Source organism: Tripterygium wilfordii, chromosome 5 (assembly GCF_013401445.1).
Source record: "Tripterygium wilfordii isolate XIE 37 chromosome 5, ASM1340144v1, whole genome shotgun sequence".
In the NCBI taxonomy this organism is placed as follows: domain Eukaryota; kingdom Viridiplantae; phylum Streptophyta; class Magnoliopsida; order Celastrales; family Celastraceae; genus Tripterygium; species Tripterygium wilfordii.
The window spans coordinates 11,702,477-11,975,568 of record NC_052236.1 but is presented as its reverse complement, the minus strand read 5'-3'; the positions used below and the strand labels follow the sequence as shown (position 1 = coordinate 11,975,568).

Genomic DNA, 273,092 nt, shown 5'->3' with positions numbered 1-273,092 from the left:
TTGGCCCGAGTTGGACCCGACTTGGTAATTTTTAAGAGGTCCATGGCCCGCCGATAATCTTACTACAAATATTTTGAGTTATCGGGCTACTAGGGTCAGATCGGGTTACACCTGGTGGCCCGAATTATATAACACATTAAAATTATGATGATATGATAAGTTGGGTCAAAATCAAGCGTATGACTACAATTATATTGCTTAAGTGAGAATTGAATTCAAAATTTTTCGAGTTCATGCGGTTTGGCCCTAGAGAGATCCATTAGGTTATCACGCAAGTAATTTTCCTTTCTTATCTCCCTTATTTAGCTCTCTCTAATCTAAAGTGCAGTCAATCCCCCCTCTTGTTCTCCTTTGTGTTGTCTTTTTCTTGCAATATATTATCTTGATTTAAAAAAAAACACACAAACGGTAACTTTTTTTCTTTTTGTACAAACTGCACTCCCCAACGGCTATAAATCTCAAAATCGCTGCGTCGCCGTTGGATCAGAATTAGATCGTACCGTTATGAATTGAAAACCGTTGTGAGTGAATCGTCGGCTCCTCAGCTTCATAAGGAGAGCTCTATATCTCGCGTTCCCTTTCCCATTCAATTTCTCTGAAACCAAAGCCAGAGAAAGTTTCAGAATTCAGAGAGAAATAGAGAGAGATTGATTTCTTGTTCGATATCGGTTTTGAAGATATTTTATTCTAGCGATTCGAGATGGCTACGAGACCGGTTGTTCCACAACAAGCGAGAGGTATATTGAGATTTTGTTTTTTTGCTTTCTTTGGTGTTCGAGGAATGATGGGTTTTCTCTTGCAATCTGGATCTGTAGTTCGTATGATGTGATTGTTGATGTTTTCTTTCATATGGGTTTAATCTAATGTGATTCTCTATTTATTTGCCATAGGTCTTATCGAGATTTTACCGGCTCCCTTTTCCCTTCGATTAATCTATTTTTAGGGTTTTCTCGTGCAAAACCCTTGTTGTTAAACGTGTAACTAAAATATCAAATCTTGGAAATCTTGTTGTGTTTTCTCTTTTGCCATCTGTTTGGCTTCCCAGAAAGTAAAGTTATCCGTTTTTCTCTGGATTTAGTCAGTATTATTTTACCTTTCGATGCCTTTGTATTCTCTTCCTTGATTTTTTTTGTCATGGATGTGTGCCATAGGTGAGGGAGTAGTAGGGGCCGGTAGACAGAAGAAGAATGCAGCGGTTGGTGATGGAAGAAACCGGCGTGCACTTGGTGATATCGGTAATCTTGTAACTGTTCGAGGAAATGACATCAAGCCTCAAGGCCAGATTACTCGTCCCATAACAAGGTTTCCAATCCCTCCTTCCCTCTTTCACTGTATCTACACATTATACATAGTTACATACATGTATATATAATAATATATCACCATTTCTTGGTTCTTTTTGGCTGATCTTTCTGTATCCTACAGGAGTTTCTGTGCACAACTACTAGCAAATGCTCAAGCCGCAGCAGATGCGGAAAACAACAAAGTTGGTATTGTTTTAGACCACGTCTTTGTTCCAACATATGTTTACTGTCTAGAATCTCTTTCAATTATGTTTGGGATTTCTTTGAATTGCAGAAACTAGTTTGCGTGAATATCGATCAAGCACCTGCTGCTATTGTTGATGGAGCTGCTGCAGGGAAAAGGGCTGCTGCAGGAAAACCAGTGCCAAAGAAAGTAGCAGTGAAGACGAAACCAAAAGAAGTCATTGAGATAAGCCCTGACACAGAAGAAGCTAAGGCAAAGGATAAGCACGAGAAGCAATTGCAGAAGAAGAAAGAGGGAGGAGAAGAAGACAAGCCCAAGAAGAAAGCACCCACTCTTTCTTCAGTCCTTACCGCTCGGAGCAAGGTAACTTTTGGATTTTATGCTTTTGATTATTTGATGTATGTCTTGCAACTTCAGAGGCAATTGTTTTTGGTGATTTTTGTTTTAATTTGGATCAAACCTTTCTTTAGGCTGCTTGTGGTCTGGCTAACAAACCAAAGGAGCAGATTGTTGATATTGATGCGAAAGATGCCGATAATCACTTGGCTGCCGTTGAGTATGTTGAGGACATTTACAAGTTCTATAAACTAGCTGAGGTACATTAATTTCAATTTCAATTTTCCGGGGTATCCTTTCTGCAACAATATCTGATATGTTATGGACATCTTTCGATTTTGTGATGTAGAATGAAAGCAGGCCTCACAACTATATGCACTCACAGCCTGACGTCAATGAGAAGATGAGGTCAATTCTGGTGGATTGGTTAATGGATGTCCATCACAAGTTTGAACTTCAACCCGAAACTCTTTATCTTGCCATCAACATAATCGACCGGTTCCTTTCAGTAAAGATTGTGCCAAGAAGGGAACTGCAGTTGGTTGGCATCAGTGCCATGCTTATTGCCTCCAAATATGAAGAAATCTGGGCCCCTGAGGTATGCATTCAATGCATTCAGTTATCTTAATTTCAAACCACTTTCTTGGTTCTGATTCCATTATCAAATAATATATTTCATAAACTAACTAATTGGAAGATGAACTCTTACAGGTCAATGACTTGGTGTGTATTGCAGACAGAGCTTACGACCATCAACAGATATTGGTAATGGAGAAAACTATATTAGGCAAGCTTGAATGGAACCTGACAGTGCCAACGCATTATGTATTCCTTGCTCGTTTCATCAAAGCGGCTATCCCTGATGAGGAAGTTAGTAATTCTATTCCTTCTCCCTCTGATTGTGAATTTGAAAAAGGGTTTCATGCAGTAGACTTATATTTTGCTTAATTTTGTGAAGCTGGAGAACATGGTGTATTTTCTTGCTGAGTTGGGTATGATGCATTATGACACTATAATGTTCTGCCCATCAATGGTTGCTGCATCTGCAGTTTACGCAGCTCGCTGCGCTCTGAATAAGACCCCATCTTGGACTGAGACTCTGAAGCTTCATACAGGATTCTCAGAACCACAGCTTGTGGGTTGTGCGAAACTGCTGGCATTCTTCCACTCAAAGGCTGCTGAAAGTAAGCTTGAAGTTGTTTATAGGAAGTACTCAAACCCTGAGCGAGGAGCCGTTGCGATACTCCAACCAGCCAAATCTCTACTAATGCTGAGTTCTGGCAATCAACTATAGTGTGGTTTTTAGGAGATTGTGATTTTTTTTAGATTTGATGTTGTGGGTGTGAACAGTCACTATTCTTTGTGATTTTCAATTGAGAAGATAATAGATAACAGATTTATATGATTATATAGTTCCTATTTGAAATTGACAAACACATTAGTGAGAGTCATCTGAACTGGATATAGGCTTCTAATATGCCTTTGTTTCAAGATTTGGTTGAGGAAAAATAGTTTGTATGATCTGCAGTAGAGTTGGATTGTCTCCTAGTAGTGTGGCGGTACATTTTATATGGCTGAGATTCCGTCTGATACCACAGTGGTGCGTCACAAACACGCGCACTGAAAAGGCGTGGACAGCATGTTGTCGGAATCTTGAAAAACTCCTGCTCCGGGTATAAAATGCTGAAAACAAGATCCCCCACGAACCCTCTCTCCCCCCACCCATCAATCACCAACGTCAATGGCTTCATCGCCGGTTCGATTATCTCTTCCCCTCTGTCTTTCTCTGTCTTAGCAAACCAAGTTTCAGAGGGAAAGAAAGATGCCCATCTCGAAATTTTTGTTCTTTGGTTTTGATTAGGACAATATATAAACTCATCTTTATCTGGTATTTTGTTGGTAGGTTTTGGATTTGGGCTGAATTGGGTTTTTGAGAGAAGATTGAGAGGAGAAGAAAGATGAGGGAAGATGATTCCAATTGGTTCTCAAGATGGGAAGAGGAGCTTCCATCGCCAGAAGAGCTTACGCCCCTCTCACAAACCCTAATTACTCCTGATCTCGCTCTTGCTTTTGATATCCGAAACTCACACCACCAACAGCAATCGCAGCCTCCTCCGCAGTCGGGAGGGCTGCAATCAACTCCTTCGCAGCCCAACTCCGGTGAATTCGCTGCCGATTCTGCTGAGTTGGAGTCAGGGTCTGGCGCCGGGGATGAGCCCGCCCGTACCCTTAAGAGGCCACGGCTTGTGTGGACTCCACAGCTCCATAAGCGCTTTGTGGATGCTGTGGCCCATTTGGGGATCAAGAATGCTGTCCCTAAAACAATAATGCAGCTTATGAGTGTAGATGGGCTTACTAGAGAGAATGTGGCGAGCCACTTGCAGAAATACCGTCTGTATTTGAAGCGGATGCAGGGATTATCTGCAAGTGGTGGCAATAATGGAGGTGGAGGAGGCGGTGCTGCTGGTTTGGCCTCGGGCGATCCTGCTACTGACCGTTTGTTTGCAAGTTCTCCGGTGCCAGCTCACTTTTTGCACCCTGGCCGGCCCAATTCGGACCATTTCTTGCCGTTTGTTCCCGTGGCAGCAGTGCAGCACCATCACCATCAGCAACATATGGCAGCTGCGGTGGCACATCCACAGTTGCCGGCTCAGTACCATAGGCCGATGGGACATTTTGGGTCTCCGCCCAATGGACAATTTGAGCATCCGTTTTTGGCCAGGCAGACGCAGTCTGTGCATAGGATGGGGGCACCAGTGCACAGTCAGGTTCCAGGATATATGGAGGATTTGGAGTTAGACAATGCAAATGGAGGGAGGAAGGTTCTGACTTTGTTTCCAACTGGGGCAGACTGAGTTTGGGTAATCTGTTGGCTACTCCTACTTTGAACTACTCTTTGATTTTTCTTTTAGTTTCAGCTTCTGGGTTTTCTTGGAATTGATATTTGGTGGTGTTGCGTAAATTTAGAGTCTTTTGATGCTTGTTAGTCACCTTGGTGGATGCTTACTTGGTAGGCATCCATTAAATTCTGAATTTCCATTCCAGATCAAAAGTTTGCCATTTTGGTTCAGTTACCAGTAGGATTGGTCATTACCCCTCGGAGAGTGCTTTGTCGTGCTAGGTCACTGACATATGCTTTGTCTTTATTTGACCCCAATAATGGATTGAATCAAAACGCATCGTCCATTGTTGTGTCTTCCAATTCTGTGGAAATTTACCCCTGTAATTAGATTGTCTATAGCCGTTGTTATGTTTCTGAATTCTGACAAGCTTCTAGTGATGAATATATCAGGCATGATGTCACTCTGAGGCAAGAATGTTCCCAACTGTCTATGATATATAGTGCTACGATATTGTAATATTTGGTCAATCTGGATTCATTGGAGGCTATGCTTTATCCCACAACAGTGTGGGAATCGGCTTGTGTCTCTTACACATCTTAAAGTCTTCTTGCGAGGAGGTTTTTGTTGTTGGCGTTACTGGTGGAGTTGCTAGATTAACAAACTCTGACAACTTTGAGCTCTCAGGTGAGGATAATAACATGCTGGCAAAGGGAATTGGTGTCCTGTAGCTATCGAATAAAGAGTTGATTATCTTTTGTTGGCAGATTCAGATCCGAGTTTAATCTAATGTCATTGGAGATCTATTCTCTTATGTTTCTTAGTCTAGTGTTATATAGAGGTGAGTTGTACCTGTTGTACATTGTGTGACTCCATAGAAGACTTTAAGAACCCAATGCCAAAGGGATTCACTGAAAATCCTGATGTTGTTAGAATGTAATGCACTTTGAACCTTGAAGTAGCTTTACCCTTAATAATTTTATATGTTGCCTTTTTTTTCCTTTAATAGACTGTATGGTTATGTTATTAAATTTTCAAGAGAGGGGAATCGTACCTTGCACCTTTGTTGCTTTTGTTGAATGAAACATCATGTTGCATTTTTGAACCGCTCGACATTTCCTTTTCATTTAAGAATGCATTTGCATGTGACCCATCATCATATCATTGTTTCTCTATGTTTTGGGTTTTGTCATTTGCTTTCAAATTAATGAGACATTCATACATAAGAGGAAGATTTAATGGACTTCAATTAAGTTTCTTTTCCGGAATAAAACTTCAATTAAAATTATCGTATGCTAGTTTTATAGAAAAAGGTAATGTGAATGTATTCTTGGAGAGATGAGTTAGGAGTGTATGGCATTCTTATGATTTGAGACATGCCTAAGTCATCCCGCAAGGGTATTTTGTGCCTTTGCGCTATGCTTAACGTTTTAAATTGTTTGTATAGATTGAAAACCTTTCTATAGATACTATGAATGGATCAATGGAGTTTTTTTTTTAAATCTTGAAACCTTATATTTGTTTGCTGACTGGACTAAGACTCCAAGTTTGCTGCATCTAAATTCTGATCCATTTTCTTGTTACTGGAATGTGAAATCTTGAAATTTGGAGCTTGGTTCGTGATTCTCAAAGTTCTGAAAAAAAAACATCCAATACGTATCAGGAGTCAGGATCACCTGTTATGCTTATCTTATAATGTTTGCGTTTCTAATTTTTGCACATCTTAGGTGGATACAGGAGGCTTCTGCTTCTGTGGTGAAGTTTGGTGTAGCTGAAACGTGCACTGCCACAGCCTTCTTTTTTTTTCCTGCTGATAATTTGCTTTGATTTTTCCAGTTTTCCTGACAATGTGAGCTTTGTCGTCGCGGTAGCTGATCCTTGACACTTTGTTTTCATAAAAATATACATGGCATTTATGATTCTACTTCTTTTTAATGGATTTGTTATTCTACTTGTATGGATTGGTACTTCAGTTGTGATACCAGTGTTGGTTTTCAAAGTCGAACGTGAGTTTTTAGTTGTTTTTACCTTTGGCTGAGAAAGTGACGACTGTTTCTGGAATAGAGCTTGTTGTTTAAGAAATTTAGTCTCATTACGCTGCAGCTAAGCTGGATGTCAAGAGCAGAATATGAACAAGTTTTGCTTCTGCAGTGTTTCATGCTTCTGCAGTTTTTCAGCCGCTGAGGATTTAATTCTCAAGAACTTTGTGAGTTGAGAATAGTGCTTAATTCAAAAATCCAAGCTGTCTAGCGAGGCCGTTAGATAACGATAAAAAGATTCTGACGAACTTTTGCCCATAATTGGTCTTTCATATCTGGTTCTTTGTAGGGTAAATGAGGATCTCCTGTGAGATGTTTTAGTTGCAAGTTCAAATCTTTTTCATCATGCTAGTAAATCAAATCAATGAGGAAGTGTAAAAAAAAGTACCGAGTTCCAAACAAAAACTACTGTACATGGAAGGGATTAGTGAGAGAGCTTTAAACAAGAATTTTTGCTTTGCTAGCAGGAACTTGTACAGTGCCAGTTCAATATATAAACAAAATGATCCAAACAACTGGAAAGCTGCAAGAGATAAAAGTAATATAACAGTTTCACCCGCGCTTGTTGAGGCGGTGAAAGAAACGGTGCTTTCTCCTCCTCTTAGAATGCCTTCGAGATTCCTTTGTCGCAACATAGGGAAGGAATTGCACCTGCATACAAAGCAAAATATCTCTTCATAACTAGACAATAAAAAAGCATATGAGCTCAGCCAAGAATGTTTCATGAACTCTTTCCACTTTAAGTTTTTATTATGGCATAGGATCCCACACAGCAAAGTATCAGAGAAGCACTTCCCAGATTCTGTAAGCAAACTATACCAATAGATTTTAGCAAAACATAACCTTTGAACCTAAAGCCAATCATAGCATAAGATGATACCATATTTCCTATGGCGACCGCAAATAATGAAGTCACAGAGAGAAATAATTGGATACAATCTCACAAACCCACCTGAGAATGGTTGCGGATGCCCAAATCCTGAAGTGCAGAGTTGTCATCAATCAGCTTTTGATTATGGTATGATAGACAATAATTTGCCCACACATGTTTCCTGAAAACCCAGAAACTTGTATCAGTCTAAGAATTAGTTTATGCAGTCCTTGAAGTGTGAGGTTCAATAAAGCCTGAAGAACTGAAAAATAAAGTTATTGAATCAACCAAGAGCTAATTATTGAGCTCATAAACATACCATGAAATTTGACAATCACTCTTCTTAGATAATTCCATTTCGTTGACTTTCTTCTCGACGGCAACGTTCAAATCGTTGATGTTAGCCAAATTTATCATCTCCACCGAGCCAATGAAAGGATAATTTCAATTCAAATAAAGTGTTCGAAAAAAATGTCAAATAGAACGCAAGAGTGACAGCTTGGTTTGCCATACTAAAGGAGATGCGCATCGCGCTACCTAATTCGAGGCTGATGAGGGTCTCAACATTTGATAAGGTGGGCTTCTTCGGAACGTCAGTAAGTATATGACCGTCAAGTAGAGAGGCCAGTGTTGCCTGTAACTTGGCTCTCTTTACGTCGTTGCTGTTGTACCCATTCGCCTCTTCCACGACATTCACACTCTATTCCGTCGATCGTGAGCCCTATGTTTAACAAAGTCAAAGAGTTGCAGTTTCTTCCATATGAGGCGTAAAAGAGGGGGCATAACTCGAAAGCCCATAAGCAGGCCCAAATATTACTCTAATCGATGGGGACTGTCAGGCATCACAGTCTTCTCTTTTACGCCTCTGATGGAAGGAACTACAGCACTGTGAGTCTGTTAAATACGGGACTCGTTAACCATGGAACAAAGCGTGAATGTCGTGGAAGAGGCGAGTGGGTACAACAACAATGACGTAAAGAGGGCTAAGTTGCAAGCAACATTGGTCTCTCTCCTTGACGATCCTGTACTTGCTGATATTCCAAAGAAGCCCACCTTATCAAATGTTGAGACCCTCATCAGCCTCGAATTAGGTAGCGCGATGCGCATCTCTGTCCTCAAGTTAGATAGAACCTCCTTCGGTAATAAATGGCAAACCAAACTGTCACTTTTACGTTCTATTTGACATTTTTTTCAAACTGTTTTATTTGAATTTAAATTCTCCTTTCATTGACTCGGTGGAGATGTGGCGATGATGAATTCAACTAACGTCAAGGATTTAAAGCTTTCTATCAGGAAGAAAGTCAATGAAATGGAACAATCTAAGATGGGACATCACCAAATTTCATGGTATGTTTATGAGCTCAATAATTAGCTCATTAGCTCTTGGTTGATTCAATAGCTTTATTTTTCAGTTCTTCAGGCTTTATTGAACCTCACACCACAAAGACTACATAAACTAATTTTTATACTAATACGAGTTCTTGGGTTTCAGGAAACATGCTCAGTATTGAAACCGACCAACCGATTATGCTCAATATTGAAAACCATTATCAGCTAATAGTTGGGCCGATTTTGTTATCAACCGACCTAACCCATGCCTAGTCATAAAGAGAACCAAAAATGCAGAGCAGAAAAGAAAGAAAAAAAAATACTCCTTCTAGGCTCATTGAGATTGGGCTATTTAGACCTCTTATTGGGATACGTTCATTATTCAACCAAAGAAATGCACATAGTCGAAAGCTCGTAAGCATACCCCAATCTTACTCTAATCGACGGGGACTATCAGGCATCGATCCTCTCCTTTATGCCTCAAATCAAAGAAACTGCAACACTGTAAGTCTATTAAACATGGGGCTCGCGATCAATGGAACAGATCGTGAATGTTGTGGAAGAGGTGAGGGGTGCACAGCAACAATGTAAAAAGGGCCAAGTTGCAGGCAACAATGGCCTGGCCTCTCTCTTTGATGATCTTGTACTTGCTGACGTTTCGAAGAAGCTCACCTTATCAGATGTTGAGACCCTCATCAGCCTCGAATTAGGTAATATGATGCGCATCTCTGTCCTCAAATTGGACAAAACCTCATTAAGTAATAAATGGCAAACCAAGTTGTCACTCTTATGTTCTATTTGGCATTTTTTGAATTCGGCTAAGGTCAAGAATTTGAACATGGATTTCCAACAGAGCAGTGAGTCCATGAGCATGATCCATAACACGAATCAAATAGATATGGCAGTTCATTAGCGCATAGAAAGGATATTCAATACTCCTTACCGTGAGATTTGAGTACAAAACTTAAATTCCAACAGATGAAAGAACTGCTTACCTGGAATACTTTTCCTGGTAATTTTGCAAGTATCCACATGATTGAAAACCAGGTGACATGCATTATTACTAGATTCAGGCAAAGCTTTGAATATTGAAGAGACACCTTTACCATCTTTACTCAAAAGCTGGTTGATCTTACCTGCAGTTTCATGTCGCTAGCGAGAAAAGCTCAATTTTTACAACCAAAATAATCTTTGAAAATAGTGTGAAAATAGAATCAAAGACTTCTACCAGTGTAATTGGACTATATCATCCATACCGAAAATGAGATGACAACACAGGAGCATAACAAATCAGTTATTGCATCTACTAAATCAAACCAATGAGGAAGTGTAAAAAAAGTACTGAGTTCCATACAAAAACTACTGCACATAGAAGGGATTAGTGAGAGAGCTTAAACAAGATTTTAGCTTTGCTAACAGGAAGCAGGAACTTCGACAGTGCTAGTTCAATATATAAACAAAATGATCCAAACAACTGGAAAACTGCAAGAGATAAAAGTAATATAACAGTCTTCACCCACGCTTGTTAAGGCCGTGAAAGAAACGGTGCTTTCTCCTCCTCTTAGAATGCCTTCGAGATTCCTTCGTCACAACATAGGGGAGGAATTGCACCTGCACAAAAATGCAAAGTATCTCTTTATAACTAGACAATCAAAAGGCATATGAGCTCAGCCAAGAATGTTTTCTTATTAAAAAAAAAGAACATAAAAGCAATTTCATGAACTCTTTCCTCTTGAAGTTTTTATTATGGCATAGGATCCCACACAGCAAAGTATCAGAGAAGCAGTTCCCAGATACTGTAAGCAAACTATACCAATAGATTTTAGCAAAACATAACCCTTTATCCTAAAGCTAATCATAGCATAAGTTGATACCATATTTCCTTTAGCAACCGCAAATAATGAAGTCACAAAGAGAAATAACTGGGAACAATCCATATGTATAGATGGTTAGAAGGCACAAACCCACCTGAGAATGGTTGCGGATGCCCAAATCCTGAAGTGCCGAGTAGTCATCAATCAGTTTTTGATTAAGGTATGATAGACAATAATTTGCCCACACATGTTTCCTGAAAACCCAAAAACTCGTATTAGTCTAAAAATTAGTATATGTAGTCCTTGTGTGAGGTTCAATAAAGCCTGAAGAACTGAAAAATAAAGCTATTGAATCAACCAAGAGCTAATGAGCTAATTATTGAGCTCATAAACATACCATGAAATTTGGCGATGACCCATCTTAGATTGTTCCATTTCATTGACTTTCTTCTTGACAGCAAGCTTCAAATCCTTGACGTTAGCAGAATTCATCACCGCCACATCTCCACCGAGTCAATGAAAGGAGAATTTCAATTCAAATAAAACAGTTTGAAAAAAATGTCTAATAGAACGTAAAAGTGACTGCTTGGTCTGCCAATTATTACCAAAGGAGGTTCCGTCTAACTTGAGAACAGAGATGCGCATTGCGCTACCTAATTCGAGGTTAATGAGGGTCTCAACATCTGATAAGGTGGGCTTCTTTGGAACATCAACAAGTACAGGATCGTCAAGGAGAAAGACCAATGTTGCTTGCAACTTAGCCCTCTTTATGTCATTGCCGTTGTACCCACTCGTCTCTTCCATGACATTCACGCTTTGTTCCATCGTTAACGAGTCCCGTATTTAACAGACTCACAGTGCTGTAGTTCCTTCCACCTGAGGTAAAGGAGGGGAATGATGCCTGACAGTCCCCGTCGTTCGACTATATGCATTTCTTTAGTCAAAAATGAGTGATCAAAAATGTAAAAACTATAAAAGATCAACAAAAATTCAGATGCAGTGACCATTGCCAATTTCCAGTTTTCCACAGGATTATGCAAGCAGCCAAGCAGGAACTAAAATCTAAAATTAACATAATACCAAAAACGAATCAAATGGAAATCCCTAAGTCAAATGGCAAAGAAAACAAGAAAAGACCGCGGCACAAATTCTGAAATTCATTGTGGTTAGTGGTTACCCATACCAAGCAAAGACGAAATCACAAATCCCATCCCAAATCAAATACGAAATTCCATCCCAAAGCAAAGACGGCAGTGGCACCACCTAATTTGAGAGCAAATAGAAATTACCTGATGGTTCTTTCCCAAAACGAAGATAGCGAAGCAATACTGCAATACAGCCGTCGGGTTTGTGTTGTCGTAGTCGTACTCGTAGCGAGTCTGGAGAGTAGAGCTTTGCGAGAGTGTGTGAGGTGAGAGCAGCGACTGAGATTGACCGAGTTGAGAATGTGAGATAGACTGAGTCTCCCGTACTCGTACAGTCGTAACTCTTTTAGTCAGGTTCTCCTCTATCTTATAGGGTTTTGCGACCGTGTGATTGCGACTGAAAATATAAAACCTTAACTAAAAATAAATATTTTTTACTCCGATCTTTCTATTTATCCATTTTTCTATTTTAGACTATCCCAAAACTAGTATTACTTTTATTCATTAATTATTATTTTTTTAAATGTATTCTAAAATTAATCTTATTACTTTAACACCGAACTTCTAAGGGAAAAAAAGAGAGTTATTTTAAGGTCAAATTTAGAATATCGGAGTTATTTTGTATACTTTAATTGTATTAAATCACGTCTCTTTAAAAAAATTGTATTTTCAAATGATAACAAATAAATTGAGACGAATGGAGTATATATATTTACATATTGAATTAAAAATTATTAAGTCCGCACATCAATTCTCAAAAAAAAAAAAAACATGCCAAGTTACTTTGTAAATCAATATTGATTTTATTGAAAAAATGTTGAAAATGGAAGATGATGATTGACAACAGCATTATACGAATAACTACAGCTTCAACATCTTAAAAACAACATTATTGACACTTGAAAGAATGGTTATGACGTAAAGATAAGTTTTTTAAAGTTTACTTCAATTTTTGTCCGATCCACAAAGTTCCACCGATTTTATGTCTAAAAAAGGGCATGCAATTGTTGTTTTATTGAACCAAAAACGACATGCAAGATCGGTCTAAGTAGATCGACACAACATACCATTTCTTGTGTAACAAAACGGCATGTTCCGTTGTTTTTGGCAGAGGAAACGGCACAGTATTATCATTTTCCTACATCAAACATGAACTTGGTTCGTTGATTCTTACTTCACCAGATTTAGCAAAAATCAAACACATCTGGAGCAATTATGGACAACCACATAATGCTATGTAACAAATAACACCATTTATTTTACCAAAAACATGAAAATCGCTCAGTCATTTTTCATGATGTTCGAGACAAATTTAAAGGAATTGAGAACAAATATTGTACATGTTTTCACGCTAGATGAGTTGCTACGCCGAATTCTCCTTGGTGTAGAATTCGGTGGTATAGTGTATGTAAACTTAACAAATATGTATTTCATATATTTACAAGTAAATTGTAGTTTGAGCTATTCATTATTAAAATGTTAGCATAAACTTAGTAGTTTTTGAGCGTTCAAATAAAATTTATTTTAGTTATATAGTCTACTAATGTTACTAATTAGTCTATAGATTTATAGGCCCCATTTGGATAAGCATTTTTAGTAGCATTTATACTACTTGTTAGTATAAATTCTACTTTCTATCCAAACGGGTTTTTTTGACACGTAATCCGAGACATTTTTACTCAGTATTTTATGCTATTTTTGACATGCTACTTGTATGAAGCATTTTAGTAACATTTCACTATCAAAAGTCAATATTGTCCCCATTAATTTTTTTATTCCATTTATAGCCTCACTTCATGTGTTATTATAAATTAATTAATAAATACATAAATTTATTGATATTATAAAATATTTATCATTTAATATATGCTATTCAGTAAAAATGTTATCAACAAAAGTTCAACCAAACACCACACAACATACTAGTAGTATTTTTGCTATTAAAATTCTCCAATATTTCTGTCATCATCATTTCTGTTAGCATATCTGCTATTTTCAACATGCCTTACCAAACTAGGCTAAAGTACTAGTACAAAGGGGCTTTTGGTCCAATTTCTTTTACATGTCGATTACGTTTGAGTATTTTAACAATCATCAACTATCCCACCTATGGCGTCATTGATGGTTGATTATCAATTGATCGGTAATGGATCCGTTGACATATAATAATTGATAATGTGAACGGACATCTAGGTGGGTGATACTTTCTTCCATGAAACTGTTATTAATTATCTTTGTGGATATATTTATATATGATTTTCTGTCAAAAAACATTATCCATAAATGAAATAACGACAAAAAAATAAAGATACAGTGAAAAACGGCCCACACACAAACGGGCCCAAAGTCTTCATCGTCGTCTCCTCATCGATTCCTCCGGAGCCTCACAACTTAAAAACCCTTGATTTAACGGGAAAGGAAAAACCTCTGAAGTGGCGGCCATGGAAGATTCTTTCGTCGCAGAGCCACCACTGGAGCCGAATTCGGACGCGAATGTCACGTTTGACTCGGATTGTCTTCAGGTTCCGCCTCTTGATCCTTTTTTGGGTGATCAAGACTTTGACCTAGCCGAAAATTTCGATATCGAGTTATGCTTCGACGATTTCTTCCCCTCCGAGAACGAGCCATTCCTCATCCCTAACCACTCCGACTCCACTGTTGCTCCTCTCCAGTGCGTTGATACGAACGCCGTTCAACCGGAATACCAGGGTTTATCTCCGATTTCGATTGATCAATCACTCTCTTCAGATCCTAACGAGTGTTTCAGTAACGGCAGCCGTGACATCCCCATTTCTGTGTCGTTTGAGTCAAGGAACTTGGCAGTTCCGGGTAAAATTCCCGGCGATCTGACTGCCTCTGACGTTAGTCAATACCTGAATTGTTCTTCGGAGGAATCGGGGAATTGTGGTCTTGCTGATGGTGGTCCAGCTAGGGGTCCTAATGTTGCTTCTCCAGTGTCATCTCAGGATTCCAGGAATAGCGGCTCTGGTGTGTCGGAAGCCACGAATTCCCCGTTATCTCCTGATTCTGGAAATTTTGTGGTTGATCAGAGGGTAAAGGAAGAAGGTTTGGGCAACAATGGTAGCATTACAAAGAGGAAGAAAGAGACTAGCGATGACACAAATGGGGACGCAAGAACTAGTAAGTATCAAAGATCAGAAACTGGTAATAATACGAGTTCACGGCAACAGTTGAGTGAAGAAGATGAGAAGCGGAGGGCAAGGCTGATGAGGAATCGTGAGAGTGCGCAATTATCAAGGCAGAGGAAGAAGCACTACGTGGAGGAGTTAGAGGACAAGGTGAGATCTATGCATTCTGCTATTGCTGAATTAAACGGCAAGCTTTCCTATTTTATGGCTGAGAACACAAGTTTGAGGCAGCAGTTGAGCGCCAGTGGCATGTGCCCGCCACCTCCAGGAGTATATCCTCCAATGGGGGGGCCCATGGCCTATCCCTGGGTTCCTTGTTCGCCATATATGGTGAAGCCACAAGGCTCTCAGGTGCCCTTGGTCCCAATTCCTAGGTTGAAACCACAACAGCCTGTTTCGGCAGCAAAGGTGAAAAAGACTGAGAGTAAGAAGAGTGAAGGTAAAACTAAGAAGGTTGCTAGTGTTAGTTTTCTGGGTCTGTTATTTTTTATCTTTCTATTTGGTGGATTAGTGCCTGTTGTGAATGTAAGATTTGGAGGAATCAGGGACAATGGTCCTGGTGGGTCTGGTGTTGCAAGTCATAGTTTCTATGATCAGCACAGTGGAAGGGTCTTGGAAGTCAATGGTCATTTAAATAGTTCCCATGAAAATTTTGGCATGGGATATATTAATGGAAAACTCCATGTAGGTAAAGCACACTGTGAAAAAGGTCATACACGAGGATCAGAGAAGGAGAGAGGATCACAGCCTCTCTCCAGTTCAGAAGAGTTTGCCCATTTGGGCAATTCTAGCGAGCCACTTGTTGCATCCCTGTATGTCCCGAGAAATGATAAACTTGTGAAGATTGATGGAAACTTGATAATTCATTCTGTTCTGGCCAGTGAGAGGGCTATGGCCTCTAGAAAGGCTCCTGAAAAGAAGAATAACGAGGAGACTGGTTTGGCCATTCCTAGAGATTTGGCCCCAGCTTTTGCTATTCCTGATGTTGGAAGCAGCAAGGGCAGGCATTCTCGAGCATACAGCAATCGAATTGAAGGGCAGAGAGCTCTTACGTCTGGGTCTGCTGATGCTTTGAAGGATCATTTGAAGTCATCTGCAGCTGATGGCAAAATGCAACAGTGGTTCCGTGAAGGCCTTGCAGGTAAATTTGTACTCTTTTTGTCATTGGATTCTTTATATAGGTATTACAGGATGCTGTATGTTATACAATACAAGTATTTGAGTGAACAAGTTATTGTTTTAGTATATTAACTATTGAAGGAGAAATGGAGAATCATATCTTTTTAAAATATAAGACGTGCATAAAGTTTCTACAGCATCCTTTGATGACATATGGTAACGAAGGTTTAGTTTTTTATACAGTTAGTTTGAATGATGGCATTGATAGGTGGTGGTGAGATTGTTTCCATTACATGGGCGCACCTAAAGAAGAGACCCTCTGCAGTGATTATATTAGTTTGGAGTCATGAGGAGACCTTTTACATTAGTTTGTACTACACTTTTGAGTTATTCTTGTCTCTCTAAATGTTTTTATGTATTGATACTTGCTCACGTCCTTGTTGTTTTCCAGTTGCAGTTAAGCTTTACATATATTCTTTCTTGATTTTCCATATTTTAGACAGCACAAGTTTAAAATTATTTAGCTTATGTTCAGATGACAAAGTTTTTTTTCTTCTAAAATCCTTGTTTATATAATGAATTCCCCATATAATGGCTTTCACTTCATGCTTTAATATACTAGATATATATGTTTTTTTTTCATTTCCTTGTTCCGTGTAATGTTAAAAGATACCAAAAAAGTAGAAATAAATTGACTTTTTGATTGCCATAACTTTATTTTCATGAGAGGCTCTTTGTTGGGTTTTGATCACACTTAATATGATTGTTTGTTTTTTAGTGCACTTTGCTGCTTCATTTGAATAAGTGGCAGGTTTGTCATCTGTGGCCTTCTCCTCTTTCAATAAATTTGCTTCACTTATCAACCAAAAAGAAAGAAGACAAATCTATAGTACATATATAGCTGACATTGTGATGTAGAAGCTTGTGCCTCTTTTTGTAATTTAACTGGTTACCTGTAGGACTATCTCTATCTGGCACCTTGCCACTCTTTTTTTTTCTCTTGCCAAGAGCAAATTGACTACTTGCTTGTTCTCTATTTTGTGTCCAAATGACGAGTTTATTAGCTCCAAATTCAGAATAGCTACTTCAAGTCATGTTGCTCTATGAAATCCGTGGGTAATGTCCATGTGGGAGTGAGGTTGTGTGGTGGAAGTTTCTTATCTGATAGTAGCAGCAATATTTCAAATCATTTCAGATGCCTTCTGTTGTCTTTTCAGTTACCTTACGATTTTCTGACACCCCTGGTTAAATCTCTTTAGAATTTTCTGGAAATAATGACATGCTATTTACTAACCTTCAATTCTGTGGATCAATCCTTGCAATAGTTTACCAAGTACAAAATGTAACTTTGGACAGAAACCACGTTATAGTTAAATTCTTATCTCCTCAATTTCAGTATGCCTATTGATGATAGTTTCTTTCACTTTCTCCTTGGCATTCTAAAACTTACATGTGCTTGTGGTTTCTTTTCCCTGTAAGTTCAATACCTGGAGTTCGAGTTGGAATTGGCCATCAAATGACTTTTATTTTTGATGTTTGTGTCCTAACTACTTATTGCCCCTGGTTGTTTCCTTCCCAATGTGCAGGACCAATGTTGAGTTCTGGAATGTGCACTGAAGTGTTCCAGTTTGATGTCTCTTCCGCGTCTGCTGGAGCTATTATTCCAGCTTCTTCAGTTGCCAATATCTCTGCTGAACACAATCAGAATGCAACTCGTCACAAGACTCTCAACAAGAGAAAGACTAGAAGGATTCTTCATGGTCTTCCTGTTCGTTTTACTGGACGAAATCATAATATTACTAGAGAGCATGTTAGAAGGAATGCTGCTCAGGAAGGCAATTTTCAGCATAACAAATCCGTTTCTTCTATGGTTGTCTCTATCCTCGCTGATCCCAGGGAAGTTGGCGACGTCGATGTGGATGGTATGATTGCTCCAAAATCGCTTTCTCGGATTTTTGTTGTTGTGCTTTTAGACAGTGTTAAATATGTTACCTATTCCTGCGTGCTTCCCCGAGCTGGTCCTCATCTAGTTACGGCTTGAGGGATGGAAAGCAGTTGGGAGTTCTTGAATGACAACTAGGTGCAATTGTTGACACCATTTTTGTAAATGATGGAATAATCGGGTACTTAGGTAGAACTCCTAACTTCATTATACACCGTAGTTGCTCTCAACTATGAGTACTATGTACTCTTTTATAGTTTATACTGATAGAACTATAATCATATGTCCCTGCTGAATGATGTGTGGTGGACGTTGGATGTTCAATAATCTCATGTCATCTGATTGAGCCAGAGAGCTGGTAACAAGACATTTTGTGTATGATGATTTTTTCAGCATATGTTTTTTTGTTTAGAAGTTAAACTAGGAGAAGGCCGGTGTGTTGCGGCTGGTACATAAGCATTGTTGCTGGGGGTGTAAATGATTGGTTTCATTTGGTTTTTTTTTCCCGGTTTTTTGACAAGAATTTGACCGATCGGTTATTTTTTTTTAAAATAACCGATTGGTAAACCCTTCGGTCGGTTTGTTTGGGGTAATTCCTTAGGCACTAATTGTTTTAGTGAGAGTAAACATAAACTGTTGAGCACATTGCAGTTGTTTGATATGGTTTTTGAACATGTGGAAACTTGCCACTTGAAAAGCATAGTCTATGACAACTATATTTGGAAAGATCCTCAATAAGCCCTAATCCACACATAACACAAGCTCACAGATAGTAGAAGCCCGACAGTCCCACAGCCTGGGCATAAATTTATATGAGCCCGTCGCCCAGAAGATGCCTAACAGGCCCATAGCCTGAGTAGAACATTATACATGCCCACGACCTAGGCAGAAAATTATACATGCCTACAATAACGACTTAGGGAATAGACTATGCAAGCACACGAATTGGAAAAGCAAGGACACGATAGGCTCATAGCCCATTCTGACTCAACTAGGACGCCACATGAAGATCACGAGTGTTAGACGCCTATAAATACTGAGGTCTCGCCACTTTGAAAGAATATCGTTTTCGGGGATATTAATTGTGCTCCCTCTTTTATCTAGAGTTCTATTTCCTCCCTCTAAAAGCTTTCAGCCACTTCATTGCCTTGATCATCAGAACTTTCTTAGAGTGCTTTTCGTTCGACGGTCTACCTGACGACATGATTGTGATTTAGAATCTCGTATCTACAATGGGATAATTTTTATGCACAAGTGCCATGAAATCTTTGGATGCATTTAAATATGGTAATATGCTAAATAGGATCCTTATATTCTTTATATTCATTTTTTTTACCGTAGTGCTAGGTAACCCATGGGAGTCCAAATCTCTTAAAAGAAATTTGAAAACATTTTAAGTCTCAAAATACATATTAAATTTTTAAAAAAGATTACATATTCAGAATCAGTGCATAAAACTCTTTCTAACAAGATCCATTGTCGATGAGTTTTATCGGGTAAATCTTAATTCCATTGTTTTTTTCAATGAAATTTAAAAAACAAATGAATTCACAATTAAAACAATGAATTCTAGTCCGTGCTTTAAAAAATAATAGAATTTATATCAAAACAATAAATTTTGGACATTGAATTCTGACATAAAAGAGTGAAAATAAAACTATTTCATTAATTAAATCAATGGAATAAATTTGTTGAACTCACATAACTACCAAACTGATGGGCTATATGTCATTTTCGTATTTTTTAATATTGTCGAATATGAGAATATTAGATTTACTATTTTTAACAATTCCCTCCCAAAATAAGAAAATTGTCTCGTTCTTATCAAAATTAGCGACATTTAAATATTTAATTTTTCTTAATAAATATTTATTAATAATCTAATCACTTAATTGCCCTTGGTTTCTGTATCTGTTTCTCCCACCCAAACAGTCCTTTTATACCGTTTTTTCTCTTTTTTCCAGGGCAATTCTCTGTTTGTCTGCCGAGAAAACGCAGAAGAAAACCAGAGAACGGCGAAGAGAAAGTAGATTCCGGATCGGAGGGTTTGCCGGGATGGCGGAGGTTTCAATGTGTAGTAGCAGCGAGAGGGCTGAGCTGTCGCCGGAGGAGGAGAGGGTTTTGGTCAGAGACATTGCAATTGCCGCTGAAGCAAATAGCAAAGAAGGCGATACCTTCTACCTTATCACTCAAAGGTTTCTCTCTTCTCATTTCTCTCTCCTTTTGTTTTCCAATTTTTATCGTCCTTCTCGAATAGATGATATTGGTACCGTGAGGATTTTTATTTGCCTCTTTTCGTATGTACTGATATTTAGGTATATGAACTCCTTTTGAGTTGTTTTGATATTATCTCTTGGGAATTAGGTTTTGGAATATTGGCTGCCCAAGTGCATTTATGGTAATTTTTGTTGATGCTGTTTATGAAACATTGAAACTTATTTTTCCGTTTCTATTTGCATTTAGGATTGGGTTGCTCTTGATAGTTTATGAACTAATGGATGAAGATGTGTTCTCAGTAATATAACTATGCGAATAGTTTGCAGTGCTACTGATCTGTGAATTTGGGTTTGATGTTCATTTAGTGTGAGGTTGATGTTATGATGTGAGTACTTTCCCTACAGCTGTATGGTTTCGTTCTTGTTGCATAGGATTTTGTGGTTTTGTTGTGTTTGTAGTTATGGAGGATGTTTATATTTCAAAGTACTTTTAAGATGCATTGATACTTTTTTCTTGAACTGCTTGAGCTCTGCCATATTGATCTCTGTTTGCACTCAATCTAATCTAATTATCTAAGTTTATCACATTATTTTAGGAATAGAGATACTTTTTTTCTAAAACTGCTTGATGTTTTTGTTAAGAACCAGGTCAGGTGCACGTCCATACACACACTCAACAGGCCCATACCTTCCTCCACCGTCCACACATGGGTTGATTGTAACCAACAGGCCAATGGGCTATTACCTAGAAAACTTGTTGGCTGATTATGGAAGACATTTGCCCTTCTTATCAATAGATCACAACTCCCACATCTAATCGACGTGGGATGTTAGTATCAATACCCCTGCTTTACTGGGCGTCGGCTGCACTCAGTGGGGGTCTTTCACTGGACTGGGGTTCTTACTTGTACCACCAGATCCATTGGTAGCCCTTTTCGTGGCGGCCCATCCAGTCTCATACCTGGACGAAGGGAGATCCAAACACCCACATGCGTAGAGACTGAACAACTCCGATATCATTGTTAAGAACCAGGCTAGGCGCACGCCCATACACACACCCATCTGGCCCATACCAACCACTACCCGCACATGGGCGGGTTGTAACCAACATGCCCAATGAGTTACTACCTAGAAAACTTGTTGACTGATTAAGGAAGGCATTTTACTTCCTTATCAATAGATCACAACTCCCACATCTAAGCGATGTGGGATGTTCGTAACTTTGTATAAGTTTTCCTTGTTGATTCTCTCTTTCTACTCAATCTTATTTAACACTACAAGCCGTAAATCCTTTCGAATTTATATTACTATTGATTATTTCCATTAATTTCCTCTTTTTTTTTGGCAGCCGTTGTCCTTTCCATAATTATCCTACTTGATAGTTATCCTATCCAGCAGTGGCATTTGCTACTTTAAATTGTAAATGTTCAAATCCTCTTATTGTGTGTTCTAGCACTCTTATATCTGTTTCCTTTATCTCTTTTTTTCCTGAGTTGTCACATTATGCTTCCAATAGGTTATTTCAAAATTCAAATCCTCTTTCCATATTAATTATTGTTACAAGCCCAGCCTATGTTTGATTTGATGTATATTTCTTCTTTGCTGTTCTTTCTTCTGTTTTGTTTTCATGGGCTCGTCGCATGTTTCGTTTACTTATATCTCCTTGGATGTGAAAATTAGAACATCTTCGGGATTTTTGTTAGGCACATACTACGGTAGGACCATAGGACATAATAATTTAGCAGGGTATTTTCAGACTGAATTCATACTGAATCTACAACTGGTTTTTTTTATGCAATAACTACTATACAATAACTTCTATCTGGTCATACGGATTGTAGATTGTTGATAGATAAAATCCATTGCCTTGGGTTCCAGTGTGGTGATTTTGGATTCCATTTTGAAGCATACATGGATTACGGTTTTGAAGTTTGAAAGACTAATGCTTCCCTTTATCTTTGATTTGAAATGTGCCTTTTGATGGTTTTTAATTGCTTGTTACAGATGGTGGCAATACTGGATTGATTATGTTAACCAAGATCAGTCAACCAACATAAATGATGGGTCCTCTTTGTCAGACCATTGTGATTCGGGTGGTTCAAGCGGTTTATATAGGCCAGCCAGTATTGATAACTCTGATTTGATAGATGATGCAAAATCAGAGGACCCTAACATGGGAATTGAGATTCATGATACTCTGTTAGAAGGTCGTGATTTTGTCTTGCTTCCACAAGAAGTTTGGAATCAATTGTATTCATGGTAAGTTTTTCACATGGGATTCTGAATTTCAAATTGTCTTTTCAAATTTCCTAGTTTTGTACTTTATTTCAGATAGTTAATTTTTGGGTCCTTAACAACAACCACTAGACTATATGGTTAATGATCATTATGATAGCTATTTCAGAAGAAGTACAGAAAGTTGATTGTGTGTAATCTTTTATTACCTTATGAGTGAAATTCCTGTATATATCTTCCATGCATGCCATTTTTAGTTCAAAAGAAAATTATTAATAAGGCAACTATAAGATAATTGGTTGGGTCATGGATAGTATTTTTATCATCTAATGAAGTCTAAGGATATTAATGGTATTGTTTTCTGGGTTTAGGTATGGAGGCGGTCCAACATTACCTCGGAAAGTAATCAGTTCAGGTCTTTCTCAGACAGAGTTGGCTGTGGAGGTGTACCCTCTTCGCCTTCAACTACTGGTAATGCCTAAAGGAGACAATGCAACTATACGAATAAGCAAGAAGGTATTATTTGAGAGATGACATGATTTATTACTTTCTTCTGTGTCTGTATTTACTTGTTTTTTGGTATACTAAGTAAATTCTGAATTTGCTTCCATTAAGGATTGAACATTTTATGCAGGAAACCGTAGGGGAGCTCCACCAGCGAGCTTGTGAGATTTTTGATCTTAACTTGGAACAAGTATGTGGTGGAGATGGACTTTTCTTTCTTTGACTTCAGAAATTTTTGGTTCATTTCTGATTGTCATTTTCAGTTTTACTCTTATATATTAATGATGAAAATAAGAGTGCGGAGACTTATAAAGAGGGAAATGATCTTAGGTGGAAGAAAAGGTGTTTGTGTGTGTGGGAAAGACAGTTTTCTCTTTAATATCCCTTTCTCTCTCATGCACATGCTAAACATTAAAAATATTTGCACAACAAGCTTGCAAATCCCAACAATCTACAAGGATAATATTAGATGCTATCCTTTCTTGATGTTAGTTGTCTTACCTTCATCTAGCCTCCTACCTTTACTACAGTGTATTTTGATGAACTGTGTGAAAGATCATTAAGTTTCCGTACTAAGGCTCAATCCAATTAAGTCCGTAGCGTTTACCAATACCGCCATATCCTTTTTTTTTGGTCTCATTATTATGCCATTCTCTTTTTTTCTTCTTCTTGCATTTTGATAACAGATATGAAATTGTGTCACAAATGAGTAATACATGAGTATATAGACAAGAGAATGAAGAGAAGACCATACTACCCTTCTATACTAAAAATATACAAAATACACATCTCTAACACCCCCCCTCAAACTCAAGGTGGGTCAAACACCGAGAGTTTGCCAATAAGAAGCTGATGACGAGAAACAGTGTGAGACTTCGTGAAGAAATCCGCCAACTGTGCAACAGAATAAGTGAAAGGCAAGGAGAGAACATCCGATAGAAACTGCTCACGAACAAAGTGACAATCAATCTCAATGTGTTTCGTCCTCTCGTGAAAAACAGGGTTGCTGGCAATATGGATAGCACTCCTGTTGTCACAATGCATCGGTGTGGGTCCAGAAATATGGACACCCAAGTGACTAAGGAGACGACGTAGATGAACAATCTCCTTAGCCGTAGTGGCCATGGCACGATATTCCGCCTCCGTGCTAGAAAGAGAGACTACATTCTGTTTCTTGCTGCGCCAAGAGATGAGAGAGTCACCAAGAAACACACAGTAGCCTGTAATAGAGCGACGAGAAGTAGGATCACCTGCCCAATCAGCATCTGAGTATGCCTGAAGAGTGAGAGGCGAGGATGATGATAAGTACAAGGACCTAGTCATAGTCCCACTGAGATACCTAAGAATCCGAAGGAGAGCACCATAGTGAACTGAGCTGGGAGCAGACATAAACTGACTCACAATACTCACAGCATGAGCAATATCCGGACGAGTGATGCATAGGTACACAAGCTGACCAACAATCTGCCTGTAGCGAGTCGGATCAGGAAGAGGCTGACCATCAGTCGGACGGAGCTTCACATTAAGCTCAAGAGGAGTGTCAACACTGCGAGTATTTGAGAGAGCAGCCCGACTGAGGATGTCAGAGAGATACTTCTGTTGGGACAGCAGAATGCCATGATCAGAACGAGTAATCTCAATACCAAGAAAATACCTGAGAGAACCAAGATCTTTCATCCGAAACTGAGACTGAAGGTGTCGCTGAAGATACTGTATGGCAGCGGTATCATCACCTGTAATGATCATATCATCCACATACAACAGCAGAATCGCCCGCCCCTGAGGGGATGACCGAACAAATAGAGAGTGATCCTGAGAACTCTCAGTAAATCCAGCCTGAGTCACCACCTGACGAAAACGCTCAAACCAAGCCCGAGGGGCTTGTTTGAGACCATAGATAGCCCGACGAAGGCGACAAACATGCTGAGGAGGAGTCCGAAGTCCAGGAGGGGGTTGCATGTAAACAATTTCTGAGAGATCACCATTGAGAAAGGCATTCTTCACATCCATCTGAAGAAGAGGCCATTTACTAACTGCCGCAACTGCCAATAAAGTGCGAACTGTAGTCATCTGAGCAACTGGAGCAAAGGTCTCATCATAATCAATACCATGCACCTGAGAAAAACCTCTAGCTACAAGACGCGCCTTATAGCGCTCAATGGACCCATCAGGTCGACGCTTGACCCGGTAAATCCATTTGCAGCCAATAGGCCTAACACCAACAGGAAGAGGAACCACATCCCAAGTCCGAGTCTCCCTAAAAGCTTCAAACTCCTCAGCCATAGCCTGCTGCCACTGAACGGACTGAGATGCCTCACTGTATGTACTAGGCTCAGACTCCGAATGAAGAGCAGTAAGAAAAGCAGTAAACTGTGGAGCATAAGTGGAAACAGAACTATAACCATACCTCTCCACAGGACGTCGCTCGCGCTGAGGATAGCGAGGTGCAGGAGGATCCGTACTAGCAGATGATGGACAAGTGATCGAGGAGGATGAGGTAGTATCAAAACTAGAAGATGGGACATAGTCAAGATCACGGGTGTAGTGAAGAGGATAAGGAGTAATACCAGATGAAGGAGGAGGAGGAACAATATCAGTCGAGGACGATGATGAAGATGGAGATGGAGGATCAGGTACAGGGGGAACGTGATCAGGGCCAACAGAGGACGAGGAAGATGGAGGATTAGGCTCAGTAGGAGTAGAATCCGAGGGAGTGGAAGAGATTGAAATATCTAGAATGGAGGTAGAAGAAATAGGAGGAGAGAGAGTAGAAATTTCAGGAGTGGGTAAAGGCGGAAGCGTAAGAAAGGTAAGATCCTGAGATGTCGAGAAGAAATAAGGAACATCCTCAAGAAAGGAGACATGACGAGAGATACGGACGCGCCGAGTCAAGGGATCGTAGCAACGATAACCCTTGTGTTCAGCACTGATACCGAGGAGAACACATTTGACAGAAACAGGAGATAATTTGGAACGCTCAGGAGGAGGTAATAGGACAAAACAAGTGCAACCAAATGTGCGAAGACGAGAGTAGTCAGGTGGGGAGCGGAAGAGCCGCTCATGAGGAGAGATACGACCAGGGAGAACTGAAGAGGGAGTAATGTTGATAAGATTGACTGAAGTGAGAACAGCCTCAGCCCAGTAAGAACGAGGCACAGAAGCCGAAAGTAGAAGTGCCCGAGTAGTCTCTAGAATGTGTCGATGCTTCCTTTCAGCAACACCATTCTGCTCATGTGTGTGAGGACATGAGTGTTGAAAAATGGTACCGTGAGAGGAGAGCAATGAGCGCATACTAGAAGACAAGTACTCAAGAGCACAATCAGAGCGAAGCGTCTTGATGCGACGACCGAACTGGGTGAAAATCATAGTGGTAAAGTGCTCATACACAGAGAGAATCTCAGAGCGATGTTGTAAGAGATAGACCCAAGTATAGCGAGTAAAGTCATCAATAAAGGAAACATAATAACGATAACCACAAATAGAAGGGAGAGGTGCAGGGCCCCAAATATCTGAATGTAATAGATCAAAAACACTAGAAGTTTGGGATACACTGGGGGAAAAGGGGAGTGCTGTAGCTTTAGCAAGCTTACAACCAAGACAAGGACTCAAAGCAGAAAAAGGACCACGACCGAGAGCTCCAGACAGGGAGAGACTCTTCAGTCGCGATTCAGAAATATGACCTAATCGTCTATGCCAGATATCAGGAGTAGGAGAGGCAAGACCACAAAAACTGGGACGCGAGGAGGGAATGTGGAGGGACTGGAGATGATAGAGGCCACCCACTCTACGACCACTGCCAATCACCTGGCTGGTAGACGGATCCTGCACACGACAAGAAGAGGGTGTGAATAAAACATCATAGCCAAAATCACATATACCACCAACAGAAATAAGGTTCATGCTCAATTGAGGAGCATGAAGAACAGAGGGTAGAGAGAGATGGCCTGAGGGCTCTGAGGTAGTAGTAATAGAGCCAGCCTGAGAAACTCTCAATGGAGAACCATCAGCAGTGTAAATAGAGGGAATAGGAGGTGAGGGACTACAATCAGTCAACAGTGAGGCATCAGAGGTCATATGATGAGAGGCCCCAGAGTAAAAAATCCAAGTACTAGACATACCAGTGGCTGAGAAAGCAGAGGGTGCAGGAGTGCTACCAGTGCTAGAAGAAGTAGTCATCTGCTCAAGACGCTGTTGATACTGCTGGAACTGCTGAAATTGCTGAATATCAATCTGAGGCAAAGCAAGAGCAGGAGCAGGAGCAGGAGAAGGAAGTGCATGAGTAACAGCCGCAACAGTGGAAGTGGAGGCACGACGGCCGCGGCCACGAGGTCCAACACGACGCTCGGGGTGGAGCTTCCAACAGTCATCTATAGTATGACCTGGCCGCATGCAATGAGGGCAAGTAGGACGACCAGAGGGAGCTACAGCAAGAACACCGGAGAAACTAGAGGGTGCAGGAGTAGACTTGACCCCACCTAGTAGGTGAAGACGAGTCTCCTCGGCGACTAACTCAGCAACTGCAGTCTCGAGGCTGGGAGGGGGGTCACGATGTATAAGCTGACCAACCAGAGGACCAAACTCGGGGCGGAGAGCCATCAGAAACTCGTACATGTGACGCATATCCCAAAAAATCACATCAGCAGCAATATGACTGCCAGCAGGGAGAAAAACCTCCAACTCACGCCAAAAACCACGCATGTGGTGATAGAACTGCTGAATAGACCGATCATCCTGACGAGCAGTAGCAGCCTGAGTGAGAAGTGAATACTGACGAGCCCCACTGCGTTCAACAAAACGAGAGGTAAGAGATCTCCAAACAACATGGGCAGCTTGAGTAACTAGATCAGGACGGAGAGCCGGGTCGAGAGACTCAATCAGATAACTGGAGACTCGGTTAGTTCGAAGAGTCCAAGCAGTTAAAACATCATCAGAACCATCAGCAGGTGGACCATCTGTGAGATAAGATAAGAGCCCTCGGCCAAACAAGGCATTACGAACCGTGGCACTCCAAGTAGGCCAGTCACCGACTGAAGTGAGCCGAAAATCAGTCGAAGTGGGAAGAAAATCCCGAGGAAGGTCAAGGGTGGTCAAACCAACGGTCGTCGATGATGCAGCCGAGGTCGACAAAGACCGAGTGGCAGAGGAACCAGTCCCCGTCAAAGGTGGAAAATCAGCACCAAGAGTTGCCATCAATACAAACTACAATTTAAAAAAAAATCTGTAGGGACTAAACTGTAAGTTCAGAAAGCTGGAGGGACCAAACTGCAATGTCAGAAAGCTGGAGGGACCAAACTGCAATTTCAGAAATATGGAGGGCCAAACTGAAATGTCAGAAAGCTGGAGGGATCAAACTGCAATGTCAGAAAGATGGAGGGACCAAATTGCAATTTCAGAAATATGGAGGGCCAAACTGCGATGTCAGAAGATATAAAAAAAAAAAAAAAAAAAAAAAAAAAAAAAACAGATCTGGCTGGGTTGGCAGAGTGGACCAAACAAGGCAGAGAGCACCGATCTGGACAGTGCTGGTCGGCAGAGAACTGGGCCGAGAGAGATGAGAGTAGAGGCGCACTAGAAGAAGCTCGCCGGCAGCTGAGAGATCGGAGCTGGGAGCTGGCAGCTGGGTTGGCAGAGTGAACCAAAGCTGGTCGGTAGAGAACTGGGCAGTGCTGGTCGGCAGCAGAGATCTCGCCGGAGCTGGACTGAGAGAGCTGAGAACAGTGGCGCACTGGGAGGAGCTCGTCGGAGAAGAGTGCCGCACGAAAAAAAAATTGTAGAGAAAAAAAAACTTAGCTCGATACCATGATAACAGATATGAAATTGTGTCACAAATGAGTAATACATGAGTATATAGACAAGAGAATGAAGAGAAGACCATACTACCCTTCTATACTAAAAATATACAAAATACACATCTCTAACACATTTCAATTAAATTGGACCCACTTAATTCATATTCATTAAATACCGATTTCTATATTGAATATCTAAAAGTTTTTCCTCGTTTTTGCTTATCTTCTATCTTCTTTTCTCTTTCTCGACGACCCATATTTGGTACAATCAGAAATCATTCTATTATTTAGATATCCGCAATTCAATATATATGTATATACACCACATACATATTATATATGCCTTTCTTTCTCTCATTTTTTCGTGAAATTTCGAATACTCGAAGGATCACTTCTTTTTTTCGTCTTAGCTTCCACCTTTCCGAATGAAACGAAACGTAATGTTTCATCATGATCTAAATTTAATTTATCTGTATTGCATCTTTCTATTTCATTTTTTCTTTCCCTAGAGCAACCCTTCCATAATTCTAGATAATTCTAATCTAATTAAAAATAACGAAAAGAATAGCGAAAACGAAAATTTATTACATCTATTTATTACATTCGAAATTGAATTTCTACAATGTAATAAATTCGATTTCGATAAATCTAAACTCACTTTTCTCACCTCCAAATTGCATTCCAAGTTTCCAACCAATCAAGGAATTGAGCCTTTTTTTGCTATTGCTTTTCCTCTCTTTCCATCCATTTTACTTCTCACCACTGCTGCCACTATTACTATCATCATAAAGGCCTTACTCCCAAACCATTTGGGTTCAGATTATGATAAACTAATGGACATTCCTCCTTAGGTTGCATGAATATCTAATGTTTCCTTACGTGTACAGGTGCGCGTATGGGATTATTATGGCCATCAGAAACATGCTTTGATGAGCGACATGGATAAAACACTTGATGATGCCAATATACAAATGGATCAAGATGTGAGTCATTTTGAGTTACCTGTTTTTATTTCTATTTTTACAAGTACTATATATGCCATATGAAGAATTTCTTGCCTACTGTGAGAGCCTTGTACACAAGAGTTGTTTACCTTTTTTCTGTATTGATGTACATTTGTTGTTGAGTGAACTCTCTATGTGCTAATAAAGTGTAAGTTTAAACCCTCCTTTGTTAAATAGTGGTTCAAAACTTCAAATTCAATGACTGAAATAAAAGTCTCGTCGTTAGTAGTATAATATGCACACACTAATCGGGGGTCGGTGTTCATCCCTTTCTCGTTCGTTATAATGATGAATGAGCTTACAAGATGTATCCAATATGAGGTTATTTGGTGTATGTTGTTTGTAGATGATATGGTTTTAATATGGGACCATATTAGGACTTGGGAGTTAGTTTGATGTTGGAAATGTGGAGACAAGTCTTAGAACCTTAAGGGAGCTAAGTAATTAGGATTAAGAGAGAATAATGAAGTGTAAGTTCAGTAGAAAAGGGGAGGAAATGAGGAATCAATTAAAATAAATTGGAAAGAAAGAATAAAAAGTGAGATTTTTTTGTGTCTTGGTTTTATAGAACAAAAAAAAGATTGACAAGGATGTATCCAATTTGAAAAAATTCACCCATTTTAGGTTGAATGCCTCTAGTACATTCTAATTTTATCTTCCAATCTCATTGACACCTTATATTTTTATTCTTGCTTTTTAGTTGTGTGCCATGTACCTGTAATATATTTTTCTCGATAAGTCATGTTTTCATTTAAAATTATTCGAACCAGGTCCTGAGGAATAGGTTACCATTAGGCCAAGAGCTCCTTTTTAATTGCGCTTATAGTACATGGAACTCCTTTTGATCATGTAAGATACAGCGTCAAAGTCCAATAATTTATAGCATCCCCTATTTATCTGTCTACTAATTTTCTCTGTTAGGCATGCCATTCAAAAGTTATTCGAGAAATCTAAGATTCTCTTAGCCTCCTACCGAACTTCATTAGGCCTCTGTACTCAGACATTTTATTTATAGAAACCATTGTCTGCCATTCCATGTAACTGTTAGAGTGGAGTTTTCTTACGTATACAAACATAGATGATGTGAAGTCTAAGCTTATTAATTTTTGTCAGTGCTGCACTTTGACATGTTGGACTGCTTTTTATGTCCATGGTTTGCTTTTTATGCTGCTGATTCAGATTGTTCAAACAGTTACTATGGTGTCTGTCAAGCTATTGTTCCTTGGAGATGGCATATATATCAGGCATTTATGATGTTTCACTATGTATTTAGGTTTTAACTTTTTTCAGGTTGCATTTATTGCTTCAGCTTCACTGATGGTGGTTCTTACCGTGGCTGGTAGATGTAACTTGATTAATGCCTCTGTAGTTCATGAATGAATAATTAAAGACACATCCACTGCTATGCATTCAAAAACTTAAAGACAATCATGTGACACTAGCACATGCCAATGCATATATGACGATGTTAAAGAAAGTAGCCTTGTCCCTTGCTTGGATATTGGCTTGATTTTTCTATATTCTGTTCCTTTTCTTTCTCGAGTATGAATTTATTCTAATGTACCATTCATGCTTCCTTTTTCACCATATAACTTCTTCTTTTTTTGTCTCTTAATGGATTATAACAGATTCTTGTGGAGGTCCTTAACGATGTCAATGGTACTGCATCTATTCGTTTTATGATTTCTGTAGATAATGGATTTTCAACGAAGGAAGCTACTTCTATTCTTATGGAGCCTTCTAAGTCAAGCTTATCAATTGCAGGATGTTTTTCTGCAAGCAAGGGTGCTTCTAGAAACTGCGGCTCAGAGCTGTCTCAAAATCATAACCTAGCAACAACTGGCCGAGAGTTGGATAACACATATGTGAGCGTTGGTGTTACTACGAGGGGGGCTTCTTGTGGTCTTACTGGTTTGCTAAACCTAGGGAATACTTGTTTCATGAACAGTGCAATACAATGTCTTGTTCACACCCCAGAGTTTGCTAGATACTTCCGCGGAGATTACCATCGAGAGATAAACTGGCATAACCCATTGGGCATGGCTGTAAGTGTCTGATCCAAAGATTAATATTGAGCATTGAAACTCTTTTTCTTTAAGCCCTTAATATCTTTCTGGAAATACAAGACATGAGGTAGAGCACAGATGAGAACCAACACCAAGGATTTTTTCACACATTAGCAACAACATTTAGCATAAACAAGCCTTTTGTTTTCTACTTTCTCTTCTGTAGTAGCACTTAAGTTTCTATCCACATTATTGTTTCCTTGTAAGACATAAATTAAGCATGATGTGTTGATGGCTATTCTTTACCTGGAGGCTTAAAATGTTTCTTTGGGACTGGCTGAGTTGGTTTTTGGTTGCACATATACCATTCTTGGGTAGTTATTGTGATATTGGAATATGGATTTTCTGTACAAAACTCTCAAGTACGAATTCTGCAAGAGTTCCCAAGAAAGACTACTTAGTGTAGAGAAATTTCTCCAAACTGGGTGGCACACTTATGTTCTTGGCCCTTCTCTGGTGCTAAATTCTTGTCTTAACAACCCTATAAAATCTTAACAATGTTATCTGTTATCTAAGCCTAGTGCATTATTCAGCAGCTACAGCTATTCAATTTTAATCTAACTTTTTGCAGGTTACCATCCTTGACCATGGAATGTTTTCAGCTAACTGTAGGACCTTCTTGAAATATCTTTATACTTAAAATATATCTGCCTTTGATGCTTTTGTTTTTGCTATTCTGGATGGTTGAACATCCTAACTAATTGCTACTGGAAATATATGCAACCACTCGTCAACAGAATGAATTGACTGTGTTGCTACTTTAGATCCATTGAATAGAAGTGGTCCTTTTGTAGGGTGACCTAGCACTAGCATTTGGTGAATTACTTCGAAAGCTGTGGGCACCTGGACGAACACCAGTTGCTCCTCGACCATTTAAAGCAAAGCTTGCTCGCTTTGCAGCTCAGTTTAGTGGATACAATCAGCATGATTCTCAGGTTTTTCCTCAATATTAAACACTAGTTTTGTATGAATTGCTTTGGTTTGGTTTATTCAATTCAAATGGCTTATGTTACAGGAGCTTTTGGCATTTCTTCTTGATGGTCTCCATGAAGATTTGAATCGTGTCAAACACAAACCTTATCTAAAGTCTAGGGATGCAGATGGCCGTCCAGATGAAGAAGTTGCAGATGAATATTGGGCAAATCACACTGCCCGTAATGATTCTATTATCGTTGATGTGTGCCAAGTGAGTGGTGGTAAATAAAAATTTTATGATTAAGAATATCATTATTGTTGATGTGTGCAAAATAAGTGTCATTAAATGAAAATCTTAAGATAAAGATTTCAAATTGTTAATGGTAAATGCACCATTTTTTTGCCATAGAAATGAAGTGTCCATTGTCTATTGGATAGGACAGTGTTCACATCCACAGGAAGGTTTGGCATCTCGATTGGCATTTGTCAAAATTATCTTGCATGCATCACGAGTTTTTTTTTTTAAAAAGCATTCTCATTGATATATTGAGGATGATCAAATATGCTATTAATGTATCATGATTTGCATAAACAACAATGATTGGCTTGCCTGCCATTGATACTAAAACATATGGACTTATGTGTAAGTTTCATAGCTGCTTGTCTGCTGTTTGACAGGGCCAATACAAGTCAACTTTGGTTTGTCCAGTGTGTCATAAAGTCTCTGTTACTTTTGACCCTTTCATGTACCTCTCCTTGCCACTTCAGTCCACTACCATGCGGTCTATGACAGTCACAGTCTTTACTTGTGATGGAACTGCATTGCCCACTGTTACTACTGTGACTGTTCCGAAGCAGGGGCGTTTCAGGGATTTGATCCAAGCGGTTAGCAGTTCTTGTTCGTTGAAGCAAAATGAGGAGCTTAAAATTGCTGAGGTTCATATTCTTGAACAAGATGAAACATATGTTCATGAGATTTCTCAGATGTTTTTTAGTTACCCAGATTTGTTGTTTGCAGATAAGAAACCATTTGCTTCAAAGGCTAATAGAGGACCCATTGACATCATTGTCCTCAATCAAAGATGATGACCGTCTTGCTGCCTACAAGATTCCAAAGTCAGTGAAGAGCTCAAAATTACTTCAGTTGATACATCGCTGCCAAGAAAAGTAAGTACAGTTCTATGTAGGAAGTAAACAATGCACTGCTCCTAATTTGGCTTGCAATTTTCTGAGCTCAAGCTTTGTGCTTCCATGTCAGTGTGTCATGGTTATAAGACAATCTTTTAGAAACGTTAATACGTTATAGTTATATAAGACCACTAAGTTTTGGTTTGTTTTCAATTATGCACTTGTAGTTGGTTCAAATCTTCAACTGATGTGAATGTACAGATATCAAATAGATTTGACCAACTCCTAATAAGACATTTAACAAAATTGTCTCTTGTTAGTTGGAATTGTTTTGTGGTGTGTGGGGCTTTCTGATTTTTTATTTAACTATTTTTGCTCCTATGCATCTTAGGGAGACCAGCAATACCCAAGCTGCATCACACTGGAAACCTTATGGAACGCCTCTTCTTTCATCAATTCCACTTGATGGTGAAACTACAAGGTCTGAAGTTCAGAAAATAGTCCAGAAAATGCTTTCTCCTTTGCTTAAAGTTGAGTGTCTTGGAGATACTGATTTTTCTCAGCCTAGCAACTCGGACGAAGCCTCAGATCAATCTCATGATATTAGCCCTGATGAAGCATCGACCAAATTCAAATCTGATTCAATAAGGGACATTAGTGGCTCTAAAATGGAGACATGTTCAGGATTGCCTCTTCAGATGGTCGATGAAAATAATGCCTGCATTGATCTCTCTGTGGAGGAAGAGAAGGCCATCACGCTGTCCAAGTCATCGAAATTTATAGTTGTATATTTTGATTGGTCAGAAAAACTTTTGGGGATGTTTGATATGAATTACCTAGAGAACTTGCCAGAAGTCTTTAGATATGGCCCTGTCATGAAGAAAGCTCGCAATGAACCTCTATCCTTGTACACATGCCTAGAGTCTTTTCTCCGTGAAGAGCCACTGGTACCTGACGATATGTGGTTAGTCAATTTTTTCCTTCTTCTCTTGTCCTCCCAACTATGCATGCACTTGGTAACAGCAAAACAACGTAGAATTATATCGCATAGAGATTAACAACTTCATTCTTTTGCATGTCATATAGAGCCCCCACTGCACTGTCTTTTAAAAGGTGTTGCTGTTGAGAAAAATCACCATTCATCATTTGAATTCTGAAGGAATTTTACCCTCAGCTAATATTTCAGCTCAGGCATCTTTCCTCAATAAGTTGTTATCTTTACATTGTGCATTTTGTGAGATTATCGCTTTGCTTAGCTTAGTTGACTATTATTACACTTGTTTTATTCTTTTTTTTGGTCTATGCTGCTTGATTTTAGGTATTACATATGTAAAATATGCGTTTCAATTTGTCGACTTCTTGAAAATTTAAACACCGTGTTGAAGTATTAATCTATATCTGTTGAAGGAACTGTCCACAATGCAAAGAGCAGAGGCAAGCAAGTAAAAAACTTGACTTGTGGAGGCTTCCCAATGTGTTAGTCATCCATTTGAAGAGATTCTCATACAGCAGGTCAATGAAGCATAAAATAGAAACTTTTGTGAACTTCCCAGTTCATGACTTTGACTTGACAAATTATGTAGCCAGCAAAAACAACTCCCAACGACAACTGTATGAACTGTATGCCTTGACCAATCATTATGGTAGCATGGGAAGTGGCCACTATACGGCGCATATTAAGGTGAGTAGCAAACATTTGTACCCTTTCTTAATATTGTTGCTTTTCTTTCTTCTTTTTTATTGAGGCTTAGGAGCTCTCTTAATAAGTGCATGATTACAAGTTTGGATTATTATAAAACGTCTTCTATATTGTTAGTGAATATATGCTGTTATTGAGCACTCAACACTTCCTCTGATACTAGTGTTCTGGTTTATTTGGGGTCCGTTTATAGGACGGACCGTCCCGTGGATATCTTTGCTTTGGAACAAAACAATTAGAATTAGGCTTGTTCAACTGGAATGTGTATTATTCTGTTGCAGTAAGTATATTTGGAGGCATACAGAAGATAAACTATTCCTTATCTAACGACTTGTTTCTTCTTAATTGATTGTGGTACAGTAGTCACCCGCCCAGTTGCCTGGCATTCATTTGTACCTCACTTTACTTTTTTAAATGTATACCATTTGTGCAGCTTTTGGATGAGAACAGGTGGTACAATTTTGATGACAGCCACATATCACCCATAAATGAAGAAGAAGTGAAGTCAGCTGCAGCCTACGTTCTTTTCTATCGCAGGGTAAAGACCAATGATGCGAATGGTAATGGAGCAGTCCGGGGCAGATCATACCAATAGCTGCTCCCAAAAGTGCTCTTCCGAGCTGTATGTGTATTGTCAAGGAGCGTATGGAATCATCGTGAGTTTGAAATGCAACTTCAAAGAAATAAATATTTGTTTAATTCTCTCTACATTAGTGTGCACTCATGCAATATTTTTCTTCTTCTTTTTTTTTCCCATTATTTGTTCTCTGAGCACGAAGTACTCTGATGCTTAGAAGATTCTTTGTATTTAAAGATTCATTAGCCTGTAGCCATTTCTGATAATTGTTAACACAGTAACTGAAATTGGTAAATAAAACTTCATTCCTTTGAAATCGAGTTTTATTCTAGGTGGTGTTGGGTGAGAGAGAGGGAGGTGGGAGGGAGAGGGGTTGATTTTTTCGATCTTTCGAATATTTTTAAATGATTCTATTCATGCCCCATGTCCAAGCTTGTGCTGTGTAGTTTTTCTCATCTACTGAAATGATTGATGGCTACTTTCATTCTTTCCCGTACACAATTAGCATCTGATCATGTTGGCTGTTTTGGCAGATCCCTTGGCTTTGCGCTCTGTGGTGCAATAGGAGTAAGATCGATCATGCGGCAAGTGGCATCATGGCAAACTCTGTTAAATGTGATGCATTTATACTTGTTGGTTCTAAAAGGTTGATGTGGGGGTTCCATTGAAGCCCAGGAAATTAGAATGATATAAAAGGTGGAAGGGAAGACCTAGGGTTCTTGAAGTTCTGCACAGATAAATTTAAATTAGCTTAGACTGTAAGCTTTTGCAGCCTGCCGCCCTTTATCTGCTGAACTCTCAATTATGAATTATTTATACTCCAAATTCTGAAACTCTGTATAATTGTGTTAAAGAGGCCATTTGTGAACCTATTTGAGCCGTTCTACAAATTTGTATGTTCTGACATTAGCTATATGTATTTTCTAATAAATATCTCAGTTTAGTTCGAGCCTATTTTTGGCCTATATACATCCCATGGGCCTAGTATATATAATAGGGGTGGCAAAAAAAATCAGTTCTAGGTCAGACAACATTATGTGTTTAAGAAATATTTACATGTCTAGATCTAAACCCGGATTGGATTTCGGACGTACTTAATTGATCAAACCCGGATTGGTTAAGTTCGACAAATAAATTGGACAATAACCTAATGTGGTTAGAGTTCGGACAAGTAAATCAAACAAAATTTATATGTTTGAACACCGACTTGATTTTAAATCGGATCAAAATTTTTTGTTTGCACATGGATTTCAAACATATATCTTTTGTCACCCTTAAGTAACCTAGTCAGTCTAAACTGCAAGCTTAGGTCGGTTGCACTGACCCATCGAAAGCTGAGCAGGAGTGGAATGCTATACACCAAATCTAGCCTGAAACATATATTAAGAGAGAGGAATGAGGTGGCAGGAGCTAGAAGACCATCTTATTATGTGATATCAAGGCCCATATGGGAGATGGGAGATGGGAGGTGGAGGTGGAGGTGGTAGTTCTCTCATTAAGGTCCATATGGAAGGGATGGGGGAGTCTTGTGTGTATGGGATGTGGGAAGCTTTCGATATTAGGAATGGGTGAATGCAAAGGTATGGTATGGGTGAATGAATGATATCAAGTCTAGGCAAGGTAGGTTTTCTTTCAGACCATTCTTCCCAATTTATGATCCTCATTTTATCCCCGATTCATGTGAAGCGTTAGATGTTAAGGATGTCGTATATGTGAGTATATAAGCAATGATTATTCCACGTGTTACATAAGATTGGTGGTAAAATGGGAATCATAAATTCGAGGTATATAACATTGCTCTATTGATGCCCTCTTGCATCTTGTATTCTTTTAGCTTAAAATATCATGTTGTCATCATCAAAACCTTTATCCCGAAAGTTTGGGGTTAACTACGTGTGTTTACGAGAACACCAACGAGAATCCACCACATGTATTCGTTTTCTCTATTCATTTCTATCATGGATCATACACTCATCCACTTCTTTTAAGTTAGTATAATTTCTTATTACTTCAAGTCATGTCTTTTTAGTTCTTTGTCACCTTCTACTCTCTCCAATAAAAATTCTCTTGTTTTTCTTTACTGCCGCATTGCTATCTCTACGTTAAACATGTCCATACCATCTTAAACGATTTTTATGTAACTTATGTTCAATAGGTGCTACTCCTACCTTAAATCTAATAATTTTATTTTTTATCCTATCTTTCTTAGTGTGATCACACATCCAACGAAACATTTGCATTTCTGCTATGTGTATTTTAAAAAATATATATATAATGTGCATATAAAAAAAGTTAGTAATAATTTTATTTGAGATAAGATACAATCAAGGGGCTTATAGTAGGAAGTAGAACCCACAAAAATACCACATAATCATACTAAGAATGCATTCGGCCCATTGGGCCAAAACAAAAACAACAGTTAGGCCTAGCCCACAAATCTTTCTTTGGCATTGAACAGCAATCCACCCTGCATCCTGAGAGTCAATGATAGCAAGGACTCGCGACACTTTTCCTTATCTCGAACGTCCACTTCAAACCTCCCAATGATCGAAGACGCAATCGCCTTCATCTGAACATAAGCCAAATCTTTCCCCAAACATATTCTCGGACCGGCATGAAATATCGGATACCGAAACGAACTCTCCTGCCGATACATCCCGTTCTCCAACCACCTGTCCGGACGGTACTCCAGACAATCCTTGCCCCAAATACTCTCCATCCTCCCCACCGCGTACGTGTTATAAGTGTACACACCAAATTCCTCAGTGTAAATTAAAATACACTTAAAATTTGATACAAATTACAAATATTTAAATCAAAGTGGACTTGATCTCTTCTTTTGACGTATTCCACACGAATACAAAATCCTCTGATTTTTAGTTGAGTGCTTCAAACAAATTCTACGAATTTGTAATAAAATCCAGTTGGATTTGAGTGTTGGACTTGAATTTGGGATTTGATTATCGGACTTGAGACTTGATGAAATTCTAAGAATTCTGGATTTAGAGAACTTGAACTTCACTTCCGGGACTTGACTTAGACTTGAGACTTGAAGGAATTCTAAGAATTCCGGATTTAAAGAACTTGGACTTTTCACTTCCGGGACTTGACTTGGATTTGAGACTTGAAGGAATTCTAAGAATTCCGGATTTAGAGAAGAAATTTGAGAGAGTCTTTAGATAGTTTCTCTCTACTCCTCCTCTTCTTCTTCTTTTTTTTTTTCCAAATGAGCTTGGTATTTATAGGCAAAGGGAGAAGTGGAATTTACTTATGTACCCTCGGCCTTAACCCTTGACATTAAGGGTATTGTAGAGAAATCACTTAATCAATGATTATCCCTTTAATTTTATTTTATTTGAATTTGATTTGATTTGTATTTATCTTAGATTTTATCCATTTAACAATATTTTGGGCTTCATAAATTATTTTAATTTAGAGCCCACTATTTTATTTAATTGGGCTGCAAATTTTTTTGTGTCTACAAATGCCCCCTCAAGACTTAAGTTATCAAAGACTAGATAATTTAAGTCTTGAATTATCTAATAAAATTTGCTTTATATAATCACAATTTGATTTGTATTTGATAACTTATAACTAATCTCACTTGATATAGGAGAGTTAGACTTATATAAAGCCAACATGTGCTATAGAGTTTGTATACTCACTCTTTCAACATCACGCATAAAAGGTGAGACAACTTTAGTTTTTTTTTTTTCACCACCCAGCCGTGATTATTTTTAGAAATTTTCATCTCATACATATATATATGATATATATATATGTTTTGTTTTTAAAGCAACCAACCTTGACTTTCATGGCTGTGATGTTGCATGGCGCCTACGCCATAACTATACATATACATATACACACATGTGCATATGTATTCTTTCTTCGGCAGCTGAAATTTATTTATTTTTTCCTTCTTTCGGAAGCTGATTTTTTATTTTTTTATTTTTTTAATTTAGATATGGCCTCCCGCAAACCGTGTTCAGCCCCGAAGACGGATTCTGAGAGTAGCTCAAACTCGAATCCACAATGGATTACAGAATCTAGTAATCCCAAATTTAAAGGGAAAACAATTCGTTTTCCGATGGCTTTTGTTGGACTTCACTCTTCTACAGGCATGCAGGGTCATCTTAAATTTCACGTCAATAGTGCAATGACTGGCCGTTTTGCTATCCCCGGTGTCAATCGATTTCAAGGTTTGGATATGTCTTTAATTAGCAGATCCAAGGAATTGGCATCCACGGATGCCCGTCGTCTTGGCCTACCTTACTTGTGTATTGCACCACATCATAATGAGGATGACTTCATCCCACGACCTTTGATTGCCGAGAATATTGGGAACAAATTTATTAGATGGGGGACATCTTTGAATCCCAGAGGAGAGATTTCATATCTAAATGGCTTTTGGGAGTGGTCCAGACGGGTTGCTAGACTCCTTAAGGATAGAGGCTTGGAAGATTTATCATTAGCAGTCCAAGCAGCAACGATGGAATATCATCGTCCCCCTTCAGCATATCGGGCTTTATGTGAGGTATGGTGTCCTGAAACCAGTACCTTTGTGACGAGGCATGGAGAAATTGGCATTTCTCTTTGGGAAATGCGAGATATTTCCGGATTGTCTATACTTGGTGATTATTATGAAGAGGTTATTCCGAGTTTTAGGGAACTCACTGATGGAAAATCTCTTCCAGATTCTTGTCTTCATCTCTTTAAGGCTTTTCAACATATAGCCGGAGAAAAGGTTATTGATCGAATCAAGCATGCAGATTGGCTCAATTTTTGGCTTAATGGGGTTTCTCGGAAACCCAATCCTCGAGGAGACTCGAAATATAAGAAATTATCAAACTTGGGAAAGTATGAATTTCTAAAAAGTGGAACAACAACAAAAGTGTGGAGACCCATAGTCATTCCCAACCAAAGTGTGTCTTCTGAAGACATCAGAGATCTAAAATGTTTACAGGCGTTAGATCTTGAATTATCTACCACCAAGATTGATGAGTTGGAGATAGCTGCATATCTCTCTATTTGGCTTTGTAGATTTGTCCTTCCATCAGGCGATGACCACTTAAGACCCGCAACTTTTAAAGTTGCTTCCCGGATGGCTGCAGGTGTAAGATATAGTCTGGTTCCACCTATTTTAGCAAGTATTTATAAAGGTCTTACACAGACCTTTTCTTCTGAAAGAAAGGATCTTGGAAGAATTACTCAATCATTTCCAGGGCACTTTCTTTATGGCTGGGTAGCATTGCATTTCCCTCGTGGTATATTTGATATCATTGACACATCTTTTGGGCGTCCTACACTTAGGAGATATTCTGGAATTTTAAATGTCTATCAATTTTGGGAGCCTAACATGATAGACTGTCGGAAACTTCTTCGTGGAAACATGGACTCAAAAAACTTTAAGTGGGTCGTGAGTCATCCTCCGAAACAAGTTGGTGACCAAACAGATGTTGGAGACTTGTCCGAAGAGATTCAAGAATTTATGATGAGTATTCGACCTGGCTATTTACCATGTCGTCGGGGGTCGTCATACACTTTGGAAGCGTATAGTCCACACCGGTTTTCAAGACAGCATGGATTCAAACAAATCAATCCTGGGTCTCCGAATATACATTCTTTTGAATTGAATCCAAGTACTCTTTACAGTTGTTGGTTATCTCTAACAAGAGTAGGGAGTAAGGCAAAATTTCATATTCCGGGGCCTTGTACTAATATGTGCGATCAAATTGATCGAAAGTATGAGAATTGGTGGGACACCACGGTGGCTCCCATATTGCTTAACGTTTCTACTACTGTTTTGGAGAGTAGTGAACGTGCTGATTTTAAACTTGTTGAGAATATTGCATCTACACTTTCTCGGAGGAAAAGAAAAGCTGGAGAAGATGACTCCATCCCATTGCCACCGAAAGAGAAACCTCTCATTGTGGATTTAGACGTTCCAGAGGAACGTGCTTTAAAGAAATCTAAAGCTGGACCTTCAAAGGCCAAGACAAAGAAAACTTCAGTTGATGAAATAGTGCCAAAGGTAAAGTCTGCAATTGTTGCAGTTGCACCTGAAGGAGCACATACTGATTTTGAATCTAACTTTGATTCTGACGATATACCACTGGTTAGGAGATCTACTCGTTTACGTTCCGGAAAACAAATTGATCTCAAAACTAATACCAAGGACATTCCTGCGGAAGCAAAGAGTGATATGAATCTCTCTCCATGTTCTTGGAATAAAGGTATTCCTTTATTTTTCTCTGTCTTGTTATCTATTATTTGCCCATTTATTGATAATAAACTTTTTTTTTTTTTTTTTTTTTTTTTGGGTAGCTTTCGATAAAATTCCTATGAGTGAGATGATTGGTGCCCTTGAGGGCTTTGCTGATGAAGGTAGCCCAAATGATTGTCTATTAGGTGAACTTCCCGATAGTGTTGGAGAAGGTATTATTCCATCCACACATTCTTTAGAGAATAGAAGCCTAAACTTGACAGATGATGGGGCTACTTCAGGGACATTGGGTCAGAAAGTTTCCAGCACCAAATCCCAACAATTGACTGTTGTTTTATCCGCATCAACGAATCCTGAAGATAAGTCACCAAATCTTTTAAATGAGCATGAAGAGATGCTCCGTGAAGCAATGACGGCATATCTTGAGAAGGAATTTACCAAGGCATTGCATGGAGGCCTATCCGACTTGAGAGGATGGTGGACTCGGAAGTCATCTTGTTATAAAGACTTCTGTAGTCAATTTTTTCACATTGATATTTCTCCTTTAATGGCAAAGGTGGTTGAATACTTGAATGACATTGATGACTTCCTTCACGAGGAGAATGACACCATGCGTTTTCCATCTTTAGAAGAAAAGCAAAAGCAGTTGGCTTCTTTGGAAGATCTTATTTCTGCTCGTATGCTTATTGTTCCAGACTTGACCAAGGAACGTTGCAAGATAGAAGCAGAACAAAAGGAAGTTAGACTTGAAATTTCTCGTCTAGAGAAGCGAGATAATGTTTTGTCATCCCAACTTGACTCCTTTGATGAGAAAATGAAGAAAGAAAGTGATGACCTTAATCAATTGAAGGAATCACATTCAAAGCTAGAGAAGCTCCAAGTTAAGGATGCCACTACAACTAAGTCGATTGCTAAACGGAAGGCAACTTTGGAAGATGGATTCCGTGGGCTAGCGAATTGGATCAAGAAGAATTAGACTTCTCTATTTATTTATTCTTTGTCATTTCGATTAGTTTTTTTTTATTTTTTATTTTTTATGTAATGAACATTCATATCAATGAATTCATTTGCTCCTTTTTTAATGCTATAACTTGGCGCACCATCAAGTATGCACATATAAGCATCAAAGGTATTCTCATTAAAGAAAGGAACCTTAAATCATAACATGAATGTACATCTTACATGCTTTGATTTTGTCTTTTCGAAATGACAATACAAAGAAATTTTTTTCTTTGAATTTGACTGAACTTGAAAATAAAAGACAAAGTCTTCTATTTTTATTTGGATTTGAACTAAAAGACAAAGTCTTTTTTTTTTTTATTTGATTTGACTGAACTTGGAATTTCCCAAGCTGCCTACGTACTCCTTTTGAGGAGATCAAGTCAAACGTAGTTCCAAGGAAATTTTTTTTTTTTTTAACTCTTATTTTTGCCTAGACCGCCCTTTCGGGTTTTCAATCTAGCGAGTTTTTTTTTTTTTTTTTTTTTTTTTTTTTTGATGCCATTCATAGTTTATACTCATATGGGCAAGGAGTATTACAATTTAATTCTAAGCGTAAAAACGCTTCAAGAATTTTCCATTGATAGGTCCGATCCGTAGACCGTCCTTGTCGATAATTTTATAAGCACCATTTGTGTAGACTTCTGTGACTACATATGGTCCATCCCATTTGGGTAGGAACTTGCCCCCAGTCCGTCGAGTGATCACAATCGGCCTCCTTATAGCTAAGACCAAGTCTCCTATTTGAAATGATCGAGGATGTACTTTTTTATTGAAAGCTCTGGACATACGAGCTTGATAGCATTCCAGTCGCTTTTGAGCTTCCAATCTTCTTTCGTCTAAGGACTCAAGTTCTTCCAACCTTAATTGAGCATTTTGCTCTGTAGTAAGGCCTTCTTGAATAGCAATCCTGAGAGACGGAATTTGACATTCCAGTGGTATTACTGCTTCAACGCCATAAACCAAAGAATATGGTGTGGCTTGTGTTGGTGTTCGATAAGTTATTCGGTAGGCCCACAAAGATTCTCCTACCCTTTCATGCCAATCCCTCTTTGACTTGGAGACCACTTTCTTTAGCAAAGTGCAGAGAGTTTTGTTAAAGGCTTCTGCAAGTCCATTTGCTGCTGCGTTATACATGGAGGAATTGTGTTGGACAAAATGAAACTTTTGACAAAGTTTGTCCATTAGATTGTTATAGAATGGTTTCCCATTATCAGTAATGATATATCGGGGAACTCCATATCTATAAATGATTTGACCTTGGATGAAATTGACAACGGTCTCTTTTTTAACTTCTTTTAATGGAAGTGCTTCCGCCCATCTTGAGAAATAATCTGTAGCTGCCAAGATATACAAATGGCCAGCAGACGATTTTGGAGTTATGGGTCCTACAACATCCAAACCCCAGGCATCAAAAGGCCATGAAGCAACAGTCGGATGTAAGGGTTCCGGTGGTTGGTGTATAAAGTTCGCATGAACTTGACAAGCTTCACATCTTTTAGCATATTCCATGGAATCTTTCACCATGGTTGACCAATAATATCCCATCCTTTTTATCCGAAAGTGAAGTTTTGGTCCGGACTGATGAGCACCACATATCCCGGAATGAGCTTCTTCCAATACTTGATTCGCTTCTTCTTTGCTTAGGCATCGAAGAAATACACCATCAAAAGAACGCCGATAAAGCGTATCTTTGTAGTATATGAATCTAGAGGCACGTCGCCGAATTTCCGTTTTATGGCGATGATCACTTGGTAACTTTCCATATTTAAGAAAGTCAATGATTGGTTGCCTCCAATCCTCATTTTCAGTTGTATCAACTGAGATATTATGAACTTCTGTTTCATCTTCAGGTGTCCATGATGGAATTACCCATTTTTGAGAAATGGACATAATCGCGATATCTTTATCGGAGTTAGCCAATACAATAGCTAAGTTAGCCAATGCATCTGCTTGTCGATTTTCATTCCTTGGGACATGAATAATATTAACCATGTCAAATTTTTCCAAGAGCTTTGCCGCATGCTTCTGGTAAGGAATTAAATTGATCTTCCGGACTTCATATTTTGATAAAAGTTGATTAATAACCAACTTAGAATCTCCGAAAATTTCGAGTTGTCCGAGCTGCATCTCTAAAGCCATTTCCAAGCCAATTATCAAGGCTTGGTATTCCGCCACATTGTTGGAACACATCTCCATCAATGTGAAGGAGAAAGGCATGACTTCATTTTGAGGGGTAACAAAAACTACCCCAGCTCCTGCACCATATTTTCGTGCAGCACCATCAAAGAATAATTTCCATGATGGTATTACATCAGTGAAAAAGACTTCTTCATCCGGGAATTCTTCTGGAAGCTCCCACTCTGCTGGAATCGGATGGTCCGCTAGGAAATCCGCTAAAGCTTGTCCTTTTATAGCCTTTTGAGGTACAAAAGTAATATCAAACTCTGATAGAAGAAGTGCCCACTTTGCTAATCTTCCAGATAAGACTGGTCTTGACATGATGAATTTAAGTGGATCCGCCTTTGAGATCAAATGAATAACATGTGCAAGCATATAATGTCTTAGCTTTTTTGTTGCAAAGACTAATGCTAGGCACACTTTTTCAATTGGTGAATAATTTAGCTCCGCGCCTACCAACGTACGACTCACGTAGTATGATGCGCTTTCCTTCCCCTCGTCATCCACTTGTCCAAGCAGTGCTCCTAATGATCGCTCTTGGGCAGCAATGTATAGGATTAATGGTCTACCTGGAATTGGTGCCTTTAATACAGGCGGATGTAGGAGGTACTCTTTGATATTATTAAAGGCATTCCGACAAGTATCATCCCATTTAAAAGAAGTGTCTTTTTTCATCAACTTATTGAATGGGTGGCATCGTCCAGCAAGGTTTGAAATAAACCTTCTAATATACGCGAGCTTCCCTTGCAAGCTTTTTAGCTCGTGTAAGTTAGTCGGTTCTGGCATTTTTAAAATGGCATCGATTTTTGTTCGATCAATTTCAATACCTCGATGCCTTACGATGAAGCCAAGAAATTTTCCAGAAGTGACACCAAAGGCGCACTTGAGAGGATTCATCTTTAATTGAAATCGACGAAGTCTTTCAAAGATAACCCGTAAATCATCTAAATGATTTTTTCGGTTTTTGGTCTTTACGACTAAGTCGTCCACATAACATTCCACCTTTTTATGCAATATATCATCAAAGATCTTCTGCATGGCACGTTGATATGTGGCTCCGGCATTCTTCAATCCAAAAGGCATAACTTTGTAACAATATATTCCTTTTGGAGTACGGAATGCAGTGAATTCCTCATCCTTTGGGTTCATCCGAATTTGATTGTATCCAGACGAACCATCCATGAAGGATAACACTTCGTGTCCGGTAGTTGCATCAACCATTAGCTCCGTGATGGGCAATGGAAAATCATCCTTTGGACATGCTTTATTTAAATCTCGGAAGTCAACACAGACCCGTAATTGCCCATTTTTCTTCATCACTGGGACAATATTGGCAATCCATGTCGGGTATTTAACTTCTCGAATGAATCCAGCTTCAATAAGTTTATTGACTTCATTTTCAATTTTCGGGACTAATTCCGGTCGGAATCGTCTTTGAGCTTGTTTTATGGGACGTACTCCATGTTTGATAGACAAGTGATGGACAACAATCTTTGGATCTAGTCCTGGCATTTCTTTGTAAGTCCATGCAAAGACATCCATATATTCTTGCAAAAGCTGGATGTATTTTGTTTCTTCTTCTGGACTTAGAAGTGCGCTTACAAATGTTGGCCTTGGATCAGCTTCAGTTCCTAGATTGATCTCCTTGAGTTCATCAACCGTAGCTTGCCCCCCATCTTCTAAGGTAGATGGTGCCGATATGGGTTCTTCATCAGAAGATGAGTCGGAACTGAATTCTTTTTCAGTCACTTCCTCAATTGTGATGTGATTGACAGAAACAATCACCTTGTTTTTACCTTTATCTTTAGCTAGAGCATTACGTCTACGACGTCTTTGTCTCCTTCGTTTCTTCGGATCCTCTTTCTGGACTTTTGGCCCAAGCCTAGAAAATACAGAGACTTTTTGTACAGACTCCATTTGGTTTGATGTTGACGGATTATCACCAATCCGTTCAAATACTGAAATTCGAGTATTTTGCTTTTGTATTTGGCTTTGAGCAAGAGGCTCTACGGGCTTGTCATCATTATACTCAAAAATCTGTATCATGATTGGATTGGCCGATGCTTTCTTTGCTCTAATTCGGATAGGGTGTGAGTCACGAGATTCATGTCCCAATCCGTGTTTTGGTTGTGGAATAGATATTCCTTGTTTATTTATCACCGGAGCTTTTCCACTAGACAGAACGGAATCAAGGTCGCCAAGTTTGCATGGCTTCCCTTTTCCGTATCCAGCGTTCTCCATGAGCTTCTTTACACGTGGATCAAACCACCCATTTGAGTGGTTTCCCAAAGTTTTAGGAAGCTCAGCTTCCTCGGCATTTTCTTGTATAGAATTTAAGTCCACAATTTTCCCAATAGAAGGAATCGGAAGGATTAGGTCTTCCTTGAGAATGTCAACATCTCTCTTTGACAACTCAATTTTTGATGATTCCTTTACAAAGGTTCTTGATAAGATGTCCTCAATTGAGTCATCTTTTACGTCATTTTTTGATTCCGGAATCAACACTGGAAGGGCTTCTTGGGGCATATCTTCCTTTTGGTAAAATTTTGCATCCGCAAAATGAGATTCTTCACTTGCGAATGGCTTTGATTCGGCTACAATGCATTTTTCCTTGCCATTTCGACTGTACTTGAAGCATTGGTGCCATGTTGAAGGAATTACTCCATTTTCATGTAACCAAACACGTCCCAAAAGTAATTCATAGGATGTTTTGGAGTCGATTACATGAAATAAAGCTGATGATATCAAATCATCCATCTCAATCTTTAACCGGACTGTGCCAATGGCACGTTGTCCTTTTTGATTGAAACCTTGGATTGTGAGTTTGCTTTTAGAAAGCTCATTCACTGAGATTCCAATCTTTCTCATTGTATGAATCGGCATAATATTTACAGCAGATCCACAGTCAATGAGGATTCGAGATATTTTGTGTTCTCGAATAATTCCACTAACATAAAGTGGCCTGTTGTGAAGTCTCGTCCCAAGCTGTAAGTCATCGTCCGTAAAGGTAATTGTTGCCATACAATCACCGGGACTAACTTTTCTTATTTGGGAAAATATTTTCCCTTTGTATTCTTCCGGATTGAGCAGTGTTTGAACTAGCGCCAAACGAGTATCTATTGGGAGTTCAAGGACTTCCGAGATGTTCATGTCAGAGGGAATTTCTTAGAGTGAAATAACAACTCCTTTCTTCTCAATGCTTGAGGCTTCCATCTTAGAACCATCTCTTTCTTCATGTGACTCTTTAGAGTCTATTGCACTGATCACATATGATGTCATATGTTCATCTAGAAAGTAATCTTTCGGAAAGTACTCCTTAAGAGTTACTTTCTTTCGGGGAGTTGAATGAGTGCTTTCATTCTCAACCTCAACATGTGTCTTTCTTCGATTTCTTCTTAATCGATTCTTAGACCGAGATTTTTTATTTTCTCTCCTTCCGAGAATAGGTATTGGACTTGGAAGAGACCGGATTGGTGAAGAGTATTGTCTTTTACTTTTCACCTCTATCCAACCTTCATCTTCACTTTCAGAAGATGAATCATACATTTCTGGTGGTGAATCCCACACATCCAGATCATCCGTCATGATTTCATATAACGTTGGCCTATTTGGAGCTTGTGGCCTCGGCATTCCGGGATATGCATAGACAGTGGTGGCTTCTCCATCTACAATGAACTGGACTCTTACAGCTCCTTCAGGAAGCTCAGCAGTCAGTTCTATATTTGATGATTCCTCGTTAGTTATGGACGAGGGCATCGTTTGAGCTTCCATTGATATTGGAATGGGGTCAAATGACCCAAAAGCCACCATTCCGCAATTGACCTCAACATTGTCAGTAAGATCGAGATCGATCTTGTTTTCCCTATTCAACCGCATGATTATGTCTTTGAAGACAAAACATTTCTCAATCGGATGACCAATGATCCGATGATACTTGCAGTACTTAGGATTATCAGTTTGGCCAATTTCTTCCGGCCGCTTTGAAGTAGGAAGCTCTATGAGCTTCTGTTCAAGTAATTGGTCTAGAATCCCAGACACTTCGGAATCCGCAAATGGGTATTCCTTCTCTTGCATTTGTTTCAAGGTTGGTCGCTCCTTGACTTGAGTTTGATCTTTACGAGTCTTGGACTCGAATTTAGATTTAGATTTCTGTGTAGAAATCTTAACTGGGTCAGTAGTAACAGCCATGGATTCTTTAGTCCGTGAAGGCTTTGAATCCTTTTTCACTTCTTTCTTTAATTCTCGAGGGTCACTTGGCAAATGGCTTCCATGCCTTGCTATTTGGATTTCCAAGTCATGAGCTCGGGTTGCAAGTTCCTCGAAGGAATGTGGCATATTAGCTTGAAGATTGTAAAGTAACCCCCAATGCATTCCTTGAACACACATATCGATGGAGGAACTTTCGCTTATACGTTCCTTGCAATTTAGGACAAGGTTCCTCCAACGTTCAATATACTCGACCACAGCTTCTTCTTTATTCTGCCTCATTCTTACGAGTTCCGGGAGGCTAACTGTCCGTCGGGTGCTATAAAAGCGAGTTAGAAACTCACGCTCAAGTTGATCCCAACCTTCAATAAAACCAGCTGGAAGGTCAGTATACCATTCAAATGCAGCTCCTTTTAGGGAACGCACGAATTGTTTCACCATGGAATCACCAAATGTACCCGCATTATTGCAAGTTTCGATGAAATGAGCAACATGTTGCTTTGGGTTGCCCTTCCCATCAAATTGTTGGAACTTAGGGGGTTGATAACCCCATGGCATGCGGATTTCATCAATCCGGCGACTATATGGCTTTGCATACACTAGAGATGATTGTGGGGCTCCACCATACTGAGCTCGGATGGTGTCTACGATCATGTTTTGGAGTTGATTCACAGAGAGTGAAGCAACAGATAAGTTGGTCGAATCGCGGAGAGCATTTTGTGCTGTCAAGCGATCTTGCTCTTCTTGCTTTTGTTGAGCTTTAAGAGAATTTGAACTTTCTGGAGCTTTACCTTCTCGTGAAACAAAGGTTTCACGGCTCGGTTCCGTGATTGGTCCTAAGGAATCCAATCGGTTTATGAGTGCAGCAATTTGTTTGTCCTTCTCTTCTAAGGACTTTGTCAATTGATCAATGGTGACATTCATTTGTTTCACCTGATCTTCGGAACTTGTTGCCTCGGTCATCATAACCGGCACAGGAATATCTGATTCCGACGTTGGGATGTAATTATCCCACTTCCGTGATGTGGATTCCTCATATGAGGGGTTGGAATATACATATTCCATTCCTTTTGACTTGAGAGATTTGGATTCGGATTCAGACTCCGAATACGAGGTGTAATCAGCCCACTTCCGTGATGCCAACTTCACGGAATGAGGTTTGGACTCGGATTCATCACCCGAGGAGCTAGAATATACATATTCCGCCTCTTTTGTTTCATCTTTGATTTGAAGGGATTTGGATCTAGATTTACTCACATGAGACTTCTTTTGACCCTTTTTTGAGAATTTCTTAAGAGGAGAAAACAATTGTGATTCTCCGGCTTTAACTCGCGTACGAGTTGCGTGAGAGACGTCATCAGTGACATCAATCTCCTTTGAAGGAATCGTGGATTCCATAGTTTTGACTTAGACTGAATTTAATAAATTCAACTAAAAGATGAGAGGAGAAGAGTGTCCCACCGAGCGTGCCAGAAATTTGTACACACCAAATTCCTCAGTGTAAATTAAAATACACTTAAAATTTGATACAAATTACAAATATTTAAATCAAAGTGGACTTGATCTCTTCTTTTGACGTATTCCACACGAATACAAAATCCTCTGATTTTTAGTTGAGCGCTTCAAACAAATTCTACGAATTTGTAATAAAATCCAGTTGGATTTGAGTGTTGGACTTGAATTTGGGATTTGATTATCGGACTTGAGACTTGATGGAATTCTAAGAATTCTGGATTTAGAGAACTTGAACTTCACTTCCGGGACTTGACTTAGACTTGAGACTTGAAGGAATTCTAAGAATTCCGGATTTAAAGAACTTGGACTTTTCACTTCCGGGACTTGACTTGGATTTGAGACTTGAAGGAATTCTAAGAATTCCGGATTTAGAGAAGAAATTTGAGAGAGTCTTTAGATAGTTTCTCTCTACTCCTCCTCTTCTTCTTCTTTTTTTTTTTCCAAATGAGCTTGGTATTTATAGGCAAAGGGAGAAGTGGAATTTACTTATGTACCCTTGGCCTTAACCCTTGACATTAAGGGTATTGTAGAGAAATCACTTAATCAATGATTATCCCTTTAATTTTATTTTATTTGAATTTGATTTGATTTGTATTTATCTTAGATTTTATCCATTTAACAATATTTTGGGCTTCATAAATTATTTTAATTTAGAGCCCACTATTTTATTTAATTGGGCTGCAAATTTTTTTGTGTCTACAATAAGTAATAAACCAGTCCTTCCCTATAAACGTACCGCCGGGCTGTATATCGGCGTTTAGGCAAGCTTTTGTATTGACGGCGACCGGTGGGTATAATCTCATTGACTCCGATATTGCAGCATGTAAATAGTGCATATCTCGGATTGCATCGAAACTATAAGTATAAGTATCGCCGACATTCTTCCGGTATTTCTTCCGAATCATTTCAAGCTCGTTCAATATCTTTTCTTCCGCTTCCTTGTTAGATGCCAGAAGCCAAAAGAACCATGTTAGTACAGAAGAGATCGTGTCTCGGCCAGCTAGAATGAAACTTATAACGACATATCGGAGAAACTCGGGCGAGTTCTCGGTATCCACAATGAACCGGGAAAGCAAGTCTTCATCTTTTTTCTTCTCATTTTGTTTCTCCAACCTGGAACGAATGATCTTATCGGCAAAATCATAGACGATCTTTATTGAATTCCTCAGCGATTTCTCTGAACCCAAATTGAAAAACTTCTTGAGCGTCCATAAAATCGGTAATGGATACAAGAACCTCCCTGAACTAAGCCGTGAAGCTTTTTCAAAAGCTCGCATGAAGTCACTACCGGCATTTCCATCTCCTCCGAGACAACATGGATCGACATTGAATGCAAGTTTGCAGATACTGTCAAACGCAAACCTTTCCAACATGTCCTGTAAATCCAAAACTTGTCCCGTCTCCCCTGCTTTTGCAATCATTGGAATCAATCTCGTCGAAATCTCAATACCAGCATTCTCCACGCAGAACTTCCGAAGTGACTTGGTATTGAATTCATGGAGAGAAGTTTTTCTCTGAAATTTCCACAGATCCCCATTGGAGTTGAAGATTCCTCGACCCAGAAAATCCTTCAAGAATATGATAAACTGGTTCTCCCCTTTAGGGTAGTTTTCGAAATTGGTCTTCAGAATGTATTCGACAACATCCGGATTCGCCGTAATGATGCTGTGAATTCTTGACGGACGGTATAATACGGCGGTGTTGTTGGGGGCGTTGATTAGTATTTCGGTTGTCCAGTCGAGGAACCGGAACTTGTTTTTCAAGAAATCAGGGAGGACTCCGAGAATTGGGTATGTTTTGAAGCCTGTTTTGGTTTTGGTTTTGGGTTTGTGTTTTGAAGTGTTGATCAGGTAGAGTGAAAGCAGAAACAAGAAGGGGAGAGCGAGGAAGTAGAAGAGAACTTCCATGGCTGGAGCTTAATTTGATTCTGAGGGGGGACTCTGTTCAAAGAGAAGAAAACAGAGTCGGAAGGATAAATTTGTGTAACATGGGCATTTCTGCTGACGTGGAAGGTGACGTTTCTGCTGACGTGACATATGATGTGGGCCCACTTAGCCTTTGATTCTGGTGTGCTTATGATTTAGGATTAAGACCCAATGTATAGGCCCAAGACCAGTTAGGCGACAGCATGGCATCATAGCAGGGTGAAAGTGCTGGCCCATGGGAATTATTTATCTGTCCAAAATGCCTCCTATTTTTGGGCGTAGTGGGCTGGGGTTTTTGGGCCAGGGTTCTGTATTTTCTTTAAAGAACGATTGGATTGGGCCACTTTTTGCTAACTCATGCACTATAAAATCATGATGTAACACGGTTTTGAGAGAGAATTGGAGCCCCTCGTAGCTTCAATTTTAGGCCCAGTAATAATGGCTCCACAAAAATTCATAATTATGTGAGGTGTTCGGACAGAAAAAGAGGGCCCATATTTATGCCCAAAGTGGCTATGATAGGCCAAAGAGGCTACATGTGTTTGGTGTATGTCCAAAAAGACCATACAAATTTGAGGCCCAATATGATCCATAATTAGAGAGTCTTGTGCGAGGGGAGTGTTGGAGGCTCACATTGAAAAAATACAAAAAATTGAGTGGTTTACAAAACAAGTGTATGGACCGAATTCACAAGTTATGTTTTTATGAGAAATAATCGGTCACCCATCTACATTAGTTGTAAGCTTGATTTTAGGCAGAGTAACATGGGCTCCCCGAATATTCATATCACTAGGCCAAAAATATTTTCTTTAAAAAAAATGGATTGGGCTAAAGCTTTACTGGGCCAAAGCCCATTTTAGAAGATGTCAAGTTTTTACAAAGAAAATTGGGAAAATCATGGGCCGGTACCAGTTTAGAAACTTATGGACAAATAAGTCCAGCCCAAAACAGCTTATCCCTCTAAGGTCCACTTCTTGCTTAAGTACAATTTTACCCTTGATTTTACTCCAAAACCACGAAAGGGCAAGTTTTCAGCCCAAACTCATTTTAATGCCAGGCTTCAGTTGGTTCCCCTCCAAACTCTGCAATACTTATGCTCGACCCCAACAATAACGCACAGAGCAGGTGCCTTGCAACAAGAGCAAATATGTCCAAACAATAAACTCAAAAACAAAAACGTCTGTGTTCCCCTTTCGCATTCCCCATTACTTGCCTATAAAAAGAAAACTCAGCTCCAATGAACTAGTCATACTTTCTGTCCTTGAGAACCAATCATTTTCTACCTATCCACCAATGACTTTGAAAGGGTCGTGTGGGTACTGATCATTGACAAAAGGCCCATCTCAAGTTCTCAACTACTGGACAACAATAATGACCTCAATAAGAAATCAGGCACAAAATTATAGTAGTATATAAAGCAGCAACAGTATCAGAAGTGCCATCTATCTTGAGTCAATCTGGCTTAGAAAAAGAACTTACATGGCACAAGAATTGTACTTCACGTCCACTGGAACCTCGGCAGCAAAGACATGCACCATCCTTCAATTGGTCGGTCAATTTTACTGTTTCAAAACAGTAACATTGGTCAGTCAGTATTATTATTTGGAAAAAATTTCAGATCCGACCAATTTTGGTGGTTGTTCGTCATACCACCATCACAGTTGGACTCCCCTTACTGATACACACAATGCCCAACCAGGTACGGCCTAAAACGGCCACCGGATATGGCCGTTTTAAAACAGTAACATTGGTTAATGTTACTATTTCAAAACAGTAATATTGGTCAGCCAGTGTCATTATTTGGAAAAAACTTCAGATTCGGTAGATTTCGGTGGCGGTTTGTCATACCACCACTACCGTTGGACTCCCCTCACTGAGACCCACAATACCCAGCCAGTTGCCGCCCAAAAATGGCCACCGGATATGACCGTTTTAAAACAGTAACATTGGTCAATGTTACTATTTCAAAACAGTAACATTGGTCAATGTTACTATTTCAAAACAGTAACATTGGTCGCCCAGTGTTACAAATGTTACTGTTTCAAAACAGTAACATTGGTCGGCCAGTGTTATAATTTGAAAAAAAAACTTCAAATCCGATCGATTTAGACGACAATTTGCAATACCATCATCACCATTAGACTCCCCTCATAGAGACGCATAATGCCCAGTCATATTTGGACCAAAACGACAGCCATAAAAATATATGAGAGAGAGAGAAAGACGTAGTAAAGAGAGATGTAGTAGAGAGATAGAGAGAGATTCAACAAGAGAGAGAACGTTTTTGTGATGAGAGAGATGTAATAGGAGAGATAAAATTATTGTGATAAGAGAGAGATGTAGTAGAGAGAGAAGATATAGTGAGATAAGAGAGATATAACATATAACAAGAGAAAAAATCATATTAGATCTAATCCTCTTTGAAAAAGAGCAAAAAAGGAATAAGATAAAATTTAAATGATTTAAATATTATTAAAAATAAAAATGGACTTATGAGGGATAAAGTTTTTTAGAGTGGACCTAGATGTCCAACAGTTTTGAAAGTGTATTAATATGTCATTTTCCAAAGAAAATAAGGGCAAATGGAAATTTCTAAATATGGAAGATAATCTTGAATTAATGGAAAATTATCAGACTTATATGATCATATATATCCTGGTTTGACCTAAGATAAGAATAGTTGGGAAAGTCAACATTCTACTTTCTATATTATATTAATTATTTACCACAAATTTCATGGATTATTTTCTATGCAAGATACATATATCAGATATGACATATGCCTTTGTAAGTATATATATATCTATTAATATGTATATACATGAATTACCTTATAAATATAACCATTTATAAATTAATTTATTGCATAAAAATAAAATATATATTTACCCAATAAATAAATTTCCTTATAAGTATATATGCATGTATATCTTAATATTTTTAAGCCTCAAAAACAGCTTATTGGTGCATTAATTAGCATCATTTTAGTCAAAATCTGACTTTCTAGGAACCTTTTGTGGCATGAGGAGGATGGGCGCAAACCCTAATTAAACTAGCTAATATTATATACATTTAATAATAAGTAACTTAAATTTTTTGGCTTCTAATTATTATTGATTAATTTCCATTGTATGGACTATATGATTGAATTTCTTTGAAAGGCCGTCAATTAAGCTAAATCTATATGCTCTTTTTTTTTTGTAACTGAGAACGATGTCATACAATAAGTTTGCCCTTTGAACAATTGACTTAGATCTAAACTTGTGTCGTTAGGTCCGCGTGTACAAAGTTTCCCACTTGATGACAGGATAAGTTGGGTCAAGGCTTTGCTTGTGGCCAAAAAGGGTATTACTCTCAGCGGGAATTGAACTCATAACCTCCAAAGTCCATACGATTTGGATCTAAAGAAATTCACCAATTAGAGTATCACCCAAGTGGTTCTACATGCTCTTGTTTTCTAAGATAGATGAAGTACTATTTGATAAAATTAGAAGAAAATTAGGCACATATATCCCTATATAGAAACCCATTCATACATATATATCAAGATATGGAGTCGATACGTTGGTTTCACTTGATTATCTTCATATTTCAAGCCAATAAAATTAAATCTTGACTATATTACTTACCATATATAGTGGATTTAGAATTAAATATTGCTCATACTATAAATACCTGCCTTCACTTGCTCTTATTCCACACACAAAACAAGATTTTAGTCCAAAAATGTCTGACCAACTCCCAAGCAAGGGTGTCCAAGCTGAAATCATGAAGAGAAATGCTGCTGCTGAAGAAGAAGAAAAACAGCCAATTCCTTGTCTCAGTCTCAATCTCAATCTCTTCAATGACCGCAACAGCAATGGCGCTGCGCCTAGGAGAGAACTCAATCTATTGGGTCATCCTCCTCCTCCTGCTCCTGCTTCTACTTCTATAGTCATCAATGAACCCGGAAATGAAGTTCCGGGTAATTTGAGGGCTTCTGGTGGTCAGGATGGGAGAAGCTTTGGTTGCAAGTACTGCACCAAGAGATTCACCAACTCGCAAGCGCTTGGCGGGCACCAAAATGCCCACAAGCGCGAGCGAATGCTGGAGAAAAGGAAAAAGGGAATGAAGATGGCGTTAGGGCTAATCGATCATTACCCTAATTTTGATTTCTTCCCTTATCATCATCCATCTATGGTTGCTCCAGTTTTCCCACCTCCTTTTGCTTTCAACAGGTCATCTTCTCTTGGTGTTAACATGAACTCCATGATCCACAAACCCTACCCTTCTTCCTTTAACCCTAATGGCCATGGACATGGATATGGTGGCTACAATGGGTTCCAAGGACCTGCTGCTTCATTCTTAAATCATCATATCCCCATGCATGATGGCCATTGGGCTCCCACCGCTGCAAATCCATCGCTTGCGGCTATGTCATCTGCCGGCTTCAATCGCAGAGATCTTCAGTTTGGGAATAATTCAGAGGGTGGTGCTTAATTGGCCTAGAAATTAATCTTGGTGCTAATAGGAAGAATCTTATGTTTGATTTTGATTTGCTAATAGAAAACCTTGTTTAACAGGAAGAACGGCTCAGTTTCATAAGGAATCATATGTTGATCTTGGTCTGAAATAATCATGAGTATGTTTAGGTTAAATTCTTGATGTCTTTTTGATATTTGCGTTACTATTTGATTAACATTTTTTAGAGTTATAGCTTTAAAATCCGTCTTACTAAGTCAAGAAATACTTAAGCTTATAAAATGTCCATCAAAATTTTATTTTATTTTAACAATGTAAACTTTTCTCAACAATATGTCATTATACTTAATTGTGGTTATATATATAGCTACCTGTGATTGTTTATTTTTACAACAAAGTCAAGTATTTATGGTCAAGTGGGTTATAAATTGTTTGTTCTTCGATGACGACATGGATACTCTTAAATATCAAAGGTACGTGTAAATATCATCAGCATGCATGGTTGAAAAAGATAGTTGACCAATGAGAGCTGGTTTGGTTAACAATCGACTAGATTAGACATATGTGTGTCCAATGTTCGATTCCAATGTGGAACATATTTCTCAGAGGTATTTCAAAAAAAAAAACAGACGATACGTGCAGGTCGAACAATGATGTCTAGAACAAGCAGCGGGTAGGATTAGCCCAATCCATTTCAGGAATTGTTCACGCTCTAAGTCTAAGGGGCGCGTGATTTTATCCTTCAAAAAAGTTCTCAAGTGTTTTAAAGTTGGGCATACATTAATAAATCACATTATATTGTTAGCTAACACCAAATAGATGTGGGACTTTTTACAAGTCTAACACTCCCCGCAGTTGTGGTCTTGGCAATACAAGACCCAACAAGTGAACAATATGAGAGGTCATTAGAATCTAGCTAGCTTATGCTATGATACCATGTTATAATTTAAAGAAATATTGAAAGAGATGAGAAGAACGGGGTGAGAGAGGTTTATGCCCTATCCACTTGAGGTACTGTCCACACTAGGTCTAAGACTCGCGTGGCTTTATCCTTCAGAAGGCGTCTCAGGTGTTCAAAATTGGGCTCGCACTTATAAACTACGTACATCATCGGCTTAAGAAACTTTTTACAAGTCTAGTTGAAGGTTTCAACCATTGTTATAATTATAATCTAGCTTTGGTTTTTAATAGTCAAGAGACTTTTGCATATTAAAAGTGTTAAGATAATGCCATTTATAATTTTCTATCTCCTGAGCAGACTAAGCAAAGTCCATGCTTTAAGTCTATATAAACCAGTTAAGCTTACAACTCAAGCACATTCTTGTTCTAAACAAGAAGAACCAGGTATTATCAAATACTCTGTTGGTGCTTCATTATAATGTATATACAACAGTCTTACGTACGGATCCTAGTGTTTTCTTTGTCACAGCTATCCCAAATCCTGAGATGGATGCACATAACATTTGGGATAACTAAGACAAAGAATAATACTGACATCCTTAGCATTTTCGATGTATATATATATATATGGTCTATATAATTTAATTTTCGATTCATTTTGTAGAAAGATGAAGAAGCCATTTCTCAGAGCCATTGTTGCAGGATCAATTTTGCTATTGATCCTTGAAGCCACCATTGCCAGGAAGTTTGTGGTGGAAGATGAGATTGATTCCAAGCACATGTTTGGCACAAATCAAGGGAAGATGGTGTATGATGTCAACCCGAAAGACGGCGAAAACAGCGAAGATTATCATCATCCTACTATGGTGTTTCGTGGTAAAAGTGATTTACCAGTTAATGGTAGTGATAGTGGACATGATGGACAGGGAAGGCGTTAGGATTCTACTAGAAAGAAAAAGGAAGCTAAACCATGTTAGTGTGTGTGTGTGTGTATATATATATATATAAGAAGTGTACTTTCATAACTCAAATTCATCATGTGTATGGCAAATGGTGAATGTACAACCAAGCCAACGTGTTGCGTCTCGAGTGGAAGCAGCTCCATGCAGCTTCAGCTTCAAACTCACCATCATCCGATGACACCGTAACACACCGCTAGGCCAAATAATTATTTTTTACCCGAACACTGGTGTGTTCAAGCCAAATATTGCACCCAATATCACGGTCATTGTCTATCTCTTCCTCCTCCTCCTCCGCCTCTTATGTTCAAACCCACTTTTTGGAGAGATCTCAATTAATTGTTAGTGTGTTCTGTTTGGTGCAGCATATTCCACAGAAAATACGTCAGTTATAATTTTCACCAAATATCTAATAACTTATTTCACAGTTTATAAACTAGCGTTGAAAATGAAAAAATAAACTCTGTCAAACAATATATATATAAACTAACGAGTTGTGCTTGATTGATTGCGTTCGTCGTGTTCCTTCGTCGCCTGAGTCGATTTCATTTGAAACAGTAAAGGAACGAACGCGTCGATAAGGACTAGTGACTGTGAAGGATTGATGCGTTCCAGGTGTTTTTTAGTGAAGGAGAATCTCGAAGGGAGAAACGAACGCGTTGATTTAGATTGAACGTGAAAGAAGGGGGTAAAGCGTGAAAGATATAGGATACGGGAGGGTGTATCTTGTAGTTTTAAATCTCATCTGTTTGATTGATCCAATGGCTATTAAAGAAATCTGTAAATTACACCCTTACGAGAGAAAATTTGTGTGTATATATATATATATTTGTTGGGTATGCAGTGATTTGAGCAATAGTTGCAGTTGGTCACAGGTCACATTTCCCATGGTCATTGCATCCCTATGACTGTGACATGCCCATTTATATAAAAGACAAGTTGGTTTTAAATTCATTTACTTAACTGATATTCTTCATTTGCTTACTTGGTTGTTTATTCATGGACTTATGATTGGCCTGTAATATGTATCTGGTTTATATATATGAGGCTCTGATTAAAAATGAGGAGACATTATTTGTGATGTATAGATAAAATTTCTCTTAAATTTTAAAAAAAAGCTTTGACTCAGTCCAATGGATTGACTTGAGTCGATTTATTAGGACATTGGATACGGCCCATTTCACTCATCCCTCCAAAGCCCAAGCCCAAACTCTGGAAACTTTATACAATGGTCAGTGATTAAGGTCTTCCTGCCATAAACAAAATTTTAAAGACCAGCTTTGACTGACTGACTGACTGGTGTTTTTGGCGGTACTAGTTCTCGTGCTGGCCAGAATCATCGTTGTTAAAAGAATCAAGTAAAGATCAAACCTTTTAAGGATAGGCTAGTTAGCAATCTCTACAAACTTAGAGATCGAGTACGTCGCCTGAGTTCAGGAGTTCAAACTAACATTTTTTTTTTTTTTGGTGCAATTCTGGTTCCATGAACTTGTCCTTCTTTCGGACTTGTAATCGCATGGGCTTTGACCCAAATATTACTTGTCGTTAGCGTGGTGCTAGCTGTTTTGGCAGCCCGAGTTTTATGCCCACGGATTTTGACCCAAGTCTTACTTGTTGATAACGTGGTACGGATAGTTCTGACTGTCTTAGTTTTACGTTCACTCAGCTGTTCAAAGGGCATTCTAAGCTAGGACTTAATTCCCTGGTTACAAAAAATGGGTGCAAATGACATGGGTCGGATTCGGATACATAACAAGGAGGTTCAACCCGTAGGACCCATGTAGGGACAAGTTTACAAAGACTTCTCAACCATTTTGGAAACATCTAAATCCCTTTGAATCAGTCAACAAGACCAATTGCGTAATTGGTGGAGAAAGACTTAAAAGTCTATGCTGTAAGTCTATATATATAAACCTGTTTATTCATCTTCATAAAACTTAACCAAGAACAATATTTGTTGGTTAAGCTTACAACTCAACAACATTACTGTTCTAAACAAGGAAGAACCAGGTACAATCAAAGACTCTGTGTTAGTGTCTCATTAATGTATATATAGCAGTCTTATGGATACCGGTGTTTTTTTTTTTGTCACACCTATCCTAAATGTTGAGATAGACGCAAGCGATTTCATATGAATTATTTGAAATAGCTAGGACAAAAAACACTGACATACTTAACATTTTCGATGTATATATATGGTCTAATTATCGATTCGTTTTGTAGAAACATGAAGCCATTTCTCAGAATCATTGTTGCCGGATCAATTTTGCTATTAATCCTTGAAGCCACCATTGCCAGGAAGTTTGTGGTGGAAGAGGAGATTGATTCCAAGCACATATTTGGTAAAAATCAAGGAAAGATGGTGTATGATGTCAAGCCGAAAGACGGCGAAAACAGTGAAGATTATCATCATCCTGCTATGATGTTTCGTGGTATGAGTGATTTACCAGTTCGAGGCAGTCCCAGTGGACATGATGGACAGGGAAGGCATTAGGATTCTACCAGAAAGAAAAAGGAAGTTAAACCATGTCACCTATGTGGTAGGGATTAACCCAATCCATTTCAGGTATTGTTGCACGCTCTAAATCTAAGGGGGCGCGTGACTTTATCTTTCAAAAAACGTCTAAAGTGTTTTAAAGTTGGGCATGTATTAATAAATCATATTGTTAGCTAACACCAAACCGATGTGGGACCTTTTTACAAGTCTGACACTCCCCACACAAGGGAACAATATGAGAAGTCATTAGAATCTAGTTTATGTTATGATCCCATGTTATTGTTGCAAAACATGTCCTTCGCAAACACACTTAGATAATAGAACAATATAAAAAAGCAATCGAAAATAAGAGAGAAGAGAATAATAACGCAAGATTTACATGGTTTGGAATTTGCTTACGTCCACAGGGCCTACGGCTGTTTTCACTATATGAATTCCAGTTGTGCTCGACTGGTACGCTACACTCCCATCTCGCATAACTTCCCCTTTCTTAAATCTTTTAGGTATTAAGTACTACTTCTAACATGAGCCATTATTTAAGAGTTACAATTTGCAGAAATTGAGAGGGATGAGAAGAAGGGGGTGAGAGAAGTTTATGCCCAATCCACTTGCGGTATTGTCCACACTAGGCTAAGACCCGCGTGGCTTTATCCTTCAAAAGACGCCTCAAGTGTTCAATGTTTGACTTACAAATATAAATTACATCGTTGGCTTAAGAACCTTTTTACAAGTTTAGTTGAAGGTTTCAACCATTGTTATAATTATAATCTAGCTTTAGTTTGTTTATTATCAGTACTCTTCTGCATACCAATTCCAGTCAGACAATGCATATTAAAAGTGTTAAGATAATGCCATTTATAATTTTCTATCTTCCGGGCAGACTAAGCAAAGACTTATCTGCAAGTCTATATAAACCTGTTTATTCATCTTCATATAAGTTAAGCAAGCACATTTGTTGGTTAAGCTTACAACTCAACAACATTATTTTTCTAAACAAGAAGAACCAGGTACTATCAAAGATTTTGCATTTGTGTTTCATTATTTAGTGTATATTATGCTCTAACTACGGAGCAATAGCTCAGTTTGTTATATCTCTGGGCTTAATGCGGACGATGTTAAGGTCGAAAATTCGAACCAGCTAAGAGTATTTTCCTGAGTCCATGGACCTACCTTCCCTAAAGGGGGATAGGACTTAAGAGTCCGATTTCTCCCACATGGGTTTCGGTCAAGTTGGCTAGGTGGCTCCTTGCGGATCACCAAAAAAAGTATATTTTGGTCTAATTATCGATTCATTTTGTAGAAACATGAAGCCATTTCTCAGAGCCATTGTTGCAGGATCAATTTTGCTATTGATCCTTGATCTAACCATTGCCAGGAAGTTTGTGGTGGAAGAGGAGAGTGATTCCAAGACGGCGAAAACAGTGAAGATTATTATCATTCTGCTATGCTGTTTCGTGGTAAGGGCGATTTACCAGTTAATGGTAGTCGTAGTGGACATGATGGGCAGGGAATGCCCTAGGATTCTACAAGAAAAGAAGTTAAATCATGTCAGTTTATATATATATATATATATATGTAGGGCGATTTACCAGTTTCTGGTAGTCGTATTGGACATGATGGACAGGGAATGCCTTTGGATTCTACAAGAAAAGAAGTTAAACCATGTCAGTTTATATATATATATATATATATATATATAAGAAGTGTACTTTCATAACTCAAATGTAAATTCACAATGAATTTTCAAATCGATTTAAGAACATTAGTACATTCTATTTTATCTCTGAATAATCTTTACAAATTCATCATGTATATGGTAAAAACGTGAAAAGTTTGTCCATAGAAAGAGTTGAACAATTTCAAACCATCAAAGTAGTTCGTTTAACTCTATTTATTGTTTTTAGATGTCTAACATACTAGTTTTACTATCATAAAACGTTTCGTAACAAAAATATGTTAAAAGACCATACAACAAACATATAAAAGAACGAAAATATAAGAAAAGGAAAGAAGGACATCCTACGAGCATCTCAAACAAGAGATGCAAATGGAGAACAAAATGGCCTAAATCAATGCAGTAACAAATAGGGTAATAGAAAATGATGATCCCTTTCTTGGATGCGAAATCCGATAGCAGAGGAGAGAGAAAAGGGAGATGCAAAATTGGCAGCCTTGGAAGAGAGTTTGATTGAAAATATTTGATAAGTTTTGGGTTTTTCATATATGAAGACTCACTGAGAACAAAGTGCATTATAGGATTCATTGGTTTTTCTATTTCTCCCATGTATGGCCTCTTCCTCTTGATGACCTATGTTTTCACCATTGATTTAGAACATATGAAACCTAAAATAATGAACTTCACTTGTTATTTCACTCATCCACACCCTCAAAAATTGAGTTCCATTTTAAGTTATATAGGTCTGCTCACATGCGCAGACCCGTGTTATACAAAATCATGCGGGCTTTTATTATCAGATCAATATAACGGCTGGTGTTTCCAGATCCATAAAAAACACAAAATATCTTTTTCTTCAGTCTTTGGCGACAGAGACGGAGCATTCTTCTTCCTCCGCCGCTGTGTTCTTCCGTCGTACATCGTTCTCTGACGACCGCGACAGTGAAAATGAAGCCACGAAGCTGCCGCACCTCTCACAGTGATCCTCGCAGTCGTGGTGTAGAGCAATTGATAATCAAGCTCAAAATTACAGCCTAGAATTGACTAAGATCTCACAAAAAAAGCACAGAATTTCACCTTTCCATATCAACAATCAAGCAACAAAAATTATATTTCGTCAAGATCGCAGTCAAGAATTTCCTAAGATTCTCCCAAAAAGCATCAAAAAAATTGTCGAGTGAATAAACCCTATTATGAACAAGTCTGCAGTGCGGCGGCGCGGTGTTGGAGGCGAGAGTCTCGAAGATCTGTCTGTCAGTGGGAGGCGAAAATCGCGAAGCTCCGTCCATCGGAGGTGGGAGGCGGAGTTCAGGGCTGATTTTGGGTTTTTGAGTATATTCATATTAATCTAAGCCGTTAGATTGCATCCCCAGTTGGTCACAGGTCACAATTCCGATGGTCAGATTGCATTCCTATGACTGACATGCTCATTTATATAAAAGACAAGTTGGTTTTAAATTTATTTATTTAACTGATATTATTTATTTGCTTATTTGGTTGTTTATTCATGGTACACAACTCTCGTGCACAAACTCTCTCTCTCTCGCAATGAGCAATGTCAGGGACACACGATTTCATACAAATCATGAAGAGCCCAGCTTTACGATTTCACATGAATTACGTGCTGCCAACATTTGGAAAAGGCTGGGAAAACGTTTTCATTTTCGATTGATTTGCAAGTTCATGTATGTTGTTGCTTTCTTAAAGAAAAGCAATTAGACAAGCTACTACTTCGCCTCATCTCTCCATCAACATATCAGATGAACCCCATCCCCCAACACCCACCAACCATATCCTAGATCTCCTTGAATGCAAACACAAAGATGGGGAGAAAAAGGCCAACAAGGTGATCAACACAGAACTAATTCTGAAGTCAAAAAATCATACCTGTTCGACTTGCATCGGACGAGAAACAAGTTGGATATGCTAATACATTTCTCTGTTATTCTTTCCTCCTTACAATTTCTGAAGAAGAGAAATACACAAAACAGCAGCAAATGCACATTGAGAGGGGCCTGCCACCTATGTGGCTTTGACCAGAAAATGCATCTGCTAGCTTAACTTTTTTTTTTTTTCTTGATTGATATTTACATTTTACACGCAGAAAACAACGTATAGCCACTCACATGTGAGGCAAGCCATTTGCATTGCTCCCACTTACAAAACTTCTCTGGTTTTGCATGATTCCATTTGAATTATTCGGGCAATTGAGTCGGCTCAAAACCAGAGAAGTCATTTTTACCTCAAATGGATTGTTTCTCCTTTGTTGTTACAGATGTAATACAAGAGCTAGGAAGAGTGAAAATGCCCATCGGATGGTATGAAAATCTGCAGAAGCTGCAAGGACAGAATATTAGCATACTAGGTTTATCATTTTGGGTATTCATATATCCCAATACCATAGCAGTATTTTCATAATGCGACTCATCCGACCAATAGAGAGAGTAATAAAACAAATTGTATTAAATAAGCCTTGAATATCATCTCCTGTTTAATTCTAAAAAGTTAGGTTACCAAAAACACTCACATGAAGATGGCAATGGTGAGGGCGGAAGTGATGGCCTTCTGCCAGGATAGCCTTCATAAGGATTACGACTTGACGGTGGCTGAACATGAGCATAAACAACATTTGGCAAAGGACTGGATGGAGGAATTGAACTGGAAACAGGTGCAGGTGGGAGAGAATTGACACGCGGTTCTGGTGCTGGAGAGGAGTAGTGAGGAGAAATATATGGTGCAGCGGCAGGGGTTAAATGAGACTGCTTTTTGGTTTTCCCGGGAACCCTCTTTTGGATCCCATTTCGGCAACCAGGAGGCTTTGCCTCATTACTTATCAGTGGAGCAGGTGATATTTTCTCTGGAGCAGGTGCAACTTTCCGAGGAGGTGTGGTTTTCTCAGTTGCAGGAGCAGGTGCAATTGCTGGAGCCAGTTGGACATCATGGGGGTGATGGTGGTGGTGGTGGTGGTGATGGTTGTGATGGTGAGGATGGGATTGGGGTTGGGGATAAGGAAGAGGTGCAGGCGAAGGTGACACTGATGTACCAGTACCACTACCATCTCCACCATGAAGAGAGTGTTGCAGGATAGATGAAAGTCGAACTTGTTTTACCCTGCCGAATACTGTGTTATTAAGGCCAAGGTTTCTTGAATGAGAATTTGTGATGGTCCGTGCAAGCTGCTTTAACCTTGGCATTGAGGGAGTATTTCCAACTGCTAGTAAAACAGATGACTGAACTGTAGTGGGAGGAGCCACTGTTGAACCTCTAGAATTTGATAAGCTCACATACAAATTCTGCACCAGCACAATAAAAGCCATCAAAATCTGCATAGCGCGAAAAATGACTACAAAAAATAGTTCTTGGAATGGCAAACAAGCATAAAACCCAACTATCTGCTCCCAGAGTTTCCAAGAGATATAAATCTCTTAAGCTCCGAAAGAAAAACTACACAACAAAGCAAAAACCCCTTTAGAAAGTGATACAGTACAAAAATCTGAAAGAATCTAGGTAACACAAGAGGGGGGGGTGAATTGTTTTACCCTTAAAAATATGTCAAATTTGAGTTTAAACCTACTGATTTCAGATTACTTTAAATCTTATAGAAACTTGATATTAGTGAATATAAGCTTGAGGTCTAGGTTAGTTCAAGTAGGAATCAAGTACTAGAACTAAATACAACAAGCACACACACAAATAAACAAGTAAAGAGTAGGGTAAGAGAGTGCAAACAGATTTATAGTGGTTCGGCTACGTATAGTCCTACATCCACTCCTCAAGGCTCCTCCTTGAGAGTTTGAATCCACTATGATTTGCTTGTTGAAGAGCCAAGCCTCTCTCTTTACACCAGCTGTTGTTTAAAGTGCCAACTTCACTTTACAATGGCTGTTTTGGCTTACCAAGTGCCAGCCTCACTTTCTTGTGATTTTGTAAGCTAACCACCAGCACTTAGACTCTTAATTGTGTGTACAAAGTGACTCTATAATGATCAAGGAGTGTACAATGAAGCTCGAGTATTTTCTGAGTAAGAATGAAGGCTTGAATGCTTGTAAAACTCTCAGAGAATTGGAATCAAGTTCTGTGTTGTTCTATGGAGTATATAGAAGCATTTATATGCACTAGAATTCCTAAACATGACCGTTGCATGGAGCTAGACCTTTTTGACTTTTAAGGCTTTGTGATCTTGAAAGATTTCAGCTCCCATTTGCAGCTATATTTCACTTCTTGTCTTCTCCATTTATTTCTATCTCTTCAATAATTCCAACTTCTTTTACAGCCAACTTTGACTTCTTATCTCTTTCACCTACTTCATTGCTTTTCTTTTCAACAATTGCAGCCATCTTTAACTTTTTGCAGTAACTTGAACATGTGATGTTTGTAGGTGCTAGGAAAGTCTTCATAATTTAATTTTCAGCATGCTTTGCTAGCTGCCATTTCAAATCAGCTGCTAATCTTTCTTTTCTGTACTCATTCATTGAATTTCAGCAAGCTTTGACTTTATAGGATGACAACTTGTGATATGCTAACTTGTGTAAGATTAGTAATGGCCAAAACAACAAGACAAATCATAATGAAATCTGAAACCTGAAACTTAGTGACTTGTAAGCTTGATTAAAAGCTTCATGTCTTGATCTTTGTTAGCCTTGCAAATTAAAGCATTAAAGGATAGAAACAAGTTCAGAATATAATTAAGAATGCATAGCAAACATAGAACACATATTTTGATCAACATATAGAATGCACACTTCATCATCAAAACTCATATCATAACATTCTCCCCCTTTTTGATGATGACAAAATATGTATGACTTAAATCAGATTTAAGTCTTGATGTTTGTCAATTTGTCAATGTTTCTCCCCCTTTTTGGAATAATCAAAAAGAATAATATTGAATGCTCCCCCTGAAATGATGCATGGTAGAAACTAAGATGTTTGAGTTAATCCTAGTTCATGTCTTAAGAATTTAAATCTCTCAGAATTCAAGGGCTTTGTAAAAATGTCAGCAAGTTGGTGAGTAGTGTCAATGTATTCTATGCTAACATTACCCTTTATGACATGGTCCCTGATAAAATGGTGCCTAACATCTATGTGTTTGGCTTTGGAATGATGCACAGGGTTGTTTGATAGATTGATTGAACTTGTGTTATCACACATAATTGGGATTTTTGAATATGTGAGTCCAAAATCACTTAGTTGTTGTCTTATCCATAATAGTTGACTACAACAGCCCGCTAAAGCTACATATTCTGCCTCTGTGGTTGATAGAGCCACACTGTATTGCTTTTTAGAATACCAGGAAACTAACATTCTTCCTAGAAATTGACATGTGCCAGAGGTACTTTTCCTATCAATCATGCTGCCTGCATAATCAGCATCAGAGAAACCAAACAAATCAAAGTTTGATTCTCTAGAATACCATAGTCCTAAAGTAGGGGTACCATTTAAGTATCTAAAAATTCTTTTGACAGCTTTTAGATGTGATTCCTTAGGATTTGATTGAAATCTAGCACACAAACATACACTAAACATGATATCTGGTCTACTGGCAGTTAAATATAGCAAAGATCCAATCATGGATCTATAGAGTTTTGAATTTACCTCATTGCCTTCTGAGTCTATGTCAAGTTTAGTTGTAGTTGCCATAGGAGTTGGAGAAGGTTTAGCTTTGTCCATTCCAAATTTGATCTGAAGATCCTTTATGTATTTGGTTTGATTGATGTGTGTTCCCTTAGGCGTTTGTTTCACTTGTAAGCCAAGAAAATAGGTAAGTTCACCCATCATGCTCATCTCAAACTCCCCCTGCATTCTTGCAGCAAATTCCTTGCACATACACTCATTAGTAGCTCCAAAAATCACATCATCAACATATATTTGTACTAGTAGTATATCTTGATCTTTAATCTTAATAAACAAAGTGTTATCAATTTTCCCACGGCTAAAACCACATTGAATTAAGAAGCTGGACAGCTTCTCATACCAGGCTCTAGGAGCTTGTTTTAATCCATAAAGAGCTTTATTTAATTTGAAAACATAATCTGGATGTTTCAAGTCTTCAAACCCTGGTGGTTGTTTAACATACACTTCTTCATTAATTTTTCCATTTAAGAAAGCACTTTTAACATCCATTTGAAATAATTTTATTCCTTTGTAACATGCAAATGCAATTAATAGTCTTATGGCTTCCATTCTAGCTACGGGTGCATAGGTTTCACCAAAATCAATGCCTTCTTGTTGATTATAACCTTGTGCAACTAACCTGGCTTTATTCCTTGTAACTACACCACTTTCATCCATTTTATTTCTATAAATCCATCTAGTACCTATGATTGATTTATTTTCTGGTTTTGGAACTAGTTCCCATACATTACATTTTTGAAATTGATCTAATTCTTCCTGCATGGCAATAACCCAATCATTGTCATCTATAGCTTCACTTATATTCCTAGGTTCAATCTTAGAAATGAGTGCAACAAAATTGAAAACATTAAGAGATGATAACCTGGAATTTCTGGTCTGAATTCCTTCATGTACATCACCAATTATTTCTTTTGGTGAATGATATGTTGTGTACCTTGGTTTCTTTGGATCCACTACTATGGTTGGTATTGAAGTTGTGCTTTCATGAGTTTTATACTCATTTTTCTCTTCTTGTTTCTTAGTTCCAAAAATGTCAACTTCCTCTTCAGAGTCATCTTCCTTCTCTGGAGAAATTGTACCAGCTTTTTCCTTGTTTGTTAATTCTGCAATTTCTGTTACTATATCCACATTTTTCTCACAAGAAGGTGTTAGAGTAGATAATTCATCAAATTTAACATGTATTGCTTCTTCAACACATTTAGTTCTTTTATTAAACACCCTATAGGCTTTACTAACCAGTGAGTAGCCTAGAAAGATACCTAAATCAGATTTGGAATCAAATTTGTCTAGATTATCCTTGGTATTTAGAATAAAACATTTACATCCAAAAACTTTAAAATAATCAACTCTAGGAGGTCTTCCATTCCACAACTCATAAGGGGTTTTCTTAAGAATAGGTCTTATTGTTAACCTATTTGAGACATAACAAGCTGTATTTATTGCTTCAGCCCAAAAATACTTAGGTGAATTGTTTTCAAGCATCATAGTTCTTCCAATTTCTTGTAAAGTTCTATTTTTCCTTTCCACCACACCATTTTGCTGTGGTGTTCTAGAAACTGAAAAATTATGTGAAATACCTTGTTCATCACAATATTTTACAAATTCATTGTTCTCAAACTCACCTCCATGGTCACTTCTTATTCTAGATATGCAACAACTCTTTTCATTTTGCAATTTCTTTACTAGTTTTGAAAATTCAGTTAAGGCCTCATTTTTATGTGCTAAAAATAGAACCCATGTAAATCTTGTATAGTCATCAACTAGAACAAAAGCATAAGATTTTCCACCAAGACTTTTTACTCTACTAGGACCAAAAAGGTCCAAATGCAATAGTTGTAATGGCCTTGAAGTAGAAACTACATCTTTAGGTTTAAAAGAGCTTTTCACTTGCTTGCCTCTTGTGCAAGTATCACAGACACCATTATTGACAAAATTCAGATTTGGAACTCCTTTAACTAGCCCTCTTTTAGTCAATTTAGCTAAGGTGCTCATACCTATATGTCCAAGTCTTCTATGCCAATTTTCAATTACTAATTCAGATGCAACTAAGCATTTTACAGAACTTGCATGTAACATTTCCAAGTCAATTTTATAAACGTTACCTTTTCTGAAACCAGTTAAAGCTGTGACATTTTCAGCACTTGTTATAAGACATTTTTTCTTAGAAAAACACACATTAAGATCTCTATCTGTTAATTGACTAATACTTAATAGATTGTAAGATAAACCATCTACCAAGAGCACATTTTCAATGCAAACCAAAGAGAGATTACCTATAGACCCTATACCTAGGATCTTACCCTTTGCATTGTCTCCAAAAGTTACATATCCTCCATCTTCTTTCTTTGTGAAGGACGAAAACAATTTTGGATTTCCAGTCATATGTCTAGAACACCCGCTGTCCAGAAACCATTCACAAGCTTTAAGGCTTGATTTTAGACAAACCTGCAGAAAATTTGTGTTTATTTAGGTACCCACACTTTGTGGGGTCCTTGGTGGTTAGTATCAACAACATATGTTCCTTTAGGAACCCAAATTTGGACAATTTTTTTATTTATAGTTCTTGACCTGAATCTGGAATTTTTAATTACTGAGCTGGTAGAGGCATTAAAATCAAATTTGCTTCTTTCTAATAATGTTTCCTTCAATTTAGTAGGATTGTATCCTATCCCTGTTTTATCTAGATATTGTTTTTGCATAGATAGGATGTTATCAAGCTTGTCTGAACTAGCATAAAATTTTTTAAAAGACTCTTCTAAGCATTTGTTCTTTTCTTTTAGACATCTAAGTTCTTCTAGCAAATCTGAATTATCAGGCATAGTAATGTCCTTAAAATTTTTCAGCTCCTCTAGTTCTATGTTTAAGTTGTTAAGCTTGCTTTGTAATTTACTTATTTCTTCTAGACATGCTTTCTCTTTATCTTTCAAGCTAGTATTTTCCTTTTTCAAGTTCTTGTTTACAAAGATAAGTTTTTCATTTTGATTGCACATTTCCTGGAAAGATTTAAATAATTCATCAATAGAAATATCATCATAATCAGAGTCCAAATCAGATTCACTAACCTCTGCAGAAGAATGAGCTTCTTCCTTAGCAACTAGGCAAAAGTTTGCCCTGATATCTTCATTATCAGATTGGTCCGACTCTGAAGAATCTAGATCCCAAGTAGATTTAAGTGCTTTCTTATCTTCTTTCTTCTTATCTATGTAGTGTGCTCTTTTCCTCCTTGGACATTCATTTTTAACATGTCCTGCTTTGCCACAATTAAAGCAAACAACTTCATCAATTGTTTTACCTTTTTCATTTCTTTTGCTTCTGTTAGGAAACTTCTTCCTGTACTTCATAAATTTTTTGAAATTTTTAACCAGCAAAGCTGTATCAGCATCACTATCATCTTCACTATCTTCATGGGAACTATGTACAGCAAGTGCAGTAGTTCTTTTCTTGTTGTCCTCTTCTTCCTCTACTTCTCTATCCTTCAATTTTAGCTCATGAGTCATTAGGGAACCAATGAGTTCCTCAAGAGGTAATGTCTTCAAGTTCTTTGATTCTTGAATTGCTGTCACCTTGGCATCCCACTTTTTAGGTAGAGATCTTAGGATCTTTTGAACTTGATCTGCATCTGAAAACACTTTACCAAGAGCAGTTAAATCATTTACTAAACCAGTAAGCCTTCCATACATATCAGATATTGACTCATGAGGTTCCATTTTGAACAACTCATACTTATGAACAAGAATATTTATTTTAGAGTCCTTAACTTGACTTGTCCCTTCATGCTTAACTTCTAATTTCTTCCATATATCTCTAGCTGTTACACATGTAGAAATATGATTATATTCTTGTCTACTTAGTCCACAGTGTAATATGTTTTTAGCTTTTGCATTATAGGACACTAACTTCTTGTCATTTTCACTCCATTCACTTCTAGGTTTATCAATCTCTGATTCTTCTTCACCTTTCTTGATCTGTTTTGTTGGTTTATATGGTCCATTTGCTACAATTTCCCATAACTCAATGTCATTTGATTGTAGAAAAATCTCCATTCTATTTTTCCAAAAAGCATAGTCTTTTCCTTTAAAGAATGGTGGTTTATTAATTGACATTCCAAACTCTTCAGCCATCTAATTCTCTAGAATGTTAGTTCTTATGAGAATTTAAAACCTTCCTCTGATACCAATTGAAAGAATCTAGGTAACACAAGAGGGGGGGGTGAATTGTTTTACCCTTAAAAATATGTCAAATTTGAGTTTAAACCTACTGATTTCAGATTACTTTAAATCTTATAGAAACTTGATATTAGTGAATATAAGCTTGAGGTCTAGGTTAGTTCAAGTAGGAATCAAGTACTAGAACTAAATACAACAAGCACACACACAAATAAACAAGTAAAGAGTAGGGTAAGAGAGTGCAAACAGATTTATAGTGGTTCGGCTACGTATAGTCCTACATCCACTCCTCAAGGCTCCTCCTTGAGAGTTTGAATCCACTATGATTTGCTTGTTGAAGAGCCAAGCCTCTCTCTTTACACCAGCTGTTGTTTAAAGTGCCAACTTCACTTTACAATGGCTGTTTTGGCTTACCAAGTGCCAGCCTCACTTTCTTGTGATTTTGTAAGCTAACCACCAGCACTTAGACTCTTAATTGTGTGTACAAAGTGACTCTATAATGATCAAGGAGTGTACAATGAAGCTCGAGTATTTTCTGAGTAAGAATGAAGGCTTGAATGCTTGTAAAACTCTCAGAGAATTGGAATCAAGTTCTGTGTTGTTCTATGGAGTATATAGAAGCATTTATATGCACTAGAATTCCTAAACATGACCGTTGCATGGAGCTAGACCTTTTTGACTTTTAAGGCTTTGTGATCTTGAAAGATTTCAGCTCCCATTTGCAGCTATATTTCACTTCTTGTCTTCTCCATTTATTTCTATCTCTTCAATAATTCCAACTTCTTTTACAGCCAACTTTGACTTCTTATCTCTTTCACCTACTTCATTGCTTTTCTTTTCAACAATTGCAGCCATCTTTAACTTTTTGCAGTAACTTGAACATGTGATGTTTGTAGGTGCTAGGAAAGTCTTCATAATTTAATTTTCAGCATGCTTTGCTAGCTGCCATTTCAAATCAGCTGCTAATCTTTCTTTTCTGTACTCATTCATTGAATTTCAGCAAGCTTTGACTTTATAGGATGACAACTTGTGATATGCTAACTTGTGTAAGATTAGTAATGGCCAAAACAACAAGACAAATCATAATGAAATCTGAAACCTGAAACTTAGTGACTTGTAAGCTTGATTAAAAGCTTCATGTCTTGATCTTTGTTAGCCTTGCAAATTAAAGCATTAAAGGATAGAAACAAGTTCAGAATATAATTAAGAATGCATAGCAAACATAGAACACATATTTTGATCAACATATAGAATGCACACTTCATCATCAAAACTCATATCATAACAAAATCCTCTCTTCAAACAACTTCTGGGCCTCACTCCTGCTCCCACTCCCGGAAAACAAACACCTAGAGAAAAATTCTTAGGTGGAAATTTTAAACATTTCAAAGTGACAAATACAATCGCATTTTGGAGTTGTCCTCAGACACAGACTTCATTCAAATGGAACATTTGTACAAAACCCAGAAATAAAAAGGAAGAAGGGAAGATTGCCAAACCTCGTAGGGTGCTAGGTGCAGTCCAGACTTCAGCTGACTTGTCAGCTCATCGAAATTCACTTGTATTTGATATATAGAAAAGTTCAAGGTGAAGTTGAATAGGATTTGCACTTTCTGCAAAAGAAATGCTTTCTGTGGAGGGATCACAGTAATTCCTCCAGGAAATTTTAACACCTCAAACAAGAATGGCTTCCCAAACAGGGACGTTGTCAAGTGCAGAGATGATTGGTTCACAACCAAAGCTAGAAAAGATGCCCTGATCAAACTTTCAGCAGTGGATGATATTCTCAAATCTTTAATTTCAGAATCAACCCCAAACACGACCTTTGTTATGCTTGATCCAGCTGAAGGTTCTAAGGATAACACAACAACCTGGTTGAAAGAACAAAATCAAATTAAAATAGAGAAGTAAGAAAATTGCAATCAAAAAAGATCTGAGAGAGTATATACTTTGGTAGTAGGAACACCTATCTCATCAAAAATGTCATCCTGAAGCTGCAAGAAATTGTCTTCAAGAAGCTGAACCGACTTCCCAACGTTGAAACTTGCTACTATATCATGATCTGTAAAAGAGATGACAAATTTAAAAGTCAGATGACTTCATTTAAATAAATTTGAATTATGCAATCAGCATACAAAAATCTTTACTCGAACTTCTTCGCTAATATGATCTACAAGATATTAAAGGGAGGTTCATGCTATTATAAACGTGTAGCATGCTGCACCACTTACATTATCAAAGCACGGAATGAAGCAAAAATTATAGAAATTAATAGCATCAAATCAAATATTCAAACTAGTGTGAAAAGGTACAATAATGTCTGCCCTCTCCGTCAAAAAAAAAAAGCAAAACCATTGGTGGCACTGCAACTACACAAACACTGGAATTTACCAGAGGAAGACTGCATCACTGTAACACAACCAATCAGACATTTTCTTTTGAGAATGTGGAACCTCTCCAGGATAGGGCACATCGGACTGGACCCAATCCTGAAGACCAATGTTGGGGCACAGTGGACCCAACCCTACATAGAAAACCAAGACCACTCTTTACAGCTGATCGCAGCCATTCCACTGAGTCTCTCTATTCAGGTTCACAATCAATCTGATATTGTCTGTAGGATATAGCAGTCAACAGTCACCATGATGAAGATTTTCTCAACATTCTAGCAATACCGAAATCATGTATATATTTTCTTTTCAAACTTCACATTTCGAATTAGTTACTAAAATCAGACATTGATAATGAATGATCAATGATATCCACTAAATTTACTAGGATTAGATACATAGCAAAACAGTTTGAGAGAGAGAGAGAGAGGGAATATATATTCGATTCCAGAAGATAAACACTTCCCCTTTTCAAGGTTTTAATATTCAGAAAAGAGTACAGAAAAAAGTTCAGATTTTCAGCACGTCAGCTTCCAGACCTAGAGTAAAGCTAATCACTTGCAGAAGTTTATCCCATTAAAGCAAAATTTAGTCTCTCTCTCTTCAGTTAAATTATTCACAAGCATCTGAAATTGAAACCAACACACGGTATAAAAATAGCACAATACAACTGCTCTTAAGCACACCAAAACAATATTTTCTTTTACAGCAAAATATTCACCTAATCTCAACTCAACAACCCAATTCCCCTATAATCCAGAGCCAGTAATAATCCTGCTTGTCCTTAACATGGAAACGAGAGTAAAACTCTGATGCTACATGGGGTGCAACTCATAATGATGATGCAATGAAACACAAAATAAAGATAGAAATTATAAAGAGAATAAGGGATTAGTTTCAAGATGGAATCAAATAATGACAACAACTAGTTATGCAATCATGAATCTTCAATCTCACAAGCAATGAAGGATAACCATAAGAATACAGTCATACACACGCGCAAATACACACAAAAAATTGTTCCATTTCGGCAAGAATCAATCTTCATAAGCAAAATAATTTGCGCTGCTAAATTTTCCTTGATGAGTGTTGCACTGATTTCTATCTTACTAGGTTAGAAAGAATTGTTTTTACTAGTTATAAAGATAAATTACATGGTTTTTACTTGTTTGATAAAATGCACGGGGTGTTGGAAATTGATCCCGATGACTTGGGAACTTCACACTTTAACCATTTTTACAACTCTTAATATGCTGTGCGGCGTATTTCAAATTGACCAAAACAATCAGTAACACCTAAAGCAAAAGCACAAAGACAATTAACTAAGCTGTTTCCACAAGTGAAAGACCAACACACATGATAGTGGACTTCTAACTGAAGGTAGAAAAGACAACTTTAACGCCTTAACCTCAATAAGTGTGTACCCCGCAAAAACTGCTTAGTATAAAGCTTTGCTCTATGCGAGGGTGGAGCACTTGTCCTATAGGATAGTCAATGACGTAGAGCCCCTCTAAACAAGAAACAAACATGGCATCCATTAAAGGTAAGTTTCCAAGAGATCAAACTTTTTGAATATCCATGTAACATAATTGGCAGCATAAATCAATGCTTCAGTTAGTCAAATAACAAGAATGGTCTACCATAAAGTTTATCACCAATTAGCCAGCACTTTAGTGTCAAAAAAATATCAAGTGCTGATCCTCAAGTATTGACAATTATCCATCAAACTTGGAAACTGATTACATTTAACCTTCTCCAAACTAGATAAAAAGGGGATATTAATAGAAAGAAACACTTATAGAAAACTTCACTTTAATAAAACTTCACGAACCAGAAAACAGCATTGATGATTGAACATGAAATCCATAACTATTTGAATAAGCATAATCGGCTTAAGTAAAGCAAAGTTTCTTACTTTACTAGTAATATGGTTAAAACATCCATATTTTTGAATCAAACTACAAAACTATAGGTCTGTCTAACTACCCTGGAAACCCAGTTAGCTTAAAAACAGGAAAGCAACAGATTGGAGCCTTTTTATGGCACTTTGTACCCAAATAAGATTCTCCTACCTAAGTTCTTCGTTCAGTACCATTCTGGAAGTTCTTCATTCACCACAATTACAGTCTTATGGATGCCAAAAAGGCACCCCAAAAAAAGGTTTAAAAAAACATAATTCTAGTTATTCTTCCAATTTACTGTATGCTTAGTGATCAAAATAAAATTAAAAAAATGGTTTAAGACTGCGTCCTTATCCCCTTCATTTTCACCAAACTATTACCCACCACCACCAACAACAGCAGGTCCTAAACCCCTTTCAGAGCACAATGCACGTCATATAACATAAGCCAAAACGGTTGATAATTCTAAAGTAATTCTTCTCCACATAATTTCTCATCAACCAAAGAAAAAAGAAACGTCAACAACCAAGTAACAATCCACAACTCCAAAATACCCCCAGAAACCAAATTTTCGACAAAATAGAATAAAATTCAGATCCACTCTATATCGCAAGTATGCTCATCACCCCCAAATTCTCATAAGTATGAATTGAATTGAATTTTTTTAAAAGACCCTCACCTCTGTACTTCACATCAAGATCCAGATCCCGCTGATCTGTAGAATGTAAAAACGGTGGCAACCAAAACAAAGCAGAGAGAAACACCGCCATAGATACCAGCAACACTAACAAGCATCTCAGTCCAATGAGCTTATGGACCCCACAATACCGACAATACCCAAATCTCGCCTCCGCATTCTGCTCCACAGAAACATCAATCCCCTCGGTATACGGCAACGACTGCTGTTCCTCGAACTTCCCCATAAGTAATACAAGCAATGCAGGCAAACCAGGTCATGGCCCATAGCCGCAGCTTGGTAGGTGAACTTGGCCTGCGTAGCCTCCCATTTTATCCCACAGACAAAATGCAAAGAATCTGCTGGTGCTTTGGGTATATGGGTTTGTGTTTTTAAATATGTTTTAGGGTTTGAAGTTGCAGAAGAGAGAGAAATGGAGGAGAGATAAAGAGTGGAATAACTATCTGCAAATGACAAGTAAAGGCTTTTAGTAAAGATGGTGGTGGTGGTGGTGGTTTATCTATTTTTGTTTTTTTTTTTAATTTAAAATATTACTAATTTAATATGTAAGAAAAATAAAATGTGGTTAATTTCAGTTACTTATTACAGTACACAAACCGCGCACATTAGTCACGGTAGTTCCACATTTGTTTGACTCACTTGTATCTAAAGAAAAGGATTAAAAGGTTAATTAGAGATGGCACGTAAACTCAGGCCGTCAAATTCACGCACAGAGAAGTTTTCACCTGACAACAAGGTAGTTGGGTCAAAACCAAGCACGTGACCACAATTGTATTGTTGTCAAATGGGAATTGAATTCAAGACTTTATAAATTGATACGATTCGACTCTCATGCACCTAAAGAAAATGATTAAAATGTTCCCATGAACTTAATTCAAATTCTTTTTTTTTAATTAAAAGTTTATCTATAGTAGAGATACCACTACTCATAAGATTTGAACTGTGTTAGGATATCAATTAGGACATACTAACAACGACTTAAACAATTAGGTAATTGTACGGGCCAAAATCCGAATTGGCACCAAAACAAGATATCATAGGTCCACGATCTAAAAGACGCTGAATAAGTCCACGGCTTGGGCTAGAAGATTTACATGCCTGTGCCCTGGATGACCGATCATCTGCTATAGGCCTTCGGTCTTTCAAGCTCCTTCAGAGGCCCAAAGCCTCATTAAGTCCTGTAACTAACATACTCATTGTGAAAACCCAAAAAAAAAAAAAGAGAAAAAAAAAAAGTGAAGTGTCCGGACACCCAAACAAGTGTCCGGACACCTCGAGCAGTTTTTGAGCAGATATGCAATCTGTCTCATTTTCTTCACAAAGTGTCCGGACACTTTATGAGCCGTCCGGACACTCGACGATAAATTTCAGTTTAAAACACATTGGGACAGTTTTAGTTTTAATTCTTTCACTGGTTTTGACAGAGAACGCCGAGAGAGAGAGAGAACTAGAGAGAAGAAGGATTTTGGTGTGAATCAAGGAGAAAGAAGCTTGACTTGAAGATTTTGGACTTTCTAAAGCTTGGTTTTCAAGATTTCTTCAAGATTGAGGTAAGATTTCCATGGATTTCAAGCTAGGGTTTATGGGTTTTGTGGGATTTCGTGAAATTAGAAGTTTTGGGGTAAAAGATTGTTGAGTAATCAAAGTTTATGTATATTAATGCTAGATTTGAGCTTGGATTGAAGTGTGGAGATAGGAGGAGAGGTGGTTGTCCTAAGGTTTGAAGATTTGGGCAAGGTGAGTAGTTTACCTTCAAATTTTGAGATAAATGTGAGTAGTTGGTTTGGAAAATAATAATTTTGGGATGTCAATTGAATTGCAAATGCGTGTATGGTGTAGGTTATTGAACTTGGAAGATTGGTGACTAGAGTTGTGGTGAGATTTTACTCAAACGAGGTAGGGATTTTCTTAACCCTTAATCTCAAACACTATTGGCTACCCGAATTATGTATTAAATTCGTTAGTTTCCGCCTTTTTGGTCAAGGGGAAACAAGCCTTGGATTGGGTGCGATTGTGAACTCAAATCTATATGTTGTGTGTTTAATATTGAATGCATTACCCGTGGACACTCGGTCATCTATCGAGTAGTCGATATTCTTAATTACATGGTTGAATGACATTGCGCGCAATGAATTTAGTTGCATGACATTCATGTGTGATGCTGCATTTGTGCATGGTGAAAGTGGTGGGTTGGATTTTGGTATGTACGTCAACGTGCACTAGTGGTTCCGGTAATTGGCTCTAGTGGCATGATATGGAATATTTGTGCGAGCATGTGCTAGTGGTTCCGGTTAATTGGCTCTAGCAACATGGCTCGGTTGGATGTACGGAATTGCATTTGTTTGACAACATGGCATATTGTTGCATTGCGTTATTTCCTTATAATATTCCGGACCGTTTTTTTTATTTATACTCCTATTCGGTATCCCTACTGAGCCTCCTGCTCACCGTTTCATTTTTTCCCCCTCCTCAGGTGATATAGGTACTAGCGCTAGTGCTCCGACTACGGATCAGCAGGGAGGAGCGTGACGCGGATGGCCTGGACTTGTGGTGATTTGTTGTTTATTTTGTGTGGTCTTTGATTAGTCTTAGGCTTAATGGTATATTGGGATATATACGAAATGTGTGGGATGAATGATGATTTTGGATGGTTAGGCTTGATGCCTGGGTATGTATGTGTGTATGATGAATTATGTTTGAGATGATATGGCCGGAGGCCCTGGATATTTAGTTTGGTGTTATGGGAATTGTGTGTTTTAAATTGTTATGTTTTATGCAGGAGGCATTCTCCGATATACGGGGAGGTGCTGCCGAATTTTTGTGTAAAATTTGTGTTGGTATAATGGTGAGTTAAATGTATTGAGTCTTGGTTTTTTTGAGTGGCGGCACGTGGGTGCACACACGTGTTGCCAATAAGTCACGTTCCTGGGACGGGGCGTGACACTCATGACCTCAATAGATAGGCATAGGCCCAAAGCTCGTCCAGCTCAGCACCCATGTGCCATTGGTGGATCCCATGAGTAAGATGCCTATAACTACCAAGGTCCCTCAGCCTTAAAAATATTTTGTTCTTGAAGGTATTAATTAATTGCTCTCCCTATCTATAATTACATTTTCTCCCGCTAAATGTTTTCATCCACTTCATTGACTTAAGTGTCAGAGCCTTCCCGACAGAACGACACCGACGTTAAGATTACATTCGACGGTCTTCCTTGATCTTCACAGGTCACTGGTGGACTCGTACAACAAAACATTGGTAGATTCACCACATCTATAATTTGACACCTTTTGAGATTTCGAGTTAAAAATTTACAAAATTCATTATTTTTTTAATTTGAAACCTTAATCATTGTTGAATTTAGAGATTTTCGTATTATCTTTAGTTATTTATAGGTCAAATGGGCACTTCTAATAGTTTCACTAGAAGTGTTCACATGATCTACCTAGTCACTCGCTTGGGCTAGCAGTTGGTATTTGAAAGCGAAAGTGCTCCTCTCTCAATGGGCCGGCCAATTTACGAATTTATTAATGAGGCCCACGTGTTAGTTACGGAAGATAAGTGGGCCCACATACGGATTATTTCACCTCTGATGGATCATTTCTCAAGGCCCAAGTTTTCGAAAAGAAGTCCAACTAGAGCCAGGCCCAGTAGTCGATAGAGATGGGAGCCGCAACGAGTGGCCCAATATTGCACCATCCAAATAGATTAGAAGGAAAGTCCCACCCCCTCTCCGTTAAGAAGATGTTTTTTGATCTTAGTATTTAAAGTGAGAAGGTCGAGGAAGAACAAAATCGCAATTCGGTTAGTAAAATAAAAAAAGGATTATGCGTTGAGAATGGTCGGGATAGCTCAGCTGGTAGAGCAGAGGACTGAAAATCCTCGTGTCACCAGTTCAAATCTGGTTCCTGGCACATGATTAATTTGTATTGAGTATCTATTCTATCAAATTGATTTATATAGATATTCATTACATTAATAGTATGGATCGTGATCCATACTTATCCATCTAGGTGTGGACCTGATATATCCATAGAAATCAAATAACCCAAAGTAGACAATATTTTTTGATATGAGTGGGTTGGGATTTCTAACATGACATCGGAGCGTAGTATTGGTCCAGTTGGACAGTCTTATACATATCCACTTGTTATGTTGTGTGTAGCATTAACCCGAATCCACAAGTGCGAGAGAGTGTCAAAACTTATTATAATTCAAATTTCAAATCGTTTCCAGCTATCCATGAATTGGTACCAATCTCTTATAAAAATGTCACAATAATTTTGGCTCGGGTTAATATAATTTGTTAGCGCTCAAAGATTGATTATGTTATAACTCAATCACCAAATGTTCGAAAGTTCTAAATCAATTATCTAAATTTTAAATTTGTTTCATTTTGATAACTCGGGTAAAAATTTAAAAATTTCATTTCATTTTGGTAAGTCAAGCGGATATTAGTATTTTTGGACAAAAAAATAGAAAACAACTCGACATGATCGGATTTTTTCCCGCAATATCAAAATGGAACAAATTTGAACTTTCGATTACTAACCGAGTTGTAACATGGCAAATCTATCAGTAATAAATACAGAGCAGAACCACTGAATATTTTTGGTTCTAATCTTTAACGCATAGTATTATTTTTTACTGTTTATATCCCTTATAAACGTGATTTTTTCCCACTTCACTGCATCGAAATTCCCTTTCTCGCACGCTCAAAATCTCTCGCTAAGCTCAATAGCTCCCCCTCTCTATCTCTCGTACCCTAATTTCTTCTGATTTCGTTCTCTCTCCGGATCAGAGATGGGCAGAAACGTTGTCTCCGATGAAGATGAAAGAGGTGAGTTCTTCGAAGAAACGCCTAATTTATTCGTTGAAACACGGCATATCTGTGATGTCGGGATATTAGCTGGTATTTTGGCTCCAATTTTGCAGATGAGGTCGGGCTTGAAGATGAGGACGTGGACAGGGAACCTTTGGACGCCGAAGAACTCGATAATCGGGATGACGATGAAGAGGAGGAAGAGGAAGGTAAGGGTTCCATTTTCATGAAATATTTTTGGAAATTTTGGGGTTCCCATTCGTATCGTTTTTAATGCCTGGGTGGTTTTTCTGGAGGTTTATGGGATCATAGCTTCGTTAGGATTTCTGCCTTGTTCCTTCGTCGTGTTAATTGGTGTTTGCATGCGGTAGTTTCTTAAAGATTTTTTTGGAGGGGGTTGGTTGTGGACGATACTCGGGTTCTTATTATCTGGGCGTGGAAATTTTGCATAATACAGTTGCCCTTATAGATGCTAAGATTGGCAGAACGATTTGTGGGTTCATATCGCAGAGCTTGCTGATACGTGGCAAAAGAAGGGACATGCTGTGAGTGGTATTGGCATGAATACAAAGAAGTTGCTGTTTGATGTGGTTAATGCTAATTCAAACCAATTCTGTAGTTTTGTTAATTCTTAAGGAAAATTTATAAGTTTCTTTGGGTTTACATTTTTTGATTGATACACTGTGACTTTCTGTCACCATTTATTCCCTTGGCCATATATGTTTATAGTGTGTTCATTCTATTGTTTCTTTATTATATCTGTATATATCTTTACACATATGCGTGTGTATAATCCTCCTCGTTAGTTATTTCCCTTCGGGTGTATGTTCGTATTTTTTGTTTTTTGTTCTTACGTGAACACTATATACTGGATGTTCTATTTGCTTGAAAATCTTAGCTAGTGTTGGTGAACTAGGAGTTAAGTGCATTACTTATTCTTCGTTTTTGCAGAAGATGGGCAAGATTTTTATGAGAAGGATGGCTTCATAGTTGATGACGAGGAAGAAGAGGATCAAGACGAAGAAGAAGAGAGGGCAAGCAGCGACGAGGAGAGACAGAAAAAGAAGAAGAAAAGGAAGAAAAAGTGATTTTTTTCTCTTCTATAACAAATTTTAATATTTTATCCATCATGAATGACATTTTATGAATAATTTTCGTGAGATCTGGGAAGGAAAATAAAAAGTTTGATGGCCTTTTAGACTATTGGGCAAATCACTAGTTTTACAGTGTTTTCATGACATTCGATGAATAATCTTCGTAATGACTTCATGTAAAAACTTCTCAGAGAATCGGAGGATGTCCTCGATGAAGATGACTATGAGCTGCTTCGGGATAACAATGCGTTTTATCCACGTATGAAGGTTGTAATTCATCCTCCGGGCTTTTCCTTCATATTTCGTTTCTTCTTAACTTATAAGTTTCTGCTTGCACTAGGAGATGTTTGCTTGATTTTTTTTTTCCTTTTTTTAGGAGAGCAAAAAATTTAAAAGATTGAAGAAAGCTCAGAGGGATGAGGAAGGATCTGGATTTTCTGATGAAGAGTTTGACGGAAGTGGTAAAGGTGGAAGGACTGATGAGGAGAAGCTTAAGCGCAGATTATTTGGTGATGAGGAAGGTATTTGTTTTCGAATTTTCTTGTTCAATTGTTGTTTTATTTTCTTAAGGGAAGTTAATAGCAACATGAAACTGTAGGTGCACCACTGGAGGATATCGCTGAAGAGGAGGAGCAAGCAGAAGAAGAGGAGGATGCAGACATTGGTGAGGAGGACGAAATGGCTGATTTTATTGTTGATGAGGAAGAAGTTGATGAGAATGGAGCTCCTGTGAGGTATAAGTTGTATGGTGTTCCTTTGTGTCTGTTCTCTTACATATTGTGATTTCCTTCTTATTAATTTGTTCATTGTGTAGACGGAAAAAGTTGAGGAGAAAGAAAAATAGACAAGCACCGGGTGTTTCATCATCTGCTTTGCAGGAAGCTCATGAGATATTTGGCGATGTTGATGAACTCTTGCAACTTCGAAAACAGGGTCTAGAGTCCAGTGAATGGAAGGAAAGGAGACTTGAAGATGAATTCGAACCAATTGTCCTTTCTGAAAAGTACATGACTGAAAAGGATGAGCAGATCCGGGTGACTGATATTCCAGAAAGAATGCAGGTTTTGTAATATAATTAATGTAGACACAAGCACACATACGAATTTCTGTTCATACTATATTTCCTTTTGCGCATGGAAGTGAACTTATTCTTGTTTGTAGATATTTGAGGAAAGCACTGGTCCTCCTTTAATGGATGAAACTAGTCTGTTAGAGGAGAGCAGCTGGATAGAGAATCAGCTGAATCAACTTCCAAGCATTGTTCCACCCTTACCTGTTGATGATAAAAGGCCGTCTGTAAACAGAGATGACATTATAAGATTTTTGGAGCTAGTGCATGTGCAGAAGCTAGATGTTAGTACTTCTTGATTTACTATTTTAACTCTTTATGAATACATTTTAGTATAGAAAACTTGTGCCCTAGTGGTAAAGTCGCTTTATCACAATCTAGGGTCACTTGATCAAATATTGGAAACAACCAACTACAAATTTTAGGGGTTAAGGCTGTGTAGATCTTGCTGATCCCCAGCCCTTTGTAAATTGTGGGAGTTTTTTGCTCGGGAGTCGTTTTAATAGTTATATATCTGGATGTGGCATTTTTCTTAGAGAGCCATTTCATTGTCTTTCAGATTCCTTTTATAGCAATGTACCGGAAGGAGGAATGCCTTAGCTTGTTGAGAGATCCTAGGCAACATGAAGATGATGGTGAGAATCAGGATAAATCTGGGTTAACACCCACAGTAAAATGGCATAAGGTAAAGACATTCTCATGGAACCAACAGTGCTTTGCTTTTTGATAAAATGGATTTTATGCAGCATCTGAAAAGTTAATTTGTGTTAATTATGTAGTTACTTTGGGCAATTCACGACCTCGACAGAAAGTGGTTGCTTCTTCAAAAACGAAAGAATGCACTTCATTCATATTATAATAAGCGATTTGAAGAAGAATCTCGCCGGATATATGATGAAACAAGACTCAACTTAAATCAGCAGCTTTTTGAATCAATTCTCAAGTCGCTCAAAGCTGCAGAATCAGAAAGAGAGGTTGATGACGTGGATTTGAAATTTAACCTGCATTTTCCTCCTGGTGAAGTTGGTGCGGATGAAGGGCAGTATAAAAGGCCGAAAAGGAAATCACAATACAGCATCTGCAGCAAGGCTGGGCTATGGGAGGTTGCCAGCAAGTTTGGCCACAGTGCGGAGCAATTTGGACGAGAGTTATTTTATGTGGAGCTGGTAAGTTTGGATTTACTTGGTGCTTTTATTTTGTTTTTCAGAGATGTAACGCTCCTGCTTCATCTGACTTTAGAATGATGAATTGGAAGATGCTAAGGAAACCCCGGAGGAGATGGCATCAAACTTCACTTGTGCAATGTTTGAAACACCTCAAGCCGTCCTCAAGGGGGCCAGGCACATGGTAATATGTCTTTGGTCTTGCTTTGTGTATTTGTGAGTACAAAGTTGTTTGATGCATGCTGCTCCTAAAAACAAATTGGTGGCTGTACGATGGTTGATCATAGTTTATGTTTTAACTCCTTTTACTGGTTTTGCAGGCTGCGGTGGAGATAAGTTGCGAACCATCTGTCAGGAAATGGTTCCGCGGCTTCTTTATGGAGAGGGCTGTTGTATCTACAAGTCCAACTCCTGACGGGAAGTTGGCTATAGATTCTTTCCATCAGTTTGCTGGACTTAAGTGGTTGCGCGAAAAGCCATTGAGCGCATTTAAGGATGCACAATGGCTGCTTATTCAGAAGGCTGAAGAGGAGAAGCTGCTTCAAGTCACTTTCAAGCTGTCAGATGAAACTCTTAGTGCATTGAAAGAAGAGTTTGATGGGCATTATCTTAGTCGCGGTGTTAGTAAATCTGCTCAAGTTTGGAATGAGCAAAGGAGGTTGATATTGCACGATGCAATATATAGTTTCCTTATACCTTCGATGGAGAAAGAAGTACGATCTCTGTTGACTAGTAAGGCTAAAAGCTGGTTACTTTTAGAGTACGGTAATGCGTTGTGGAATATAGTCTCTGTGGGGCCATATCAAAGAAAGGAAAATGATCTTTCAGATGATGAAGCTGCACCAAGGGTGATGGCTTGCTCTTGGGGCCCCGGAAAGCCAGCAACTACTTTTGTCATGCTTGATTCATCAGGAGAGGTGCTAGATGTGTTGCATGCAGCGTCTCTCTCTTTACGGCCTCAAAATGTTAATGACCAGCAAAGGAAGAAACAAGATCAACAACGCGTTTTGAAGTTCATGACAGATCATCAACCTCATGTTGTGGTTCTGGGAGCTGTGAATTTGTCTTGTACACGGCTCAAGGACGACATTTATGAGGTAAGAACTGCTCATTGTTGGTTGCCATGTTCCTCTTTTGGCCAAAAATGGATTACAAATTTACAACTTTCCTAGGCTTTTGTTATGCCCCATCTTTTCCTCCTATGTTATTTCACGCGAATTATCTTTCTGTTTTCTCGAAGTGTTAGTAGTTTCTTCATAATTTCATGTGGTGTCTATCTAATACATGTTTCCTTGTTCAGATCATTTTTAAGATGGTTGAGGAAAATCCTAGAGATCTTGGTCATGAGATGGATGAGCTGAGCATCATATATGGGGATGAATCTCTGCCTCGCCTTTATGAAAATTCTCGTGTCTCATCTGACCAGTTGCCTGGACAGCCAGGTAAATTCATTGTGCATATACTCTTTTGAGAAGGAAGTTAATTGATGTATCAAAAGTAACCAAAGAGGGCATCACCCATTTAAGATCCTTTATAAGAGATGAGATCTCTTGCATCAAGGATAGCTTTTCCATCTATATGGATATGGCAAGATCTCGCTGCATCAAAAACAAAAGGAGTTTAACCTTTTATCCTTGAACATGTCAGAAAGAGTTTCCATGCCTTCTATAGCCTTTTTGTTTCTTTTCTCCAAATGAACCAAGAAGCAAAGTTATAGTTGTACAAGCTTTTGCCCCTGTTGTTCCTTTACCAACTTGCGAGGCCGTTATCCGACTCTCTAACCATTCAATACCCACAAGACTCAAAGCCATGTCTCTTAGTTTGCTAACTCAATCAGAAGTAGGTGTCTGACTGTCTCCACTTTTCTTTACGTAGGAAACATTTGTTGCCAGGCAATTCACACCGTTAAGCCTCTTAATTTTGTGCATGCTTGCAGATATTTTATAGTCAATTTAATTTTTTAATGTTGCCAGGCATTGTCAAGCGAGCTGTTGCTCTTGGTCGATACCTTCAAAATCCACTGGCAATGGCTGCAACACTTTGTGGACCAGGGAGAGAGATTTTATCTTGGAAACTTGATCCTTTAGAGAACTTTCTCACTTCTGATGAGAAGTATGGAATGGTGGAACAAGTGATGGTAGATGCTACCAACCAAGTGGGCCTTGACGTCAACTTGGCTATGAGCCATGAGTGGTTATTTGCATCTTTGCAATTTGTATCTGGGCTTGGGCCTAGAAAGGCAGCATCCTTGCAGAGGTCTCTGGTAAGAGCTGGGGCTATATTCACACGAAAAGACTTTGTAACAACCCATGGACTTGGTAAAAAAGTGTTTGTCAATGCAGTTGGTTTTTTGCGTGTCCGGCGGAGTGGGCTGGCTGCTAGCAGCAGCCAGTTCATTGATTTATTGGATGATACGAGAATCCATCCTGAATCTTATGGGGTGGCGCAGGAGTTAGCGAAAGATGTTTATGATGAAGATATCAATGGGGATACAAATGATGATGAAGATGCACTTGAGATGGCAATAGAGCATGTTAGAGACCGGCCTAACTTATTGAAAAGCCTCAACATTGATGCCTATCTGGAGAGCAAAAATCGTGAGAACAAGAGAGAGACATTTGATGATATTAGAAGGGAGTTGATGCAAGGTTTTCGGGATTTCCGTAAACCTTATAAAGAACCAAGTCAAGATGAGGAATTCTACATGATTTCTGGTGAAACTGAGGATACGCTGGCTGAAGGTATGATTGTGCAGGCTACAGTCCGCAAGGTGCTAAGTCAGAAGGTTATATGTGCGCTTGAAAATGGATTGACTGGAATGCTTTTGAGGGAAAATGTTGCTGATGATTGGAGGGATAATGTTGAGTTGTCTGATAGGCTACATGAAGGGGACATACTGACTTGCAGGATTTCATCAGTTGTGAAAAACAGATATCAGGTCTTTCTGTCTTGTAAAGAGAGTGATATGAGAAACAACCGTCACCAGCACATTCGAGACCTTGACCCCTACTATCATGAAGACCAGAGCAGTGTGCGAAGTGAGCAGGAGAAAGCTCGTAAAGAGAAGGAGCTTGCCAAGAAACATTTTAAACCAAGAATGATTGTTCATCCCCGTTTCCAGAATATAACCGCTGACGAAGCAGTGCAGGTGTGTCGTAATTTGTAAATTATGGAACAATCAATTTTTTTGTCTTTTTGATTATGCTTAGATGTATGGTACAGTTAACTGAACCATGAACTTTTATAATAGCTATATGATATATGTTGAGTTACTTGGTATCTTAGATACTCATTAGTTATTTATGTACAGTTATTGTCTGACAAGGATCCTGGTGAAAGTATTATACGCCCCAGTTCTCGTGGACCTTCGTATTTAACTCTAACACTAAAAGTGTATGATGGAGTTTATGCTCACAAAGACATAGTTGAAGGTGGAAAAGAACACAAGGACATTACAAGCTTGCTTCGCATTGGGAAGACACTGAAAATTGGGGAGGATACTTTTGAGGACTTGGATGAGGTCAGTCTTCTTTCTTGTGGGAATTGCTTTTGGTGGCCTTGGATTATGCTTCTGATGCTGATTTCTAATGGTTGAAAGTTGGTGTTAATATCAACTAGTGAATTAGCTGATTTATCTACTCAAAATAAATAAATAGATGTGCTCTCAGAATGCTTTATTATCTACAAAGTTATAACTAGCCATTTGGTAAGGAGAGGATGTTTCCTTCATTATCATCGATGGATGAAATACTTCTGTACTTAGATATGTCACTAATGACTAAACTGCTTAGAGATTTGTATGATGTTGATGCTGACACATGCATCTTTGAGTATGGTTTCTGTTGTCACACATTTATGTGTGACCATGTGAGGGTGTGGGCATAATTTCTGATGAGAATTTGTGTGTGCCTGTTGTGGTGCAAGCAGATGATACCTGATCTGTTCCTTAACAATGTAGGTAATGGATCGATACGTGGATCCCTTGGTGGGTTATTTAAAGGCTATGTTAAGTTATCGCAAGTTCAGGAGGGGCACTAAAGCAGAAGTGGATGAGCTTTTGAGGATTGAGAAATCAGAATATCCAATGCGGATATTATATGCTTTCGGCATTTCCCAAGAGCACCCAGGCACATTCATTCTAACTTATATACGTAGTACAAATCCGCACCATGAGTATGTTGGTCTCTATCCAAAGGGATTCAAATTTCGGAAAAGGATGTTTGAAGACATTGATCGGCTTGTGGCATATTTCCAAAGGCATATTGATGATCCCTTACATGAGTCGGCACCGTCTATCAGATCAGTTGCTGCTATGGTGCCAATGCGAAGCCCTGCATCTGGGGCATCTGCAGGTAGTGGCTGGGGTGGTTCCACCAATGAAGGTGGTTGGAGAGGGCATTCGTTTGATCGAGATCGATCTTCTACTCCAGGTTCAAGAACAGGTAAAGCTTTTAAATATATAATAAAGATATGTAACTGCCATCTTTTGCATGCCCATGATAGTATTCTAAAGCATATTATCTATTTAATTTTTTGTTCCATTCCTTGGACTTTTATTTCATGTTATGTGGAAGGTTTATTACGATGTCTGTTCTGGGATGCTCTGTATTGCAATGCATTTTTTTGGGCGTGTTTTAGCTACTTGTTAGAGAATATTAAAAACTTGATGCTACTTAACCGTGGCTGGATGAAAATTTTAATCGCCTACATTGGGGCCCAGACATCTTCTGCAAGCTCACAGTCTGTTCTAATTTTGCACCTCTTTCTTGTGCTCCGTATTTTTATTATCTTAGACTTCTTAGTGTACAATTCAGATTAAACTTCTTCAGATGGTTTATTTATATTATTGTTCTCCTCTAAACTTCATTGTACGATTCAGATTCTATTGTGTTGCATTTACAGGTCGGAATGATTACAGAAATGGTGGTGGGCGAGATGTGCATCCAAGCGGGTTACCTAGGCCATATAGTGGGCGTGGACGTGGTCGAGCCTCGCATAACAGTAGCAGAGGAAACAGTGGCAGCAATGAGAGGCAGGATAATAGCTATGACACTACTTCTAAATGGGATTCAGACAGCAAGGATGAAAATGATGGATGGAACAAATTCCCAGGTGCCAAGGTTCAAAACTCTCCTGGCAGAGAAGCTTTCCCAGGTGGCTGGGGCACTGGTGGTAGTGGTGGCGGTGGTGGTGGCAGCAGTCGGGGTGCTACTGGTGGTGGTGAAAAGGGAAGTGGTGGTGGCGGCAGTTGGGATGCTGCTGGTGAAAAGGGTAGCAGTGGCAACAATACTGGCTGGGGGACAAGGTAACGGTGGCGGTGGTTCTGAACTTCTGATGATGGGGACTCCGGGTCGGGTGCAAGTTCCAAGAAAAGCTCTACACCAGCAAAACCTGACAATGGGTGGTCTGGACCCATTCTTCTAGTCATGAACCATGATTTGGTAAGCGTCTCAGGGGGGCTTGGTGTAGCTATAGGTTTTCGGTGAAGTATGATGAATTTTAATCTTTAACTTTCCTCAAGTCTCTTCTTGGCATCTTTATTCTCCTGGCTGAATGGAATGTGGCTAAGGCCATGATCCATTATCCATCATTTTACTTTTCTTCTTTTATAAAACTTTTAAGTTGGTGCTTCCCACTCATCCATGAGTTGGATACCGTTGTACGTAATAAGACCCACATCATCTTATGCACAAGAGTTGTTTACATTTTTCACCCTTTATTATTCCAAGCTTGGTCTCTTCATAAGGTTGTTCCACTGTAATTGTTCTCAAAAGATACAGAAACAACCATGACACATTCATGGCATTGAGGTACAAGTTGAATTATCAACAAAAATCCGACTTGGGATTGGCAAAGAACTGCTTAATCAAAAGCCAGTAATGATTGGGGGATCTCAGTTATCTTCGCTATTGAGTTATACGTATAGGATTTCATGTGCATGATAACTTAAACAATTAGGATATAAATTGTTGAGATTTTTATCATTTTCGATCAAAAACAAGGGCAAAGATGCCAAGAAGCAAGAGAAGGTACTCTTTTTTACATTCCCAAAATACCACATTCGTTGCTTATTTTCCAAACATAAAAAAGCACCCATGCAGAAGAAGAGAAGGTACAAACTAGACATTAGTACGGGAAATTTAAGTCATTTACATAAGAAGTTGCAAAGTAGAAACAGGTATAATCACATTTAAACAGCAGACTCGAGAGTACTCAAGGGTTCAGACCACTTCCACTCCAAGAAGGTGTTTACTATAATTGCAGGCACCAAGTTATTATCAAAGAGAGAGAAAGTAAGCCATGATCCGAGCACTGTAATAACTAATAACCTAGTCGAAAGGCCATCCAGAATACCCCATTTGGTGATTATTGTCATGCATAGTTGGTGAGCTGTTTCTGGTTGTTCCATTATGCCTCGAGCCAGAACTTGAGGAGCGGAATGGCCAAAGGTAAGAGAATGGATTCCGTCTTCCTTGATTATCCCTACCATTTTCTCTTTCATTGTTTGTGCTGCTTCTACTTTGACCACTTGAGCTTTGACAGCCATGGCTGCTACCGGATGCTTGTGGTGGCAGCTCTTGGCGACACACAGGGCATGAGTTGTGCTGGACTAGCCATGGCACTATACAGTCCGAGTGATACATATGGTTACAAGGCATCTGTCTTACTTCAGATCCCAGCTCAAATTTTTCATGGCAGACAGGGCAGTGAGAATCAGAACGAAGATGCCTCTGTGTGACCTTGATGGTTGGCATTGCGTTGATTGAAGATCTGGTTGCTGGGGGAGGACCTCGGCGATCATTAGCCGAGAGCTGTTCAAATAGTTCCTCCAATCCAGGACCAATAAAATAATCTCCAGCATTACCTCGTCCTCGTGTGAACCCAATTCCAGGAGTCCCATTAAAAAAAGCTTCAAATTCACCATTTCCGGCCAGCCTAAAAGGAACTTGACCTCCAAAAACCAACAAAGGACCAAATCCCTCAGGAATAGGATCTGATCTCCCCCTGATATCATGGTTATAGTTTCTGTCTGCTAATCGCTGCCTCATAAAAGCTGAGAAAGCTTCCATAAGCCCAAACCTCTGGTCATGATCTTCATCATTGTCCAGTCCAAAGTAATCTAAAGGGCTGACACGCACCATATCATCAAGTTCTTGAACAAATCCTCCACTACAGATGGAACAAAGTGCATCTTGTCCTTGCAGTCTGACCGGCTGCCTGCATCTGTGACACCAGTGGGTGTTCCTGCTATTCGACATCTTCCTCTCTCCTCCCTGAACAAAGCCTCAAAATATAATATGAATTCAAACTTGTGATTCTCACAAAGAAAGAATTAACAACAATAGTTCTCAAAACTTCACAAAGCAAGCAAAGTGAGGCAACAATAACTGTCTTGAATCTTGATGCCAAACTCCCTCCCCAACCCCCCAAGAAAAGAATTATAACTGACAATTTAATGGATAGATATCTAATCCTAGTTGTACATCTAAAGTTTCCGAAAGGAGCTTAGTTACACGGTACTACACTAGGAACAGTGAAAAACAGCATTGAATAGAATTCATCACAATGCAGGCTGCAACTCTTAGCAAGAACAACATTGGATATGTTTCCTTCTCTTTAATTTTGTATATGGAGATGATATGAAGATTAATCATGATATCTCAACGATATTCCCCAGCCTTAACCCACACCTAATCAACTTTTATTTCCACTATTTTCCACTGTTAAATATAACAATTCTGACTACAATGCGCCCTATGATCCACCAAACATTTAACATATCTATCTGCCTTCAGAGCTCTGTCCAGTTGCATCATGATTTGCATGAAGTTCACATCAGACCAAAAATACTATATATTTGAAATTTCAAACTCAAGGCACAAGATTTTCAAAGAGGATAGTCATTGATTTACAAACAAAGAGACATTTTTTAGCCAAAGAGCAAGATTGGTAATGTTCTATTAAATTGCTAATAAGTTTTCACATCAGTCTGCCCACAGATTTGTCTGTCCAATATACAAATGATGCCCACCACTAGGAGTAAGACTGTCTGGAGAAAAGGCGAGAAGCGAATGAGTACCGTCCTCGGAATTGCTAGAAAACAAAAGCTAGAAGTTTCCGCGAGTAAAACACTACTCTCAATCAATTCCCCCGAAACTTGCAAGTAATACCAACAAAACTCAGATCAGATTCAAAATCACAAGGATCCCAAGAAAGTGAAGAATCACAAATTTGCATACAGATACAACTCTGAGAAAGCAAGCAATTAATCATGTTGAGCTTATCAGACAACAGTTCTACTTTATTTCCATCTCAAAATCCTTTCGTCCGTTTCAACAAGTAACAAAATCAAATCAGGAAAGAAAAAAGAAAAAAAAAAACAGTTCCAGTTTCGATTGCATTTCATTTCCTAAACTCTCTGCAACCAAACAGACAATAAAAGCAAAAATTCCGTTTCCTTAAAAAGACTCAAAAACACAATGAAGACTCAAAATCGCGTAAATACGATTCTATGATATCAGTTAAAGTCAAGTCAAGCAATGAGATAAACAATCAACACAGTTACCAAATCTGATGCCGTAAGAACGTACCTTCGAAGGAGATGAACTACGCCGATGGATCCTGATGCGATGAACAACGATGAGGGAGAGAAGGAAAAGGATAAGAGTAAGAGAGGGTTGGGGGCTGAAGGTTGAGACGGACTGGACTGGTTTTTGGCTTATCAAGAACCTCACACGTGCCACTCTTTGTGCCAACTGTTATTGTTCTCTCTGTCTGATTGTCCCTGTCTGCATCATTACTCGCTCTTCGTTGTCTCTTCTTCATCACTCGCTGGATTGTTTTTTTGCAACTTCTTACTCCAAAGTTTTTTTTTTTTTTAAATTATTATGAGTATGGATTAAAAATTCATGTTTTAGACACATTGATTGGTTAAATTTATGTCGAAAAATCGATCGTTGAGAAAGTAAGAATTGGTCAGTAAATCTAATGATTATTGTGGATAATCGATAACACTCCGACGTTCAAATTAATAAGCTCATACTTTTTCTCATTTCTTTTTTTTTTTTTTTTTTTGTATTTATAGTGCATACAAGTCGGTCCTCCTTGATTGAGGGGATTGACGGGCTTCCCTTTTGTCAATGGCTAATTTCGTGCCATTGATCTTATGCCCTAATCATGAGATCCTTTTCACTTATTTCTCTCGATATGCTCCTCACTGACATGTGTTAAATCTTTTAAAGGTCCTTTTCATAATTTTAATAATGACGATTTTATTCATCTACACTAAATTTATCAGTTATTTTTGGGATAAGTTTTGAAAAACTTTCACAAATAGTTTAAAATAAAAAATTTCGGACTAAACAAACTCCTCTACTTTATGTATCAGGGACTCATATACCAAATTTTCATGTTGACGTGACAAAGAAGTATCGTTGAGTATCTACATGAATTTTTAATTGTTATAATTTTTAATTTTTAATTGTTTTAGTACAGGGGAAGGGATGTGAGAGGCTCGAACTCGAGACTTATATGAGATACCACACACATGAATGTCGTTTGAATTACTCGTGGTTCTCATATGAAATTAGAATTATTTTTTTTTGCACCAACATATGAAATTAGACTTTGATGGTTCCTTTACCCAAATGCTTAATCTTCCCCTTTTGAATTAAGAAAATCATGCAATATGTCTGGCCTCTACTCAAGACCTAGCATATGGTCACCATCATCAAAATGACAAACTATTGTAGGTATCTAGTTGTTTAAAATGGGCCATATTTTTGACACCCAAAAGCCTGCAACCGTGCAAAGTCCATATCAACATTGGGCTAAGAAATGGCCCAATGTCAATTGGCAAACAGGAGGCCCAAAATTGAAGAGATGCTCCGTAGGCCCATTAGGACCTCGAACCTCGAACCACGATCCGATCCTCCACCAGCCCCCACTACACTTGAGTTACTTTTTTGTACACGATTTGACGATTCGATTCTCTATTATCAGGTGCCACCGTAAGCATGACTCTCAGATGATACTTGCGATTCTATGATGACACGTGGATAATTACAACGGCCGATTGTTTTCTTACATTGCGCACAACTTGTCCCGCATAAGATACGGTGGTCTGAAAAGCAGTATAGTTCCTCACTATCACCATGGGAAGGCGCAAAACGACAAATCGCGAGTTAGAAATCAAATAAGCAAAATTAAAAACCCATGGATGTTATCGGGTTCTCGGTCTTGATGATGTGGGTATTTACTCAAGACAGCAAATCTGAATCAGGTATTTTGAGATTATTTCTAGATCCTGTTGTTTCTTCAGTTTGATTTCGAACTGATTGCATGCTCTGATCTTCCCTTTTTTGGGAGTTTTATCACTTCACTTCTCTGTGTCAGAGGTAATCATTTCTTTTTTGTTTCTCCGCAACCTGCTTGACTGTTTCTCTCAATCTTGTTTTCTGTATTGCATGTGTATGTTCTTTATGAGTTATGGGTGTTAAATTTCCCTGCTTTTCATCTGGGTTTTGCAGGAATTTTGTTCTGACACCGGAACAAAAGTTCGGTTCTTTCAGAGGTTACTGGGTGTTTTCAGATTTGGGTGTGGCTTGTGTGTTACTGAAATGAATTCTGTTTAAAGACGTGTTGTTGAAATTGTTTTCTGTAGATTTAAATTCAGAAGATTTTGTGAAAATTCTAGCTGTTCTTTCAGTAGAGACGTATTGGAAGAGAAGTAAGACATGCATATAGATCTGTAGAGCTGAAGGTTTTCTGTGCACTACAGATGATGTAGGTATTTGTAAATTGTGATATTTTTGTTTGGAAGAGATTATAATGGAACAATTCCAAGGGCAAAACTCAACTCCTCCGTCCGGGTCGATTGATAAATCCAGGGTTTTGGAAATAAAGCCATTGCGGTGTCTAGTTCCAATTTTCCCCTCTCAACCAAATTCTACGTCATTCAATACCCCTCAGGGTGCTGCCCCCTTTGTTTGTTCAAGCCCATCTGGTCCTTTCCCTCCCGGGGCTGCACCTTTCTACCCGTTTTTTGGTGTTCCGGGGTCTCAAGGGCCCCATGGACACAATCCTCAAACTACACCCAGTCAAACTCCACCTTTTCGCTTCAACACACCAGTGTCGGATGCAGTGCCCATCAATTCTTTTCGGGCTGGAGATACAACACCATCTAGGAAGGTTACCAGGAGAAATGCTAAATCACAACCTCAAGATGGTGTTGCAGGGGAAGCTGATACAGATGCAGAGGGGGTAAACACTAGATTGCGGAAGAAGGGTTCTATGGATCCAGAAGTGGATAATATTCTCACATCTTTGAATATCATTACACTTGATCCAGCTAGGCAAAATGATGGTGACAAGGACTCAGTTGAATATGCACTACTGATATTTGATTTACTACGAAGGAAGATTGCACAGATTGAAGACTCGAAGGGATCATCACCTGGAATAATCAAACGCCCTGACCTAAAAGCTGGTACAATCTTGATGACAAAAAATAGTCGGACAAATGCTACGAAAAGAATGGGATCTGTGCCTGGAGTTGAAATTGGGGATATTTTCTTTTTCAGGTTTGAGCTTTGCTTGGTGGGATTGCATTCACCATCAATGGCTGGAATTGATTATCTTAGGGTGAATCTAGAAGAAGAGCCTGTAGCTGTCAGCATTGTTTCATCTGGAGGATATGAGGATGATGTAGAGGATGGGAATGTTTTAATATACAGTGGTCAAGGTGGGAATCTAAATATAGATCAGAAGCTTGAAAGGGGTAATCTTGCTTTGAAGAATAGCTTGGAAAGGGGTAAAGAAGTAAGAGTAATCAGGGGTGTGAAGGATGTAGCAAATCCTTCTGGGAAAGTTTATGTCTACGATGGTCTTTATAAAGTTGAGGAGTCATGGGTTGAAAAAGGAAAAGGTGGTTGCAATGTGTTTAAGTTTAAATTAATTAGGCTCCGTGGCCAGCCTGAAGCATTCACGATGTGGAAATTGATTCAGCAATGGAAAGATGCCATCTCTTCAAGAATTGGGGTTATACTGCCTGATCTTACTTCTGGGGCAGAGAGTTTACCTGTTTCTCTGGTTAATGATGTTGATAGTGAGAAGGGCCCAGAATACTTCACATATGTTCCCACTATCAAGTATTCAAAAGAAGCAAATTCAACAGATTTTTCTAGTGGCTGTGCCTGTGCTGGTGGTTGTCTGCCTGGTAATCAGAACTGTGATTGCATTCAGAAAAATGGAGGCTATCTTCCGTATGTTGCAAACGGGGTTGTTGCAAATGCTGGGCAATTAATTTATGAGTGTGGACCTTCCTGTCTGTGCCCTCCTAATTGCAAGAATCGAGTATCCCAAGGAGGCTTGAAAGTTCGCTTAGAAGTTTTTAGAACTAAGGATAAGGGTTGGGGTTTGCGGTCCTGGGACCCCATCCGAGGCGGAGCTTATATATGTGAATATGCAGGGGAAGCCATTGATAATTCTAACATAGAGGCGCTAGACAGGGACATGGATGATTACCTTTTTGATGCTACCCGCTCTTGTCCTCCAATCCTTCCCAGTGATTCCAGTGAGGATATGAAGATGCCATTTCCTTTAGCTATTAATGCGAAGAATGTTGGGAATGTAGCTCGTTTTATGAACCACAGTTGCTCTCCAAATGTAATCTGGCAGCCGGTTTTACGCACAAACAATAAGGAGCCCGATCTCCATGTTGTGTTTCATGCCATTAGACACATCCCTCCAATGACTGAGTTAACCTATGATTATGGCATGCTCCCACCTGAAAAAATGGGCAGGAGGAAGAAACTTTGCTTATGCGGGTCTTCAAAGTGCAGAGGATTTTTTGCAATTTGACCCTCGGAGGGAAGGTTAGGCTCTTCATTATGTAACTTAGTATCTTGCTTTGCCCGGAATAAAATGTTTACAGTTTATGTTGTCTTCTTTTTTAATATAAACATGTTTATATTGTTGGTTTTGAATTTTTTTTTAAAATTGTCTAATATCTAGTTAAATTTTTTTAAGGTTTGTAGATCTTTTCTCTGCAAATTATGAAAAACTAAAACAATATCTCATAATTACTGTTTTTTAAGATTGTTAAGTGTGTTTTAAGAAGTTTAACCCAAGATAATGATGTTACTGCAGCAGCTTCTTTTTTTCTTTTCTTTTTTTCCCGTCATAACTCATGTTAGCCATACATCAAAAATAATGCATGACTGCTGATGATGAAAGGAGTCAATATTGCATTTACAAGGTGAATGTTCTTGATTGATTTAGAGCCTGTTTAAAATTGCTAGTCTTTTTTTTCCCCATGAGATTTACCATGTAAAAGTTACTTGTGGGTGCTAATGTGGATCCCTTCTCTATCAAGATCATGTAGCATTCATTGACATGCTGTGAGTTTAGTGCTACTGAGCTTATTGTACTACATTTAGACTATCATGTTCTGAGTTCTTGAAGAGGTCCGGGGCATGACTAGAAGCTTGTCCAGGTGTATGAGCTTCTCTAATGACTTTTTAGCGAGGAAACACAGGTGATAATTTATCCACTAAGACTTTGGCCGTAGGACTTAAAAGACTGATAAAATAGTTAGTTATCTGAGATCAATACCTGATATTGACCATCTTAGTTGTTGTTTGATGTTTTGCATTGTAATTGAGGAAAACAAACTCAGATTTTGGCTGACTTGGAGCCAAATGAGATCGACTCCATCTAGTATTGGGTGGTGGGCGAGGTTGCTTAATTTCACCTGGATATGCGAGTGTACCTCTGAATCCAGAAGTGAAGGGTGACTTTTTCTGTAGTTAATTATCATCTGAAATATCCCCTCTCTCTCTCTCTCTCTCTCTTGATCTCAAATAATTTTCTCAAAATTATCTTTCCGATGATGTACTGCTTTATTGTCGTATGTTTATTCACTTGCATATTATTTGGGTTTATTGTTGTATGTTTATCATGTTCTCACCCTTTTCTATTTCTTTGTTCTCAGATGTCTCCTAGCTGGCATGTAGTGAAAGAGCTTCAACGTAACCTGGTGAATCCATGTCAATTTTCCGAATTTATTTCCTAGGAGGGTTTTTATATTCAAGGCTGTGCAGACTGTAACATCAAGTACTCTTTTGGTAACTGTAGTAGAAAGGCACCTGGAAGGTTATGATCTTCCAGCTAACCTTCCAGCATTGTCATGTACTAGAAGTCATGTTGTAACGGTAGCTGTTGTACGATCAACTTTGCTTCTCTCTTGTAGATTAATGCAGATCTGTCAAGTTGAATAATTAGCTGCTTGTAATGGTGAAAATTATGCATCCTTTTATTTGTTTTGCTTCTGATTTTCACTATACTGTGGTGGGCCTGTTTCTTTGTCAAAACAATGGAGAATTTGTTATTTAGTTATGCTTGATGTTTATAGACTTCTTCCTGGCTAGAATGGAATTCCGGAATTGGTAATTGTCTGGTTCAACGAGGGAAAAGCAGTTGGCGTTGGCGCTGACGCTGACGCTGACGGTTGATTGCAGGTGGCTTATGGTTTCGGAGCAGGTAGGATGCAAGTTTCTTTTCTTCTGAAGATGAATGAAAAGGGTTAGTGTTCACAAATCCTCCATGGTTATGCATTTCATGGGGGTTTGGCTTTTTGCTTGCACTAGTCTGCCTCTTTAAATGGGAATGAAAATGGAGTAGGAAGCCATAGAGGGTTTTTATTGAAATGGTGATAGTTTATCTGGTGAGGTCGGGAATTCGATTTTAAGCCCATCCCATCCCTCTCATAGTAGTAGATCTTAAGACTGATCAATGGGGTGTGAAGACATCAATACCCTTATAAAGCACAAAAAGAAGAGTGAGATCTCATCCCATCGTTTTTGGGTGAGATTTGGTCAGACATTGCTTTCATATAAATGTTTAGTTATATACTTACGAACCAAATGTAACTTTAATATATTTGCAGATTCCACCAAAGCTTCTTTGCTGAGGAGATGGGTTTTGATGGTCAACAAAACATACAATTTAAGGAATATCTGGTTGTCTTTCTTCACAAAGCCTGCAATAACAAATCAACCAGCAATGCAACAAGAAGTAAAGGAATTTTTAGTTAATTAAAGTTGCATATTATAGTAAACCATGGACCTTTGTGGTCAAAGGTAAATTATTAGCACCATTGTTGTCACCATCTCCCAAATCTTGGAAGAAACTTGACAGATTGTTATGTGTAATTGCTGACCTGCCCCACCTTTGGAGCTTTTGTCTTCTTTGTTCTTCAAGAAGATTGATTTATATACCATTTTTCACATACATAGATGGACAAGGATATTGGTCTAAATGCTTTAGGACCACTATCCACGACCTTAATTAGAAACAATGTTTGAGGAGACCAATAACATTGTCTGTGTATATATATATATATATATATATATATATATATATATATGTATATATATGTATATATATATATATGTATATGTATATGAGTTGTGTTTCTCAGTTGGAAATTGAGGAGCTGGCATTTGGCTATGTTAAGCATGTAGCAGGATAGCAGCCAGGAAGATGAAGTCAAAAGTAACAATGTAGCATAAACGGCTGAGTTAGTTCGTAGTTAGATTCTGTGTGGCTGTGTGCTTACAAACTCTTGCATGATTCAAATTTGGTTTGTCAAAGATTAAACCCCACGTCGGATTAATATAATCCAATCGGATGGTATATAAGTAACGTTCTAGCACCTCACACACATGTGTTTTCTAGGTGTAAGAATTAATGGTGACGGTTTATGAAGAACAAATCCGTACGAACCCATGACTCATAGCAAACAGTAGTGTTTGGAATTGGATTTCGAGGATTGTCAAGACTATATCTCATATCGGAATGACATAACCGATTTACATGGATAGGTGGTTAAAAACTAACGATATTCTTGATGTGTTTATTAGACGAAATTGAAAAGAAAGTAATGGGATGTGCAATAAAGCTTATCACGTTGGTTCAAGGGTGGACTGCTTGGACGGTTGGACCAACTTGAAGCCATAAAATAAATAGAAGGCAACAAATGCATAAATAAATAAATAAATAAATAAATAAGACACCCGCGTGAAAGCTGCGAGAAATTGAAACATCCGCCCAGGCCTCATCGTTGCCAGCGTTTCTGGCATGGCATCAGAAGAGAGACAGAGAGATAGAATCTATGTCTCGGTATAATATCCCTTTGATATACAGGAAAAAACTAAGGAAAGATAAAAGGGTATAATTTTGGCGAGCAGAGAGAGGCAGCTGGTTTTTGATCCAAAAACCTCTCTACCTCTCCATTTCTCTATTCACTCCTCATTCGATACGCTTGTACACAAAATTTATGGATTACCTAGATTGGAAAGTTAGAGTCTTCTGATCCTTTTTGATGTTGTTTCTTGGGTGATTTCTTATGTCCATAGTGTAGGTATAGAGAGAATATTTTGTGATCGGAAGAAGAGGAGGAGGAGAGTTGAGTTGTTGTTGTGATTAGGAATCCAAATCATCGGCCATAGGGGGATGGCCCAGGATAAACCTGTGAGACTCTATCAAGCTTGGAAAGGAAGCAATGTAAGTCTCCATCTATTTTTGGTATTTGCTTCCAATTGGGTTTTCTTTCCTTGTTCATTGAATGAGACTGGTTGATCATGAATTGAATTGGGCGTTTGTTATTTCTTTTGTTTGATTTCGTATATCTGTTCTTTAACTATCCCTAATTACGGGATCCTTTCTTCTTTATTGAGTGCTACTTTGATTCTAAGATTGTGTAGTTTTTGAATTCTGTTTGTAAAGTATGGTCTGGGTATATACACGAGGATCACTGTGCGCCGGGGGGGGGGGGGGGTTGGGGCTTAAAGACGAGGGGACTGCTTTTTTGACTGAATTTCACTTTTAATGCCTGAGTTCATGACCATGTTAGCTGAGCATGTCTAGCCTTGATTTTATCGACGGTTTAGTTGATTTATTTTTCTGGTTCTTTAAATGTTCTAGTGCAGTTCACTATAAAGGGGGCAACCAGGATCCTCAATATTTTTTTTCCACTTCTTTAGTATGTCTGGTAATTTTTACTGATTATTAATTTAGCCACAACAATGCTCTGATTTTCAAATCAATTATCTTATAGGAGTTCAATTGTAGATCCAATTAAGTCAAACGTGTAGAGACTTTAGAGTTTAGACTGATAGATAGTTGTCGTAATGCCAGCTGAGTTAACATCTCGTCAGCAAAAAAGGAAGGAAAAGATTCTGGTGAATTAGTCCCAAACATCTCACTTATGACAGCTTTCATGACTATAGGCTTATGGACAAAAAGTTTGTAGAGCTGTTGGTGGAGTCTCTCATTGTGAATTAAATTTCTGGCCTTAATGAACTATGATATTTTATTTTCAGTTTCCGTAGTCAAATTCAGGCATTTTCTTCTTCTTTTTTTAGTCGATTGGTTTCTTATGCTTGCTGATACACACACACACAACACACGACAGTTGGAATATTTTTGGAAATGTGCGTACGGCATGACTATAATTTCTCTGACCTGGCTTTATTCCATACTATTTTGATGTTGTCAGAGATTTCTATGTGGGGGGATGTTGATCTTCGGTCCTGATGCGGCATCATTGTTTCTGACTATACTGCTTATTGCTGGCCCTGCAATCCTTTTTTGCATAAAAATCTATAGCAAGATCAATAACGAGCTCACCAGACATCCTGGGAGTTGGTATCCTGTATTATTTATTGGCGCTGCTCTCACAGTTATGGTATGTAATTATGTATACATTCACAGCCTGGCTACAATGTGTATTAAGTATGCACAATTTTGAGGACCTTGTTAAGAATCACAACAAGCCGATTCAAATACAATTGAAAGCACCAATTAACAAAATAAAAGATAGATTTGATTGATAAAATTCAAAGAATTGAACCCTAATACAATCTCTCACGGAGAAAGCAGAGATTTGGAATATTTGGACAGTTTTAGCTAATAAATTGCAGCTCTTGTTATGTTAAAAAGTAAAAACTATTTGATTGGAGTTTATTTTGTTTTTGTGCCATATCACGTCCGAGATCAGCCTTATGATTCCTGAAGTTTATACTAACACTTCTCCATTGTTTCTGGTCGACTGTATGTTTGTTCACCCTCTTCTAAAATTATTATGCAACCATTACTTTTAATATGCCTACGTCCTTTGACAAATGTTTTCTTAAATGATCTTTTCTTAAGTCATTATATAGTTACATGACAGTGGACAGCTAAGTTTATCACACTCTGGAGCTCCTTACAACATCTGAAACACAAATTTTATACCAAGGTCAACTTTTTTGCAGGATTTATTATTTCTCTTATTGACCTCTGGTAGAGATCCTGGAATAGTCCCCAGAAATTTAAAGCCTCCAGAAACAGATGAAGCTTGGGAAGTAACAACACCATCAATGGAATGGGTTAATGGTAGAACCCCTCACATGAAATTACCTCGAATGAGAGATGTGAATGTGAATGGCCACTCAGTAAAAGTGAAGTACTGTGACACTTGTTTGCTCTATCGTCCTCCTCGTGCTTCTCACTGTTCAATATGCAACAACTGTGTTCAGAGATTTGATCATCACTGTCCATGGGTTGGTCAATGCATTGGAATAGTAAGTACATTCCTGCATGATATTTTGAACGTGGTACTGAATGCTTGTTATTGAATAACAAATAGGAGTTTCTTGTTTTGCCATGAGTCCCAACAAAATACGTGCTTGATAGAGTCGTGCCCATACACGCTCAGCACCCAAGGCCCAACCGACACCCACCCATATGGGCCGGCTGTACCCAAGGCCTCCCAGCCCATACTAGAAAACCTTGGGTACTAAGGGAGGCCCATACCTCCCCCTATAAACAACATCTTAGCTCCCATATCTTTCGATGTGGGACAATCCTATCAATACCCTCCCCTTCAAGACCAACGCCCACGTTGGTCGAGCACCATGGCCGACCACTCCGGCAGGCGCACCCCCGTTGGATCCTATCAATACCCTCCCCTTCAAGACCAACGCCCACGTTGGTCGAGCACCATGGCCGACCACTCCGGCAGGCGCACCCCCGTTGGTCGAGCACCATGGCCGGCCACTCCGCAGGCACGGTCCCAAGTTGAAGGCACAACAGGATCATGCTCCGATACCATTGATAGAGTCGTGCCCATACACGCTCAGCACCCAAGGCCCAACCGACACCCACCCATATGGGCCGGCTGTACCCAAGGCCTCCCAGCCCATACTAGAAAACCTTGGGTACTAAGGGAGGCCCATACCTCCCCCTATAAACAACATCTTAGCTCCCATATCTTTCGATGTGGGACAATCCTATCAGTGCTTTGGAAAGTGAAGTTTGTAAAGTTGAGCTGAGACTAAGTCATTTTTTCCCCTTCTGTTTGTGATTGGTATAAAACTGTTGATACAATGATTAAGTTATTGTCTACCAAATGACCTTAAGGAACTAGACAATAACCTCCTCTCTAGAGTACTTCATATGTTGCATTTATGCTAATGTCCTTTTCATTCATTAGTAGAATGTCTTCTAATTTTTTTTTGCAGTAGTTAGAAACTAACATCGCTTTCATGTTGATTTGAATGCAGCGCAACTATCGGTTCTTCTTCATGTTTATATCAACAGCAACCATTTTGTGCATATATGTCTTTGTTTTTTCATGGATCAACATTCTCGAAAAAGAGAAGAATATCTGGAAGGCCATGTCACATGATGTACTGTCAGATTTGCTCATAGTCTACTGCTTCGTGGCTGTGTGGTTTGTTGGCGGCCTTACATTTTTCCATCTCTATTTGGTTTGCAAAAACCAGGTGACTTTCTTTCTAAAACGTATATTAATTATTTCTATATGAAAGTGTGGTGAATTTGTATCATATTTCTTTTGCAAGCTAATATTCAACCACGAGGTTCATGAAAACGCTTTGCATATGTTCAGCATGCCTGACGAAATGCATAAAAACACATGCACAAACATACATACCTTGCTGGATTACAGAAGTTGTATGTTCCTGCTTGTGCTTTGTTCTAGGAACACATAAAAAAGCTACCTATTTGGACAAATGTGCACTAGTTTGTTTTCTTGCATGCTTTATTCTGTGCAAACTATGAATAATATATTCAGATACTAGTTAGCTGTGCAGATCTCCCCACATCCCAATAAGAAACTAATTGTATGATGGTTGACTGGTTCTTTTCAACCTTGGCTTTCTCATTTTGATCCTGTTTTTGACAGACTACGTATGAGAACTTCCGATACCGATATGATAAGAAACTGAATCCGTACAATAAGGGACTGATGAGAAATATTGGCGAAACTTTTTTCTCCAAGATCCCACCTTCAATGAATAATTTCCGGTCTTTTGTTGAGTTCGAAGATGAGCATAAGGTAGTCGGATCTTTTACCCCTATTTATGGAGAGGATATTGTTAGCTCCAAGGAGAAAATTGACATTGAACTGGCAAATAACCTTGCCGACAATAGTGCTTATTCACTTCCTGAAATTCTACGAAATTTGGATTACGATGATGAGGAGGATGACTCAAAAACAAAAGAGGAAGAAAGAAAACCCACTTTTGGTCAACTGTTCAGGACTGAGAAAGATATGCTAGAATCAGGGCAAGTCTGTGTTATTGCAGATGAAGGAACTGAATCCGTTCAAAGTACTACCGCTGGAGGTGGAGGAGGAGAATCTGCACAACTGTTGAATTCTGAAGGTGGAGCAAGAGCTTCTGTTCAAAGTTCCACTTCTAGTGGGGAGATTAAGCCTGTGGAAGAAAGTAGGGATAATTGCAGCTCCCATCAAACTGCAACACCAGCTCTCCAAGTATAGAGGTCAATATCTCACATTCCTTTCATTGCTGATCTCTTCCTTCTCTGTTTGTTAGACAAGTATATTGCTCTTTGACCGCTAAAGTAGAAATAGTATCCTCTAATGTAGTTTTGTTGTTCTGTTTTTATTTACTGATAGTGTAAAAGAAAGCTTAGTTTCTACTTTTATTCAAGTTGGTTGTGTCGTTTATCACACATACCCTATGAGTTAAGATAAGAACAAGATTGTAAAGTAGGCTTTCAATAAAGGAGCAAAATTTCTATCAGCCAAGACTGTTTGTGTTTATTTATGAATTAGCTTATTGTGACAACAATACGCGACAGGCACGCTCAACTGTTTTGCCTTTTTCGTTTGTGAATACATTGTTTAATAGGGAAAACTTGGGCATTTTGATTTCTTTTAATCCAATCATCATACACATATACATGTTTGCAGTATGAATTCATTTTACACAAGAAATAAGTTGAACTCCAATGCCACAAGATAACAAAATAAAAAATTGTCCTTCGTATATTATTTCTTGAGGACGCATTTATATCCTGTCCAGTTGTTCATGTTTCTCAATGGATCATCTTTGATTTAGCCTCCATTCTCATCTAAGCTTCCATTCAACTCTAGCAGTTCGTTTTTTTCTTTCTTTCTTATCCTCAAGGCGAACATGTGAGCTAGTGGTAGAGTTGTAGGGTGCAACCTAGAGATCATAGGTTCAATTCCTGAAAATAACCTCTCCATATATTATGTGGGGTTAGATCTGCGTACATCTTGCATGTCCTCGACCCCCCCGGCCCATTGTTGGAACCTTGTGTGCGGATGTTGTTTACCTTTTTCTTTCTTATCCTCCCGTTGGTATTGATACATTTTGATGACAGGTTCTGCTGTAAAACATCTCTTCTTTGGCTCAAACATTTTGAAGTGGATGTGAAAGTTCTCCTCATGTGTTGGAACGGCTGTCCCATTTTGGTCATCCAGGTCTCGCGATCGAATGCAGGTTGTTTCATTGGGAAAGGAGAGGAATTTGATTGTCTGCTTACATCCATTTGTTTGTCATAAAGTTCAGACTCCTGTTTGCTGTATGTTTGTAGATGTCACACATTTGTCCAATAATGGTGAAACCCGCAGGTGAAGGTATCTGTAAGGGTAAAAGGGCCTGTAGATACTGTCATACGTTTTTCATATTTGACAAACACAGATTTGAAGATTTTCTTTATATTTGCTTTTAGACTTGTAGGACTTTCCTGGAAAATTTAATTCATATCACAGAAAAATTGTATCTCACTTGATTTTGAAATGGTGCAGTTTGCTTTATCCTCTGCCCTGGATCAAGCATAAGATAATCTAGAGGGTTGAATTTGTCTTTTTAGCTGGAAAACTTCACCCAAACACTATATCAATAATGTCCATTTTGATCCAAAGATTCGCATGACTTTGTTTTTCTTGCGTTGTCGCTCTTGATTTTGGGTCCAGAAAACGTGTTTGTTGGAGAATTGGAGTGCGCAACGGCAACACTAAGCCTACATAACCATTTTTATACCACTCAGGTTGAGTTATGTGATCTAATGTGTAATAAATTTCTGGATAATGAATCTGTCAACTAGAATCTGCTGTAATGAAAATATCACCACTAGTTTTTGCCCAAATTCATTACCAGTTATCACAACCACCAAAAAAAGCAATCAAGACAGTCCTATAATCAGTTGCCACGTGTCAAATGCCCATTTCATCTCATAGATTTCCTTGGATGAGACTCAATCCCAAGTCTACCAATCATAAACTCCACTCTTATCCAACGTTCTCTTTAGTCCCTTCTTCTTCAAAGAAGCTCAAAGCTCACAACTTTGCTCCCAAAAATGGCAGCAGAGATGGCGCTTGTGAAACCCATCTCCAAATTCAGCTCCAATACTCCCAAATTTGGCAACCCAGGAAGCAGACTTTCATATTCAAAGTTCACCACCATTAGAATGACAGCCACTTCACAACCAACCACGGCAAAATCAAGCAAGAAAGCTGCCAAATCTGCAATCAAGGAGACCCTTCTAGCACCAAGGTTCTACACCACGGATTTTGATGAGATGGAGACGCTCTTCAATACAGAGATGAACAAGAACCTGAACGAGGCTGAGTTTGAGGCTCTGTTGCAGGAATTCAAGACTGACTACAACCAGACACACTTTGTGAGGAGCAAAGAGTTCAAGGAAGCTGCTGACAAAATGCAAGGGCCTCTCAGGCAGATTTTTGTGGAGTTCTTGGAGAGGTCTTGCACTGCTGAGTTCTCTGGGTTCCTTCTCTACAAAGAGCTTGGAAGGAGGCTTAAGGTCTGGTTTCATATAGTTCTCAAGGTTTTTGATAATATGCACAGCTGGAAATGCATTCCCAATTTTTCCTTTCTTGGGTTAGATTGGGCTCTCTGAATGGCAAATGCTTATAAAATTAACATTTTTTTCATTTCTTGCTTGACTTGTTAGTGAATTTGACAAAGACCTGAGTAAATGGTCCTTGCCTGTTCTTTGATTTTGGGATTTCATTTTAGCTCAAATTACATTCTGAAAATGGGTTAGAATTGGGCTCAAATTGACACCAAGCCTTTTAATGGCATTTGTATCAGAAAACCAATCCAGTGGTAGCTGAGATTTTCTCTCTCATGTCCAGGGATGAAGCCAGGCATGCTGGGTATGCAAAATTATATCCTCCTTTGCTCTCATGTGCATCAGTTTTTCTAACCACCATTAGTTCAGTATTACTTAAATGACTATAATTTTTACACTGTTTGCAGGTTTTTGAACAAGGGTTTATCCGATTTTAACTTGGCATTGGATTTGGGTTTCCTGACAAAGGCTAGGAAATACACATTCTTCAAGCCCAAATTCATTTTCTATGCTACTTATTTATCTGAGAAAATTGGGTACTGGAGATACATTACCATTTACAGGCATCTCAAGGCCAATCCGGAGTACCAATGCTATCCCATTTTCAAGTACTTTGAGAACTGGTGCCAGGATGAGAATCGCCATGGCGATTTCTTCTCTGCACTGATGAAGGCACAGCCCCAGTTTCTCAATGACTGGAAGGCTAAGCTTTGGTCTCGATTCTTCTGCCTTTCGGTAATCTTGCCATTCTAGATAAACTCAGATATTCTCATCCCCACTTAGACTGCTGATTGATCTTCTACCTATTAGTTTTTGCATCTTTGACAATGTCATAAATATGTTTTGCAGGTCTATGTGACTATGTACCTTAATGACTGCCAGCGTACCAATTTCTATGAAGGCATTGGACTTAACACTAAAGAATTTGACATGCATGTTATCATTGAGGTAAGACTATGCTTATATCGCATTTTCATTTCTATAGGGATGACACTAAGCTCAGCTTTGGATGTCTGAAAACTGCCATTACTAACTCATAATGCTAATGAGTTAACGTTCAATGCATTTTCGTCGATGGTTTGATCCCAACTCTCTCATAGAAACACACAAGTAACATTAGCTTTCTAAACTGGTCGAGCGTGTTTTGAATTACTGAACTTTTGTTCATAATCAAGTTGTTTATCTGGAATTCTCTTTATGCAGACAAACCGCACAACCGCAAGGATTTTCCCAGCTGTGCTGGATGTTGAGAACCCAGAGTTCAAGAGGAAGTTGGATCGAATGGTCGAGATTAATGAGAAACTGCTTGCAGTTGGACAGAACGAGGAGAATTCCCTGGTCAAGAACTTCAAGAGAATTCCCCTTGTTGCAGCATTGGTTTCTGAGCTCTTGGCCGCATACTTAATGCCACCCATAGAGTCTGGATCCGTCGATATTGCAGAGTTCGACCCACAGCTTGTGTATTGATACCTTTTGAGTCTCAACCTTCATCACTTCTTTCATGTTTAGCTTCAGTATTGCATCAAATTTACTTTGGAAGGCTCGACCTATGGAACCGATTGAATCATATATGTGAAGAGTGCATATTTATCTGTTCTAATGATAGTGCACACATTTCAGTGCCCGTTATAGTATCAAAGGAGCACGGAGCTATACAAAAAAAAATAAAAAAAAATACTGGGATCCGTAAAACTGTTGTTCTATGAAATATGCCAAGGCCATAATGAAACATCCAACGGATGAGACAGAGACAGCAACTATGCTATGTCATTAGCACAACTTATGAAAGCAAACATAAGCTGTAGAGCAGGATTACTGAGAAGACAAAATACAATGTATAGACAAAAGAAAGCAGAACAATCATATTCTGCATAAGAGTTACTGGTAGTTTCAAAGTCAATTTCGAGCAGATGATTGGATATCATCCGGCTACACTAATTGACTGACTCGTAGGGAGGGATAACGAGGGAAGATGTGAAACATAAAATGAAAAATCTGTACAGAATAATGACTCAAAGGAATACTTTGCAAAATACAGAGAATTTCTTCAGTGCTGTGTGGTGGTTAATCTTGTCCACATTTACCTTCTCCAAAGCTAATACGTTTGTTCATCCAGCAGAGTTAAAACGCAAAAGAATTGGAATTCATTCATTCAGATTTAGTCTGCTCTTTCTGTGGCCGAACTACCAATCTAAATGTCCATACAGCTAGGAGAGTTGCCTCTATCGGTGCAAGCCAGTATACGAGTATGTGCTCCTTGGTTATATGATCACCACGAGCATAAGCCCATCCCATCGCCTGTAAATTTCGAAAAGGTTTATCAACTGTGTGTTCTTTAAAATGTTTCCAGGACTAAAAGGACAGAAATGAGATACTGATATGCCAAAGATGAGTTCTAGATACTTACAGATGCTGGGTTCATGCATCCACCCGTCAGATCAGACCCGAGTACTTGAAGAGCTAACTTTGATACACTTGATATCCAAGTCTTCATGAAAAAACTTCCAGGGATCTTTATTGCTAGCCCGAGTGAGATGATAACAATTGCAAATGTTAGAAATCCTTCAGTCAGTGCACCATGATGGATTTCAACATTCAAACGTGGACCCAGTCCTACTTGAGGGAAGATGTCAATCAGGATCCTAACCCCGGTAATAGATCCGATTACCTAGATGAAAGAACAGAGAGAAGGACAATGCGTTACCAATTGAATGGAAAAGTTCAATGATATACGTCAGGAAAGTGCAAACACAGACTCATCCTATCAAAGACGAGCCAAATAGAAGTTCTACATTCTAATACTCACCTGTGAAAGTTTATCGACTAAAATAATCTAGTATAGCTAAAACAATAATACAATGAAAAAAAAATCCAATTCAGAATTCAGCTGAATTCAAAGATATGAAGATAATACCAACTTGAGTTTGCCAACAAAATGTTAAGGGCAGCAAGAACCAAGATCAAGAAACATCAAGAAGCTGAAGGAAGATGAGATCCTGGTGATATCAAGAGCAACAATGATGGTAGGAAATATACAAGGTTCTCTAGTTTGCCAAAAACAATCTCTCTACGGTCTATCAAGGCTTCTTTAGGTTCTTTCGGCTTTGGTTCTCATTGGTTGCTTTGTTGCCTCCACAATTTACTGGATTTAGTAGGCAAAAAACTCAAGTAGGTTGGTCTTAGTTCTCATTGAGATGTCAGTGTAGGGTAGATCAAAGACGGCAGCTTATGTTGTCATGAGTTTGGCAAAATGTCAGCAATATTATGTATTGACTGTATTCATATCCCTACATTGAAAGCCAGTAAAACCCTTCTCTTTTCAAGATTTTCAACCTTTATGCTCATTTTAATTGCTGTGATGGTGTGCAGCATATTATAAACCTGGATTCCTCTAGCTGTGAAGGCCAACAAAAATGCCAATTTCTCTAATTTCTCCATTTCATAGGCAAGCCAACAAGAAGTTTAAGAAAATTCAAAATCCAACCAAACAAACCAATCTCTCTATGCAACCCTTTCCTTCCCAAGCTAAATAAACAACAAAATCAAGCGAACTCAATGCAAATGGTGAAAAGGAAATCAAACCTGAGCAGGAATTCTAGCCCCAACAGTGAAGAGAAACTGACTGAAATCCCCAGAAATGGCAGAAGAAAGAACAGTGAGAGGATTGTAACCCCCTCCTTTGCTAATCTTCCCCAAAAATGCAAAGAAGAACATGTTGGCGATCGACAAAGCACCCTTGACAATCTCTCCTTGATGGTCATAACCCAGCCCCAAAATCTGGTACACAAATATCTTTATCATAGCGCCCGACCATGCATACATGAAAGAAATCACGAAATCCGCTACAATCAAACGAGCTTTCGCCATTGGAATGGAATTACAAGATCCGGGTTTTGTTCTTATCTTGATTTCAATGATTTATACACAATTTTCTCTGCTGGGTCATGGTCATAGACGTCGAAATTGCCCAAGAATGCATACAAAAAGCAATAATATATCTCTCAAGCGCAGCCGTTTTGTTCTTTCTTCTTCAAATTATTCAAAGTCGTGTGCTGTAAACCCGTGGTACCCGACATTGATTTGCAAGGAGAGAGGGAGGGAGCTTCGGATCTGAACTAATCAACGAACTTTCCCATGTATTACTCCGTTGTCGGATTTAGACTCGTTGTGCGCCGCCAATTATTTTTATCACGGGACCCCCGAAATTAGGCAATTGCGACACAAAACGCAGAATATGGAGTCGTTTTATTTCTGGACTAAATAAATATTACCTTGGACTAGGGGCTTCTTATGGAAGGATTACTTTTGGTTACTGAAAGATATGATATAGTTCAACTCGGTTACTGAATTTTCAAACATTTCAATTTGAAACTTAAAGTTTAAAATTATTCCAATATACACATGAATACATTTTTCACTATTCAGTCACATTTCTTAGTTTGATTTTTATGCCATGTCAATAAATTTATTGCTCGAACAGTGAAAAATATGAGATAGCAATAAGACACGAACACCAACACAGCACCCCGAAGGGCAAAAACCTGTGTTGGTAACCGAACTTATCAACTACTCACACACACACTATCTAACCGATGTGGGACAACATATGGTAAACATAGTGTCAATCAAACATCACACACACACGCTTAGGCTACTGCCGTTTAGCTTTTTTTGAAAACCAACCACACACGAGATAGCAATAAGATATGAACACCAACACAGCACCCCGAAGGGTAAAAACCTGTGTTGGTAACCGAACTTATCAACTACTCACACACACACTATCTAACAGATGTGGGACAACATATGGTAAACATAGTGTCAACCAAACATCACACACGCACGCTTAGGCTACTGCCGTTTAGCTTTTTTTGAAAACCAACCACACACGAGATAGCAATAAGACACGAACACCAACACAGCACCCCGAAGGGTAAAAACCTGTGTTGGTAACTGAACTTATCAACTACTCACACACACACTATCTAACCGATGTGGGACAACATATGGTAAACATAGTGTCAACCAAACATCACACACACACGCTTAAGCTACTGCCGTTCGGTGACCGAATTATGCTCGATCATATTTTTTAGTAATCAAAAATTGCATTATGCTGAACTCAGGCCTAATATGGACTTGTCTAGACCCAGCCCATTATAATCAGTTTGGTTCAAATCTGGCCTTGATCTAGATGGGCCTCGACTGAAAAAGCCCAGTCCATTTCTTGACGGAAAAGAAACTCTGTATTTGTAAGCTACGCAGATCCAAACCCAACACCCCCTTTCCCTTGGTCTCGCAATCGGAGAAGAAGAAGAAAGGCTAGAAGAATGAGCAGCATCGGAACTGGTTACGATCTCTCCGTCACCACATTCTCCCCGGATGGCCGTGTTTTCCAGGTCGAGTACGCTTCCAAAGCCGTCGACAACAGCGGGTATTTCGAATTACTACTCTCTTATTCTCTTTTACTTTTTAAAATTTTCTGTTTTTGGGTTGACTGTTTGATTTTCCGTCGGTTTTGTTGCTTGCAGGACTGTTGTTGGGATCAAGTGCAAAGATGGGATTGTTATGGTAATGCTAATCTGTAGAGGGACTGTTATTGTCTTTTAGCGTTTAGGGTTTGTTTTGATTGGTTTTTTTTCCTGTTTCAGGGTGTGGAGAAGCTCATACAATCGAAGATGATGCTACCTGATTCCAATAGAAGAATACATTCTGTTCATCGCCACTCTGGCATGGTACGATGTCTATGACCTCACTCACACTGGAGTAGAATTTCTGTTATGTACCTTCTCGGTTCGATTTAATGTTTTGAACTGTAGCGGTATCATTGTGAACAACGCAATTCCTTGTTTGGTGTCCAAACTTTCTCTCTATAAACCTTACGTGTCTCTTCCTATTACAGGCTGTGGCAGGATTAGCAGCAGATGGTAGGCAAATAGTCGCAAGGGCCAAGTCTGAAGCTACAAACTACGAGAAGTGTGCTTTGCAATTTGCCTTTAGCATTCTACATTTTGTCATTTTCTGTTTTGTGCAATATGCCGCATCTTGTGTGTAGATTGACAATTTGTTAAGGAAATGTGTGAAAAGTAGATGTTATATGGGGCATGGCTTATATTTATATTTATCAAGTCTGATTAGTAGACTCTGAAATACAATCGTGGATTAGGACTTAGGAGTAGACAATCCTATTTGATTTCCTAAATTTGGTTTTAAGTAAATATTCGGACTTTGGAGGTAGTCAACTAATCTTTTTAAATTTTCTTTTGCTGAAAGTGATTTCCCATTTGAAGGTCTTGGCATGCAAATATGTTCTTCCATTATCAAGCAACACCATTTTCCAAGGGCACCAGTTAGTAACGCCTCTAGAGTCCTGCATTGTTAATAAGGGCACTAGTTAGTAACACCTCTGGAGCCATGCTATATTAATAGGGGCACTAGTTAGTAATACCTTTAAATAAACTAGAGGAGAATTTTTTTTAGTAGACACATTGGTCCTAAACTATAGTTGTGGGGAATCATCTCACATTTTGATGTAATGGTAAAGCTTCATCTCAGTTTTTAAAGAAATTATTGTGCAGGGTATATGGTGAACCGATTCCTGTGAAAGAGCTTGCTGACAGAGTCGCGAGTTATGTTCATCTATGTACTCTATATTGGTGGCTCAGGTTTGAGGAATAAAATTAGTTGACCTACTTATATTTATTTTCTCCTTCTACAAGAGAATAATTGATCGTTCTGCAGACCGTTTGGATGTGGAGTAATTCTTGGAGGTTATGACAGAGATGGACCGCAATTGTACATGGTTGAACCTTCTGGTGTTTCATATGTAAGTTGATTTATTTGCAACTACTGCTACAATTGATTGGTTTTAGTGCCCGATTTTGTTTATTTGCTCGTCAATTCTCTACCCTCATGCCTTAAAATATATTCTTACAACTATGTGTAATTTTTTTTTTTGTTGGTGGCATTTTCTCTAGAGGTATTTTGGTGCTGCTGTTGGCAAGGGAAGACAGGCTGCTAAAACGTAAGTAATTAAAAGTGATGAACTTTTATTTATTGAATTTTAGTGTTATTTATTATTAGTGAAATGTTGATGGCAATCTATCTTTTGCTGCAACCTTCTTATGCCAAAAGAACACAACCTGAACCATGCTAAATGATATCTCCAATTCTCTCTGTCTGTGTTAACTTGTATGTATATAAATTTATCTTCCTAATTGTTCAGTATATCTATTGCGAAATGCTGCAACATTGGCATGGTTATAACTACAAATGTAGAGGTTAGTGAAGAGCTGAACGATGTCTGGTGATAGGCAAGCAAAATTAGCTGATTACAGGTAAAATCATGATGCTAAAGGCAAACAAGAACGAGATTCGTATGGGCATTGTCTTTGTATTTTACAAGCTTACAAGCATATGGTTTTATACACTAGTTCAACTCAACTGACTTTGAGCTGAACATAATCAAGATTTACCGCAAGACCAGTGTGGTTATGAACATCAAATCATCAATATGGAATTTAATGGATTGAACATTTTGTGCGCACTGCCAAATGGACATAAACCTTTTGATTGTGTACATTTTGCTTGTCCAGAATAATCTCTTAATCCTTACATTCATAATAATAGACAGTTCTCAGTCATGTGTATTCACTTAGGTACTATATGATTATATTAATATCTTATCTGACTGTTTTGTTGTTGGTTAGGATGGTCTGGTTATATACTTAATTTTCTCTTTAGTGTGTCCAAGTGATTAATCACTACTCTGTTTTGTATTTTTGAGCTTGTTCCATTTTCAAAAAGTTGTCTTGCTTGTTTTTATACACTATATTGACAGATTTAAGTGACGCCACTGATATGCTTAAACAATATTTGACAGAGAGGTCGAGAAGTTGAAGCTTTCCGAATTGACCTGCCGCCAAGGAGTTATTGAAGTTGCCAAGATGTGAGTTGTGTTATTGACTACTTTTTGGATGATAAGTTCTATCGTCACTATTAGTTGGTATCTGTATCTTGTTGATTCCTCAGTATTGTTCAAACTTATGATGTCATTATCTAGTTGTGGTTTCATCTCTTCAATCTTAGGAACTTAAATTTTCATACTGTTGTTTGCTTTTGCATCTATTATAGAAATCCCCATGGTAAGAATTGTGATTGTGATTGTGCTGGCAAACAGAAAGCCGTTGAGACTTGCATTGGGAACATAGATGAGTTGTTGTTTATGTGGAAAAAAAACCAGAGTGAAGGTTCATAAACTATGATATGAAAGATTAAGTAGTTATCCATTGGTTCCAGTTTAAATGTTTAGTCTTGAACATCTACTGAGTTAACAAAGATCCTTAGAAGAAAAAAAGAGTTGACAACGATGATGGATATAAAAATGAAATGATCAGTAGGGAAGAACAGGCACACTTCATCATTGCCTACTTGGGGGTTTAGAGATGATATAATTGATTGGATTGTATAATATCTATGCTTAAGTTTGCTGCTAATTATCCGATTGCCTGATGTGCAATGGAGCCAGTATTATTTGGCATATTCTGATACTAAAGATTTTTGAATGCAAATTTAGAATTCTTTTTATTCCTTTGACATTCTCATATAATGCTAACCAGAATTTATGGAGTACATGATGAGGCAAAGGACAAGGCATTTGAATTGGAAATGAGCTGGGTGTGTGATGAATCAAACCGCAGGCATCAGAAGGTATTTCTAGCTCTTTATGAAGACAGAACTAACTTTTGGAATTTTATTTATTTTGGACTCACTTTGCTGCAGAATTCAGTTTTTTGGGCCATTTCTGGAACTTCATGCTTCTTTGGCTATACATTATTACATTGTCAAATATTTTTAGTGCTGAAACAGATCTTATCTAAAGGAGTTGCAAAACTTGAATGTTCTTACTTCTTAGATTTAGTTTAACATGCATCCCATGTTGAGTCAAAACTTCAATCCAAGCACACTTTCCATTTTTTTCAATTGCATATCATGTTTATGGTTTATGATTATAAATAGCAGTTTACCTAATTTGTCGACAAATATCTGCCCTGATAGGAAAATGTCTAGCCACAGGCAAACATGTGACCTCAGTGGTAGAGTTGCAAGGGTGTAACTTAGAGGTCCTAGGTTCAATTATTGGAAGTAGTCTCTCCGCATATTACATTCTGCCTTTCCCTGACCCTAACCACTCGCGAGAACCTTGTGCACGAGAGTTGTTTACATTTTTTTATAGAAAAATATTCGGTTCGGAACAAGCTTAGACAGTTTATCATCAGAATCATCTATTAAAATCTGGCCCTCTTGCTAATCAGCCCTCTAATATTGATTTTGCCTACAGTGATGTTCTAAATCAATAGATGAGACCAGACTGACTGTCTTTCTGCTTGTTGAGACTGTACATTGTCGCGGCAATAAGGCTGGTTCCTGCAGTTAATTTTCCTTTTGTTTCTATTATGATCAGGTCCCAGATGACCTTTTAGAGGAAGCCAAGGCAGCAGCTAAAGCGGCACTCGAGGAAATGGATGCAGATTAGAACCTTTGTCATATTTTCCCCCTCCCAACAGTTGTATTTCTTTGATGATCATGGAATCATTCGAAACATTTAAAACTTATGTTAAGATAGACTGGCAGGTTTACTTACTCCCTGTATCATTTGACTGTTGATTTTGAACTGAGATACTTTTTAGTTCAAGTAATTCATGTTTGCTATCTTTGTAGTAGATATCCTACTGTCAATTATTATCAGTTCATGAGGCAGTCCAGAAATATGATGCCAATTTCCCCGAACGATGATATTCAATGATATTATGCTCCATTCTGAACCGTCAACCATGCCTGTTCAAATCACAAATAACTTCCTAAAGTGAGTAACCTACAATTGCCGATAACTTTGCTCTCCCTCCAGCTTTGCCCCCTTATATGCCACTAAGTGCCAGTGGTAATTGAGAATGATATTATACAAGTTTGTTATTTGAACATTCGATATAAACCTAAACTCGGATCATTAGATCGTGTTTACAGAAGTTTCTCACCTGACGATAATGTAAGTTGGATCAAAGCTTAACGCGTAGACATAAGAGAGTCTTGCCTAACACGTGGACATAAGAGTCTTGTTTTCAGTGGAATTCAAACCGAGAATCTCCCGAGTCCATATAGTTTGGTCCTAGAGATTCACCAACTAGACTATTATTCAAGTGGTTATCGCCAAGTATTGATACTGTTGAAGAGAACTGAAATGTGAGAGGATTATGAAGTTTTGGATCTGATTGATATTTCAGAGTATATTTCAGGATCTATTCAATTTCAAAGATAATGAGCCAGCTCATATAGGCAGTGGAGCATGATCCTTCATGAATCCAATGACTACTTTGATAGCCTGGAATTGCAACTTTACCTCAAAATTGAGAAAATTGCCATTCATTTTTTTGGTAGAGCTATGGATCATTTGACATTGTAAGTTGGGTCTGTATTGCTCATATTGGGAATCAAACTCAGACCTCCAAATTCATACACGATTTGGCCCAGAGATTCACCAACTAGACTAGTGAGCTTATTATCCCTTAATCCCTTTTGCGCAACATTGTGCTTTAAAGAAAGTGACATTAATGGAGAATATTCAAATTGCTTAAAAGATTAAGGGAGAAGATATAGCTCTCATGCATGAAATAGCCATCTAGCACATTCAGATTCAACATTTAACATCAGATCTCAGGCTTCTTATGTATTAAGCAGCCAAACTAACTTTATTCCATCACTTCTTAATTATACATTCAGGCTTGGACTGGCTGTTCCCTCTTCATGTCAATGCTCTCCTCTTGCTTGTGAGTATCACCACCTACCTCTTCAGGTGTTTTCTCGTCGAGTTCTTTCTTGGTTTCTCCATTATCCAGCTTGTGTTTATCATCCAAAACATCAGTTTTTGGTTGAAGGATTTCTTTAACCCAACTTTGGAGCTGCTTTGTTGCTTCCTCATCTGTTCCAAACCCACATTCATCACTTAAGCAAACAAAATTCTCAATAGACTTGAGGCATGTGTAGCATTGCTCTAGGCCATTAAGCAATCAAGTATATTGCAATCCCCCTTAAAATCATGAAAGTCTGCAGATCCAATCAAGGATTCCTGGTTGTGGATGTACACCATTAGGTGCTGATACTTAATTTAGGGATCTAAATTATGAAGGACTCACCTAATCTCGGGACGGTGTGGCCTTGAGGATGCCTTATGATGAGAGGATTCTCAAAGGCAGTTGCAAGCTCCTCAGAAGGCAATCTCAACCAGTCCTTGGCTCCAACGAAGTGTACTGATTTAACCTTGATGATTTCTTTGTAGGCAATGTCACATATGCTTTGTTCTCTGAACCTTGATCCGGATATCGACACAAACAATTTCATCGGTGGATGGTCTTTTAGTACCTTCCCCTGCAGTTTCGCCGCGTTAATTCTTTCCCTCTTACTTTTACTTCATCTAGTATGAGGAAAACTTGACAAATTACCTGAGCTTGATATCCAAGCAAAAGGGCTGCCAAGGTCGAGCCCTGAACCAAAACAGAGCAATGCAGTTGTCCAAGAAGTTTTTCTATGAAATGTTTATGCCTATTGACATCAAATTATGCATATATGTTTGTGTAAATATATATATATACCTGAGAGAAGCCAAGGAATCCATCAAAAGGGCCTTTGCTTGTGATGTAGTCACACAAGTAAGAAATGCATTCTTCCAAGTTTGTGTACTCGGTGAACTCCTGATATACAATTAAGTGTTATGCACTTGATGAGTTCAGAGTTCAAACAAACATATTTACAAACATCTTGTCTTCATAGAAGACGAAGAGTAATACTCTTACTTTGTTGAACTGGAACCACTCAAAGTAAGGTGCTGGGAAGATGCCTTCTATATCAGACTTGCCTCCAGCAGGATATATTCCATCTGGGAAATCCTGTATATATATATACACACACACATAGTTACTATACCTGGTTTGGTTCTAGCCAGAGTTCAGTTCTTATGACAAAATGATTAATGAGGAGTTTCAGACTCAAATTCTGATAAATTGAGATGATTAGATAAAGAAATAAGAGGAGAAGAATGTGAGATACCAGGTCAAAATTGGCGAATATAGAAGGATCCCATTTGCTGATTTGCTTTTGAAGGAACTTCCCACTGGTTCTGAATCCATGCAGACAGAGTATCTTCATCTTCTTCTTCCTCTCCTCTTCTTGAACTTCCATTTTTTCCTTCCTCTCCATCTCAGTTAACGTGGCCACTAAACTGGCTTTTATCAAGCATGGAAGTGAGTGTTTTGGGTTTGTAGCTCTACCTACCCCCATAATTTAAGGCTCCAACTACCCTCTCTACTAGCCTGGTTTGGTTGGTTGGTTGCACGTGTGGTTCCCCTACACTTGTAATGTGTATCAGTGGGTCATTGTTTGTTGACTAACTTCTTGGTCAATGTTTTGCACATATTATATTTGTTTATTCTTTATAAGAATGTTCATAAAGACGAAGATGTAGTGGTAGAAGAAGTCATATGCACTATTGACAATTATTTGTTAGATAAGCTTTATTACCTATCCTAATAATAAAAGGAGAGAGTATCTTGACCATTGGATGATCAAGATCCAATGATTGAAATTTAAGCTCTTAAGATTATCGAAATAATTTTAAATAAATAGTCGTAATTGAGTTACAACTCAATATAATTGTTTGTGTGCCGTGCGTGCTACGGTGCCCAATGGAATTGACTCCCTTAGAAGAACATATACATGCACGGCAGCAATCAAGTGAGGAGAGCGTGAAAAAGAATCAAAGAAAGTCTTTTTTCTTTTCCCTATTCTTCTTACTTTCTCCTTCACCGATTTCCGTTGTTGATCAATCAAGAAATTTCGAAGATCTTGATTGTTGAACATTCGTGGCAGCAAGGAGCACAATATTCAATTATCCAGACATGTAAGAGTTTTGTCACCCCTAATTTTAAGGTCCTTGCATCTCGTGAATGCAAACCCTAAAAACAATAAGAATCCCAGACATTCAGGGATATATTTAACCTTAGTCCACCATATTCAAAACTTAAGAACAACATCAAGATTCAAACTTTCAAGTATATATTTAGAATTTTATCATCTACTCATCGTGTACAAACTTCTAAAAAACAGAAATAGAGTTGCAATAAGATGCAAAGAAATGAGTCAAACCATCCTTCAACAAATATGCAATCTTCCATGGAGGTTAAAGTTCCAAAAAAGGCCAGAAAAGATGTGAAAGATATAAAACAGGAAATAACTTTGAGTAACAACAAGACATTGCAGCAGGAGACATTACACTAACATAAACACAAGGACCACTACTTTCCTTGAACACTTGATATTAAGGCATGGAATAAAAATTGAGAGAACGGAAATAGGGAGTCACACCATACCCTGCTCCACTTTCTTTTTCATTTTTTTTTCCTTTTCTAAAGATGACCTATGATCATCACTTAGCCATCATAACCTTCACGAACTCCTCGTAGTTAATCTGGCCATCGCCGTCCACATCGGCTTCCCTTATCATCTCATCAACCTCTTCATCAGTGAGCTTCTCACCAAGGTTTGTCATCACATGGCGGAGCTCTGCAGCAGAGATGAAGCCATTTTGATCCTTGTCAAAAACTCTGAAAGCCTCTTTCAGCTCCTCCTCAGAGTCAGTATCTTTCATCTTCCTGGCCATCAGGTTCAGAAACTCCGGAAAGTCAATGGTCCCATTACCATCAGCATCAACTTCATTGATCATGTCCTGAAGTTCAGCCTCAGTAGGGTTCTGTCCCAGCGATCTCATAACGGTTCCAAGTTCCTTGGTGGTAATGCAACCTGGAAAATCAAATGACACAAGATGTAGAGTAAGCCCACGATTCTCAGAACAGGGTGATAGAACATCTCACCCAGACAAGAAAAGGAACAAACAACTAGGGTATCAAAATGACAGACGATTATGGTACACAATTATATACACAAATCTAAGAAACAATCTAGTATCTATCATTTCACAATCTGAACAACGGCACCATTGGTCCAATTCAAGCTGTAAAATGGCTGGTACACACTCAATTATCTCACACTACAAGATAACCACAGGATACCATAGAAATAAATGGAAGTGCATAGAATATGAAAGCATGGCAGATTCCTATAGCGAGAAATGGAAACTACCACGGGTAAAGTAGTTTGTCGATCCCCACATATTACCCAATTAAGACCGGTAAGCTACAAGGTAACATAATAAGGATACCCCGTCAATACAATTACTATTCCAGAGTAATTAACACCAAAGTATAGCCATGGGCACAAAGGCAACAATTAGACAATAACTTTTGATCCTCAAAACCACCAAAACAAAAGGTTTCACATACAGAATGACATGTTCCACAGAGGTACCTGGAGAACAGATTCATACACACAGCTAATGCTTTACACGTGTGATCTAGGTTAGAAACCTAGAACAAAAACATCCACAATCCATATAACACGTAAACTTGCATCTATTGAACGTTTCTCCTTCAGACTAAACACTACAGAACGAGAAAAGCTCCAGTCATTAAGCCGCTAACGTAAGCAATCAATTAAACCACTTTCTTTCCCGATTTGGTTAAACCAAAAGATTAGAAGCTCAATCCGTCATCATCCAAGGAAACTAACATATAAAGACTAAAACCACATCCTCATCACGAAATAGAAATCAAAAAGCGATCTGAAAACCAGAACAAATACAGAACCAGATCTAACAATCCGAAACCATGAAACAAGTACGTAAGTATAGAAAAACAGAGAGAGAGGGAAGGAGATGAACCATCGCCATCCTTGTCGAACAAACTGAAAGCTTCCTTGAACTCGGAGATTTGGTCGTCGGAGAGTTGCTCGGCCATATCTGCGTTCTTGCTTTTGATTTACCGCTTTTTCTTCTCTATTTTTCTGCTTTTTCAAAGAAATGCAGAGAGCGAGTAAGACCCAATCAAACAGCTAAGAGAGAAAGATTGCGATTCGTTCGCTTTTTTGGTGTGATGTCAGTGGTGGTGGCGATTTTATATGGGCCTTTCCTTTTCTCTTCAATACTAGTATATATATATTCCCTGCATCCGGACGTAAACCATTCTTTCAATTCCCCCTCAATGCGAATTACCCATTCCGCCCCTTGTGGATCCTACTATTTTCGTCCCGGTTATCTCAAATGATAAGATGAACTCATACGATTTTATATGGATTCTAGGTTTTTGCTTCCGCTATCCCAAATACTTGGCATTTTTTTTCGTAAAAATAAGAATTTTTGAAAATGACCATTGTAGCCCTCTCCTTCTTTTTTTTTTTTGCCTTTAAATGTTATAGTACAATTTTCCCACACAAATTACAAAAACATGCATATTGTGTTCTTTTTGTCCATTGTAATAGTGTATGTATATTAGGGCTGTATGAAAATTATCCGAAAAATCAAATTGAACGATCGGTTTTTTTAAAAAAACATTTGATGAGAACTGATTAAAAATCGATCGAATAATTGAAATAACCGTCGATAACCGACCGATCGATTGACTAATTATTTTTCCAAAAAAAGACAGTTTACAGAGCGCACAATCAGATGATTTTTTTTGTTTAGAATTTCATTATTGTGAACTCATTTTCATCCTTCTCATTGTGATCAATTTGAACTTCTAATGGCTATATTACAATTTCTACCTAGTGAAAATTAATAGAGCTAAAATTTGAATCTCATGTAAATTAACTAACTCAAAACATGGGGTTAAGTTTGTTGTCTTTTAAATAAGGAAGGTCTAAACTTTATTTTTAAAAATCAAATAAAACTCGGACATATAATTTAGTGAAAGAGTCAAGTTCTACAAGTCTACAACATCATATTGTTCGTAGACAAATGTGATGTACACAATACTTTATCCCACATAATATATTAATGAACTATTTTACAGATTTTATATAACTTATAGAGTTTTTCTTTCTTTCTAAAATGGAGGAGGAGAATCCGATCATGGATCATCAAAGTGATACACACCATCATGATCAGTTAACTAAAATGAATTTCTTTGATTATTATAGCTAGGCGGGGTTGCTGCCAGCCATGAACTTCAGTATTACTGGTCGACAGTAATTCCCGCTCGTCCATTTATAATGATAACGCATAGATATACGCGGTTTGTACGCGGCGTGTGAGCTCATTTGTCTTGGGTTGACTTCCACGTTATCCCTGCGTCGCTCTCGCACTATTAGGGCAAATGCAATGGGATTTAGGTTGTTGGGCCAACATTTTTGTTGGCCCGGTCCCACCTCTATTACACAAAAAGTCAAGTCAAACACGTATTCTAATACAGCCACATCAGCAAAACACAAATTTCTATACACTTTTTCTTCCCACACACTTTCTCTTTCCACCCAACCCAACAACATTCCATTCCTCCATATTATCCACAACAAAACTACACCAAAATATCAAATATCAATACATCCACATCAGCAAAACACTTATCCCAGTACAACCACATAAGCAAAACACATTTTACAATACAGCCACATCAGCAAAAGACAACATCTTTATTGGCCCAATACCACTTCACCATTGCATTTGCCCTTACTATTATCAGGCGGCCATATCATTGTTTGGACTAATTGATTTTTCAATTAGATGCTTTTTTTTCTTTTGTAAGTCTTAAATGGAGAATGAGAATAGTATAATATATATATGTAGGGGGAAGGATCTCTTTATTTGTCTTCATATATACACCACTTTGTAGACGATATTATTATATATTAGAGTATAATATGATACTTGTCTTTATCATGGAGATCAACCATAGACAAACTAGACAATTTAGTCACCAATTACGTACCAAATATACATTGAGATACTAATAAGAATATCGGGTTAATGTAACTTTTGGTCACTTAGTCATTGAATGTTTACACGTTTCATCTTGAAAACCTAAAGTTGAAAATTGTTCTCATATGCACACACGGACAGATTTTTCACTGTTCAAACAGATTCCTTATATTGATTTCCAAACAGATTCCTTATATTGATTTCTTATGTCACATTAGTAGTTTGACCGCCCGAATAGTAGAAGATTTACCCGAGTGTTCATACTGGAATAGTTTTTAACTTTGAGTTCTCAAGTTGGAATGTTTGAACATTCGGTGATCAAGTTGGACATGGTCAACTCTTTCAATGACAAAAAGTTGTATTACCCAAGAATCATATGATGTAGATGAAAAAAAAAATGCTATGCATGTTCTTATAGATGACCTACAATCAAATGTACATGTTATACTTTTAGGACACTAAAAACGTAGTCTTTTCCTACAAGCCTCAAATGGGACATAACAATATTTCCTACATAAGTAGGTACCATAAGTAAATCCCAAAACCATAACTTAAGAGCTCAAGAAAACGTGTCCTTAAATGGGGGGTCAAATGTGGTATTACTATGCAATGCTAGAAACGTAGTCTTTTCCTACAAGCCTCAAGTGGCAAAGAACAAGAATGAACCTCAACAAAACACTTCATATCTCTAACAATCTCATCAACTAAGTCTCTCCAAATACGGTCATGTAATGCCAACCCTATTCTTCCAATCTCACGCTTCTCGCCCCAATCAATGTCCCTGCATATCTCATTCACAGTCTCTATCATTACCTTGTCATTCCACATTTCGTAGTAGTCTTCATCAATATTGCTGCTATGGATATTGCTTGTCTTGGCTTCAATCCATTCTGTTGGCATCAACTTTTCTGTGAAAATGTTGTTGCCGATTCCCTCTTCTACAGGTTTTATAATCTTCCGTTGCTGTCTTTGTTGTTGTTGTTGAGTCATCACTCGAGCTGTAGAATAAAAATAATTTTCAGTATGGGCTATGAAAGTCGATGGCAAACTTAGACCACCAACATGATATTGTAGGGCCCGAGCTATCACGATCCAAGAATTACTTTAAAAGACGTTATGTTAGTCCATATAAAATACTTTACAAGCCTGCACTCAAACGATGTGAGATAAGGGATTTGTCATACGAATTCACATTATGACATAATTCAATTCAATCGAGTGGTTTATAAGTAAATTCTAATCACTATGTCTTTCCAAAGTTGGTTCTGTAAAACAATAAAGCCATAAAGCTGTATTTGTGTCTCCTTTGACTGCATCATGAAAAGATCAACTGGGTAAATCCAAAAAAGAATTCCAGTGGCAGACAAGCTCACCAGCTTTCCTTTTTTCTTCTTCTCTCTTCATCACAATTATATCACCTTACACGGTCTAATAATTATGATCTCTACCTAAAGTTTTTAACTTAATTGCTTATTTTTGTTCTTGATTTGTCTGGGTTGGATTTGGAAAAGCTGCCCAGTTATTTTTGGCACTTATTGTGTCTCCCATTAAAACAGTTATAATTGCATAAACAGTAAAAACACTAGATGTTATCATCATCACCATCGTTGCTCTAGTTGGAATCCTAAATGATACTACTATGTGGATATGGCATGGGGCTGGGGCATTTCCTAGAGTTACTATGTTATTTAATTTTACTAATGCTACTTAAACGAAAGATTAGTAACTAATAAATAACTATGCAACTAATTAACTCAACCAAAGACCACCAACCAGAGGAGGTGGCTTAATATATAGTACATTCGAATAAGCACATAAAAATTAAAGTTCTACTGCAACATCAAATAAACCCCTTACCTTTTCATGCGTAGGAAAGATTTAGAATTTCACATTCCCCATATTTAATTAGTTCTTTAATTTCGGATTAACATACTAAACTAGCTTAATTAGCTACACAAGAAAATCAGTTTAAACAAATCCAAAAAGGAAATGCAAAAATGCTTAGGTTTTGTTTGGTTTGTTTTCTGTTTTATCTATTTCCTTCTGTTTTTTAATTTTTTTCCGTTTTTCATGATTTTCCGTTTTTCGTGTTTCCTAAATTGTTCAACATGTTTTAAAATAATTTTCCATTTTTTCATATTTTCTAAAATGAGCAACTAAATGTATTTTCCTATTTAAAAAAAAACACACACACACAAAATGCATGAAAATAAGTATACCAAATAAACCGTTTATTTACATCCGAAACACTAGTTGGAATGATAATGATGATGTGTATCATCTTGGTGATCAAAGTATGAGTCCCCCTTTCCCCCTTTCCGTTTCAAAAATATATATTTATTTATTTCTTCTAATTAGCTCACAAAAATAATTTTTTTTTTGAAATACCGCAAAATCGAGTCACTTGTTGGTATAAAAAATATAATTAAGAGTGAGTTAGCTAGACTTAACTCACAAACCATGACACTTGTATATATTTATGCTAATAAATAAGCAAATATAAAAATATTTTTATGAGCTAATTAATAAACCAATCAAAAGAAGGAAAAAAAAAAGACGCCTGCATCGGGAAAAGCTCACCGTTCGCGTGACGTTTGGCGTCCCCTCCACTAACAGCACAGCGAGCGAATTCGTCGAGAACCACGTGACGATGATGAGACACCACCACTGGGCTCGACGAACACCGTTTGATCTTCTCATCTCCACTATCTCCTCCGCCGGCAGCGCTAACATTATTCTTAACAACCTCGATGATCTTCTTCAGCGCATTCAAGTCCTCGTCGCATCTCTCCAGCGCTCTCAATAGCTTCCGCCTTTTCTCCACAGTGGATTCCGGAGTCATTACTGGACCTTCCTCCAGCCCCATCAGACGCGCCACCAGTGCCGGTGGAGCACGGAAGTTCTCCGGCGAGTTAACCGAGTTGGATCGCCGGATCTCGGCGGGCAATGTCGGACTTCTAGGTACATCGCAAGAGAATCTCTGGATTGTACTAATTTTATTTTCTTCTTTTGAAATTTCGGCTTCGATATTTGCCACTGAATTATTTACCGATTTCTTTGGAGACGAGACTGCGTTATTTTCCTGCCTTTTTCCTGGAAAATATGAACGTTTCTCAGCAACCAAACAGCGGCAGTGAGAATTAAATAAAAGAAAATCAAGTGTGGAGAGACAAACCGAAGGTGAGGAATCTACGGCTCTGGTTTGATCCGTAGACGAGTTGGAAAATGCCGGACATGCAGCCGATGCTCTTTGTATGTAGATTTTCCGGCGAGCCTTCCCGCCGCGAAGAAGACACGGCGTCTTGTCTCTTCATGGCAGTAGCTCTCTGGGTGTTTGTGTGAGGAACTAAAACTAAAAGGGTTGTGTTTGGAATTGATGGAGGTCTTTTATTAATGCATGCGTGAGTGAGAGATTTTAGAGATAACGGTAATAAATTGGTATGAAAGTGAAAATGTGGTCTAATCTCTTGTAATCATGAAAAGTGATTACCTATCCTTTAAGGATTAATACCACTTTTACACATCGAAAGATAATTAGTGTTTTAATTTGCACATTGTTGTTTAAAATGTTTCAATTTAGTCACCCAACGATAAAATTATTTCACTTGGTATCTAGGGTAGATTTTATAACTTTGAGGCAATCAAACTACACATGTGACACGTTGACTGTCCAAATATTGATTGACACATGTGCAGTTTGACTGTCCCAAAGTGAAAAAATCTGTCCAAGAAATAATTTTATCATTGGGTGATCAAATTGAAATATTTTAAACAATGATGTGTAAATTGAAACACTGACTATCTTTTGATGTGCAAAAATGATATTTATGTTTATTTGTATGGGTGAGTGGTATATAAACAAATGTCCAGCTATTGTCATATAAATGACACGTCTTCTTGGCCTAATTAGTAATTTGGAGACGGCCGAGGAGAACAAATTCGTGCAGGCCTTTGGTTCAGATCGGACAAAATTAATTTTCTGTGTTTAGGCTAGATTTTCTAACATGATATCGGAATAAAAACTCACTCCATTTGGACGTGACATTTACCCGTGTCCACTTGTTGAGTATCGCATAGACAAACCAACAAGTGCAGGCCTCGGATTGCATAACTTAGGTGAGTGGTATATAAGCAATGTTCAGCTCCTATCATATAAATGACGCGTTTTCTAGACCTAAGAACTCTGGAGATGATCTAGAAAGCAAATTTGTGTGATTCTTTGACCAAGAGCGGATAATATCACTTTAATAATATGTTTAGGTTAGATTGTTCTAACAACAAGAAAAGAAAATGGCACGAGAATTCAATGACACTATGATATCTATTACAAAACAGTTGTTGAGTTGTACAAATGGCCAGAAAACAAGTTTGGAGTGTATAATCTATACACTTATAGTACTATATACTATTCGTCTACTCCTAACAATACATTTGTTTTCATTCTAAAATAAAGTTCAATAATTTACAATTTGACAAGATTGAAGAGTTGTCACTTTCTTATGGACATAAATCTGTTGATGCTAACTCACACTCTTATATCTTTATGGATGTGCATGCTTTCACCAGCTTTCTCGTGTATTGTGATATGTTGGGCCCAATTAAACCCCAAGCCTCATCCGTATGTACATGTGCCGGTCACCTGACCCAAAACACTATAAATACATGAGGCCCCAACCTCGTTAACTCTCTCAATTACTTAAGATACATTCAATGTGATCTTGTAGGATTGTCGAAAGCCTCGTTCAATATTTCATTATTGATTATAGACTTTTGGGTCTACAACGCGCTTTCACCAGCTTTCTCGTGTACTGTGATATGTTGGTTCTGTATGGATCTTTAATTACTATATACAGAAGGAAGGGGGGAGTGGAGTAGGATTGAAACATTCAAACATATCCCCTCTGTTAGTTAGAAGCTTATGGGGCAAGATGCCTTAGCTTTTAAGCTCACTACTCCAATCTTCTCTCTTTTTTTTACTTTTTGAAATGCTCATGTGTCATGCATGTGATTGTGAAGTCTTTTATAAAAGTTGCACAACCACCCCACCACCAAATATGATCATCGCCTCTGAAGCTAGCGCATGCTTCACGCTACATCATTTTCTCACACGCTTGGTTACTTCAGCCTTACACCATCATGGCTAGAATATCACCTAGTTCAATATGTCTTTCGGATAATTGAGTAGGCGTAAACCTCAGAGCGATAGAACAACTCACATCTTACTGACAATATGTAAAACTAGGTTGAAGCCCATGCGGATACGGGTCCTCCAGAAGTGGGTCAAGCTCACGAAACCAATATTCCACAATGAAATATCTCGACTTGTTGGTTTGAATTCTCGATTTTGGGCAATGTAAGATCTAAATCTGAATAGATAACCAACTAGGCTGTCACCAATAAACCCATTTCATATCATTCGATTACCATCCCGTCCTCTCACAATGTGTGTGCCACTAACGTAGACTCATGTAGGACCTTTATCGGACGATATAGGAGGGGATGATAGAGCATAAGCTTGAAGTAAACCCCCGCCTGGTGCCATGTCCCAACAGGGGTACGGGAAATAAGGATTAATGGGCTACATAGCATATCCCACGAAGATATGACCTATTCAGGACTGAAGGCCCAACCTCATTCTTGAGCTGGCTCTTCAGGGCAAATTTAATCGTCCACGGTCCAGGGAGGAGACGAATTGGACAAAAAATTCTCAATAACAGATGGGAAAAGAGGGGGAAAAAAATAAATAAATCTGAAGACATCATAATTTTCTCATCTCACCTGCTTCAGTGTGACATTCCAACGAATCATCTTTGTTCCAGTATATAAGCCACATCCAAGAGATGTAATAATAATATCTCACCCCAATGACAAAATTTCCACTCCTTACTTTCTCCTCACTCCTCAGGTCTTGAAATTCAAGATGGTGAAATACACAAGTAATATGATTGATACTCAAACACGCTGCTGAATACATCAGTGTGTCACAGTAAACTCCGTACATTTCATCGCTTCCGTTCTGCTCGCCACTTGTATACTGGTTTGGAGGTTGGAGACGCAATCTCGTCTTCACGTAATTTTCGCTTCCGACCATTTTTCTGCAAATTAAACAGGAATTAAAATTTAAAACTTGGATTGCACCACCTCATGGTCAGGTCAGCAAATTGATGTCATGCAAAATCCTTTTTTTTTTATGAATTAATATTGATTTAATATTTTGTTGTCTTTTTGGCGTATGAGGATTCAAACCTTCAACCTATTTGAAATCCTAAGGAGTGGCAATCGCTAGGCCAATAACTCATTTTTTAATCATGGAATATCTTAAAATGCCCAAGTTTGACAGAATTCAAACTTCCGCTCCACTTCGTGACATGGTTTATTCAAGCCACCAGGTTGGGTATTTGCATAATTCAAGTATTCTAGAAGAGCAAAATTTGAAAATCTACGATGTTAATACCTGTAATTCTTTCTGCAGTGCCATATCCATATATACTTTTTCCAACTCGTTTACTCTCTTCTTCCTTGCCTCAAGTTCTCTGTAAGAAGCAGCTGTTTTCCTGCACACAATAAATATATCATGAATGAACGCAAGGCAAACTTGTCAATGCAATTAGAATTTCAGTCGTTTTTTAACAGCGAAACACTTCAAGGTTAAACTAGAACAAAGATGAAAAAAGTTGAATTTGCTAGCTCAACCAAGGTATGCCCATGGAAAACTACAAGAAACAAAGTAATAAATAAGTTGGCAGCCAATATCAAGAAATAGATAAGTTCCTATATATGAGGCTTCAATACTGGGAAAAAGATACATGGAAGTCCAAAGGTGTAATGGAAGTACACAACAATAAATGAACCATTTTTACCTTACAATACCATCAGGGAAATCCTCAGATACAGTTACTTTTCCATCTTTGGGAAATTGAGACTGCATTTCTTTGGCCTCCTCCCTGTAATATAACAAGAAGAAAGAAATGACAAAATATCAGCAAAAGGCTGCAATCGGAGAGAAAGGGAAGCATCTGTAGAGGCACACATATCCCACTGCATAAAATTGGAAAATTTACACATTTTACCAGTCACAAACTTCTAGCATATTCATATCTCATATAGAATTAGCGCCACAAGTAAAAGATGATGAAGTGAATATTTACAACCGTTGGAGTAATGTACCAACTAAACAAATTTTTAATGCATATCAAACAGACCCAAAAACTATCCATAAGAACTTAATAAGAATGAAAAAGATAAATATACCTTCCCTGAATGATGTGAATAAAGTTCCAAACAGAAATTCTCCTATGCGCACCTAAATTGCGCACATAAAATACTCACCATTTTTTAAGGGTGTGAATGAGTGAAATAACAAGTGGTTCTCATGGTCAAAATCAATGGTAAAAACATAGGTACGTATTTTTAAGTTCGTAATTTAAATGCGCATATGAGAATTCCTCAAGTTCCAAATACACGACAAGTTGACAGAGAGACAATAAATCAAAACAACATGTACTATTATCAAATTAAGATATGAAATGTCTTGTCTCTACTTCAATAAAAAAAATAACAACAAAAAAAAGGAGTAAATCTACCAGCTTGTTTAAAAAATAATCAGATATTCAGGACTTTACATTGTATCCAAAGGACGAAAAGTATTAAAGTTCAACGTGAAAAGGTTCTATAAATCCATGTCATTATTGAACGAAAAGAGCTCAGAAGGTAGCATATGGTTTAATCATCTCAAACATTTTCTTGTTTCATTCTAGACCAAAAAGGATCACTATACATCACTAGAACCTGGGGACTCCAAGGGACCATCAATATGTATATACTGTCACCCTTAAGGTTACGTTCCTGACACCTTTCAGATTGGCTTGTAACAAAGAGGCTATGGTTAGTAACCTCACTGCTGGTGTTTCCCGGTCCTTATGCTTCACTAGGGAGGCCCAATATTGGGAGATTGACCTTTTCATGACCTTTTGGAAGATTCTCTATGATCATTTGCAAGCCGCTTTCATGAGGATGACAAGATGTGTGGGTTACTCTCTCCTGACTTTATTTTATCCGTCAAGTCCTTTTATACTTATCTTCTAAATTTCTAATGGCCAATCGTATTGTAGAATCTCGGAGCCTGCGCTGGAGCTGTGAGTGGCATAGATCTTCTTCCACATCATTTGGTGTTATGATTAAGAATCTGCCTTTTTAACTTCATTTAGAATTTTGGACAGGTGCTTGACAATCATACCTTCAGCGGCAATGTTCTAAAAATGTTACATACATGCCTACCAAATCATACTTTACATTCCATACAGTGAACACTTGGTAATAATAGGCTCGTCATATTAATAACAAGCATACTAGTATGTCATATAACAACAAGCAGACTAGTATTATGAACCACAACAGACCAAAACAACGCATGACCCAATTGAGCATCAAAAACTATACCTCATTAATCTATTTGGTCGAAGAAGGGAAAACAATACTTTAAATTCTCTCATCGACAGTAACTTGAAAAGCAATAGCCAAGACATATAAATTAGAAACTAGGAAGCTCAAACCTGTCTTCTGCATAGTAAACATGTCTGTTTGATGGCTGACCATCAAGTGAGTGCAGCACAGCAGTTAACCTTTCTATTTTCTGCGGCAATACAATTATTAAAATTGACAAAAGAATCAGAAAATGTTCTTTTTCCAAAAAAAAACCAGACGAAACAAGTAAATCACCTTCTTATCACTCTGCAATTTCTGAAGAATATATCCCATATCTTGGGTCTTCATCAACATGAGTTCTTCATGAGTGTATTTATTCGCCTCGCTCCTGTATTAAACCACAAACAATCAATGAAAAACAGCCTACATAACGAAAATTCTAATAAAAAACAGTAGCAAAGAAATTGAAAGAATACTGTGTATTACTCTGGTTTATGAACTCCATTAACAGTCTTAGTTTTGATCATCTTGAAATAGAACTCATCCGGGTTCCTAGAAGCAGCTTTCTCCTTGAGCCTCTGCAAAGTAAACAAACCCCCAAAACATACAGAATTAGCACAAATTACACAATAATAATTCACTCAAAAACTAAAGAGATATCAGTAACGCGAGATACATAGCAAGTAACATCCAATTACTCTACCCGTAGTGTCTCCTCTTTCTTGTGAAACGCTTTTGCACGAACGACATAGTCCTTGTGTTTTTCAAGAATTCCAAACTTCTTCCTCGATTGCCTGGCATGATTTTCATGAAACTTAAACCATGAATTCCAATAACATGCAATGGCAAATAAAGAAGGCAGTGAGATCACTCACGGTTGAGCTCGCTCCTTGTGAGCCTTTCTAGGGATTGCATTTTTAAAAGAAGACATCTTTTGAAGCTAATCAAGCAAAGCAACGAAATCACCTCCACGAACTGAGCTGCAAAAACGAAAACAAGAAGGTAATCACAACCAATAACTGAAAGCACAAGAGAAATATATACAAAGATTAGCTCACCAGTGGCAGACGAAGGAACAATTTGATTGATTGGACAAACAGAAACGCAGTCCCTCGAAGGTCTCGATTCCGCGATAAACCCTAGCAAGCCGACTGGGTTTTTTGTTCCTCTCGGTTTCCTTGGCAGCGGGAGAGACAGTGAAAAGAGTTAATAACCCCAATTCTTAATAACCATTAACCCCATAGTCTAGGCCCACTTTTCAGGCCCGTAATCTTCTTACCAGACCCGTTGTCTTGGCCCACTCTTCAGGCCTGTAATCTTCTCACCAAACCCATTGTCTTGGCCCACTATGTACTCTTTCCTTTTTTTTATGATAGGGATCCGGTATCCCAATCTACGCGCATGATTTTATGTGAATCATGGTTTTATATGCGTTTAACTCAAAAGTTGTGCTAACTAAAATACCAAACTTCTGGATCTTTATCATTTTCATTTTTTTCCCTTCATTTTAACAATAATAATGATAGAGATCTTAGCACTTGGTATCCTAATTATCCAACTATTAAGTTGTACAATTTGATGTGTATCTTATGAATTCACGAATTTACTGAAATCATGTACGTTTAACTGAACCGGTGTGGGGAATTTATCATTTTCGTTTTAAAAAAGCATTTGAATTTTGGATTGTAGGGTCCACTTCAAGACCACATAAACGACGCCGTACTTTCGACGCTAAGCTAACTTGCACACAGAGACGACAATTTCCTTCCCCTCTCTCAAATCAGAATCCAAATTCTAGTTCTAGATAATTATCGTCAGAATCAAGAGCCAGCCAATCCGAAACCCTAGTTTCCAACGTTCCGGGCTTTCACTGCAAGTGACTCGCGATTCCCCGCTTTTCTGACTGTCGAAACTCGGCGTCCGCCGACCTCTTCAATTCCGTTTATGGTAACAGTTTTGAGGCCTCAATTCGATTATCTTTGTGGGTTGTTAAAGCGAGAGCAAATGATAGAACCTGGAAGCTCACTCGTTCGCGCTTGAGTCTGTTGAGGTAAATTCCAGTTTTAAGTGTTTTTATGTAAATTTTCCCTTTTTGGGTTTTGAGTCTGCCCAACTGCTGATAATTAATTCGGTATATATTTCCTTAAGGATTCACTAGATTTTCTAATGGAGTCTGTTTAGGAATTTTCGATGATTAATTATAGCGTTTTTAAATGTTTTAAGTTTAACTTTGGTGGGTTCTTTGCTTGGTAATTCTTATGGCTGCTGAAGTATCAGCGTTATATTGGAGTTTCATAGTCGCTGCCAATCTTTGATTTTATGTTGAATAAGATTATTTTTGTTTGAGGAAATCAGAGCTCATTTCTATGATTTTCCTTATGGTATATGCGCCAAATTGTAGTCTGGAGGGCAAATATGTATCATGCCAAGAAAATTTCAACTGCGAGCTTAGTGCCGCATAAAACTCAAGATGCGGAACAAGTTGCCAATGTTGGAAGTTCAGGTGGAGCTGGAGTAAAGACTAACACTCCTCCTGGGGGTTCTGGGAAACAGCGTTTGCGGTGGACTTCAGATCTTCATGACCGCTTTGTGGATGCAATCACACAACTTGGGGGACCAGATAGTGGGTATCTTGCCTTTTAGTTTCTGAACTTGTTGTACATTGTTTTCCCCTTTCTTTTTATTCTGATGATATAGTATGCAACAGATTAGAAAGCAATCGACCATAAATAATAAGGAAAATTTTCATTTTGGTTTCTATGTTTTTGGTTATGCATTCATTCCATGTTGTATTAAATTACCATTTCCTTTGCATAGATAGCTAAAACTTTATCTTCGTCTTGCTAGCAAACGAAGGGGACTGTATTTGCTACTATGGTGGTGCATTGATCCTCCTGCAATTATGGATTGAGTGCTTTAACTTTAAGATGTAGGATTGATATTTATCACTGGTTGTATGGTTGACATTTGGTACGTTCTAGGAAATGAGGCCTTATATGATAACTTTGTTGATAAGCTTATGTGGGTATAGTTCTTTTTTAGTGTTGTAGTTACTGTGATATAACGCTTCTCGATCTATGCTATCTTTGTCTCAATGCCTCTTCTGGATCTATTTTAAGATGACATGCATGGAAAGCCTTTGCATTCATTTGCATATTTTTTTATTTTTTGTTTTAGGGGCAACACCGAAAGGTGTCCTAAGAGTGATGGGTGTCCGAGGACTTACCATTTATCACGTGAAAAGCCATTTACAGGTATATAATGTGGCCTTAACATTTCCTTTGGTCTACTAGACGTATTGTGTTGATGTTGATATGTCTTCCTGTGCATGGAAGCAAATATAATCATTTTTCATTATTGTTTTTACAGAAGTATCGCCTTGCAAAATACCTGCCAGAGTCTTCAGCTGATGGTAAAGGTGCCTTATTTTCTCTTATATTTTTGTGCCAATCATGCCTCCCTTTCTCCTCTTCTGCTCAACACTGAACAAAATGAATCTGAAGTTTGTAAGTTTCTCGATAAATTTTAGGTTCCAAAGACGAGAAGAAAGGCTCTGCAGAAAGCCTATCTGACATGGAGTCTTCCCCGTGAGTACTCTGTCTTCTTCCAGAGTTGTTATACTTCTAAAATTATTTTAATTGTCTTTCATGTTCTCAACATGAAGGATGTAATTGGGGAATGAAAATTATGAATACCCTGGCTTTCGACACTAACATCACCATAATTTCATTCAGGGGGGTTCAAATTAATGAAGCATTGAGAATGCAGATGGAGGTCCAGAAGCGTTTACATGAACAACTTGAGGTTCGTGTTTTATGCTTGCTTTTGATAAAAGATGATTTTTTTTCTGCATCCTTTTATCGTGTATTAGTGGGTGGGGCAATGTCGAGTTTTGTGATTTTGTCCATACAAAAATAAGAACTAAAATTTCAGAACTTTGGGTTTGTTTTAAGAATTTTCACCTTTGTGATAATGAGAAACCCAATGCTTTAATAGGGTAGTGTTATATCCTCATGGAGAATATGCATTCAATGATATATATCACTTGTGTTGTAGCCATCTTCTCGTAGGGTAGCTGTAATCAAATTAATATTTAGTTCTCTAGCATTATCAACATGCTGTAATGGTTATCTTCTGAGGAAAGATTAACAGGAACTGATTTTTCAAATTTTTGTTATGCTGTTATGCATTCGATTTGAACAGCTTTGTCAATCCAGTATTGTACATTTCAAGCAAGTTTGTTCTGGAACAATATCTTGGAGAATTTCCAGTGGTACAAGGAGCAACATTTTTACATAATCCTCCTCTCTTTTTTTCAGGTGCAGAGGCAGTTACAAATGAGGATAGAAGCCCAGGGGAAATACTTGCAGAAGATCATTGAGGAGCAGCAGAAACTAGGTGGGGTGCTAAACGCTTCTGAGCCACTGGCCGAGGAGAAAGAAATTGCCTCTCCTAAGATGCCTCGAACTGCCCCAGCTGGGACGTCTTCTCCTCATAAGAAACCAAGGCTGGATGATGGTGCGAGAGATGACAGCTGTGGTTCTCCAGTTCCTGCAGAAACCTGACCAGAAGAAATGTCTTAATTGAGACCAAAACTTGTATCTTGGACATGAGATTGAGAGAGAAGATGAAGGCGGTGCAAAAAAGCACCTCTGGAACAGGGCCTCATGTGTAAATCTAAATAAGAGCTCTCTTTGTTGTTCGTAACATGCTTGTGCAGATATAGTCATATAAACCATGCTTGTTGGAATTGCATACCTGTAATCCATATGTAGTTATATAATTCAATACAATTGTGTAGTTGTTTCATTGCCTACTCTGTAGTTGACAAACAAGCTGAGATTCTCAGAATACTGTACTACTCTTTTTTGACCAGAAGCTTGGATTTCATCCAAAGTGTTTAATATTTTGAATTAAGAGCTTGTTAAGATTTCTTACCCTAAGGAGGTCGAGTCCAAGGGACCAGAGTTTGAGTAGCTATCTGGACACCCTACAACTTGCATTGGTGCTGAGAATGGACAGATCCAAGAACTTGGAATTAACACAGCCAAAATCACATAGTTAACCAGTTCAACCAAGTTCTATCTTGGAGGTTCCCTTCTAACATCTACTACCCTGAAAAATTAAGTTCTCAACGAGGGTGCTTTTGGACAACCCACCAAGTCAAACTCCAGTCTGGTTAGGCATATGCAAACCTACTCGACATGTTAGTTTGGCCAAGACTTAGCGCAAACCACTTGAAAATACTTAAGCCCAACTCGGGCCAGGCTAGGCACACGCAAACATGCCTGACGGTAACCGAGAACAACTCGGCAATTGTGCCCTTTGGACAACCCATTAAGCCCAACTTGGGCCGGGCTAGGCACGCACAAACTCTTGACAGGTTGGTTGGATCAAGGCCCAACGCAAATCACTTGGAAACAGTGGTGTCACCTTATAATCGAACTCCTAACCGTGGGCAAAATTCTTTACGTTCCAAGTCTGGGGAGATAACCAGTTGGAAATATCACCAAGTAGTTGGCAATGCAGCAACTTTGTAGCCTATGTAAAAATAAAGTGTACTCCTATGACCAAACAGGCAAACATAACTGCCAAACTGCAGTAAGTGTTAAGCGATACTGTAATCTACACTCTGTTGAGAGAAAGGAACAAATGAACAATCAGGCCTGTCCAAATCCAAGTTGACATCTCTCCAGAAGGCTTGAGTAACATAATTACAGGGCAAATCATAAGAGCAAAGATAAAATCAATACCGCATTGGCTGAAACTTGCCGGGCTTCATATGGTGAAAGCACTGAATATGGTCTCATTTAGTAGGCTTTTATAAGAGTGTAATAAAATGTAAAATCTATTCTATCAATCATACCATCTAACCACAAACAAATCCTTCATGCATCAACCGCGAATGCAGGTCAGTCAAAATGCCAATTCATGGAGTTTCTTTGCGTAGAAACGAAGTATTGAGGACTACGGATCCTCAACGATATCACTATCTACCACAATGAACAGGGATCAGACATACTTATAAGAAGCATCACCAGAGCAAAATTTGATGAAAGACAGTTTAATATGAGAAAACTAGGAAATCTCCTTGTGCATCATGACTCCAATTTAAGCGATAAAATGTACGTACAACGAAACGGTTCATATTTTGGGGAGGCTTGGGGGTGAGTAACGAGCAACAAAAGAGCTCGAGAGGAGAAGCTCCAGTGGCAATCACCTGAATAATGCATCTTTTAACCATTATGCAGTGACAAGGAAAACATCAGAATGGGCCTGAACTCGTTCTCCGCAGCTGATGCTTAGGCTCGATGGGAGGAGCACTTGGCAAGACCTTATACAATTCCTGAAAGGAGAATTCAATAGGAAAAACAAAATCAGACAGTAATTGATTCTGATATTCAGAATGACAAAACCACATTTTTTTCTTTGTCCACTGGCACGTGCATGCACTCAGGTTGTATGCCTACAATGAGATATCAAAGCTAACAGAAACACTTCAAGAAACAATAATAGAAATTCAAACGTCAACCTTACCATGTTTATTCAAACGTCAGTCGTTAGCAACAAAATTTGTCATGGCGAACAGCTCCCAAGTTCTAAACAAATCTAACCACTCGACTCTCGCTCCATAGGACTCCCGTGAGATTGATCTCCATTTCAACCAAGTTGGTATGTCATATTCTTACAGGCAATCTCGCAATCTACAAGTGAACTCATGCACTTTGGACTATGTTGAAAGAAAGAGTTCAATATGTTTTTTACTTCAGCGGATACACAAAAGAAGACTGCTGGACAAAACATGCATGTCTGAACAAAGAACCAGGGGGGAATCTTAAATTTTGAGAAATATTCCATTAGTTGACATGGATACTATTACCCTAACCTGCGTAAGACGTTGCGACCAGTAGAAAGGCTTCCCCAATGAAGTTTTACTTCAGCTCAGTTTAAATTGGCCAGAACAATTAGATTTTAACAAGTGAATTGTTTGCCTAGTGTTACAATACGTATAAATGATGTGATATGCCCCAACCCAATAAGTTAACTAATCTTAAAATGGATGATTAGGGCTTGAAAGAACTTGAAATTAGGGCTTTAAAATGAAAAGCAAGGCTGGGTTAAAAACCTTAGTCATAGGCATCTCAAGAAACGTAACAAATAAAGAGGCTTGAACAAATTTTTGTTGTGGTAGTGACGTCAAGAAACAAATTCACAACAACTTATTCGTAGGTGTCTCAAACCTTGACTTCCAAAAATTAAAATATGAGAGTAAGCATCTTACTAAGACTCGGATTGATGAAGAATCTATTGAATGGGAAGACGAAACATGTCCTATCCAATAAAAACTAAAGTCACAAAAACCACAATGAAAGAGACAAAATGATTGTTTAATCCATATTTCTGGATCCACAATGAGATCATTCCAGCTATCCATCTAGAGATTATCTACGGATGGGTTAAACCAATATGTGGTGCAACAGATGAAGACTGTTATTGCAGCATTGAACAAACAATGAGCGGATTGTGAAGATTGTTTATCGAATACATACTAAAAAATCCCATCACGGAATAATGTTGATGACAACATAGTAGGGGACATGAACTAACTACCTGCATCCATTTCTTGAACTACTATGGATGAAAAATTAAGAAGCAAGGCATGATCAAGCAACTAAGATACACAAGAGTCAATACCACAAAACATATCCTAGTATTGACATTAAATCCTCAAATTATGGCATAATTTGTCCCATAATTTGCTCCTCAAATTATGTAACCTTTGTCCCATAATTTGCTCATCAAATTATGGAACATTTGTCTTAAAGTGTAATGTTTGATCCTTATATATATGAGGTTGTAATTGTATTGTTTGATCAACATACATACACATCAAATATTGCCTCTATTCTTCTCTACAATTGCTCCTATTTTTCTACATGGTATCGAAGCAGGTCATGCTGTAGAAACATTACAGGGAAATATGGTAAATTATACCTCAAATCCAATTTCCCTTATAAATGAGTTTGCAACCTATCTTCAGGAGAAGGGAAGAGTAAATTACACCTCAAATTCAATACATGGAGCTTCTGGTATAGGACACTCTAATTCCACAACCCTCCTTGGTAAGTTTGTTGGGTTCTTATCAAACTCGGGACATCAATCCAATGACAACTTTGAAGGTATTTTCAGTGCATTCTCTACTGCTATAGAATTTAATACCGTGCATGATTTTTGGATTGTTGATTCTGGTGCCACCGATCATATGACAAATAAATTAACCAATTTGTCTGACTTCAAAAAATTTTCTACTCCATCCCATGTGTCAATTGCCAATGGGAATGGTGTTCCTGTTCTTGGTGAAGGTAAACTTAAATTGTTGTCTAAAGATGTGACTTCAATGGCTTTATATGTTCCATCTTTTCCAGTCAAGTTACTTTCAGTTAGAAAACTCACTCAAGCTTTAAATTGCTGTGTTATATTTCTTCCTCATGAGGTACTTTTTCAAGATCTTGTCACTAAGAAGATCATTGGTAGAGGATTTTTTCTACAAGGTCTTTACTACATCTCAGGAAATTTTCAACCTAGCAAAAGTACTCAAGTCTTGTTTTTTCCTTCTTCCTCGACAGATCATGTTCTCTGGCATCAGCGTTTAGCACATCCTTCAAATAATATTCTCACTAAATTGTTGCCAAATGTTGATACCAATTATTTTTCTTGTGAAATTTGCCATTTGTCAAAATCTACTAGATTACCTTTTGTGTCTTCTTCTTCTAGAACTACTAGAATGTTTGAACTTGTTCACTCCGATGTTTGGGGACCTACTCTTGAATCAATTGATGGTTTTAAATACTTTGTTACATTTATTGATGATTTCTCACGTGTTACTTGGGTGTACTTGTTGAGATCAAAAAGTGAAGTTATGAATATCTTCAAAGATTTTCATATGCTTGTTCAGACTCAATTTTCCTCTAAAATTCAAACACTTCGTTCTGATAATGGCACAGAATTCATGTCTAAAAATATGACACAGTATTTATATTCTCATGGCATTGTGCATCAGACTAGTTGTGTTGGTACTCCTCAACAGAACGGAGTAGTAGAACGCAAAAATAGAGACTTGTTGGAAAAAACTCGTGCTTTGATGCTTCACATGCATGTTCCAAAAGTTTTTTGGTCTTATGGAGTATTAGCAACAGTTTATATCATTAATCGGCTTCCGAGCCGAGTGCTGTCTTTTAAATCTCCCCTTGAAGTTTTGCAGGGGAAAACTATTGATGTGTCTCACTTGAAAGTATTTGGTTGCACTTGCTTTGTGCATATACAAGCAGCTCATCGTGATAAGCTTGATGCCCGAGCTGCTAAGTGTATTTTTCTGGGGTATTCTTCGACCCAGAAAGGGTATAAATGTTATCATCCTGATTCTCGAAGATTATTTGTCTCCAGAGATGTTATGTTTGAAGAAGCAACACCTTATTATACAAATTCTCAAGATGATTTAGAGGACGTGTTTCCCTTGCCTATATCTGAGATTATTTCTGAAGGGGTTCCTCACAAGCCTAATATTGCTGAGTTTGTTCCGCACCAGGCCACTGAAAATCCTCCAACTGGACAAGCTGAACTCCTTCCAAATGTGCTAGCTGAAAATTTGGTTGAAAATCCTCCACTCGAACAGCCCGAGAATCTCCAAGATGTGCATGTGCTTGCTTCCACTAATAATCATGAGGTTTCACCGTCATTGGTTCGACGGAATCCTACTCGAAATCGCGTCCCTCCAACAAAACTTCAAGATTATGTCACTTTTTCTGCCTGCCATCCTCTCTCCAAGTATGTCACTTATCATCGTCTTTCCTCAGCTCATGTGGCATTTCTCACCTCTATTTCTACTGTTCATGAACCTAAGAATTTCAAGGAAGCAAATTCTCAGGAAATATGGCGACAAGCTATGGGTGAAGAGCTTCAAGCTCTTGCTGAAAATCAAACTTGGAGTGTTGTTAAACTTCCTCCTGGAAAACAACCAGTGGGGAGCCGCTGGGTATATAAAACTAAATTTCACTCGGATGGCACCATTGATAGACATAAAGCTCGCCTTGTGGCCCAGGGATTTACTCAAACCTTTGGTGTAGATTACAAAGAGACGTTTGCTCCTGTTGCTAAGATGAATACAGTGCGTACTCTCCTCTCAGTTGCCGTAAATTGTGGATGGTCTATGAGTCAAATGGACGTCAAAAATGCTTTCCTTCATGGGGATCTTGAAGAAGAAGTCTATATGAAACTACCTCCAGGACATCCACAGAGTTCAGATTCTTCCTTGGTTTGTCACCTACACAAATCAATCTATGGGTTGAAACAATCTCCGCGTGCTTGGCACGCCAAGTTAAGTACCGTTCTTCAAGAGGTTGGTTTCTCTCGCAGTACAGCTGATTCTTCCTTGTTCATTCGTCATTCTTCCAATACTATAGTGGTGGTCCTAATTTATGTTGATGATCTTATTATTGCTGGGAATAGTATTGATGCTATTTCTCAACTCAAAACCACTCTTCGATCTCGATTTCCTATTAAGGATCTTGGTTCCTTAAATTACTTTCTTGGCATTGAAATGGCAGTTTCCAGCAAAGGTTTATTTCTAAATCAAAGGAAGTATATTCTTGATTTGCTAGAGGAAACCGAAATGATGAATTCAAAGCCAGCATCCACTCCACTAGATAACAAATTAAATCTTGATACAGCCAGTGAACCTTTACAAGGAGTTAGTGATTACCAACGGTTGGTTGGTAAGCTCATTTATCTCACTATTACTCGACCTGACATTGCTTATGGTGTAAGTCTTGTTAGCCAGTTCATGCACGCTCCTACTCTTTTCCATTTGGGCATTGTCAAACGAATCTTACGTTATCTCAAGGGTTTTATTGGTCGTGGCATAATTCTAGCTAAGCATGGTCACTTACGGATTACAGGATATAGTGATTCTGATTGGGCTGGAAATGCCCTTGATCGAAAGTCCACTTCCGGCTATTGTATGTTTGTTGGTGGAAATCTTGTTTCTTGGCGTAGCAAAAAACAACATGTGGTTGCTCGTTCTAGTGCTGAAGCTGAATATCGTGCAATGGCATCCAGTGCATGTGAACTAATATGGCTTAAGAGTTTGCTCGCAGATTTGGGTTTTCCAAGTAGTCTTCCTATGACTCTCTTTTGTGATAATCAGGCTGCTATGCATATTGCTGCTAATCCCGTGTTTCATGAACGCACAAAACATATTGAAGTTGATTGTCATTTTATTCGTCATCAAGTTCAGAATCAAGTTATTCAAACAGTTTACACTCGAAGTCATGATCAACTTGCTGATGTTTTTACAAAGGTTTTGTCTTCTGGTCATTTTCACCGATTATTGTCCAAGCTTGGCTCAATCAATCCTCTTGATCCAGCTTGAGGGGGAGTATTGACATTAAATCCTCAAATTATGGCATAATTTGCTCCTCAAATTATGGCATAATTTGTCCCATGATTTGCTCCTCAAATTATGGAACCTTTGTCCCATAATTTGCTCATCAAATTATGGAACATTTGTCTTAAAGTGTAATGTTTGATCCTTATATATATGAGGTTGTAATTGTATTGTTTGATCAACATACATACACATCAAATATTGCCTCTATTCTTCTCTACAATTGCTCCTATTTTTCTACACCTAGTAATGACAAAAGCTGCAAGTAATATGAAAAATAGAGCTTACACTTTGTCTTCTGAGTATTTTGTTTTCCTCTTCCAAACGCGAGATCTGGGTCTCTAGCTCATGTGTATAAGCCTGTCCTCCAAAACATAGACTCTCTTAAGTACATATTATAAGAAATGATAATCAACAAGAAACAAATTTGATCAAATCTTAACTTGTTTCCTGGCTCGTGACCGCGCTGCAGATTCCCTGTTCTTAATCATCCTCTTATGCCTCCTTTCAACCGTCTTCTCAACCACGTCTCCTCCAAGAGCAGCCCTTTTCCGCCCAGCTGCTGCCTGTGTATCTGAAAGAGTGCCCATCAAAGAAGAGGGGGACACATTCATTTGAACATCACCATAAGGGCCTTCCATCATACTCAAAGCCATAGGCTGTTGAATCGGATGGCTCGGCATAAAAACAGGCATCATATTATCCAGATGCTGTTGCTGAGGTTGCTGTACTGAAGGGAGCAGGAATTGCATCCATTGATTCTGTTGTTGTTGGCTATATTGTTGCGGCACCCGAATTGAATCAGCATCAACTCCTGCTCTCGCCAAGAAATCTTCAAGGGTCATCTCACCAAGAGTTGCTCGTCTTTCTGGTTCATTATTCCTTTGTTCTTCCTTGTCATTCATCTTCAGTTGTATCTCTTTCCATACCTCATCAACAGTCTTCTTACTAAGATCTCTGGACAATGTGAGGCTACCTTGCCGAGGCAAATGATTTTGGGGAGCTGCACCACCATTGTCGATGCTGTTGAGAAGCTCATCGAGATTCATGCTCCCCAAAGGTTTCCCCAAATTACCCAACTGGTTCTGGACCTCATCAAGGGTGAGACTGAACATTGAACCTTGCCTTGCCAAAGATTGAAGATTTGGCTCTCCAACTGCATCACCTTCAGAACCCATTGTCTCAATCTATCATTTATTATATAAATCAATCTCCAAATGCCTATATCTATATGGCCCTATTTGAAGAACAATAAATACCTTCAATCAAACTGACCACAATAGGGTAACAGAACTCAAACTCGGTTCAAGAAAAACCAGACACCCACTAAAGCTTAAATGTCAAACAAAACCTTAGAAGCATTAAGAGAGACTGAGAGATTCAGAACAGAAATCAGAAATGCAGGCAAGTCGAAACGAAACCCAGATCAAATAAGAACTAGAGAGTGCACATAACAACTGCAAAAACCATATATCAACCCCCTCAGGTAATAGGACGAAAATGAAATCTTCAGAAAGTCATCTTGCGTGGACTAGGTTTCAACATTCTACACAAAAGAACAAGAACCCAGATATCAAGCTGCAAATAGCCAGAGCAAGAGCGGAATATGAATATATAGACTCTAATAGAAAAACCCACCAAAAAATATACATACATACATAGCTATATATACATATATTTATGTGTATGTATAAGCAAGAAGCAAACAATGTATGAACTTTGCAGAGAGGAAAAGTGAAGAAGAAAGAGAAATTTCGAGTACAAAATGAGTGAAGAATCCGCACTTCTGTCGTATATGAATTAAAACAAAATACCCAAAACAGAACAAAAACTCAGAGAGGCTTCACGGATCCGATTTGAATCTATAAAAGGAAATTTTTAATTTTCTTTCTCGAAAGTGAGTGGGGCACTTTCCAAGATAACTCACATTTCTATCCACAATGCGTTTTCTTATAAAAGAACGTCATGTAATAACTCTACAGTTAAGTGTATTTCTACGAAAACACTATAGCCGTATGGACTCGATATATCAATAAGAATCATACAACTCAAATCGGACAATATTGTTGATTTGTATTGGATTGAAAATTATAGTAGATCATGAATTCAGTATAAAGAACTAAAAGAGCTTGACAATGGTTTTCATTTTATAACTTTAGAGTAACCATTCGTGCATGCTTATCAAAAAATCTGGAAAGTCTTGCGCTAAAAAATCATGTGAAAAGCTTCGGACTTCTATACTTTACCATATTTAGTAATTTCCCAAAAATGAAAATAAGGGCTTGAGTTAAAGATGAACAAGAGGGGAACAACCACTTAGAAATTGCAAGCACAATAATACCAAGGGTGTTCCTGGGGTGGGGCAATATGGGCAGCCGTCTAGGAATCATCAATACTGTCTCATATTTTTGAAAAATTACCAGTGTTATATTACTAGTCACAAATCCATTTGAGTAATATAGGACATTTAGTTTTTTTTAAGAGGGTCATTTTTAGAGTTAACTCATGTATCCCATTGAATGATACGTTTCAGGGATTCTTAGATTCATTACAATGGAACACAAAATTAGATAACAAGAAGTGAAGTGAAGAGTGCATGCCTAGTGAGTTCCAAGGTTTGAGGGGGGAATATTCTTTATAAAAAGGAACAAACTTTTCTGAAGCACATGTATGCCTTATGGTATGCACGCATCGGCATCAGGATCCGCGTGTCCATTCCACCAAGAACTATTCCACGTGCACACTGTCTCTTTGTAGTTTGTATGCCCCTTGTAATCCAAAACTATACTCGCTCTCGCACTCTATATATACAACTCTCTCTCTCTCTCTCTCTCTCTCTATATATATATATATATACACACACATATATATACATGCATGCTTGAATGTATGTATGCATCACCTGTTTATTTGTCTCTCCGTGGGTTTGCCTACTTCCGGGAAGGGGTTAGGAGTCTTATTTATCTCGCATGGACTTTAGTTTTGTCTTACAGGCCATTAGCGTGGTATAGGTTGTTCTTGTGGCCTGAGATTTCATTTCGGTATCTCCAAGTCTGATCCCGTTGAGAAAAGTCTCACGTCGCTAAAATAAAGATTTAATGGGTAGGTTATAAGTCCAAATGTTTCATCGACTTAGTAAGAAGCGTTTTAAAACTGTGAGCCTTGCAAGGCTGTGGAAGGTCCTGAACCGCCTTGGAAGCCCTGTAATGGGTTGAGCTTGAGAAATCGAATAATATTTTATAATAATAGTCAAGTTTGAACTTTTAATTAGGGAGTTTATTGTTGTTTCCTAACATATCCAATGTCACTAGCCCCAATAGTTGAAACTCATGACAGCGCTCTTTAGATGTACCAACAACTCCTTGACTTGCAAACTCAAGCGAATCTAGATTCCATCTAGAATTACTCAACTACTCACTACTTAAAACTCCAAACTCCAAAGAACCAATGCATCCATGTTGTTTCACAATATACGTGAATGGCTAGGAAGGGAAGGCACAAGCCCAAGATGTATTTAGAGTTTTAAACAACCAAACCAAGTTCATACATATACGAGCCACCCTCATGGATCAAAGACCATGTAATTATTTGGTGTATGTGGGAGGGGGACTCACGTGTTCGAGATTTCTCAGGTACCCTCATGGATCAAAGGCCATGTAATTATTTGGTGTATGTGGGAGGGGGACTCACGTGTTCGAGATTTCTCAGGTAAGATGGAGTCCAACATGATCATGTATTGGATGAGTTCTTTGTTAAATAAGAGAGCTTGGGTGGCAGGGTCCATATTTACAAATATGGGCCGGGCTTGACTCAAAACGACAAGACCCAAACCTCTGTTCTTATGTACATATTGAGCTTCCGTGGTTGGGCCCGATGGCCCAAATGCTGTTCCAAAATAGCCAACGATGACGTGGGTAGATGACATTCGGCCGAGGAGGGCGAAAACTACGCTAAAGAAGGGAAAGGCATGGACTGACACAGTAGTATGAGCTTCGAGAGCCGACTTGCAGTGTTATCCTCTCACTTGTCTCTGAAACCAGCCATGGCCTCAGAAAAAGAGGCTGCTCTTGCAGCCGTGCCATCTGATTCTCCAACGATGTAAGCTTCTGCTTTTCAATTTCATCTCCCGTATTCTGTGATTGGGTTGTCTATTTTTTCCCTAATTTGAATTGATCCGGGGGTTGTTTAAGCATTCAAAATTGTATCTTTGTGTCGTTAAAGAACTGGGATTTAATTTTTTGGATTGAAAAATGATACTGATTTGCTTATAATTGTCCACTTCTAGATAAATGGTTGAAGGATTGGATAGAGTCACAAGAAACATTGCAAGATCTTTCATAAAAAATGGAAGGAGTGTAAAAGTTAGGTGCTATCAGTATCATTTTTCTGGATTAAAATTTTACCTTAACTTTTAGTTTAATTTTGTCGGTGAGAGAATTGGAATGTATGGGTTTCATCTGGTTTTATATCTCAGTTTAATTTTGTCGCAGTAGAGTTTTATCTCTTGGTCTATGAGTCTCTCTCTTACACAACATCATGGTCTAGATTTTTTTACTTAGCAATTGATTTATTCGCTCAATCTCTGTGCAGATTTGACAAAATTATTAACAAGGAAATACCTTCAACTGTGGTGTATGAAGATGATAAGGTAATAACTTGATGTATTCCTATTGCTGATATTTTCTTCTTTTGCTTGTTGATATCATTTTGTTCAGAGCCTTCCTCTTGCTAAAGTTCTTATCCTTTCATGTATGAAATGATGAAGTAGTTTGTTTTAGAATCCTGGTTCTGTTGGGAACTTACTCTTGCGCTTGCTTGAAAGTAGAAAAAACCGGAGCGTGTCAGTTGACTCTGGTTGGTTAGAATTGATTTCAGCTTTGAAACTGATGGGTTTCTGATTTCCTGATCAGTTCACCTAGTTGGTTAGAATTGATTTCTGGATGTTGCAACTTCATATATACTTGGTCTTCTGTTTCCCGACAGCATACGGTCTCCATGAACATTTAGGATGTTTGTAAAGCCTTTTATTTAACGTGGATGGTGCCTGCGGATCTATTGATGATTCTTCTTGGACTACTGGCTGTTAAGCTTCTTAAAAGTTGTCCTATTTTATCGCATTTGTTCTCAACTGCCATCTAATAAGACTTTCTTATCCTTTTCTTCTCTTTTTCTGAGCGCTTGATATTGACTTTATGTATCAATTGATTTGGAATTACTGGTTTTCCTGTTTATTTTGTCTTTTCATTTTTGCAGGTCCTAGCTTTTAGGGACATATCTCCCCAAGCTCCCACGCACATTATAATCATCCCCAAAGTCAAGGATGGTTTAACTGGAATCTCTAAGGTACTTTGCAATTCTTGATCTTTCTTAGAGCCAAGGTAACAGCAAATTTGGATTTTGGGTGTTTGCCGTATTAGAAACGAAGAGCTACTTACTAAGAATGAGTCATAGAATTGATATCGTTTAATCAAAATTTGATTTATTCTTAATTGCTTTACTGAATTCTACTCCTGTACCTCGTACACACACTGGTGTTTTCTTTCCTGTAATTTGTGATTTTTAATTGGCTTACTACTTTGCACTTTAGAGAATACTTTGAACCAAGACAACAGAAACCTTTTGTTGGGAGATTTCATTTTCTTACGATTTTTACCTTTCTATCTTAAATTAGTTGCACTCTGTTTCCTAGGCTGAGGAGAGGCACATTGATATTCTCGGCTACCTTCTTTACACCGCAAAGCTCGTTGCCAAACAGGAAGGTCTTGAAGATGGCTACAGGGTCGTGATCAACGATGGACCAAGTGGATGTATGTAGTTTATCTATCAATCGTGCTTAAGTAAACAGTTTTGGTTTAAGATACAAAATCTTTAAATACCCGGAAAAAAAAAACATGCAGATTTCTGTGCATGGAAACTGAAAAACAGCAACAAAGAATAGTAGAATCGATAACACGTTATTTCGAGTGGTTCTTTCTGCTTTTCTGTTTTCTTGTATCAGATTTAGAATTATATTTTGAGTGGCTTGTTTTGCTGTAGGTCAATCTGTTTACCACATTCATGTTCACCTCCTCGGGGGACGCCAAATGAACTGGCCTCCCGGCTAAGCTGGAATCACTATTAACTTGGTCCGAGCGGAGCTGGAGGAAGAACTCCAAGATAATATTACTGCCTCACCGACAGTTCCCAGATATAAGAGTTGGCTTGTTCAAGTTAATCTCCAGTGTGTTAACTTAAAATAAAGGAGGTGAATGGATTAGATGTAAAGAATTAGGGACCTGCTGGCTAGCGGGTTTTAAAACCTGTTGACATAATGACTCCGTTTGGTAGAGCTTATTTGTTGTTAAAATAAGCCAGCTTATGAGTTGTGAAAAATAAGCTAATTATTTGAGCAGGATATTCTGAATGAGAGCCTTTTTTTATGGTGAATTTACGCACAAGGACAAACCTTAAAAATAAGGGACAAAAGTTACAAGCTTATCGAATACAAAAGATGGAAAGTTCTCTCCTTGCCTTGATAACAAATTCAAGGTTTAAGAAATGAAGAAATTTGCGAACTGCTTAGTCCTCCATGAATCAGACAAGCATCACACTGACGAAGACTCGCCCTCCATCGATCTCTTTCTCCGTCATATAGTACACCACCATAACCAATGAAAGTTTCTTATCTCTTTTTATTGATTGAAGTTTCTTTAGATCCTTATTTTTCAATCAGATCCACGAGTGCAGAAGGGTCACTGAAAATGAAGTACCAATTTGAGAAAAATTTGGGAGGTTTTGATGGTGTAATTCCTATCTGAGAACTGTGTTGCGAATGCAAAAGGATTTGAAATACCATTTATCAATGGTAGAAGGCAATGTAGTGCCATTTATCAATGGTATTGAAATTCCTTGTGTTTTGTAAAGATTTTCAGCACCTGTATTTGTATTCTCATTACAAGTTTTCATTTAGTTATACCAAACATTGTAAAGGAATGAGATTCCAATCAATGGTACCAAACTAAAAAAGGAACACTATGAGCAACCAAACGGACTCTTAATGGTATAAAATCAAGGTTTTAAAAACCGAATCGGTTATCGAATCAGAAAATTCTTTAATTCATGGTTCAATGATTCAACCGGGTTCAACATAATACATTATTATAAGTATTTATTTAATACAAATGATAAGTAAAAATATTTTATATTTTACAGTACTTAACCGGCCGATTTATGGATTGGAATCAAGCCCCATCACCGGTTGAACCAGTTTGACTGGCCAGTCCAATTTTCAAAACACTTAACAAAACTACAAAAGGAACACCATATAGGATGGTAGTTCCAAGCAATCTAAAAACAGAATAGTCATAATGATTCGACCCGTGTATAGTCCTAATTGTTTAAACAAAATGGTGAGTTTAGATTAGGGATGGCAAAAAAAAAAGGAACCCATGCACTATTCATAGGGTATTCAATCTGTTTAAAATCCGAAAACCGATTCTCTAGAGTTTGGAAATGGTTTTTATTTTGATTTTAAAACCCGTCATGGGTTAGGGTCGAGTTTGATTTTAAATTTCGAGTTTAGGGTATTCGAACCGTTTAATAAAAAAAGTGAAAAATAGTAATGACATTATAAATCGTCCATATAAATATTTACTACTAGGATGCTAAATCATAACATGACAAATTATATTAAATAAAATAACATAATAGAATAATAGATCATACATTCATATTATAATAACACATAAATCACATTATATTAAAAAAGAGACTTGAATTATACATGTATAGAAGTTACAAAACAAAAATACATTTATAGAACCATACTAATAATACTAGTTATACTAATTTGCATTGTGCTACTGATACAATATTGCAAGATAAATCATACTTAGTATTAATAGAATAATTTTATTAATGATATAACATTATAAGATAAATCATACTTAATATTAATATAATCGTACTTAGACGATTGATTCAATTATTTTATCAGATCATTATTTAAAAAATAAAAAATATTAAAAATGAAATGGTAAATGGTAAAAGGTTATGGAACGGTTTTGGTATGCCCTAAATAGATGGATACCCGACCCTTTGGCATCCTTAGTTTAGACAACATACAAAGTGGACTTAATGTCCAGCAGAGCCCATGTTAAAAATGTACCAGCCCAGCTTGAATATAAGATGAGAAGCCCAACTAATGAACTGGTCCATCCATTCACCAGAAAGCCCAAGCCCAAGCAAAGCTAGCGGAAGAGACTGCATAAGCCGAACCTCCAAATGAAGCAGAAACTCTTGGCTTGTCGCGAATTCAATCGCCTTCAATGTTTGGTACCTCAAATTGCAGTGCAAACTCATGTGAAGTGCCCAAGTGTCTGCATTCAGTAGCGTCGGAGTTGGCTTGTTTGGGGTCTCAAATTCCGGATCCATCTTCTTCCTCATCGCGATCAATCCCTTCGATAAGGCAGTACCCACCAGCTCAGCTGCGAAGCCAACGGCGGCGAACATTACACCCTTGTATACAGAAGTACCCAAGCGTTCAAACAGAGAGAATGCTCCCGATAGGAACCTGAACATGTGGCCTTTCAGGCAATTAGCGAAAATCGAAGGTAGACTTGAATATGCAGAGGCAAAGGCGCCTGCAGTTGGCGCTAAAAGGTACATGCAAACGAAATTCAAAATTGAACCAACTTCCATTTGTGGATAAAAGGAAATCGTACCCGTTAAGGTCGAAGTTCGGGCCAGATCTCCGTCCATTCAAAAACAGCCCCATTGGTCCAAAACTGTCTTTCTTATCGTCCGAACTTTCGTCGTCTCCGCTTCCAGAGCTCCACCACCGATTACAGCCGCCGGAACCCCCACTGCCGCCGCTGGGTCCGATCCCGATATCTCCATCACCGGATGAGATAAGAAGTTTCAAACTGGAAGTGCGATCGCGGCGGCGGGTCTTGTTGGCTAGAGTAGGTAGACGGAGATTGTTAGGAGAAATCTCGAGATTTGGAGTAGTTTGGATAAAGGATTGGCGATTTAGGGAGTAACTACTGCACTTAGAGATCGAGGAGTGGAGACCGGTCATGGCGGCGGCCATACTGCTCTGGCGGGCAGCGAGGGAGAGAAGCTGGTGGCGGCTTTGATGATACTGGCCGTCACCAACTCTCGAGATTTATCTTTAACTAGTGGTATAACCGTGCGATTATGGAAAGAATTTCAATATCCTTCAATATGCACTATTGGCAAAAAGATATACTTGACCATATGCTTTTACCTCCTCAAGAACAAATCTTTTTTTATTATTTTTTATTTTTTTCAATTACCAATCGAATCACATTTTGTTCGTCATATCCTCCCTACTTAAAGCATTGGAACTAAAACATCAATATAAATGTATCGGATAGTATAAATAGAATCGATTGACCTCTTCCAGTTTCATTGTTCTTACGGATCGAAACTCATCAGAAAATAGAAAATGAAAAACAACCATTAGAGATAATTAATTACATTCCTCACTCACATCAACATCTCTAACATTGAAATTAGTTATCACCAAGATGTATTTAACCTTTGTGTTAGCCAAATAGAGTTTGCAAAAACAGTAATTAATAGTACAAAAATGTTTGCAAAGAGTCTTTACTCAAAAAGAAAGCAAAATTGAATGGAATATATTTCATTGATATGACATTAATGGTAGAAATGTGAAGCAGAGAATCAAGAAAGATTTGTGTGTGCTTCATATACATGTATCTGCAGGTATTCCAGATATAGTAAAAAAATCTCTAGGATACCAAACTTCAAGAAGTACGGTGGTTTGACTAAGAACGAGAAAAACCCAGGAAACAAATAGTCTAAAGTTTTAAAATTTCTGAGAAAAGTTATAGTCTTTACTCTTTAGGTGTGGGGATACATGAAACTTAATGATGCAGAACTAACTCCATGAAGAATTCTATAGGGAGACGGTGATTTCATTGATCCTGAATTTGATATCAAGAAATTCATACCTATATACCAAATACAGTATCTGAAAAGAGAATTGATCCTTGAATTTTCTACTTGAATACCTATATGCGAAGTTTGAAATGCAAGCTACTTTTGGTGCAGATATTTCCATTTCGTTTTTCTTCGCTGCTCAGGTAATCATAAACAGGGAAAATTACCAGACAAAATCCACAATCGAATAAAGATTCTTACAATTGAATGTCGGCCTTTTCATGAATCCAACAATTGTCATGGAAGCTTTGACCTAGTTTACATCTGTAACAGTAAAAAAAATTAACCAAGTACTTTATCAAAATCTTGTACCCATGTAGGCTTATTAGAGTTGTTCACGTGTAAATTTCCCATTGGAAATAGTTAAAAAAGAGAAAAAGAAGAGAGCTTTAAGAGAGAAAAAAAAAAGAATATTTATATACCCGTATGGGTACATGTATAAATACGTATGACATTGATTCAATACCTAGCTTGTGTCATGTGCATGAGTAAGTGAATGTGTTGATTGATTAGACATGGAATTAAACATTTGGCATAAGGATGTCAAATATATATATATATATGATGTAAAATCGGGATAGGATGAAACAAAAGCAATGAAAGGTAACGATGAGAAATAAAAGAAAAGTAACCAATGGAAATTAAAGACTTGAAAAACTCACAAGAGATGAATGTGCCGTGTAGCCTTGGAGAAGAAATAAAAAGGGGCGAAAGGATGGCTTGACACATGGTGACCTAGGGGAGGTTAGATCTTGTAGAGAAATGTACATGAAAAAGTGACTATTTGTGAGCAATAAGGGGGGGAAAAAGCCATGGCATAGGGAGTTTACATATGAAGAAAAGGAGGTACCGTGCATGTATGGAAGAATAATAAACTATAGCACATGATAGAGTGACAAGTGGCAAGTTGGAGGAAACCAAGGCTAAGAGAAACCATATATAATATGATTGTTATGGCTGCGCATGGGTAAAAGAGATTTAGCTAACATAGTGCATGATTGCCACCTGGCAAATTTATGAGAAAAGTGGATAAAATAATGGGTGACACAGTCAAGCAAAAGAGGAGAGAGATTGTATGTTCATGAAAAAGAAAAAAGAGAAAAAGGGCAAAAGAAAAGAAGAGAAGTAAGAAGTATAGAAAAGAAGGTAGCAACCGACACAAGAAAAGAAAGATTTGCGGAAACCAGGAATCAAAGTAAGCGAAAAGTTAATTTTTGGTTTGATTATGTAAGAAACTTAACAGATCACTCTCTATAATGGGTAAGTGTGATTTATATATTGCTAGGGATTAGCAAGGAATAAGGAAGAGCTTGGCAACAAATAGAAAAGGGTAAGAAAAGGTAATTCCTACCCCAACTCTTGGGGAATTAATAGGATGATATTGTGTAATTGATGCATGAAACCCGTGGGTATGGATTAAGGAAATAGAAGGTACGTATATATGGGGATTATGTGTTCTATCTATGAATGATCAAAGAACATGCATGTGTAAATTAAGAGTGGAAATAGTGTTGGATCATACAAATAATCATCTTAGGAGGTTCAGTATTTTAAACACAATCTATTCATGAAAATAATTAGTTTAACATTAAAAGAAATCATTGAGGTCTTACCTTGGGAATGTAACCGAATTAAGGACATAAATACAGAATAATATTTGTGATAATGTGATTACTTCACCCGAAACTAAGAGGATAAATTGATTAGGAACCGAGAACGTCGGACCAAGTCTTGTCTACGATAAAAGAAAATGAAGATCCCCCCTCAAGATTGAAAGTGTCGGTAAAGGTGAGGGTTGTCATTGCTATAACATTAAAATATTTTTCTTTAAGTAAATTGTATACCATTTGATGTGTTAATGTGAGGGTTGCTACGGCTAGCACATTATAAATGTCTTTATTATGAATGTCTAATGAAAAGTGTTATCTTTGCATGTGATATGTTTGTTTGGAAGGAAAATTATTTTTTTTTTTTGGAAAAGGAAAATATTTCTATGAAATTACATGGTTTCGAGAGAAAGAATTCATACTTGACTGTATTGCGAGTTTCGGTTAAAAGATTATTAAGATGCTAAATTATAACATGATAAATTATATTAATAAAATAACATAATAGAATAGTAGATCATACATTCATATTATAATAACACATAAATCACATTATATTAAAAAAGAGAATTGAATTATACATTTATCGAACTTAAAAAAAAATTATACATTTATAGAACCATACCTATAGCACTAGTTATATTAATTTGAATTGTGCTAATGATATAATATTGCAAGATAAATCATACTTGGTATTAATAGAATCATTTTATTAATGATATAACATTGTAAGATAAATCATACTTAGTATTAATATAATCGTACTTAGACGATTGATTCAATTATTTTATTAAATCATTTATTCAAAGAATAAAAAAATTAAAAGTGAAATGGTAAATGGGTATCCAATGATAAATGGTTATTGAACGGTTTTGGTATACCCTAACTTAGACAACAATATACAAAGTGGACTTAATGTCCAGCAAAGCCCATGGTAAAAATGTACCAGCCGAGCTTGAATATAAGATGAGAAGCCCAACTAATGAACTGGTCCGTCCATTCACCAGAAAGCCCAAGCCCAAGCAAAGCTAGCGGAAGACTCTGCAAGAGCCGAACCTCCGAAAGAAGCAGAAACTCTTGGCTTGTCGCGAATTCAATCCCCTTCAATGTTTGGCACCTCAAATTGCAGTTCAAACCCATGTGAAGTGCCCAAGTGTCAGCATTCAGTAGCGTCGGAGTTGGCTTGTTTGGGTCTCAAATTCCGGATCCATCTTCTTCCTCATCGCGAGCAATCCCTTCGATAAGGCAGTACCCACCAGCTCAGCTGCGAAGCCAACGGCGGCGAACATTACACCCTTGTATACAGAAGTACCCAATCGTTCAAACAGAGAGAATGCTCCCGATAGGAACTGAACATGTGGCTTTTCAGGCAATTAGCGAAAATCGAAGGTAGACCTGAATATGCAGAGGCAAAGGCGCCTGCAGTTGGCGCTAAAAGGTACATGCAAACGAAATTCAAAATTGAACCAACTTCCATTTGTGGATAAAAGGAAATCCTACCCGTTAAGGTCGAAGTTCGGGCCAGATCTCCGTCCATTCAAAAACAGCCCCATTGGTCCAAAACTGTCTTTCTTATCGTCCGAACTTTCGTCGTCTCCGCTTCCAGAGCTCCACCACCGATTACAGCGGCCGGAACCCCCACTGCCGCCGCTGGGTCCGATCCCGATATCTCCATCACCGGATGAGATAAGAAGTTTGAAACTGGAAGTGCGATCGTGGCCGCGGGTCTTGTTGGCTGGAGTAGGTAGACGAAGATTGTTAGGAGAAATCTCGAGATTTGGAGTAGTTTGGATAAAGGATTGGCGATTTAAGGAGTAACTACTGCACTTAGAGGTCGAGGAGTGGAGACCGCTCATGGAGGCGGCCATACTGCTCTGGCGGGCCCCGGGGGAGAGAAGCTGGTGGCGGCTTTGATGATACTGGCCCGTCACCAACTCTCGAGATTTGTCTTTAACAAGTCGTATTACCGTGCGATTGTGGAAGGAATTTCGATATCTTTCAAAATGCACTATTGACAAAAAGATATACCTGACCATATGCTTTTACCTTCTCAAGTAACCAATCTTTTTTTTTTTTTTTTTTCGAATTACCAATCGAATCACAATTCGTTGGTCTTATCCTCCCTACTTAAAGCATTGGAACTAAAACATCAATATAAATGTATCGGATAGTATAAATGATATCGGTTGGCCTCTTCCAGTTTCGTTGTTCTTACGGATCGAAACTCATCAGAAAATAAAAAACGAAAAACAGTCATCAAAGATAATTAATTACATTCTCCACTCACATCAATATCTCTAACATCGAAATTAGTTGTCACCAAGATGAATTTAACCTTCGCGTTAGCCAAATAGAGTTTGCAAAAACAGTAATTAAGATGGCACCATAGTACAAACATGTTTGCAAAGAGTCCTTACTCAAAAAGAAAATGAACATTATATACACCTCCTTTTTTATTAAGTACACCCCACTCTAGTTTTTTTTAAAAGATTAATAAGGTGTACTTAATAAAAAAAATGTAAATAATGTTCATCGAAAAGAAAGCAAAATTGAATGGAATATATTTGATTGATATGACATTATTGAAAAAAATTGTGAAGCAGAGAATCAAGAAAAGATTTGTGTGTCCTTCAAATACATGTATCTGCAGGTAGTACAAATATACAGAAAAATCTCTAAGATACCAAACTTCAAGAAGTAGGGTGGTTTGACTAAAAAAAGAAAAACCCATGAAGAATTCTATAGGGAGATGGTGATTTCATTGATCCCGAATTTGATATCAAGAAATTCATACCTACATACCAAATACGATATCTGAATAGAGAATTGAGCCTTTAATTTTCTACATGAATACTTGAAATGCAAGCTACTTTTGGTTCAGATATTTCCATTTCGTTTTTCTTCGCTGCTCAAGTAATCAGGAGCAAAGAAAATTACCTGACAAAAACCACAATCGAATAAAGATGCTTGCAATTGAATGGCCGCTTTTTCACGAATCCAACAATTGTCATGGAAGCTTTGACATAGTTTACATCTTTGCTTATAAGACATCAATTGGACCATGTGCAAATAACCCAAAAAAAAAAAAATTTGTTGCGGGGGTCACTTACTTTTTGATGAGAATCAATCTTGTATATGACAGAACCATGACAAACCAATCTTTAATAGTCATTTTCACTTTAACAAATTTTGCTTCTTTTTCATTGAGAACCCCATTTTCTCTGTTGGCTATCATCTTGCTACTCATCAAAGTTTGAATCAGCCCTTTCTTTGGGTCTGCATTTTGGAAAGACTCATCATTCTTATCATTCTCCCGGAAACCATCATATGTAGAGCCACAAATATATTGTTAAATTTTTCGTTTTGGAAAAACAGCGGTATCAAGCAAGTCAAGAGAAAGAAATTCCTTGCCTCAGCAGTAACAGTGGTATGGAAACTGAATTTCTGAAAGACCCTTATAAACTCCTCATCCTAACCATCAACAAGCAACGAATGTTTTGGAAATTACATCAAACAGTTTGTAAGCATAACTAATTAAGTACTTGAGTGGATTGTATTTACATCATTTGAAAGTTAATCAACGAAACCTGCAGCTCAATAATAGGTACGACTGATGGCCCCTTTGGCCGGAATCATTTTGGTCAGCTCTAGCGTTCTCTATGAATTTTGCAGGAGTGCCAATGATCCAATAAAAACATTGATTGTGGAATTTTGTTTCTCTCACAGGAATTACATCAAACAGTTTGTAAGCATAGTTAAATAAGTAGTGGAGTAGATCGTATTACATTATTCGATGATCCATAACATTACATACAATACACAGGGAATAAACGATGATCTCTCATAACCTGAGCAGGGCATCAACAACTGCAAATCATCTGGCTCGCTGCCCTCGATTCTTGTCCGACTTTTGGCACCCAAAACATGGTTTATGGACCAAAGAAGAATGTTGATTTGTTCCATTTAAGCGAATGAGGTTATGATGGGCAAACTGATCGGGATTGTAGATTAATTGTTCAATTTAGACCCAAAATTCTGAATAAAGTTCAGTGATAGATTACAAAAGGGGGGCCAAAAACAGTAAAAGGGGTATAAATCAGACAATTGCTAGGAATTATGCCCTCTCTGAGACCCTGGAAAATTCTTCACACAATATATCTACAACTACATCCAAACATTGTCTACACGAACTCTTGATTCCAGTGGATCTTCTTCAGTCACAATCTCCAACTGATCACTTCTTTTGGTTTCCGTTGACAATGATCTCCTGGAAGCAGCAGATGCAGAAGAAGCAGATGGGATTGCTGTCACAATACCCAGATTTGGATTTCTGGGTTTAACAAGAGCAGATAAAAGAAGCATCAGAGAAGCCATTGATGAATGTATGAATGAAACTAGAGGTTTTTTGTTTTCTTCTTCTCCTTGTAATCTTTTAGTAATACAAGGAGAACGAGGAAAGAAACGGATTTATAGGGCGGAATGGCCCATTGGATTTATTGTTGGCTTACATTTTGACGGTTTATGGATTGCTGTTTCATTCATTAATGCCGGCGACGGAGCCGTTGATCTGAATTCAACAGGTTATCCGTGATCCTAGTGCTGCCGCCAGTGGTTTTTTCTTGGATCTTTATTAGCGGCGTTAATGAAGTACTTTTCGTTCTTTAATCATGAGGTGTGTTTCATTTTCATCTCTAAACATTTTTTTCTCCCATTTTCATCTCTCAACTATTAAAAATTATCATTTTCGTCAAACAAGTAATCCTATGTGACACGTCAGATAAATCTGATATGATGAATAATAGGATGTCCCGTTGGATTTTTTCATCGTCGAATTTATTCAAGGGACAAAAGTGGTACTTTCTCATAGTTGGGGGAAAAAAATGGAGAAAAAAAATGAATGGACGAAAATGAAACTCGATCAATAATTAAAGAATGAAAAATACTTTTTTGTCGATAATCTTTATTAAATCCAAAAGAGTGTGCATGAGGCCCCAAGCCGTCTGTGATAGTAAATGTGGCAGTTGGCTGCCAACTCTTAATATACTTGGAATCACCATCCAATCATCCATCCCAATATGTTCGATGCAAAATAAAATTTTCCCTAGTGTTGGAACATTTTAAGTCATTGTGATGCCTTTTTCATTCAAAGGTATTATTTACTGGATATTTTTATGGGCATTTCTATTCTCCTTTTCACAATTTTATTTCAAGAAATTATCTAGCCTATCCCACTCGAATTCATAAGCTTTTTAGTTTGATAGAATGATACCAAAGTTGTGACTAGCCAATCATTAAATTTTAATAATATGGTGAAGTGATCTGTGAAATTTTTTTTTTGAGTAATCGATGAACCACCCAATCCAACGTATCATTTGGATAACTGAATGAGCGTAAATCTCGGGTTTTCAGAACAATTCGCACACCTCTAATGATAGATATTAGTGGGCCGAAACTCTTGCGAGTAGAGACCCAAAACTAGGACAAGCTTATGAAATCAAGATTTTACAAAGAAAATATTTAAGCTTATTGGTTCGAATTCCCAATATCGAACATCGTAAACCCTATATTCGGAGAGATGATAAACTAAGTTATCTTCAATTGGTTGTGATATGAGAACCTGGGCTGGCATGCGTTCGCATTTGGGTTAGTAAAAACTTCGGGATGGTTTTCACCAATTCTGAGAGCTTATGTCATTATGAGCCCATAGCATGGCCAATGTATTGGAGAAAATAATTTCCTTTGCTTTACCACAACATGGGCCGAGCCCCTGATATCTGCAGCCCAACAAAAATGGGAGCATAATCCATTTGCAGGTCACAGCCCACAAGGGTGGAGCCCATGATTCCTGAAGCCCAACATTGTCTACACAATAAGCAAATTCGATTTTATGGGATGTTCCCAAAGCAAATATGATCGCATGACATGCACAATTATTTCCTGCATACACATTTTATGGCTAACATTAGTCATGTACGTTTTATGATATGACGTGGCTTATCCCTTTTTCGGTTTGATCGACAAATCACCTAGTATACCCTTCAGACAATTGAGTGGAGCATAAAATCATGCGGAAGAAATAATACTCATAACCCTTCCTTAAAAATGGACAAACCCACAAAACCAAGAAAATCCCAAGAAAAATACTCTCAGTTGATTAAAATTCCCGACTTTAGTATCATCCTCCTTAGTGATAAAAAATATAATCAATTGAGATATTGCTCCATTGGCTTATCCCATAGTAACCTTGTCCCCACTTATTTGTTGCAAATTTAATGCCTTTTGGCAGTTGATGATATTTCATTTGGTCATGAATGATCAATTTATATATAGTTGTACTATTTAGCCCCATGAACCCTTGAAGTGTCTGGTTTGTGTTGGATGGAAATGACAAAACTTTCAATGGTCATTAAAGGCAAAGGGACCCTAATATTGCTGATCAAAGGAAGGGGAAAAAAAAGGACCCTAATACAAAAGGACTATGGTAGGTTCGGTTTGAAGACATGAATTTGGACAGCTCATCCAATCACCATGAATGCATGTTTGAATATTGTGTGATATACATTTTCCATGTAAGATTCTGCCTCTCACTGTGCATAGTGAATATTGTCCCTTTTTAGCCCTTCATCTAAGTCATTTAGTCCTACACAGATTTGTTATTTATAGATGAGTAAAATTATGAGACATATGGTCTTCGTCAGAACCAATGGGGGAAAGACATGCATCGTACTTGTAATGAGTAGAACATGGGATCAATTGCATGATCTCATGTCCAAGTTAGGGGATCGGTCATGATTCCAAGTTCAAGCTTGGAGATCGGCCTGGACCACATGTCCAAGCTAGGTGATCGATCGTGATCTCACGTCCAAGCAAGGGGATCGATATGGACCCCAAGTCCAAGTTAGAGGATCTTACTTGAGCCCACGTCCAAGTTAGGGGATCGGTTGTGACCACACATCCAAATTAGGGGGATCGGCCACTCCAATCTAAAACTTGGTATCATGGAGTAAATCTCGCAATCAATTATTGAGAGGATAATAAATTCCTTATTTTAGGAGAATAAACATACTATAAATAGTAGAAGGAAACTGAAGGTATGAGACTCCTTTTCCATTTATAAAAATACTCACATTTGTTACAAGATTCTAACTTGAGCGTCAGAGCGTTCTCAGTCACCATTGTGGCCGTCGGACCTATTGACCTTCTTGTTGTAGGTGATCAAGAATTGAAGTGAAAACTTTATATTCTATTGAAGAATTGGAGTTCAAACCCCCCATATTGCATTAAGGCTCAAGTCCAGAAACACGTTAACCGAGTTAGAAGATTTGACTTTGTTATATGATGAATTTTACATCATCTAGTGAGAGATGTGAGATTTAGAGTATCAACCACCTTTACTCGTACCCGCCCATTCGAGCCGGGTGCGATAGTCCATCACCATAAATATTATATTGTCCAAGGGACACCATTTGTTCCATGTGAAAGGTTGAAACTGACCAAACCATGGGGGGCATTCATTTGTTGCATATATATTAGGTTTCATCAGGCTTGTCCATGTTATGACAAAAAAATGAAGGGAAGTACGTACATATTAACAAAAACAATCAAATAAGCATAAGCATGTACTCCTTCAGTTTTCTTTCCAATCCCAATCAATTTTGTCATATCAATAAAAAGAAAAACACTAACGTCTTATCATTTAACAAAAATTTTGTCATATCAATTTTGCATTTAGAGAAAAGTGGTTTTGATTTAAGGACCCAAAAGCTCATGTGAAATCATAAGTAACTAGGTGAGTTTTTATTTTTTTTTTAATGCTTACTAATGTCAAGAAAAAAAAATCACATTCGTCTACTATAATCCAGTCGAGTACCACATAGGTTGGGTGAATATCAACCGAGTGGTTTAGATGAGCAAAAGCACACTCCCACATGTCAATTAGGCCTTTTTATGAGTTTAAATGACTTGGGTCAAGGCTCAGTTGCTGAGCCCATGAGGAAAAAATCGGTGAGGATAATCGGATGTATCCACGGAAACTGGAACCCCAAAACGGACAATATAATTGGCATGTATGAAGTGTGGATTTCTGATAGTTTATAAGCAAATTGCAGCTCCTCTTACATTGAAGACGCCTAAGAACCAATAGTTACGAGTCAACGACACATGAAAAATAAATTTGTGTAGATCCGTGGCCCAAAGCAGCAAACATCTTCAATATATTTAGATAGAGAATTTCAATGATTAACATTTGCTTTAATTCATAATAACTTATGTGCATATATATGTAAATTGTTTTTTATGTTCTCAATGCCATATGCATTACATTACATCCCCCTTTGTTTATTATTGTTGACATTACTATTAGGGATTGTTTTAATCCCAAAGATACAAAGACCTAGAATCTAAGATAGAAAAGTGCCTTCAACTATTATGCTCCGTTATCAACAAAAGGTGGTTTAGTTGGCAATTAACTGTGAGAAGCATATTTCTTAACGGTATTTAAAAAAAAAACTATTATGCTCCGTTTGAGGTTTTGGGGTTGAGTTTGGATTTAGCTTCTTCAGTCAAATGTAGAAGTGATACTTGAGAAGTGTTATATTATTAACTCACTTTTTGATGTGGATGTTTTTTGGTAATGTAATATGTAAAAGTGATTGTTACATATTGGTGTTCTTCTTTACATCTCCATTTGATTCTTCCACATTTCATTATCAAACAGGGTCTTATTATCAGCTTTAGTTATTTGTTTTTTTGTCTATGTTGGATTTGGAAATCTTTGTGTAATAAAGCTTGACTAGATAGTTGATATTACAAACTTATCCACTAATCCACTTGCTTCAGTCTTTGATGTCTAAGAGCAAGTCCAACCGATCCCGTCATATTGGGTACCATTTTTGATAAATTAGTGTGCCACAGGGTACCCTAAAATGGGGATGGGGTATTTGCTATTTGCATACCCTAAAGTTTGGGAATGTGCTACCATTCCCAAATCATTAAAAAATATTTTATGATCTTTATCTCTTCATTTTTCCTTTTAATGTTAGAATATATTAGAAATATTTGATTTGGTGTTAAAATAAGTGATGTGGTTGAAGTGGTGTGAAGAGTAAAAATTTGTAAAATAAGTTTTGATTAAAATAGGAGAAAGTATGTACCAAAAATGGGATATACACTTGGACTTGCTCTAATAGTGAAAAGGACTACATATATAAAAAATAAAAATAAAAAAGGACCTTTTATCGAATTATAACATAATTTTTAAATATTCCTTTTATAGTGTGACGTGTTTTAACGATTGAAACTCGGAAATAAGAATTTAAAAATGTTGAATTTCCATATAATTGTCCACCATAAATAAATCAAAATTTGAAAAATATTAATATTTTTATTTGGATAAAACCCACAAAAAACTATTCCGAGATTCAGACTACTATCTATCCTTGGATTTGAGGGCTCTTTAATTTCTCAATAATTCATTGAGTCTAAAATTTTAGATCTAATACTTAAACTAAATGTCACATCACATATTTTTTTTATCCAAATAATGTCACTGTCATTCTATTCTCACAAATATTTTTTGACTTTATTTAAAAAAAGAAAATGAATTGATATCATATCAGCCATCATATTAGAATTTCAAATTTTAAAATTCAAGGCGAATCGTAATGCCCCCGAATCTTCTTCGATCACCCGCAACCATGGTTAAAATCGAAAGCAAGCACTCATGGAATATGGCAGGGATAGCCACCAACCGGGTTACACCCTGATTCTCAGAAGAAATAAAAATGATGAGAGTATATTTTTGTATCCCAATTAGTAGTTTCTAGAGTCCAAAATGATAGTTTCATATCATAAGACATTCAAAAAAAGAGTTTTATTTTTAATAGGTGATTTGTGAGCTAGTATGCCATGAATTCATTGTATTTATTTGATACATATATCAAAAGAAATAATGATTGTAGATTTCCATATCTTAAGAAATCCATGTAAATAATATCCTCAAGAAGCCTATATATAATACTAATAATAATTATTTATAAACCGAACCAAACAAAGGGGTGTAAGAGCTACATTGTCTTCTCAATGCTTGAGCTAGTGAAAGTTAACTACACAATCAAGACAAAAAAAAACCAGATGACATAATTGTCGGAATGTCGAAATAGATACACATGATCCATATAAATTGTGGAACCTATATGCTCGACATGATTCATATGAAATTGTATGCTTCCATCTCATTCTTTAGGATAATCGAGATAAAAAATACTGAGATGTGTAATACTGCTCGGAGCGAATATGGGCATGGCTCCCATTTTCTATGTTGCAAAAGGAATAGACAGGCGAGAGCTAGCAAGGGGTGGCTTATTCACACTAGGTGCCCTACTACTCACATGCCTCCCCATTCCACTTGGGCCCATCTTTTGTCCTTCATTGGGCCCACACCTCACTGGGTGGGGCCCTACACTCACTGCTTTCTCACAACGACAGCTCAACAACCCATTTGCCTTTTTCTTCCCTCCTCCTCCGCTGCCACTGCCACTGCCGTTCCGTACGCGCCATGTCATCTCCTCCGCCTCCGACGCGGTGACTGAGAAGTTTGTTATGCTTGCTCTCTCAAACCCTTCAGCTGTCGTTACGCTCCAATCAATGCTGACCTCGCTTGGCTCGTAACACTCTGTTGGTGCCACCGACGGTGTCACTGGCTCGTCCAGACTTCGGCGGATCTGCAGATATCTTGATCGGGAATTGAAGGTTGAAGCGTCGTCGAGTGAGTCTCGACGGGTGCAAGTAGGGTACGTCGTCGTTTGAGTGGAGAAACTCTCGATTTCGAACAAGTCGGAGCTGGCATCGCTGGCCATGTCGTCGTCCGTTGGAGTCATTCTCGAGTTGGAACTTGCCGGGAACGTGAAACTCCGACGCGAAATTATTCCAGAGTCGGTGTTCGAGACCGGTTCGTCCTTCGGCTTGAAAACTTCCAAGGATTCCCGTGGTGGGTCCTGATCGAGCGGTGGAGTATCCGAACCATTTAATACCAACTTTGGGTTGCTCAGTATGGGGAAGGTGAACCCAGAACCACCATCATTGAAGGTCCTCCCGGACGGCAATATAGGCTCGTGTTCGACCAAGTTTGAAGCGAAGTGATTCTCTGCGGATATTCGTCGAACACTTGGCATGCCTGCCCTTCTTGACGCCCCCAAAATCTGCAAAGCAGAATTTTCACTGGAAGTCTCTGTTTTGGGGTTGGAAGTGATAATTTCTGTTGGTCGTGGTATCGTGATTTTGGGTTCTGATGGACTAATATTTTCCTCCACCTGAACAGATTTCTTGCCAGAACAAGGACATTTTCGCCTGAAAATCCATTTCACAGAGGACCCTGTTTTCTTATCAGTACTTGAAGGGTTTCGAATTGAGACAGCAATGGCACCAGGAGGATTCGATAACAGACCAGTCTGACTGTTCCAACTAGCCTCTGAAGAAGCAGTCGGCGTTGCATTGACAGACCCGGCTCTGTAATTTCTATATCCATCCACAGAAGAAGAAGCAGAGGAAAATCTGGGAACGTCAGGCAAGCGTTCAAGATTGACGCCATTAATTGGAGAAACTCTCTTGCTGGGTTTCGGGTCATTGACAGTGGTTTCGTTGAAGTACTTCTGGGCATCGAAAATGCTTATCTCTGAATCATCAGGAGCTTGGTTTGGTTCCTCTGTTTGAAGATAAGAAGAGAAAGCTGCATCTCTGGTGTTGGTTTTCTGTGGGAAGGTAATGTAAGGAAGAGAGCCTGGTTCTATAGGAACCAAGATTGGTTTTCTGCCATTAAAGGATTTCATTACTACTGTTGTTGATCTTTCTTCTTTGAATGAAAACTAAATGGAAAAAACTTGACAAGGAAACAGAGGCATATATGTCTCTACTGCACTGAAATACTATGGTGTGCAGTGCGCAGCTATTTATAGGGGTACAAACAGTGTCCCAACATGTACCAATCATGAAGCTGTGAACCCAAAAACTACTTGGACCTTAAGAAATTATGTACTTAAACAACGGATCGTTGGCTTGGATGATGAATTTGATCGCGATAATTCTTAGCATAAATGGAAGGTCGTGAGTTTAAGTGCCATCAACGTTTTCATTATTACAATTTGTGAGATAGACCCTTGGTTAGCTCAGTGTGTGCGAATGTCACCCTATTTTATCTTTTCCGTATTGGGTCTCGGTCGATGTATTAATTGAGAGTTGCGGGGTGTTCCATGTGATCCGAAATTTTCCAATGAATTTTTCGATGGACAACTAGGTAGGTTCTTCTTTACCAAAAAATTACATACTTAGTTCTATTTACTTAGCTTCTATGGTTATTTTGTCTTAGATAACGATATTTCCCAATACATACATGAGTTCAGTTGTAAATATAATCTCAAACATGGAATCAAACTCAGCTATGTACACCTAATCCACACATATCAAGATACGCCTTACCATCCAGACTACTCCATGGGGTGGCTTTTATGGTTACCTTATTGAGTGTTACATATTTCCTCATCATGCTATCTTAATTTGATATTGCCTGCATTTTCATGATTTTTCCATATTAGTCATCATCAAGGTCTTAATCCATCATATTTGGTTCCACCCATATGTGAATGTCTTGGAGTCAAATTTTGCGCTAGTTCATCAAACCGTGGCGTGCCTTAAGAAGTGTAGTTTAAACCCTACTAGGCCCAATTATATCATCTGGTCAATTTTAGGGTTTGACTTCAAGTGTGTCGGTAATTGTCCAATGAATGGATGTGAGATGGGAGGTACAAATATGTGCCTAAGATATTAGCTAACATAGTCTCGGATATCTTTGTTATGGCCAAGATGAAAATGTTGTTTTGCCAATCACATTGAATTGTCCTATTTGACGACAGGGTATGTTGTACCAAAGTCTAAGGCGTGACCTCAAAGGTATTTGTCCCCAATGAGAATCGAACTCAAAATCTTCAGAGTCCGTACAATTTGACTATCACCAAAGGGTTAAAGTGAACTACAAACTATCTATCTCCATTCTAAACTACCCGTGCATTCTACCCGTGCATTTAACGGCTTGTGAATCAACACCATCTTATTGATTTTGATAATCCCCATCAACATATGACATGGGGTGTCAGAACCAGAGGTGGATGGAATATGTTGGCACTGGGGGCCATGCCCCCCAGTGAAATTGTGTAGAACATGTGGTATTGGTGGCTAGTTAAGGAAAAATGTATCATGCCCCCAATGTTTTATTTTAAGGCCCTCAATGCCCCCCGACAATTAGTCAATTACCGAGTGGCCCATCCAATCTTGCATCACACATCCCCTCTTCAAGACATTAATATTGTATTGACTTGTTAGTAATTTAAAGCCCAGCCTGGCAGCCCAACTTACAGTTACAAAGTTATAAAAAAGAGTTTTCAATTATTCTCAAGAATCCTATTTTATAATTGTGATAAATAAAGATGTAATAATTTATTATTTGTATTATCATTATTAGTGATTATCTTAATGTTATATAAATAACCTAAAACAATTTCAAGGGCACTACCCCAAAACCCCTAACTTACTTGACCGTGCTCCTAGTAATTTCAAATCCTGGATCCGTCATTGGTTAGGACAATTAATAATTTCTCTTTACGAATCCTATTACACACCTTTTTGTTCCTTTGCTGTTCTTAATTATTATCTTGATATCCTTCAATTTCCTCAACAATATCTTTACTTATTTCATAGTTATGATATAAAAAGGTCTTAATTAGTATCTTTATATCCTTCCATTCCCTCAACAATATCTTTACTTATTTCATAGTTATGATATAAAAAGGATATATTCAGCAAATGTGTGTTCACCTGCTTTTTCCTCCTCTCTTTTAATGTTATTATTGGGACATATATCCTTATCTTGTCACGTTCAAACTTTTTCTCCTTGACATGCACTAAAAAAATTATTGAGTAATAATAAAGTAGGTTTGAGGATGATGTCTCCCTACAAATTCAAAACCTCAAAGTATCATAAATCCAATCCTCATACACACCAAGTATATTGTCCGCTTTGAGATTTCAATTTCTCTGGATAAATCGAATTACCCTTACGGGTTTGTTCTTCAAGGGTCAGCAAGTGGGATAAGCTCAACTCACTAAACCCATTAAAAGGCCTAATTGAGGTCAAGATCCAACCGATTTGCTATATTTTCGTCCTAACATAAAATAAAAAAGAAAGAAAAGAAAATGCAATTTTAGAACATAGACTTTGTTGTCATAGGATGTCCCATGATCTAGTCCAGTCATCAGCAATATACGCAATACAAAGGAGAAAAAAAGAAACCCTCGACTCCCCCACCACTCCATTTCTTTTGGCCAAAACTTTTTTCAATTTTTGTGACACAAAGCATGGAACATAGACTTTTGCTAACTGGTGTCCTGTCAACTAACTTTCAACTCACTAAAGACTTATCCTGATTATGTCATATTAAGTTATACATGGTTCTAAGAATATGATAATCGGATATCGTGAGAGCACCACAAATTTTCCGTTCTAGGGTTAAGGCCCATACGGCTTTATTCTTAAAAGGGTTCTCTTGGTTCATAGGGATTCTATTTTTATTTATAAATTACATCGGTGGCTTACATATATGACTGACGTGGGTTATGAGTCTTAATTAACAAATAAAGTGAAAGATTTTCAAAACATTTATGCTCACCAAATACTTTCTCAGACTCAATTGCAATTTCGTCTACATGCATGTTTTTGTCAACAATCAAATCCGGGGAATCATGGGAAGATAATGATACATATCATTGAAATTATCACAAAAATAATTCTTCTAGGCCCCCTCTTCTGGGTTCTTCTCACACCATGTTCCTGATTAAGAGGCAAGTTTCCACAAGTGACAATCTACATTATCACAATGGCAATGTGACTGTTAATTAACTTGGGGGGGGGGGGGGTGGTGGTCCCTGGCCGCCCTGCCCTAGCTACAACAATTCTAGGATTAAAAAGCTGTGGCTGTGGTTCTTCCATAACTGTACTGATTGATCTTAGAAGCTGTGTTTGTAGGGTATTTTCAGAACCTTCAAACCTAACATATCAAGTGCTAGGCTTCAGTGTTGGGTCTGGGGCATACTTGATACTTGTGTTCTTGATTTGGTTTAGATATAGGTGGGCTGGACTTTTTGTCCTTAAAGAACCGGTTACATGCAAGTGTTTGGAATTTTCTATGTTGTGGGCTTACATTATGGTGGTTATTTAGGGTTATAAAACGAGGTGGATAAAGGGTTTTGATATCGAGACACATGCATGGTGGGTCTAATTTTGTATAGTGATTATATTTTATGGGTTTATATGCATACCTTATATGGGTTGATATGGTTGAGTGGTTAAGTGTAGACCTCTTAAACCTTGGGTTCCTTTTATTTATTTTTTTGTAATTGAGAAAACACTCAACTCAATATGTCATCGGAATAGTTGAGTGGACGTAAACATCGGACATCTAGAACATCCCACATCATGCTAGTGACAAGTAAAACTTGGCCAAAACTCATGTAGGTGGAAATGAGACTCGTAACCCTTTTCTGGAAGTGGGTCTAAAGCTCACGAGACCAAAAAAATCCTAGAGAAATACTCATAACTGACTCAAACTCCTGATCTTAGCAACCAAAGCTTTGAGACATAACCATAGAGAGCAGCATTTTGAAAAAGAGATGAAGGGAAAGACCTAACCATGTAGTGAACAATTGGCATTTGCGGTATTACCGATCTATCAATCAAAGATGACATGATTATGTACGCAATCGAATCCATTTACAATATTGGTGTTCTAAGTTTATATTCATCCTTGATGATTTATACTTACACATGGTATCATAGCGGTTGTAAAGATTAATTTAGAATCCAAAATTTAGTTCTATGCGACTTGGATTATTTATAAATCGTTATTTTTTTTGTAACATGGAATCCACCCAACTGTCCGCTGGACAATTGATTGATAAAGCTCAATCTCACATTATAATATGTGAAGTGGGGTTGGTGATTGCACATGCATGGTTAGGTTAGACCTTAAATAGGTGCCCCGTGTGATAACCAAAAAGCTCAAGGGAAATGGTGGGAAAATTGGTAAAGAAAATTCCATTGGAGGAATTTGTGATAACCAAAAGCTCCTCCAAGGGTTTCATAACGATCAATAGCAGTATACATACATCATTTTATGACCAATTTGCTGCTCATTTATTGGGAAGAAGCTCTTTCTCATCAATTCACCAGCATTCTGTCAAAAATAGAGAGGAAAGAATGATTAACATCGAAGTTCCAACCTAGTACTTTGGTTGAAATCCGGTTAGGTATGCTTTTAGTGACCGAAAGATTTATCATTTTCTAATTCAATAACGGAAATCAGTTTGGAACAAATTCAAACTTCAGGTTATTAAGTTGCAACATTCAAATATTCGGTGACTGAATTGAAATATGATCAATCTTTTAGTGACGAAAAATATTCTTAACCCGATTGAAAGCCTGAAATCATTGCTAAAGATCGCCGTCGAGTCTTAAGAATATTTTGGGCCCATAATTTAACGTAAAAGGCCCAAGATTGCCCAATGTTAGACCGATACATACTAAAGCCCACAAATAGGGCTCGGCATCGGGCCGGGCCGGCCCGAGCCCAGTTTAGTTCTTCGGGCCTCGGGCCGGGCTCGGGCCGGGCCAAACTGAGAATATGAGGCCCAGGCCCGGCCCGACCCATAAAGCTCGGGCTTCGGGCCCGGGCCCGGGGTCTCACGGCCCGTCACTATTCATCTTCTTTGAAAATTATAAAATTAAATTGTTTATCATAGGATTCGGACTCAAGACTTTTAGATAGGAGAGTAATGAACTAACCAACAAGCCAAACCCACTTTCATGTTATACTTGTCAACTAATTAAATTATTATCTTTACGTACCACCTGTTATATTTTTAACACAATTAAATAATTTTAGTTTTACTTAATGAGTATTGATTTTAAATTTTATATTATACACATCTATAGTTTTAAATAGTTTAATTTTATACTTATTTTATAAAATCTTAGGATTTTAAGATTTTATCAACATTTATGAGTAGATGGTCATATTATGGCTTTAGGGTTAGTGCTTAGGTTTAGGGTTTATGATTTAAGATATTTAGGGTTTAGGGCATTTAGAGTTTAGGGTTAAGAGTTTAGGGCCTTTAGAGTTTTGGGGTTTAGGATTTTGGGGTGTATAATATATATATATATATATATACATATACATACATTGCAATAATATATATACGTGAGACGGCTCTACCTGTTCCCCATGACTCGGCGGAGGTTTTGGGGCCGGCACGCTGGGCCTAGGCCCGCGGGCCAAATGGTGAGCCCTACCCACAAAAGAATAAGAGCCCACCTAGAGATGGTTGGGACTTGGGTGGGCTGGGCCGTTAATCCGACAAAAGAAGAAGAGCCCAGCTAGAGGTGTTTGGGACTTGGGTGGGGTGGGCCGTATGCTCACTTAGCTATAAAATCGTCCCTGCAAAAACCCTAGTTCTCCACTAGGTCTCTCTTCCCTCCTTTCCCAATCCCCCATCCCCCAACATTCCAATGGCCGCCGCTGCTGCGCGACCCCTAGTAACGGTGCAGTCCCTTGAGGGCGACATGGCCACCGATGCTGCGTCCACTGTAGCCCTCCCCGATGTCATGAAGTCCACGATTCGACCGGACATCGTCAACTTCGTCCACTCGAATATCTCGAAAAACAAGAGGCAGCCCTACGCAGTCTCCAAGCGTGCCGGCCACCAAACCTCCGCCGAGTCATGGGGAACAGGTAGAGCCGTCTCACGTATTCCTCGTGTTCCTGGTGGCGGTACCCACAGAGCGGGACAGGGTGCCTTTGGTAACATGTGTCGAGGTGGTCGCATGTTCGCGCCTACCAAGATCTGGCGCAAATGGCACCGCAAGATCAATGTCAACCAGAAGCGCTATGCGGTTGTTTCGGCTATTGCTGCTTCTGCCGTCCCTGCTCTCGTGATGGCACGTGGCCACCGCATCGAACAAGTTCCGGAGATGCCTCTCGTTATCAGCGATTCTGCTGAGACCGTGGAGAAGACTTCCGCTGCTATCAAGGTTCTCAAGCAGATCGGGGCCTATGCAGATGCCGAGAAATCAAAGGACAGTCATGCTATTCGTCCAGGTAAGGGAAAGATGAGGAATCGCCGCTACATCTCACGGAAGGGCCCTCTGATTGTCTATGGTACCGAGGGATCTAAACTTGCGAAGGCATTCAGAAACATCCCTGGAGTTGAGGTCTTGAACGTTGAGAGGCTTAACCTGCTTAAGCTTGCTCCCGGTGGCCACCTTGGCCGGTTCGTGATATGGACCAAGTCTGCTTTTGAGAAGCTGGACTCCATCTATGGTTCCTTTGAGAAGTCATCTGAGAAGAAGAATGGGTATGTGCTGCCTCGTTCCAAGATGGTGAACGCTGACTTGGCCAGAATTATTAACTCCGACGAGGTACAGTCAGTAGTGATGCCCATCAAGAAGGAGGTGAAGAGGGCTACACTCAAGAAGAATCCATTGAAGAATTTGAATATCATGCTCAAGCTTAACCCCTATGCCAAGACAGCAAAGAGGATGGCACTTTTAGCTGAGGCTGAGCGTGTCAAGGCCAAGAAGGAAAAGCTGGAAAAGAAGAGGAATCCGATTTCCAAGGTATGCTGCTTATCTTTTTATGAGAAGTTTTCGCAATCATTTTATGTTCAGTTCAATTCCTGTTACCTTATGTATATATTTATAACTCGAATTTGTGAAATGGGAATTACATTCTCTTGGGTAATGATTTTGTTAGGTGGTTATTGATGATTAGAGGACTTAGCATTTTAGTTGGTTATAGATGATCACAAGACATAGAGTTTTAATAGTTATCATTAGCCCATGTCTATGCTATCTGGTTCATATTGTTTTTTTCGTAATGCAAGTATTATTCCTCTAATATGTGAATTTTTGATTGTGCTGATGTACTTGTTTTTGTCATCTCCATTAATTGTCCTGTATGCCTTATCCAAAATTGTTTCGACAGTGGTTGTTGTATATTTTAAGTGTCTCACATTATTTGGCCATTTGATGGTATACTTTTTTTTGTTACAAATGTTAGTTTACATTGAAATGTGAATGCTGGTGCCGTTTTATGATGCATTCGTTTTTACATTAGCTATGTTTGCTTAAGTTGTCTTCATAATTGATAGTTAACTGATCTTTTTTTCCCTCTGTTTTGATTTGCTTGTAAATTTTTTTGCAGAACTTGCTGATGTAATTTTTTCGTTTTGTTTACACTTACAAATTCTTGCCAACAACATTGATCTGTTCTGTGTATTTATTTAATTGTGCGTACTAGTCGTGTGTTTTTGACCCCTTTTGGAGTTCTATACATTTTGAACAGATAATTCTCATGTTTTTTAAACAAATTTATATTTACAGCACCCTGTTAAGCTTGATAAATTTTATAGTTGTATCTTGAATATTGGTGTCATAATGTCATTTGTATGTTTGCTTGGAAACTGAAATAATAAGGCACCCTCAGAAATTGAAATCCTTTATCAACACATGTCAGATACACAGCATCATTTAGTCCTGTTATCTATATTCTGCCATAGTACATTCTGCCATTGGTGTTTCTTTACCCTTTGAACTTTGTAGGAGGAGTCAGCTGCAATTAAGGCAGCAGGCAAGGCATGGTTTCAGACCATGATCTCGGACAGTGATTATACAGAGTTCGATAACTTCTCAAAGTGGCTCGGGGCCTCCCAGTAAACCAGTTTGCTACTTTTGAAATTTAATTAGAGCATATGTCATTATTCCCTTTTGCAATGGAGTTGACTTTTGGTTTATTTTGTTATTGCTGCAACATAGATGAGACTTGTTTGGCAGACTGTGAGTTTCTTTATGGATGTCGTTTAAACATGGGTTTTTTTCCTTCAAATTTTGTGCCTTAAAGGTTAGTGAATTTTAGTTAGTCCATTGTGGTACTGCACTTTCCTCTGTATGATTTACATAATAATGGTGGTTTTGCTATGGTTGGTTTGGATATATATGCATTTTGGAAAGTTGGGAACTTTGTTTCTTGTCTTACAGAGAACAGATGTATGTCTTTGTAATAAGTTTTGGAATTGTTGGTTTGATAATGTCCTCGACGAGGCCTTTACAAATTTGTATTCGTTGCCGTCCTCATGTGAAGTTTTCTGAGTTTTCTTCCAAGTCCGTAAGGCTAGTTTTCTTGCTTGGTTAGTTTTCTTTCTTGGTTGTTCATTGCATATCATCGAGTATAGGATTACCATATGCAGCATTTCCTGTGGTTTTGAACTACAAACTCTTAAGTCTTTTTGGCTTGGGAAAATAAGGTGCACTGAGATCTGACTTCAATATGTTGCAATTGGTGGATTAGCTCCATTGCAATCGATATGATGTGCTATGTACTTTCTATTAAAATTGGCTTGTGTTTAGCCATCTGTGCTTATCTAATTTTGATTCATCTATAAACCATGGAAATGGTGACTAACTAGTGTAGGATATGATACTAATATAGCAAGTGTTGAGGAACAGCTTAAGTAAATTTCTTGAGAAAGATGATCTGCAATTAAGAGGTCCTATGGCAACTGAGTTGGATTTGGAACAATTGTGTTATTGCTGATTTTTGCTCATTATTCATCTGGCTTTGATTTGCTTAGGGGATGGTTTTCGTGATTCGACTGGTATTCCGAATTGATCATGCAATCCCATGGATTCGATATGTTTGTCAGGTCGAATATCTTAATAATTTGAATGTAATGGCTTTTGAGGGAACGCCAGAAGTGGTTGGTGTTCAACTTTGAGATAGCGATGCGGCGGTGAAAGAAACGATAGAATTTGAATAGAAGAATGAAAGAGGTGATAAGGAAGATTGAAAAAGACATGGATGGAATTAGTAGAAAACAATATAAAATTAATAGGAGTGGATGAATATATATTTATAGAGGATAAATATACGTGATGAATTTTTGTTAATGTTCTTATAAACTCACGTAGTTTATCTCAAATCTACATTTGTGAGATGATGATGATGAAGCTGAAGTATGGTGACATGCTTAATGCTAAGGACACTCGTATCACTAGTCGATAACATCAAATTCTCAATCTGCACATAAATTATTTGACTGTGGGGGCCACCTCAATACCTCACAGTTCAGTAGCGTCGCCTCCTCAGACCTCCCAAGGTGGTGTACAATGGACTGAATAAAGTAGGATTACACTCGGACCAAGTACAGCCTCTTAAGATTTGTATCCAACATCATCGATTATGAGTAACATATTACTTTTCAGTAATATAATTTTTAGTCATTGAAAAGTATGATTTAGTTCAACTTAGTTATTGAATTTTCAAACGTTTCAATTTTAAAAGTTCAAGTTGAAAAACTGTTTCAATATGCATACACAGACATATTTCTCGCCGTTCGAATAGATTTCTTAATTTGATTTTTTATACCACAATGATGGGTTTACCGTCCGAACAGTGAAAAATCTAACTTTGTGTGCAAATTGAAACCATTTCTTCTCAAATTTGAACGTTTGAAAATTTAATGATTGACATTGAATCTTATTTTTCAGTGACTACAAAATTACATTACCCTTTTTAAGATTTTGGTTTTTGATAAATGTTATTTTTCACTATTTTAAATATAACTATTGACTAAAATAACCTAAATTTGACACTGTAATATAATATTATGCTGTATAAAACAACTCGGCGCCAATAAAATAAGGCTGTTGGTTTTGGTGCTTTTGATGATCCAAAATGGCCGATGACTAGAGCCTACTTGTTCTCTCTCACGTCCCATCTCCCTTTGCAGACTATCCTTCTCTTTCTCTCTAGGCCTACCTTCTTTCATTCATCGGCGTTTCACTGATTGATAGATACAATTACGCAATGCTGGATCTCAATCTTGGTATGGTCTCAAGCACTGATCGGTCCAGCTCCACTTCAATCGATAACAAGTTTCCGGAGCTTTCCAGCAACCAAATGGAAAGTTCTGTAAGCTTCAATTCCTCTTCAGTTGTCAACGCCGGCGATGAGGACGCATCCTCCAACGCCGACAAGCTCGCGTACTCTTTCGGCATCTTGAACAAGGAAGGAAGTAGTACTGTTGCAATTTTTGATCATGATGACGACAGTGGCGACCGGACGATCCAGCTTTTCCCTCTCGATGGTGGCGCCTGCTGGGGGCAGAGCACTGGAGCCGATATTCGAGGCCGAGAATGGTTGGATCTGGGAAGTAGGGCGGCGGAGTATGGTGGGCTTGTGGAGCAGAGGAGCGTTTTTCCTGCTCAGCAACAGCGACTGCAGCAGGTGAAGAAGAGCCGGCGTGGTCCTAGGTCGCGGAGCTCGCAGTATCGTGGCGTCACGTTTTATAGAAGGACCGGCCGATGGGAATCTCATATATGGTTAGCGTTATATTAGTAGCACTAACTGTTGAGTGTGCGAGATAGAGAGCTAGATTTTTAATTTGCAAATGTTTCTTAATTTTGTTCTATCCAGGGATTGTGGCAAACAAGTGTACTTGGGTAAGGAGACTTTCTGATTCAAATCTTCGTTTAAGTAATTTGTAATCACAGTTAGCCTCAATGTTTAATGGTGACTAAAGTGGGGTTTGCTTTGTGTATTTGGTTCAATGGTGATCTTAATTTTACAGGAGGATTTGACACCGCTCATGCTGCAGCTAGGTAACAATGTTTATGTTATATAAATGTCATAGCAAGCTTTTTTCCTTTCTTGATTAACTGTAGTCTGTGGTCTCTGGTCCTGTGGAGAAATATTGTGTTTTTTCTTAATGAATTTTCTTTTTCATTTTGTTGGTGTGTGTATTTGTGTTTCAATTTGTCGTGAGATATGGCAGGGCATATGATCGAGCTGCGATCAAGTTTCGTGGAGTTGATGCTGATATCAATTTCAATGTCAGTGATTATGATGAAGACAACAAGCAGGTAGGAATGGATTATAGGCATTACTGGTGTAATTTGGTCTGATTTGTTTCACTGTCATGTAATATTTATTCTTCAATCGTTGTACAGATGAGTAACTCTACAAAGGAGGAATTTGTGCATATCCTGCGTCGCCAAAACACTGGTTTCTCTCGAGGTAGTTCAAAATACAGGGGAGTGACCCTTCACAAATGTGGGCAGTGGGAGGCTCGTATGGGACAGCTTCTGGGCAAGAAGTGAGGAATACTTTCTTATTTCATATTTTAAGCCAAGTTTTTTTTAGTTATTTTCGGATTCAGCTGCTATCAGAAATAGCTTCTTGCTATCGCCTGCTTTCAAGTGGTGAAATCAACTAAGGAGTAACATTAGGTTCATGATAACAGTTGGAATTTGATTTTTATCTATGCCTTGCTTGCCTATGCAGGTATATATACCTTGGGCTATTCGATAGTGAGATAGAAGCTGCAAGGTCCTAATAAAACATATATTTTGTCACCCTTAATTACATGTCTTGATATGGCCTCTCCTGCTTGACTTGCATTTTATGTTGTATGTATTATTCTCTGCTATCAGGGCTTATGACAAGGCTGCTATAAAATGCAATGGTAGGGAAGCAGTCACTAACTTCGAGCCTGGCACATATGATGGGGGTACTTCCTATCACAACTTATGATTTGTAAAATAATTTTGAATTTTATTGTTGGCCCTTTGTGTATCATCTTTAGTGATATCACAATATAACCTTTAGGTACAGTTGACAATCAAAATCTTGATCTGAACTTGGGAATCGCTCCTCCTCGTATGGAGGATGGCCTAAACAGGGCCAAAAATATGGGCCGCCCATGTTTCCAGCACGGCTGGGATGGCATGGCCATCGACAAGGGAGAGAAGGTAACAGTGACATTATTTTTAGAGATTTACTCTTATTTCTGTTTATCTCTGTTTATGTGAATCTTGGAGGGCTTGTTTGATTTTAAAGTAATACCTCATTTTGGAATTAGTGTGGCTTTTCTGATTAGTTCACTTGGAAATAATTTGTTTGTTCTGTGACAGATTGGACTTTCTGGTTCTGCATCAGTGAGGGTTCTACCACTCCATGGCCCTTCTGTTGCATCTGAGCACTCTTCCATGTCAAGTGGTGTCAGTTTCTTTCCCCTCTATAAGGTGATCCTTATTTAGTGTGGATAATTGCAATCTAGTAAATGCATTGTTTTTCTTCTTGTCTTCTGAAATATTAGTTAATATAGGAACGTGCGTTTTAACAAAAAAACTTGTCTGGTTTGCTTACTTGGTGTCTAGGTATAACAACAGGCACACACTCCTACACTTATATAATTTAGCTCCTTACCGAAAAATTTGATCTTTAATCCTTTTACGACACATCAATCTTTAACAGATTTCCCTTCTGACCCATTATTGAATGCAAGTAAAATTGTTGAGGTAATAGTTGACATTGAAGAGCTCCCTGAGCTTAAATTGGGTATCTGATTTACTAATATGATGGTTTAAAAGGTTCATGGATTCCGTGGACCCTGAAAAGCAATTTTTGTCATTAATATAAATGAATAACTATATTAGTTTTAGAAATTAACATACTGGAAATAGAGAGAACAGTGTGAGATAAATATTGTGCATATTTCTTTTGTAGACATCTATTATGCAATTACTTAACGTAATCATTTGTTATGTTATACGTAGGGAAGAGCAAAACAGAAGAGGATGGAAGTAGATCCTTCACTAAAATGGGCAGGGCAAATCCATACCCCTTATAGTGAGGCAATTTCAGCACCAATCTTCTCTACTGCAGCATCATCAGGATTCTCTTCTTCTACAATTCACACCACACCTTCAGCTTCCCCTGCTCAATTTCACTTTCCAAACATACCCAATTTCTACTGCAGGAGCTGAGAGGTAGATTTATATCCATCTGTTAAAGTTGGTGTAGGACTAGGTATGCTTCTTCTGGGTCTCCCTTTTTCTCTTTGTTTTAAGCAATTCCGTATTACTTGGCTTTGCTTTTGGGTCGTACACCTGCACCGCGAAGAAAATAGTTAAAAGGAAAGGACTATCTGTCTACATCTGTATCATGATCAACATCAAAAGCTATATGGCTTGTGTACGTATGAACAGTTTATATGTGTGTGTGTGGATGCTGATCATTCCAGCTTTTTAGAAAGACTGGCCTCTACCAATACATGTGTTATTGGGGATCCATGCTTTGCTCCAACCCCCCCCCCCCCCCTCCCCCAAGCTAGTTGTTCAAGGTTACTGTTTGTAGGCTTGTGGCTATGAGTATCCTTTACACATTGGCTTGTTTGGCAATGCTGTGAGGTGTGGTGTGGTGCTGTGAGTTATAAAACTGTGGTGCTGTGAGGTGAGTTGGAACGTAAAAAACTGTTTGGCGCATCATTTTTAAACTGTGGTGCGGTGCGGTGTGGTGCTATGAGGTGCGTTTGACGTATCTAAATTACCGTTATATTAGATGACTAATAATATTAATATAAAATCACTTAATGTTTATATTGTACATTAATCTAAAATAAAATAATTGACCTAATTTGATTACGTAGGACAATTCAACATACATTGTAAGCGTTTGGGAGTGCTGTGAGGTGTGGTGAGGTGCTGTGAGGTAAAAAGCTGTGGTGTTGTGAGGTGAGTTGGAACGCAAAAGCTGTTTGACGTATCACAAAAAACTGTGGTGCTGTGAGGTGTGTTGCAACTGAACGCAGTGCAAACGCATTGCCAAACACCCACATTGTGTCTTAAGCAATGCTCTAAAGTATTACTTGGTGTTTGTTTTGGGACTCTATTATTGGATTTAAGTTGGGCTCGAAACCGCGGTCTAACACTTGCCATATGGGCTCAAAGTCTTGCGATAAAAGTTTAAGCCCAATCTAAATTAAACAGTCAAAATATAAAAGCAACATAATCCAGAATCAGTAAGGAAAACGTACGGAATTAACCCGGTCGGGCCGAACTGCCGAAGGGCCTGACCGCCTGACCACCGGCATTCTTCACAGGCCTGTTACTCCACAAAACGATGCCGCATCGTGCTTCTCGTTCATACGTGGAGGCGTGGAGCATTGGTACGGCGGTACAATCACCACCCGTTTCAAGCTCCAGAATTATGACAGCTAAGAACAATCAGGCCGTTGATCTCCACCGCACCATTTCTGGGAGGGACGACACCGCCGTATCTAAAGTCTTGGCTTTCTCACGCGCCTCCCCCGCTTTCACCAGAAAAATCATCAGATTAATTTCCGAATCTTCAGATATAGGAAAGAGAGGGATTTTTGTGCAATTAAGCCAGTCAATCACGCCGATTGGGGGCATCAAAGGTGCATGGTATATCCCTTTCACTGGATTTTCTTCGTAAATATTTGTTATCTAGGTCTTGTTACTGTAGTATTGTTATTAGTTTTTTTGATGTATACAAACCTTGGTCACATCGATTTGAACTCCGAGGCTCTTCTGGTTGAACCAGAAACTGATGCTAATGGGTTTAATGTATCGGAACCGAGTGCTGGTGTCGGTGTTTCTGTGATCGGAACCCTATTGGGTTATGAGAAAAATAGGGATTCTCATGCGGTTAATGATGAGAAAGTGAGGCGTGAGGCAGTGGCTGATGAGATGGGTGGTGGGGGTTTAGAGGGAAATACTGAGTCTCTTGTTAGGGGGTTTGATATGGAAGCCGAAACTGGAAGGGTAGATGAGGGGATTGATGCAAAGGTGGGCGGTGTTAATGGAGATATAGAGCCTGGAATAGATGGTGAGGTAGAGGACGTTTTAGTGGGGAAAACTAATTCCCTTGTTAGAGGGTTTAATATGGAAGCGGAAATAATATCGGTAGATAAGGAGGTTGTGGAAGTACGTGATGATGCTGTAGATAGAGGGCCTGGAATAGATGGTGAGGTAGAAGGCCGTATTGTGAATTATTGTCAGCTTGAGGGGATATCAACAAGAGGGGCTTGTGGGGATTCCATCAAAGTGCAGAATGCCAATGCATTGGAGTATTCTCCTGACAATTCGGGGATGGAACTACATGTCACTAATACCAGTGCAGTTGTAGCTTCTGATGGACTGCAAAACCAGGAGATGGAAATTGATAAACAGGCCGCTGTAGTTGACGATCAAGTTTTGTCCATTAGTGCTCAAGAGCCAGCTGTCTCCCAAAATGCTAATGAATTTAATCCTTTTAATCTCGTTGTAAATCTGAATTCATGTAAGAGTGTGGATGGAAATGGCCCAGATGAGTCTTATGTACAATGTGCTGCATCAAAAGTTAAATTTCGTGTTTCTGATTTGGTATGGGGTAAAGTGAGGAGCCATCCCTGGTGGCCAGGTCAGATATTTGATCCTTCGGCTGCATCAAAGAAGGCGAAGAAGTATTTCAAGAAGGACAGTTACTTGATAGCATATTTTGAGGATCAAACCTTTGCTTGGAATGGCTTGTCGAAAATAAAGCCCTTCCGATCCCACTTTCACCAAATGGAGAAGCAGAGCAATATGGAAAGTTTCCACCGTGCTGTTGATTGTTCTTTGGATGAGGTTTCTAGACGTGTGGAGTTTGGGCTGGCATGTCCTTGTTTACCTGAGGAATCATATTCTACGCTCAGAACTCAGATTTTTGTTAACACTGGAATTCGGGAGGAATCAAGGAGGAGAGATGGCGGGGACAGTTTGCAAAGTGTAGATTCTTTTGAGCCTGTGAAACTTCTGAAGTGTATAAGAGCGATGGCGCTGTCACCGTTTGCTGAGTTTGACAGGCTGGAGTTTGTAACTGCACGAGCCCAAGTGTCAGCATTTTATCGTCTGAAGGGTTATTGCCAGTTGCCGGAATTCAAGATGCTCAGTAGGTTGTGGGAGAGCGATGTAGAGACACCCCCATCCGGTGAAGTTAAATATGATGGTGAAGTGGTTGAAACTGCCACTCCCAAATTTAAAGAGGATGAGCAGCCTTCTGGGATGGAAGATTCCAATAGGCCTAAGGGCGTTTCTTCTAAACGTAAGCTTTCCTCCAAGGATGGTCTGCATACTGCCAAAAAAAGGAAGAACTTATCAGACTTGATGGCAGGGAGGCAAATGAATATGCCAAACGGTGAACTTGGATCACAGATAAACAGTGGTAATAAAGTGAGCTCTTTGAAGTCTGGTAGGAAACGCAAGTCTGTCTATTATACTTCCCATGATTTAGACGTGAAACGTGGGCCAAGTTATTTGTCCAAAGGGAATGATAACAAGTCTCCGCAGCCTAGGGAAACTTTCCGGGTTGGAAAGAGTATCCTAAGGGTTGCCAGTCAACTGAACGGCTTATCTCCGATACTCAAGAATGTTGATGGGATGTCAAGAAAAAATGTGATGAAAAAGGGCAGAGAAAAAGTTCTCTATGGGAAATCTTGTAGTGAAAGACTGATTCTGATAAAGGATTGCTCACCTGAGGAGATGCTATCGCAGCTCCATTTAGCTGCTCAAGATCCAATGAACAGATACAGATTCTTGACATCTGGCATTAGTTTCTTCTTGGAGTTCCGTAACTCTGTTAGCCTAGAGTATGCCAACGTGGAGAAGGACAAACAATCGGAGCAAGAAGTGTGTGGTAATGACACTGGGAAAGAGTCGAAGAATACTGGAATTTGTGAAACTTCTGAGTTGGAGATTATCAAAGACTCTTATTGTCTTAATACGATTGTTCAAAGTATGCCAGAAGAGCCATTGCCACCTGATAACCAGAACGAAGCTGTTCAATTGAGTCCCAATTTGGATTCTAAACGATGTACTGGTGGTGAAATGCATGATTTGGAATCATCAGAGTCATTGAACCGCGTGGATAATAGCTGCGGTGAAGATCTCTCTCCCACAGCTCTAATCCTCAACTTCACTGACATTGATTCTGTTCCATCTGGAGCAAATCTGAACAAGATATTTAGCCAATATGGCCCTTTAAGGGAATCAGAGACTGAAGTGCTGATGAAGAGTAGCCGCGCCAAAGTAGTTTTCAATAGTCGTGCTGATGCTGAAACAGCTTTTAGCAGTGCTGGGAAATACAGCGTTTTCGGACCATCGCTTGTCAGTTACCAGCTCAAGTATATGCGGTCATCACCAGGAAAAGCTTCTGGCAGTATAAAAAGGTAAAGCAGAAAAGGTTTCACATCTGTGGAAGGAAATGAAAATTGTAGTCTTTTAGGATGTTGATCACCATACCTTGCTTTTAGCTTTTTTTTCAGTGCTCTTTTTTTCCTTTTCTATTTTCTGGTTCTTGAATCATATTACTAGATTTTGTTAATGACCCAATTTGATATGCTGTGCGTATTAGGATTGAACAGTTTAGTAACAACAATGTTAAGGTTCTCAGTGTTTTTTTTCCCAGCTATCCAAATGCCGTGATGGATGCATATGATCAATGTAAAATCGTAGGCCTCACTTGATCCATATCAAATCGTATGCGTCCATCTTAGCATTTGGAACCGAAGACTGCTCGTTTTGAAGACTGCTCGTTTAGTAATTGACGTGGAAATTTTTAGAAAGTAGGCTAACCAATATATCTTACCATTTCAGTTTATTTAAAATTCTCCATTACCAGATGTTAGGCATTTCTATAAATTGGTTGCAGTTTTCTTCTCTGCTCTCTGTATGGCATTCTCATAAAAGTGTTTAGGACCTGCTGAAGCTTGGGTTTTTTCCCCATGTTACATATTTCTTGTTTATTTTCTTAGGGTGGAAGTGTCACATAAGTATTGTTGATCTTTGAGATTAGGTTTAATTTGCTTCTGTAACATAATAATTATTTGTGTTACTGTTGAAGGCTGTAGTTGTTTTCTTCCAATAAATATCACTAGAGCTTTGGACATTCCCATTGTTTCAGAGGCAGATTATAACATGATATTCCTAATGACTTTTTGTATAATTCACCCTCTTGAATTCTTCAAATTTTATAACATGGTAATAGAGAATAGACTCGATCTTAATGACCTTCGTATAGTCTACTTGTTGGAAACTTTCGCATCGGCTTAGTGTAAGCGAACAAATTAGAGACTTTTGAAGGATTAAATCATGCGGGTTTTAGGCCAAGAGTGTAGATAATGGCCCACGACAGCTGACCATAGGCCTTCCTTCCACTAGGCCTGGGCTGGCTCTGTTTGGCCCATCTTTTTTCGGGTGCTTGGTCATGGGAGCCCATCGTACACTTTAAGCCTTTTAACGGCCTTTCAGGCCCAGACGCGCTCTTCTTCTCCAAAGTTTGAAAAACCTCTCCCCCTCCCACTTCTCGTCCTCATTTGCAGAAACCGGCAGCGCAATCGTTCCTTCCACGATAACCTAATTTCTGTTCGATCTGTGAATTTCATTTCTTCAGATGGAGGATTCTGAGAAAAATATCAATCTCGAAGTGAATGGGCTTAGTCTCATCGACATCTCGTGCGAGGACGATTTTCTCGTCAAGAATTTTCCTGCTCGTGATCCGCAGCATCAGCAATCCTCAGGTTCTTATTTGTTGGATTTGTTTTCTTAAACATATCACTGAATGGTTCCTTTTTGCGTTTAATTGTGATATGAAGCTGAGCGGCGCTGTCACTCGTACATTTGGTTGCTAGTGGAAACTAGGCGGTGAATTATTTTTTTAGGATTCGATTAATGCGGGGGGCTTTAGTGTTTTATTCTTCTTCTGTTCGCATGGTTTTGCTTGGATTCAAACAGAAACTGGTGTCGAGTTTGAGCCCCTTTGTTCTCATTTAAATCACGAACATGTGTCTACATATACACTTCTAAATGTCTCCAACTGGGCATGCTGTAGATGTGAGTTAAACCATAATTATCTCCTTGACTGAGACTAAACTTAAAACTATTTTTTCAGTAAATTTTCGAGATTGGAACTCATCCACTAGCTAATAATTGGCAATGCAGTTTGTTGCAGTCAATAGTTCATTTATATATTGGTTGGAAAGCTTGAAATGATTTCTGGTATCCCTAGAAGTTCTGTCACTCATCGATGTATGCCAATTAGGATCAATATTGGCCCTTTATTTGCGTTTACAAATAATTATGTTCCAGAACTTTTTTTCTTCCATCTGTATTTTTTTTTTTCCTTCTTTTTTTTTTGGAAATTTCAATGCTCAGAAAATCTTCGGGTTGAATTCTTGGAAGTTGTGGATGCCAACAATGTAGATAACTCAGTAGGATGCCATGAAGAGCCTTCAGGGGAACAAGTAGCTCAACCACAATCACGGGAAAGGATAAGGAAAAGTGGGAAGTATAACTTGCGGAAAAGTTTAGCCTGGGACAGTGCTTTCTTTACAAGCGCAGGTGCACTTCTATAGTTCTATTTGCATTTTGAATATTGGAACTTGGTTCGCTCTTTTTCTTTTCTTCCAATTATATTCAAAATTGCAGACATAATTTCTGGGGGCTCAGGTTTTCTGAACTCTGATGAGTTATCTAACATGATTGGAGGCACTGAAAAGGGCGAAAAACAAGTATTACCTGGAATTCAAGAGGAATTGCATCGGTCCACAGAATCGTTATCTACAATAGAAAGTGATAGTTTGACACTAGAAAATCTTGAGTGTGATTTATTTGAAGACATCAGAGCTTCCATCCAGAAATCCAGCAAAGTTAAGAATACAACAAATTTAAGCAGTAAAGTAGGATCAGAAGCTCCAGACCTTCCTGGTAAGTACTTTTTATTTCTCCTCTTGATATAGGAGAGAAGACCGTTGTTGCAGTCTAGTGAAATTATGTGGGGTTCTGCTTGGGGTTCTACTTTAGCAATCCACCTTAACTCTTTTTGTGTCATCACAATTGACAAAGCCATCCTCTATTCTCGCTGCTGCCACCCCTCCTTCATTTTACAACTACTTACAACAATCTTTGTATCAAGCAACTAGCTACTGCATTCACTGCTACAATTGGTGACACCAACTGCTCCTCTGACATCACCATCTCTTTTGAATATCCTTCCCATGCATTTTTCTCCACTACTTTTGACAAAGTATAACAGGTTCTTTTTAGAAACATCGCAAAGATGATCCCTACTGTTAATATGTTATTTTCTTTTTCCTCAGATGGACTTAATACATAAAAAGTTACTTGCGAGGAAATAAGGAAAAGCCATGACATATACTCTCTTTTTTCCCCTAATCCTGCAACATTCCAATATGCATCCAATAAAGTACTTCAAATTAATGCTTTGATCTTTTGTACGACATTAGGATTGGGTAAAAATATACTTAATATTGCATGCTCTTGCTCTCTTTCTTATGAGCATTTCTATATATTTAGAAAGTTAGCTATCCTATCTTTCTTGAGATATTAAGTCAATTAACCTTTGCTGTGTACTTTTACTGATCTTCTCCCAAACGCACTGTAAATTTTCTTTCAGCTTCAAAGGAGGTGAGCCTTCCTTCTCAAGGTAAGGTGTGTTCAGCTGATTGCTAGCTGATTTGAGTTTTATGTGATATTTCTAAATTTCTTGCATGTCTTAAATAAATTTTTCTGCAACTTCAGAAGCTCAAAGTTGCAGCCAAGAAGCCAAATGTGGGAACGCATGGAGCAGGGAAAACATCAAAACAGGTTCCATTTTCTTGCTCCCATGCATCTTTTCATTACTAGCTGAATGTTTTGTGATAGTTATGCTGTGGTATATGAGTAGCTACCATGGATATGCTAGGAATTTGCTAATTGTATTTAGAATATCAGGCAGTCTATCTGTTTATTTATTTATTTATTTTTATTTCAAGCTGATTTAACTTTATACATTTTTGTCGAAAATGTGATAATTAAATCTTTCTGCAGTTTAATGGCTATTGTATAGGCAGGCTACAGATGTGGTATGGCATCATGGTCTTAAATTTTGACACTGATGTTCAGCAATCATGTTTTACAGTCCGGCGAGTTGTGTAAACCACCAAAGATGTTGGGCAGGGTTACTCCTATCTCAATAGCATCAACCAAGAGGGCTTCGTTGAGCACTAACAATCTCAAAACGGACAAAGATAATGCAAAAGCTTCCACTGGTAATTTGAAATCCAGTTTGTGCACTTATCTTTCTTAGAGACGACTTGCTTTTAGTCTTTTTGTCAGATGTAGTTGACTTGACTTTACATACAATTTATTTAGCTGCTGTGAAAGGGGCTCCAACATTGAGGCAGCCTGCTTCTGGTGGTTTAAGATATACAGTGCCTAAGCCTAGAGCTCCTCCGAAATCTAGTGCCAGTTCATCAGTAGCATCGAGAACAGTGCTAAAAACGTTGCATTCCTCAGTAGATAGCGCTGGAAGTACTTCAGCAGACAGCAGCAGTAAATCTTCTTTGAAATCAGTGACAAGGAAAAATGACTCCAGAATTCGTAATCCTTCTACCCATGATCGGACCACTGAAAGTCCATCAAGAATAACTTCCATAAAGAAGGATCAGTCGGGAACCTCACGTGTTTCATCTTATTTGACGTCTGTAACCGAAAACTCTCCTAGCATATCACCTGCTAGCTCTATCAGTGAATGGTCCTTAGAATCATCTTCATCATCTGCTGCTAATCAAAGGTCTAACATTTCAAGAACTAGCCTTGACACTAGCAGTGGAAAACGAGCCTCTGCTGGTGGTGATACTCTTCAAGGCTCAAATGCTCAAAAGCGCTTGAATGACCAAGGCTCAGATAGCCTTGATTCTCAGAGGTCTGGTTCTATGGAAGATTGTGTAAAGAAAGGTTCAAGAGGAACTCGTGGACTTGTTCAACCAGCTTCAACAAAACCCACCGGCCTACGAATGCCATCACCAAAAATGGGCTTCTTTGATGGGGTCAGTAGTGATTTCCCTACTCATTGCATGAACGAAATAGAAACACTTTCTTTCAACAGGAGTCAAAATAGGTCCTCGGAAGAATGTATGGACTAGAAAGGTTTCCTGGAAGATGCTTGCTCTAAATATGGAGAAATCTATATGCCGGAAAAATCACCTTCATATTTACCTTTCCCCCGTTTTGTTGGTATTATCGTTTCCTGAGATTTTTAACATGCTACTTTTATACTAATTTTTTTATGTTATGCAGATGAAATCAGCATTACGCTCTCCCAGTGGAAGCATGCCCTCTCATTCTGGTTCTCCCACTGGCTTTCTTAAAACAGGGGCAGCAAGTGTCAGCCAAAGTTTGGGAAAGATTGGAAAGATTCAACCTGCCAGAGCTAAATCATAAGTTGTGAGAACCAAACCTGATGCTCAGCAAACTGCCTTGAGCATAAAGCATGGTTTGCATTCACCTCTTCAGGAATGTTCCAGAGTCCTTACCGCTAAAAAAAATGTCAGAGGTAGTCCTCACTTGTCTCCAAAAATTCAGGAGAAAATATCGCCCAGAACTAGTAAAGGTAGCAAGTTGACTACTGAGGTAGGTGGATCTCAAGTATTTGACGTAGCTATAGATGACGCATATTTGGAAAAGGTTGGCAGCCTATATGTTCTAAACAATGCATTACAGGCTTGCAAGGGTGTAACCTTTGTCAGTAATATCCAGATTACCCCTACCAACAAGGGAGCAACCACACCTCATAAAGCGGATGAAGGTAATGATTCAGAAAATTCTCGTAGTAATCAAGTTGGAGCTTTGAATATCAGTATGGACAATCACAAAGAGTTAATCAGTCGTTCCCTTCCTCCGGATCAAGTTAATTTAAGTAGTAATGACAATACTTTTTTAGAGTTCTCAAAGTCAGCATCAACATCAGAAAGTGGAGATAGCAAATTGACAACAGAGGTAGGTGGATCTAAAGGATGTGATATTGCTATAGAAGTTGTACATTTGGAAAAGGATGGCAGCCTAGGTGCTATGAACAATGCACCACAGACAGATAGCAAAGATGTTACCCATGTCAATAGTATCCAGATTACCCCTACCAACGAGGGAGATGATATTTCTGGTGGTCCAAGTTTCATTTGTGTCACTGAGAAGGTACCCCCACCTCATAAAGCAGATGAAGGTGCAATATATTGCCCAAGTTATATGAAAAATGATTCAGAAAAAGCTTGTCTTGTAGATCAAGTTGATGATTTGTGCAAACAAGTTGGAGCTTTGAATATCAGTATGGACAATCACAAAGAATTAATAACTGATTCCCTTTCTCCAGATCAAGTTAATCAAAGCAGTAAGGATAACTCTATGCAAGAGATGTCAAATTCACCTAGAACATCTGAAATTACAGCCAATGTTAGGAAACCTCTTTCAGCAAAGGATTCTTTCTGCAATCAGGACGGATCGTTTGGTGCTTCATCAGGATTGATAGTGGCAGAGGTAGAAAAGATAGATGCCTTATGTTTTTAAGAGAAATCTGACAGAAAACAGCTAAAGATGGTGCGACATTCCAGTGTCAGTTCTTCTCAAAGGTACATGAGTTTGTATTTTTCTCAAGTATGCTTGTAGCCTTGTATAGACTCTATTCTAGAAAACAAAGTCAAAAGTTTGTTGCCATGTTAGAATTGTCTAGACACTCGCAACTTTAAACCCATGATGGTCATTATGAGCTTGTTTCATCGCAACCTACGTAACTTTCCGCATTGCAGAAGTTAGACTCATCATCTTTCTTGAACACTCCATTATAATGGGAGCTTTGTCCCTGAACCTTTTCTTTTCTTTTATAGGGTGCATTTGGTAAAACATATTGAAAGTAGCAGATATAGAAATTGTTTTGAACTTCATAAATGTTCTAGGTTTACTTTTTTTTTCCTTCTTCCATGAGTTGGAAACAACTTCTCTAAGGTAGGCTGCAAACGATCAATCGATTAGGATGTTCTCCAATTAAAATTTATTTGATCCTTGTCTCCTCACTCATACATTATGATGTTATGCAGTTAAGAGTTGGCAAGAGGAAAGGTATGATCCCACAGAATATCTGAAGCTGATCAAGTTCCCGACTGGCATTGCCTGGAATAGTAATGTAAAGTGTATCTGAAATGATTTTTGACCACTCGTTGCTGGAGCGCAAGCGCAAGGAAAACTCTTTCAAAGCATATATTTTATACTGCATTAATAATTTATCTTCTTATTTTTTGTACATTTTTAATAAGAGTCTTCCTCATCAATGTCATAGATGCCATTTTTTTACATGAAATGTATGTTTTTTACTATGTTGATTTTGTTTCAATCAAGTCATTTTTTACATGAAATGTATGTTTTTCACTATGTTGAATATAATAATGACCGGTGAGCTCTACTTCAATGGTCTTGATGATTGGATTGATCTCCCAGTTCTCCACTAGACTAGGATTGTTGATCGCTGCTATGACTACTACCTCGGAGTCTCCTTCAACTATTCTCTTCTCGTTGCCTCGCCTTTGTCGATCGCTTCAGGTATACCCAATTGGATTGGCAGGGCTTCCCCAGCTGCAGGGTTATATCAGACCAAGCGAAGATCACTCACCCAAGTCCCTCCCAACTGCGGCTACAGGCTCTCTCTCGGACTTTCATCAGCCAACCCACCTGAAACAAAGCCTCTTGAACAGTTTCTAGGTATCACATTCAAAGTCATCTTGCACTAGAGTCAAGTCTATGGTTAACCATCAACCAAGGTATTTAAAGGAATGAGTTGCAGGTTAATGAACAGCAAGGTCAGCCAACTTCTCAGTTCACGCTCATGTGCGTACATCCGAAGTTTACAAACCATCAAAGCATTTATCTTGAAGCTCCACTAATTTGAATTAGTAAATTAGTTTCTTGATACTAGAAGGGGAAATCACCAGAAGATGCAATATATTAAATGGAAATAAGATAAACTCATTGGCAACAAGTAACATTCCAAGTCTTTCAAAACTAACAGAAAACTTCTCCATTGCTAATTTAAGACCTCGGTTTCTCCTTCTTCTCCTTGAAGAGAGCAAGAAGCGAAACACCAGACACCTTCACAACCTTAAATCGTACACCGGGAATATCACCCACAGCATGCCCTTTACGTCCAAATCCAGCAATCAACACCTCATCCTACAGCCACATTTGACCTCACAATAAGTATAAACTAAAGAACAGAAAATCAAACAAGCCAAATTTTATAATCAATTGTATCTTGTTACTTACATTCTCTTCTATGTAGTTCAAGCAACCATCATTGGGAACAAATGCAGCAATCTTCTTTCCATTTTTGATTAGTTGCACTCTAGCACATTTTCTAATAGCAGAATTTGGCTGCTTAGCCTCAATACCGCTGCACATTCAAAAACAGTTATGGTGAGTTAATATTAAATTTCCAAGAGGTCGTATTAAATTTATAGCTAAACAATTTGAAACATGGGAACAATAGTCTGATATGGTCTCACATCTTCTCAAGGACAATGCCTTTAGCGTGGGAAGACCCAGCAAATGGCTTCTTCCATTCATTACCAAGATTGGATTTCTTGTATGCCTTGTCAGCCCACCTTTGCCTTCTGCGGTGGGACTTGAGCTTGCGACCAGCTCCCATACCACGTGTCTTCCTGTCATATTAAGGCAATTATTTGCGAAACAAAATTAACAAGAGAAACAACTAAAAAAAAACTATCTTGTCGTCGTAGATCACACAAATGTGAGCCGGGTAACTTAGAATGATACAGACTCAAATATCAGTTTTCAAGACTTTTTATCAGTCTAATGACTTCACCACAAACCAACTTAAAACAAAAAAACAAAAAATGACAATCTTAATATGCTACATAAAGAAACAATTCCAGTGACCATTGCAAACTACAGAAGAGGATTAGAACATATACATATATCCTTGCACGATCTTTCTTCTGAAATTCAGTCTTACGATAACAGATCTAAAGTGTATGGCAAGGACTCTAGCAATTCATTTTCACTAGCAGTTCTTACAAATCGCTCCATATAGAAGGCAAATAATCTAGCAATCCATGTTAACAAACAGTTCGTATAAATCAGTCAATAAAGAATTTATCAACGAATTCAAAATATTGAAGGCTTTCTCGCACCAATTAACTATAACAATTGCTTCTCTTCCAGTTAAATGGAAAAAAAAATACTCCGATGAAGTAAAAAAATGGAAGTGAGTTAAATCCAAAACTGAAACGCTTTCCACAGTAACACTGAAAGCCTCCCGACCTGAGCTTAGTTCGCCAAATTAACATGAATCCAAGATTCCAGACATCAAACGATAGTGCATCATATTCGCCACAAACATGCGGACATTTGCAGAGATAAATCTAGGGAAGGATTCATACCCCATTATTGCTGAAGTTCTTCGACTGCGACGAGGGTTCTACGAGCTCCGAAATGCAGGTAGCAGCGGCTACAAAGCAAGAACCCTAAGTAACCCTACTGATGAAGTAGTTGCTCCGCTTATATAGAGATCGAAATAGTTATGTTAAGCAGCTGGGCCTGGAATTTGGGCCTAAAAAATGGGCTACAACGCTTTAAATATAGAAACCCTAGTCAACTCTTTTTAACTTTTTTTTTTTTATATGCAAGCAAGAGAGAGTAAAAAAAGAGAAAAACACACCCGAGCCACTAGCTGATGTGCATCTCTCTCCCGTTTTCAAAAAAATAAAAGGGAAAACACACACGAGATGCACATTATTTCAAAGCGAAGTGAGGGAGGCTTAGGAACTGGACATGCCATTACTTTTAAAATCGGTTAGTTAATTCTCTTTAGTTTGGAAGAGTAAAAATTTTGTGGTGGGAAAATTCTTTATGGTCTAGATGACCGAATTTTTTATACTTGGATTAAATTGAATTTGGATATAAGTTATATGTTCGAAATCTGAGTCCAAACATAAAAATTTTGTCCAGTTAAATCCGGGTTCGGACCCAAACACATAAATCTTGTCCGAACCTTGATCTGAATTAGGTTATTGTCCGAATTTTTATCATTTGGGTTTGGTTAATTAAGTACGTATGAAATTCAATCTGATTTAGGGTCTGAACATGTAAAAAATTCGTAAACAATGTTGTTGTCTGACCCATAACCGATTTTTGTCACTCCCAAGTAAAATAACTAAGGTTTAGGTTGAATTAGGCGGAAATTTTTAAGCATATATAAAGCTTGTAAACAACTTCAACCGTGTTGAATACTGTTTGGGGCGGACTCAAAACTTGAAAGATCGACCCGATGATCACCTGTTGTGTCTCACTCCATCGATTTCTCCTTCACAATTCAGGGAGAATTTTTTGTTGTTGATCGAATTATTCAAAAGAATTGAATGTGTTTAAGAGAGAGATAATTATATATGGAGAGGAGATGGTCTAATTTCTTTCGATTGGGGTTGGGCCTATGCTAACCTCATAATTGTTATTGGGCCGGACTCAAAGATAAAAATGGAAGCCCCGTATATTGGAAGTAACGTTGAAGGAGAAAGTGGGTTCGGCTTGAAGGCTTTATATGATGTGGGCCCAATAATACATTTTATTTTGTTTCTTCCTTTTGTACCGAACTCAAAACCGGAAAAAAAAACCCGAAGTAAACTGTATTTTATCATCAATAATGAAAATTAAAATAAGTGAAGGAATGAGCAAAATAACACACATTAGGATTAGGTGGAGATGGAGAATCACGAGTAGCTCATATGACACTTATATATATCGTATCTCGAGTTCGAACCTCTCTCATCCCCTTCATCAGTGATAAAAAAATGATTAGGAGGAGATAGAAAACTAAAATCAAGGCTTGGATGAGTACAATTGATGATTAAGGATATTATTATTTAAAATAAAATAAATTATGGTTGATTGTGGTAACTGTTTACAAATGCGATAGATCCCAAGTTTAACTCTTATATCTAGCAGTTTTGACGTTATTTTTTGCATGAGTTTCGGGTCGATCTTAATCGTCGTCAACGCGAAACGGGATGGGTTGACGGTCCTAGGTTAAAACTTGCCCAATTATCTAATGGATTATGGATATGTTGGTTAGAGAATTCTCGAACTATATTATATTAGCACAAACTTAGGGACGGTGGAGCAGGCAAGCGTGGCAGGAAATGAATGGCTAAGATGACAAACGGACATGATTGCATGAGACTGAGTTGGGTGGACGGTGGTAGTGGCCGCAAAGTGGATAGTGACATGTGGTCGGTTTGGGCGCCCATTAAAACGTCACAAAAACCACGTGAATTTTTGACCTGTCAATTGTCTTCCACGTATCATGGTAGGTCCCGCGAACAGTCGTCTGTGAAACGTGGCAAGATATCGACCACTTCTATAAAACATAAACGACGTCGCATTATTTCTCATTCTACGTTTGCTTTCTTGATCCTGGAAATTTCTGGAGACAAACTTTGACTCATTGAACTACCAAAAAAAAAGTCTAGTAATACAAAGAACGATCTAGTAAACTAACAAAGAATGTTAAGAACATGCTGATCTTTTAGGGGTGTTTGTAATCGGTTTCGATCGATTTTTTTTTAAAAAAATTTATATGAATATAACGGATTAAGCGGTCAATTTTATCATTTTTTGTTCGGTTCAATTTTTAGAGGAGAAATATGTAATTTTATTTTATAAAAAAGTCGATCAATCAATTTGATTACAGTCGATTTCGATTTTGATAATTTTTTTAATGGCCCTAGATCATTTTAGCAAATCCAATGCTAATCACATCGAGAGGGTTTGATGATGTCATGATTTAAATCAATTGAAAACTCTTTTTTATTTATTGAAAAGCTTATCGATCGAATATTAGATATGCGTCTACCTGCTATCCTAATGTTTTTCATTTGACATCATGATAAATTGACTCAAAACTCAATACTTGACCACAAGAATATCAATCTCAATAGAAAACGAACAAGAATATTAATCACAATAGAAATCGGACTCAGAATTTTCCGACTCCATACACCCTTAAATGAAAAGGAATTTACAGTCCCCATGTCTCAAGTCATGATCATTGTTAAATGTTCATAGGAGAAGCAATCAATGACTACTTTGGACATGACTAGAACCATCTTGGAAAAAATAAAGTGAAGTGGAGCCACATATTGAATGGGGCGGTCCAGCTAAGCCATACCCAACCATTACTCACTCAATAAATAAACCCCCTCACTACTCTTCTTCACCATTCAACATCAACCACTCAATTCACTACTCAGCAGCAGAGAAGCCATGGCCAAGGACATTGAAGCTTCAGGATTCCAATCCAAGGACTATCAAGACCCACCACCAGCACCTCTAATTGACGCCGAGGAGCTCACCCAATGGTCATTATACAGAGCCGTAATCGCCGAGTTCATAGCCACACTCTTATTCTTGTACATAACTGTTTTAACAGTGATTGGCTACAAGAGCCAAATAGATAACGCCGACCCGTGCGGCGGCGTTGGAATCCTCGGCATCGCATGGGCGTTCGGTGGCATGATCTTCGTCCTTGTCTACTGCACCGCCGGAATCTCAGGTCAGTTTGAAATTGAATTGTTAATCCATTGATTGAAGATTGTGTGTAAGAGTGAAGCTCAAGTGTTTGTTGATATGACCGTAATTGCAGGAGGCCATATTAACCCGGCGGTGACGTTTGGGCTTTTCTTGGCCAGGAAGGTGTCACTGATCCGGGCAATATTGTACATGGCGGCCCAGTGTTTGGGAGCCATATGCGGATGTGGGCTTGTGAAGGCTTTCCAGAAGGCCTACTACACCAGATACGGTGGTGGAGCTAACGAGCTCGCTGATGGGTACAGCACCGGCACTGGATTGGGTGCAGAGATCATTGGCACTTTTGTTCTTGTTTACACTGTCTTCTCCGCTACTGACCCCAAGAGGAACGCAAGAGACTCACATATTCCTGTATGTACAGAATTCCTACCCTCCTGTTCACCATCTTTTTTTCCAAAAAAATTTTCCCGGAGTAATGCAACTTTTGGTTATTCAAAAAGTTCTCAATTTCCAACTCAGTTATGGGTTGTTCACATGGTCTAATATGGGAACTCAAAATTGAGAATTATTCTAATATGCAAGCGGGCAAATTTTTCACTGTTTTGACTACTAGAATAGTCGAAAATCGACCAAAAAAAAAATTAATTTTGAATTCTCAAGTTGGAACGTTTAACTTCGGTGACCAAGTTGGATGAATCCAATCAATTATTTGAGAAACCAAAAATTTTAGTACCACTTTTTCTTTGTCTTAATACTTGATAACTATTGATTGATGTGTTTTTGAATTGAAATTAAAGGTATTGGCACCACTTCCAATTGGGTTTGCTGTATTCATGGTGCATTTGGCCACAATTCCCATCACTGGCACTGGTATTAACCCTGCAAGGAGTTTTGGAGCTGCAGTGATATACAACAATGACAAAGCTTGGGATGACCAAGTATGTGTCTTTAATTCCTTGAAATTACTTAACTTTTGTCTCTAATTAAGGTACCCAATTTGCTGATTGATGATTGAATTGTTGTTTCTGATATAATTGGTGCAGTGGTTGTTCTGGGTTGGACCCTTCATTGGTGCTGCCATTGCTGCAATCTATCACCAGTTCATCTTGAGAGCTGGTGCAATTAAGGCCCTTGGTTCCTTCAGGAGCTCCTCCAACATGTGAATTTGAGAATATGCTTCACCAGCTCTTCCATTGACCATTTGAAATCAAATAATCAATGGTGTTATGGTGGAAGGACTTGAGTTGTATTTTGTATCAAGGCTTTGTATATTAATGTTAGTGGTTGGATGTCAATGGTATCACCTTTGTGTGATAGGCACTCGTTTTATTTGTGCCTGATGTTGTTATTTGCTATGTTTGCTGCTTAGTTAAAGATCTCATTCCAAGTGATATGTGAGAGTAGATTCAATGTTTGGAGGTTTACTGTGGAGGAATAAATTTTAGAAAAAAAAAAAATGGCTCTTGAATGCATTTCCTTGTCAAAATTAGATTATCCAAAGGCCTCCGTACTTACAATTTTTGACTATTAAAAAAAGATGAAGAGTTCGGTTGATCATTCTCCATTTTCTTCATAACATTTAAACTTATTTACGTTCGAAAGTCTTTCAATAAACAACTCGAAGACTCCATAGTTTACTCTTTATCCCGTGCAGGTCATCGAAAAATAATCAAATATTCAAATAATCACTTCATGATAATTAAGCTGACCATTCTAACCAATTAATCAATCAAACCAAATCAATATCAATTCAAAATTTCCGAACTAAGTTTGTGTATTTCTTGAAAGGAAAATGAATGCAAAAAATTGTGCAATATAATTTTTCAATTTGATTTTGGATTTCCCAAAAATAAAATTTGTGCACATTGTCATTTTTGGTAATAAGAAAAGTTAGCAAGTTAGTGAAGATAAAATTAATTAATTTAAATAATAAAAAAGAAAAGAAAAAAGAGATCACATTCGCTTTAGCATAATCTCTCTCGCCCATCCATGGTGATGGTGCCAGTGGATTTGGTGTTGGACAGTGGGCAATCGCATTATACCCCCTCCATCCCCACTCCATACTAATCAGTAATCACGCAACCCATTATCGCAATCTTCATCTTCTTCTCCTTTCTTCTCTCTCTTGCGCTACCAAATCTTCCCTCAGAGACTGAGTAACTGAGCAGGGCAAGAAACCAAGTGCAGATTCTTTTGCCATTTATAGAATTTCTGTTTTATTTTTTATGTTGTTTTGTTAGCGGATTCTGTAAGAACGGAGAGAGAGAGGGGGAATGGGTAATTCAGGCAGCAGCGGCGGGCATGGTCGCCGGAGATATGGTAGTCGGAGGAACCATCCCCCGCCGCCGCCCACCGGGCCTCCTCAGCCTGAAATCTCGGCGAATCGTTACGTATTCGCAGCGGCCACGCCGTACCCGAACCCTAACCCTCCACCGTACTACCAGTACCCGGGACACTATCCGCCTCCGCCGCCCTCTATGCCGATGCCACTTCCGGCTCCGTACGACCACCATCACCGGATGGAACCGGGCCATTGGGGGAGATACCCTTGTGGGCCCATGATGCAGCCCCCGGCGCCTTACGTCGAGCACCAGAAGGCTGTCACAATACGTAATGATGTTAATATCAAGAAGGAGACCTTGCGGCTCGAACCAGACGATGAGAATCCTGGGAAGTTCCTTGTCGCGTTCACGTTCGATGCCACTGTATCCGGGAGGTAATTTTGGTTTTATTCTATATGGATCTGTCTTCTGTGTTTTATCACTCTTGATGTGTTTCAGTATTGATTTTGATATTGTTTCTCATTAGTTTATGGAGGGAACCTGTTTAATGGATGGTTGACCTCAAAGTTTATGACTGCTGATGTTTGAACTGGGTTTTTTAGGATCTTTGCTGTCTTTTGAATGCTATAATTTCAATTTTTATAGCTATTTGTTGAAGCATGCTTGCATGCGGATAAACACATATGAGCTTAAACCTGGATGAGTTAGGTTTCAATTTTGAATGCTTTGCTGTTTGAAGATTATCTCCAAGGTCAGGATGTGGGATTGGAGTTAAAACCTGGATCTTACAAAGTATAAACAATAGAACTTGCAGGTTAAAATTTAGAGTAATTAGAAGTCAGAATGTAAAGCTAAGGTAATCAAGTTTGCTATGCGGATGAAGTAACCGGGTTGAGGATAAGGTGAATAGGATACACAGTTGGACATAATACAATATTGTCAGACAATGTGTTTTTGGACTTGGCTTGGTGTTAGGGTGAACAAAAGTTGTGAAGTTACTATGAGTTTCTTGCTGAATTATGTGACAAAACTAAACCAGAAAAGGGAAAAGGAAAAGAAAAGATGAGCTTTGTGAGATCATGGCTTGACTTCTTATGAGATAGTATTCCAAAGCAGCAATTACAAATGTCTCATTGATTAACATACAGTTGATCCATTTCCTTTCGTTCTTGCTAATCTTTTTGTGATGATAATAATGCGTATGTGGAAGTGTGCTCATATGTGGCCATTTGACACTCTATACTGGTTGGACTTTCGTGTCGTTTTTTAAATCATTTAAAGTGCATACTTGTCTTCAAAGAATGTTATAGTTTCTTAACAGATTTTAGTACTGGTAGAATGAATTTCTTCTTTGTCATAGATATTGTTTCTCTTATAATTCACGCTGCATGACATTCTTGGTAAGAAGTCAAATACCTGTTGTAAGATCTTCAACTTAATAGAATTTGTGTTTTGTTTGCTCTACAAACAGCATTACTATTAGTTTTTTCGCAAAAGAAGGCGAAGATTGTAAACTGACACCTATGAAGGAACACCTGCTTGCACCAGTGACAGTAAACTTTCAGAAAGGTCTGGCCCAAAAGTTCAGACAGTCCTCGGGAACCGGAATTGACTTCTCAATGTTTGAGGAATCTCAGTTACTAAAAGAGGGTGATTCGGATGTCTATCCTTTGGCAGTGAAGGCAGATGCATCCCCCGCTGATCAGAGTGGATCAGATGAAAACCAAACTTCTGGATCCCCAAATTCTCAGATAACTCAGGCAGTATTTGAGAAGGAGAAAGGCGAATATCAAGCAAGGGTAATGAAGCAGATTCTGTGGGTGAATGGGATGAGGTATGAGCTGCAGGAGATATATGGCATTGGGAACTCTGTTGATGGTGACGTTGATGCAAATGATCCTGGAAAAGAATGTGTCATTTGCCTGTCAGAACTACGGGACACAACCCTTCTTCCCTGCCGCCACATGGTATGCAAAGAATTGTTTGTTTCTCTTTTTGGAGTACATTTCTTAAATGAGGGAAAGGACTTGGTATAGTAATCCATGCCAAATCTTCACAAAACTTGTTCTGATATGGGGAGTAGTTGCCATTAAAATGGAAAAAGAAGGAAAAAAAATCAGTGGGAAGTAGTTTCTTGTTGCCAGCTATCTGTTTCTAAGGGTATTTTTGTTTTAGAGAATGTCCTGACCCTGTTATTTAGTATGTTGATGTACAGCAGCTGGTTGAATGAGATTTTTACAGCCAGCTTATACATTTAATTAAAAACCTGAAGTGTCTCATATGCAAATATCAACATGAGTAAATTACTTTGATTTCTCTTTTCATGCTGGGTACTGTCATTGGATACTGCAGCAATTTTATTACCCTAACCTATATACTAATTTATTGACTGGTTGATATAACATTTTTGGTTGGATTTTGGCTTCTTGCTCTGTGTTGCAGTGCATGTGTGGCGGATGTGCAAAGGTTTTACGGTTCCAGACAAATAGATGTCCAATCTGCAGACAACCAGTTGAGAGGCTTTTGGAGATTAAGGTCAATAATGGGCATGAGGAATAAGATAGAAGATGAGCTGCTGCCGCTAGCTTGCTGTATGGTATCACGTTGTTTTCTTCTCTCTTTTTGTTTCACTTGTAATTTTCACATCTGTTTCCCTTCCCTAATGGTCAAAATGGGAAAATGTGATCAATATGCTGCATAACATGGAGAATACTGGCAATACACAAATTTATGAGTCAATGCCTTATATGTGTGAGTGGTTAGTGCCAAGTCCTCTGAATACTTGCTATTTGATAAGAAATATAGTACTGATTATGTTGAGAAGCAGTGGATGAATGTGTGATCCAGGATAGAAATGAATAGAGAAAACAAATACACGTGGTGAATTCCCGTTGATGTTAGACGAAAACAATGGTTTATTGCACATTTTGGTGAGAATGATGTGATTGGAGCACAACTTTTATTTCCTTTAACCATGAAATCAAAAATTAATTTATTCTTCTTAGACAAAGTAGATGTAACATAAATATATGAATCAATTAGGTTGTATTCTTGCAGTAATAGCTGCATATAGGAGTTGATTCCAAGTATCAGGAACACCAGGCAGACACCAATGGCTACAGTCCATGTCGCGGTGGCCGCCATGGCCGTAGACGGAGGGATGGCCGTCTTTTCGTAGTTGTGAGAGAACGGTGATGTTGAGCAAGTAAACAGGCTTTGACATGCCGCGCAACACTCTCTCCACCACCAACTCCGCCGGGTGCGGACCTGCCGGATACCTTGCACCTTCAACTGGTTTTGTTTGTCCCTCACAGTTCTTTGCACTGGCCTCTCCCCAGTCACCGCCCCTGAAACCAACGTTGAATAATCATACTAAACTAAATCAATCATGGCATCATGCAATTCGAGCGTCCAGCTCAATTAGGCATGGTCTCGTGCATCGACCATGGCACCATGCAATTCGTGCGTCCAGCTCAATTAGGCATGGTCTGCACGATGTACCTAAGTCTATAGAGGCCCTGGACAAATTTTAAAAAAGGGGCCGTAGGGATTTGGGGCTACACTAATATAAGCATCATCTTTGAGCTACTATTAATATTTTTGGGCTACACTAATATTAATAATTTTCTTAAAATTTGGGGACATAGGGATTTGGAGGCCCTGGGTGGTGGCTTAAGTTACCCCATCCAATGCCGCCAATTCTACACAATTTTATTCAATGGGAAATTTCATGACTCACTGACTTGAACCATTACGTTCATAGACTCATCCAAGGTTGGTTCTAGCCATGGCACTGTAAAGTGATGCCATATTGCAAAGAAAAAATAATTGACAAAGTGAGATGATACTCATGTGTTTTGTGTGTGAGTGTTGAGGCCTGGGGAAGAGAAGAGGGAGGAGGGAACTGGTTAGAACTTTTTTTTTACTGATTTTGGGTTATAAGTGTTAAAAAAATTAAATAAAATTTATGGTGCCCAAAGCCCTAGCTTGGGCTCCTTTGAACAAGACTCGGCCCTAGTCTCATAGATCTAGCTTATACCTAATCAATGTGAGATACAAGTCTTAACAACATTTATACACCCATTAGGAAGGGGGTTCGTGAGAATTTGGGTTAAACTTACTTGTTGTGATCCGGGGAAACTCCTTGGAAGAAGACCCTGGTCCCGGAAGGATTCACATTGGTGTCTATCCATCTTGCCCATGTGTTCAAGCCTTTCTCATACCCTACCAGTCTGTCCATGTCATTGTATGTCTTGTTCCCTTCCTCAATGAATTTCCATCTGCACCCCACATAATTAATTAATCACCACATAAAAGGATTTATAATTTTTTATAGTATTAAAAAAAATTAATTAAAAATAGTTATAATCATTGGCTTAATTACGGTTGTTTTCTTCCCGTGTGAAGCCACCAATGCCATGAATTGAAGACCAATACGTCAATTCCCTTCCACAGTTTTCCACCTTCAATGGAGTCCAGTTTCAGAACTGGTCCCCTGCTTGTGCTTACTATGTCTACCAGAAATGCATTGCGGGAAAACATCACCTTCACATTGTAACTCTGCAAAATACATGTTTAGCTGATCAATAATTGTTATCAGAAATCCTGCACGGCTTTGTTTTTCTAGGAGTACTTAAGCCCAAAAAAGACCTCGGTGCTCTCTAATAACCCATGACAATTGTAGTTATATATATATATAATCACATGTAATCAGTGTATATATCTCACCGGGAATGTGAAAGTGGATAGGCCACCAGTTCTGACTAAGGTATAATTAGCCTCTGGAACTGACGTATGTAACATACAAGTGAGTGACTGCCATTGGTTCAAGCTCAATGAATCTCCCACAAACATGATGCTCTGCCCTTTCAGTTTCCTCAGAAAATCTCTTCCATTAAACCTACAAATCGCCAAAGTAACTTATTTAAGAATATTTTGAACAAAATATATGTATAAAATGCATCGAAATGTTGTCGCTCAAATAAGGATGGCAACGGGGCGAATCACAGCCGCCCCCGCCCCTGCATATTGAGGCAACTTTTACACCCCGTCCCCGCTCAATTCCTCAAAGTACCTTGGCAAGTCGCAGCGAGTTGGTTTCCATCTGTATTTGAGATAGTCTGTGTCTGGTCGACCGTTCTTGAGGCAATCAAACTCCTTCTCTATGAAGGGACAATTGGGTGTCTGGTAGAGCGGAGAATCTCCGGAATCATCGTAAACCCAGCTCCCCTGAAAATAATCACATCCGATTACACTGCTGCTCTTTACAGTTCCCTTTCTACTCTCTACATGTAACAGAGAAAGGAGGAGTAGTACTGCTGCTGCGCTAATGGCAAGAGCACCCATGACAAGTGTGTGGAAGAGAGTTTGGTTGGTGGAACTCACTATGTGTATGGAATCACATATTTATACTTGTGGTGAATTTTTGGTAATATTCTAATATACTCGTGTAGTCGACCCCAAATTTTTGGGATAGATGCTTGGATGATGACGATGATAGAGCCGGCTTGTATTTTGAATTTGATTAAGAAATCAATATTAATTATAACATCAATGACTATTATTGTAATTGATATCAATTAAAATCAACTAAGATTTGACTGAGTGTATTTGAAATGTTCCATTATATTTTATGCCTCACATTAATTTCATAGATAGGGTTCTACTCTATTGATCAAAAGGCAACCACATAGAATGGAATCATGTATGTAGTCTATTAAGCTAAACTAGGGTTGACCCTCATCAGAAACTCTCTCTGAGGTCAAATCGTATGAATTTGGAAGGTTATGAGTTCGATTATCACTGAGAGCGATACCCTTGTGACTACTCGTTGAGCCTTGACCCAAGTTACACTATCGTCAGGTGAAAAACTTGTGCGTGCGTTGGTCTAATGACTTGAGTTTAAACTCATATCATATGTCCAAATGATAAACTTATATAGTGTCGTTTTTGGTTTAAAAAAAAAAAAAAAAGTAGGCAGAGTGTCACTACCGTGAGCGGGCCTTCGGTGGTGTTAGCGCAATTTCCTCCTCATCTCCTCATGCAATATTGGTTGCAAAGATTCCTTATAAGGTTAAATTGATTGATGCAAGTCATGATTGAAATTGAAATCAGCAATGAGATGTTGTTAAACAATAATGGAAAACTTGTTATTATGGAGAACTCGTCACAGCAAAATCAATCCTAATCTCCTGCAGTTGATGCACTAATTGAGATGACCCGTCTCCAACAATTTTATTAATCTAATCGCCACCATAAATGCTAGCATATGAGAAAATCATGTATGAATGTTTATTTAATTAGGAAAATTAGAGATAATTTCCTCAATTAGAAGTTTTATTCCAATAAAAACAATCAAATAAGTTATCTTGCATAAAGCTCATAAAATTTAAAAAATACTACATAAAGGACAAAAAATTAGAAGCATTTATTTTTTTGATTGAAATATCAGGGGTGGAGCCAAAAAGTGATAATAAGGTGGGCTAAAATTAAAATCATAGTATTTTGATTTGTTCGAAAAAATTTAACGGGAGTTTGGGGTACTCCGATTGTAGAAATTCACTATCCAATTATATTAAAGATATTGTCTGCTCTGACCACAGGTCTACACAAATTTGTTCTTCTTGGATTGTCGATATTAGTTCTTAGGCTGAGAAAATTCATCTTCAATGTGAGATGAGCTAAAATGCTACACTTTGTTTATAAAATACTCAATTGGATTCCGTCACATCGACATGAGATTTTAGTCGTGACAGCTATTCAGCCTATTCTTATGAGACTATTGCTATCCATTAGATATATGATGGGCCTTTCACGTGAGCCAAGTGAATCTTTTGAAGCCTACTTTACATGGGCTTATACAAGGCCCAATTCAGTCTCCCAGACTACTAGTCTAGTAGGTAACGTTTTCTATCGACTGGAATCTTCCGTGTAGAGTGGCCTGAGTTGATCTCTCAGAGTCGAACATATGAGCGACGATTTCGAGTTCTCCGATAAGGTTCCTCCTTCATTCAGATTCTCTTTACATAATTTATTATCTTCTACGTCTCTCTCTTTTTTTCTGTTGATTTTGGAGATCTGTGTCAATCCGAATCGGATTTTGGTTTTCCATACTAAGATCTGGAGTTCAACGGTCTCTGTCCGCTATGATATCGTAGTAATTTCTACTGTGATTGGAGGATTCACTATTTGAATGGTTTATTTTGTCATTTTTGTAATGGAACGTGATAATTGTGGATGGTTTGTTCATGTATGGAAGAGATTGTATCTTGATTGCAAGATTTACGTGCTATCCTTTTGTGGAATGTGAATATTACCTTACGATTGGTTGCTGAGAAAATTTGTTTTCTGAGAAAGTTTAGACATGTTTCAGCTTAGAGAATTGTTTGGATTTTGAACCTATTTTTCATCAATGACATGTTACTCAAATCACAATGTCGTTGTTGATATGGTATTGGTAGGGATGGTGATTTTTTTTCCATGACATGCGGAGGAAAATTTAAGTGGCTTTAGTTCCTATAAGAACTTTTTTTTTGCTGTGAAAAGATGGTGTCTCTAATTGTTTGTAGGTTATTTTACAGTTGGCTTGACGTAATTTTCACATACGAAACTGGATTACCTTTTGTAATGTAATGATGTTAGACTCTAGGAATAGATGTGGGGATGTTTGTTTTGCTCCATTGATGAATGTTAAGTTCTTTACTTTGTCATTAACCAAAAGTTTTAGATATCAGCGAATACATCATGTGTTTTTAATTTAGGCATGTAACACAATGTTTTGCTGGATTTATGATATCTTATCTTACCATATTTTGATGGAACCAGCAATAGTATTAGCTATTTAGCACAATTTTCTGGTCAAGTTTTCCAATTCAGTTTGGGTTGGTAATCAGCATTGGATTGTACATAGTAGTTTCATTTGTGCCTTAGGTTTTGTTATAGTAAGAAAGAGGTTAAGTACAGAGTGAGTTGAGGTGTAACCATGTAATCATGTCGGTATAATTTTTGGTCACTGCTTTGAATGTTTATAACGTTAAATGCATTCTGCATCAATTGTTATGTGTGTATATACATATATTTTTGGGCAATGTAAATTTTCCAAGATAGTCATAGTGATAGAGCCATTCACTTGGTAAAACTTAGGGTCGCATGGTAATAGTTTGTTTAAATGCGAATATTGATTACACATTTTCTGTGAATATGCTAAATTACAAAGAGGTCATTAGATGATTGGATCATCGACTCTTGTAAGATAAAATGATCACTTGCCCATCATGACCTTCACTGCTGGCAAGATGCCTTGACAAGTTCGTTTAAATGAAGTTAAGCCTATCATTCAGCTGGTGTCACTTCTGTCTATATCTTTGCATTCTCTGTCCATTGCATTCTGCCTTGTCAGGGTGATCTCTTTCCTTTTATAGCTGCTTAATGTTGTATATTAAGATCAATAACCTTATTCTGTTATTACTGAATGTTTGTGGCCGGAATCTTGTACTTAAAAGTTGAAAGGACTATAGTCATATTATTTTGTTGAAGCTAATGTTATCAAATTGTGTTTACTTCTTTTAATAATATGCAAATGTCATCCAGACTGCTGAAACCAAAGGCTTCAACCCGGGATTGATTGTGTTGCTAGTTGTTGGGGGGCTTCTACTTGCGTTCTTTGTGGGGAATTATGTCTTGTACTTGCAAGCGCAGAAGATCCTACCTCCAAGAAAGAAGAAGCCAATCTCTAAGAAGAAGATGAAGAAGGAGAAACTGAAGCAAGGTGTATCAGCACCAGGGGAGTAGAAATACAGTCCTTGTTTTCACTGTTAAACTGTTCTGCCAAAAATTTATGTCCGTGTTTGAAATCTATAGAATCGCCCTTGTTGTCTCTGATGTTGACTGTTGAGTTTGTACTGGCTAGAACATTAGTCTCACAAGTAGAAGTGAAATCCCATACTAAGGCAGAAGGTATAATGCCAGTTTGTTTCTCGACATTTGCATATTGTCAGCTCATCTTTAAGAATGCTGCCTCATTTGATTGCTTCCCTAAACATCTAAAGTCGGGTGTTTGAAAATTCAAACAGATGGGGAAGCAACCAAATGAATCAACATTTTCTACTGCTTGCTGATTTAGTAACTCAACCATGGAAGATATCAGTGGATGATGCCATGTTTTGCAGGAGCGGAAATACCGCGCGGCAAGGTCGTTTAGTTCTATTGCAGGTTGTATCTATTTGTACAATGGTTACTTGGTCACTGAGCTACCCAATTTGGATTATCCATTTGAAAGTTAGATTCTGCTTAATATGTATTTAATAGGAAAACTGATGATCTGTATATCATCTATTAATCGTATGATTACTAGATTGCCTGTAGCATCATTCATTCAGTTAACTATCTTTCCCTGAAAGGCCGCGTTTGGTTCACCAAAAAAGGCCTGGCACATATTCTTGCATAAAGTTGAAAAATCTTTGTGGCATGGTACATGTGGTCTTTCGAAATGGGGGGAAAGGGGTCTCTTTTCTGCAACGGAAAACAGCCTTGCTGCTACTCGTCCCAGTAACTAGGATCTCAGTGATCTCAGTTACTGAGGTCTATGAAAGAGATTAAAAGTGCAAGTGATGGGTGGGATCACTGGGATTCCAGTTGCTGGGATAAATAGCTTTTTCGGTAATTATGACCCAAACTGGACATTCTGTAGTCGGTGAGTATTTTCCTAATCACTCAAACCGGACATTTTATAGCGGGTGGGTACTTTCATGATCAGCCCTAGATATCCCTAGATAGATTGTTATACTGATCATCCATCCCCACCTTTTGTACTAAAAAAAAACAGGAACTTTTGTTGTTGTCCAACATAAATGGCCATGTATATTTCATTGATGATATAAGCTTAGTAATTACATTTCATAAAGAAAATCTAAAAGTACGATTAATAAATCATACCACCTCAAAAACAAAATGAAAAGGATGTAGTAGAAGAAATCTAGATCTCAAAAGGAATTTAATTAAACACATGCATGTACACAAAATGTTTTGATCATACATGGCTCTCCGATGATACAAGACTACAAATTTTCATGTATATTAAGTTCTTCTTAGACCTAATTTAGATGAACTAAACTGTAATCTCACCCAAAACAGCAAAAACCAATTAATTACTCCTCTCGCAGGTCGTAGCCACCAAAAACTTGCTCATCCATGAACTTTCTTGCCCTGCAAAACCCCCAATGAACAAATCGTCAGCCGGTAAACAACTCCTATGCACAAGACTTCTGCAGTGGGCGGGATCAAGTACAGATATGATGTATGCAACTCTACCACTGTACACAAGATTTCAGTAGTCGGCAGGACCAAGTACATATATGATGTACGCAACTCTACCACTGGCCACATATTCATGTGTGTAGATATATATATATTCGTGTGCGTTTTTTTTAATGTATTAACATTGAAATATGAAATAAAGCTTATAAAAATCAAGGGATCTTACAAAATTTGTTATAGTTTTGGCACCTCTGAGACTAGTCTTGGAGTAGACAGGACGTGCTGCATCGGTTTGTCCATGAATCAAAGGTTGATTATTGCCATGAGAACGATGAACCGGTGGAGGAATTGCTGAATGAGTCTCTGGTCCTCTGTAATCAATCTCATATATTTCTTCAGAATCCAACCCATGATCCGATCCACCTATACATATACATATACATATACATATATATAAACCCAAATCAGCTAAAAATTGCACAAAAATACAACATTATGACCCACAAAATGCACAAACCTCTTGCGATGCAAGGTATGGTGAGTAGGAGAAACAAGAGAAAGATGGATTTGAGCTCCATGGGAGTTGCAAAATAGAGATTAATTCTCACAAGCAGCTGTATATATAGTATATATATACAGGACACATTATATGTGTGAATGAATGTATATATAGACATAGAGGCATGGGAGTCGCGGAAGAAGCACAGCAGATCGGGGGCAGTTTAGGTACTTTACATAGTTAAACTTTTGGTAATTGAAACCGTCACGGTCGACACAGCAATAAGTTGGAAGGCATAGATGTAGATGTGTTGGGTTGGAGCATTAATGGTGCAACCATACCAATTAAACCATATTATATTATATATATATATATATATATATACCTAAATTAATTTCTTCAGGCTTTTATTATATTTATAAATTTGTTTCTCTAGGGTTTTGAGTTTTGATGACGAGCAAAATCGGACTGACTCCTCCATTGCTCGGTTATTCGATTGTTAGGTTTTGTTGACGTATCAAGTGGTCAAACAGGATATCAGGATATAGTTGCTCTGTATATGCATAAGGAACGCTCAAGTCAACTCGATAGAAAATAAGGCTATTGAGATAGTTCGGCACTTAGAGAGCTCTCCCTTTAGCTAATAGTGACCTCAAAGGCAGACCTAGCCTTATTGCACTAGGGGCACGACCCCCAATCAAAAAGAATACACTAATTACACTATATGTATATTACAAAATGACCCTAAGGCCTCTAATGAAAAAAATGAGGCCCCCAGTCCACTAATTCTCACTCAGACCACTAACTAACTTTGACCCAACCCAACACTCATAAGTCCTAGACCATAATTTTATCTTGTCATTTATCAAGCCCACCTGCCAAGCTCAAGCCCCTCATATCCTCTCAATCTCTCAACCCATCTCTGTCCCTCTCCCACGTTGGCAAATAGTTAACAGAGCCCTAAGCCCATGCGATGGGCTATTTCGAAAAATCGATATAGTTATGGGCAATTTCGATTCTTTAACAGACGATGATGTCACTAACCCCTTTCCTTGATTTTGAGTCTTTGGGGACCATTCTCCCTTTTTTTGAACTATTAATAATGTGTTTTTCTGTTTACGGTCTATATTCGTAAATCGATTACATAAATAACCCCAAAAAAAAAATTCAGGGGACGTTGCCCCCGCACCACTTTTGTGCTCCCAGTGATTTAAATTCCTAGGTCCGCCATTGATTGCCTTAATTGCAGGAGAGATTTATGACCCTTTAGATCTCTTATATATTTCCTTCATGTTCAATGATGAGTGCTCCTCAATAACCCAAGGTGCTTTGCCACCTGGGGTTCCCGATGTTATGTTTGTTAGGCAGTGTCAAGGAGTCTAGACTGAGGTGACATCTTGGTTGACCGAGATGCTCCCAGCACGATCTCCTCCTCATTGCAGGGGTAATTTTGGTATTATAAAGTTTCTTTTCTTTTCTTTAATTTTCAAGCTAGACAAGTCCATGTGTGATTTACTATCAATGTCCATTTTGATTAGGGACATCCCCCATTTAGCTTCCATGGCTGGACTTTCATTCCCTCTCTCTCCTTCCAACTCTGTTTCTTTCTGTTTGTCATGCATGCTACAATAAAGACTTAATATTAATCAATGTGATCCTAAACAGCTAGGCTCTCATTAATTGCCTCCAAACAGGCCCTAAGATATATAATTGTTAAAATTCAACATTTGTTTCATCAACCATCAACCTCAGTCTTCTCCTTTCAAAGGAGAATGGTCAAAGCAGAAAAGAACAAAGAAAAAAACCCCAAAAGAAAAAGGTAGAAAATGTTGAATTTCCCATAGCAGCTAGATATTAATATATTAAGGAAATAGATACAGTGAGTCCATGCAGATTCTAAGATCCAATCTCATGACCAACTGAAGAATAACCCTCATAAATATAAATATTGTTTAAGTTTGCCACTGCATTGTTGTTATCAGAAGATGAGAAATGTAGATACACCATTTATATGTATGTCTGGTTTTGACCAACATCAACAGCTAAGCTACTAATAGATGGGAATGGCAGAAGAATGGTCCCTATTTCGTATATTATATCGGAAATGTCATGGATCCCGGTGTTTTTTGTCCCACCTATCCCAAAATTCTAAAATTGATACACATGATTTATGTGAAATCGTGGCTCCAAATGCCTTCACGTGATCTATATGAAATCATATGCGTCCATCTTAACGTTTGAGATAGTTAAAACAAAAAAATATATATTTCAAATCAATTTTACTGTTAATAGTTGTTTGATCAAATTCGGAGTTCTCCATAAAGGAAGGGAACATGGTGGCCGGGTGGTCAATTATCCAGTTGGTCCTAATTCGTTAATGAGAAGGAGATCCACTGGTCTGATTTGATGGGACAGACAATACTGTGTGAATTGTGAGATAAAACCTTGGACTTGGATAGCCTGGCCTGGACTGGTCTAGCATGTGCATAGAGCCAGCTTTTTTGGCCCAGGAAGATCTCTGATAAATCTGCTACTCCTTCCATGGTTTTGGTTCATGTTTTTTTACTTTACAAGATCAACATTCTTTCAACCTGTTCACCGACAGTTTTGAGCCAGCTCTAAACTCAAACCGTCAATTTAACTCGCTCCACGCTAGAGGTGGGTAAGACCAATCAGAAATCCATGTAGGGAGAATGAGACCGAAGTCTACAAAGAAGAGTTAACTCTACAAAGTCTCTCACAAGCATTTGGATTGAAATTGCTGGACTTAAAAGTTGAAGTTGCGAACTTTCATATTAATAAATACTTTAGTTTCAATCCAATACTCCATTTTTCTTTTGACAAGCAAAACATCAGAGTCCCTCCCCCACTGATCACTAGATGGATTTGGATTATAAAAAAAGAACACAAAAGTCAAAAAGCAGACTGACTGCCTGTGCCTGTGCCTGTGCCTGTGCCTGTGTGGGAGATTCCTTCACACTTTCAACTCTTGAAATTTCACATTTTCCACCTTGCTCCTGTGATAATTACTAATCATTAAACAACGAAAGTGTTTGAGTATCAGTACTGTAAGCAGGGGAGTGTTTGGCCCACAACTGAAAAGACCTTTTACCAGTTTGATGTGAAACAAAACACAAGTCTATATTAAACTCCACACAACAACAAGTGCCCCCCCCTCTCTCTCTCTCTATATATATATATACACACACATAAGAATCTAGGGATCTAATATAAGGGTGTAAAATACGGGTTGCTTTTTAATGGTGTAGATGAATGAAATGATAAATGAGATCCACTGTTTTGGATCCCATATATTTCAAATTAATGGTATAAACATACACTCCAACTACATTAGATATACCACATAATAATTGCGTATATAACTATCGGCTTATCAAATCAATTAATTACTAATGATCCTCCTTGGTCTCTTAATTGTTGAGAAAATTAAGCCTCATATGCTTCAACTTAGTAAAACGCGTTCTTTGAAGCCATATAAACCCTGTGATGGGTTCAGTTTGGGCTTGAAAAAGCGAATAATATCTTATAATAATAGTCAAGGTTCGGCTTAGGGGAGTTCATTGTTGTTTCTTAACAAGTGGTAATGGATGTGTTATAAGCCTAAAGTTTTCCTTTAACTTAGCAATACGCATTCTCTAAAAGGCCCTGTAAACCCTGTCATGAGTTCGACTTGAACTTAAGAAAACGGACAATATCTTACAATAATAGTCAATGTCGGGTTAGGGAATCCATTTCTGATTCTTAACAAGTGGTGAAGGAGGGAGAAAGTTTAACTTGAAAGTGGATTGTACATGTGTGACTGCTAACAACAATGTTTTGAAAAATTATAAAAAACCCTAATGTAGTTTCTAATTGGGGAATTGATCCTATTGTGAAGAGCATTGAAGTGGATTCTCGTGGATATATGCTAATGCTAATCATACTATAATTATCTACACATTATTGATTATTCTGTCTTTAATTTTATCTCCAAAGGAACACTTTATATCTTCAATTCAGAAAACACTATGCTTATTAATACTACACATGCATTATTAAGGATGGATGGGTCATCAAGTTTAAAAGTCTACCTTTTTTTTTTCTCAAACAAATATTACATTCAAAAAACATAAAAATTTAAACCGTCAAATATAAACATTAAGTACTCTACAAAATTTAAAAAGGTTGGTCAGAGTATCCAAAGAAGGTTTAAATTAGAAACAACAAAATACACCAAAAGTTTCATCAAATCTAGGGATGGCAAAATTTCAGTGTCATCCGGATGATCGAATTTATCTGACTCGGATTAAATCAAGTTTAGAATTAATAATATGTCTGAAATTTGAGTCTAAAAACACAATTCGAGTATAAATACAAAAATTTGGTCTAATTTAAAATTGAATCTGGGTCTAAACATAGAAATCTCCGGATTAGGCTTTGTCGGATTTTATTTGTCCGGATTTAAATCAATTCAAAATTGGTAATTAAGTATGCTCGAAATTCAATCCGGGTTAGACAACTCGGATATGTATATATTTCGTAAACACGTATATTATTCGACCCGAAACCGATTTTTTTCCACCCTTAATCAAATCCAAGCATGTTTACAAAAAAAAAGTTAATAAATACAGCTGCCTATAGAGATTCTCTCCTACACTGTTGTAATTATTAATACATATATATATATATATATATATATATATATATATATATATAAAATTCAATGAAGTAAAAAAAAATAAATTAAAGAATTAAATCAGTCACGTGAAACCCAACCTTCTTTTCTTCCAGAAGCTCAACTCTGGATATAGAGCCGCTGCAATTCTTGCCGGTTCTGATTTACACCGTGTTAGTATCGAACGCCGCGCAGTCTCGACCTCCTCCATTGTTTTCACTTCTTCGATTCTCGCATCACTAGAAAATCTTTCTCTAATTGATTCTGATTCCGAAACATCGACGTCTGTGAAAGTTATGATCTTTGGGTTCATTTCCAGACCCGTTCTCGACTTTGGACCCGAATCTTCGCTGATGGACTCTGTATTTGACGTGGGATTCTCATCTTCTCTGTTCTCATCCTGTTGTTCTTGTTTCTGCTGCTCCGTTTCTGAGCTCCAAAAGCTACTCGCTAACGATGAGGACCTGTACGGTGCAGATCGGCTTCTAGTCAACAAGAAAGCGTTCTTTGGCGGTGAAGAAATTGAAGTCGATGGATATATTCTACTAGCTTCCTTTATATCTTCTCGTTCATATTCTTCTTCGTCGTCTTCTTCCTCTAGATCTTCACTCTTATTCCCAAATTTCGGAGAATCTTCTCTAGTTTTGCTTCTTCTTCCCTTGAAATCCACATGAAAGAAGAGTACCCACTTGCGCCAAACGGTTCTCATCGACTTGGGCATTTCGAATTTCTTGAAATGGAAGCAAGACAGCGAGTGCCGGATCCATCCGCAACGGCGTCGACCCGGAGTTTGGGTCCGGCTAGGTCGAGTAGATTTGGTACCGGATTGTTTGGACCGCCTGACCCGAACTTGACCCATGCAAGTGACCTTCGGAGATGAGGGCTCTTGGGTCTCAATAGCGGTGGTCTTCTTCCGAAAAACAAACATTGGGCTTGAACGTGACCGTCCTCTGCTTCTGCTCCCAACATTGGTTCTCAAGAACCTCATCAATGGCGGGGGGAACTTCTCGGCCCGACCCGGACTCTGTATGGCCAGCCTCATATTTTGTTCTCTTCAATCTATATTTTTAGTTTACTGAGAAGGAAGAGAAGTGCGTTAGTCGTCCGATTGGGGAGTTTGTTGGGCAGAGATATGGGAGAAGAAGATATGGTGGCCACTTAGTTAGAGTTAGAGGCTCAGGCTGCTGTGTTTTCTGAATATTTATTTGATCCTTGCACGGATTGGTGAATCTCTCTGTGAAAGATTTTATATGGAAAATGTTAAGGATTTTGGTGCGTTTTTTATCCCGGCTATCCTAAATATTGAGATAGACTTCATATGATATATATAAAATCGTATGCGTCCATTTCAACATTTGGGATAGTTACACAATCTATATGAAATCGTATGCGTCTATCTCAGCACTTGAGATAGTTATGACAAAAAAACACCTGGGTATAACAAATGTTGAGATGAACACATTGATCCATGTGAATCGTGAGTTTCACATGGCCCACATGATTGATATGAAATCGTATTAGTTAATCAATCTGATATTATAGGGTACTCCTATTAGTTTAATCAATCTGATATTAGAGGGTTATCATAATATTATGACTCTGATGCATCTGGAAACTGGATTTTATGCGCTGGCAACCGTTGGATCTTGATAAAATTTTCTATTAATGTTAATTACTCAATTTATCCATGATTGGGTGGTGAACTGCAGATCCGTTGGATATGATTTAGAGTGGACATGAGTACCTAACAAGCCTGATTCTTTTACTGAATCAGGTAAGTTTGGTTCATTTACCTTTTTAGATCGGTTAATGATCTTACCACCATTTCTAGTACGATAATTTATCTCTCAAATACAAACAATAAGCATAATTGCTTGCTGAAAAAAGGAAAAATAAAATGCATTTACACTTATAAGCTGACCCAATATGGTTAGCTAACGCAGTGTAGACTAGGGGTGAAAAACCTTTGTCCTGTCTGGATGATCGAATTTGTTTGACCCGAATAAAACAAAATTTGAACATAAGTAATATGTCTGAAATTTGGGTTCAAACAAAAATATTTTGTTCGGTTTAAAATCGGGTCCAAACACATAAATCTTGCCTGATTTACTTGTCCAGATCCTAACCTGGATTAGGTTATTGACCGGTTTACTTGTCTGAATTTAAACTAATATGGATTTGGTCAATTAAGTACGTTTGAAATTTAATTCGGGTCAGTGTTCGTAAATGTAAATATTTAGTAAGCACGTGATGTTAACCAATCCGTAATCGATTTTTTGCTACCCCTATTGTTTGAATGACAGTTATTAAATTTCACATTTGAGTCTGAGGATAGCGTCTCAAAATTTTTATTTAATTATTTATTAATTATGTCTTCATAAAGATTAAAAAAAACACTAAAAATCAAAAGTTTATAAAATAACGATAACTAATAATTGAAAGTTGATTTGTAATATTTTGACAATTGACAGTTTGGCTCACCACCACCTCCTATTTGTCGCTTTGTGAAATTGTTACGCCGACAACAACTAAAACTGAAACGCGATGAACATAGGAGAGAAGATCAAGGCACTCGTTTGCCTTGTTTTAGGGTTACAACCTTCTTAGGTGTGTTCGCCGTGGGCCAATGGTAAGTCCGCCCCTGCTAATGGTTCAGCAGAAAGGACATGTCGAGTGAAACTGAAACATGATGAACTGAAACTTTTTAGGTGCGCTTGACTCCACCGTGGGCCAATAGTAAGTCCTCCCCTGCTAATAGGTCAGCAGAAGAAGGCACATTAGAGAATTAAGAACTCTGGGGACTTGTTGACCTGACCTCGGCACTTTGGGTCATTTTGGCGACCCTCCATGTTCCACTTCCCATAAAGAAACCAAAGGTAAAAGCTTATGTAATCTATGCATTTTCAGAAGACGAGGAAAGGGGTATCCTGCAACACCCCAGGCAGGGCTCCACAAGCCTCTAATCTGTCTCTGCACAAGCAACCAACATCGCACAGTATTTCCACAAGGAGTGGACAATAACTAATGGATTTCCCCAAAAAATAGGGAAAAAGAGTCAACTGAGCTTTCGGGCTTTCTTTCTGGCACTCAAGACAGAGTTTGACTAAGGTCCGGAATCACTTGTTGGAAGAGTATTCGGCTCTAAACACTAGGCATATAAACATAGAACAACGAGTCGTTTCCTTGGTTGAGATAGTGAATTTGCCCGTTAATTCTTAGCATAAGTAGAAAATCGTGACACTACCAAATAATGGGAAGGTGGGTTAAGACTGTCTGTTGTTGTCTGTTTGGAAGGTAATTAATTTGGATCATATCCCGGGCCTGTTCTTACTGGGCTGATTGGGCTTCCTGCTGTGGGCTTAAGAAGCACAGAGATGTCGAGCCTGTCTCTCAATTTAACGGCGTCGTTTTTGTCTTGGTCATAACAAACCTCGCCTATGTCTCGTCGCCCAATCTGATGCACGCAAGGTCTATGAATCGAACCTTGCCGGTCAAGACATCTATCCTGCGTCTCTCTTTACATGTAATAAAGTAATAAACTACAACTTATAAGAAAAGCGTAACCAATTTTCATAATTGCCGATGTCCATTTTTGCTTCCAAACATAAAATAAAATTTCCAACTTAAAACCATATCCGAGTCCAAACACATAAATCTTGTTAGACATACCATTTGCACTTGCTACACTGATAGCCATTCCTAATAGTGTTTCCTATTCTAAAGTTAAATCCAAGAAATGAATATTGTAGCCTGTACCACAAACGCGATCATGACTTGTATCTAAGTGACATCCATTTGCACCAAAAGAAAAATAACAAGCTTCCACAATGAAACTACCACGAGGCCTTTTAGGCAACATATAAACATTTACACCACTCTGATTATGGTAAAACATCCTCTTCAATTGTCTCTCCTACATAAACGAAGTATCAAACCATCAATTCTATAAAATAACCAAGCCATCAATTTCCCATACACGTATCGGTATCAATTGAACTCTTTAAGAATGAAAAAAGAGACATACAATTGATCTCCCTATCCAGAATGACCAGAGGACAGCATTGATCTTCCTATCCAGTTGGAAGGAACCAAAAAGACAATCATTAAGAAAAGATTTCCGAGTAATATTACCTTTCCAAACTGGAAAACATGCCCTTAAGAATGCTACCCAACTCCGAAAGGTATAAAGGTCAGTAAGTCACACAAATGACTAGCTTTTATGCTTCACTTCACACTCCTGCCAAATGAAAATGTTTACTAAAGAAAAAGCTTATCGCCATTCTGTCTCACATTCCTCTCTCTCTCTCTCTCTCTCTCTCTCTCTATAATCCCATATGCAATATAAGAGTTTCAACAGAGACCAACAGCAAGAGGAAATTTTTAACATCAACAATGCTTATGCACTCCAAAGGAAAACGAATGAAAACAATTCAGTTTTCTTCCAATTGCCTTGGAATTACTATCTCTCAATACCTACCAACTTCACCCAATCAACGAGTCAAAACAGATCAATAAAACTAAAATTCCTTACGTACCCATAAGAAGATTATTTTGGAGATGATTTTACCTTCGATCAATTGCACTTAGAAGCCATATTCTTCGTCGCCGCCCTCGCATTATCATATTCGAACTTCAACACATTAGGAGGCATATGAGACGTATCTTTCATATAAAACATCCTTCCAAACTTGCTCTCCTCCATAGCCGGAATGTAACAAGAGAGAACCGAATTCACAAACCAAAACCAAACCGAACACCTGCGCCACCGTCTGGTACCCAAGATAAACCCGAGAATACATCGTGAGCAGGGAAAAACTACATGACAAGAAATTAACCACGAATTTGTTCTCAAATAGGCCGATCCCTCGATAGGTCGAGAGAGTGTAGTAAATGGAAAAGAAGAACATGTACTGCGAGTGACTGGACGGCCAGCCGTGCGAGTCGCACATCTCTAGTAACACGCAGGTCTCCGGACGGGCTTGCTGCACGGATGTCTTGATGAATTCGTTGACGAACTGGGAGACGATGAGTCCGAGAGCAAAAAACATCCCCTGCAGCTCGCGACGAAAGATGAAATGAGAGACGAAGCCACCGAAGGAGATGAAGACCGGTACTAATGAGACCCAGGCGAGGAAATGGCCGAGCTGATCGCCTATCTGGTAGCGAACGTGGGTTAGGGTCACGGCCTCCAGTGGAGACAAGGCGGTCTCTGTTCTGTGGTGTGTGTTGAGAGAGGAGAAAGAGGAAGTGAAGCGATTTTGGGCCTTCGGGAGTCCGGAGATTTGAGTGTCGGTTTGATAAAGCCGTTACATTGATTTTAGTTAAAACGTTCGGGGAAAAAAATTAAGTTTAAAGCTCTATTAAATGTTGTGGGGATAAAAGGGTGTTTGATGAATAAAAAAATTGACATTAACGAAAAATTATGGAGTAAAATAATATTTTAGATTTTATAATATTATAAATAAAATTTTATAATAATTTGTTTAAAAAAATTAGTCTAATAAGTATATAATAAAATAAATCTATTTCATATAAATATAAATCTATTTAATATTAATATAAATATATTTAATATGTATAATATAAATATACATTTATTAAATATATAAATATATTTAAATAGCATGGTTTGACGTGGGTCCCATGCAAAATGGCATGAGACCCATACCTTTTTGACAATCCGCCCCCAGAGGGAGTTTATTCTGGGAGGCCGGTTCTGCCCTGTTTTGCTGGCGGAATCACCCAGCGAATTATATTGTTTGGTGAAGCGGGCCTGTTTCACCAAACGGTCTCCAAGTTGGGTTGTTTGGTCGGCCTTTGTTTCTTGCGAAAAGGAAAATTAAAGTGGGAAGGAAACACGTGGATGTTGCAGTCATTGGCCATGTGGACTCTGGCAAGTCAACGACCACTTGTCATTTTTTTATTTGATATCGTGGAACCTTTTTCAAGACTGGCTTTTAGACCCAGTGCGGTGAGGTAAACCCATACGCATGTATCATACCCCAAGAAGTTTCCTACACAAGATTAGGGTTGGTCGACAGGTCGTTAGTATTTTATCAAGGGATGTGACTCAAAGTGTTAATGAGAAGTTTCGAACTTAAGAATTATGAATTTAGATAAAATATCATGAACCAACTCGGCCAACTCCTTGATGCTAATGACCACTAGTTACTTGATCTATAAACTTGGAGGTAAAAGTATTGAGAGGTTTGAAAAGGAGGCTGCTGAGATGAACAAAAGATCATTCAAGTATGCCTGGATCCTGGACAAGCTCAAGGCTGAGCGTGAGCATGGTATCACCCATTGACATTGCCCTGTGGAAGTTCGAGACTACCAGATATTACTGCACTGGACATTGATCCTCGTGAACACCATGACTTTTGTCAAGAACATGGTTACTGGTACCTCTCAGCTGGCTCTCTGTGCGATTCTCATTATTGACTCCATTGCTGGTGGTTTTGAAGCTTGTATATCTAAGGACGGACAGACTCATACTTGAATCTTCACTGCATCTTCAATACCTGTGCTGGTAGGTAGGTGAGAGTTGGCATGCTTGGAATGGGGAATATTTGTCATAGTACTTTGTTGTTTACTTGCAATGTGGAAAAACATATTGAGATTTGTTAAGTAGCCAGTTTAATTTGAAGCAAGAATCATGCATGTTTTGTCATATTCTTTTGGGTAGCCCATTCATTGAAGAGTATATGACAAATGAGTTCCTTCAAATGATTATATATTGGTGGCCCAGAGAAGTTTATAATCATGATTTTGCCTGTGCAATTCTTTATTGATGCTGAACTGATTAATTAGTCCCTTCTCATCGTAATCCCGGTTTTTGGTGTAAGAGTGGGTGTGTTTGCATTTTCCAAATGCACCGTTTTTGGTTTGAACACACTGTATTCGGACAAAAAAATGTTTGACCAAACGGTGAGTTATATCATTGCACCGTGATGAGTCCGATACTGAAAGTGCAGGGAGTTTCTTTCTTGTCAGAAATCAACAACCCGAACAACCAACTATATTTGTCCGTTTGGGGTTCTAATTCTCGTGAATACATCGGATTACCCTCATGGATGTATTCGTCCCAAGCCCAAGCCCAACAAGTGGGCTAAACCCAACTCACAAAGTTAGAGAGAAGGCCTAGTTGATTGTTAAGGGGAGAACTTGAGTTTATAAATCCCTCTCACTTGGGTCTTCCAACTAATATGGGATTCTCAATATTCCACTCCCGATGCAACGTGATTGATTGCATCAACAAGCATACCAAAGAAACCCTGGCAATACTTGAATCACCACTGCAATACATGTCAACGACATGCCCTTGATATGATGCAAGTGAACATGTGTGTATTGAGTTTCACATTTGATTATTCATTCACCACCAAACCTGCATACATTTGAGTCATTTCTAGGCCAATTTTCTTCCCATGATTCTTCTATAGTCAACATAGAGATTAGTTGGATATTAAAATTTGTTCAATAAATTACTTTGATTTAGTTGAAAGGCTTCCATCCCAACAACTATTTGGTGCAGAGACAGCAACTCAAGCTCTCCATGGAAGTTCCTACATTTCTTTTGCTTCAAGAGACAACCAAATGAAGCAATAGCTCACAGACTTATATACTTATGTGAGCTTCTCTTTCCCTCACTCTCTAAACCAATCTTTTTCACCTATTTCTCTTGACATCTTCAATGGAGATCAGATCAAAGAAGAAAGTTCAATTATGGAAGAAAGCCATTGTTCATTTCTCTCTATGTTTTGTCATGGGATTCTTCACAGGCCTGGCTCCAACCGGTAAGTCATCGATTTTCTCTACTCGCGCCATTCAATCCAACAAAACCTCACAATATTCGCCACAGACCGTACAAGTGTTACACCAGCAAGCAACACCAATTCCTACTAGTTTTAACAGAAGTTTGATCGACCAAACCCCGTTGGCGACTGAAGAACCAGAAGTAATTATACGAAAAGAAGAGGAAGGAGGAGGAGAAGAAGAAAACAACTTGTCACCAAGAAGGCTTATAATTATTGTGACACCAATGAGCAGCAGAGACCGGTTTGGAGCTGTGTTTTTGAGGAAATTAGCTTGTTCCATAAGATTAGTTCCTCCACCATTGCTCTGGATTGTTGTGGAACAACAATCGGGTTCGGATGAGATATCGGAAATGCTTCGAAAAACCGGAATCATGTACAGGCATTTGGTGTTCAAGGAGAATTTCACTGACCCAGAAGCAGAACTTGATCATCAGAGGAACATTGCTCTTAAGCACATTGAACAGCATAGGCTTAGCGGGATTGTTCATTTCGCGGGCATCTACAATGTCTACGATCTGGGTTTCTTTGACGAGCTTCGAGGAATCGAGTAAGAACTTCTGCATTCTTTTTGATCTCAATCAATGGAATCTCTGGTATTCCTTCTAATCAATCAAACAATGTGTGTTATGCAGGGTGTTTGGGACATGGCCTACAGCATTATTAGCAGCAAACAGGAAGAAAGTGATAATCAAAGGACCAGTTTGTGATTCCTCACAAGTCATAGGATGGCATATAAGGAAGATCAACAATCAGACAGACAGAAAGCCTCCAATTCATGTCTCAAGTTTTGGATTCAACAGTTCCATCCTCTGGGATCCTGAAAGATGGGGTCGCCCTTCTTCCTCTCAACAAACATCACAGGTACACATTTATATTTTACCGCAGTCTTACGGATGCTAGTGATTTTTGCCCCAGTTATCTTAAAGGCTGAGGTTGACGCACACGATTTCACATTAATCATGTACGCTCATCTTGTCATTTGAGATAGGTGGCATAAAAAATATTGGGATCCTTAGCATTTTCGTAAATTTTATAATAAACTAAATTATATTGAAATGACTTGAAAATAGTGATATGCACCTATGATTGTGTATATATGAAGTTAAATCGTGGTGCAGCTGGGGTCCATCTGTTATACCAAACGCCAGATATATACATAATTTACACTAATCATTAGGGTTTAGTCCAGGTTTGGCTAACCTCCAACCATTGTAAACTGATTGCATAATTAGGTAATGAGATGATACAACTTGTTTTTTTAATCATTTAGTTTAGGTATCGCCTTTATAGATGTCAAGTCTTTTAATCCCACAACGAATTGACATAATTCAATTGAGCGGTATATAAACAAAGGTCCATCTCATTTCACACATGTGACACGTTTTATGGGTCTAATCACTTCGGAGACGACCCAAGAGAACAAATCAGTGCAGGCCTTTGGCCTAAAACGGACAATATCACTTTGATGTGTTTGGTATGGATTTAACAATATAACAAGAGATGGGGACTATATATAGCACCCGACTCGAGTGGGCGATGCCACAAGTTTATACAGTGTCAAGTTTTGTGGTGTTGAGCGTGCTAGCGAGTGATGATATGGCTAAGTCTCTTATCCTACATCACCCAAGGGGAAGATGTGAAATACATAATATAATAGGTCAAGTTTCCAAACTATTAACAAGCGTTTTTTCTAGACTTAAACTCCTATTGGCTGGTTTTGGGTCTAGAAAGACAAAACCGTACAAGCCAATATGAGCTGACTCAAAATAGAGAAGATGTTACTAGTGCGGTGGGGCAGGATGTTACACTGTCTGGTGGAGATAGAACATCATGTCACTCAAATTTATATATAAGTTTAGGAAATGCATTTTGTAATGATTTTGGGTTCAATGTGATATTTCTTTTACAGGATTCAATCAAATTTGTGAAAGAAGTAGCACTTGAAGATGAGACAAAGTTGAAGGGGATACCACAAGAGGATTGCTCCAGAATCATGCTTTGGCGTTTTCATTTCCCCATTTTAACATCACATATTACTACAAGCCATCCTTTGACCTCTGGGAGATGATCATCAATGGGGGATCTAATCTTTTTAATCAAGAATTAATAATATTCAAGATATAATATAGTGAGTGTGTTAGACAATTTGGAAATGTATCTTGCAGGAGAAAATTTATTTGTATGATTCTTTTTTAATCAAAATTTTTGATGTTAATCAATCTACAAGGCATTCCTTTCTTAGTTAATTCCTGTATATTGTTTGTTATTACTCAAAAGTAAGGCATAAATGTGCATCTTCGACAACATTCATGATTAACTATGGATACATTCGGTCCGCAAATATTTTATTCTTCGTGGGTCATCATCAATGGTTCTCAGGCCAGCCTCTTGAGCAAATGAGGTTAGATTTAGAAAAATTATATAATAAAAAAAATTCATAAATATTTAGGATGAGAAAAGTCTTTGTATGGTCTGAATTTTTTTGAGTTATTCGTTAATTATGTCTTCAAAAGTATAGAAAACAAAAGTCACTAACCTAGGTGGTAGTGACTCTCCCACCTTTAACAAAGTTATGGGTTCAAACCACGCAAGACGCATGATTTATCTCGATTTATAATCAAAATCATTTGACGGCCCAATTGGGTCTAGGCCTAGCAAACCTGTGGACGAGGCGATAGATAAACATTTAAGAAATGATATACATGTTTGTTAATGTCTTCCTTAATTGTTCCATCTCTACCAAAAGAGAGACAATATGTTTATCAAAATGAAGAAAGAAACTCACTAATCAATTCAATCAAGGTATAGTCGAAGAAGATGATGTTGTCTTGTTGCACTGGAAATTAGTTTAAATGTCAACTTAGTATTGAATTTTGAATGGCGACAATTCCTAACGTGCAAAGTTGTTGGGTTGTCAACAATACCTGGTCCTAAACAAAGTCAATAACACATCCGGCTCCAGCTCTTAACCTGCCACAATAATTGGAATATTAGTTGCCAATTGGGGCATTGAGGTTATTGCACTTGTAATGTAAGATTCACTTCAACCACATTATATAAATAGTGTACCATTGCGTCTATGTGCTGGATTTTGACCCGAGTTACACTATCATCGGATTGAGATCTTTTTTACTTATTTACAAATAATCATTTGATAACCATGCACTTGAGTGATAACCTAGTTGGTGAATAGTGTATCATTGCGGCCATGCGTTGGATTTTAGCCTAAGTTACATTGTCTTACGGTTGAGATTTTTTTACATATTTATGAGTAATTATTTGATAACCATGTACTTGAATGATAACCTAGTTGGTGAATATCTTTGAGATCAAATCGTATGGACTCAGGAGGTCCTGAATTCGATTCCCGTTGAAAGTAATATCTTTGTAGTGATACCCTCACGTTAGCTGAGAAACTTAGTAATGATTTGATTAACAAGCTCCGGAATGGTTTATATGGAAATTCATTAAGTATGTTTAATAATCATTTACACCAATAATAACAATAATAGTAAAAAATTAAAAGAAAAAAGTTTGGTGAGCAGTCACTATATCTGTTACTGAAAAATGAAAATGTTGGAGAAAAGAAGAAGAAGGAGCAGCATCAGAACCTCTGATCTTTCCACCGAAAAAAACAGTGGCTCGGGGTGGAGTGGGACCCAGTGTTGCCCAACCCAAGGAGTGGACCTTTCATACTATTTAGTAGTATTTACTGGGTCTTCTTCGTATTCTCTCCTCCATCATTGATTTCTTCTTTGATGGCTGAGATCTGTTGCTATGGCTGGACCTGTTGATCTTTTTGTTTTGCCTTTGTGGAGATAAGGACCTGCTATGGATTGCACAAACAACAAATAGCTCTCTTTGTGAGATCTGGCCACTTTGCTTTTGTTTCACTGGTATTTCTATTCTCCCCTTTTCAACTTTCTTGGATTGGACCCAATTGGATTTTCTATTTTGTTTTTTGTTTTTTGTTTTTCTGGGTATTAATCTGTTTTGTTTCGATTTACTGTAGCTGATAATGGGTTCTTGTTCTTGCTTTGTCGGCAGAGCTCATTTATTTTGATTTCTGGGTTTTTATCATGTATGCTTCTGGTTGGTCTCTGAGAAAATGTAGATTTGTAATGTATTTTGGGGTGAAGTGATCCTTCCCCTCCCTCATTATTGTTTTCTTCGTAAACATTACCTATATTTGCCATGATTTTCAAGTTCTAATTTTTCCTCTCCCTCTTCAATTTTGTAATGATTGATTAGATTATTACTGCATTTGGTTGAGTTTCTTTTATTACATTGATTTGAGTGTTTTAATATAGTCCTTCTGATTTCTGTCCAAAAAGGGAGCCAGTTGGGGAATGATAATCAGTTAACTAGAGATGGGGAGGAAAGGAAACTGGTTCAGCTCTCTAAAGAAAGCTCTCAGCCCAGATTCCAAGGAGAAGAAAAACCAGGTCTTTTGAGAGAAAAAAAACCCGTTTCTGAGATTCAATTTGTTGGAATTCTGGTATTTGGGTGTATTATGTTTTGATTCAATATGTTCACAGGAATCAAATAAGTCCAAGAAGAAATGGTTTGGGAAGCAAAAACACTTAAATACTGATTCAGCATTGTTAGAAGCAATAACTGCTCATGAACCTCCTCTTCCTCCTCCAACACCATCTCCTGATCCTCCTCCCACCCAGATAGCAGAGATAGCATCAAGTGACACTGCTGATCTCACCACTGCTACTGCTGTTGATTCCTTGGTCACAACAGAGGTTGTTCAAGTCACTGAAGTTGCTCAATTTGCAGGCAAATTTGGAGAAGAAATGGCTGCTATCAAGATACAAACAGCATTTCGAGGATACCTGGTATGACCATATGAGTTGGAACCGTATTATTACAATTGAATCTTGGTTCTGAATGGGTAATGCCTGTTTAGACTTTAGCCTTCTGTTTCCCAATGATAGATGTGTGATCGGTGATGTTGGTATTTGTCTCCGCTCAAGATTAGAAGAAAACTTCTTTTGACCATCTTTGGTAATTTGAGTAACTTGTGCTTATGTCAAGTTGAACTCTCTCTGGCTTTTGTTTAATTGTCAGGCTAAAAGGGCATTACGGGCACTAAGAGGGTTGGTCAGGCTCAAATCATTGATGGAGGGGCCTGCTGTTAAACGACAAGTCACAAGTGCCCTCCGATGCATGCAGACTATGGCTCGTGTGCAGTCTCAGATTCAGTCGAGGAGAATCAGAATGTCAGAAGAAAACCAGGCTCTCCAGAGACAACTCCTACAGAAACATGCAAAAGAGCTCGAGAATTTGCGGGTCTCTATTCTCTTCTTCTCTTATGTTATTTCTACCTTTGTTGTCAACCGTTGTGTGTCTATATTGTCAGCAAGACATATTATTCATCTTGAGAAACATCATCTGAATGCCTTGAGCTTTTTTTCCTGTTTGGACTAATCTACCATCATAGTTCTTCTAGACAACCTAACTTTTCTGGCATGCATGATTTATTAAATCTTATTGCAGATGGGAGAGGAATGGGATGACAGCTTACAATCGAAGGAACAAATAGAAGCTAGCTTACTGAGCAAATATGAAGCAGCTATGAGAAGAGAAAGAGCAATGGCTTATTCTTTATCCCATCAGGTGACCTTTCCTGTAAACAATATGTACGAATAGGTCGTAAAATAATACTGTTTTTATTTGAAAATCATTGACATTATATGGTACAAGTAAGCTCTTTGTCTATGCACATATTGTTTTCTGGTGTGAAGATATCTAGCTTTCAGTTTTAAGTGCCCTAGTCCAACTTCGAATGAAATCTTCTTACAGAAAACATTGAAGAATTCCTCAAGACCTACAAACCTGATGTTTATGGATCCAAGAAATCCCACCTGGGGTTGGAGCTGGTTGGAAAGGTTCATCGCAGCTCGACGTTGGGAGAGTCGTAGTGCGTCTGAGAAAGAACTCAATAATGACCGCTCATCCGTAAAGAGTGCAAGCCGCAGCATGGTTGGAGGAGAAATATACAAATCATATGCACGCTACCAACTCAACTCTGAGATGCCTTCCCCCACAGCCAGCCAAAAACCGAGCCAAACTATAAACTCCCAGTCCCCCTCAACTCCTTCAAGGCCAGCTGCTCCCTCCGTTGCTCGAAAATTGAAGCCACCAAGCCCACGGGGCAGTGCTTGTGCTCCAGACGACGACTCTAAAAGCATGTCCAGTATACAGTCAGATCGATATAGGAGGCACAGCATTGCAGCTTCATCAGTGCGCGATGATGAGAGTTTAGCAAGCTCTCCTTCGGTCCCGAGTTACATGGTACCCACTCAGTCTGCAAAAGCCAAGTCCAGATTGCAGAGCCCCTTAGTGGCAGAGAAGAATGGGGTCATACCAGGAAAAGAAAATGAATCCTTGGGGTCTGCAAAGAAACGTCTTTCTTATCCACCCTCACCGGCAAGGCCCAGGCGGCTTTCTGCTCCCCCAAAGATGGAAAGTCTCTCAAATAACGGCAACTGACTATATGAATTCATGAACTGAGCGTACTGCCGTGTAAAATTCTGAATCTTTGATCGGTTTGAATGCTGAGAAAGTGCTGGTTGGGTTGAGATTGGTGCCTTGAGTCCTAGCAGCCTTGCTTACACTTTCTTCTTATTTATTCATTTACATGCTCTCTTATGTTTCTTTTTTTTTTTTTTTTTTCTGTTTTGGAGAAAATAATTTTACCATAATTCTTGATTCATTTGGTATATTTGTAGCGATATTGATTTATGGTGTTTAATTGGTGTGCATGGGACAATGTAATTTCCTCCTTAATAATATAATTTCTTGGTTGATGTTCTTGCATTGTAATAGCTCATGGGTGGGGAGTAACCTTGTATCCTTTAGAATTAGTATTTTTCTATTTTTGCTACAAATGTCTCTTCCTTAAAAGTTGCTACATATAAGTCTCAATTCAATATTCAAGGTGTTATATACAATTAATTAGGGTCAATTTGGAGGTGAAGTTGGTTAAAATACTTCAAACGATATTTATCATCCCTAGTTCGACCGATCAAATGAGAGATGGCTCAGTTGATAATCCTCTCGTTGACAATCAACTGGGTTAGACATGTGTCTACCCAAGGTTCGATTCCAATGAGAAACATAATGAACACCTTAGTTCGACTGAATTTGCAATCAAAGTAATCTGCGAAGAAAAATGCGAGATGGGACCATCAGAGATGAACTCTCCCGTCAGTTTAGTTTGGGTAAAGATTAATTAATGGAAATCATAATGACAAGCATGGAGTGTTTTTACTGCTCAAAATATTCAACTTGCAATGCCGCCTCCCTCTAAGCTTTCCAAGGGCACAGAAATACATCTAAAATCTCATCTTTCATGCTCCATTACTTTAGGGAGCAACCTATGGTATTTACATCAGACAATGGAGGGCAAAAAATGCTCGCTACCTGGTTGTTTGTAATGATGTATCATTCGATGTATTCGGGTCTGTTATGGTGTCATTCGTTGGAAGAGTCAGCGATCAATGATGCCGAATTTTCATTCGGAGTGAGCTTCATCTGTGTTTCCATTGGCACATCAAGGGGACCTTGAGCACTTCCAAATAGAGTAGAGAAGATCTGTCTGTGGCATTCATCACAGAAAAAGAAATAAGAGAAATGCCCTTCATTTGGTAGCTTGTGCATGTTGGCCCCAGGTAGAACCCGGCTGATGTAGTCAGCCATTGATGGCGGGACAACTCGATCATCCATTCCCTGTTTGGCAACACTAAAAGTATATAAGACAGATTCAATTGACACTTCTTAGCTGCTACACAGTAAACAATACTGCAATAGATGAAAACCTATTCAGCAAAGGCTTATTACAGCTTTGATCTATCTAGGTCTTGTAAGGATATGTCCGGACGGACTGTTTTCTGATGACGAGGGTCTCAATTTCCAGCTTGGCAAAGAGGAAAACCCCAAAAATGCCTCCAAGTAATATCATTTCAATATCATTCAACAAAAGCTGAAGATTGTCATTGATGGTTTATCTCAAGATAAGAAGCTTAAAGGTCACAAGGGAAAATGTTTCTTATATCAGTTAGCATTTAGCCAGTAGACTAATGGGCTTACGTTAGTAATTTTTACCACTAGGACTTCTCATTTGATCCAATAAAAGAGGCGGATCCATCTCTGCTATAATTATAGCTTGCAGCTACACACATACACACACAAAAAAAAATAATTGGTTTAGATAGGAAGCAAGTATCATGTTAATCCTACGAGATGTTAGATTTGACTAAGATGCAAAGCAACAAAAACTTAGGGGAAAATTGGACAAACCTGCCATACGTGTATAGGGCCAAGAAAACCAGTCAACTCACATTCTTCCTGACTATACATGAAACTAAGCCAAGGAAGAATGCCTTTTCTCTGGCATTTCTTCTGCACCTGGAGATCTATCAGGCTAAAACCCCATGCTGACACTTGTTGAACAGCTTCCTCAATGAATGGTTTTGTGCTTCCCTGACGGATTGACTCCTCCACATCCCTATGCCAAAATTCTTCAAATATTGGTTCTTCAATCAAAAGCCCATCCTGAGGAAGCTCATGTTATATAAATCATCGAAATAGACTGAATAAGTACATTAGATCTAGTAGAATGTTTGCTTCATCAATATTAATATGAACCAAGGCACCAAGGCACTTCATGAATAAAATTTGACTAGCCAACCAGTAAAACTGCTAGCTACAAACGTCTTCTTGTGGCATTGAAACACATAAAATGTTGCCTCATAAAAAGCTGCTCTATAAAATACGACTTATGAATGCTGTCCTCTTGAGTGAGATTGTCCAACGCATTCATCAATTTGCCAGAAGGTAGATAACTAAGAAACTAAAATATTCCTCTACTATGAAATATATCAGGTTGGAAGGCAGCTTCTAAAATTGTCAACGAGGCATTCAGAAGAATTCAAAATAATTCTCAAGAAGGTATTTCCAGTAACATGTTATATATGAGTTACAACATGGTTCCAACAGAGAGCATAAATTCAGTTTGTTTAGCTGTCTTTTTATCCAGAAGAAAATATTCGAATACAAACTTCAAAAAAAAAAAAAAAAAGAGCAGTTATATGAGCAAGTTTCAAGATATGATTTAGCTAACCACCACCATTGTGATCCAGCGGTTAAACAGGGAAAAAAATGAACAATGAATAAGAAAAGTCATTGTTCGACATACAATGTTTTAAAAAGAAATTTAAAACTGCAAGCTACTTTAGATGAATCCTTGTCGATTTGGAAGCTATCCACAGTGACACACCTAAACTAACCACTGTCAAGGTGAATATTGAAATTATGACAAATTTCCATGAAAATGAACTCACCTTTTGTCCGAATGACACAGACATCCATTTATCAATTTGACCATGATTCCCAGACAGGAAGCTTCTTCGATAGAAAAAAGAGAGAATTTTTGGAAATCTTCGAGCCAAGACAAACATTAGTTTTTTCCTTGGCTGCCAGTGCTCCCATGTTGTTCTCATTTCTTCCCGGAACATTCCAGGTTCGTAAGGATTTATTAAAGGGGCAATCATTGCAGCACCTGCAAGTGTATGTAATATACATTCTAAGTAGTTATATTCAACATACAAAATGATATTGGCATATGGTGAGAGGTATTTTGCCAATGGATAGGAAGCAATATACATGGTTTATATTATTATATTAGTCTTCAGGATTCAACAATATGAATAAATTTTTTGGATGAGTACAGCAGTAGCTAATTTCTCTGCCAGATAAGCTTTGTGAAAACAATGTTGACTGACTTAATCACAAATACTGCCTCTTATGAGAATGAGATGGTGTAACTTCACAGACAATTTTAAATTTACGAGTCAAGTTGCAGAAATCCAAGAAAAACCCTAATTGTTGATAACCCTAAATTTTGAAAGACAAAATGAGATAGCTCTCAGGGATGTAGGACAGGAGCAAAACAACTAATCCAAACTCCAAAGTTTCATCCTCTAGGATCACTACTTATCTTTCTAAAGAATGCTCAAGTTCCATCATGAACAATTGTGACTGAACTATTACCATCAGTTACAATTCACCTGGAAACCCCCATTAGTCTATGTTATCATAAGATTGTTTATGCCACATCACTAGGGAGCATCTACAGAACATATCACTCTTTCAAATTCAACAGCAAGAAGTTGGTTATTTAAAAGTTCTTAGCTCGTATCTCTTGCTTGGTCACTCTCTGGTTTCTTTATTCAAGGAACAATGAACTATTCCGTGAATTTTAACTGCCTTTAATTCTTTATATACTTGATGCAAGATCCTTGCCATTAAGCAGAGAATCTCAAGCCTTGTGTTCTAAAGCTGTTTCAAGATTTGTGAAAAAAAGAGAAATTTAACATACCAGCAATTCTGGAAGGAATGTATCTGAGTGCAGCCCAAGCATGCATGCTTCCACTTGAGTAGCCCAGAACCCAGAACTTGTCATTTATACCAACACCATTGGCTAGGTTCAGCATATCAACAGCTGATGAGTTGAGATTCCTGGCTGAATGTGGATCACTCTCTCCAAAACCAGGAAGATCATATGTGACCAACCGGACACCAAATTCTTCAAGCAGTGATGTCTTAATCCCTGGTATACCTGCCATAGAAAATTACATCAGAAAAACCAAGTAATCTTTACTTGCACCAGTTTTTACAAAGAAACACATGAGAATTTCGCCAAGACTATTACCTGAAAGAATTGTAACTCAGAATTTGTTTCTTACCTGTAAGTCTGGAGGAGAGAAAAGCATGTGGAGCAATCATGGTAAATCGAGCTCTGTCCGCTGAAACGCCTAGCTCATGATAAGCCATGTATCTACCATCAGGAAGCTGTATGCGATTAGCACTAGGAGGATGCAGATGCACTTTCTTAATCGGCAGGACCAAGCTATCACTTCTATTATTCACATTTAGTGCTGCAAATTATTCAAAATTGTCAAGCAAAACAAATATCCAGATCCTATGGAAACAATGCAGTAGTTCTAATTAACTGAATTTCGCACCATTGAAGCTTGTAACTTACAGAACAAACAGCATAATCAGACAATAAAGAATCATTAACAAGTCAAATTCCACCTGATTTCAAGCAGTCCAAACACTAAATTGATGCCTCTCCAAGGCCTTAATGAATATACTATCACTAATTAAATCACAATCCCAATGTATAAAAGTAGCACTTTGTACAGAATAATCAACTAATAAACTACGCATTCAGTGCTGCAAGCATGCAAATACATAGATAATCAGTGGCAATGCCTACATTTTTCACCCCCAATTGGTAGTTTGAAATATAAACCTAATCAATGTTTAATAGACCAGTCAAATTCATCCATTCAGTTTACATAGACAAGATCTGGACTATCACCATACACAGCAACAAACAAGCAAATGTAATTAATAAATCCATTCTATCCAAAACAACAGCAGCCAAAAAAACACCATATCTACCTGCAAGGGCGAGGATGAAAACGAAGAGAATGACCGGCCACGCGTGAGCTGGATCGCGATCCTCGGGCAAGAACGAATCATTCAAATATCTAATTCCGCAAGAGACCTTCTCCATCGGCCCCGATAGCTTCTGCACGAGAAACGAGTCCTCCGTGAACAGATTCTGCTGCACAATATCCCTGCACCCTCTCCCTAAATCCACAAGCATTTCGCCCCACGACGTCAGGAACCCCGTCACCTGGTCTCTCAGGGTCTCCTTCTCCGGAGACTCCTCGGTTGACACTGACTCCACGAATCCCGACCTTCCCGCATCGAATGCCGGTGTTGGGATTTCAATCGGATCCACCGCGTATCCATATCTGCGTCGTATCCCGTTGTCTTCCACCAAACTCGCCATCTCGTCCTGCCACGTGCTCGAAACTCCTCCTCCTCCTTCCACTTCCGCCATTTACAGTGAATCAAAACAGTCGACACTCACTCACTCGATCACTCCAGAAACTCTACAGCATAATGTGAATGAAAGATAGAGAGAGAAAGATCAACTGCTATTAAAATGAAGCTTTACAAAGCGTGAATTTCAAGCATCGTATATTTAATCCTCCAATGCCCTAGCCAGCCATTGTTGAAGAGAATCAGATCTCAATAAAAACGAAACAAAACAAAAAACACTAAAAAATAGAAAAGGCCAAAAGCATCTTCTTCCATTAGAATTTATCTTTTCACTTTCCGACACCTGCCATGACTCAGAAAACCGTCGGCTCTGATTACCATCTGACGTATTTGTCTATATTCTTTATAGTATTTTTACCTTTCTTATCCTAGCCATTACTGATTCTTTCTTTCACCTTCTCTCTGGTTATACTGTTTTAGTGACGCTACGAAGATGAGTACAATGGAATCATTATACGGATATTGGATTAAACTAAATTTGAACATTAAAATCGAGTTTGAGTCTAAACATATAAATCTGATCAGATTTACTTGTTCGGATTATAACTCAAATTAGGTTATTGTCGAATTTATTAATCTGGATTTTAACAATTAAATACTTTCAAAATCTAATCTAGATTATGATTCGGATATGTAAATATTTTATAAACACGTGATATTATCTTAGACCCCAAAACTAGTTTTTTTGCCACCCCTAATTCCGTGGATGGAACGGTGGAGAGTTTTTCCACGTGTCATTGATGCGCCGTCGGGTAAACGGCGGGCAACCGTTATGTCCTTGCGTGTCCGGCGGTTATGCGCGATGTGACGTGTTAAGGTGCATGTGACTCGGGGAATGTTGGAGGTTTTACGGAATGTGAGTGAGCAGTGGGGAGTGTATGTCTTTCGGCAAATCATCCCATTGAAATTAGCCATTGACTTATTTTATTCTAATCGGACGGTCAATAGTTTATCAGGCGTTGCAGAAGCACGTGATCGGTCTTTAGCTAATGATGGTCCTGAAAAGGTTTAGTGGGGAGAGTAATGATGGTGGAGGTGTGAAATTGAAAGAAGTGGGTTGCAGAATTTGTTGTTAGTCTCGTCACCACAGCCAACGAATTCCGTCCACCTTTTTGGCCTTTTTGAAACTTTTCGCGTGGTGGTCCCTCCATGAAATGAAACTCCGGTGTATTGATTGGCTAAGGGTAATAAAGTAGATTTCTTTCTTTTATTTTTACCCCCTTAATTTTGTATCAACGGTAGGAGTATAAATAGTCTGGTACACCCACAAGAGGTGGCTCAGTTTATAATTGATTGGGTTAGGTGTATATATGTTCAATGTTTGATTCTAATGAACAATATATTTCTTAAAGGTATTTAAAAAAAAAAATTTGGTTCTGTCGTTTTTTTTGCCAATTTTTTAACATGAATTAAATAGACTAATTCGACAGTTATTTCGATTTTTTTGTTATCGATCGATCCTGAGTAATTTTTTTTAAATAACCAATCAATTGATTGGTTTGGCAATGAATTCGGCTTCAACTATTTTTTTTAAACCCATAATCAGCGATATATGTGAAACAACATCAAACAAAATTCAACTCCTTTTATATTGAAGATGTTTTCATGTATATAAGAAGCAGCACATGAAAAATAAATTTATGCTAACTCGTGACACAAAATGAACAATATCTTAATTGTTTTCATTTGAGATGTTTAGGTTGATAATTTCAAGATGGTATCGGAACAAAGTCTAGTTGGATGGGCAGGTCCATGATCCAAAACAAGCAATATCTTCAATGTGTTTGGGTTAAGAATTTCAACAATTCTATTGGATTTGCACTCTAAACGATGTCGTTTGGTGCTAGTCTTTCTTCAACAATTCTATTGATTTGTTGTAGTTTTTGTGGACGGAAAAAAAAAGATCGAATTGCCATTTTTGTATAATTCAAAGCAGAATGAGTCATTTTTCTTGGCCCATTATAAAATGTGGGCTTAGTTGAAGATGTCAATACATAATACATGTCCGAAACCCATGGGCCTTATGAAGCTGTGCTGTTGCTTTATGTATTTTCAATCATTTCCATTATAGTGTTTTAAGGAAAACAATTGCAGAAGTAAATTAATGCAATCTATATATTTCAATAGCAAGGTTTACTGCCACTAGATTTGTTGATGTGACTCAATTATGCTAATTGAATCCAATCAAAGAGTAATTATGACAAATAAGGTAATATTTAATCAGAAAAGTATGATGAGGCCATAACATGATTTAATCACAAAGCACTATGACTTAGAGCAATCACAGTTATGTAAATTCATTGGTTGGGGACAATAAAATATATTAAGACATGTGTTTTATTGATGTGGCTGAGTCAACAACATATATTGATACAATGGTGTAAATTTGTTGACTTTATTTTTTATGTAACATATGTGGGGCCCAGTATTGATTTTTTATGCAAATGTGAGTGTGTTAGAGGTGGGACCCACGTGAAGAGAAACATGGGGGCATGACAAACTTCATTCCCCCATTGTTGATCAGTTGGTCCCAGTAAATTTGGGCCAAGAAAAGTGCACCATTACAAGTGCTCTAACGGATTGAGGGGAGGTCCGGTACTTAAATTACCGGACTATTGACCGGTAAAAGTAAATCCAACAGTTCACCTCAGTCCAGTAGCATTCATTACATATTTTCAAGAACTTTTGTTCTATCTTCCTGTGTTTATCCTCCACAAAAGCATCTTATGCATCCCTTACCTTCTCTTTTTTCTGCAAATTTCCTTTTTCCCTTACTACTTTCTTCACAACCAGATGCCATTTTTCTGAAATATGAATTTCACCATAACTCTTTACAAGCCCAGCCAATCTTTGGCAAGCCATGGAACATTTTTTTTTTGGGTATGAAAAGGAAAGAATAGAACATTGGAAGATAAATTCTGAGCAACAAACAACCTAGCAAAGGACCAAGCAGCTTGGAAGTGAACTAATCTAGCAGAGCAACAACACACAAACAAACCAAACAAAGGACGAGAGCATCCCAAAGAAAGATGGATGAAGGCAAAGCCAGCAACCCAACAACACAAAATCAAACAAAAGGCGTAGGGCATCCCAACATTAAACCAACAAAGTTTGTCAATCTTTTACAAGGGGAGAGTAAAGATCTGAAGATAATAATAACTGGTAAAGATGTGAGGATATATAATACATGTTTTATCAACAACAAAAGTTGGGGCTTATAGAAGGACAAGAGGAGAGAGATTGGAAGCAATGTAAGCCACTAAGAGCAAGGACCACGGATCTAAGCTGCTGATTGCCACAACTGAAAAGAGAAAAGGAAGGAAAAAGAAAAGGAAGGCTAGAGGTAGAAAATGAAAGAAAATAAACAATTATTGATGACAGAAAAGAATTGAGTAAATTAGGGGAGAGAGGAAATTGAAGAGAGATAAAATTTATCTCAAAAAAAATCAACCGTTGGATTTGCAAAAGCAAATCAATGGCACACAATCTTTACTGGTTAATAGTTCAATACTTTATAAGTACCTAGATATTATTACTTACTAGTACTAACACTTTATTTATTTTGGCAAATTTATACTGATCTGAATGAATTTATCTTTTTAGACCCAACACCAATCCATATTAGTTCGAGTTTAGAAAAAATCGTTTGCTATTAATTTTGACTCAAACCAAATATTCCACAACGAGTGAGTGTTCCAATAATCATGTAAGATTGATATATTTGTGGTCATTGCCCACCCTTTTATATATGTATTTAAAATAAAGTGGTATAGTACCACCTACAAATTGAGTTGTCATTACTTGATTTGATGTTTTATGGGAATGATCAAACCCACATATCCTACTCAATTATTTCTTATTGCTTTCATTTCAACAAATCAAAGGTACAAACACACATTAACAATTGATCACGTTTACACTTCCAACACGGCAACACTTGGGCCCATGGTATGCCCTCCATGTGTTTGTCAAAATTCCTAAACCAATCCAACGAGGCTTGATGGCAATTTAACTAATTAAATACTAGCACAAGAACGAATACTTGCAAGTAGGAACACACATATGGTTGCAAATTTTATGTAAATTGCTTTTTCATGGGTCCATTAATGGAGTTATGTGGGTGGCTCCATGGAACAGAGACGTTCCTGACTCAATGACTTCACAGTACCCCGAACAGGAAGGCACAAGCATATGTATATCAATCGTTGGAGGGGGAAACCAGGCCCCACGTTAGTAACTCGAGCATGGTGGGTTTGTGTTTATAGATGTGCTGCATTGCATTCACAAATTGTCATAAAATGGCATGTAGGCAGTGAAAATTGCTAAGGGAGAGTAGTTTTCATCCGATGTCATTTTTGGAAATACGTAGAGAGCGCGTGCATAAAGAAGAGCGTGGTAGACTCTTCAACGTACAAAGCGCTAACGCATAGTACAAATACAATATTTGAAGTCTGACCACTGTCTAACTGACAATTACAAAGAGAGAGGCAGAGAGAGGGAGAGAGCGAGACTGACTCGGGAAGTGCGCGCAGAAGCAAGTTTCAGCAGAACAAAGCTACGCCATCTTCAAATGGGAGAGAGACGACTGACATTAAAGACCTAGGGTTTTTTAGGGTTTTGAAAAAAGCTCTCTGTGGCGAGTTTTTAGTAAACAAGTTACATTTCAGACGGCTCAACAATCACCAATTCACCATTTCTCATCCTAACCAGAGCAGAGCTTCTCGTTTTCAGGTTAAAACTGTTTGTTTCGCTGAGTTGATTAATGCAAAGTTATCGTCTTTTCACTGTCTATTTCTTTCATTTCTATCTCTTTTGTTGATTTCGCTTCGACTTTGTTTTTTTAATCCCAGTTTATGTTCTTCTCTCTTCTCTTCATTCGAGTCATTTTCTTCCTTCGAGCTCTGTTTTCTGAAGAAATCACACTTTCTGGTTAATTTTTGTGCTTTTATATCAAAATGTGGGTTTACGCTTGCTCTGCTAAGCGACGTTACTGCATTATCTGTGATTTAAATGTCTGTTTTCAGTTCATCTGATTCTGATTTATGTTTTGATTGTTCGCTTGGTCAAGATTGACATAGTCTACAGATCTAGGCGTTTCATGCACTACAGAAACTGAGAAAGATTCAAACAAGTTATGGATGTGAAATGTGTTGATTAACTTGTTCTTTTGTTGCTTATGCTTGTCTTCTTTCTGCATATACTTACAAATCCATACTTATCTAATCAATGAGCTCATGATTAATTATTTTTGCTTCTAATTTTCTTATTGGGCTGAATTTTTTTTAATTTGAGAAGTAATACATTTTCTTTCTGCTCTGTTCTGGGGTTGAGAAGGTTTATATTTTCCTTTTAATTTAATTTTAATAACTATGATTTCAATGCTAATATAGAAATTTTCGAACACATTCAAAGGCCTTTTTTTTGTAAAATTTTTACATGGGAGGCTTCAATTATATTATCAGTTTAAATAACAGTAAATTTTCGAGCTTTTTAGATATAAAATGTCGGGAAATTTGGATTTTAGAATATTTTTTTCAGATGCAATTGGTCTGGATAAACACTTTGTTCATGAGCAGAAAAATCCTGTCAAATTCTTGAAATTGCAAAGGAAACAGAGCAATTTTACATGGGTTATTCTCATTTGTTTTTTCTTTTCCTGGTCTATACTTAGCCTTGATAAGGCATTTGGATGATACTGTATGTATTGGAGTAAAAAGGAAGGCAAAGGAATAAAAGATCCTAAGATGTATTTTTAACTTATGTCAATTTCTTGGTTTGATAGCAATTAGCAACTTTTTCTTTCATTTCAATTTTTGTCTTTTGTGGTTCTGGTTGGTGGTAGTGGGGGTAGTTTCTGAGGAGTTTCTTTGAAGCTACTCTGTGGTTTGTTTGTTAGGTTTTGCAAATTTTGTAGTTGCTTCAGTAATTCACGTCACATATATATTAGATTTTGTTTATGTTTATCTCTCAGCCAAAGACATCCTTTAAGTATTTCAGGTGGGGTTTGAAGGAGAGTGCTTTTGGATTTGCCTTTTCTACCGCATCTTCAAAAATAATGCAGACACCAAAAGGAAGGTATGTTGTCAATTATTTAGTGCTTCTGTCGGATTCTGCTCATTTCAGTCTCTGTAATTGTGTCGATCCGAATACGTTTTCTGGTGCTTAATGATCTTATTTGTCATATTATGTTCTCAATTTAGTGGTTGGCGGCTGAACTATTTGGATTGTGAATGGTTTTTCTTTAAAATGACCAATTATAGGGTAGTTTTCTTTTTTTTTTACACCTTTCTTTTCTCTTTTTCTTGGGTTTAAGTAAACTTGTTTCTTGCAATCATCTTCTTAATGGTCTAAACTATCCTTTTGGCTCCTGATACGGTTCATAACATATGAATGTTGAATCTGGCGGTACATGGATTTCTCTGTAGCATATGAATGTTGAATCTGTACACAGCTGCAATTCTGTTCCGGCAGCAACCCTACACGTATGAGAATTTTATGAACCACTAAATCCTACATTTGTAACGATACTAAAACTTTAGAAACTAGACTTGTTGACCTTATCCCAGTCTTCGTGTATACGGAGCTTCTTCAACTGGATATATGTATTACGAATTTTATTTGTCTTAACACATCTCATTTGTCATTTAATTGGCTCTGATAGCAGAAGAAGATCTTCAGAACTGCCTCAAAGGAAATCGCCAGCATCGCCTCGAACAGCTCGCCAACTCAAAACTCCTGGATCAGATTCTGACTCGGTTTCCTCTCCGAGTTCATTGAACAAAACTCCAAAAGACAAAAGTCCTAAAGTCAATGAACGTAGATCACCCCGAAGTCCACTGTCTGAGGTATTCAATGATAACTTATGATCGGAGCCTCTTCATTATGGAGAGAAAATGCTTACTGAAGTTTTACTTGCTTCAATTGGCAATCTCTTTATTGTTGGCTTAAAACTACTTGTCTTATAAAACTACACCATTTCAGTGTTGCAGTCATATTTAAAATGAAACTGATGTTATTGCCTGATTCATCATTAGTTTCGTAGCTTTTCTAGCTACTCATTACTTCTCAATTTCTAGACGAAGCGCCCTGGCAGAGTGACTGAGTTGGAATCACAGCTGGCACAATACCAAGAGGATTTGAAGAAGGTGAAGGATCAGCTGAACTCATCCGAGTCATTAAAAAGGCGAGCTCAACAGGAAACCGAAGATGCCAAGAAGCAGCTCTCAGCCATGTCAGCTAAGCTTGAGGAATCTCAACAGCAGCTGCTAGAGCTTTCTGCTTCTGATGACGTTCGGGTTCAAGAACTCCGTAAAATTTCCCAGGATCGCGATAGGGCGTGGCAGTCTGAACTTGAGGCTGTACAGAAGCAGCACTCGATGGATTCTGCTGCCTTAGCTTCTGCATTGAATGAAATACAGAAACTGAAAGGTCAGCTAGAAATGGTGGCCCAATCTGAAGCTGTCCAAATAAAGCACGCAGAGTCAGCACATACAGAGATACAGGGACTGAGGATGGAACTTGCAGAAACTCTGTCACTGGTTGAAAATTTGAGAGCGGAGCTCGGTGATCGCAGAGAATCTGAAGCTCAAGCCCGGGAACTTGTTAGCAAGACTCAAGAGCAGTTGGAAACCGCAACTGCAAATGTGGAAGTGCTGCGATCTGATGGCTTCAAAACAATGGAGGCTTACAGCTCCTTATCCAAGGAGTTGGAGCAATCAAAAACCCAAGTGAGATCATTGGAAGAACTTGCGAGCAAACTCCAGGCAGAGTTGGTTAGCTGTAGCAGCAAAAACTCAGTGAATCCTACTGGCAATTCTCAACTTCCGCAGGAAAGTAGAGGAAATGAGGAAACAAACCTTCTCGAAGCTGAAATTCACTCTTTGAAAGTGGAAGTTGGTCAATTGAAATCTGCACTAGAAGCAGCTGAGACTGGGTACCTTGAAGAATATGTCCAGAGTACTTTGCAGATTAGGAGTGCATATGAGCAAGTAGAATGTACAAAATCGGAATCGTGCTGTAGAGAGGCTGAATTGGATGCAGAACTGAAGAAAGCCAAAGCTCACATTGAAGAGTTGAGGGAGAACCTGATGGGCAAGGAAACTGAATTGCAGAGTATTTCAGAGGAGAATGAAGGGCTGAAACTGAAGATCGGGAAACATCAGTCAAGTCAACGAGAATCAGAACTTCCAAGGGAGCTAAAGAGGTTGGAGGCAGATATCGCAGAGTTGAGAGCAAACTTGTCAGATAAGGAGACACAGTTGCAGACTGTAAATGAGCACAATGAAATGCTCAAGATTGAAATTAAGAAAAGAGACACAGATCAGAATAAAGTTAATGAAGAGACTGTTGCTATGGCAGAAATGGCAAGGGCTGTGGAGCGTGATGCTTTAATTAAACTCGGACATTTGACAGAAGAGGCTGACAAAAGTAGCAGAAGAGCAGAACGAGTGACCGAGCAGCTGGATGCAGCCCAGGCAGCAAACACAGAATTGGAAGCTGAGATGAGGAGGTTAAAAGTTCAGTCAGACCAGTGGAGGAAGGCAGCCGAGGCAGCCGCTGCTATGATTTCAACAGGGAACAACGGTAAACTCGTAGAGAGAACAGGTTCCCTTGATAACAACTACAATACAATTGGAGCAAGTTTGGGTTCACCTTACTCAGAAGACATGGATGATGACTCACCCAAAAAGAAAAATGGAAACATGCTGAAGAAAATCGGGGTTCTGTGGAAAAAGGGTCAAAAGTAGCTGTATTTTCAGGCAAGCTCCATTTCATTTTTCACTCAATTTATTTGTAGTTTTCATATTCAATAAGCCCTCATCTCCTTGTTCTCCCTTTCAGTAGGTGTTTTGGGTGGTGATAGCAGCTGTACAGGCATGTGGGTTATGGTAAAACTTCGGCAGTTCCATTGGGACTCACCTATCGTCTATGCTGTGGCTTTCTAGACATGGATCATGGATTTTCTTTTGTGAACGGTCTGGAGCCAGTTTAAGTCTTTTGTACCATTTCTACTTCTTAAAAAACGATATTATGCATGAATTAGGGCTTCTAACTGAAAACATGAAAAACTGCCTTGTTATATTATCTAAGATGTTATGTCCAAACTCATTTCTTTACAAGGGACATGTTTATCTACCTTATTTTACTTTAGTACATGGATTGGATTTTAGAACATCGCAGAAAGTAGCCGGCTGTTTTTCTTTGTTGGCTTTGTTGTCGGATTGGTATCCAATATCATTACGCATCATTCAAATTTCTGCCCTATGAACTTTCGATAGTAGGATAGAGGGGTAGTGATGGGTAACAAATAGATTGGATTTTAGAACATTGTAGTAAGTAGTTGGCCGTCTTCGCTGGCCTTATTGTCGAATTGGAATCCAATATCATTACTCATCATTCAAATTTTTGTCCTATGAACTTTCGACCATGGTAGAGCGATGGGTAACGGATAGATTGGATTTGAGAACATCGCTTTAGGTAGCCGTCGTTTTCTTCGTTGGCCTCATTGTCGGATGGGAATCCAATATCGTTACACATCATTCAAATTTCTGCCCCATGAACTTTCAAAGGTAGAATACCATGGTAGTGATGGATAATGGAGAATTAAGATTCGATTTTGGAGAGGCAGTATGTGAAATAGCTTTTTCATTCGAGAAAAGGCAGCAGGGGTGCAAATTACGCAATCCTTGTTGATGCATCACGTTGTTATTCTAAATAAACAATGGTATAACACAGACGCAAACTACTCAATCCTTGAGTATGCATCACGTTGTTACTATAAATAAACAATGTTATAACATGATGCTTTGTCAGAATCTCTCCTCTTTTTTTGGATGATCGGGAAGGCCTTAGCTCAACAGTCACTTTGTGACCCCTTGGTCAGTTTTAAATTAGGGATGACCATCCCGTAAGCACAGCGAGTCACTAATTTAGTCTTGAGTCGAAACCCAAAGCATGAGTAAGATTGGGTTGAAGCCCAAAATAGGAAACCCCAAAGAAGTACGTCTGACCAACTCGAACGTCCAACTTGACGGATCTTTCACCTCTAAACCTGACGATATAACCACTAAGCTAATGCCAAGTTGTTTCTCCCAGAATCTCTGCCACTCATATCAAATTGAATGCTCTGTGAGCTTGAAAATTAATTAATAACAAGCACTCTCCTACTTCACATGAGAAAACACAGAAGATTGAGATTCGGTTGTTCAATCTCTCTTTGTTACATACTTACATTGAACAGATACACACACATATATATATACAAAATTTACAGCACACTATTGTGTTAGGAAAACACATCAAATTTAATCTACTTGAACATCAATACCTACGTTGCTTTTTTTTTTCTCCTAATTGTCATGCCATAACGTCATACAGATCAACATATAATGCCTTAAGAGCATAGCAAAGAATAACCCAAAATTATGAATCTTCATCATATTCATCTGCATCCTCTTCAGCAATTGTCTCTAGAAGAGGAGAATTGGAAGGCTTGTGAGGATAAATAATGGGAGCAGGAGCAACCTCCATGAAAGAATGTAAACCTCTAATTCCCTTGGCCATTGATGTTCTCTCCCACCTTTGAGCTTTCTTTGAAAGGGCAAGGATAAATGTATGTAGCTGGTAAAGAATTCTCCCTCTTCCTCTGGTTTCAGGGAAGAAGAGAGACGTGATGATTGCTAGAATCTCTTAAAAGGATCTAGGTCTCAATGATTGGAGGAGGAAAGGAGAGATTTTGAATGAGTTGTAAGAAGGGTTTGAGAGCCTTATATAAGAGAATAGGTTGCCATATTTAGAAGCTTTGTTGAAAGACGGTGCTGCATCAGTCCATGTGGACAATGCTGAAACACAGAAAAATATGAGATTTTTAAAAGTTGAAAGGAACAGAAAAAAAAGCACACGACCAGCCAGAGAAAAACACGTTGGAAACATTAAACATAGGAAGCCTAAAATATCTTTTGCCAAAAATTGACAGGAGTCCTAATAGAGAGGAGGAATTATTCAATCACATAGTTTGGACTCTTATAATAATATGCGCCAATTGCTTGTACTGAAGGCCCAATGAATTGGGATTTCCCTATTGGGTCATGTCATTTTTCGGGGTAAGCAGATCATTGATGGTGCTACATGAGTTCACGTGGACAATGCAGAGCGAAGCACGTAATCTAAGGATATTCATCAAAGTCACAAGGAAAAGAAAAAACGAGCAATGCTTCATCCTCTAACCCACATTCTACCCCCAATACACGTGGCATGTCGGAGAGTCATTCAATATAATAGAGCCTCTTTAACATCCTAACACTTCTACATCGATTGGTAATAAAAAGAGAGTAATAAATTGCGAGTCACTAGCATTTTTCAATTGATAGGGGGGCATGCACGGCTTTGCATATTCGCCAACTCAATAACCAAGTCCACATTTACTGTGTCCTCAAAAGTTTAGAAAAATTCTCTGTGAGCTCACAAAACCCGGCCCTCTTGAGCCAAAACCATCAACACCACGTACCTGAAAGTGCTCTAGTGCTCTCATTCGAAAATCCAAATCCAGACCCATGTATAGATAAATGGGACCATGGACTTGCCAAGCTAACAGGCAATCTGAAGACTGGTTTCCAAGTTGGAAACTCGGAGGAGGGGGGCGTCATCAGGTTGGAAATTAGAAGAACATTTGCATAACAAAAACCATTCCTTACATCATTCACAGCTGCAAAACAATCCATGCCCTTGTTTAGATTCAAGAATCAGGACTTCTTTCAACTATGGCATACTCACAAAAACCACCTTTGTATTCGTAAAAACTGGTCACATGATAATCTGAGATAAGAAGGTATGTATATCTCAAAGCTCCAAGAAATTGTCAATTACCATCGGGCTATCAACAAGGCGTCAACCAATTAGAAAGACAGGAAAAGAGAACATATTTGGAGTCTAAACATGAAGATTAGATTGACTACAGCCCAAAAGTTGAAGAGAAACATATGTTGTAGATGCTTCTCATGTGGAAAGCCATGTCGATCGCCTAGAACAGAAGCTCCACACTACCTATCAGTTCTGAGATAGGAGAAACAAAAACCTAATACAAGATGCTGAACATATAACACATCCACCTCTCTACACTTTCATCCATAACAAGTTGATACAATACATCAGATTAATCTGTACAGCTATCAAATGAGAAGATTCTACAACAATGACACTTCAAAAATAACCCAATACCTGCCCAGAAGAATACAATTGGAAAAAACTTTGAATAAGCTTTGCACAATCAGAAGCAGAAAAAACAACAAACACAAATCTGTGTCCAACAAATTGTCAAGTCAACACGCTCTATCATGGAGCAGATGAAATATGAACACATCATGGCATAATCTGATTCCCAACAAATAATTATCATTCCAACTCAAGTCTAAAATCATATCCCTCCTTCAAACAACAACCACAAGACATACTTCCAACATCTTTCCACCGTAAGAAATAATGACAACCCTGCCAAGTGTAACAATTTGAACTCGCATTCAACAGAAAAAACAATGTACATGTGATATTGAAAGTGACGAACATCAACACACTACATGACTACATCATCAAATATTGCAATATGTAAACTATTATTAATTCCCCTTCTTTTACTACAAACCTGCTCACCGTCTATTGGGTCCAAAGGCACATTTGGCTTTGGCAAGCTAGTTTTGACCAAGACAAGTCAGATTTGGAGATATAGCCAATGCATGCTGCCGCGGCTATTATCCACAAACTGATAATATAGCCAACATATAACAACCTTGAACAGCTACGCACAATAAGATATAGAAAAACTAAATACAAGCATCGATTAATTCAAATGCATTATAAAACTACGATCGAATTTCAGTCTCAAACATTATATAAGTCAATAACTTAAGCCTTGCCTCTCCCAATTCAAGCAAAATCCCAAAACTCATAGAAGATATAAAACATGAATTTGGAGGCTTACACAGCACAAATAACTTGATAATTCTATAGAATTCAAAACTGAATGATGAATAGAAACACAGCATTCCAACCTCTTGCAGATAGCTATCCCTTCAATCTTGTGGAATTTCAACATCACCCTCAGTAATCTCCTGCTGAAGATCCTTGGGGTCCTTCCCATCGACGGTACAACCAACAGAGACGCAAGTCCCCAAAATCTCCTTCACGGTCCCGCTCAAGTCCTTGGCCATGGACCTGGGCCGCATAACCTTGGCGATCTCGATCACGTCATCGAGAGAGATGTTCCCGTTGTGCTTGATATTCTTAGTTTTCTTGCGGTCTCTCTCCGGCTCCTTGAGGGCCTTGATAACTAGCGCCGCCGCTGAGGGCACCACCGATACCTTAGCCTGACGATTCTGGACGGTAAGCTTCACGGTGACTCTCAAACCCTTCCAGTCCTTAGCAGTTTCCTTCGCAATGTCTTCTCCGATCTTCTTTGGGGAGAGACCGAGCGGCCCAATCTTCGGGGCGAGGGAGCTGGCGGCACCAACCTCGCCTCCGGTTACGCGGACGTAAACATCAATGACCTGAGATGGGTCAAACTTTGGCGGCATGGCTAGGTTTCAGCTTCGGAGTTGGAAGTAAAGAGCGATGCGGAGTATATAAACTAGGGTTTTGCAGGTGACGGACCGTATTAAGAAAATGGGCCCAAGTTGAAAGTAATGGGCTTCATATGGGTTAGAGATAGTCAAGCCCAATTCAACTAGAATTTTTGAATCCTATTCTTGGGCTATAAGGATATGGGCTTAGCTCCTTCCCTATGATGTTAAAACTGCCAAAATATTATTAAAAACGACACCGTTGGATATGGAAGGGATTGACGTTGACCTTAATAAATATTGAATTGACAATTAAAACGACAGAAAACAGCGACAAACCGCGCGTTTCACACCGAAATCGCGAGAGGGCGTTGAAATACTTGTGACGATTTATTATGACTCGCCAAGATGTTGACATTTTATATCTTTATGGAACGGTCATGGGCATATGGAGCCCATGGGGCTTTCATACCCTACATTAGAAGTCGCACAACCTCCAAGGAGATGATAAGATTTCGTATAATGTAAAATTATCTTTTAATAAAATTATCAGGTGTTTGGATGATTTTTCAAATATCTAGGATAGTATACTGAATTTAAAAAATTACGTAAGACCCTATACTGATAAACAAATGAGATCTTGTATTAAAAAATTACAATAACTTCTACCGTAGGATCCCTTGACCTAGACTTTCATTATGAGGAAGATACATGATATCTACATTATAGGGGGCTCCAATTTTGACTACAATTCTCTACAAACGTATGTTAAAGTGATGAACTAGAATGTTTATTGAGTATTTTAAGGTTCATCATGTTAGAATATACTAAATTTTGAAAAAAAAAAAAATTAAATGTTAAACACTAAACCTTAAATCCTAAATACTAACTCTTAAATCCTAATGTTGTATTTTTCATTAAAAAAATTAAGATTTAACACAATTTTGGGGATAAATTTATATTTAAAATTGAAGTAAAGAATTGGAGCTCCATATTTCGGGTATTGACTATGCGTCAGGATAGGAGGGTCTCCATCATTCCACCTTGTCTCCATCATTCCAATGCAATCATATATTGGATTTAACAATATCACACCCAAAACATTTAATGGTACATATCAGTGGAATTGTTGGAATCACTCTGGTTAATAATTACTAATGGATTATAAGTAATCGTAGCAATTGGTCCACGTGTCAGCCTTTGCAAGAGAGGACAAACTTGTAGCTATCTAGTAGTGGCAATAATTCGTCCGATAAGGCGATAACATTATATAGGTAAACATTAATTATTTCCAGCATGTCCAGTGAATGGACGATGAATGGTTTTAATAATGTCCGACGTGTCACTGCCAGGTTTAGCCTAATGGAAGCATTCATGCGGGACCCTCCACTTCACTCCCCGTCAACTCCCCGCTTGATTCGCACGCCACACGTTTTACTTCGCTCGTCCCTGGTGAGTGATCGTTCGAAAAGAGTATGTGAAACGCGTGTGGTCGTCCGTTTTGAATTAATATTAACGAAAAAGCCAAAAACATTGTTCGAAAAGAGTGTGATTCGCACAACAATTTTGAGTTATTCGGTTTTTTTGTTTTTTAAGGCCCACAAACTACACACATATTAAGTAATGTTCGAGGGATATGAAAATCATCACAATGAATAAAAAACTATCTAAATCTCAAACTTTCCTGATGAGTATATCAAACTCGTACGATTTTATTTCTCCTTAACTCAATTATTACAGACTAAAATTCAACTCACCAACTCATTGAGCAAGCTCAGTTATTATGAGTCAAAAGCTCAACTCATTAGATTAGGAAAATATCTTGCTAACAAGTAAAGGATAAGTTTGACTTTATAATTTTTGTTTCACTCACCCTAAATATTAAGATGAACGCACATGATTTTAAGACGAATTCTTGGCATTTTCTCTACAACACACTCTATAAAACGCGAACACAATCAGCAATTCTGAACACAAAAATACACGACTGAGCTAGTTAGAGAAAAAACAGAGACCAATTTTCTCAAAGCTTTCGCTTCAATGGCGTCAAGGAGACTCTTCAATTCAAAAGCCAATTACATCTCCCAAAGCCCAGAGAGCTTCAATTCAGTCACAACGGGCTCCCATTTTGAGTTCGACGAGGCCGATGTTTACAATTTCAACGAATCCATACAATTAGAGACTAAGAAATCAATACTCACCTCCCTTTCGAAGAAGATTTCGAGGAAGATCGATAAGCGAGACCGAGCCAACACGGTGACGTCCGCGTCATATCCGGTGAACTTCCGGGACTGGTCAAAGGAAGATCGTTCTCGTAATCATCAAAACAGAGGTAACTATGACGAGGAGGACGACAACAGTGATGACAATGACGATGACGAGGAGGAACACAACAGTGATGACGATGACAGGATCCCGCCTCATGAGTACTTGGTGAAAGTCAGAGGAGCTTCACTTTCCGTTCAAGAAGGGATTGGGAGGACGCTTAAAGGGAGAGACCTTTGTCGCGTAAGAGATGCCATTTGGCAGAAAACTGGTTTCGAAGATTAGCGATGCATACTTGCACATTTCGTTAGGAGTGATTGGGTTTTTGTATTTTCGTTTTTGGGTTGTTGACATATTGATCCACCACTGTTTTTGTTTTGATATACTGATTAACCCCTTGATGGGTTAATTGGTCCTCTGGTTCTGAGGTGCTTGTTTGTATGATCAGAGAATGGGTATGCCCTATAATGAAGCCCAGAGACACTACTGTTTCTTTCATTGAGACCAATCTTTTTTTTCTTGCGTTTTCTCTCTGTTTCTCAGTAAAATGGAAAGCACATCCAGAAAAAACAAGGACGAAATGGGCTGCAGAAGTCCAATGGACTGGTCCCATATTGGAAGTTTTCGGCCCATGAGCCCATTGGGGTTCTAAGGAGAGAGGAGAGGTTTCGGTGGAGAATGACAGAGAGCTTTTCTGTGGAGGGAGAGAGAATGGGAAGAGGGAGTCGGAGGATGCTGGTGGGTTTGCTGGTGGCGATGGCGTTGGGGATTGCTGTCTATTTTAGGCTCTGGTCCATCGATTACGCTATCTCCGCTGACGACACTGAATTGCTAAGGTTTCTTTCTTCAATATATCTGTTAGGGTTTTGGATCACTTCATCTTACTCCTCTCCAGTTCTCTAATTAATCCATGGAAATGAGAGCTTCATTCTGTTCTTTCAAATTATACTCTTTTTGTGCAGAATTACCAGGTGTGATGTTTTGGATTTTATCTTCTTGGCTTGTTTTTCAATTTGATTTGGTGTTCTACTTTGTGCGCACTTATGTACGTCTCTTAGGAAGCAGTTCGATCTTGCTAATAGAGACGCAATGGATGAGTCCGCGGAGTGGAGGATGCGATATAATGCCGAGGCAGAGAGGGCTTCCAAATGTGGTAAGCAATTGATGGAGGTAGTTATTCTCACTCTTGATCAATTCATTCCTCCTTGTTCTCCCCAATAACTCAGATATGGGAAGAGGATTTCTGCTGTCGATATGCATTGCTCTTTTTACTGCATATTTGGGCCTGGCAAGGTTTCACCTTACTTGTTGTGAATGTGGAAGACTTTCATGTGCCTCATGTATGATCCGTCTTGCTGAATAATCATCTCAGTAGCTAATGCTCAATGGATCGAATTGGGTTTGTGTTTTGTGATGTACATATAGTTTTAGTTGGCTCTTTTGTTGATTCTGGTAATTGAAGCATGAAGCGTGCCTTATGCCAATGTCCATGGCTGTAAGGAATTATACATTCTAAATATATAACAACTACTCTGGTTAAAAGATGAAAGCATCCAATTTAAGACTCTTACGGAATTGAGTAGCGGTCTTTCATGGTTACCATAGCAATGCATGAACGAACTGATAGGAGTGTAAAACGTTGCTAAGATCTCTCATCTCCTAAACCATATTGTATATGGTACCTTGTTCCTAATGGACCTGCCATACAAGTCCCCTTCCCTCCCCCCCTGAGAAAAAGTTGTAAGGCATGAAACAAAGACATCTCTCCTCTTTCTTTATCTTCTTTGTGTCTTGGACAGTTATTACACATTTACACTTCCCAAAGTGAGACCAAACTTTGATTGCCTTACAGACTATACCAGAGGCAAATTGCTTAATGATAGTAGTAGTATTCGTGTGAATGTGCTAAAATGTATCGAGTTTCTGTATTGTCATTGCCAGGGGACTTATATGAAATGTTCCTGTAAATGCCTTAAAATATACTGAATTTCAAAATTGCAGACGACTCCTTTGCTTGTACGGTTCTAGTTCTCGGTTTCATGATTTAATTCATGATTTTCAAAATTTATTGGCGTTCGCTGATCATCTTATACGCAAGTCGTTATTTAGTATTAATTTAGATGTTGTGAACCATATTAGCTTTTCTTATGTTTACTTTGTTTTTAACCCCTTTACTAGCTCATGTATCTTTGACAGATTAATGGGTCTCTTGAGAAGAAGGTGGAGGATGTTACTAGAATAAAGCAAAAGGTGGTAATGCTACAAAAGGTGACTCTTGGACACCCTCTCACAGTTCAATTGCCTTGTGCTTTCCTTTTATTGTTTACATGTTTTCATGCTCTCACCAGCCGATTAAATGGTTAGATGCAATTTTGCTGAAGATAAGCTGAGTTGTTGTTATATCAGATACTAAAGTTTTAACGACGCAATTTGTTGAGGAAATAACAAAGTTCAACAGTGGTATATGTTCGTCAGCAATCATTTTTAGGTATAAGTGTCGTTCGCTTTCTAATGACATTGTACTTTTATCAGGAAAACTTGGCCTTGGTTGAACAAGTAGAAGCTTTAAAAAAAGAAGTGGAATCAGCAAAGTCGAAATGCCGTTCATGATAGAGCATGCTCATACAGCACCTGGTTGTGAACTGAATACAGAATACAGAGTTGTGCATAAGCTTCATCATCACGCGTAAATGCTTACAGCAATTTAACTCTTGTATTGTGAAAAGCTTTATGAAGCTCATTTTTGACCAATGTCCAAGGAGCTTGCACCTTCCATGGAGTTGCTAAAACCAAGATATAGGTCTTTGTGAAAGAGATACATGTGATCACACAACCAGAGACATTATTCAGGGCATAGCCATTCGTTGTATTCAATGTATATTTCTCTCGCCAATTCTCCCCATCCTCAAAATGTGTAAACAAATGTACTCTGGATTAGTTTTCAATCTGGGATGTTAAGAAATCGTAGAAATCAAAACAAGCGATTAGTTGACGATTGATTGGTTGGTCATTTTAAAGAGAAAATGTAATTAGAACCGACAGATAACAGATTGAAATAATTAAAAAACTATTATCATAATTAAAAAACTGTTGATAATAATTGATCAGTTAAATTCACGTCAAAAAATTGGGAAAAAAAATCCGACCATAACCGATTTTATACCCCTAATATGCTAATCCTTGGCACTTGGGGAGGCAGTAGTTCTGTTTATGTCCTAATGGATCGTAAAAAAAGCCCAAAAAATATGGGCCGTTAGGTAGAGGGATGTGGCCCAGTTTCACGACCGCTTCATCAAGGGACTTTTGGAGGCCGGTACACTAGGTTATACTTAATTGTAAAAAAGTGCAATCACTAAAACATCCTTTTAAAAAAGTACACTGGGGATCATCTTTTACCAAAATAACCTCAATTTTGATTTTCTCTCTCCACGAATTGTGATACAATAGTGATACTTTTAAATATAAGATCCAATTTAGTGTTCAATTTATATTTTTGGCTCATAAAATGATGATATAAATGTTAGAATGTAAATTTGATAGCATTACATGTCTTTTTGGTTCAATTATGTCATTTTAGTGGATTTTTGATGTTCGTGATACTATAGTGATACATCTCTGCAGCTGTAAATGTTTTTCCAAAACGAGCAAGAGATGTACAAACCAAGAAAAGAAAACCAAGAAAGGAAAAGTAATTAGGAAGAAGAAGTATGCATATTGGTTCAATTGTATCATTTTAATGAATTTTTTGTGTTCGTGATACTATAGTGATACATATCTGCACTTGTAAATGTTTTTTCAAAATGAACAAGAGAGGTAACCAAGAAAAGAAAATCAAGAAAGGAAAAGTAGTTAGGAAGATGAAGTATGCATATTAGTTTCATCATTTTAGTGGTTTTTTGGTGTTGGTGATACTATAGTGATACTATAGCGATACATCTCTGCAAAAAACGAACCAGAGTCCAGATCTGCAAAAAAACAAAGCACAACCCAGATTGAACAACGAAGCATAGTCCAGATCGGTCAAAAACGAAGCAGAGCAACTCGACGCAGTCCAGATTGAGCAACGACGAAGAAGGAGATGAAGAGAGGAGAAACTCGGCCAAAAACGGAGAAGAAGACAACGAAGAACCAGATCGAGAACCAGAAGAAGAAGAAGAAGAAAGAGAGAAAGAAGGAGATAACTTTTAGTAGAGAAGAATGAGAGAAAGAGAGGACACACTAGAGTTGGATAGTTGGAGGGAGAAGAAGAAGAAGAAGAAGAAAGAGGAGGGTATTATAGGTATAAACTAAAAAATATCTTAAGTCAGATGACCAAATTACCCTTAAATTACACTTTTTTACAATTTTAAAAATGTCCATGACCTTTTTACAATTAAGTTGTCTAAAGTGCTCTTACTGCCAATTGTCCGCTTCATCAAAGTATCGGACCTATCGGTAAACCGCGTAAACCGGAAGACCAAAATACCCCGGGAAGTAAATAAGTAATCGCGTCAAACAGAAGCTGTTACGAAATTTGTTAGTTTCTCTACTCCCAATCCCGAAGAGCGATAGAGGGAGCTGCGTTGAATAGTGAAATTTGGGATTAGGGTTACTGTTCGAGAGAGCGAAGATGATCGAGGTGGTGCTGAACGATCGGCTTGGGAAGAAGGTGAGGGTGAAGTGCAACGAAGATGATACGATCGGCGATCTCAAGAAGCTGGTGGCGGCGCAGACCGGAACCAGAGCTGACAAGATAAGGATCCAGAAGTGGTATAACATCTACAAGGATCATATCACTCTCAGGGACTACGAGATCCATGATGGCATGGGCCTCGAACTCTACTACAGCTGAAGAAGGTTAGTCGTTAGGGTTTTTGATCCATTAGTTATTCTCTGTTTTTTATGATTTTATGAATCTTAGTTAATAAGAATATTGTTTACAAGCTCTTCGGTTGCTTTTTGTGGAATAGAAACAGCGTATGTAAGTTTCGATGCTAATTTTGTTTCTGCAATTTTATTAGCTGAGATGCATGCCAATTATGTTTGGTTCGGGATGCTCTGTTTGCAAGTTTGTTGTATGACTCGATATACGTACTAAGAGCATGTTGACCATTGGGTTTTCTTTTGAGCTGAAGTAGCTTCTGGTTGGTAGAATCTATATTTACTTGTTAATTTCTTGTATGTAGACCATTTGTTTGCGGTTTGGTTTCTCCTTGACAATTATACATGTCCTTGACAATTATACATGTTTCAGTATTTGTGTGCTTTTCTGGATATTCTGGGCATTATGGGCATAATTCAAACACACTAGTTCATTATTTTTGTTTCACCTTGTTGCGTGAATTGAATGTGCTTAAGATTGATTCTGCTTTATGTGCAACAAGAAGTTAAAGAGTTCTTTTCAAACTCTATTGGGCTTCTCAGGATTTCCTATTATTGTTTTTATGTGCACTGTCTTTAGAAGATAAGTTGATAAATAAGATAGGGTTCTTGGTTTCTAGTTTTCTGTTTAATATCATCTATGCTTGGTGGTTTAGCTTATTGGATAGTGTAGCTATTGTGGCCCATTGTATTTAGATCATTTTCATGATGGTTGGATATTCAGGCGTGCTGGTTTTGCTGTTTCTTTCAAGGGAATAAACTTTGTTGGTCATTTTATTCACTTCCGAATTGATATTTAATAGCAAAACGCATCTTGGCTATGGGCTCATATACCATTTGTTTAATCTTTCTCAAATTTAGTTGAGATTCAATTAGAAACGAGAGTTAAACAACTTTTTGGTTAGACCAGTCTTCGAGTGGTGTAATTGGTTTTTGTATTAAACCTTCAATTTTTATGCACTTAAAAGAGGACAATGGTCTGGTGAATCACTAATATTTTCACTCCTTCAAGGTTGATTCCCGCACTGTGTTGTCAAGCTCATGGTTCGCGTTAAATTAAAGAGAGAAACTCCATCGAAAGTGCTTCCTGATTTTCTCTCATCTCTCTTTGTCCTGATCTTTGCATCCTCTACTCCTATTTCTGTTTGATGAACTCTCTTTCTCAAAATTTCAAGTGTGAAACAGAGCGAAATTATGTTTGAATGATTTCCTTTGTTCAAAATCTCTCGAGCCACTGTGATATGTAACCTGAATATGGTAGGAATCTTTGTGTGATACTGTTCAAATGTATGATTTTTCTTATTTTATGAGACAATAATGTGACACAAAATCCTCAATTTTTTATACATATGATGAATGTATCCCATCTTGAACAGTATTTATGACTATGAGATCGACTTATATGGAATATTCTTTAACAACTTTTTGATGAGCATGCTCTAACACCAATTAAACCATTTGTCTTCTATGCTGTTAGCTCTTGCTTCGGTTTCGATTCCTTCTCCTTTGGATCTACTGGCTCCACTGCTCCAGTAAGTTTTTAAATGTAGCCGTAGGAGAAAAATCAGGAATAAGAAGTGGAAATATGCTGTAACCCCTTTACATCTATATGCATGTGGGATGTTTTTTCTTTTTGAAAATTTTCTTTAATGAGTTGTTGATAAAAAAATTTTAAATTTTAAAGATGATAATGTACAAGAGAACACATATGAACATCTAAAACTTAAGGCTATTGTAAGTGCTAGAAAAATTGCGAATTCAACGTATTTGAGTTGTGGCATTTTGCTTACAAAGTTTAGGAGCAAGGTTGGCCCAGTGTCTGCATTGGATAACTTGCAGAAAGGGGTTTTTAAAATGTCTGTACACACCAAATTCCTCAGTGTAAATTAAAATACACTTAAAATTTGATACAAATTACAAATATTTAAATCAAAGTGGACTTGATCTCTTCTTTTGACGTATTCCACACGAATACAAAATCCTCTGATTTTTAGTTGAGTGCTTCAAACAAATTCTACGAATTTGTAATAAAATCCAGTTGGATTTGAGTGTTGGACTTGAATTTGGGATTTGATTATCGGACTTGAGACTTGATGGAATTCTAAGAATTCTGGATTTAGAGAACTTGAACTTCACTTCCGGGACTTGACTTAGACTTGAGACTTGAAGGAATTCTAAGAATTCCGGATTTAAAGAACTTGGACTTTTCACTTCCGGGACTTGACTTGGATTTGAGACTTGAAGGAATTCTAAGAATTCCGGATTTAGAGAAGAAATTTGAGAGAGTCTTTAGATAGTTTCTCTCTACTCCTCCTCTTCTTCTTCTTTTTTTTTTTCCAAATGAGCTTGGTATTTATAGGCAAAGGGAGAAGTGGAATTTACTTATGTACCCTCGGCCTTAACCCTTGACATTAAGGGTATTGTAGAGAAATCACTTAATCAATGATTATCCCTTTAATTTTATTTTATTTGAATTTGATTTGATTTGTATTTATCTTAGATTTTATCCATTTAACAATATTTTGGGCTTCATAAATTATTTTAATTTAGAGCCCACTATTTTATTTAATTGGGCTGCAAATTTTTTTGTGTCTACAAATGCCCCCTCAAGACTTAAGTTATCAAAGACTAGATAATTTAAGTCTTGAATTATCTAATAAAATTTGCTTTATATAATCACAATTTGATTTGTATTTGATAACTTATAACTAATCTCACTTGATATAGGAGAGTTAGACTTATATAAAGCCAACATGTGCTATAGAGTTTGTATACTCACTCTTTCAACATCACGCATAAAAGGTGAGACAACTTTAGTTTTTTTTTTTTCATCACCCAGCCGTGATTATTTTTAGAAATTTTCATCTCATACATATATATATATGATATATATATATATTTTGTTTTTAAAGCAACCAACCTTGACTTTCATGGCTGTGATGTTGCATGGCGCCTACGCCATAACTATACATATACATATACACACATGTGCATATGTATTCTTTCTTCGGCAGCTGAAATTTATTTATTTTTTCCTTCTTTCGGAAGCTGATTTTTTATTTTTTTATTTTTTTAATTTAGATATGGCCTCCCGCAAACCGTGTTCAGCCCCGAAGACGGATTCTGAGAGTAGCTCAAACTCGAATCCACAATGGATTACAGAATCTAGTAATCCCAAATTTAAAGGGAAAACAATTCGTTTTCCGATGGCTTTTGTTGGACTTCACTCTTCTACAGGCATGCAGGGTCATCTTAAATTTCACGTCAATAGTGCAATGACTGGCCGTTTTGCTATCCCCGGTGTCAATCGATTTCAAGGTTTGGATATGTCTTTAATTAGCAGATCCAAGGAATTGGCATCCACGGATGCCCGTCGTCTTGGCCTACCTTACTTGTGTATTGCACCACATCATAATGAGGATGACTTCATCCCACGACCTTTGATTGCCGAGAATATTGGGAACAAATTTATTAGATGGGGGACATCTTTGAATCCCAGAGGAGAGATTTCATATCTAAATGGCTTTTGGGAGTGGTCCAGACGGGTTGCTGGACTCCTTAAGGATAGAGGCTTGGAAGATTTATCATTAGCAGTCCAAGCAGCAACGATGGAATATCATCGTCCCCCTTCAGCATATCGGGCTTTATGTGAGGTATGGTGTCCTGAAACCAGTACCTTTGTGACGAGGCATGGAGAAATTGGCATTTCTCTTTGGGAAATGCGAGATATTTCCGGATTGTCTATACTTGGTGATTATTATGAAGAGGTTATTCCGAGTTTTAGGGAACTCACTGATGGAAAATCTCTTCCAGATTCTTGTCTTCATCTCTTTAAGGCTTTTCAACATATAGCCGGAGAAAAGGTTATTGATCGAATCAAGCATGCAGATTGGCTCAATTTTTGGCTTAATGGGGTTTCTCGGAAACCCAATCCTCGAGGAGACTCGAAATATAAGAAATTATCAAACTTGGGAAAGTATGAATTTCTAAAAAGTGGAACAACAACAAAAGTGTGGAGACCCATAGTCATTCCCAACCAAAGTGTGTCTTCTGAAGACATCAGAGATCTAAAATGTTTACAGGCGTTAGATCTTGAATTATCTACCACCAAGATTGATGAGTTGGAGATAGCTGCATATCTCTCTATTTGGCTTTGTAGATTTGTCCTTCCATCAGGCGATGACCACTTAAGACCCGCAACTTTTAAAGTTGCTTCCCGGATGGCTGCAGGTGTAAGATATAGTCTGGTTCCACCTATTTTAGCAAGTATTTATAAAGGTCTTACACAGACCTTTTCTTCTGAAAGAAAGGATCTTGGAAGAATTACTCAATCATTTCCAGGGCACTTTCTTTATGGCTGGGTAGCATTGCATTTCCCTCGTGGTATATTTGATATCATTGACACATCTTTTGGGCGTCCTACACTTAGGAGATATTCTGGAATTTTAAATGTCTATCAATTTTGGGAGCCTAACATGATAGACTGTCGGAAACTTCTTCGTGGAAACATGGACTCAAAAAACTTTAAGTGGGTCGTGAGTCATCTTGTTATAAAGACTTCTGTAGTCAATTTTTCACATTGATATTTCTCCTTTAATGGCAAAGGTGGTTGAATACTTGAATGACATTGATGACTTCCTTCACGAGGAGAATGACACCATGCGTTTTCCATCTTTAGAAGAAAAGCAAAAGCAGTTGGCTTCTTTGGAAGATCTTATTTCTGCTCGTATGCTTATTGTTCCAGACTTGACCAAGGAACGTTGCAAGATAGAAGCAGAACAAAAGGAAGTTAGACTTGAAATTTCTCGTCTAGAGAAGCGAGATAATGTTTTGTCATCCCAACTTGACTCCTTTGATGAGAAAATGAAGAAAGAAAGTGATGACCTTAATCAATTGAAGGAATCACATTCAAAGCTAGAGAAGCTCCAAGTTAAGGATGCCACTACAACTAAGTCGATTGCTAAACGGAAGGCAACTTTGGAAGATGGATTCCGTGGGCTAGCGAATTGGATCAAGAAGAATTAGACTTCTCTATTTATTTATTCTTTGTCATTTCGATTAGTTTTTTTTTTATTTTTTATTTTTTATGTAATGAACATTCATATCAATGAATTCATTTGCTCCTTTTTTAATGCTATAACTTGGCGCACCATCAAGTATGCACATATAAGCATCAAAGGTATTCTCATTAAAGAAAGGAACCTTAAATCATAACATGAATGTACATCTTACATGCTTTGATTTTGTCTTTTCGAAATGACAATACAAAGAAATTTTTTTCTTTGAATTTGACTGAACTTGAAAATAAAAGACAAAGTCTTCTATTTTTATTTGGATTTGAACTAAAAGACAAAGTCTTTTTTTTTTATTTGATTTGACTGAACTTAGAATTTCCCAAGCTGCCTACGTACTCCTTTTGAGGAGATCAAGTCAAACGTAGTTCCAAGGAAATTTTTTTTTTTTTTAACTCTTATTTTTGCCTAGACCGCCCTTTCGGGTTTTCAATCTAGCGAGTTTTTTTTTTTTTTTTTGATGCCATTCATAGTTTATACTCATATGGGCAAGGAGTATTACAATTTAATTCTAAGCGTAAAAACGCTTCAAGAATTTTCCATTGATAGGTCCGATCCGTAGACCGTCCTTGTCGATAATTTTATAAGCACCATTTGTGTAGACTTCTGTGACTACATATGGTCCATCCCATTTGGGTAGGAACTTGCCCCCAGTCCATCGAGTGATCACAATCGGCCTCCTTATAGCTAAGACCAAGTCTCCTATTTGAAATGATCGAGGATGTACTTTTTTATTGAAAGCTCTGGACATACGAGCTTGATAGCATTCCAGTCGCTTTTGAGCTTCCAATCTTCTTTCGTCTAAGGACTCAAGTTCTTCCAACCTTAATTGAGCATTTTGCTCTGTAGTAAGGCCTTCTTGAATAGCAATCCTGAGAGACGGAATTTGACATTCCAGTGGTATTACTGCTTCAACGCCATAAACCAAAGAATATGGTGTGGCTTGTGTTGGTGTTCGATAAGTTATTCGGTAGGCCCACAAAGCTTCTCCTACCCTTTCATGCCAATCCCTCTTTGACTTGGAGACAACTTTCTTTAGCAAAGTGCAGAGAGTTTTGTTAAAGGCTTCTGCAAGTCCATTTGCTGCTGCGTTGTACATGGAGGAATTGTGTTGGACAAAATGAAACTTTTGACAAAGTTTGTCCATTAGATTGTTATAGAATGGTTTCCCATTATCGGTAATGATATATCGGGGAACTCCATATCTATAAATGATTTGACCTTGGATGAAATTGACAACGGTCTCTTTTTTAACTTCTTTTAATGGAAGTGCTTCCGTCCATCTTGAGAAATAATCTGTAGCTGCCAAGATATACAAATGGCCAGCAGACGATTTTGGAGTTATGGGTCCTACAACATCCAAACCCCAGGCATCAAAAGGCCATGAAGCAACAGTCGGATGTAAGGGTTCCGGTGGTTGGTGTATAAAGTTCGCATGAACTTGACAAGCTTCACATCTTTTAGCATATTCCATGGAATCTTTCACCATGGTTGACCAATAATATCCCATCCTTTTTATCCGAAAGTGAAGTTTTGGTCCGGACTGATGAGCACCACATATCCCGGAATGAGCTTCTTCCAATACTTGATTCGCTTCTTCTTTGCTTAGGCATCGAAGAAATACACCATCAAAAGAACGCCGATAAAGCGTATCTTTGTAGTATATGAATCTAGAGGCACGTCGCCGAATTTCCGTTTTATGGCGATGATCACTTGGTAACTTTCCATATTTAAGAAAGTCAATGATTGGTTGCCTCCAATCCTCATTTTCAGTTGTATCAACTGAGATATTATGAACTTCTGTTTCATCTTCAGGTGTCCATGATGGAATTACCCATTTTTGAGAAATGGACATAATCGCGATATCTTTATCGGAGTTAGCCAATACAATAGCTAAGTTAGCCAATGCATCTGCTTGTCGATTTTCATTCCTTGGGACATGAATAATATTAACCATGTCAAATTTTTCCAAGAGCTTTGCCGCATGCTTCTGGTAAGGAATTAAATTGATCTTCCGGACTTCATATTTTGATAAAAGTTGATTAATAACCAACTTAGAATCTCCGAAAATTTCGAGTTGTCCGAGCTGCATCTCTAAAGCCATTTCCAAGCCAATTATCAAGGCTTGGTATTCCGCCACATTGTTGGAACACATCTCCATCAATGTGAAGGAGAAAGGCATGACTTCATTTTGAGGGGTAACAAAAACTACCCCAGCTCCTGCACCATATTTTCGTGCAGCACCATCAAAGAATAATTTCCATGATGGTATTACATCAGTGAAAAAGACTTCTTCATCCGGGAATTCTTCTGGAAGCTCCCACTCTGCTGGAATCGGATGGTCCGCTAGGAAATCCGCTAAAGCTTGTCCTTTTATAGCCTTTTGAGGTACAAAAGTAATATCAAACTCTGATAGAAGAAGTGCCCACTTTGCTAATCTTCCAGATAAGACTGGTCTTGACATGATGAATTTAAGTGGATCCGCCTTTGAGATCAAATGAATAACATGTGCAAGCATATAATGTCTTAGCTTTTTTGTTGCAAAGACTAATGCTAGGCACACTTTTTCAATTGGTGAATAATTTAGCTCCGCGCCTACCAACGTACGACTCACGTAGTATGATGCGCTTTCCTTCCCCTCGTCATCCACTTGTCCAAGCAGTGCTCCTAATGATCGCTCTTGGGCAGCAATGTATAGGATTAATGGTCTACCTGGAATTGGTGCCTTTAATACAGGCGGATGTAGGAGGTACTCTTTGATATTATTAAAGGCATTCCGACAAGTATCATCCCATTTAAAAGAAGTGTCTTTTTTCATCAACTTATTGAATGGGTGGCATCGTCCAGCAAGGTTTGAAATAAACCTTCTAATATACGCGAGCTTCCCTTGCAAGCTTTTTAGCTCGTGTAAGTTAGTCGGTTCTGGCATTTTTAAAATGGCATCGATTTTTGTTCGATCAATTTCAATACCTCGATGCCTTACGATGAAGCCAAGAAATTTTTGAGAAGTGACACCAAAGGCGCACTTGAGAGGATTCATCTTTAATTGAAATCGACGAAGTCTTTCAAAGATAACCCGTAAATCATCTAAATGATTTTTTCGGTTTTTGGTCTTTACGACTAAGTCGTCCACATAACATTCCACCTTTTTATGCAATATATCATCAAAGATCTTCTGCATGGCACGTTGATATGTGGCTCCGGCATTCTTCAATCCAAAAGGCATAACTTTGTAACAATATATTCCTTTTGGAGTACGGAATGCAGTGAATTCCTCATCCTTTGGGTTCATCCGAATTTGATTGTATCCAGACGAACCATCCATGAAGGATAACACTTCGTGTCCGGTAGTTGCATCAACCATTAGCTCCGTGATGGGCAATGGAAAATCATCCTTTGGACATGCTTTATTTAAATCTCAGAAGTCAACACAGACCCGTAATTGCCCATTTTTCTTCATCACTGGGACAATATTGGCAATCCATGTCGGGTATTTAACTTCTCGAATGAATCCAGCTTCAATAAGTTTATTGACTTCATTTTCAATTTTCGGGACTAATTCCGGTCGGAATCATCTTTGAGCTTGTTTTATGGGACGTACTCCATGTTTGATAGACAAGTGATGGACAACAATCTTTGGATCTAGTCCTGGCATTTCTTTGTAAGTCCATGCAAAGACATCCATATATTCTTGCAAAAGCTGGATGTATTTTGTTTCTTCTTCTGGACTTAGAAGTGCGCTTACAAATGTTGGCCTTGGATCAGCTTCAGTTCCTAGATTGATCTCCTTGAGTTCATCAACCGTAGCTTGCCCCCCATCTTCTAAGGTAGATGGTGCCGATATGGGTTCTTCATCAGAAGATGAGTCGGAACTGAATTCTTTTTCAGTCACTTCCTCAATTGTGATGTGATTGACAGAAACAATCACCTTGTTTTTACCTTTATCTTTAGCTAGAGCATTACGTCTACGACGTCTTTGTCTCCTTCGTTTCTTCGGATCCTCTTTCTGGACTTTTGGCCCAAGCCTAGAAAATACAGAGACTTTTTGTACAGACTCCATTTGGTTTGATGTTGACGGATTATCACCAATCCGTTCAAATACTGAAATTCGAGTATTTTGCTTTTGTATTTGGCTTTGAGCAAGAGGCTCTACGGGCTTGTCATCATTATACTCAAAAATCTGTATCATGATTGGATTGGCCGATGCTTTCTTTGCTCTAATTCGGATAGGGTGTGAGTCACGAGATTCATGTCCCAATCCGTGTTTTGGTTGTGGAATAGATATTCCTTGTTTATTTATCACCGGAGCTTTTCCACTAGACAGAACGGAATCAAGGTCGCCAAGTTTGCATGGCTTCCCTTTTCCGTATCCAGCGTTCTCCATGAGCTTCTTTACACGTGGATCAAACCACCCATTTGAGTGGTTTCCCAAAGTTTTAGGAAGCTCAGCTTCCTCGGCATTTTCTTGTATAGAATTTAAGTCCACAATTTTCCCAATAGAAGGAATCAGAAGGATTAGGTCTTCCTTGAGAATGTCAACATCTCTCTTTGACAACTCAATTTTTGATGATTCCTTTACAAAGGTTCTTGATAAGATGTCCTCAATTGAGTCATCTTTTACGTCATTTTTTGATTCCGGAATCAACATTGGAAGGGCTTCTTGGGGCATATCTTCCTTTTGGTAAAATTTTGCATCCGCAAAATGAGATTCTTCACTTGCGAATGGCTTTGATTCGGCTACAATGCATTTTTCCTTGCCATTTCGACTGTACTTGAAGCATTGGTGCCATGTTGAAGGAATTACTCCATTTTCATGTAACCAAACACGTCCCAAAAGTAATTCATAGGATGTTTTGGAGTCGATTACATGAAATAAAGCTGATGATATCAAATCATCCATCTCAATCTTTAACCGGACTGTGCCAATGGCACGTTGTCTTTTTTGATTGAAACCTTGGATTGTGAGTTTGCTTTTAGAAAGCTCATTCACTGAGATTCCAATCTTTCTCATTGTATGAATCGGCATAATATTTACAGCAGATCCACAGTCAATGAGGATTCGAGATATTTTGTGTTCTCGAATAATTCCACTAACATAAAGTGGCCTGTTGTGAAGTCTCGTCCCAAGCTGTAAGTCATCGTCCGTAAAGGTAATTGTTGCCATACAATCACCGGGACTAACTTTTCTTATTTGGGAAAATATTTTCCCTTTGTATTCTTCCGGATTGAGCAGTGTTTGAACTAGCGCCAAACGAGTATCTATTGGGAGTTCAAGGACTTCCGAGATGTTCATGTCAGAGGGAATTTCTTGGAGTGAAATAACAACTCCTTTCTTCTCAATGCTTGAGGCTTCCATCTTAGAACCATCTCTTTCTTCATGTGACTCTTTAGAGTCTATTGCACTGATCACATATGATGTCATATGTTCATCTAGAAAGTAATCTTTCGGAAAGTACTCCTTAAGAGTTACTTTCTTTCGGGGAGTTGAATGAGTGCTTTCATTCTCAACCTCAACATGTGTCTTTCTTCGATTTCTTCTTAATCGATTCTTAGACCGAGATTTTTTATTTTCTCTCCTTCCGAGAATAGGTATTGGACTTGGAAGAGACCGGATTGGTGAAGAGTATTGTCTTTTACTTTTCACCTCTATCCAACCTTCATCTTCACTTTCAGAAGATGAATCATACATTTCTGGTGGTGAATCCCACACATCCAGATCATCCGTCATGATTTCATATAACATTGGCCTATTTGGAGCTTGTGGCCTCGGCATTCCGGGATATGCATAGACAGTGGTGGCTTCTCCATCTACAATGAACTGGACTCTTACAGCTCCTTCAGGAAGCTCAGCAGTCAGTTCTATATTTGATGATTCCTCGTTAGTTATGGACGAGGGCATCGTTTGAGCTTCCATTGATATTGGAATGGGGTCAAATGACCCAAAAGCCACCATTCCGCAATTGACCTCAACATTGTCAGTAAGATCGAGATCGATCTTGTTTTCCCTATTCAACCGCATGATTATGTCTTTGAAGACAAAACATTTCTCAATCGGATGACCAATGATCCGATGATACTTGCAGTACTTAGGATTATCAGTTTGGCCAATTTCTTCCGGCCGCTTTGAAGTAGGAAGCTCTATGAGCTTCTGTTCAAGTAATTGGTCTAGAATCCCAGACACTTCGGAATCCGCAAATGGGTATTCCTTCTCTTGCATTTGTTTCAAGGTTGGTCGCTCCTTGACTTGAGTTTGATCTTTACGAGTCTTGGACTCGAATTTAGATTTAGATTTCTGTGTAGAAATCTTAACTGGATCAGTAGTAACAGCCATGGATTCTTTAGTCCGTGAAGGCTTTGAATCCTTTTTCACTTCTTTCTTTAATTCTCGAGGGTCACTTGGCAAATGGCTTCCATGCCTTGCTATTTGGATTTCCAAGTCATGAGCTCGGGTTGCAAGTTCCTCGAAGGAATGTGGCATATTAGCTTGAAGATTGTAAAGTAACCCCCAATGCATTCCTTGAACACAAATATCGATGGAGGAACTTTCACTTATATGTTCCTTGCAATTTAGGACAAGGTTCCTCCAGCGTTCAATATACTCGACCACAGCTTCTTCTTTATTCTACCTCAATGAAACCAGCCGGAAGGTCAGTATACCATTCAAATGCAGCTCCTTTTAGGGAATGCACGAATTGTTTTACCATGGAATCACCAAATGTACCCGCATTATTGCAGGTTTCGATGAAATGAGCAACATGTTGCTTTGGGTTGCCTTTCCCATCAAATTGTTGGAACTTAGGGGGTTGATAACCCCATGGCATACGGATTTCATCAATCCGGCGACTATATGGCTTTGCATACACTAGAGATGATTGTGGGGCTCCACCATACTAAGCTCGGATGGTGTCTACAATCATGTTTTGGAGTTGATTCACAGAGAGTGAAGCAACAGATAAGTTGGTAGAATCGCGGAGAGCATTTTGAGCTATCAAGCGATCTTGCTCTTCTTGCTTTTGTTGAGCTTTAAGAGAATTTGAACTTTCTGGAGCTTTACCTTCTCGTGAAACAAAGGTTTCACGGCTCGGTTCCGTGATTGATCCTAGGGAATCCAATCGGTTTATGAGGGCAGCAATTTGTTTGTCCTTCTCTTCTAAGGACTTTGTCAATTGATCAATGGTGACATTCATTTGTTTCACCTGATCTCTGGAACTTGTAGTTTCGGTCATCATAACCGGTACAGGAATATCTGATTCCGACATTGGGATGTAATTATCCCACTTCCGTGATGTGGATTCTTCATATGAGGGGTTGGAATATACATATTCCATTCCTTTTGACTTGAGAGATTTGGATTCGGATTCAGATTCCGAAGACGAGGTGTAATCACCCCACTTCCGTGATGCCAACTTCACGGAATGAGATTTGGACTCGGATTCATCACCCGAGGAGCTAGAATATACATATTCCGCCTCTTTTGTTTCATCTTTGATTTGAAGGGATTTGGACTCGGACTCATCACCTAAGGAGCTGGAATATACATATTCCGCCTCTTTTGATTTATGGGATTTGGATTTAGATTTACTCACATGAGACTTCTTTTGACCCCTTTTTGAGAATCTTTTAAGAGGAGAAAACAATTGTGATTCTCCGGCTTTAACTCACATACGAGTTGTGTGAGAGACGTCGTCAGTGACATCAATCTCCTTCGAAGGAATCGTGGATTCCATAATTTTGACTTAGACTGAATTTAATAAATTCAACTAAAAGATGAGAGGAGAAGAGCGTCCCACCGAGCGTGCCAGAAATTTGTACACACCAAATTCCTCAGTGTAAATTAAAATACACTTAAAATTTGATACAAATTACAAATATTTAAATCAAAGTGGACTTGATCTCTTCTTTTGACGTATTCCACACGAATACAAAATCCTCTGATTTTTAGTTGAGTGCTTCAAACAAATTCTACGAATTTGTAATAAAATCCAGTTGGATTTGAGTGTTGGACTTGAATTTGGGATTTGATTATCGGACTTGAGACTTGATGGAATTCTAAGAATTCTGGATTTAGAGAACTTGAACTTCACTTCCGGGACTTGACTTAGACTTGAGACTTGAAGGAATTCTAAGAATTCCGGATTTAAAGAACTTGGACTTTTCACTTCCGGGACTTGACTTGGATTTGAGACTTGAAGGAATTCTAAGAATTCCGGATTTAGAGAAGAAATTTGAGAGAGTCTTTAGATAGTTTCTCTCTACTCCTCCTCTTCTTCTTCTTTTTTTTTTTCCAAATGAGCTTGGTATTTATAGGCAAAGGGAGAAGTGGAATTTACTTATGTACCCTCGGCCTTAACCCTTGACATTAAGGGTATTGTAGAGAAATCACTTAATCAATGATTATCCCTTTAATTTTATTTTATTTGAATTTGATTTGATTTGTATTTATCTTAGATTTTATCCATTTAACAATATTTTGGGCTTCATAAATTATTTTAATTTAGAGCCCACTATTTTATTTAATTGGGCTGCAAATTTTTTTGTGTCTACAATGTCAATAGATGTCTCCGTATCCTCTGCAAGGTTAATTTCCTATTCTACTGATCATTTGCTGCTGCATTGTCCTTGATTCAATACTATGTGCTGGATCATGTGCATGAGAAAGGATTAGGATAATCATTGGCAATAATGAATCTGATGTAGTTGCTCTTTTTTGGTAATATCTGGTCTTGTTTAAAGCTTTGGTGCTCTTGAGTAACAATCTTCTATCCTGATTGCCCACATAATTTCTGGTATTTTAGATATGCAACATAGAAGATTTAGGATTAGCTATCCTACACATACAAAATGAAGAAATTTTTTTAACTCTTTATATGCTGAAATGAAAAGAAGTGTATACCTGCAAAAATAATTCATATTGCAACCTGTTGAAGTAACTAGGTAGTTTTGTTGGAAGTAGTTGTCTTTTGTTTTCATGTTTTGCTGAATTACCTTCCCCAATGACTTCTTGTCAATATACACTTCTCACTAGTATTAGCGAATCTGATATGCTTCTTCATCTCCATCTCTGAGAAGTCTTGGGAATGTGAGGCAGATATGATGCTCAAAACTAAATGAACATGCTTCTGCGTCTCCATCTTAGTAGTGGCATTATCCAGCCTCTCTCTCTTTTTTTTAATAGATGTACTTTTTATGATATATGTACTTAATACTGCTCTTGTTCTGCAGTTTCCACTATATGCGGAAGGAAGAAATAATGATAACAAGATCACTCCTGGATTTCCGTGAATGAAAGCTTATGTTGGTATGTAGTAGCATGTATTAAACTGTCCTATTGATGATACGAAAGCATAATATGCACTCTAGTGTGATTTTTAATTGTGTGTTACATACTTTGCATATATGAATCCTTTCCTTCCATCTTAATAGTGAGCTTTAAGACAGTATGCAGTATTAATCGTGTGGTTACGCACTTATGCTTTATTGCTAAGTTTTTGTTTTTGGGAAAACATTTTTGTGCTTGTGGCAGATCTTATGAACAAAATTGCACCTTCCTTGCTTTCTTTTTTAAGGAACTAGCAGTTGCTTCTTGACGTAATTCTAAAGCCAGGCTGATTAATTATATAAAATTAAAGTTAAATGACAAAACGGAGCAGCAAATTAAAGACTGCTTCGGTAGAAAGTAGAAACGATGCCATATGTGGTGGAAACCTGGGTACTGAAAGCGAAGTGATCAACATTCAACAGGGTTACAGCAGACCGTGCGTAGTTTAAATGGACGGTGAGATCTGATCTTAATTAATCGGATGGTTACAATTTTAAAATCCCATAAATATAAAATAAACATATTCTCTCCTCTTTAACTCTCTGGTTTTTCTCTCTTAAATTATTCTTTCCTTCATGAAATTCGGTTGCAAATAAGAGAGAGTGACAGATGAACGGTAGAGATCGCCAAATCGAGAGAGAAGACGAGATCTGCAATTCAAGGTCCTCCCAAAACTGATCACGAAATAGGTTTTTTTTGGAACAATTTCTTTGGCATTCCAATCATTTCCAGGATGGCAGCATCCATGATTGGAATGTTTTGATACACAAAAATTGATTCTTGGGCTGTGCAAAAAGAAAGTGGATAAACCGGCTTTCAAGATAAAAATCAATCTATAATGCACAAAAAAATTGAGGCCAAAAGACGGGGGTATATGATCAGGTCTGAAAACTCCAGTAGATATCAAACTCTGATTTTTGGTCCTAAAATTTTGTTTCTGGGCCACTCAAAAAAGGAGATCTTCAATTCCAGATCCCTTCCCATAACCGAAAAAGTGGTCTACAATTCCCTCCCCGACGGTTGTGCGACAATCTC

At 38.3% G+C, this 273,092-nt stretch overlaps 46 protein-coding genes, 1 long non-coding RNA gene, 1 other non-coding gene and 1 pseudogene across 75 annotated transcripts; 30 read left to right on the top strand and 19 right to left on the bottom strand.

Moving 5' to 3' along the window:
- The first annotated feature begins 587 nt into the window (after positions 1–587).
- On the top strand, positions 588–3,232 carry LOC119998722 (G2/mitotic-specific cyclin S13-7-like). The gene is made up of 8 exons (XM_038846098.1): positions 588–737; positions 1,152–1,302; positions 1,426–1,486; positions 1,579–1,851; positions 1,959–2,084; positions 2,174–2,422; positions 2,536–2,694; positions 2,783–3,232. Exons 1-8 carry the CDS (start codon positions 701–703, stop codon positions 3,116–3,118), a joined length of 1,392 nt encoding a protein of 463 aa, XP_038702026.1. The 5' UTR covers positions 588–700; the 3' UTR covers positions 3,119–3,232.
- Positions 3,233–3,521: 289 nt separating this feature from the next.
- Positions 3,522–6,691, top strand: LOC119998723 (transcription factor MYBC1-like). 4 transcript variants are annotated; one of them, XM_038846103.1, is made up of 2 exons: positions 3,522–4,685; positions 6,501–6,691. In XM_038846103.1, exon 1 carries the CDS (start codon positions 3,783–3,785, stop codon positions 4,677–4,679), a length of 897 nt encoding a protein of 298 aa, XP_038702031.1. In that variant the 5' UTR covers positions 3,522–3,782; the 3' UTR covers positions 4,680–4,685; positions 6,501–6,691. The 4 variants fall into 4 exon arrangements, with proteins under 4 accessions (XP_038702031.1, XP_038702030.1, XP_038702029.1 ...); XM_038846102.1 differs by having other exon boundaries at positions 6,402–6,691; XM_038846101.1 differs by having other exon boundaries at positions 6,392–6,691.
- A 434-nt stretch (positions 6,692–7,125) lies between these two features.
- LOC119998664 (U11/U12 small nuclear ribonucleoprotein 25 kDa protein-like) lies at positions 7,126–12,238 on the bottom strand. 4 transcript variants are annotated; one of them, XM_038846017.1, is made up of 5 exons: positions 12,007–12,238; positions 11,323–11,618; positions 11,115–11,220; positions 7,656–7,755; positions 7,126–7,354 (listed from the first exon to the last, which is right to left on the bottom strand). In XM_038846017.1, exons 2-5 carry the CDS (start codon positions 11,540–11,542, stop codon positions 7,256–7,258), a joined length of 525 nt encoding a protein of 174 aa, XP_038701945.1. In that variant the 5' UTR covers positions 11,543–11,618; positions 12,007–12,238; the 3' UTR covers positions 7,126–7,255. The 4 variants fall into 4 exon arrangements, with proteins under 4 accessions (XP_038701945.1, XP_038701943.1, XP_038701942.1 ...); XM_038846015.1 differs by lacking the exons at positions 7,126–7,354; positions 7,656–7,755 and adding exons at positions 10,187–10,514; positions 10,872–10,971 and having other exon boundaries at positions 11,323–11,639; positions 12,007–12,207; XM_038846014.1 differs by lacking the exons at positions 7,126–7,354; positions 7,656–7,755 and adding exons at positions 10,187–10,514; positions 10,872–10,971 and having other exon boundaries at positions 12,007–12,207.
- Positions 12,239–14,195: 1,957 nt separating this feature from the next.
- Positions 14,196–18,453, top strand: LOC119998663 (bZIP transcription factor 17). Its single transcript, XM_038846013.1, has 2 exons — positions 14,196–16,152; positions 17,717–18,453. Exons 1-2 carry the CDS (start codon positions 14,304–14,306, stop codon positions 18,169–18,171), a joined length of 2,304 nt encoding a protein of 767 aa, XP_038701941.1. The 5' UTR covers positions 14,196–14,303; the 3' UTR covers positions 18,172–18,453.
- Positions 18,454–19,988: 1,535 nt separating this feature from the next.
- Positions 19,989–37,159, top strand: LOC119998389 (ubiquitin carboxyl-terminal hydrolase 5). 3 transcript variants are annotated; one of them, XM_038845708.1, is made up of 15 exons: positions 19,991–20,267; positions 22,293–22,547; positions 22,895–23,039; positions 23,158–23,217; positions 29,704–29,799; positions 31,449–31,479; positions 31,585–31,865; positions 32,681–32,821; positions 32,902–33,072; positions 33,480–33,737; positions 33,820–33,968; positions 34,321–34,893; positions 35,337–35,610; positions 36,062–36,284; positions 36,739–37,159. In XM_038845708.1, the coding sequence occupies exons 1-14, from the start codon at positions 20,128–20,130 to the stop codon at positions 36,221–36,223; spliced, it is 2,736 nt and encodes a 911-aa protein (XP_038701636.1). In that variant the 5' UTR covers positions 19,991–20,127; the 3' UTR covers positions 36,224–36,284; positions 36,739–37,159. The 3 variants fall into 3 exon arrangements, with proteins under 3 accessions (XP_038701633.1, XP_038701635.1, XP_038701636.1); XM_038845705.1 differs by having other exon boundaries at positions 19,989–20,267; positions 31,449–31,865; XM_038845707.1 differs by lacking the exon at positions 36,739–37,159 and having other exon boundaries at positions 19,989–20,267; positions 31,449–31,865; positions 36,062–36,517.
- Positions 26,663–28,949, bottom strand: LOC119998391. Its single transcript, XM_038845710.1, has 2 exons — positions 27,146–28,949; positions 26,663–26,849 (listed from the first exon to the last, which is right to left on the bottom strand). Exons 1-2 carry the CDS (start codon positions 28,215–28,217, stop codon positions 26,812–26,814), a joined length of 1,110 nt encoding a protein of 369 aa, XP_038701638.1. The 5' UTR covers positions 28,218–28,949; the 3' UTR covers positions 26,663–26,811.
- Positions 37,160–38,630: 1,471 nt separating the features above from the next.
- On the bottom strand, positions 38,631–53,239 carry LOC119998638 (cytochrome P450 94A1-like). Its single transcript, XM_038845974.1, has 2 exons — positions 52,041–53,239; positions 38,631–38,952 (listed from the first exon to the last, which is right to left on the bottom strand). Exons 1-2 carry the CDS (start codon positions 53,237–53,239, stop codon positions 38,631–38,633), a joined length of 1,521 nt encoding a protein of 506 aa, XP_038701902.1.
- On the top strand, positions 39,684–42,760 carry LOC119998390. The gene is made up of 2 exons (XM_038845709.1): positions 39,684–39,893; positions 40,171–42,760. The coding sequence occupies exons 1-2, from the start codon at positions 39,845–39,847 to the stop codon at positions 42,540–42,542; spliced, it is 2,421 nt and encodes an 806-aa protein (XP_038701637.1). The 5' UTR covers positions 39,684–39,844; the 3' UTR covers positions 42,543–42,760.
- Positions 53,240–56,983: 3,744 nt separating the features above from the next.
- Positions 56,984–57,736, top strand: LOC119998637 (zinc finger protein 6-like). Its single transcript, XM_038845973.1, has one exon. It carries the CDS (start codon positions 56,984–56,986, stop codon positions 57,734–57,736), a length of 753 nt encoding a protein of 250 aa, XP_038701901.1.
- Positions 57,737–65,666: 7,930 nt separating this feature from the next.
- LOC119998188 lies at positions 65,667–79,003 on the bottom strand. Its single transcript, XM_038845440.1, has 5 exons — positions 78,520–79,003; positions 75,499–75,611; positions 75,049–75,420; positions 66,277–67,042; positions 65,667–66,086 (listed from the first exon to the last, which is right to left on the bottom strand). Exons 1-5 carry the CDS (start codon positions 78,761–78,763, stop codon positions 66,019–66,021), a joined length of 1,563 nt encoding a protein of 520 aa, XP_038701368.1. The 5' UTR covers positions 78,764–79,003; the 3' UTR covers positions 65,667–66,018.
- A 767-nt stretch (positions 79,004–79,770) lies between these two features.
- On the top strand, positions 79,771–81,400 carry LOC119998917. 3 transcript variants are annotated; one of them, XR_005468314.1, is made up of 4 exons: positions 79,771–80,087; positions 80,204–80,274; positions 80,377–80,433; positions 81,011–81,400. It is a non-coding gene; the product is annotated as an uncharacterized LOC119998917 (long non-coding RNA). The 3 variants fall into 3 exon arrangements; XR_005468313.1 differs by having other exon boundaries at positions 80,204–80,433; XR_005468312.1 differs by lacking the exon at positions 79,771–80,087 and having other exon boundaries at positions 80,101–80,433.
- A 976-nt stretch (positions 81,401–82,376) lies between these two features.
- Positions 82,377–82,449, top strand: TRNAF-GAA. The gene has a single exon. It is a non-coding gene; the product is annotated as a tRNA-Phe (tRNA).
- A 769-nt stretch (positions 82,450–83,218) lies between these two features.
- LOC119998764 (transcription elongation factor SPT6 homolog) lies at positions 83,219–92,395 on the top strand. Of its 2 annotated transcripts, none has more exons than XM_038846170.1 (17): positions 83,219–83,375; positions 83,471–83,566; positions 84,312–84,441; positions 84,643–84,718; positions 84,828–84,972; positions 85,050–85,185; positions 85,266–85,512; positions 85,613–85,804; positions 86,080–86,205; positions 86,300–86,686; positions 86,760–86,867; positions 87,004–87,780; positions 87,984–88,125; positions 88,657–89,831; positions 89,994–90,203; positions 90,642–91,125; positions 91,586–92,395. In XM_038846170.1, the coding sequence occupies exons 1-17, from the start codon at positions 83,339–83,341 to the stop codon at positions 91,990–91,992; spliced, it is 4,875 nt and encodes a 1,624-aa protein (XP_038702098.1). In that variant the 5' UTR covers positions 83,219–83,338; the 3' UTR covers positions 91,993–92,395. The 2 variants fall into 2 exon arrangements, with proteins under 2 accessions (XP_038702098.1, XP_038702097.1); XM_038846169.1 differs by having other exon boundaries at positions 84,309–84,441.
- A 298-nt stretch (positions 92,396–92,693) lies between these two features.
- Positions 92,694–95,425, bottom strand: LOC119998765 (probable E3 ubiquitin-protein ligase RHC1A). Of its 3 annotated transcripts, none has more exons than XM_038846172.1 (3): positions 95,275–95,365; positions 94,716–94,840; positions 92,694–93,957 (listed from the first exon to the last, which is right to left on the bottom strand). In XM_038846172.1, exon 3 carries the CDS (start codon positions 93,940–93,942, stop codon positions 93,013–93,015), a length of 930 nt encoding a protein of 309 aa, XP_038702100.1. In that variant the 5' UTR covers positions 93,943–93,957; positions 94,716–94,840; positions 95,275–95,365; the 3' UTR covers positions 92,694–93,012. The 3 variants fall into 3 exon arrangements, with proteins under 3 accessions (XP_038702100.1, XP_038702101.1, XP_038702099.1); XM_038846173.1 differs by having other exon boundaries at positions 94,764–94,840; XM_038846171.1 differs by lacking the exon at positions 94,716–94,840 and having other exon boundaries at positions 95,275–95,425.
- Positions 95,426–96,812: 1,387 nt separating this feature from the next.
- LOC119998685 (histone-lysine N-methyltransferase, H3 lysine-9 specific SUVH1-like) lies at positions 96,813–101,076 on the top strand. 2 transcript variants are annotated; one of them, XM_038846054.1, is made up of 3 exons: positions 96,813–96,965; positions 97,213–99,558; positions 100,677–101,076. In XM_038846054.1, the coding sequence occupies exon 2, from the start codon at positions 97,514–97,516 to the stop codon at positions 99,542–99,544; it is 2,031 nt and encodes a 676-aa protein (XP_038701982.1). In that variant the 5' UTR covers positions 96,813–96,965; positions 97,213–97,513; the 3' UTR covers positions 99,545–99,558; positions 100,677–101,076. The 2 variants fall into 2 exon arrangements, with proteins under 2 accessions (XP_038701982.1, XP_038701983.1); XM_038846055.1 differs by having other exon boundaries at positions 96,925–97,080.
- Positions 101,077–102,766: 1,690 nt separating this feature from the next.
- On the top strand, positions 102,767–108,806 carry LOC119998505 (probable protein S-acyltransferase 4). The gene is made up of 6 exons (XM_038845857.1): positions 102,767–103,249; positions 104,244–104,432; positions 105,001–105,309; positions 106,291–106,512; positions 106,935–107,533; positions 108,401–108,806. The coding sequence occupies exons 1-5, from the start codon at positions 103,199–103,201 to the stop codon at positions 107,529–107,531; spliced, it is 1,368 nt and encodes a 455-aa protein (XP_038701785.1). The 5' UTR covers positions 102,767–103,198; the 3' UTR covers positions 107,532–107,533; positions 108,401–108,806.
- Positions 108,807–109,323: 517 nt separating this feature from the next.
- LOC119998506 (magnesium-protoporphyrin IX monomethyl ester [oxidative] cyclase, chloroplastic) lies at positions 109,324–111,494 on the top strand. Its single transcript, XM_038845858.1, has 5 exons — positions 109,324–109,843; positions 110,134–110,198; positions 110,302–110,629; positions 110,744–110,842; positions 111,098–111,494. Exons 1-5 carry the CDS (start codon positions 109,379–109,381, stop codon positions 111,359–111,361), a joined length of 1,221 nt encoding a protein of 406 aa, XP_038701786.1. The 5' UTR covers positions 109,324–109,378; the 3' UTR covers positions 111,362–111,494.
- A 138-nt stretch (positions 111,495–111,632) lies between these two features.
- On the bottom strand, positions 111,633–114,034 carry LOC119998507 (probable aquaporin SIP2-1). The gene is made up of 3 exons (XM_038845859.1): positions 113,477–114,034; positions 112,302–112,562; positions 111,633–112,192 (listed from the first exon to the last, which is right to left on the bottom strand). The coding sequence occupies exons 1-3, from the start codon at positions 113,759–113,761 to the stop codon at positions 112,043–112,045; spliced, it is 696 nt and encodes a 231-aa protein (XP_038701787.1). The 5' UTR covers positions 113,762–114,034; the 3' UTR covers positions 111,633–112,042.
- A 1,127-nt stretch (positions 114,035–115,161) lies between these two features.
- On the top strand, positions 115,162–119,616 carry LOC119998310 (proteasome subunit alpha type-3-like). Its single transcript, XM_038845610.1, has 10 exons — positions 115,162–115,328; positions 115,426–115,465; positions 115,546–115,629; positions 115,797–115,870; positions 116,473–116,559; positions 116,636–116,720; positions 116,872–116,918; positions 117,777–117,842; positions 118,513–118,603; positions 119,358–119,616. The coding sequence occupies exons 1-10, from the start codon at positions 115,225–115,227 to the stop codon at positions 119,427–119,429; spliced, it is 750 nt and encodes a 249-aa protein (XP_038701538.1). The 5' UTR covers positions 115,162–115,224; the 3' UTR covers positions 119,430–119,616.
- An 893-nt stretch (positions 119,617–120,509) lies between these two features.
- On the bottom strand, positions 120,510–124,965 carry LOC119998636 (esterase CG5412-like). The gene is made up of 8 exons (XM_038845972.1): positions 124,719–124,965; positions 123,373–123,742; positions 121,994–122,225; positions 121,741–121,833; positions 121,540–121,638; positions 121,390–121,431; positions 121,084–121,315; positions 120,510–120,869 (listed from the first exon to the last, which is right to left on the bottom strand). The coding sequence occupies exons 1-8, from the start codon at positions 124,792–124,794 to the stop codon at positions 120,667–120,669; spliced, it is 1,347 nt and encodes a 448-aa protein (XP_038701900.1). The 5' UTR covers positions 124,795–124,965; the 3' UTR covers positions 120,510–120,666.
- Positions 124,966–127,140: 2,175 nt separating this feature from the next.
- On the bottom strand, positions 127,141–130,183 carry LOC119998899. Its single transcript, XM_038846372.1, has 3 exons — positions 129,928–130,183; positions 129,333–129,845; positions 127,141–127,750 (listed from the first exon to the last, which is right to left on the bottom strand). Exons 1-3 carry the CDS (start codon positions 130,064–130,066, stop codon positions 127,365–127,367), a joined length of 1,038 nt encoding a protein of 345 aa, XP_038702300.1. The 5' UTR covers positions 130,067–130,183; the 3' UTR covers positions 127,141–127,364.
- A 2,294-nt stretch (positions 130,184–132,477) lies between these two features.
- LOC119998393 (probable U3 small nucleolar RNA-associated protein 11) lies at positions 132,478–136,376 on the bottom strand. Its single transcript, XM_038845712.1, has 9 exons — positions 136,235–136,376; positions 136,052–136,156; positions 135,880–135,970; positions 135,663–135,754; positions 135,471–135,564; positions 135,305–135,384; positions 133,613–133,696; positions 133,207–133,306; positions 132,478–132,847 (listed from the first exon to the last, which is right to left on the bottom strand). The coding sequence occupies exons 2-9, from the start codon at positions 136,105–136,107 to the stop codon at positions 132,755–132,757; spliced, it is 690 nt and encodes a 229-aa protein (XP_038701640.1). The 5' UTR covers positions 136,108–136,156; positions 136,235–136,376; the 3' UTR covers positions 132,478–132,754.
- A 541-nt stretch (positions 136,377–136,917) lies between these two features.
- On the top strand, positions 136,918–139,985 carry LOC119998745 (myb family transcription factor PHL7-like). 2 transcript variants are annotated; one of them, XM_038846144.1, is made up of 7 exons: positions 136,918–137,226; positions 137,578–137,799; positions 138,354–138,430; positions 138,546–138,588; positions 138,706–138,763; positions 138,911–138,980; positions 139,496–139,814. In XM_038846144.1, exons 2-7 carry the CDS (start codon positions 137,592–137,594, stop codon positions 139,739–139,741), a joined length of 702 nt encoding a protein of 233 aa, XP_038702072.1. In that variant the 5' UTR covers positions 136,918–137,226; positions 137,578–137,591; the 3' UTR covers positions 139,742–139,814. The 2 variants fall into 2 exon arrangements, with proteins under 2 accessions (XP_038702072.1, XP_038702071.1); XM_038846143.1 differs by having other exon boundaries at positions 136,919–137,226; positions 138,546–138,594; positions 139,496–139,985.
- A 202-nt stretch (positions 139,986–140,187) lies between these two features.
- LOC119998743 (ABSCISIC ACID-INSENSITIVE 5-like protein 2) lies at positions 140,188–147,880 on the bottom strand. Of its 2 annotated transcripts, XR_005468294.1 has the most exons (4): positions 147,063–147,880; positions 146,863–146,979; positions 141,714–142,884; positions 141,382–141,522 (listed from the first exon to the last, which is right to left on the bottom strand). XR_005468294.1 is itself a non-coding variant. In XM_038846141.1 (3 exons), the coding sequence occupies exons 1-3, from the start codon at positions 147,795–147,797 to the stop codon at positions 141,442–141,444; spliced, it is 888 nt and encodes a 295-aa protein (XP_038702069.1). In that variant the 5' UTR covers positions 147,798–147,880; the 3' UTR covers positions 140,188–141,441. The 2 variants fall into 2 exon arrangements, 1 of the variants encoding a protein (XP_038702069.1); XM_038846141.1 differs by lacking the exon at positions 141,714–142,884 and having other exon boundaries at positions 140,188–141,522; positions 146,908–146,979.
- A 2,652-nt stretch (positions 147,881–150,532) lies between these two features.
- On the top strand, positions 150,533–153,025 carry LOC119998746 (14 kDa zinc-binding protein). Its single transcript, XM_038846145.1, has 5 exons — positions 150,533–150,717; positions 151,210–151,267; positions 151,873–151,962; positions 152,309–152,426; positions 152,656–153,025. Exons 1-5 carry the CDS (start codon positions 150,605–150,607, stop codon positions 152,721–152,723), a joined length of 447 nt encoding a protein of 148 aa, XP_038702073.1. The 5' UTR covers positions 150,533–150,604; the 3' UTR covers positions 152,724–153,025.
- A 1,638-nt stretch (positions 153,026–154,663) lies between these two features.
- Positions 154,664–155,785, bottom strand: LOC119998744. The gene is made up of 2 exons (XM_038846142.1): positions 155,322–155,785; positions 154,664–155,170 (listed from the first exon to the last, which is right to left on the bottom strand). The coding sequence occupies exons 1-2, from the start codon at positions 155,687–155,689 to the stop codon at positions 154,732–154,734; spliced, it is 807 nt and encodes a 268-aa protein (XP_038702070.1). The 5' UTR covers positions 155,690–155,785; the 3' UTR covers positions 154,664–154,731.
- A 3,256-nt stretch (positions 155,786–159,041) lies between these two features.
- Positions 159,042–162,566, bottom strand: LOC119998635. Its single transcript, XM_038845971.1, has 6 exons — positions 162,369–162,566; positions 161,604–161,663; positions 161,348–161,493; positions 161,130–161,231; positions 159,693–160,187; positions 159,042–159,587 (listed from the first exon to the last, which is right to left on the bottom strand). The coding sequence occupies exons 1-6, from the start codon at positions 162,564–162,566 to the stop codon at positions 159,566–159,568; spliced, it is 1,023 nt and encodes a 340-aa protein (XP_038701899.1). The 3' UTR covers positions 159,042–159,565.
- Positions 162,567–168,222: 5,656 nt separating this feature from the next.
- LOC119998382 (protein PHYTOCHROME KINASE SUBSTRATE 4-like) lies at positions 168,223–170,296 on the bottom strand. The gene has a single exon (XM_038845701.1). It carries the CDS (start codon positions 170,015–170,017, stop codon positions 168,506–168,508), a length of 1,512 nt encoding a protein of 503 aa, XP_038701629.1. The 5' UTR covers positions 170,018–170,296; the 3' UTR covers positions 168,223–168,505.
- Positions 170,297–175,740: 5,444 nt separating this feature from the next.
- On the top strand, positions 175,741–178,282 carry LOC119998785 (60S ribosomal protein L4). The gene is made up of 2 exons (XM_038846214.1): positions 175,741–176,907; positions 177,892–178,282. The coding sequence occupies exons 1-2, from the start codon at positions 175,801–175,803 to the stop codon at positions 178,003–178,005; spliced, it is 1,221 nt and encodes a 406-aa protein (XP_038702142.1). The 5' UTR covers positions 175,741–175,800; the 3' UTR covers positions 178,006–178,282.
- Positions 178,283–179,984: 1,702 nt separating this feature from the next.
- LOC119998283 (APETALA2-like protein 3) lies at positions 179,985–183,418 on the top strand. 2 transcript variants are annotated; one of them, XM_038845572.1, is made up of 10 exons: positions 179,985–180,669; positions 180,764–180,789; positions 180,918–180,948; positions 181,122–181,209; positions 181,297–181,442; positions 181,631–181,675; positions 181,780–181,856; positions 181,961–182,097; positions 182,260–182,370; positions 182,905–183,418. In XM_038845572.1, the coding sequence occupies exons 1-10, from the start codon at positions 180,155–180,157 to the stop codon at positions 183,112–183,114; spliced, it is 1,386 nt and encodes a 461-aa protein (XP_038701500.1). In that variant the 5' UTR covers positions 179,985–180,154; the 3' UTR covers positions 183,115–183,418. The 2 variants fall into 2 exon arrangements, with proteins under 2 accessions (XP_038701500.1, XP_038701499.1); XM_038845571.1 differs by having other exon boundaries at positions 179,986–180,669; positions 181,955–182,097.
- Positions 183,419–184,199: 781 nt separating this feature from the next.
- Positions 184,200–187,694, top strand: LOC119998194. The gene has a single exon (XM_038845446.1). It carries the CDS (start codon positions 184,552–184,554, stop codon positions 187,339–187,341), a length of 2,790 nt encoding a protein of 929 aa, XP_038701374.1. The 5' UTR covers positions 184,200–184,551; the 3' UTR covers positions 187,342–187,694.
- A 558-nt stretch (positions 187,695–188,252) lies between these two features.
- LOC119998195 lies at positions 188,253–194,737 on the top strand. Of its 6 annotated transcripts, none has more exons than XM_038845451.1 (9): positions 188,253–188,687; positions 189,322–189,507; positions 189,595–189,873; positions 190,583–190,617; positions 190,708–190,773; positions 191,087–191,216; positions 191,320–191,996; positions 192,247–193,571; positions 194,037–194,737. In XM_038845451.1, the coding sequence occupies exons 1-8, from the start codon at positions 188,561–188,563 to the stop codon at positions 192,388–192,390; spliced, it is 1,644 nt and encodes a 547-aa protein (XP_038701379.1). In that variant the 5' UTR covers positions 188,253–188,560; the 3' UTR covers positions 192,391–193,571; positions 194,037–194,737. The 6 variants fall into 6 exon arrangements, with proteins under 6 accessions (XP_038701379.1, XP_038701380.1, XP_038701381.1 ...); XM_038845452.1 differs by having other exon boundaries at positions 188,254–188,687; positions 189,349–189,507; XM_038845453.1 differs by having other exon boundaries at positions 188,256–188,687; positions 189,370–189,507.
- A 136-nt stretch (positions 194,738–194,873) lies between these two features.
- On the bottom strand, positions 194,874–196,539 carry LOC119998196 (40S ribosomal protein S23). Its single transcript, XM_038845454.1, has 4 exons — positions 196,392–196,539; positions 195,495–195,650; positions 195,256–195,382; positions 194,874–195,162 (listed from the first exon to the last, which is right to left on the bottom strand). Exons 1-4 carry the CDS (start codon positions 196,394–196,396, stop codon positions 195,022–195,024), a joined length of 429 nt encoding a protein of 142 aa, XP_038701382.1. The 5' UTR covers positions 196,397–196,539; the 3' UTR covers positions 194,874–195,021.
- Positions 196,540–199,216: 2,677 nt separating this feature from the next.
- Positions 199,217–201,005, top strand: LOC119998224 (aquaporin PIP2-2-like). Its single transcript, XM_038845488.1, has 4 exons — positions 199,217–199,558; positions 199,649–199,944; positions 200,331–200,471; positions 200,577–201,005. The coding sequence occupies exons 1-4, from the start codon at positions 199,270–199,272 to the stop codon at positions 200,694–200,696; spliced, it is 846 nt and encodes a 281-aa protein (XP_038701416.1). The 5' UTR covers positions 199,217–199,269; the 3' UTR covers positions 200,697–201,005.
- A 487-nt stretch (positions 201,006–201,492) lies between these two features.
- LOC119998986 (probable E3 ubiquitin-protein ligase LOG2) lies at positions 201,493–204,638 on the top strand. Its single transcript, XM_038846472.1, has 3 exons — positions 201,493–202,249; positions 203,287–203,782; positions 204,258–204,638. The coding sequence occupies exons 1-3, from the start codon at positions 201,807–201,809 to the stop codon at positions 204,372–204,374; spliced, it is 1,056 nt and encodes a 351-aa protein (XP_038702400.1). The 5' UTR covers positions 201,493–201,806; the 3' UTR covers positions 204,375–204,638.
- A 117-nt stretch (positions 204,639–204,755) lies between these two features.
- On the bottom strand, positions 204,756–207,175 carry LOC119998984 (protein trichome birefringence-like 43). Its single transcript, XM_038846471.1, has 5 exons — positions 206,890–207,175; positions 206,544–206,715; positions 206,200–206,375; positions 205,937–206,095; positions 204,756–205,162 (listed from the first exon to the last, which is right to left on the bottom strand). The coding sequence occupies exons 1-5, from the start codon at positions 207,159–207,161 to the stop codon at positions 204,850–204,852; spliced, it is 1,092 nt and encodes a 363-aa protein (XP_038702399.1). The 5' UTR covers positions 207,162–207,175; the 3' UTR covers positions 204,756–204,849.
- Positions 207,176–208,681: 1,506 nt separating this feature from the next.
- On the top strand, positions 208,682–211,191 carry LOC119999030 (DNA-binding protein S1FA-like). 2 transcript variants are annotated; one of them, XR_005468333.1, is made up of 3 exons: positions 208,682–208,812; positions 210,405–210,770; positions 210,887–211,191. XR_005468333.1 is itself a non-coding variant. In XM_038846522.1 (2 exons), exons 1-2 carry the CDS (start codon positions 208,783–208,785, stop codon positions 210,603–210,605), a joined length of 231 nt encoding a protein of 76 aa, XP_038702450.1. In that variant the 5' UTR covers positions 208,682–208,782; the 3' UTR covers positions 210,606–211,177. The 2 variants fall into 2 exon arrangements, 1 of the variants encoding a protein (XP_038702450.1); XM_038846522.1 differs by having other exon boundaries at positions 210,405–211,177.
- A 5,942-nt stretch (positions 211,192–217,133) lies between these two features.
- Positions 217,134–218,511, bottom strand: LOC119998948 (transcriptional regulator ATRX-like). The gene has a single exon (XM_038846429.1). It carries the CDS (start codon positions 218,283–218,285, stop codon positions 217,329–217,331), a length of 957 nt encoding a protein of 318 aa, XP_038702357.1. The 5' UTR covers positions 218,286–218,511; the 3' UTR covers positions 217,134–217,328.
- Positions 218,512–221,209: 2,698 nt separating this feature from the next.
- On the bottom strand, positions 221,210–222,549 carry LOC119998633 (annotated as a pseudogene).
- Positions 222,550–223,400: 851 nt separating this feature from the next.
- On the top strand, positions 223,401–223,742 carry LOC119998632 (elongation factor 1-alpha-like). The gene is made up of 2 exons (XM_038845970.1): positions 223,401–223,536; positions 223,567–223,742. The coding sequence occupies exons 1-2, from the start codon at positions 223,401–223,403 to the stop codon at positions 223,740–223,742; spliced, it is 312 nt and encodes a 103-aa protein (XP_038701898.1).
- Positions 223,743–224,811: 1,069 nt separating this feature from the next.
- LOC119998819 (beta-1,4-xylosyltransferase IRX9-like) lies at positions 224,812–227,306 on the top strand. The gene is made up of 3 exons (XM_038846264.1): positions 224,812–225,607; positions 225,693–225,921; positions 226,970–227,306. Exons 1-3 carry the CDS (start codon positions 224,937–224,939, stop codon positions 227,126–227,128), a joined length of 1,059 nt encoding a protein of 352 aa, XP_038702192.1. The 5' UTR covers positions 224,812–224,936; the 3' UTR covers positions 227,129–227,306.
- A 1,313-nt stretch (positions 227,307–228,619) lies between these two features.
- On the top strand, positions 228,620–231,888 carry LOC119998818 (protein IQ-DOMAIN 1-like). Its single transcript, XM_038846263.1, has 6 exons — positions 228,620–228,956; positions 229,395–229,505; positions 229,599–229,904; positions 230,137–230,358; positions 230,566–230,685; positions 230,872–231,888. The coding sequence occupies exons 2-6, from the start codon at positions 229,431–229,433 to the stop codon at positions 231,559–231,561; spliced, it is 1,413 nt and encodes a 470-aa protein (XP_038702191.1). The 5' UTR covers positions 228,620–228,956; positions 229,395–229,430; the 3' UTR covers positions 231,562–231,888.
- A 378-nt stretch (positions 231,889–232,266) lies between these two features.
- Positions 232,267–237,406, bottom strand: LOC119998953. Its single transcript, XM_038846433.1, has 6 exons — positions 236,542–237,406; positions 235,818–236,009; positions 235,451–235,690; positions 234,414–234,631; positions 233,371–233,625; positions 232,267–232,800 (listed from the first exon to the last, which is right to left on the bottom strand). Exons 1-6 carry the CDS (start codon positions 236,987–236,989, stop codon positions 232,546–232,548), a joined length of 1,608 nt encoding a protein of 535 aa, XP_038702361.1. The 5' UTR covers positions 236,990–237,406; the 3' UTR covers positions 232,267–232,545.
- Positions 237,407–241,471: 4,065 nt separating this feature from the next.
- On the top strand, positions 241,472–246,174 carry LOC119998235 (interactor of constitutive active ROPs 2, chloroplastic-like). Of its 3 annotated transcripts, none has more exons than XM_038845502.1 (5): positions 241,472–241,722; positions 242,963–243,066; positions 243,656–243,836; positions 244,068–245,750; positions 245,836–246,174. In XM_038845502.1, the coding sequence occupies exons 2-4, from the start codon at positions 243,047–243,049 to the stop codon at positions 245,736–245,738; spliced, it is 1,872 nt and encodes a 623-aa protein (XP_038701430.1). In that variant the 5' UTR covers positions 241,472–241,722; positions 242,963–243,046; the 3' UTR covers positions 245,739–245,750; positions 245,836–246,174. The 3 variants fall into 3 exon arrangements, with proteins under 3 accessions (XP_038701430.1, XP_038701431.1, XP_038701429.1); XM_038845503.1 differs by having other exon boundaries at positions 245,833–246,174; XM_038845501.1 differs by having other exon boundaries at positions 242,989–243,066; positions 245,836–246,020.
- A 3,624-nt stretch (positions 246,175–249,798) lies between these two features.
- LOC119998199 (60S ribosomal protein L12-like) lies at positions 249,799–250,592 on the bottom strand. The gene has a single exon (XM_038845457.1). The coding sequence runs from the start codon at positions 250,554–250,556 to the stop codon at positions 250,056–250,058; it is 501 nt and encodes a 166-aa protein (XP_038701385.1). The 5' UTR covers positions 250,557–250,592; the 3' UTR covers positions 249,799–250,055.
- A 1,869-nt stretch (positions 250,593–252,461) lies between these two features.
- Positions 252,462–253,304, top strand: LOC119999134 (ATPase family AAA domain-containing protein 2-like). The gene has a single exon (XM_038846651.1). The coding sequence runs from the start codon at positions 252,582–252,584 to the stop codon at positions 253,089–253,091; it is 510 nt and encodes a 169-aa protein (XP_038702579.1). The 5' UTR covers positions 252,462–252,581; the 3' UTR covers positions 253,092–253,304.
- A 144-nt stretch (positions 253,305–253,448) lies between these two features.
- Positions 253,449–255,616, top strand: LOC119999135. The gene is made up of 4 exons (XM_038846652.1): positions 253,449–253,642; positions 253,865–253,976; positions 255,003–255,074; positions 255,339–255,616. Exons 1-4 carry the CDS (start codon positions 253,485–253,487, stop codon positions 255,414–255,416), a joined length of 420 nt encoding a protein of 139 aa, XP_038702580.1. The 5' UTR covers positions 253,449–253,484; the 3' UTR covers positions 255,417–255,616.
- A 1,686-nt stretch (positions 255,617–257,302) lies between these two features.
- LOC119998701 (ubiquitin-like protein 5) lies at positions 257,303–272,240 on the top strand. Of its 3 annotated transcripts, XR_005468284.1 has the most exons (3): positions 257,304–257,642; positions 258,679–258,729; positions 271,961–272,240. XR_005468284.1 is itself a non-coding variant. In XM_038846074.1 (2 exons), exon 1 carries the CDS (start codon positions 257,416–257,418, stop codon positions 257,635–257,637), a length of 222 nt encoding a protein of 73 aa, XP_038702002.1. In that variant the 5' UTR covers positions 257,303–257,415; the 3' UTR covers positions 257,638–257,642; positions 259,144–259,163. The 3 variants fall into 3 exon arrangements, 2 of the variants coding, with proteins under 2 accessions (XP_038702002.1, XP_038702001.1); XM_038846074.1 differs by lacking the exons at positions 258,679–258,729; positions 271,961–272,240 and adding an exon at positions 259,144–259,163 and having other exon boundaries at positions 257,303–257,642; XM_038846073.1 differs by lacking the exon at positions 258,679–258,729 and having other exon boundaries at positions 257,309–257,642; positions 271,961–272,215.
- LOC119998700 lies at positions 260,259–262,269 on the top strand. The gene is made up of 2 exons (XM_038846072.1): positions 260,259–260,468; positions 260,748–262,269. The coding sequence occupies exons 1-2, from the start codon at positions 260,420–260,422 to the stop codon at positions 262,247–262,249; spliced, it is 1,551 nt and encodes a 516-aa protein (XP_038702000.1). The 5' UTR covers positions 260,259–260,419; the 3' UTR covers positions 262,250–262,269.
- Positions 272,241–273,092: the final 852 nt, after the last annotated feature.

Coding starts and splice junctions, on each gene's coding strand:
- LOC119998722 (XM_038846098.1), top strand. CDS start 701: ATGGCTACGAGACCGGTTGTTCCACAACAAGCGAGAG. Junction 1,852..1,958: donor TCCTTACCGCTCGGAGCAAG/GTAACTTTTGGA, acceptor ACCTTTCTTTAG/GCTGCTTGTGGTCTGGCTAA. Junction 2,423..2,535: donor AAGAAATCTGGGCCCCTGAG/GTATGCATTCAA, acceptor GAACTCTTACAG/GTCAATGACTTGGTGTGTAT.
- LOC119998723 (XM_038846103.1), top strand. CDS start 3,783: ATGAGGGAAGATGATTCCAATTGGTTCTCAAGATGGGAAGAGGAGCTT.
- LOC119998664 (XM_038846017.1), bottom strand. CDS start 11,542: ATGGAACAAAGCGTGAATGTCATGGAAGAGACGAGTGGGTACAACGGC. Junction 11,221..11,322: donor GTTAGACGGAACCTCCTTTG/GTAATAATTGGC, acceptor GACTCGGTGGAG/ATGTGGCGGTGATGAATTCT. Junction 7,756..11,114: donor GGTCATCGCCAAATTTCATG/GTATGTTTATGA, acceptor CTGGGTTTTCAG/GAAACATGTGTGGGCAAATT.
- LOC119998663 (XM_038846013.1), top strand. CDS start 14,304: ATGGAAGATTCTTTCGTCGCAGAGCCACCACTGGAGCCGAATTCGGAC. Junction 16,153..17,716: donor GTTCCGTGAAGGCCTTGCAG/GTAAATTTGTAC, acceptor CCCAATGTGCAG/GACCAATGTTGAGTTCTGGA.
- LOC119998389 (XM_038845705.1), top strand. CDS start 20,128: ATGGCGGAGGTTTCAATGTGTAGTAGCAGCGAGAGGGCTGAGCTGTCG. Junction 33,738..33,819: donor AGGAGCTTAAAATTGCTGAG/GTTCATATTCTT, acceptor TGTTGTTTGCAG/ATAAGAAACCATTTGCTTCA. Junction 34,894..35,336: donor CTGGTACCTGACGATATGTG/GTTAGTCAATTT, acceptor TATCTGTTGAAG/GAACTGTCCACAATGCAAAG.
- LOC119998391 (XM_038845710.1), bottom strand. CDS start 28,217: ATGGCAACTCTTGGTGCTGATTTTCCACCTTTGACGGGGACTGGTTCC. Junction 26,850..27,145: donor CTCTGCTTTCTCAGCCACTG/GTATGTCTAGTA, acceptor TGTCGTGTGCAG/GATCCGTCTACCAGCCAGGT.
- LOC119998390 (XM_038845709.1), top strand. CDS start 39,845: ATGTGCTATAGAGTTTGTATACTCACTCTTTCAACATCACGCATAAAA. Junction 39,894..40,170: donor TTCAACATCACGCATAAAAG/GTGAGACAACTT, acceptor TTTTTAATTTAG/ATATGGCCTCCCGCAAACCG.
- LOC119998638 (XM_038845974.1), bottom strand. CDS start 53,239: ATGGAAGTTCTCTTCTACTTCCTCGCTCTCCCCTTCTTGTTTCTGCTT. Junction 38,953..52,040: donor ATAGGGAAGGACTGGTTTAT/TACTTATTGTAG, acceptor ATTTGGTGTGTA/CACTTATAACACGTACGCGG.
- LOC119998637 (XM_038845973.1), top strand. CDS start 56,984: ATGTCTGACCAACTCCCAAGCAAGGGTGTCCAAGCTGAAATCATGAAG.
- LOC119998188 (XM_038845440.1), bottom strand. CDS start 78,763: ATGGGGAAGTTCGAGGAACAGCAGTCGTTGCCGTATACCGAGGGGATT. Junction 75,612..78,519: donor TCTTGATGTGAAGTACAGAG/GTGAGGGTCTTT, acceptor TCTCTTTTACAG/ATCATGATATAGTAGCAAGT. Junction 67,043..75,048: donor TGCACCTAGCACCCTACGAG/GTTTGGCAATCT, acceptor GTGCTGGTGCAG/AATTTGTATGTGAGCTTATC.
- LOC119998764 (XM_038846169.1), top strand. CDS start 83,339: ATGGGCAGAAACGTTGTCTCCGATGAAGATGAAAGAG. Junction 90,204..90,641: donor CTTTTGAGGACTTGGATGAG/GTCAGTCTTCTT, acceptor TTAACAATGTAG/GTAATGGATCGATACGTGGA. Junction 91,126..91,585: donor TACTCCAGGTTCAAGAACAG/GTAAAGCTTTTA, acceptor TTGCATTTACAG/GTCGGAATGATTACAGAAAT.
- LOC119998765 (XM_038846171.1), bottom strand. CDS start 93,942: ATGTCGAATAGCAGGAACACCCACTGGTGTCACAGATGCAGGCAGCCG.
- LOC119998685 (XM_038846054.1), top strand. CDS start 97,514: ATGGAACAATTCCAAGGGCAAAACTCAACTCCTCCGTCCGGGTCGATT.
- LOC119998505 (XM_038845857.1), top strand. CDS start 103,199: ATGGCCCAGGATAAACCTGTGAGACTCTATCAAGCTTGGAAAGGAAGC. Junction 103,250..104,243: donor AAGCTTGGAAAGGAAGCAAT/GTAAGTCTCCAT, acceptor TGATGTTGTCAG/AGATTTCTATGTGGGGGGAT. Junction 105,310..106,290: donor TTGGTCAATGCATTGGAATA/GTAAGTACATTC, acceptor ATTTGAATGCAG/CGCAACTATCGGTTCTTCTT.
- LOC119998506 (XM_038845858.1), top strand. CDS start 109,379: ATGGCAGCAGAGATGGCGCTTGTGAAACCCATCTCCAAATTCAGCTCC. Junction 110,199..110,301: donor GATGAAGCCAGGCATGCTGG/GTATGCAAAATT, acceptor CACTGTTTGCAG/GTTTTTGAACAAGGGTTTAT. Junction 110,630..110,743: donor CTCGATTCTTCTGCCTTTCG/GTAATCTTGCCA, acceptor TATGTTTTGCAG/GTCTATGTGACTATGTACCT.
- LOC119998507 (XM_038845859.1), bottom strand. CDS start 113,761: ATGGCGAAAGCTCGTTTGATTGTAGCGGATTTCGTGATTTCTTTCATG. Junction 112,563..113,476: donor GGGCTAGAATTCCTGCTCAG/GTTTGATTTCCT, acceptor TCTTTCATCTAG/GTAATCGGATCTATTACCGG. Junction 112,193..112,301: donor GATGCATGAACCCAGCATCT/GTAAGTATCTAG, acceptor CGAAATTTACAG/GCGATGGGATGGGCTTATGC.
- LOC119998310 (XM_038845610.1), top strand. CDS start 115,225: ATGAGCAGCATCGGAACTGGTTACGATCTCTCCGTCACCACATTCTCC. Junction 116,560..116,635: donor ACTCTATATTGGTGGCTCAG/GTTTGAGGAATA, acceptor ATCGTTCTGCAG/ACCGTTTGGATGTGGAGTAA. Junction 118,604..119,357: donor CAAACCGCAGGCATCAGAAG/GTATTTCTAGCT, acceptor TATTATGATCAG/GTCCCAGATGACCTTTTAGA.
- LOC119998636 (XM_038845972.1), bottom strand. CDS start 124,794: ATGGCCGAGCAACTCTCCGACGACCAAATCTCCGAGTTCAAGGAAGCT. Junction 122,226..123,372: donor GTGAAGGTTATGATGGCTAA/GTGATGATCATA, acceptor GGAGCCTTAAAT/TATGGGGGTAGGTAGAGCTA. Junction 121,639..121,740: donor AGTGGTTCCAGTTCAACAAA/GTAAGAGTATTA, acceptor ATTGTATATCAG/GAGTTCACCGAGTACACAAA.
- LOC119998899 (XM_038846372.1), bottom strand. CDS start 130,066: ATGAAGAGACAAGACGCCGTGTCTTCTTCGCGGCGGGAAGGCTCGCCG. Junction 129,846..129,927: donor CCGTAGATTCCTCACCTTCG/GTTTGTCTCTCC, acceptor CATATTTTCCAG/GAAAAAGGCAGGAAAATAAC. Junction 127,751..129,332: donor CGCCAAACGTCACGCGAACG/GTGAGCTTTTCC, acceptor TTTATTCTACAG/CTCGAGTGATGACTCAACAA.
- LOC119998393 (XM_038845712.1), bottom strand. CDS start 136,107: ATGTCTTCTTTTAAAAATGCAATCCCTAGAAAGGCTCACAAGGAGCGA. Junction 135,971..136,051: donor CACAAGGAGCGAGCTCAACC/GTGAGTGATCTC, acceptor AAATCATGCCAG/GCAATCGAGGAAGAAGTTTG. Junction 135,565..135,662: donor AATGGAGTTCATAAACCAGA/GTAATACACAGT, acceptor GGTTTAATACAG/GAGCGAGGCGAATAAATACA.
- LOC119998745 (XM_038846143.1), top strand. CDS start 137,592: ATGTATCATGCCAAGAAAATTTCAACTGCGAGCTTAGTGCCGCATAAA. Junction 137,800..138,353: donor ACAACTTGGGGGACCAGATA/GTGGGTATCTTG, acceptor TTTTTGTTTTAG/GGGCAACACCGAAAGGTGTC. Junction 138,764..138,910: donor TCTGACATGGAGTCTTCCCC/GTGAGTACTCTG, acceptor AATTTCATTCAG/GGGGGTTCAAATTAATGAAG.
- LOC119998743 (XM_038846141.1), bottom strand. CDS start 147,797: ATGGGTTCTGAAGGTGATGCAGTTGGAGAGCCAAATCTTCAATCTTTG. Junction 146,980..147,062: donor GGTCACGAGCCAGGAAACAA/GTTAAGATTTGA, acceptor TTTGGAGGACAG/GCTTATACACATGAGCTAGA. Junction 141,523..146,907: donor AAATACTCAGAAGACAAAGT/GTAAGCTCTATT, acceptor TTCTCCTTTCAG/GAATTGTATAAGGTCTTGCC.
- LOC119998746 (XM_038846145.1), top strand. CDS start 150,605: ATGAGCTTCGAGAGCCGACTTGCAGTGTTATCCTCTCACTTGTCTCTG. Junction 150,718..151,209: donor CCATCTGATTCTCCAACGAT/GTAAGCTTCTGC, acceptor ATCTCTGTGCAG/ATTTGACAAAATTATTAACA. Junction 152,427..152,655: donor CAACGATGGACCAAGTGGAT/GTATGTAGTTTA, acceptor GTTTTGCTGTAG/GTCAATCTGTTTACCACATT.
- LOC119998744 (XM_038846142.1), bottom strand. CDS start 155,689: ATGGCCGCCGCCATGACCGGTCTCCACTCCTCGATCTCTAAGTGCAGT. Junction 155,171..155,321: donor CCGAACTTCGACCTTAACGG/GTACGATTTCCT, acceptor CCACATGTTCAG/GTTCCTATCGGGAGCATTCT.
- LOC119998635 (XM_038845971.1), bottom strand. CDS start 162,566: ATGGCTTCTCTGATGCTTCTTTTATCTGCTCTTGTTAAACCCAGAAAT. Junction 161,232..161,347: donor AAAATGACTATTAAAGATTG/GTTTGTCATGGT, acceptor ATGTCTTATAAG/CAAAGATGTAAACTATGTCA. Junction 160,188..161,129: donor TCGATTGTGGTTTTTGTCAG/GTAATTTTCTTT, acceptor GCATTTTGAAAG/ATATCGAAATTCCTTCCACA.
- LOC119998382 (XM_038845701.1), bottom strand. CDS start 170,017: ATGAAATCCTTTAATGGCAGAAAACCAATCTTGGTTCCTATAGAACCA.
- LOC119998785 (XM_038846214.1), top strand. CDS start 175,801: ATGGCCGCCGCTGCTGCGCGACCCCTAGTAACGGTGCAGTCCCTTGAG. Junction 176,908..177,891: donor AGAGGAATCCGATTTCCAAG/GTATGCTGCTTA, acceptor TGAACTTTGTAG/GAGGAGTCAGCTGCAATTAA.
- LOC119998283 (XM_038845571.1), top strand. CDS start 180,155: ATGCTGGATCTCAATCTTGGTATGGTCTCAAGCACTGATCGGTCCAGC. Junction 181,210..181,296: donor ATGATGAAGACAACAAGCAG/GTAGGAATGGAT, acceptor ATCGTTGTACAG/ATGAGTAACTCTACAAAGGA. Junction 181,676..181,779: donor AGTGAGATAGAAGCTGCAAG/GTCCTAATAAAA, acceptor CTCTGCTATCAG/GGCTTATGACAAGGCTGCTA.
- LOC119998194 (XM_038845446.1), top strand. CDS start 184,552: ATGGTATATCCCTTTCACTGGATTTTCTTCGTAAATATTTGTTATCTA.
- LOC119998195 (XM_038845448.1), top strand. CDS start 189,156: ATGATTTCTGGTATCCCTAGAAGTTCTGTCACTCATCGATGTATGCCA. Junction 190,618..190,707: donor GCCTTCCTTCTCAAGGTAAG/GTGTGTTCAGCT, acceptor CTGCAACTTCAG/AAGCTCAAAGTTGCAGCCAA. Junction 191,217..191,319: donor TAATGCAAAAGCTTCCACTG/GTAATTTGAAAT, acceptor CAATTTATTTAG/CTGCTGTGAAAGGGGCTCCA.
- LOC119998196 (XM_038845454.1), bottom strand. Junction 195,383..195,494: donor GGCATTGTCCTTGAGAAGAT/GTGAGACCATAT, acceptor TTGAATGTGCAG/CGGTATTGAGGCTAAGCAGC. Junction 195,163..195,255: donor TGAACTACATAGAAGAGAAT/GTAAGTAACAAG, acceptor ATGTGGCTGTAG/GATGAGGTGTTGATTGCTGG.
- LOC119998224 (XM_038845488.1), top strand. CDS start 199,270: ATGGCCAAGGACATTGAAGCTTCAGGATTCCAATCCAAGGACTATCAA. Junction 199,945..200,330: donor CAAGAGACTCACATATTCCT/GTATGTACAGAA, acceptor TTGAAATTAAAG/GTATTGGCACCACTTCCAAT. Junction 200,472..200,576: donor ACAAAGCTTGGGATGACCAA/GTATGTGTCTTT, acceptor TAATTGGTGCAG/TGGTTGTTCTGGGTTGGACC.
- LOC119998986 (XM_038846472.1), top strand. CDS start 201,807: ATGGGTAATTCAGGCAGCAGCGGCGGGCATGGTCGCCGGAGATATGGT. Junction 202,250..203,286: donor GATGCCACTGTATCCGGGAG/GTAATTTTGGTT, acceptor CTCTACAAACAG/CATTACTATTAGTTTTTTCG. Junction 203,783..204,257: donor TTCTTCCCTGCCGCCACATG/GTATGCAAAGAA, acceptor TCTGTGTTGCAG/TGCATGTGTGGCGGATGTGC.
- LOC119998984 (XM_038846471.1), bottom strand. CDS start 207,161: ATGGGTGCTCTTGCCATTAGCGCAGCAGCAGTACTACTCCTCCTTTCT. Junction 206,376..206,543: donor TATCCACTTTCACATTCCCG/GTGAGATATATA, acceptor TGTATTTTGCAG/AGTTACAATGTGAAGGTGAT. Junction 205,163..205,936: donor GTTTCCCCGGATCACAACAA/GTAAGTTTAACC, acceptor CGTTGGTTTCAG/GGGCGGTGACTGGGGAGAGG.
- LOC119999030 (XM_038846522.1), top strand. CDS start 208,783: ATGAGCGACGATTTCGAGTTCTCCGATAAG. Junction 208,813..210,404: donor ATTTCGAGTTCTCCGATAAG/GTTCCTCCTTCA, acceptor AATGTCATCCAG/ACTGCTGAAACCAAAGGCTT.
- LOC119998948 (XM_038846429.1), bottom strand. CDS start 218,285: ATGAGGCTGGCCATACAGAGTCCGGGTCGGGCCGAGAAGTTCCCCCCG.
- LOC119998632 (XM_038845970.1), top strand. CDS start 223,401: ATGACCACTAGTTACTTGATCTATAAACTTGGAGGTAAAAGTATTGAG. Junction 223,537..223,566: donor CAAGGCTGAGCGTGAGCATG/GTATCACCCATT, acceptor GCCCTGTGGAAG/TTCGAGACTACCAGATATTA.
- LOC119998819 (XM_038846264.1), top strand. CDS start 224,937: ATGGAGATCAGATCAAAGAAGAAAGTTCAATTATGGAAGAAAGCCATT. Junction 225,608..225,692: donor GACGAGCTTCGAGGAATCGA/GTAAGAACTTCT, acceptor TGTGTTATGCAG/GGTGTTTGGGACATGGCCTA. Junction 225,922..226,969: donor CCTCTCAACAAACATCACAG/GTACACATTTAT, acceptor TTTCTTTTACAG/GATTCAATCAAATTTGTGAA.
- LOC119998818 (XM_038846263.1), top strand. CDS start 229,431: ATGGGGAGGAAAGGAAACTGGTTCAGCTCTCTAAAGAAAGCTCTCAGC. Junction 229,506..229,598: donor CCAAGGAGAAGAAAAACCAG/GTCTTTTGAGAG, acceptor ATATGTTCACAG/GAATCAAATAAGTCCAAGAA. Junction 229,905..230,136: donor CAGCATTTCGAGGATACCTG/GTATGACCATAT, acceptor TTTAATTGTCAG/GCTAAAAGGGCATTACGGGC.
- LOC119998953 (XM_038846433.1), bottom strand. CDS start 236,989: ATGGCGGAAGTGGAAGGAGGAGGAGGAGTTTCGAGCACGTGGCAGGAC. Junction 236,010..236,541: donor TTTCATCCTCGCCCTTGCAG/GTAGATATGGTG, acceptor AATAATTTGCAG/CACTAAATGTGAATAATAGA. Junction 235,691..235,817: donor TCTCTCCTCCAGACTTACAG/GTAAGAAACAAA, acceptor TTTCTATGGCAG/GTATACCAGGGATTAAGACA.
- LOC119998235 (XM_038845502.1), top strand. CDS start 243,047: ATGCAGACACCAAAAGGAAG. Junction 243,067..243,655: donor ATGCAGACACCAAAAGGAAG/GTATGTTGTCAA, acceptor CTCTGATAGCAG/AAGAAGATCTTCAGAACTGC. Junction 243,837..244,067: donor CCCGAAGTCCACTGTCTGAG/GTATTCAATGAT, acceptor CTCAATTTCTAG/ACGAAGCGCCCTGGCAGAGT.
- LOC119998199 (XM_038845457.1), bottom strand. CDS start 250,556: ATGCCGCCAAAGTTTGACCCATCTCAGGTCATTGATGTTTACGTCCGC.
- LOC119999134 (XM_038846651.1), top strand. CDS start 252,582: ATGGCGTCAAGGAGACTCTTCAATTCAAAAGCCAATTACATCTCCCAA.
- LOC119999135 (XM_038846652.1), top strand. CDS start 253,485: ATGACAGAGAGCTTTTCTGTGGAGGGAGAGAGAATGGGAAGAGGGAGT. Junction 253,977..255,002: donor GTGGTAAGCAATTGATGGAG/GTAGTTATTCTC, acceptor TATCTTTGACAG/ATTAATGGGTCTCTTGAGAA. Junction 255,075..255,338: donor AGGTGGTAATGCTACAAAAG/GTGACTCTTGGA, acceptor TACTTTTATCAG/GAAAACTTGGCCTTGGTTGA.
- LOC119998701 (XM_038846073.1), top strand. CDS start 257,416: ATGATCGAGGTGGTGCTGAACGATCGGCTTGGGAAGAAGGTGAGGGTG.
- LOC119998700 (XM_038846072.1), top strand. CDS start 260,420: ATGTGCTATAGAGTTTGTATACTCACTCTTTCAACATCACGCATAAAA. Junction 260,469..260,747: donor TTCAACATCACGCATAAAAG/GTGAGACAACTT, acceptor TTTTTAATTTAG/ATATGGCCTCCCGCAAACCG.